A 288,358-nucleotide genomic window follows, 5' to 3' on the forward strand; every position below is an offset into this window, starting at 1 on the left:
AGTAGCAGCAATGCAGAACACAGTGTGCATTCGTGTGTATGCGTGTATCCGTGTGTTTCTTTTGTGTGTGTGAGTGGGTGTAAGTATTTGAGCGCTTGTGGCCATTCACAACATGTACTTGGCTGTGCAGGAGGGTGAGTATGCAGGGTAGGAATCCAAGCTCTGGTTTGTACTGCTCTTGTAATTGTTTTTACATTTTACACTGAACAGTGTATTAAATTTAGAAGTCATGTCTTGGACCCAAACATGGCAACTCACAGTGGTTGGCATTTCAGGTTTGCTACTCATCTGGTTGCCATTTTTAAGAAACAAGTTTCTGACTGCACATATTTAAGGGCACATGTTTATCATCATTGTCTATCTATCTATCGCATGTTAGCATGCTTATATTTGTTAATTAGATCTAAACACAAAGCACACTGCTTGTGCTCGAGACAGGTCATTCGTTTTGTAGGTATTTGGATAAAGAACCAAAGCTCAGTTAAAATGTAAACCCAATGATGGTGTTAAAAGTCACGGTCACCAACAATAATACAATTCATCCTGAGGCGGACAGGAACATCTGTAACAAATATGGTGGCACTATCCAATAATTGTGTCAACATTTCACTCAGAGCCACAAATGTCAATGTTTACATGCTTTAGTGCTCAAAAAACACATCAGTTTTCTCATACTGATGACTCTCTCTGTCTGAAACGCTCTGTTTTTAGCTCTCTTTAAGGCCCCCCTTGTCTCTTCTGATAGGTCAGCTCATACACGCCTGAGCCAGCATTGCGAACCACAACAGAGCAGCTGTGCTAAATTAATTCTCATGAGCCAAACAAGACAACAATTATGCAAATGTGTGACACATAGTCACGGACTTAAAAGGTGAGACTACTGATGAGACATTTCAGTAGCGGTGTTTTCTGCGGAAGGGAGGAGCTTCTGTTGGTGAGGACTCCGACCTTTTTACGTTTTAAGATCTTTAACATGCACAAGAAACCTATATAAAACACTGAAACAATGATTTCAGAAGAGGAATAAAACTGTGGATGTTGGAATTAATGCAGAAAACACATGCAGTCTGCCATGTTTGTCTCCTGCTGTTTGAGCTCGAGCTCCCTCCCCACTAAGTGTGTCTCCGTCTACTTACTGCAGTGTAACTTGATCAGTGAATCAGTAATTCCACTACTCTACACTAATGCTGAAGAGCTCTGTGTGAATCCATAACACACCTTTCACATGAATCAACAAGTACTCACAACTGTAATTACTCTGTTAAGTGTGTGTCTGTGCATGAGGTTTGTGTCTAATACATAAACTACATACATACGTGCAGGATGCAAAGCTTGGTGAGTGTGGGTGTGAGTTTTGTATCTACACCCTAATCCTCTTGTCAGTTACCCACAACATCCTAAACTACACTAACTAGAACTTCCACTGAGAGACACCAGACAGTGCAGGTCAGAGGTGCAGCTGCACACAAGCTTAGCGTTTGACTCCCCGCTGCACTTTCCCACAACAACAGCACCCCTCTAATAACCATATTCTCATGCCAACACACTTTCCCCTTTTAATGTTTCATGCCTTGCAGATCCACTAGAAGGGTTTCAATGAGGCAGCTGCTTAGGGAACAGGACATGAACACCTCTGGCCAAGGACAATGTGTCTCTGTTGGCCTTTGCACACAAGCACAGTGGCCTCCAAAGGCTAAATGTAGACCACCATGATGCAGCCGCAGAGAGTTTCCAGTGTTAAAACATGTCTGGGAGCAAACTGAGACACTTGAGTCTGTGTGCTCAGGTTGTCTACATGCTAAAGAGCTCACAGTACAATCATGCCTCCTGATCCTTATCTGAGCAACAGTGATGCAGACCTGCTCTAAGAAGCTTTACTGTGCTCCGCTCCGCGAGCAAAAGCTTTTTAAAGATTGACTTCTTTGTGAAGGGGGAAAGCTCTGAAGCTCAAAGAAGCTCCACTGCCTGGTGTTTTATTACATTGTGTTTCTTCAATGGCCTAGCGCTTGAAAACAACTTTCCAGCTGAGCAGTCCTAGCATTAACAAGTCGTTCGTCTTTGATGAGCTCCATATGCAAAAAAAACAGGGGGGAGGAAAAAAAAGATCCTGTGATCAGAGAAATAAAATCATATGTATATTCTGTCACGCCTCACATCCTCTGGAGCGCTGCAAAATGTGGTGAGCTTGAAGGAAAACAAATATCATGTCCCGGTACAAGGCTGTGTTTGTTTCTGCTGCTTTCATTGGAATCGCATAAGCAAAATGTGAGCCTTGAAGACGAACGTGGAGCTAAAGACTGTTTTTACATGATTTATTTCTTTTATGGCGGATTGCAGGAATACTTTGTCTTATCTTCAGGAAGTCTCCCCGCCTGCTGCAGGGATATGTCAGGAGCCAAGATCGCTCTTGCTCACAAGCCGTGTTGTTCCCTGCAGCTATACTCTCAACCTTGGGTGGTCACTTTACATTTTCGTATGCCTTCTTTCCACTCCCACTGGTTCAAAAATTGCAACACGATGACGATGAGTGGTGAATTTTATCTCAGTTTGACGGGCCTTGTTGTGTCTTTGTCTCAACTGAGAACCCCCCCATTTCCCAACACACACACACACACACACACACACACACACACACTGTCTGCGTTGAAGACAAACACATTCATGTCATACTGTATCTGCAAGACAAAAAGCCTCAGAACGTCCAACCCCACCCAGATTTTCACAGTTGACAGTCAAGTTCTGGGTCAGTTGGGCTGGCAGAAGCTCACATCCGTCTTGCCTTTTGACACACGTCACAAATGAAAAACGAGACAGACGAGATTTCCACATAAAGGGTTGGAGGGCTCATCTTCAATTTCTGAAGCAGCTTGCAGCCCAGGGTTCACCGGGGTACACAGACACAGACACACACAAGAAAAATCCTTTTTTTTGTGATTTGATTTGCTGTATTTTCCACGGTTCTCACCAGCACTTATTCTGTGTCAGATCACATTATTTCATCAGCCAGCCACACTGCATACTGTACTGTGTAGTGTGTAGTGTGTGTGTGTGCATGCCAAGCCAGAGGAGCAGCAGGTCACGACAGTTTTGCTCAGTTTAGCTCAGCCATGTTAAAAGAACATCAGCACCCCGTGGTGAAGTTTATGCTTTGGTGGTGTATACTATGTGCCAGTGAAAGGAGAACCGGGAATAGAGTCATCAGGATTGTGGGATGACCCTGGGTTCATGTCGTGCCCCCCTGCTGCTCGCCCCTTTCATCAAGCAGCCCAGTTGTTGGTTTAGCTCAGGCCCTTCTCAGCGGGCCTTGGCACAGAGGAGAGCCCGTGGCCAAAGAGGATTTGGTGAGAGGAGGAGGGAAGTCTGCTCACTCCCAGCAGCAGATTTTCGAGCATCAAGCACCACCTACTTCCAATCATGCGTTACCCCCAAATCCTCCGTGTGCCTGAAAAACCAGCACGGCCAGACCAAGCAGGGAAGAGCTCTAGTCCTAATACATCTCAAAGGTAGCGACAAAAAAACAACTCTCAATAATGCGCTATCACACATTTCAAAAACACCTGAGAGGGCATCCAACACAATCAGCACCATGAATCACATTCCCTCAGAGACGTCCTGGATGTTATTGCAGCATTTATGTTTTAGTGGTGCAGTGAGTGGCACATCACAGGCGAGGAGATAATGACACGCTTTATTGAAATGAAGACGAATGCACCCTCTGCTCGCCATGGGTGGTCTCGTCAGGAGCGTTACATGGAGAGGAGCCCCACAGGCAATTAGCATGCAAGCCAGACTGAACATCTCTGGTTTATGCATCACACACAGCTGGGCTCAAGACATCGCTCATGTACAAGATGCCGCAGAGTGCGTGCATGTCTTAAAGCAAGACTAAGTGCATGTGTTTGTGGTGGCGAAGAAGTAAAGCTGAAATCATAGTGTGTTTACAGCAGCAAGTCTCAACCAGCCGGATCAGGGAGCCACAACCAAGACAACACTAAACACAGGTAGACGTACACTAATTTCGAGTAGACCTCGGGACATTTCCAGCTGTGTTTGTGGCGACCAAAACAGGGATTTTAAGCCAAAACCTGATCTCTTCCAAGTGGTTTTTGTGCCTAAACCTAACCAGAGCATAAGCACAGCATTGTGACAAGAGAAACATTTGAAGCTGCAACATAAAGAAACATAAAACTTTAGCTAATCTGTGGTTTTGCAGAAATGTATTTAGTTAATGTTTACTCTTGAGATAGACGGCCATGCTAGCAGCTCTGAGGCTGTATTCAGGTGCAGCACTGCTGTGGGCTTAATGTTAACATCAGCATGCTTACAATGACAATGCTGACGTTGATGATATCAAGCAGATATCATTTCTTTAAATGTTTCCTTTCTTAGTTAAACGTATTAGCATGCTAACGTCGTACTAATTAGGACTAAACATAAACATAAAGTACGGCTGAGACAGTGTTGGACTATTTAAATCTGACTTGATGATGGCAGAAGGCGAAAAGTTTGGAGGCCAGGAACGGTCGTAGATCCAAAAAAATTTCAATGCCGTTATCTCAAGATCATAGGTAAATTATTGTGTCATCACAGGATAACAAAGCTTGTTTTTCAGTAATAACAGGTCAATTTATCCTGTTATCTTAAGATAAAAAGATATCATCAGTCATATCATAGAAAACAAAAAGTTTTCTTGTGTCTCTACACTGTACAGAATGGATGATTAAAGGAGACATATTATGCTCATTTTCAGGTCATAATTTTATTTTGGGTCACTTCTAGCCCTTAACAATTAATATTATTATTATTTTTAATCCACCACACTTTACATGCATTGCATTATGAACACTTTTACTCCTCACAAGTGTTTTACTCTACAAAGTCCATATAAAAACACGCACCATGTAATAAAACAGTTGCACTTACCTCTTACAATATTTAGCCATAATGTGCACTCATGAATCTTATGAGTCGTTACTCATGATGCATGTTTTTGTCCTCTTGAGAAATTCTCAAGATAATGAGACAAATTAGTCGGTTGTCATAAAAACAAGCTTTGTTATCTCAAAAATGTCAAAATTCACTCATGATGTTGAGATAACGGCATAAAAAATAAAAACTGTGCCTACGTTCGCAGCTTCCACAGAAACATTAAGGGATCACCAAAGATAAAATGTATCCTGCATGAATCTCTGTACTAAATTTCATGACAATCCATCCAAAAGTTGTTGAGATATTTCAGTCAGGACCAAAGTGGTGAACCACCAGTGTGGCGAGATAGAAAGCCTTAGAAAGCCCACACATTACTCAAGTGATGTACTTGACTTGACAGAGCTCCTCCAGAGCCACAGAACACATTATACAACTATTTTCACAGGCTGTGTAGTACACCCTGTCACTCACAATTGACTCTGACACGTAAAATCTGTTTAGTGCCCCTATAAACGTTTTTGACAAGGAATCAGGAGGAGATCAGTGAAATTCTTCCAGTATGTCTGAAGTATTACTGCCAACTAAAATGTAGCTTAATGGATGGAAAAAGTACAAGAGTCTACAACTCAAACTGTGTCCAAAATTTGCCTTCTAAATAAGTAAGCTAATGCCAGAGGCAAAGAAAATCCAAAGTAAGATCTCAAATTTGTCCAGACAGTTTCTTTTAGGTACAAGTGATCTAACTTTCTTCTGTTTTCTGTTGCTTCTTAAGTTCCAAAAACTTTGTTCCGTCTCATGTATGGACTCTTGAGATTAGAGTAAGATCCAAAATAGGATACTTTTTTCACTTATGAAAATGTCATAAATTTGTCTCAGTGATCAAATTCAAGTTTTATCAGCTGCACAGTCTCGAAGATATGTCTGAAACAAATATAATCCACAAAGGGAATTCTCTGTGGCTTTAAACGTCACTTGAGACACACAGATACAGACAGTAAGACAAACTGAATATAAGCAGCAGCACAGTATCACAGTAAGTTTGTGTGTGTGGCCATCCTGCTGGGAGATACCACATCATTCATCATCTCATTAAAGAGGCTTATAGGAAGGAAGAAAAATGGATAGTTGGCCGTACTTTCTGGAGAGTCATCATCATTGGAGGAAAATGCCAAGCGGGTGGGACACTCTGAGCAAGCACTCCTCTTCATTGGTCGACTGCTGCATCTGTTGGTGACGGCGGCTGATCTCTGGGATTGTGCACGGTCAGGTGCAGCAGTCAGTCAAACCTCTGGCTCTCGCTCAGAAGGCTGGCACGCCGCCCGAGACTCTCACCCAAAGCCACAAGAGATACCTGCAATTTGTCACCCCTATAAAATAACATTCCCCATCTAAATTGTCATTTCGAGGCAGAGTGTTCCTGCAGAGAATGACACTTAACACCGAATTTCTTATGGAGCATTGTGTTATCAAGAACACCCTCATCCTCCCCCATCACTCCGAACTTCTAGCCTGGTGTTTTTGTAGCAGTTGGCAGACGCAGAGGAAGGTTTTAAAGGAGTAATCTTTCCTGGCTGCGAAGCTTTCATACTAGTCAGTGTAAAGACGGGCAGGAAAAGCCCAGAGGGCAGTGCATCAATTCTTTGTTTGACGACTGGCTTGGCAGATAGCCAGCGCCTGATTTCTCACACCATGCATGCCACAGCACACCTCAGGCTTAGGAGACAGATGGAAAGATTGACGACTGTGTTAAGGTCTTGAAATTTAATTTCCATTTTCAAATGTTGTTGAGCTTTTTGTCAGTCGTGACAAGAGACATCATGTAATCTGACTTGTCACACGGAATTAAATATTTTTCTCTCTCTCTCTTTTTAATGCATTCTTTGCCGTGTTCACTATATGTTAGGTCTAAGTTCAAATGACTTTTCATATCAGTTCAATCAATGATCAACGTTGAGTGAATCTTTAAATATATTAAACCGTAACAAACTGTCTCTTTGGCAAGTGTACACACAAGCGAACCCATCAGCAGTGCATCCTCCTTACATATATAAACAAAATAGAGTAGGAAAAAAACGACACATCAGGTAACAGCTGTCATTTTATTTTACGATACTTTAATACTTGGAACTGGATCTAAATATTCGAGTTCCGAGCTGTCTGGAATCTGATGATAATAATCCTAATAATTATTATTAATAATAATTTGGCATTAGAAGACAAGAGGCTTAAACAAAAACAAGGTAAGTACAGGATCTGCTGCATCATGTACTGCAATGATTAGAGCCACTTTAGTTTTTCCTGAGGGGACGGCAGGGAGTCTGGTCAAACTTTGAACGGACTAACTGTATAAATAAGGATTGGTTTTTCCCCTATTGGCCTCAACTTTTGCCAGTCATCAGCCTCCAGTGGTTAGCACAGAGGATCAGTTACCATTCTGTTACTGTGAGTGAGGTTACACGTGTTGTCATTCATCTCCATGAGTGCTACCTCACACATCTGTCACAGAACATGCAGATGCACGGAGCACTGTGACTGTTCGCTGGTGTTAAATTATATGTGACATACCTCAATCAATGGAAATCTCCCTGAGGGCATCTTACAGCTTATGTTTCATAAACGACTCTGCTTATGGTTTCAGACGTCCTCCACACAGACAATATACTGCAGGTCATAATGGATGCAGCTGTAAAATGCTTGTTTTACATGTTTTGTTGTCATACTGTTATTTTCTCCAAATGTAGAAGTCTCCTTTGTTATTATATCTGTAAGTGTCTTTGTATTTGGTGTGACTCCTCTCTCCTCCTTGCTGTCGACTGAAATATGCATAACCAACATTTGGACAACTACTTATCTGGTCAACACTCACCTTTTGTCTATTTAGTGTGTCACGAACCCTCTGCTGTCTACTGCCCCGCAGCTTTTACATTGGAACTGTCATACTGTGTGACGACAATAGACGCCTTTTTAATGCTGAGCCAACAACTGTGTCAAGCTCCAAACTGTCAAACTAAAACACACACAGTGACTAATCCATGCAAATATACAGGAGGTATGAGCCTTTGGACAATACTGTCAATACAGGAATTGTTTTAGCTATGTACTGTGTCCTGTGGCCTACCTGTTAGCTTGAAGTAAACTGCGGTTTCCCACTAACAATTATTCCAGTCATGAGGAGCTCTGAGTCAGCAGCCATTGGAGTATCTATTGTAGAGGCTATTACCACACGACAAATTTCTCTGTTTAGTGATTGGTCAGCCTATCAGATGTGACAGTAAATAGAGTGACAGGGCTCCTTTGGAAACACCATTACTGTAATATTCATGATTGCATCATTTCAGTACTGTAAACTACTTGTGGTGTTGAGAAAACAGCACCAACAACAGCTCTACAGTTAATAATGCGTTATATGTAATTTTTATAAATAAAAAAAAACTGGATATGTGTATAATAAGGGTGATGAATAAAACGTAAAAATAAAAACAAAAAAAACCTTCTTTCAATTTGGCTCACTTTCAGTTTATTTGCCAGAAGATTATTCTCTTCTTCTTCTTTTACTGTACCTAAATGTGTGTCTTGGCTCATTGGAGAAACATAAGGGAGCTATCTGATTAATTTACTGTAATGTAATAGACTTTCACAAATCAATTACAATTTCTATTTAGAGTTTTCACGGCTGATTTTATTGCTGCCTCATGTCAGTTATTTATTTTTAATTGTCTGTTCGTGTTATTCAGTCACTGTGTAACAGGGGGAACAGATTTATTATCGTATTTAAGCAGCAGTCATCAGACATGTTTGTCTTTGAAACACTAATTATTTCCACACATACGGGACAATCTTACAAAATTCTAGATTAAAAAAAAAAAAAGCTGATTTGTGATGTCAGTGCAACGTGTTGTATGTCTCTCGGTAACTCTCACAGGGCTGTAGGTACCACTGAGACTGTGAGGGTTTTAACAACCGGAGGAAGATGAGGCACATAAATTACACTTGGAGAGTGTTTAGAGCTGATTCTTGTCATCTTTAGAGTTAATATTCTCCCTGATTGTTTTCAGGCTAAAAGATAAATTCATAAAAATCATAAAATGATTAGGCATTTTCCCACCAGAATAATACTCTGCCAACACACTTAATTCAGCCATTTGGTGATTAACAAATTGCTTCGCAAGTTTATTACAGGAATCTGTTAGCGTCCTGGATAGCCAGCTAACTTTTCATTTGTTTCTTTTATTTTACTCACCCCAGGTAGTTCACCACAGGCCTTTTTTACAGCAGACATTTACAGTCTATTCATGAGCTGTAGGAATTATAGGAAAAAATGTTTTTCCAACTAGAAAAAGTACAGTACAACCAGTACAAATATCTCCTGTGAAAAGGGACTTTTAGGCCAACACAGGACAAAGTTTCTTGATCATTGTTAAGAAGTGGGTTTTCTGATAATAGTTTTCATAGTTTGTGGTCTCTTTTAAGGTTTTTGAGTGTCTTTAATTCAGACACTGGGTATGAGGAGAGTGAGTCAACAGTCTTGCAGTCTTACGCAACATTAAATTAGTGTCTACACAATACAGTCCAAATATAACATTTGTGTTCAGTTTCACCCTCCGTTTCTTGAATTAATTCATCTCTGCCCTGCCACTATCAACCTATAATTATGGAGATGCATGACTCAAGTTATTGGAAGACCAGCATTTCAGCTCAGACTGGCTGCATCAAAGTGGAAGTGCCAAAATGTAGAAGTTGCAGCCTCTTGGCAAAATCAAGACAATATCACACGTTGCCTTGTTGACACAGTAGAGGCAGCAGCAGACGCACGATTTAGTGACAAAGTGTTTGGAAAAAGCCAGGCAGGCAATCCGTGATTGCCTCTCAACCCTTAACAATATTATTACGTGCCACTCAGTGTATCTAAGATTATGGAACAGGGCATTGTCAAACAGAAGCATGTGTACTCAACAAACCTGCCTTTGATGAAGAAAAGGTTAAGAAAACATAAGTACACACAGAAGTGGAGACAAACAGATGTGCGGTGCACAGTAGATGTGTACACAGGTGCAAACACACAACTGCTGTAGGTTGAGTCCAAGGAATTATTGAACTGAAATGGCTCATGGTTTCTTTAGATGTGGCCGACTAAAACAAATACAGACATGAACATAGCACTGTAAACCTCACCTATCAAATGATATTTCATTGGAAAACAGCACTTAATAAAAGTCATATTACACGTTTGTGATTGTGGGCTGTATGAAATGTACTTAATATGCCCACCAGATGTGTATTTATCAGTCACACAGTCTTCACATAATATTTCTGTGAGAACTAATGGTATGGCCCTTTAAACATGTCTATTGGTCTAACCCCCCAAGGTACATCATGGCATTCGTGCAATGGAAAAACTCGTGCAGAACAGCATGAGAAGAAGCAGATGATGATTGGCAGGGCCCTCTGCAGGGCAGACTGGCTGGCCGACTGGCTGACGGGCTCGCTGGCCAGCTGCTGTGGGGTTTTCCTCGTCTGCAGCTGGAATGGAGAGAGGCATAGGGGTGAGGAGAATGCTACAGGGTGGGTGACGAAGCGAGAGGGAGGGAGAGGTGGACAGAGCATGGTGCCAGCGATTTGCTCTGCTCTTGCTTTGGGATCCTTAATAAACACATCCATATACTCGCTGTGTCCCCCACTCTCATGCCTTCTTGCCAGGCTGACCAAGTCAAGGCACACAGAGGAGGGTTAAGACAACCAAACTCTGTTGATGCAACTTTTTTTTAGATCTATAATATGTTTTACTCAGCTTTCCAAAGAAATCAAAGTCAACATTTCTGGAAAGAACCTTATGACAAGGTCAGCAAAGCCAGGGTAGTGTTGTTTGAAACAGTTCAGAAACCCTTTTACATGCTGGGCTAATTGTCTGTGTCAACATTGCATCCACAGAAAGGTTTGGCATACACTTACTTTTAAATTAATGTATTCATTTCCTGTCAATAGTTGATACACAGCATTTCATAATAACAATATTAAAACACATTTCTAAAATCCACTGAAAAAAACATATCCACAATCAGTCAGACTGAGACTGAGACTGTACTCTGTACTTAAGCTTCATAAGATTAGAAGATTACAGTTCCCGTTGAGTGAATGTAAGTTAATGTTTAAACCCTGCAGACACTGAGAAGGAACGTTTATCACTTGAAAGTAGATGCTTCATTCACCTGTGGCACTCCGACCAAGTGCAACAAAACATTAACAAAAAAATCCTTTTAGTGACTTAATGAAATATATTACAGCCAATTCTCCGACACACTGTGTTGATCATAAAGGAATGTCAAGATCAGGATCATGATGTACGCCAGGTAAATTAACCAACTCCTTTTTTGACTACCATATACCCCAGATGTAATATCTAGAAACTGAGTGTGTGCCTTGTGTGATTAAGATTGATATCAGCAATTATATAAATTAATTATCCAATCATCACCACCACAACAACTTCATTACCTTAAATTACAAAGACATCATGCTGGGATCTAATCACCAAAGACTATTCATATTTCTAATCTTTATTGGGCACATGTCAATAAGTACTTGTTCAGTCTTGATAAATCTCTCTGGATTGAACCATAATTGATGACTCCTTAATAGTTTCATCAATCTGCACACAGATAACATGAGTGGACTGTTTTGCGAGCATTTGATAAACCAATCCCTCCCATAAACTTCTATGGAAAATAGATGCATAGTCAGGTGACCTAGTCATAATGGTAACAAAAATAAATGTGTAATGGTCACAGTTTGGTCAGGTTTAGTCAACGAGAAATGCTTGGTTAGGTTTAGGAAAAGATGACGTTACATTTGCTAACTTATGGATGTAAATTAAAACAAGCCAACATTGGCATTTGGGTTACGGTTAGGGGCACGAACACCAGTCTCCTGGGTAAAAGTCCTGTGTTTTATTGGCTCATCCATCGACTCAACTTCCATGCCGCTTGGACTTTCTCGCTCTTTATACTATGTCACCTGACATTTTTTATGCGCGGTTTTTGGACACATCCGTTTTCCAAAGAACTTAACCAGAAGGATGCGCATATCACTCCATGCAATTTAAGAAGTTGAAGGTTGTGCTACTTCTACGCAGAATAAAGTGACTCAGTCCATGAACCTCACAACAACAGACACACTTTACATCTTGTCTAGTGCTTTTCTTGCACATTAACTCTGAAGGTTTGTGCCTTCTTGAACATCCCTGACCAAGTCCTTTCTTGTTTCCTGAGAGACAAGCTTTCAGTTAACTCTGGTGGCTCCAAAGTTCCTTCCTTTTTACACTGATGAAGCATTGATGATGATCCAGCTCCACCTCAGACACCCACTGAAAGTTCCTGCACTTAATGCCTTTCTCGACTTGCCTATAGCCTTGACCTGGAAACACACTGTCTGTAACCTGGTGAACTCAATCCATTCATGCCCCAACCCTCCACCCCCACACACACACCCACCCATGCTCAGACACTGCAGCTGTCAAGTCCCCCTTTGGGGTCAAAGGGAACATCCTAATGCTCATCCCACTTGAGACGGGCACCTGTTAGTCCCGTCTTAGCCTGGCCTTCATAAAGACAACAGAGAATTCAATAAAGCAGGCTTAGAGCCACGAGGCCTGATGGTGCCTCTGTTCAGTGCACCGTCGCTGCTTTTCTCTCTCTTCTCACCTACATGAAGTTGTGAAGCGAATTCAAAGCACACGTGATATTTCACTTGGAAAAATGAGGAGGCCTAGCTCTTCAGAACAGCAGACGGTTTATATAAAAAAAACGATGATGATGAAAACTAAAAAAAAATAATGAGACACATTGGTTGAACCATAATGGGTTTATGACAGTGAGTTAGTTCTGCTCCAGGGACTGTCCGTGCTGGGACTTGTTAAACAGCGGAAAAAGTTGTAAGGGATTTGGCAAGCAACTCGTCTTCCTGTGTATAAAATAATCGGAATCTGTCTTTAGGGCTTGATTTGACGATAAGATCATAAAAAGCTAATGTAAAACCATCAATTTTTACACCTGCTTGTCAATGTTGGATTTAAAGACCGACAGAAAGTTGACAAGTGGCCAACTAGTGTCTCTTATGCAGTTTATATACCCATACATGCTGTAGATGCGTTGTGCATATGTTGTACCTGGGACAGTAATAACCCCCGTTTTTGTGTGTGTGTGATGGCCCACTTCACCATATCACCGTCTTATTTTTAGATTAATGTGCACTCAGCTGTCCAAGAGTGTAATTAGAAGGCAGATTGATCCTACTGTGAAGGTTACACATTGGGGCTGGAGGAAAATTGGTCTAATTGTGACTTGGACAATGTGTGAGTCACTGCTCTGATCCTCGCCTTCATTACAGCAAATCCCCACAACAAAGACCAACGAAGAAGAGATTTGCTGTAGTCTGGGAGGTCCACCGAAAAAGTCTAATGCGCCTGTGTGCATGCGTGTGCGTATTGTATCTGTGATGTAACTTGAAATGTTTCCAGGCTTTTTTCTTTTTCTTTTCTCCTTCCGCTGTGTTTCTAAATCCCCTCTTCTCGCTGTCACTCACACTCAAACACCCCTCCGCCTGACTTATAATTAACTGCAGTTGTTAATGGGCTCAAGAAGAATTTATTTTGTAAGCTGATCTTACAATTAGAGCTTGTTGACTTTGCATAAATGTTGGGGGCTGCCCTCCCCAGAGGCACGGGGCAAAAGAAGGGCGTCTTTGAGGGGCTGCCAGGCCTGGACGGACCTCCTGAGATGTCGGAGGGGGAAGTGGGGTTTAAAATACACACAGAGGAACCGCTTCCAACAATCCTCCCCTGAATCCTTTGGGGTCACACAGGACATCAGGTTAACCTCTGGAAACTGAGATGAGACCCGACAGACCAGTGATTCTCAAATTTGCATCCTCATGAGGACATGCAGACTTATTTAAAAGAGGAAACAGTTTGGATATATTGTACATAACTTCTTTTATCAGAATGAAGTTAACCATGAATTAATGATCAATGGGTGAAGCTTTGGTTTTTTTACTGTTAAAAAAAAAGTGCACAAATTTCACCATTAAGCTTAAATAATGTTATTTAGTATCTAATTCAAATCAACCTGTTTTAAAGATCATTTTTTATGAGTTTTAATCAATTTAATCACATTTTTTTTGCTTCATTTTGCACAGTGGTGTTCAGGAAATTTCTATAAAAGAAACTGCACTTTCGGCTTTTTTTTAATTTACTACACGAATATCTTAAACATGTACTTAAAGGGGAATTCCATAGATTTTACATATTGAAAACAGGTTTTGCAGAACGACTGCAAACTTGTTTTGTTTTTCAAGAGGGAGCTGTGTGAAGTCTGATAAATCGCCTCAAGTGATGTCAGCTTGATGTCACATGAGTCATGAGGGCCCAAAGACAACAAGTTTGAGAAAGAAAAAATCTGAGGATGTAGAGTAAAAAAAAAAAAAAAAAGGGAGAGACCTCCCGCTTTTCACCTCTGATTGAGAATATTGTGTTTGTTGATGCAGACATGGAAACCATTGTAGGATCCTAGAGTTGTGGGTTTTCTTCAGAAACCGCGCTCTGTAATTGCCTCTTTCCTTTTATTAGATGCTGCGAGTCGCGACAAGTGCCAAAGCTCTCTTTTTTTCTCTTCTTCCCTGTTGCTTAACAGTGGAAATGATTCAGCAATAAAGAGAGAACACGCTGGATAATAAGAGACAAAATGATCGACACATCTCCGGGCGCATCACAGCCTCCAGCTTGGTGTAAAAGACTCAGCTTGAAAGGGATATTTGCATATACAGCTACTATTGTGGTCACTTTGACTGAACTTTACAGTGCAATAAAGTAACTTGACAAATGAAATAACAGAATCTTTCTCTTGCAAATAAAATGTTGAAATCAAATGCACCCTTTCTCACTTCAGTACACTCATGGGGTTTTGCTGCTACAACCTTACTTGGTCTGTTCTGACTAACAGCTTCTAATGCTAATCTTGGCTTATGTTAACAAACTTTAGACAAAGATGGCTGAATAATGGACATTATTGAGTCAGTTTGCCGACTTAACAGCCCTAACATCTCTACTTGTGCTACCGTTACACAAGTAGATGTGTAACTTTACTTTTAAGCATTCACTATAATATGATTCCATAATTGTCACTCTAGGCCACAGTGGCTGCTCCTCATCTTCCAGGGGGCTCACTTTCAAGTTAAAGAAGACACTTCTTGCAAAAGCACATTTTACTGTAAAGATACTAAAAGTAGGCACATAGTTGCAGTGCTGGCTACTGTATCAGCTGGTACTTTTTACTGGCATCATCCCCTAAAAACCAGTATAGATCAAATCCCATTTACTGTAGCAGACAGGTTTGAGGGAGTTTTGGAAAGGATGATACCTTAGAGTGAACTTCTCTTTCTGCAGGGAGGTCAAAGGTCCAGGTCAGCCATAAAACAACAGCCCTGAGGCTGGTTGGGCATCTGTCTTCACACATTGTGGAGACGGATTATTATGTCATGTCTATATTATTTCTGTTACACTTGACCTTGACAGAATTAGTAATCTTGCCTTGAGCCTCTTTCCTCTTTCTCTGTCCTTATCACACTTTCACTCTTCTACAAATCATGGTCTAAAGCAAGACTTGTAACACTTGTAAGAAAGGTGAAGATACATTGGCTATTACTGTTGGAATAGATTTATGAGCTTGTCTATGATTGTGAAAGAACCTGGGAGGAACATCTAAGAAATAATCCTGAAGCCCCTCATAAATCACAGTTTCAACATTTTGTTTGCACATTCTGTTTGATGGTTTCAACTGTGCGTGCACACACTCACAAAAGACAGGCTCACTCAGTTTCAAATGATCAGTAATTTATGGAGAGATCTGGCTGTGCTGCCAGGTCAGAGTTCAGAGCTAAGCAGCAGCAGAGACATGAATCTGTGTGCGCATGTTGGTGTGTGTGTCTAAGAGGGAGATGTTTGCAGTGAATCAAACTCTCGGCACACATACTCCAACGATTAAAGTCAAATCCTTCCGTTCTCCCTCACCACTGTAGCAGAGTGTAAATCAATATTCTCAGCCAACTCAACAGGGTATAAGAGGGAGCAGAGGTGCAAATAAATCAATACAGATGGATTCAAAGAGTTGTGATGCTCCAACTACCCTGAATGTTGTCTTGTTAAATTCTTTACCCCTGTTTAACTCAGACAGCAGCGAGTTTGTCAGGCTGGTTATGTTTGTTAATCTGCTTCCTGGTCGTTTCTTTTGCTGGTGTTTACAGATTGTACATTAGCGTTTTATCCAAGCATGATTTCTTAAAATGTTCACATTAAGAAATATTACAAAAGTATCAGAACAACTTCTATGTGGCCTCCTTTTTCAGCCTATATTAAGTGTTGGTCAGGTGATTTCGGTGATAAGCGCACCTTGACAGTAGAGTGGAATCACGTGCTGCAGTGTTTGGAAGGAATGAAACCCTGCAGGTTGTCAGCTCCCCATAGCACATGACTGTTCATCCCTGCAGAGCGATCATTAGAGCTGATGAGTCCCAGTGGATGGCTGCAGTATCTTGACAGCTCACCACAATGTTTGAAGGGTTGGTAACAGACATTACAGTTTGAAGGCTTCCTTTGGCTTCTTCTAAATATAAACCTGTCTGGATGCAGACTAAAATGAAAGATGCATTAGACCTTATTACATTTTCCAGAGCTGCAGGGTGTTTGCTCCTCCCGGCTGATGAGGCTTCTGTGTGCACTAGTCTGGGAGGAAAGTTGTTTTGAAGCTGAGTGTCAGATGTGTTAACTCAAGTTTGTGGTAATTTATGAGGCTGTAGCTTAAAGGAAAACTCCAACAACAATGTGATTCTTACTTTTGCCATCATTTCTATCTGTAATAATAGCATTGCACTGAGAAGAGTAATTGCAACTGGGAATACAGCATTACCACCACAACAAAGTCTGATGGGGCATAAAACACAAACCCAAAGGACTTCTCTTAGTGTAGTTATATATATACATATTTCCAGGGCATGCCAAATACTTTATAATAATCACAAATGCTTCTCCAGGGGATAATGAAACTGAAATATGCTTTTGCAACCTTTCAAGTCCCCAATGAAATGAAATGGTAAAACTAAAGGTGTACAGAGGTGCACAGGTTTCAAGGAGTTCAGTTAAGATAAAAGATAAAAGAAAAGCTGAAGGGCGTCAGGCTATTTGAAAGGCAAGCAATACACTTTCACCAATAAGCCTGGCCCTGATGCAGGTAGCCTAGTTGAAGGGTGACTATTGCTAGTCACTCAGCTAGGTTGTTAAAAAACACATACACAATTTCCCTCACCTAGAAAGAATGGGGCAGCAAAGAAATCTCAAGGAATCCTAAACCGACCAGAGTTCCTGCCTGATGATCTATGGGGATTGGATCTGCAGTGTTTCAAGGACAGAATCAGAATGGGAATGAGTGACCTGGGTGCCATTCCCCACCTCTCTTAAACCTTGTCCATCAGACACAGGTATTTCTTAAAACAAAGCTTTTTCTATGCATTTTGGCCTTCCGTACACACGTAAACAGTGTTTCAGGTCACTGGAAATTGAGCTTTTGGAAAACTCCTGCCATTGTCTCCTTTGTTTGATATACCGCTCGGTGTGGGTGCGATCCCTTCGCGGGAGGCCCCACACCAGTGCTGGCTGGCCCCCGCCAATGCATTCCGGCCACGGCGGAACACCGCGATCGGCTCTAGGTCAGCTTGGAAAGGCTCTGGGCTCTACAGCAAACCCCCTGCCAGGATCTCGCCGCTTCCCTTGGCCGTGGACTGAGTGCTCGCTGCGCCCCTTGGATGGGGCCCCCTCGTTCCCGGCGCGACTGTCAAACTGTCAACCACGTCGCATCACCAGGGTGGGGACCGGCCCACTAAGAGGCATCAGGGGTCTGCACCGATATCGGCAACCTACCCAGAGGAGGAAGAAAATGCATTTTAAAAATACCCGTAATACCCGTAATAAGCGCTACACAATGGGACTGCTCCATCACTTGCTCTGCTCTGAATGTTCGGCCTTTTACCAAATTCACAAATTGCCTCATATTTCTATGAAAACATATCATCAGGCCTATTCTAAAGCTAACACAAACTTATCAGCATGCAAAGTTAAAGACTGCGTCATGTTGATTCCAGTTTTCTATTGCTTGGGGATGTTATACTTCACCATGTGTATGGAAGACAGATGATCAGTTAGTCCAGCCATTATATCATATCTCCCAGAGAGACACATGTTTACAAGACAGCAAATCGAGCTCTAATGAAGTCATCTACAAGAGAAATGCTGGGATAGGCCCGCAGCAGGCTTGTGTGTCCGATGCCAAGTGCTGCTGTACAGTGATGAACGACTGCAGCCGCATTTTGCTAATGATCATTTTGAAAAAGCAAATAGATGTGTCCCGCATCAGTATTTCTTAATTACCGTCGTTTCCTGTGGAATTCTCTGTTGACGAAAACAAGGCGAAACAATCAATCAGGCAAAGAGGGGCTCTGGGAAGTAAACCTCAAAGGATGGATTTCATCATTCGCAGTGGATTTTCACCTTTTTGATGGGTCTAAGTGTGTGTGTGCACATGTCTGAGAACAGTAAAGGGAGTGACACCCACATGAAAGAAAGGAAGTGTGTGTGTGGGGCAACCAAGAGAGAAAAACATAGTGACTTTCTCTGCCATCTAAATCCCCTGCAGACTACATGCCAGTGGCTACATGCTGCTCAGAGTGGTTTAATGCCCTGTCAGCTGTGCCAGTGGGGGAGAACACACACACACAGTGAATCATGAACTGACACACACACTGCTAACCCCACAGTACAAAGGGCTGCAGCTGCTGCCAAGAAGCACATATGAATCCTGAGAGGGAGTGTGTGCTTGAGGGTTGGAGATGGTGGCACGACATGTGTATATACGAGTGGTGTGTGTGTGACTGGACGCAGTGGTGGTACTGGAACAACGACTATGCATAAACAGAATGCACAGTGAGTTGTTGTGTGACCATCTCCCCTCCCTTCCCCTTTTGTCACACTCCTCCTCTTCTTTTAGTGTAATAGAGGACTTATTTCAGGTGTGCATAGTCAAAAACGTAAGATATTAATATTTCTATCCATGAGTTTCCCGGGGAGGTCACTGGGAAGGTTACTGGGCAGCAAACGTGTGATAAGTTCGGTGGTCAGCAGAACTCGTGCAGGTAGAAAAGTATCATAATAAGTGACACAATGGCAGCACTTTCAGGGCTTTAGTAGTGTTAGCTAGTTAGCTTTGTGTTAGTAATATTTACTTGATAAAGTCGGTAACTTAGATTTTTACGAGCGAATGTTAAGCCGTACCAGTCGGTCCAAGAACAAGGATTAGTGTCTTGTTACCAGGGAAAAGGCTGGTTCATGTTAAGTGATGGAGAACGATAGATGTCGCGCCCAAAATATCATGGGATCTAGGATTAGATGGATAAATAATGTTAATTCATTTACAGTTGGAGCACAACAGGGTAGGGGACGTGGATGAAACAAGCTGTACAATACCTAGCCAGCGCTAAGTGGCAGACATCCAAAGTTAGCCAGTGTAGTATTTAGTTGCTAAAGGGACAGATATTTCTCAGGGGTTGGTGGAGACCAAAACGGAGCTAAAAAGGAGTGTGAATGTTGGACTTCATCAAGTGGCGAGAGACACAACTCCAAATGAATTCTAATGTTGCTCTGTACATTATATGCAACTATAGGTACATTAATTATATCAATATCAAACATTTATGAGTAGTTTGGTAAGAAACATAAACATCCAAAAGTTTTAATCAGTTCTCGTATAGATTCTGGATTTTGAATTTCACAACCATGGCTGACAGTTTTGTTCTCATGTGCAAAGTTTTTTTGAGTTTGTTACAAGTCTGATTCATGCCTGACTGGCTTCTTCTTCATAGCAACTGTGGTTAAGATAGTATTCAGAGCTATCTGCCATTCCAAACTGATCAAAACACTTAAACTGATGGCCATAACATAAACACAACTGTGGTGTATTTAAATGATCCATGAGGCTGTTTCTGTGTTGAGGAACATTAAGCAAAACTTAAAAATGGGGATTTACGCTGGCTTCACCACTTTACAGACTTGAAGTTGTTTGAACTAACAAAAGTTTATACTTTCAAATCCTCATTGTGTTTTCAAACATGTACTTTCTGCCACTCTGGTCCCTACCCACCCACCACGCTCTCTGTTAACTAGACTCTCCGGTGTGAAAGGCCGAGATTAACCTTGGATTTGAAGCGGGCTGCAAACCCATACACTCACCAATCCCTCTGTCGGACCCACCCTCATGAGCTCATCTCTTTCTGATGAATAGCCACGGTCACAGGTGAACACACACAAAGATAGACAGGGACACACACACACACAACAAATGAGGGCAAATAGGCGCTTATGCGTTACATGTAGACACATACACACACTCACAACGTCAGCATATTAGCTCTCATTCTCTCTTTTTGTGTGAGTGTCAAAACTAAAGCACTGCTGACAGTGAGCATGCCCTAACCTCACACACTACTCACACACACACACACAGACAGCCAGGCTGAACAGGAAAGTGTTTTAGCTGTAGTGTCTTTATTAGAGCTATTCCTCCTGAGAAATAATTGTCTGGCTCAGAGCAGCCTGATCTGTCAAAAAGCCTTTTGGGAGGAGAAGGCTTAGCAAGTCACTACTGCAAAACTGTGTCTGTAACGCTGCTTTCACACATACTGATACAAACTAACAGGCAGACTCTGCCCTCTCATGAGCGCTGTAGCTCTTTGGGTTTGTTGCCCAAAGCATGTAGTTTACATACCGTGCCCCGACAGTTTTCTAACAGAGCTGCCTGTTTCATTCCCTCTTGCACTGTTTGTTTAAAGCGTACAGCTTTGTTTTATGTTGTTTCTTACTTTACAGTACTGAAAACGCTTTAAAACAACAGTGACGCCTGAGTGGGCAAGATTGAGCAGTCCTGTATCTGTGCTGTGAGTGACCCCACCGCACTAGTGGAGTACAGTAGTAAACAACTGCTTCCATTTCTGTGGGAATCAAAACAAGTTTGATTGGCACTGGCACTGTTCCTGCTCCACCTATAATTACATTCTCTCCAATTGTCAAAACTGACACATGCTATGACATCTGTGTGAAAATGTATACATTAATTTGATCCATAAAAGATATCATGACACAGTAAATATACACATTTGCAATGGTGTGATGATGCAAGCACTCATCATTAATATAGTGTCATCATCTACTGCATATTCAGTTATTTTTTTTTAGTTTTAAAGGTAGCTAGCTACAGCAAAGGATAGCTAGCAGAGAGCAGCAGTTGTCGGTTACTCTGGTGATATACTTTTGGAGCTACCTTCAAATTCTGGTCATATTCTACAAATTACACCAAAAGAATCATTATGTACACAAAAGTGCAGGAAAAAGATGACGTAGCTTTTCAATCGTAGAAGTAGGTTGTCAGTTTGACTCTCCTATTTCCCACTTACACCATGGTTTAAAACTTTGTAATTAATTAAATAGTATTTCTGTACTTGGCAACAGACTTTACTTAAGGACGGGCCAATTAGCCTGCTAATAAAATGATCAAAGGGCCAGAATTAGTTTGTTAAAGGTCCACATTCAGCCTACTCTCCACCTGCTGAATAGGTCTGCCTTAGACATGAGTATATCTATAAGTACACGCTTTTGGTTCATCTTTGTTCTCTCTTACTCTTTCTCACACACACAGTGTCTTGTAGTGTGATCTGCTGTAGAGATAGTGCTTATTAGTGTCCTATAAATCTTCTTTACCTCCCAGTGGGGCCCTAAGTCGTAATTTACAGCAACATGCGCTGCTGCTGTTCAGGTTTCAGCTGGTGTTTTTGAAGCCAGAGGTTCTGAAGGCTGATGGCTGCTGATAGGCAACTATAACTTTATGCCAAAAATGATATGATGATCGTGGGACACTAAAACGCTGTGATATCTGATAGTGGTCACAATTATTAAATTGAACATGTTAATGTCAAATATAATCACTGGTGCATTACAGGTTTAATCCAGGTTTTCATCACATCAGAGGTGAATAAAGTTAACTGGATCAGAAGGGGTTTTTAATAAAAGGAACATATTGGCTTCATACATATGACAGACATCAGTCTAACCATAGCACTGTTTCCCAAGGGCAGCAGTGAATTGGCACTGCAAAAGCAAAATTACTACAATCATCACATACCACCACCTCCTTGAGAGGATGCAGAGAGGGGAAAAGAGCAAAAAAGGAGGGGCAAGGGAGAGATGAGTTACCACAAGAGGAAATCGAAGGTGAAAAAAGGAGGAGAGGAGATAAATCTTGTCTCTCCTGTTCACAGCAGGCCCGTCAAAGTTGAAACATGACATTTATGTGGACCCGTATTGGTCGTAACCATAATAATGGCTCCAGAAAACGCAGACTATTTGTAAAATGACGTTTGGAGGGAACCGTTGTAAAGCGTGAGTGACAGGAAAGCAGTGCACACAGCCTGGGAATAAACCTGTAATCTGGGGTATCAGATTCAACGAGCTGGTAAAACACCATGCTGGGAGTGAATGGGGTCTTTGTGGAGGCTGCGGCTTACAGGCTCATTTGCATGCAGTGATAAACGTTGTTTACACTGGACATACAGCTCTGTGAAGTGGTAAGTAAACGCAGCAGGAATGATAGATTTACTGCCTCACATGGGAGCCAGACGGTTATGTAGTAAGCACACACAGGCACACACACACACATACACACACACACACAAACACACATACAGACCAATTCATGCAACAGGTATGCAAACATAAGCTACACAGAGACAGATGCGCAAACACACACACAGACTCAGACGGATCATTTCATGCAACAGGGATGTAACATACACACACAGGTACACACACATGAAACAGTATCCATCCTCCTGGTGATAAATGGCCACTTCTTTCCACTATGGCTGACGTTCATATTTCCAGCCAATCTGTCAACATCAAGCTCAAACTAGGTTTATTTTCTCCATGTAGATTTGATAAACATATAGATATAAGCTAGAGCTCTTGTTGGTGGAGAGGGTGGAGAGGAGGTATAAGGTTGGCCAGGTCCACTGCCTCATTCCAGAATGAGGAATCCCTTCTCTAAGCAGACAAGGCAGGCTGTAGGGAGGGGACCAGGGGCCACGCAGGGTCTGAGCCCCATTTAAGGACCTGAGGGTGATTTGTCATCTTCTGCAGGCGACGGACAGGAGGGTGGCAGTGTGTCGGAGAGAGGTGGAGGTGGGGGTGGAGGACAGGGGAAGTGATTTAAGGCAGTAAACGGGTTTCGGGTCACTGATATTGCACAGTGCGCCAGTCACTCAGCTCCATAACTGAACAAGGTAGAGGGAATGGGATGGAGTCAGGCAGTGTGGAGTGTGGAGGTGGACCCTCCACCTTCTTCACCCGCCCACAAGACCCCTGCAGAAGGTAGAGGGTCAGCTGAAATGATAGCTCACCCCTCTTTAAAAAAAAGTTTATTCAGTTCAAAGCCAGGCTGTTTGTGTAAGAGTCCCAGGTAATGTCATCCACATCATGGTGGGTGGAGGGCAGGCAGCGCACCACCCGACAAGGAGGACGTGCATGGGAGCTCTTTCATGTGCCCATCTGTCTGCTTCTCAGCTATCGGTGCTGCTGTGGTGTGAAATGAATGTGCTAACCACAGAACCATCCTCCCTAAACAGCACCCCACCACAAGCCATCCGACCCCCGTGTTAAGCGCATCCCCCTGTTGGTGGGAGAAATAATATTGAGTTTCCCTGTTTCCCACAGAGACTCGTCCAACGGAATGGTGGGGGGGTCAGACATTTTTCTCATGTGCTACTAGCCAGCTACTGCAGTGAAGGGCCAATAAATCAGTGGGGGTAAACACACAGACTGTGACTGAATGAATAAGAACAACAAATGACAGCAGATTTCACCCACTGTAAAGTGGACTGTGGACATTAGGTCAACGTTCAAGTGATGATGCTTTTAATATTCTAAGTGAGTAGAAAATGCAATCACAACTACAAAAAGGTCCCATGTTGAAGAAAGTGAAACTTCTTGTCTTTTTTATTGCAGGTCTGGGTGCTGCATAAAAACTGTGAAAGTACTAAAATGCCCTCATTCAGAAATTGTGCCTTCAAACGAGCCGTCAGGACTTCTGAGGTTGTGATGTCATGATAGTCACTGCCCTGATGCAGAAACACAGTGGGTGGTGCCTCCTCAGGCCTGTGAGAGTTGACCAATCAGAGCAGACTGGGCTTTTCAGGATGAGGGACTTAAAGAGACAGGAAATAAAACAAAGCAGACAGTGTGCGACAGTAGAGTAGAGATGCTGCAGCGATGGACAGTAGTAGAAAAATAATGTGTTTTTTTTTTAACATTAAAGCATGTAAACACTTTCTAGCAGAAACCCAAAATAAAAGTTTGAACCTGAAAATGAGCATAATATGGGACCTTTAAATGGAAAAACTAAGACTGGTTTCCAGTGTCTGCTTCTATGTAGATATGGTTCCAGGTTGGAAAAATACATTAATTCAGGAGAGTAATAAATCTCTGATTGAACCTTTTATTTCTTGTTTTTATTTGCAAAGAGCAATCCAGAGAACCTTCAGGGAGCAAACTTCTCATTTTCAGTTAATGCAGACTGTCACTTTTGCTGGTTAAAATGAAAAATCTTGCCACCATCAGATAATATCGGTTATAGCTGAGTGGACTTTGATTGTGTAAGTAAATGCTAACATACCAAATCGAAACCTTTTCCTGCTTAATATCCTCTCTGCAAGCTGTAATAGGTAGATGGCCAAAGATCATTTGTGCGAATCCATATCACCACTCAATAATTGCAAGACGACTGCGTGCTCAGACCAAAAGCAGGAAAAGGCTTCTCTGGTGAAACAATGAACTGCTTCCTCCTGAATTCTCTGATACTTGGAACCTGGAGTCATGAAAGTTACATCGCATGTCAGCATCCATTAAACTTTCAACTCAAGCAAAGCCCAACAAAGAAAATCACTATTGCTGGAATTGCAAGTATTCACATGATAGAAGCAATATATTTCCAGTTTAAAGGTCCAGTCCCTCCCTGCGGCTATTTCATGGATTGACGTACCACCACAAACATTTACCACTTAAGTGTGCGTGCACACAGATAGACATTCCTTTATAGTTTGTTTGTTAACATTGTCAGAGTTTCACATTTTAATTATGTATTGCTTCCATGTTTATTCATAAAAATATAAAGTCGATTTTGACTAATCGAGTATTGGTTGTGTGATGACGGTGATGATGATGATTATAAAAGCAGGCTGGTAGATGAGTTGGCTCTGAGATCCAGTGACATACATTTTTAGGTGCACATGTGCAGATACACACACATGCACAGATGCACATGCACGCACAAACACACTTGACTTGACTTGATTTAGCCCGGTCTGACAGAGGCCTGATTGGTGTCTCTGTCTCTGGGTGGGCTGATTTAAAGTGTCCCTGAGGTCTCGTTCCAGGTAGGGAGACAGACGGGGGCCTGGAACTCCCCCGCTTCCCTCACACCCACTCCTACTGCAGCTCCCAACGAACAGACCCTGCCCCACACACACACTTGTTCAACCCAAATTCCTCTTCATCCACACAGCATCCATGCTTTCTCACACTGGCCCGAGCTGTCTGGGTCTTTGGGCTGCGTGGATTTCGCACCCCCTCCACCCGTCTCGTCCCCAACGAGCTGCCGCACATTCCAGCAGCAACCGGGCTTATTATTGGAGAAAATTTATAGGGCCATTTATTTAACTGGATCTGAATGACATCGGTTCTGGATGAGTGGAGTTAGGGCAAACTGCCGGGCCATGTGGTCCAGGGAAAACAGAGCCGGGGATAAATCAACTGACTGGGGGAGAGAGCAAGAGAGGTGGTGGGTGGGAGGGTAGGAAACAGATACAGAGACAGGGAAGTAGAGTAAAAGTGAAAAGACATGCCAGAGACATGAGGGACAAGGCAGTGAAATGAGGAAATTAGATGATCAGTAGTAAGGTTGTAAAATGCTGACAGCATTCAGCCAATGAGTATGGACAAAATGACCAGTTAAGGGGCAAAACTTTGCTGTTGGGCCCTTATTCATCACACACACACATATGCACCATGTGAGCAATACAAATGATTTTGTGGAATCTAATAATACATGTTGCAAAACCAGAGGTGGTAGAAGTACTCAGACCGTGTACTTTAGTAAAAGTAGCAATACCACAGTGTACCATGTAAAAGTCATGCATTTAAATTTTTACTTTAGTACAAATGTATTTGCATCAAAATATTTTTAGAGCACCAAAAATCAAAGTAGGCAATTTGTAGATCTTATCTGTTGGGTAGCTTGTGAGATAAGGTGTGTCTTAATCTATAATATTACATTATAGTTTATTTGTTGATTCTATTTATATAGTTTATACAGTTAAATCTGTAACTCGTAACTTAAGATGTCAAATAATAGTGTGAAGTAAACACTATAGTGTTTGCCTCTGAATTGTAGTGGAGTAAAAGTATAAAATAGGAAATACTAAAATAAAAAGACAAAAAATAAAAGTATATCTCAAAATTGTACTTAAGTTCAGTAGCTGAGCAAACGTACTTGATTACTCTGGTATTATGTCTTCTCATCTTTTTCTATCTTTTCAAGCTTGCGTGCACTAAATAGATGTAGAAAGATAGCCAGAGCAAAATTGAGAGGATGTGAAGGACTGCATTAAAAACCAAGTAGTCAAATCTATGTGCATAAGGTGGAAAATAATAAAATAAAATGCTTTGCGTTCAATCTGAACGCATGTTTAGAGTGCATTATGTCACCTGTATCTCTTCCTTTTCTTGTTCTTTATCTCTAGAATGTTTTCTGCACCCTATCGCTTGTATTGGAAGCTGCTGCTTATCATATGTCTTTATTTTCTAAAGGTACATGCAGAACTACTTTTTGAAAGATCGACATTTAATTGTCATTATGCTCAACCTCTTTTGATTTGATTTACTTGCATAAACAAGGCAGTCCTCCACTCAGAAGTCCACTTCCTGTCCTCTCTAATACAAGATTTTGTCATCAATAGGTCTCTCTGTTTTGAAAAGCTTGAGTCTTGCACAATTTACCGTCAGCATTTGTTAGCATGTAGCATGTGTGACCCTTGTTCAAACCATCTAGTACTCGTCCAACAACAGAAACCGAATTATATATCAATGAGTACACCTATATTAAGTTATTGGCTATACTGAAAGACAAACAATCAAAGACACAATTGGAGGTGACATTAGAAGGCTCCTCACCTATCCATCCTTGTAGACTAGCAGAGACTAAGCAATCAACGGTATGATTGTCAAAATGTAAAGCACCTTTTTATTGTTTACCACCTGTCAAAAAAGTATTTGAGCAGAAAGAACAGGATTAAAGGCTTTTCTGTAGCTTAAGCGTGTATCATGGATAGCAAATTCCTGGAAAAGGATCTGAATATGTGTGGTCAGAGGACATGTGTGTGCATGTATAGCCTACATGATTCAATTCAATGTGGGTACAGAGGAGAAAATTCAAACTGAAGTCTCAAATTCTCAAATGTGAGGGATGATTAAAGCGCATATCAAATACATTCAAAGACCCAGACAGCATGCTGAGTTTCTTTCATGTATGTATTAAGAGTTTCACCACATGCCAACATGTGATCTCACTGTACGTGAAAACGAATGTGATCTGGAGCTACCAAGTAATGTACTCCCCTCCCCTGTCTCCCACGTGATATTTTTCCACATTTAAATTGGAATGAATGATATGGATGAGCCTTCAGAGGTAACCTGAGCCCTGTTTACTCAGCCAACCCTAACGCAAACAATCCTACACACACACATACGCACGCACGCACACACGCACACACACACACACACACACACACACACACATTGCACTAAGTGACTGACACTGACGGCTGTCACAAGCTGCTGAGGGTTCATGGGGGGTGGAAGTTGTAGGTGGTGGGGTGGGCAGATAATCCCTGTCCGCAGTAATGACCTGCCTTCAAAGCACACACACAAACACCTCAACACACAGACTAACTCTACATCGGAAACTGTCCAATAATTCCAAATCAGAAAATGTGCCCATCACTTATAATATGCTGTAAGCAGCTTTGACGAAACTTAGGTAATTATGTGTTTACTTTCAACTGTTTCAATACTGCACCAACTGACCTAAAAGGGGGTGCTACGTACCACACAGTAACTTGTATGCCATTGATTGTGTATTCAAAAAATGTGATGGAATGATGCATCTCATTTCTTTTGGCTCAAGGGGGGCCTGTAAAGTTTGTTTTCTTGTTTTGGATGTGTTGACATTTCAACATATCATCAGTCATCATTTGCTTTTATATACAACATAGCTGGCTGCACACACACACACACACACACCGATACACACACACACACACACACACATTGGAATGTGTCAGCCTAGCACAAAACATTTTTAAATAAAAGGTTTCACAATATCTTACAAAACTTATCATTTGTCTGCAAACACAAGCAAATACTCATAATTTCTACACAATAACTGCAATACAAAGCTGCATTTATCATTCACACACACACACACACAATGCAGCGAGCTGTACAGTGGGTTTGGGTGAGTAAGTGGGAAACGGTAGTATGTGGCGTTCTCACCATTGAAAGCAGCAGCAGCAGGGATCCCAGTGGACTGACCCCTGTTTACTCTTGTCACTGGTCAAGCAGACGGCTCTCCATCCCAGTATTAAGCTCATTGCCTTTTCCTGTCTCTGCTCAGCGAAAACCAGAATACCTGAAATTGGAAAAAACAATGTATAATTTCTTTGTGGTAACCGATGATGTAATAGCTCAAATAAAGATAGTTTGGACAAGTTGTGACTTTTTTGTGAGAGCCTGTGTTAATATCCCAACGTAATACAAAATGCTGGTATTACCTTCGCTGTGGATGCTCCTTACCACCATGAAAGAAGTTTGGTATACATGTACACATTAAATGTCCTTTTCCCTCTCAATAATATGACATTCATTTTTACAATGACTTAGAGCCTTAAACAGGAACAATTCAAACGTGAATATACCTTGAATATGTTATTATTGCTTATGGGGCCTCCACTTTGAATTATGTAACTATAAAGCAAAGACAATTGTCTGTTTTCATACTCCTAATGTTACAAATATAGCTACTTCAGCCACATGACGGATGAGGAAAAAAGAAATTGTTAACGTAAGAGACATTATATATTATATACAATCATAATTTATAATTCAATTATAATATATAATTTATATTTAATATATAATTTCATTGAGGTCCTGTGAACTTCATATTTGCTACCCTAATTCCAGCTTTGTGACAATGCATTTTTCAGTCAAACTTGATGAGTTTCCCACATGTGGAAATTGTAATCATGTAAAAATAAAAAATGTTTATGCGTATGTTTATGTATGTGAAAAAAAGAAACTCACATATGAACATTCACATATGAAAATGTAAACTTCATGAGGGAATTTTAATTCATATGTGGAAAAAGCGAATCACTTGTTGAAATGCTCAGATCATATGTGATATAATTGTATTTTCTCATTTTTCAATTTTGTTCCTGTGAACTAAAATACAACCAGATGTGAAAGTGTGTAGAAATGTGGATTTCACATGTGAAGCAAGTTTCATGTGTTTTCATGTGCTGTGTTTTGTTTCCACGTGTCATCTATGTGTGAAAGATGCCAGTCACATATGAATGCAGGTAATTCACATGTGAAAATTTAAAATTTTGTAATGTAAAACTGGAAGGTCAAGCTGTTTCAGGTCCACGCCCCTCTGAGGTCCACGAGATGACCCAGGCCTTTCTACCAGGTGAGTCCAGCTGAAAGCATTCCTTCACTTGGGGGAGGGAGGGGGGGTAGATGTAGAGAGGGGAGTGGATGGAAGAAGATGAGTTGGGGTGCAGTGTTAGAAGGAATACCCACCACCCACGACGCTGCCACGCTCTCTGCTCCTCTGAAGGTCCCCCACCTGCTAATTTGCATCAGTAAACAAGCAGCCGACAACTTCAAAGTGTCGACACCAATGAGGCCTGACGCGGGAATGGACCTGTGTTTAAGCATGTGTGTAGGCATGTGTGTGTGTCTGGATTTATTTACCTGTGTGTGTGTGTGTGTGTGTGTGTGTGTGTGTGTGTGTGTGTGTGTGTCTGTGTGTGTGTGTGTGTGTGTGTTAGGTTTTATATCAGGGGCGTGCCTTTCTAAGAATTTGAGAGTATTTGATCAGTACACTGCTGTCATTGTAAACTCATTATTTCTACAGGCTTCAGATGATTTATAACAACTTCACAGTGGTAATTTTTTTTGATTGTGGTTTAAAAATGGTCAAAGTAAATACAGAATATTATGTGGCTACTTCCAGCTTCAGCCCAAACAGCATCTATATCAGCTTTCAAAACACAAATCAGTAAAACCCTGGTGTGTATATCTGCATGCTAAAAAAGAATCCATCAATGTGAATGTGTGTATACATGTTTCTTTAGATGGGCCACCACCCACAGAGACATGTCAGGTAAATATTTGGAGGGTGGGTGTTTGGGGGTGGGGGTGAAGTGTCCAGTGTCCAGAGAGGGCACATGCCACCTGAAGCTATCCATCCACTCCACACAGGCATCTGATACGGACCGAGACACCTGATCCTGCATTAGGCCGCCTCTGAAGCTATGCTATATCACGGCTCACTCAAAACATCAACTTGAACCAAAGGGCCTCTAGCCAAATAACTTTGTGTGCATATGAGCACGTACCTTAACTTGCATATGTGTATTTCTGCTTGTGCGTGTACGTCATTTAGCTGAAAAATCACAGAAACTTGAAAGACATGAATACTGGCAACAAGATGTTGAGTAATTGTTTTTTTAGCCCAAGTAATGCCTGTGTGAACGTGTATGCATTAAGGCGTGTGTGTGCGTACTGGGAGAGTTGTTGTCATATGTCACAGGGAGAGACGGGTGATGACAGAGGCTTTTTTCTAGGTGTGTTTTTGACAACAAGAACACAGGCTGAGGGTTAAACACGGACACGTAAATGTATGTAGTATTTCAATACTAACTCAATGCAGAAGATAAGATTCTAGAGATAACCAGCAATGCTTCACTTCCAATCAAAAGGCTGATTTTATCCAGGTGCGCCGCAGTAGAGTGTGAGAGTAGAGATTTTATGGCTGTCAGTGTGTCGTCACAGGAGTCAAAGACCTACCTCTTCTTGTGCCAGTAGAGGTGAGCAGGTTATGTCTCAGTACCCAAATGCCCACCTCTCCCCCTGCCATGCCAGGTGCTCTTACAGCAGCAAACCACACAGGGGAGCTACTGCTTTTTCAAAGGCCTGTAACAGAGACACACACACACACACACACACACACACACACACACACACACACACACACACACACACACACACTCATACTCTCTCTCCAGCCAAACATTCTCTTCAGTCAACCTGCTGCACAGGGTTCAGCACGGATCAGCAGTCAAGCTTAAAGAAAGGCAGTGATTTCTCTCTGCAGCCAGTAGAAGAATAACATTTTAGAAATATTATGCAAGCATCACATCTGTTGTCTACGTTTTTTTAATGCTTCCACCTGATTTTAATAACAAAATAAATGTCAAAACAGTGGTTAATGTAGATTTTTACCTAACCAATAATGTAATTTGGTTGTGCATGTTACTCCAAAGATTTTAGGTTTCAACAGGACTTAAAGTTTTTATTAACTTAGTGTGTAAAAAGTCGGTCCATTAAGAAATTTTAGTTGTAGTTTTTCTTGTTTATATAGCTGTGTAATACAAGTTGGACATCATGCTGCTATTATGACAGGTCAGCAAAAAGGATTTTAGGTTTCAAGAAAACAGAAAAAATCTTTGCAAAGAGGGACAAAAATCACAAAGTGAGTAGTACTGATGTCCAACCCTCTTCCTCTCCTCTCAGTCCTATGTAAACACAACTCGGTATCCAGGACAATGATGTCAGATACGGTAAGAGACATCCAGCATGCGAGGACATGTTCTTATAAATATCATTACATTCATCTGGCTGAAAATATGCCAACCAGCGAGACGCAACATATGACTACAGTCAAGATTAATGAGCTGAGAAATCAGACCCAAACACAACGGCTATTTTTTTTCCTCCGTTGTTCACTTCAATGTGTAGGCGCTCTCAGTTGAAGCCACATGGGAGGTTGCTGCAACACGCCTGACGAGAAAGATTTGTGCTTGTCTGTGCTGCTTGGCTCATCTGTCAGAGCAGGTTCCACCCATAGTTTACAGTGAGGACGATAGGGGCATGTGGAATACCTATATGAAGGTATGGGTGAGGCAGAGTCATATCAGTGTAAATAAAGGTATTTAAAACTGTGGCAGACACACTTGATGAACTTTGAATCAGCAGAAAACAGAAGACAGTAAATAAAACTTGGTGATCCAAGGGGTCCAAAGTGTATTGAAGAGTTTTATTGCAAAAACATCCCAGGTTAGAAATGACTATAAATAATGTCATAAAGCATTTATGTTTTATTTGAATCATTAGCATTTTTTGGTTCCATGGTTCCGTTTTTATTGGTAAAACTGTATAAAAACAATTTAAGCCCTCATCATACTGCAACAACAATAATAATAATAATAAAAATAAAAATAATAATAATAATAATAATACATTTTTTAGTGATTTGGTTCGATGTCACATGACTGTACAGAATCTCAGGTTTTGTATGTATATAAAGGCCTACTCCCAAAGGTTCTACATAATTATCACTCTAGTTTTATGTGTTTTTAATAATTTAATAGTAGTATTTTTTTAATTCTAAAAAAAACTAATTACTGGCAGGTTTTCTGGAAAATGTGTTATAATTTAATTGGCCTATGAGCCAAAAAATAAATTATTTTACATGTTAGGCAGCTTTTGTTTATTAATGTGACCTACATTTTCCTTTTAAAATATATACTATAGTTTTATAAGGATTTTAAAAGAAAATATCTTTTTAGACAATTTTCATTCTAAAGAAATTTCATAAAATTTTCAATTTAAATAATAAGAAGTCAACAAATGGAGTGTATGAAAAGTTTTGTAAAAAAAAAAAGTCAAGTAAAATGTTCTATACTATTGTTTTATAAAATATATATTTTAGTCATGTGAGATAACATTTTCGAAAATGATTATCAAACTCATAGAAGTGTAAACAGTGCAATCTAAATATAGTAAACATGTTAGAAACTGTGTGTGATTTGCTCTTATTGGATTTTATACATTATACTAATATCAATATAATCAATTAATATTAAATATTAAATTGGATAAAAACACTTCTTCTTGCTTACAGAAAATCTTATCAGTATTTTCAAAATGAATGGATTCCTTGAGTAAATTCTTTGACTGCTTCAGTACAATGGACGAGGGAACTTTTTCATTATACGAGGGCCATGTAATCTCTGGACCCTTTGTTTTCCTTCAGCTCTCAAATGTTCCTTGCCACCTCCAGAGCTGGCTAATGGATGCAGATGGAGGAAGTGTTTGACATTATGGACACAGCAGTGCTTGTTTTAGAGTGGCTGGTCATGTGGTCTGCCCTTGTAGGCCACACAGTTCCCCCTTAATGTGACCCAGACCCCCCAGCCAACTCCAGGGGGTTTCAGGAACTGTCCGCTCTGGGGGAACTGAGTGTCAGTTTAGCCCCCCAGTGAACACAAGTCAACATGCCTTAATCCCCCCATCACCTAAAGTTACACTTTCGGGTCTGCAATTAGCCAGCCGGCCAAATCTCCCCAACGCCCTACTGAGCTCCCTCTTTCCCAGTCTCAATATGGAGCTCCGAGCTGAGGCTGCGTCCAGTGTGTGCAGCTCCGTGCTAGGACCCAGAGCTGCTGCTTGTGCTGGCGGTTTCCATGCTGCCACATGGTCCCTCATCTTTCACTGTCACTGTGCTAGAGAGGAAGACATCAAAACAAACATGTGGTGGCAGGGAGTTCCTGACATGATGAATCGCTGTAATCAGTATCAGACTGACCAGCGCTCGCTCTGATTGGTGGAGGCTGCTTTCGACAGATTCTCCACGTGACTGAGTGACAAGACACACAGAGCCCAATCTGTGACCTGAAGTGCAGCCTGAGACCTGAGATACATCTGATCCAAGCAAAGCCCCCAACGAGCGAAGTCTGCAGGCCTGAGCTGCACTGAATGTAAACATTTTCTTGGTGGGGAAATATTTGCAACATGGAAGCGGGGTGTTTGGTGGGCGCCGTGTCCATTATCAACTGGCCCAGAGCCATGCCATCAGGAATGATGGGGGTGGTTTCAGTCCTTGGTATCGGCTCCATTCTGCACATTGTTTACCTCCTGTGTGACTTCCTGCTTCTTCATCTTGGAAGAGGAGCACAGGAAGGCTCGATAGTCCCCCCTCAACGCAAATCTGCTGTACGCCCAAACAAAAAACCACATTGTAGCTCATTTTCCTGTCTACACCGCTGCGCATTTCCAGCCGGGGGGTGTGGTATCAGCATTCCTCAAGGTCAAATCTCTGCACGCCTCTGATCCCCTAATTTCACTGTCTGGGGTTGGTGTGGGAGCTCCTCTAATGGACATGTTATCCATTTCCTGCTGCTGGTTAGGAAGCCATCTTGATCCTGCTGTCACAGAGCGAATTGCCACGTTAAAGCCCCACTAAACACCTTCAGCGTTTCGAATCGGAGACCTACTGGAGGACTCATCATCTCATCGACCCCTGAGGTTTGAGCCTCTCTTTGGATGGTCCAAAGGGACGCAGCAGAAATGTGAAGGAGGACGAGAGGAAGAAACAGGATCAGCCTCTGAAAGGTGCATTTAGAGACAGGAAATATTCACTCAACTGAGTTTTTGGAAGAAAAGTTTTGGCCACCCCGCTGGCTCGGAAATAACCTCTGCTAACACAGTTATTAATTTCAGCTAGAGGGGGAAAGTTGTGGATATGCACACATGCACTCAAACACACACAGTCATGCACATGCACAGTGAGCCTGTCTGTAATGGCCTTTGACTAAAGGTCTGTGGTTCAAGTTCACTAAAAGCAGCGGCTGGTGTAGAGTGAACAAGCCAGGGTGGCTGAGGAGGGACAGATGGAGCAGGGACGGAGGGATGGAAGAAGGTGGTGGGGTTGAGGGGCATAAGGGTGGTGGTTGGTGGTGAGGAGGGGGTCTCAGCCCCGAGCCCCCTCTGCCAGAAACAACAAGCAGGCCTTCTCATATTCAAATAAATACCAAGCCAGTGGGGAGCATGGAGGGGCTGCAGATAAGGAGGAGGCAAGGGGCAAGAGGCAGACTGGAGGATGGCTTCTCTGCTGCTACACTGAAGCCTATTTAGGATCACAGGCCTGGCCGAGAAGAGCAAAGCAGGCAGTGACAGATTTATAATGAGCGTAGACTCTGCCCTTGCATTTAATACCGGGCTTAAGATGTATTAAAGAGACAAAGGCCGGGGATCCTGCTCGGGGGGAGAAGAAAGGCCTTAATTAATTTGGGGAGATCACGGAGGCCCCGCGCCCACATCATCGGTTCTTTGTGGCAGGAATGCCAGCTATTTACCGGCGCTCCAATAGGGCTGAAGGGAGAGGCAAGGTGATGACGACTGGGGCCGCCGCGCAACAGATAGGGAAAGGATACTTTTCAAAAGCTAAAAGCTTCCCAGTTTTAAAACAAAGACGGGAGGGTAAGGGAAGAAGTGATTTTGAAAAGGGATCTGACTCTGAGCAAACCCCCACCCGCTACCCCACCCCACCCTTCCTATGTCCGACACAGACATTCCAAACTGTTTTTGCTTTCTCTCAGTCGCTCCATGAGAAATTCAACATGATTAATATTGATAACAGCTCTAAAAGGAACATTTAAAATATCCAGGGGTTTAACAGTACACATTAACACATACATTGCCATTTTCCCATCCTGATAAAATAAATAATACACTTTTAGGAATTTTCCTATGTGATAGACTGTATCTTACAGTGATGTCCTGGTGGTTGGATGATAGCTGTTACCCTCTCTCTCCTTTACAGTGTTTCTTCAGGTGTGTTTGGAGCTGAGGTGAGCAGAGTGTTGAGGCCGGCCTGCTTGGACCGGGCTGTTCAGTGCCTGTTGAAGGGCACAGTTGGCAGCTGTCAGGCCTATATTCGTTAACTCAGAGAAGACATGTGGAGAGAGGACCTTCCCTCCCAAAATAAACAAATAGCGGTGGCACACATCTTCCCAGACAACTGCAAAGGGGGAGGGAGAAAGTGAAAATTTGGCTTTTCTTTCTTTGTGTCTTTTTACTTCTGCATGGCTGCTTGGACAAATAGAGCAGGTAGTGAAAGTTGTCAAACCAAAACGAAGACGAGAAACCTGTTTACAACCACAAAACATGGATTTCACATTGTGGGTTTTAATGTATAAACCAACTTAAAGTAGCAAACAAAGTTGCATCAGGAGGAGAATGTTAAGAAATTTGTTATAACATAATCCAAAAACCTAATATTCCATTATGGCTCTTTCTAAAACATGTTTGTGCTTCCTTTGACCTCTTTAGACGAATAATACAAATAAATCTATGGCCTGTTTTCCCAGGTTTTTACAATGTGTGTGGGAATATATGTCGGAATTTGCCTGGCACACACGAGGGAATCATGATTTTCACCTCTGGTCAAGCATTGTGTTCACTTCCATTGTGTTTTTATGCACATGTCTTTTTATGATGACCCCGCAAATACAAAGAGAGCACGGCTGAACAGGAAAAACTACATTTATATGCCAACAAGGAAATGTGTGTTTGGACTTATTTTTATTGTCTTTTTTTCTTTCATAAATTGAGAAATTCCCTGTGGCATCAACAAGAAGTTAAAGACTTACAAATAAATCTCCAAGAAGAGAATTACAGCCTAAGTTTCCCTAAGGGTCTGACATATTTGTAAAATCATATACAAACATTATGAATGTACACTTTAGATCTTGGAGTAAAATTTGATGGTATTTTAGGGTCGTTTTATATTATTTCTATAATATTCCTTTCAGGGCTTGAAGCTTTGTTGTTATGTTTTTAAAATTAAGATACATCTTTTGAGATTGACGATAGGATTAGTGTACTGTGGTCGCCTTTACGCATGACTGAAGGGCTACTGAAGGACGATGTGGACCTACAAACATCAGTATTTACGAACCCAAACGCACATGTGAACAAATAAACTCACTTTGCACTGTTATATCTCTTTCTTTTTTTAGAAGCCTGCATATTTGCACATAATAACTACCCTCTACGCCATTAATGCGACCGTTTTAGAATGTATTTATGATGGCAACCACGGAAAAACTCTTCTAAATATCCAAGTAACCACTCAGTGACAGACGATAGAAATGAAATTACAAATAAGGAAAAACAAATACTGATAGACATCGGGCAAATATTCATCACTGTGGTAAAATGTTTGGACGTTTTGACTGAAAAAAATCCAATTAGGATTTGCGCTGATGTGGACATTTCATTTCGGGAAAGGAGGTGAACTTGTTTTTTTAACCGGAGGAGTGAATGAGGGCATTCACAAATTTAACCAACAGACAAAATTAGACCACTGACTGCTTACACCTGCCCAAAAAGAAAAAAATATATATATTTTCGCATTTTGCGAAAAGTTTATGTAGTATTATTAATCCTTGACATCTTAAAAACGATTCATTTTCATTAGTAATGTAACAGCGAACTGAGAGTTCCTATATTGATAGGCCTACTAGGATAATAGTTGACTATTCTTAATATTATTTAAAAGGACTAAGGTCACTTTTAACCACCACAGTTTCCTTTATACTTTTTATAGAATTAGTAAAGGGATTTCATTAATTGCGTCGATACATAAATATATAATGTGCGCGTAAATACCATGTAAAAAATGTCCCGATAAGATAACCCGATTGTTCATATCTGTTTATTCATTAAGGATATTCATGAAGTGTAAATTCAATACTAATTGATAACTTATTTAAGGTGACTTTTCCCCCTTCTGAATATAGAATAAACTTTCATTTCTATGATTTCTGCCTCACAATGAGCACCATTCGGAGGTCCAGATAGCTGAGGCACCTTTCTGAATGTTTCCTCCTGCATACCTGCGTCTCTCCGAGCATTTCCTAAAGCCCCGCGGAGAGAGGGGACACCCCGGGCCCTCCGCTGTCAGCGGTCAACTGCTCACTTCCTCTCCTTCTTCTTCAGGGATTTACACTAATATTTAGATAGGATAGGGTTTTATACGTGGAGCGCGCCGCTGCGGTCCCTGCAGCCTCAGTCACGCAACATGAATGTGAAAATCATTGTTTTTATGATGAGGGGGGAATAACCCGTGATTTATTATCTGTTAAATGATGTGAGCGTGTAATTAATAATTTTATCGGCCTGATTGTGGCAGAGACAGGCTCGTTAAATTAAAGAGTGGAGAAATAAATATCTCCGCCAAACGAGCGTGAAAACATCAAAGCAGATCTGATGCTGTTTTATTGTGTCTGAGGGAAGAGGAGCGCGGGCAGAAAGAGAGAAGGAGAAGAAGAAGAGAGCGCGCCCACGGATCCTTCCAGATACACCGATGACCTAATCGCATCTCTGTTTAATATGAACACAGAAATAAGCAGCCGAGCCTTGACGTTTACGAGATCTGTGCCATTTAATGAGGCATGGGCGGGAGTTTTGTTTTTTTTTTTTTTGGGTTTGGTGATTTGTCATGAAACCACAACAGGACCACACAGGCCTCTCCTGCTGCACATGAGCCTCCGATTCTCCTCCACAAGACAACAAGAAGAACCCCAACAACGTGTCACATCCATGCTGTGATGGAGTGACTGCCACAACGTGTCAAACCAATGTTACTAACACGCAGTCAAATTTTTTAAATATTTTTAATCAAACAAATATGTTTATTCGCTCGATCAAGTGCGTAAAAGCGCACGCCAAATGGCACCGAGGGCCCACAGGTTTGCCTTCTGTTGGCCTTGGTCGTCCTTGTGCAGTAGCCTGTCAGTTTGCTTCATATACTGCTGAGTCTCAGTGTGCCAGCACGGGACAAGAGCACTGGTTCACGGATATGAAGCAGAGAATAATGCGTGAAAAGAATGGATACTAGTTTCCTGCGTACATTTCCAGCATTTTAACTCCTAAAAATAAATTAAATCCGTAAAATCCAGAGTGGACTTTCCCGTTTCACCGTTTCAGTTTAGATGTTAGGATGGAAAACATGACTTCAGCAAAACTCCGAGGGCTCAAGTGTAGGAACATTTATTTTAACTACATTAAACAACGAAATAACATGTCGCAGTTAATATCACTCCGCATGAGCAGGGCCACCAGGCGCATACGCACTTATGTGGACTGCATATGTTTCCTTTTTCATTATAAGTGTTCTTCTGAAAATGTAATTTAATGAACTTTAAAATCCGCTTATCCGTAACTTATGATAAACTTGTCACCGATCATTAAATCCAAAGCTGTGTCCCCTCTTTGGACTATATGAAATACTACAGCTTTTAAATAATTAAAACAGGTTTTTACACCAGATAAATTCCCACAGTGGCCATAATGTGAATAATAATTTTAACACACCACATTTTCAATAAAAACAAACAAACAGTGATCTGATTCGAAAAAACAAGCTGTAAAGTGAGATGTGACTGCCCGCGCTGTTCTGTGTCCATCAGTCAATGAATGAGAAACGGTGAAGTCGCTGTTCAGGCCTGTATCCTCTAATCAGTGAGAGCTGTTCACATGCTTTGCTCACTTTGTCTAGTTGTTGTCAGCTTTGGGGTGTACGTGTTAAACTCCTCTGGATGGAGTCTGATGCAGCACATGGAGTCCTACAGAGCAAAGATATTTCAAGTGAAGTCAAAGATGTGCGTAAAAACTCTGTTTTAACACAGTCAAAGTGGCTCTCCTCTTAAAGCTGCTTGAATACTAAACGAAAATCACTATAATACTTGGGTAGTAACTCATCTGTTACAGCTATTTTTACACTTTACGTAAACTTGTATCTCTTTTATCTCTGCTGCACAGATTGTGTTTCCTTGCTGATTCATCGCTTACTCACTTCCATGAAGGAATCTGCATTCTTACATTCATACAAAGCCTTAAGGTGTGTTTTACGCACTGAATCAACCTTTTTATTCGCTGCGAGCTATCGATTTAAATTCTGCTCTGGCACAGTTTTCTTTAATTTGCAGCTCAAACAAGTGTATGTTTTCCGTTTTTAATATTTCAGCTAAAAGTCGGTCTTTATGCTCAGACGCGCAGCTCTGAATGCCTCCGCTGTGCTTTGGCTGCTGCTGGGGCCTGCGAGCGAATTCCAACACAGTCTCTTCCCATTTTGATCTGCTCCTGTATTTTGTCTGTTATCACCTGAGTATTTACAAAGGAGGCTTCCGACTTGGCAATGATGAAGTGAGTCGGTATCGATGGCATCATATCTGATAAAACAGCCCGGCATACACTGGGAGGGATACATCATGTGGGCGATGGTTTACACTGGTTTTGACTGCGCCATGCCTGATTTCTTTTATACAGTAATCATTGGGTGTTTCCTCCATTTTAGTGTGTGAGTGTGCGTAATGTGTGTGAGTGTGCGTAATATATCTATCTATCTATCTATCTATCTATCTATCTATCTATCTATCTATCTAAATATTTGCTCTTAACAACATACTGCAGTAGTTTATTTACGCTTCCTGCCTCCCATGGAGAAACATCCAAAACAAATAGGGCTTAATCCTCTAACTGCTTTATCTCATTAGAACCCCGCTGCTGCCTTCACACTCATTAATTCAATGACTCCAGTGTAAATTAGACTATCCGCTCACTATCGCAGCAGCTCCAACAAAACACGTCTCTAGTCGCCGCACATTAAAGCTGAACCCCGATAAGCTCAGAACCAACAGGGCGATGGTGTGGAGGCGCAAGGCGGAGAGGTCAAGTCCAGCTCCGGTCTGAATTGGAGTGCCACGTGTGTTTATTCTCCCTGATTACTGACTGCATGGATGAGTTTTTGCTCAGTTAAATTTTTGTATGTGGCAAGGTGTGCGAGGGTTAAGGTGCTGCGTAAATCTCACATAAAATCGCGTGAAATTACGCAATACTTTTTGGAAAAATGCCTGAATAGACAGATGAGTATGTGTCCGGATTAATGTGAGAAAAACAGCTCTGAGTATGGACAGTGTCACCTGAATGTCTACTGAATCATGTCTTAAATACAGTAAAGACCTGCCACCTTTTTCCATTTCTGCATGTCTTGGATCCATGTTTTTCATTTGTACTTAAATTAAAAGCAATATTCTTATTTATGTGTGTGACTTGACTCAAAAAACACCCAAAGCATTTCAAACTGAAGTAAAAAAGTTGCATTAACTTATATTCTTTGATGTTTTTCAAACCGTGTTCAAAGAAAAACTACATTTTCAGACTGCACCTTTGCGTAAAAGTTTCACACATTTCAGAATGTTTTTGCACTGCAGCCCCTCATGTTCCAGGCAGACTCGTGGCAGCAGCAGCTCTATCTGGGCTTGGACAACTAAAATATGCAAACGCATATATAGGCCCATAATTTACTGGAAAAGTGGTGCACTTTGAAGCCGGACATGGCAATGACGTTGGAGTTGAATTCAAATGACTGACACGGTCTTATTGAAATAAAACATCCAGTGCAGAGCGCAGACACTTTTTTCCTAGTGGTGCAGGGGAGGCGTGGATCTCGCTCACTTTTGACATTCTCGGAGCAGTAGTAGCTTCTCCTCAAGGCAGGACTCAGATGACACCACCCCGCCAGCGACCGGAGGAGAAACAAGGGAAGCGTTCTCTCTCTCTCTGCGGATGAACTATGTTTTGACACCAGGACGTGTTTGGGGGTTCATCACATGAATCTGAACAGCGGAGAGCTTTTCGCGTCCTCACAATAGCCGTGGGAATACTTTGAGAACAGTCCAACACAGAGTCTCGCACCCACGGAGCGCCGGTAGCGGAATGTGAAAACCCCATTTTGGCGCATGTTCTTCTCCATTGTGTGGAGCCTTCTCCTGCTTTCTGCGCGGTTGGAAAGCGGAGGAGGAGGAGGAGGGACGGCTTTTCCCGACTCGATCCCTTGCCTATGGACGACGGCGGTCCCCTCTCTCCAAAGGCAAATGCTTTCAGTATTGCCTCTCTGATTTCGGCTGCAGAGCAAGCAGGAAACGCATCGTTTGACAAACAGAGCGCCGGCCTGGACAAGCCAGACCTGCACAACCACAGTTCCTTTAAAATGCACTACAGCACTGTCACCCGGGAAATGGAAGGTAAATCTGTTTGTTGATGCCCATAGAGCTGCTGTAGCATGTTACATCTCACACGAAAACATATGAGAGCCTCGCGTCTGCTCGATGACTCGACATTTTCCAAAACGCACAGTTAAATTCATAGCGCAAAACCAACACCACACATGGGCGCGTTGTTTTGAATGCATGAATGAAATTAATGTCAAAATAAATTCTGACACGGTTCGCCATATACGAGAAATAATGCAAATTCAGTCCTAGCAGGGAGGAGAAGTCTGCATAGAAAGCAGCCAGAGTGGGGAAAAAAGTTTCCCATTCCAAAACCCCAAAGCTTTGGACAAAGAGTCAACTTTAATTCGTGCAGGATCACATACATTGAAAATGAAGCCAAGAGGAGGAGGAGGGTTTACATGGGCACCCTGTGCGTAATAGTAAAAACAGACCATAATACGCATATCCAGCTCGGAGGGGGGTGTAAATCCACTCCATAGATCTTTTTGTCCAATAACGACAAAGCAACAGTCACCTGCCGCCTGTTTGTTTGTTCATGCAAATCGATGTGTGTTTACCTTGTAAACCGTTTACACTCCGCTCTGCCGGCCAGATCCTCTATTGTTTGCTAACGGGGGTGATGTGGGCGATACCCTTATCCAAAAGTTAAATGGGTGCCGGAAAGCCCATTAAAAAGGGGCGCACTTCTCTGTCAATCAGTCTCGTCCCAAGGCGAGGAAAAGGCACATTACCTGCAGTTCCTTATCTAAATAGAAATAAGAACCGGTTTTATCGCAAAGGGGAGGCCCTCTGCGTCAGATAAGAGAGGAGACTGGCTTGCAGTGTAACACACTGCAGCAGCGCACAACAGAGGCCACTCAGAGCGCGATCGATCCGCACCACAAACTAATTCACACGCACTCGAAGCTCCTTTCTGCGAATAGTTCCGAGATTCTCCGCGCGCACCGCTGGTTTTTGGAAACATTTCGTCACTATTCGGACGTCTGCTATTTTAGATCAGGCAGACTATAGTATGCTGGCAGTGGATGCGACCTCAGGGATTAATAAACAGCCGAGACGGAAACTTTTAAACCGAAAGGGGTGTATTTATGCGTGACATCTTCATCTGGAGATCACCGAATCCTGCTTCTGCTTTTGCTATCTGTGTTATAACCGACTTTAAGTGCACGGCATATTTAGTAAATCCAGTTTTTTGGGATGATTTCAGCCATATCCAGTCCGTGGCTGACGCAGCTGTCCCATTTTTGCGATGTTGCAGCCTTCACGACGAGCAGCCTGAGCAGCCTCAACACGCCGGGGGGCTACCACCTCTCTCCGTCCCCCGGGGACCCCTACAGCCAACATGAGTCCCACTTCGAGCCCTGCCCGGCCGCCCAGCACAACTACAACTACCCCGGGTCTAACCCGGGCCAGGCCCCGCCGAGTGACAGCGGGACTCCCAACTGCTCCTCGTCGTCCTCCAACTCCACACCGAACGGCAAAACTATAGTGAAGAAGAACCCCAAAGTGGCCAACATTAACGTCCAGCTGGAGATGAAAGCTTTATGGGACGAGTTTAATCAGCTGGGCACGGAGATGATCGTCACTAAGGCGGGCAGGTAAGCACAGAATCTACACAGGCCACAGGCTGGAAAGTTGATGTTTTTCTTATGGATATTCGTATAGACCAGACAAATAATACAGAAGAGACTGAGCTTTATTGTAAAATATAATATAACTCATTTTACATCTTAAGGGAAGAACCACGGCATAAAAAGAGTAACGTTTGTGCATATAAAAGTGTTTAACATTAGTGCTGGTGACGTTAAATCAGATATGCAGGATATAATTTTGCTTTCTTTTTATTCGCAGATATTATCAGAACAATTTAGGTTTATGGAGTTCCATTAAAATAGGCTGTTGGATTTTTTTTAGAACATTCTTTCTTCTTATGGACTTTATAATGAGCAAACTTCTTTCACTATTCAACTGTTTGTTTTTACTTCCAGCAACATATTTATGGCTCCACACTGGTTAAACAGTCGTGTGTGATGACAGTTTAACCAAAATTATAATCCTGCTTCTTGCACATTTTGGCCTAAAATGTTTGTTTTACAATCCGGATAGATTGAATAATAATAGTAATAACTAAATACAACAAACACTGACATAATCTGTGTAGGCGCATCGGACCATTGGGCTTTATGAATTACATATATTTTTACTTTATTTAGAGTTTTGCAGGAGAGCAACCCAGCTCTGCCGCTGGAGCTGTTTTAAAGACAAACGCGTGCAGGCTTGTGGATGTGTGTGTGTGTTTTGTGTGCCAGCTGTAAACACCATGTAGATGTGATCCTGCTGCGTTTTATAGAGGATAACTGTGACTCACGGCTGCTTTTCTTCCCCGTCACTCTCCATTTTACGCGCCGCTGTAACACGGAACATTACTGCCCTTAGTCTGTGAGAGTCTTTACATGTGTGAACGAAGATCAGCTCCTGATTACAGAGCTGCAGCCTTGTTTTTATTCGGGTCTCGACACGTGTTTACCTTTTTTTTCTTTTTTCTTTTTTTTTTTTTTTTTTTAGGAGTGTCTGTCTGCTTCCCTTCCTTTACGCACCAGTCTCGCAAAAATACAGTTTGGTGACAGAAATTGCGTGAATACCTTTAATTAAAAAAAAACAGAATATTGATCATTTAAAGATTTCCAAAATATTTTTATTTCAGAAATTATAATTTACTCTGCTTGTAGCCTGTGGAGCTGCTTGTATTATTAGGCAGTGACCTCTGACCCTGGTAGACAGCCAATCAAATGTACCAGTATTGTTATTTGCTATATATGGCGACGTCTCCAAATGCCGCCTTGAGTTTTCCCTGTATTATAGTAATATAAAGAGGCATGAGATAATTGATTTAATCCTGAAAGTGAGGGTTGAGTTTCCCTGCTCACACAGGGCTGTGTGACAGGAGAAAGGAGATCCGCAGCAGAGCACTTTAAAAGCTCCTTCAGCCTCACCTAGCCACAACACTGACGTTAATTGAGCGTTGATTTTAGGATCCCTTTCACTGACTCGGCGGATTACTCAACTTTCAGCTGATGTTGTTGGGCTGTATGGATGTTCCCTACATAGTAACCTAATGAGGTGCAGGAGAAAAACAAAGATTTAAGACCTAAACATCCTGCAAAACTCCCAGAAGGGATTGAAAGAAAATTTCTGGAGACAAAGCAGAAACATATTGTTAATAAATTAATAAGTCATCAATATATCAACATGCAGAGAACACTGCCTCGAAATGCTCCCAGTTGTATTTTTTCATACAAGTACAACTCTGGATGTTCATTTCCTCTCAGTCCTGATTATAAAAAAGTAAACACTCAAAACTGAACTCTCTTAAAAGCAGTGCCACACCTCGAGCTAAATAACGGCCTGCTGCGCGTGTGTATTTCCACTACACGTGTGTAGGCCTTCATGTGTCTGGAACTCATCAGACGAGCAGCAGAGGAGAAGTTAAAGCGTCTTGCCAGAAATTACAAAAGCGGAGCTAACAGGCAGCAAACGCACAGCTCCATTCAGACCAGGGAGAGTTTTATCTGTTTACGCACGGACGGAATCACGTCATTTCCAACAGCTTGAAGCTTCTGTCTTCAAGGAGCCTCCAGATCGCACTTAATGAAACTGTTTAGGCCCGAAGCTGCGTGTCTCTCTGCAAACATGCTGAATTTCTGAGAAATTCTTTGGCTGAATAAATCATTACAACCTAACCCCCTGACGACTTCTAAAGAATGACAGTTGAACAGCACCGTCCACACACAGTCTGCAAAAGTAGGATACAAAAACTAAATGTGCACCTATGCAAGCAGCCATTTAAGACATACGTTTAACAGTCGCCCCATGTTGTTTTTTTCTTTGCCAGGAGAATGTTTCCAACTTTCCAAGTGAAAATATTTGGGATGGATCCCATGGCAGACTACATGCTCCTGATGGACTTCCTGCCTGTAGACGACAAACGTTACAGGTAACTTTTTGCATGTTTTTAAGCGACTGAAATACACATCTGTCACTGCAGGACCGTGAGGCATTCAAGGCTTTTACGCAGCTGCACAACTCACACTTCGCAGTTTTTAATTCCACTTGCAAAATAAATAAATAAATAATGACATAGCCTATATATAGATAAATAATAGAAATTTAAAAAATAGATAAATACCTAAACATACGCATAAATTCATGCTAGAATATTTTAAACTATTCCACAATCAACCCATTTATGCCCAGTATATGTTAGTGATACAAGCCGACATTAAACATACATTCAATGTCATATTTTCCCCATATTGAGGCCTGTTGTCATTGTTCATACTGTCTCCATACATTTCAACACATGCATGGTTATTTTGTGCGCATGAGTGGGCAACTTCAACTCAAGTAAATAATGTCGGACAGTCGGAACTTTGTGTTTATAATGAACTTTTTCCGGTCTTGCAGGTACGCTTTCCACAGCTCATCGTGGCTGGTTGCCGGTAAAGCCGACCCCGCCACACCGGGCAGGGTCCATTACCACCCGGACTCTCCGGCCAAAGGCGCCCAGTGGATGAAGCAGATCGTCTCTTTCGATAAACTCAAACTCACCAACAACCTGCTGGACGATAACGGCCATGTGAGTACCCGGCTGGAAATAAATGCATGCAGAAAGAAACGAATAAACAGAGCAAAGGCTTTAAAATCATTACGCAAATCATTCTGTGAATGTAAAGCAATGTAATTCACTGCAACGAGTAATGGCATCATAGTTACAGATTTTACCGACACCTTTATTCGTCAAAAATACTAAAAACTAGTACTGCACAAGCCGTAAACGCACCATTTCGAGAAAGGAGTAAAGATAACCCCAGTTAAGGAGAGGTGGTGCATTTTTACGCACCCTCAGCTTGATTGATACCGGTGATTTAACAGCAATAAATCCTGATATTTTGACTAATAGTCAGATGCTGCCAAAGCCTATTTTCAATCCACAAAAATGGCGCTGCACATCAGGCTTTACTCCAACAATGACGGCAAGGAAGTGGAATATTTCACCACTGGAAATTATTTCAGCCCTCCCCGCTTGATCTTCCACTCTGCCTGAGGGTTTCTGTGTCACTGCATTAGCTGTGAAATCAGAAAGAAAACGGGAGATTTTCGAGTTTTGGGGCGAATATTTTAGCGCATATTGAAAAGAGTGAGACATGCCCAGGACGGCTGGATGGAGAGAGTAACGACCGACATTATTGCTCCATGGATAGGCTTTAAAATAAGAATGATGTTAAGAAAATATTCCCAGATGGCCTTTATGTATTTAGATAAATGTTATAGTTTCAAATAGATCTGCACATTTAGGAGCATCGGGTAATTTCTGCTGCTACTGCACTTACCAAACCTGCCTATCCACTTATATTTATCTTGGAGGTGGTGCAGGGTTTTTATATTTTGTAAACAATAATAATAATAATTTTCAATAGGTATAATTCACCAAACCACGTTTGGCTATTTTAATCTACGTTATTAAAATGTTCTTTATCCAACTTTAATTTATTTATTAATTGTCACTATCTGCCTATTACAGCCCAATAATAACACTGTCCGAAGAAAGTCTGACTTGCGCAATTTAAGCCTTCAATTATTCAGCGCAGTGTATTATTATTATAGTTCTATGTGAGTGCTGATGAATCCTGTGTGGTTTTTTTCAGATCATCCTGAACTCCATGCACCGCTACCAGCCCAGGTTTCACGTGGTTTATGTGGACCCCCGCAAGGACAGCGAGAAATATGCCGAGGAGAATTACAAAACTTTTGTTTTCGAGGAGACCCGCTTCACAGCGGTCACAGCGTACCAGAACCACCGGGTAAGGAGCTTTTATTACCTTCTATGATGGTATGATGTGCAGATGTGGCCTGCCTAAAGGCATATAAATACAGGCTGCATGTGTTTAAATATTATGGGTTATACAAGAAGTAAATGTTGCCCAAAGGAAAAGCCTATCACGAGGTCAGATTCAGCTAAACTGTTAATCAATAAGGTTATTATTATTATTATTATTATTATTATTATTATTAATTTAAAGTACTCCTTTTTTTTGGTGATTGTGTGAAAGCATTAACGAATGAATCAGTTATGTTCAGTGGGTAAATCTCTTCCGCTGCGCGTTTTTTGCGCGTAAATGTTGCCTCTGCTCTGTGCGCACAGCTGTGTTCCTGCTCTGTTTTCCATCAGTCTGTTTAGAGTCACTCATCAGTGCATTCATTGGCTATTCAGAGCGACTCTTAACGACTTAAACATTGAAATAAAATTCGGTTCCAATCAGCAATTTACAAGTAACAGTGAAGAGGGCGGGAGTGAGTGCGTTATTCTGAATGTGTGTTATATTCCAACACATGGTGATCAGGCTGGAGGATAACTGTGATCTATTTGATGTCAAATGTTGCAGATTTTCCAAAGTGGAAAATATTTTTAATACCTGAAGCCCCAATGGCCACAGTTACAGTGAGATTGTCAATTATTGCTTCATCATGTGACTCAAAATTAGCTAAATTTAATTTGAAACAATATTTAAAAATTAAAAAAATGATTACGGTGGTATTCCGGTTCTGATTATGAATAACCTATTAGTTGGATTGTGAACCTACAGATGAGAGGCTATGCAGCTGTAAAAGAGTTCAGAAATAACAACAATATAAGCTCTGTATTATCTGGCAGTTATATGAATTCACTTGTGGTTTAAACAACATTGAATGGACAAGATGCGATGGCCTTGAAAAACAGAACTGTGTCTGTTCCATATTTTATTAAAGTCAGCAGTTTGCTCACATGTGTGTGTTTTTAAAGACAGAACAATATCAGCCAATCACTGCCGTCCTTTCTAATAGAAATCAAACCCAACAATCATTTATAATTGAAAATGACAGTGTGTGTGGCTACAGAATGCAGCACTGAGGTTTATTTCATGTTGTGCACTGGATTTCAGATCACGCAGCTGAAGATAGCCAGCAATCCCTTTGCAAAGGGCTTCAGGGACTGCGACCCAGAGGACTGGTGAGTTTTTCACTCAAACTATACAGTCTTATTGGCATGTTTCCACGTGGTGTAAAAAAATGTCAGAGAGCTTTTGCAAAATGGTTCTGCTGTTTGTTTTTATCTCACACACGTTACCAGATGGGTGGAGTTTACCGCACAAAAGAACACAATGAGTGCATGAAGTTTGGAAATCACTGGATATTGTTTGAAAGTCAATAGACTGTGCTTTTCTGTCATTGACAAATTACCAGACACTCTCGTAATTGTCACAGTGGAGTAAACCTCACCCATCTGGTGTGCTCCGGCAGCTGAAAGCAGTGCACAGACTCATTATCCAGCTCTGCAAATTACTTTTTCTGTTTCCTTAAAAGCAATAACTGAAGCGATTACGCTGAAGTTTGTGATTATTTTATAGAACAGGCCAATCTGAGTCATCTAATAGGTTGCTTCACATTTCTTTCATTGTAAATTGGGGGCCTGTCAGTGTGTAAATGCTCATTACATGCATCAATGTAAACTCTTAAAATGTGCATTCATCATTTTTAATATATAATAAAGAAATTGTGCCCTTGACATTCATTAAATGAGTATGTAACTGAATCCATTCTCCCTGCTCCAGGCCCAGGAATCACAGGCCAGGCTCTCTGCCAATAATGAGTGCCTTTGCCAGAACAAGAAACCCAATGTCATCTCCCCCTCAGCAGAACGGCACGGAGAAAGGTCTGCAACTCGCGCTTTGTTTCATCAAAACTCATGCCTGCTATCTAACATTAAAAAAAAACATACTCATGTTAACTTTTTCAGCCTGTACAAGAACTGTTTTTTCTTTCAACTATTGGCATATTTCACCTCATGTTCTCATTCGCAGTATCAGGCCAATACTGACTTTTAATCAAACATCAAATATCGGCCAGTCAAAGTCATCTACTGCTGACATAACAGAGTTCTTATGCTGTTATATAACTGACCACAGCTTCATAACAGCCAAACCTGCAATGAAAATGAGAATTCTTGACATGGTGATGATTTTGTTTATTAGTTTAATAATAGTGAATTCATAAAATAAATATTTATGTAATACAGTTTGACCTTTAAAAAGCCCCTAATCCCTCTGAAGGAATTTATAACTAAACTATGGTTTCTGCAACAATTAATCGATTTGTCTTCAACTATTAAATTAACTGCCAACTATTTTGATAATGGATTATTCAGTTTGAGGTTTTTTGTTTGTTTGTTTGTTTGTTTTTGGAAAAAACAGTCCAAATTCTGACTTCAGCTTCTTAAATGACAATATTTTTCTGGTTTCGTGACTCTTCTATGACAGCAAATTGAATATCTTTGTGTTGTCGAACAAAACAAAACATTTGAGTATGCAATCTTGGATGTCTTCAAAATTTTTCACCATTTTCTGACATTTTATAGACATTTTTTAGATTACCTGACAATGATAATAATCTTTAGTTGCAACCCTGTCTGTTGTGAAGCTATTTAAATTTAATCTGTAACATTTCAAGTGAAATGCATAATTTTATATGCATCAATCAATTTTAAGCAGAACAGCTCTTATTTCCATCATTTCTGTGTTTGAATGCAGACTTTTGAAACTGTTTTCATAAATAATATATAAATAAACAAAATAATAAATAACTGCTCATTTTAAGGTTATTAAAATTGTGACATGAGAATTCTCTATACTGTATATCAGTGTGCAAAATGTTACTGCCTTCAACCCAAATAAACTGGTATCAGTAATCATCAATCATCACTGGTATCATCAGTAAGAGCATTCAGTTTGGAGAGCAGAACAGAACACAGTCACTGTTTATGAAAATATACTCAACCTGTTTGTACAAAGTAAGCACCACACGTTGACTCACTCTGACTCTTCTCACCTCTTTTCCTGCACAGAGGACAGCAGGCGGGAGTACGAGCGAGACCCCAGCGGCACGCCCATACACGCCGACCCGGCTCACCAGCTCATGTCCCGGGTCCTCAGCCCCGCCTTGCCCGTCCCGGGAGGCCTCCATGCCGTCCCACTCACCAGTGGCCGACCCAGCCCTCCTCACGACCTTCGGTCAGACCCCCACCCTCTACCGCCGGACACCCTGCACCACCACCCTTACAAGTACCCCACCACCTATGAACACTACCTGGGAGCCAAGACCAGGCCGTCGCCCTATCCTATACCCAGTATCAGAGGACACACGTACCACCACCACATGAACCCAGCCACAGCTAACATGTACTCAGCCACCAGTGGCCCCTCTAACTATGACTACGGGCCCAGATAATGACCGCTGTCCACCAGGGCTAATGGCGTACAGCACTGTGGGAGTGGAAACAGGCAGGAAAGGCAACACAGTCCTGTCTATTGATGGCTTACACAACCTGCGGGGTGCGTTCACAGGGTGGAACTCCTTTCTGCTGGATAAACCCTGCCATATTTATTTAAAGGAAAATGCCTCTGCACGGGCACCTGCTCTGTTTCCTTGAAGAGGTCTGCTTTGACCTTTGAACTCAAATGGCAATAGCTCCACACCAGGGCACCTCTTACCTGAGCGGTGCAGACATTGAGCCAGTGAGCAGAGGAGACAGAGGGACCTCTCCTTAACACGGACAACACCTTTGATCACAGACTGGAATTGAATTCTTTTTTTGTGTTGGATGCACTTTTTGATTTGCCTTGTTTTTATTGCTTTCAAAAAAGCCATATGTTATATAGTCCATCAACCTTCTAGGTAGACGAGATTTTTGCATGTTGAGCTCATCAGAGAGGGTGTCGAAACACATCGAAATGTTTTTGTTTAAGGAAAAAAAAAAGAGATTTAATTTTGAAACGTTCTGAACATCTTGAGCCGCTCTGAGAAGCTTGTACCATGGCACTGACTTGCAGCAATTCAAAGTAAATAAATGAAGCAGAATGACTGTTCTGTATCTGTAAAATAAACATTAAATTCTTGTAATTCATAAAGAAAACGGCCTTTGAGCAGATCTTCCATTCAAAACTCTGTCTGCTGTTCCTCTGCTGAGGGGGAAGGGTATATAAAAGCTTACCTCACTGATAGCATTGTTCAGGTTTCTCCAACCGGATTTGCCCTGTTGAATTGGGTTGAGGTGTCCGCTGCGCCTGCAGTCACTGGCAGTCGGAGGCTGTCTAAACATTCGACTGTACTACAGTTCAAATGTTGAAATCTGCACCTGGCTCTATGAAAAAAAGCACATACGCACACAAAAATGCAGTCATCAACCATACTTCCTACTTCTACACACACTTCCTTCTTAGTTTGGATAAACTATGTGTTCAGCTGAAGTAGCTGTGGTTACATTACAGAATTATAGAGTGAGGGTTTCTCTTAAAGTCTTAATAAATTGTATTATTGCAGGGAAAGATTTTTAGAAGATCTTACCTGAAAAATAAGATTTTTTTAAGTAAACTGGAATATTATATGACTCATTTGCTAAGCATTTATTATCATACTATTGTAAAAATCAGTAGATAAACAAGTATTTAATAATAATTCTATATGATAACAATACATTCTGAATGTTGCGTGTTGAAAAACTTACTTCCCAGAATAAAAAAACCATGTCACGTCATAAAAACTGGGGTAAAAAAGACATGTTTTACATTTCCCCTCTCCCCAAAAGGATATCATTGCTCATACTTAATGGGACAGTTGGGTGATATTTTAAGAATGTCACCTCTCCTATCTGTGCAGCCATTTCCATCTCCTATTTGAAGTCCTATGAGGAATGCTTTGTTGTCAAGGTTAATCTCGTATGGAAAAAAAAAAAAAGAAAGAAAGAAAAAAAGGTCTGCTTTGGGATTTGTGCCTGTCACGATACAAAGGGAAACGCAGCCTAATGATTCATTTCAATAATGTATTTTTTCTCCTTGAACCCAGCTGCCATGGAGCGGAGAGCAGGGGGAAAGGATGCCCGGGGGCGCCTGACCTCTGACTGTTTAATGGCTTGTAAAGGTGTCAAAGGTTAAATAATGTTTCCACTCATTTAAACGACGACTAATTGGTTGAATAACTTTTTGGTCTGAAGATGTGGCGCAGTTTACTTCATTATGAAGCCAATGTGGACGATGACGTCTTAACAATTTCAACAATTAATTGGAAGCTAGCCTGAAAGGTCAATTATCTTAGCCTTGCGACAAAAACACCGATATTTCGACAAGGAAGTGCCAATTTTAGGCAAATTTAATTGAACTAATTAGGTCAACCTTCCGTTTTGAGGGATTCAAACACTTGTATTTTTTAATTCCACTTTAATGTTTTTATTGCCTGTTTGCTACTTTAGCCTATAGTCTACTATCTCAAACTGGTAGTCAGGTGGGCTATTTATTTTCACGTCGAGTCATAATAAAGTCGAATCACTTTTAACAACTTCAAACAAAGTTGTACTTGCCGTTTAAAGCCGGTGAATTTAACACTTCCATGTTCCTGTGCAGTCTGCCCAGGAAGCCGCCTGGTGAGCTCCGTCGCCGGCCTGCAGGTGCTGAGGATCAGCCGGTCGGAAGCCGACAAGCACCGCGAGACGATGCTGGGTTTATCTCCGCGCCGCCGCGGCTCGTGGTGGGGGGTTGGCAGGGGCAGCAGGGGGGGAAAGAAGGGTCAAAAGGCGAGATCCGGACTGATTATAGGTTTCACAACATCCAGGAGGCCGCTAATGCACGTTGTATTTAAGCTATATAATCTGTCTAAATAATAATAACTTTGACCCGTGCCAGTGAGGGCAAAAGGGAAACTGCCATCAGCTGTATTTTCAGAAAAAAAGTAATGATTTTATAGACCAAAGCAAGTTTCTCCCTATTAGTAGTACAAATTAGCACAGGCCCCAATTCATTCAACCATATTTAGGTCAAAAAGTATTCTAGGCCCACTTAAAGAGGCACTGTGTAGTTTTGGAGAGGAAATTCAAACTCAGAATTTTAATATTTACATTATTAATGAGGTCATAATACAAACTCAGAAATATTGTTGTTTCCCATAACTGAATAAACAAGCTGTTCTCAGAGGACAATAAGGTCCCCAGAACACTGTTTGAGGCTAGAAAGGTGGCAGGGTCCCCTACATATAAACAAAGTAAAACAGCGTGAAACTGTGTTGTCCTTTAAGGTCGGTTTATTTATTCAGTTTATTCAGTCATGAAAACAAAGAGAATTTGTTTATTTAGTTTTTGATTGGGCATAAAAAGTCAATAAAGATCTTTCTCCTCAATTAAAAATTCTTCCCAAAACTATAGTGCACCTTTAAAAGGTTGACTAGGTTGCATTACTCCCTTACATCCAGATCTGAGACTTTGTGTGGGCACGGCTGATGACCTACTATGAGGATCCACTCCACTGTCAAAAGCAAGAACACCTTCATTATACAAGGTAATTAACAGTTAGTAGGACAGTGAGGTAACAATAAACTAGGGAGGAGGAAGAAATGAGAACCTTGAAAATAGCAACACTGCAATATAGAAATGCTCCATTACAAATAAAAACTCTGCAGTGAAAATGCAATTTAAGTGAAAATATTTTAAATAAAATGTACTTAATGTATCAAAAGTAAATGTCCCCTGACTGTCATATAGTAATAGCTTTAATTACTGGATCATTATCACATTAAGTAGCATTTTACGGTAATAGTTTGTCATGGTGGATACAATTTTAACTTTATATAGTTTACTGTTGGGTAGTTTAATCTATAACATGCACTAAATTACAATATCTGCCTCTGAATTGTAGTTAAGTATAAGTTAGAGTTAAATGTAAATACTCAAATAAAGCACATGCACCTCAAATGTTTTATTTAAGTACAATACTTGAGTAGATGTACTTAGTTACATCTCTTCACTGCAATGAAGAGACAGCCTTCTCACCTTCTTTCCCCACCTGCACTATTAACGGTTGTCAATATTGTACCAAACCATATCCAGCAATGAAAACGTTCTTCATATGTTGCGGTCTTAATAAATGGTGTCCCTGGTGTGGTATGCATCAGTCGGGGGTGATTTGATATTGAAGCCCGAGGCTCCCCTCATTTTGTAACTTTGCCCTTCGGTATGAAGGAAGAGCCTCTTTAAATAAGGAATAGACAGAGCTTAGCTTCTATTTTCAGTCTGTAGCACTTTAATGATACTTAATTTTACTTGTTAAATTATTTAACAGGCCTAAATTATATAGATTTTACATCCTTGCAAGCTGACTAAAAGAAGTGGAAAATCAGAGAAATTGCGCCTACTGGAGGAATTATTATGAATTACACCTCAATACCAACTAATATCGTCAGTATGAGGCCTGTATTGGACAACATTTCCAAATAACATTTCTACACATGCACCCAAATAGGCTCCAGCATGTTTTCAACAGGCCTCGGCCATTTTCAAGCACATTATTTCAATTTATTCTTCATTTCACACGAAGGAAAAGGGCAAACTGCTCAGGCCGTCATACAGTGTGGAACACTTCATGTGCCCAGATGTCTCCAGGAGGCTCCAGCAGACATGGTGCCAGGGACTTGCCATTGAAGTATGAAGAGGCAGAGGATGGATGATAATGCGACCTGAGGCATCATTTGACACTCAGCTGCATCTGGAACATCTGCTGTGACAGGCCTATCAGGGTCTCGATTCATTCCCATTACCTCTGTGTACATTTCTGCTGCTGAGCCTCGCCTGCCTGCCTGCCTGCCAGATCTTGGGATGGTTATTAAAAACAAGCCAGGTAAACCATCCAGAATCCTACACCTAAACAGCAGAACACGTGTTTCACATTTTCCCCCTTTGGCCTCTCGACTAATACAAAGGGTGCTCACGGTTTATGGTGTTCATGAGGTTGCTGACAGACATTTTATGCGGAACATCAAAACACATCATCACCACTGGCCAAGAGCCTTGATACATTTGTATTCAGTCACATTTGAAAAAATAAATAAAACCAACTTAACTGTGAGGCGAAACGTAGGTTTTGGCTCATACAGAGGGGATAATTCTCCACAAGTCATTCTTTTTCACCATTAATGTTTTTAAAATAATCAGGCTCTGTGTGGCGTCCTCTAAGTCCATGAATACACCCAAAGGCTCAGGGAATGAAAGCATCAACCACGACACACACTCACACACCAACGGATTATGTCCCATCCCAAAGCCAGGTTGACCTCTGACCTTGGAGGCCAAGGAAGACACACGTTAGGTGATAAGTGAAGCTCAGGGCCTATTGTGCACACAGCCTCCTCGTCCATTTATTGACTTCCTAAATGATCCATTATGAAGTGATTTACGAGGTCCACCGCCACCCCACCAGGCACTTCTAAAGCTGGCGGGTTGCTGTCTGCCCCATTCAGCAGACATCTGCACCAATGGACGCAGCATTTGATTTATCAGAGAACGGACGGAAGCTGGCCCACGCCACCTCTAGTGTTTGTTCAAAGCCAACAGCAGAGTTAGGAAGCTGTTATGAATGCAAGATGTCACCAGTGGGGTCAGGGACAAAAGGTATGGATGGAGCTCTGCGGGGGGCAAGGAAAACATTCAAACCTGGGACTTGGAAAAAAAACAAGTAGGCAAAATGAGTTGTTATTCAATGTATTTTTAAAATGATGGCAACAAGTTTCAAGTACAAACATCCAAAACATAACCTTGAATACAAGCAAAAAAAAAACATGTGGTTACACACTTTTTTCAATGACAGTAACGTCACAGCAAGGCAGCTTGTCTAGCCAATGACCTCGTCTTTCCTCTGTTCACTAATGATTCGTGGCCATTATGCTAGTCTGGCTCTTTGATTTCTCAGGCCTTTCCTGTACAGCATGATGAGCTTCTCAACTCGAGGTCATCCCAGGAGACAAAGCCTTTATGAAGCAGAACGTCTAGCGTTTTAAGCCCTGGCCCCCGGCCTCTGGGCACAGTGCTGTAACACATGAGCTCCCATGCTGCTCATTGACTCACAGAGATATTATTAGAGACAGTGGACAGAAAAACAACACCTCTCTATTTTCTCTGGGACTTTCACAACAGGACCTTTGGCCTTGGTCATGACAAATGTCTGCTTCTTAAAAAAGACATCTGTATTTGGCATTACATGTGAGGTAAATGTAGAAGGTAACAACAGTCTTATTTTAAGATGCCATTCACTTATTTTAATTTTTACTAATTTGAAAATTCTGTACCAGTCAGTGTCGATTCAGTCAGTTTTTCTGATCTTAAAAAAGGTTACGAAAGGCTGACCAAGGACAGAATATGCAGATCAGCATCTCCACTAAACCAACAGCGCTCTGTCCTTTATGTCCCTGCTGTGATTAACCTTGTTTGACAAATAGAGCTCGGGTCAGGCTGAAGGGCCTGCGTGTGTTAAACCAGGAGCTGCTAGAATAACAACACAAGATTACATTGCTGCTCAGGTGCATCGTATACCTCAAATTCAAATCCACTGGAGCAGATCTCCCATCAGATAAGTCAAAACAAACACGTAGGTGCACAGAGGATCACAAAAGGCTTCAGCAAACAGTGGGCTAAAACTGTGTCTGCCTGTCTGGCCTTGATTGATATATTCAAGTTCAAATATTATATTATGTCATGATGATATGGGCCTCGTTCTGAATCTGAACAGTTTCACGATAACCTTAAATTCTAATCATCTTAAACTTTGTTGTGCAGTTGATATCACAGCCTCCACCAGCTATCACACTGGTGGGCAGAAAACTTTACTCTCTGTTCTCCTAGCAAGTAAATGTATTCATACAACAAAAAGTAGCTGAATTTAAAATAAAAAAACATCTTATCAAAGAAAATTTACACTATGGCAGACACACACTTTGCAAAAAAAAAACAACAAAAAAAAACAGAATTGTAAAACCAGTTTATTTAAAAGTCTTTGCAGTTATGTCACAAATATTGAACTTTCAGGTGTAAACTGTGGACAAAGGTTGAGAAATTACATTTGAAAAAAATGGAACAATAAGTCAGTATACACTCTCAGTATACACAGCTATTAATGTGATTTAATATCATATAAGAACCAAATTCAATCAGTCCAGGTTGATTTCAAACACCAGTCCTTATTCAGGAGATTACTATGACCAGTGTCATTCATTTCCTCATGAAACCTGTAGCTGGATGCAGTAATTACCGCAACATAAGGCACATTAGCTTATCAAGGAACAGACCGGGCTCGTTGCGTGGGATGAACTTGTGCCCATATATTGATATGTAAAAAAGTAGTTTTTCTCAACAGGCATTATTCACAAGGTTGCAAGATCAGCTGCAATGATTAGTTGATTAATTAATTAGTCAATTGAAAAAAAATTAATCGGCAACTATTTTGATTATTGATTAATCGTTCCAGTCAGTTTGCAAGCAAAAATGTCAAATATTTGCTGCTTAAATGTAAGGATGTGCTACTTTTTTTGTCATCATGATAGTAAGTATGAAGGTTCTTTGGGGTTTGGACTGTTGGTTAGACAACAGAAGCAATTTGAAGACATCACCTGGAGCTCTGGCGAATTGGAATGAGCATTTTTTAAAGTGTTTTGACATTTTATAGACTAAATTAATTGTGAAAATTATCAGCAGATTAATAAACAATGAATAGTTAGTTGCTGACCTAATCGAGTTCAGGATCCATGCAGATGTTACCATTTTTTAGGAATGTAAACAACTGAGCAGGGGTTAGGGTGTCACATAAATGTATTATCTTATTAATGTACCGGTTTTGCTTTTAAGAGCTCAGGTGAGATAGATGGTCCGATGGTAAATAACCATTTAATAACTGAATCATTACAAAACATTGCAAAGCCTTTGTTATCTACAGGCCCCATTGATTGCTTCAGTCCATCAATATTGCTTGGCCCTAGATGGCAATGTCAATGCAAATCAAGAGATAGCTAAACATAAAATAAAGTCATATATATAGCCACTGCTCTGGACTATTGATGAATTGTTGGGTGCCAACATCAGTGCAGATAAGAGTCAAGAATTGACAGTCCAGATATCCTCCCAGAGTTCAGATGCTCAGCCAGTGTCAGCTCCCTCGTTGTATATTGACCACAGGCTGATCCGCTGGTCCTTGGATCCAGCCGCTAGCAGTCTTTGTTTAGGGTCCTGGTGGTCAGAGAAGGCCACGCTCTGCACCATGTCAGTGTGGTATTGAAGCACAGCCAGTGGACGAAGCTTCTTCCACCCGAATACCCGCACCCGATGGTCCCAGCCCGCTGACGCCAGAAGCTTGCCGTCCCCCCTGATACACAGCTGGGAAACCCCAGGGTTGACCAGTGTCACACAGTCCTGGAGCTGTAAAAAACAAAGAAGAAAAGGATCTTAGCAGGTGTATGCAGGTGAGAACCATGTACCTTTATATGTATTGCAAACACTTCCACAAAAGAAGACCAAGTTAATGCCAAAGATGCTTAGTAGTAGTTTCTCAATTGTCAGAGAAATCTAATACCAAATGAAGTTAATGTTCATGCAAATAAGGAGACAAAAATAATCAAACAAATTAGGCCAGTAAGTCAATTAATCACTGCCGTCTAGGAAACTGAGGCCAACACAAACACTGACAGGGAGAGACTATCAGCTGATCTGATGACTGAAGTCCAAGTGTGAGGCTGGATGTCTGTTGAACCTGGCTGTAGACTCCTGGGACTCAATCATCGGCCGTAAAACATTATGGCACGAGGGCCGTGAGCAAATCTCTCTGCGTCCCACTATTTGGTTTGGAGTTATGGAGGCCTGCTCTGGAAGCACGATGCAGCTTGAGTTACCTTTGTCACAGTTTGCAAGAAAGAGAGAGAGACCATCTCGCTGAAATGCTTGTTTGCGGAGGCCTTGTTGCTTTAAGCGCCTCTGATGAATTACATTCACACTGAAAGGTCTGGTCAGCGGGAGAAGAGACCCGATAAATACACTGTTGTAACGTCTGCCTGCTAAAGATTAGCCACAGCTCTCTCTCCCTGTGATCTACAGTGTCCCAAGGACTGTATCAATCTCCCTAAAGGGGCAACATTCTGACATATTATAATGAATGGCGGCTAAGATAACTATCTAAAGGGCCTGCTGTGGTGGGCATTCCTGGGGAGCGAACGTGCTCTTCCTGCATACTAGGGATCTCTGCTGGACCTGTAGATGAGGACACAAACATCTGGATATGGGAGCTGAAATCAAACTGGACAGCGTAAAATTGACTTCATAAGTTGTGTCTAGGGAGACTAATGACCTCGGATAGGAGTAGACGGTAGAGAATTTATCTGCATGCTCCTGTTCCGGGCAGGAACCATCCACAAGCTGCATGTGGAAGATATAAGCCAGGTACTCATAGCCCAAGTGGATAAAGTGGAATGCAAGGGAGAGAGGGAGCAGGGAGGAATGTCATTGATCAAATCAGAGTGAGAAAGCTATGTTCAGAACAGGCAGTGATGCGATTTCATCTTAGTTTTTTAATCAAACCATCATCGCTAGTACCACTGGTGTGAACCGGAGGAGGGCTGGTTAGACCAAACAAGCTAGATACACTGATACAAAACAACCTGGGGGGTGAAAGATTGGTTGGTGCTTTGTTATTACCTCAAGAAGTTGGTATGCCCCTGCCTCTCTCCATCTGGTTTGCATTAGAGGCCTGATAATGATGGGTTTAAGTGTCTGTTTTTGTTTGTTTTGCTTCCCTTAGTTTGTGTCAGGAAAAGGCATTTGTTTCATTAAAGTGTCAACTGGAAGTAGTAAATGGCTAATGGTGCAGTAATGGTTCATTCAGCAGGGCTGGCTGGCTATTTTACTTTCTACAATCTGAGAGCGGAAAGAAAAGTATAGAAAAAGGTCGTCCCGTGCTATCATTTAAAATTCATGGTGCTCACGTGCAGCTCTGTTGGTTCCTGAGCTGCAGTGATCAGTGTTTACTCTGTGTTTTCATGTGGCAGTGGTGCCTGATGGTAACTGAAATGATTACGACGTGATGATGCTTAAATTAGGGCCGCAGGATATTGTTAAAAAAATCATACCATGATATTTTTGACAGATATTACAATTGAGATCTTATTCACGATTAGTGGGAATTAGGGCTGCGACTAATTATTTTCATTGTTGATTCATTTGTCGATTGTTTTCATGATTAATCGATCCCAAGCAAAATCGAGAAAAAACTATTTAAATTATTTAAACTATTATTAAAAGTTTTATGTCACTGTAAATTGAACACCTTTGGGTTGTTAGACAAAAAAAGGCATCAACTTAAGGTTTAGAGGATTGTGATCTGCATTTTCCACTATTCTAATTCATCAATTAACCCCCAAATTATTGACAGATTAATCAATCAAGTGTAGTCACTGCTTGACATTATTACAGCACCCGCCCCTGTTTTGATTGAAACTGAACAGGAAATAGAGTTGTTTGGATTGGTATAACAATGAAAACATTAGAGTTGGAATGATTTGACACTGTTGACAGAAAATTAACTGTCAACAGTGACAATGTTTACATGCACACGTCATTCAGTATATGACAATATTCCCAATTTGTTCCTGGTCATGTTATCAGCATATTCCGGTTGCAAATTCCAAATTAGGCCTTATTACGAATGTAGTCATTTCCAATTAAGACATGAGAGATATGCCGACATTATTCAGGTTTTTGGACCTTTTTGAACATGTCTCATGTGGGGTTTCACGCAGTTTGTGACACCTATTGCTTGTTTACGGTTAGCTCTCTAAATTGCCTTGCTAACAGCCTGTAAGGCTGGAGTTGAGATGCACTGCACAAAAGAAAAGCCCACATTTCAGGTCAGAGGGAGAAAAGCACTTAATTTTGAACATTATGCGAGACTTGGCTATGAACAGGTTTATGATTACACACATCGCAACTCTGGCCATTTCAAGAACATGGTTGAATATGTAAAAGAGGAAAGCTGTGTCCGTTAATCGGGAGTATGCACAGCTGCATGTAAATGGGAATATTAGTGGGATATTATGGCAAAAACCTGAATATTTTGTGCATGCAAACATAGTCAATATTGATAATAGATTATTCATTAATTCATCAGGCTACCTGTTTCCCCTTCTCCAGTCTTTGTGCTAAGCTAAGCTAACTGTTTACCTTACAAACATTAGAGTGGTAACAAAGACACACATTTCCAAAAATGTCAAACAAATCCTTTAAGCAAAAATGCCAAAAAATATGCTGGTTTTCTTGGTCTTTTGTGATAGTAGATTGATTATCTTTGGATTTTGGACTGTTGATGAGACACAAGAAGCAATCTGTTGCCTTGGGCTCTGAGAAAACATGATGATTTTACCAACTAAATGACTCATTGATTCTTGGAGAAAGATTAATGGATCATAAAAAGGACAATTAGGTACAGCCTTTGATAATGTGACTTCTTTAAGGATGCTGGGTTTAGGATAACTCTTCTTTGTTTTAAGAAAATACTGTCTAAATTCTCCTTTCATTGTAATTCCATGTTCTCCAGCAGTAGCATTGCTGTTCTTGGTGCAGACTCACACCACTGCTGAATGAACACCGACTCAACACTGCGGACTATCAGCGCAGCCATTAACCAGGTCTCAATCTGTAATGAAATCCATTCTCTCTACCCGGGGAGTCTTGGCTCGTTTTATTTGACGCCCCATTTTTCTTCCAGACTTCCTTACGATCTCATCATAGACAGAACTTGTTTTTTGGCTTCATCTTTTCTTTGTTTGAACACTCCTTCCTTGTCTGTGTTACAGCATGCAGACACACACATACAGAGCAGGCTTGCTGTCTAAACGCCAGCTTCCTCAGCTGTCAGGAGGCTACCAGCTCTGCTCAGCAGCTGGGCCCACTACACTTTCTTGTGGCCTACGACAGATCCAACACAAACTCGCACTTCAGGATCCTCTTTTGTAGCATCTCACCGACAGAGGAGACGTTCAAAAGGAGCGTCCACTTGGCAGATCTCACTCAAGTCTCGCTCCACTTTTCTCCCGTCTCTCGCCTCCGTCTTGGCACGGATCTTGGCCTTCACGCTCGTCTACTGAAATGTCCCATCATCGCTCACTCACTCGAGCCTAACGGCTGGGAGGCTTTTCGCAGGTATTTCTGACACACCCTGTCCCTGAATCACACTCAGCGGTGGGGAGATTACAGCCTTTTGTCACCTCGCCTGTCAGAGCTTGGCTCTGGCTGACAGACGATGGATGTGTCAAACAGGTGAGCAGTCCCATTCAGAAAAGAGAGGAGAGGTGGAGGGAGGGTGCTCAGTCAAGAGAGCAATAATTTTAATGACAGCAGCTCATGCCTACATCAATCCACCAGCAGACTGAGATTGAGTCTGGTATGACCTGACCCATACGTCAGGTCAGCTCTGGCTGACGGGTGCAAGAATTCAACATATTGACACAGTGTAGGTCACTACTGGGGGAAGACAGCAGGGATTTCTTTACATTGTAGTGAAGATGAGAGGCAGGAGTTCCACCTGCAGAGAACTGTCATCAGTCTCAGAAATAGCTTGCTGTCAGCCATGCTTGATTTACATGGCTAATCTTCCTCTGTCCATACCTGCTTCTCTTTTTCCAGTCTGAGACCTCTCGCTTTGTCTTTGTCCTGGAGGAACCCGTCACCGCATTTGTCAATAGATTCTGAGTGGCCGCCTAAATATATGTCCATCTGGCTTAACGACTTGTAAGCCCTCACACCCACACCCTCATAGTCTCACCCTGACACATTCCCAAAAATGTACACTAGAAGGAAAGGGGAAAAAAGGCTGAAGATGATGCCTCATTGTTATGAGAAGATATCAGGCCAGCCAGGTCAAACAGCAGATAAAGGCCTCTGGGAGCCATGTGTAATACATTAACCTCCATTCCTGAGGCTATCTGTCTTTATCTGGGCTTGATAAGCTCACTTCACAGCCTTTCAGCTTCACTAAATCATAACTGCACTGTGTTGTGTCACATTCAGTTTCCCCTCCATTTCACAAGAAGCATCTATCTTCCTTGCCAGCCAGCTCCACTACACTGGACTGTATCGCAGGGGTAATTTGTGGGAAGTGGGATGCTGTGGCACTTATAGCCTCCTCAGCCTTTATTGCAGCCTCCCACTGTGAACTACTGTTCCCTTTACTGCAGATGTGTTTTTTGTTTGGTTAAGGGGCCTCCGAGGTTTTGATATTTTTATTACCTCTCACGGGTCGTCCGTCAGGACCCGGGGCCCGGGCCCACCACCCGGCAGGTCCCCCGCCCCCTTACTGCTGCCACACAAAAATACTTTTGTGGGAAGAACTGAGGATAGCTGTCTGGACGTCACACTGAGCTGCACTTCAGGATAATTTAAAAGTCCCTGTTGGATCTTTTCCCTCTCCTTGTGCTTTTTTCCTGTCATCCTCATCCTGGATTACATGCTGAATCAATATTTTGTTGCTTGAGCAAAATAAACCAAATAACCGCTCGCCTCCTGTTTTTTGGTATATTGAATCAAATCCTTCGTAGTGTTTTTCTAGACGTATTTTCAGGCTGAAAAAAAATAGGGCTTTGCAAATATTTCTAATTCAAGCATTCATTTGTAAAAAGCCTCGGAAAGAATAATACCCCTTCACTGTGCAGGAGTGTACTATATCAGCCTGAGGTTCCTTTCTGCTCTGATTCATGGGGTTGGCTGCAAAATGGGAGCATTCCCTTTTGCTCATGAAATCAAGAGAAAATATGAGTTTCAAATGAGGCGTTAATTCTCTGAAGCATTGGCTGTTATGTAAAATGAATTATGGGACAAAGCTGATGTGATCTCTTTTAGTGTGACAGAAGATGCTCTGGTATGGGCTTTTAGTGTTTAATTTGGACCACTCCCAAGTATTTTTGTGTTTGTGAGAACCTGTATGTTCTGTAAGGAACAAGATACAAGGTAAGCATGCATCTCAGCAGCGTCCCAATCACAGGGATGTTGTATTACTTGCTGAAAGAGACAGGTATACATGTATGTTCCTATTTATTATAGTACAGTAATAAGTAGAATTATATTTTGTGATGTGTCCATATATGTTGTGTGTGCGTAGGTATGTGTGTGTGTGGGTGGGTGGCTTGAGTCTGGAGTGACAGCTCCAGCCCGGCCCTTGGCCCCTGGCCCTGCCAACGCTGTGTAACCAGCAGCTGATTTATGGCCCCTGGAGCCCCGCTGAGCCTCTTCCTCTTTGGCCCCTGATGTTTTCCAAGAGAGCCTGGAGAAAGGCAACACTCCTCTCCTCCCATCCCCACCATTACCTTTCTGTACTATATTATGGCATTTAGCAGACTCTCGTGCAACAATTAGTTAGCATGTAGGGGGTTCAGGACCTTAACATTTCAGTAGGCCACATAAACATAATAATGGTTACCTAACCAGGTGCCGCTCTACCCTAGAAGGTACTTTTGCAGTTGGTCAGGCGTAGGAGAGGTTGTCTTTTGAAAAAATACGTGTTACAGTTTGATTTAAACTGTAACACCGGAAGACTACATAATGTGACTGACATTGCAAGGAAAGTAGAAAGCGAAAAGAAGTCAGAAAAGTTAGCTAAAAGAAATGGATGAACAATTTAAACAGTGGGTAGATGTAAATAACACTTTTATAGTTATTTAAAAATAAAGTGTAAATGGTTGAAATATATGGAGGACTGAAACTGAAAATAAAAAATAAAAAAATGGCTCAATAAATAAATTAATATTCCATTATGCACCAAAAATAATATAAAAAAATGTAGGCATTAATCAATTTATAAAATGTGACAAATTGATATTCCATTTTCATTTGCTTCTGTATTAAACTTTGTATCAATTCACCTATTTAATAACTTTTCTATCAATTTTCCATTTTATTTATCAATTTATTTATTTTTCAATACATTTGTCCGTATTCTTATTTTTCCTTTGCAGTTTTCCCTATATGTTTTATGCATTTTGTCTTCATATGTAAATGAGGGAGCTGTCATTAAAAGCCAATCACAGCACAGTTGGGCGGGACCTGGCAGAACAGTATTGGGAGACAAAAATAAAGCCATTTAAAAGACAGTCTAAGGCTCAGCAAGGTGATATACAACAGTTTGGACTTAGGATTCTCAAGACACATACTAGGCCTCCTGAGGATACTGAGCTAGCTCCTCCTGACCGATGATGAGCCTGCCAACCGGCGTGGATACAAGGCATATATAGTTGATCTATGCACTCTGATGTCACTTAATGAATTGGCAAAAGTTGCACACTGAAGCTGAAATGCATAAAATGCAAAAAGAAATCGTAGAAAAAAATAAGTTTGTGGAAATTAATTGGGGGGAAATGCAAAGCAAAAATGTACAAATAAACAAATATAAATAGGTTTACAAATTAATACACTGAAAAATGGAAATTTAAATGGGAGGTAAGTAAATAGGATAATTAATACAAAGGTTAATAAATACAGAAGCATATTAAAACAGAAAAATCTATTTATGCCACATTCTATAATGCATTAATGCCTAAATTTATTTTTTATATTATTTTTGCTGCATTTAATGGCATATTTATTTATTGTTTTATTTCATTCATTTTTCATTTTCACAGCTTCAGTCCTTCATACAACATTATTATAAAAATAATGAACAGAAAGCTAAAAGTACCAAATCAACAGTTTCAAAAATTGGCATCAAGTGATAGAAAAATTGTGAAAGAGCTCAAAGTAATGTAATGTTTAAAAGGTCCAACTGGTCACTCCTAGCTTCAATATGCTCCCAAAACTTTTGGCATAATTACTATGTATTAATGACTGTCATAATTAATTGTGTTAAATAACAACCAGTTTTAAAATCCAATCCAGTAAAAACATTTGGAACATGATTGGTGGTGTTGATGAAGAGGTACATTAATTCATTTAACAGGGCTGTGGGGATTCATTAGACAAAAATGTTTGGGAACCTCTGGATGAGACAACACTACTTCTAGCCTCTCTAAGCCTGTCCTCTGCTGACCTGCAGGTTGTTCTGTCTGTCCAGCATCCAGGAGGAGAGTTTCTTCTCAGAGGAGCCTGATATCCCCCTCAGACGCTTGGTGTCAAAGGTCAGGCACATGACAGGCTCAGGGTGGGCTTTGGCCTGGCTCAGCTTGGACCTCTGGGTTACATCCCACAGCAGCAGGGAACCGTCCTCATATCCAGCCAACAGGAGAGGTCCGGACCCCGAGTCTGGCTAGAAGTGAGGGAGGGTGATAAGAGGATGGAGGAGGGACAGAGAGAACAGAGAGGAGTGTGAGCTAAGTTGTGAGATGAGAGCTGTGCAGTAAAAACCACAGAAACCACTGAGTGGTGCTGGAAGCTGAGCGGAGCAGAGGTTATCATTCTGGAAGCTCCCGCTGACACTCGGAAAGGCGCTGCGGGCTCCATTCGTCAGCCTGCTGCTCGCTCTTTGCAGCACTCCATTACACTACTCCTCACTTTGCTCCTCATCTATATTACTGAGCCACAGGCCTCACTGCCGGCACTGGTATATAAAGTAAAGTAATAGACAGCAAAACCTACTGTTTAACTTAAAACTTGGTTTATTCATTTAAAACTCAAATTCTTTGACACTGTTAGGTTTATTTTTGATTATATTTTTCTGTTTTATATATGCATTTTAGCGTTACTTTTGACTAACTTTTAGCTTTACTTCTTATGTTATACATAGACTTGTAATTATATATTACCTTTTACACTACATTTTTATTAAATTATTCTTATATTGGCAGTCCATTTTTTAAAACTAATCTGTAATATAGCCACTTCAAGTTCCAAATTCTAACACAGGGATTATTTTGATGGTAAATTTTATCAAATACAACTTAGGAACAAAATTAAGGCTGCAACTAGCAATTATTTTAACTATTGATCATTATAGCAATTATTTTTTTTTAAGTATTAGATTAATCTTTTAGTAAATAAAATGTCATAAAAATGCTTATCACAATTATGCAGATAGGTTGTTGTTTCTGCCCAACTGTTTAAACCAATCATGTAAAACAGAGATAAGCAACTTGTATTCATTTTATGTCGATTGACAGATTGATTAATTAACTTCTTGCTTTAGCCCTACACACCTGATTTGTCCTCACATACTAAAACAACCTCATGTAAAAAAACACACACTATGTCTTGCTTCATCCTCATTTCACCTCGGGACATTAGATCCGGCCGCGATGTTTACAACTGGTGAAACCATCAGAGTAAATCTTTCAGATCACATGAAATGAAACCAGGTGCACAAACAGGCATCAGACGCAAAACATAAACCAGACTCCCTCTGTTAAAAATATAGAGAGCAACCTGCACAAAGCTTAATATGTGGTTACTTGCATATAAGAAGAGAAACGTTAGAAGTACATTATATGAAAGAAAGGTATTGAGAGGTTGTGTGGATGTATACAGCACGCTTGTAAATCACTTCTGTGAATGAGAACATAAAGGTTAACCGATAAAAACTGAAGGCTTCATTTATCTTTGAAATGCTGGAAGAAGGAAAGGAAGGACTGAAGCAGAGAGAAGAAGAAGGCAGGGACAATTGGTGAGATCTAACCTCCATCCAGCACCACCCTTCACATCCACATATGCCTGGAGCGTTATCCAAAACAATGATTCAAATTTTTCCAAACTTAAAAGGTTTCACCCTGGCTGGTGGAACACCACAACGCATTACAGAAGAGCTATGAGCACACAGCACACATATACACTGTCCTGACTCATGCCTTTACTTTAAAATACCATCAGGCCCCTAGCAAAAGCACGGTGCCCTGTAGAAGCAAGGAGGGAGAGAAATTTTTTCCATATGTGCAAAGGGGCCACGTCTGCCATTCTTTCATCCATCTTCAAGTCCTCTTCTCACTTAACGCTCTATATTTCTCTTCTTCCAGCTTTAAACAAATTATAGACAGAGTCGTGTATTCCTTCCAAACACATCAGCGAGGACGAACACTAAGGGATTATGAAAACAAATAAAAACAAGTGAAAATCAGTGGCCCCTGCTTGCCGGCAGGGCCCGGCTAAGCGTTCCAGGCTTGGGGCCCACCGTTTCACTTAAGTGTAGGACCTCCTTGATTGATGATGTCATGGGTCGGAGGTCGGGGAACCCTGGGTAGACACCTAATTCATTATATCCTCCGCAGGCCTTTCTACAAGAGGGCTCTCTGCTGGAGTGGGGCTGGGGCTCTGTGAGCAGATTCATCACCACAGAACAGCTGGAAAGACAGATGGATGGAAGCTGCTTCAAGAGGCAGGACCAGTGGAGGAGCAATGGAGCTGATCTTCTCTGGAATGGCTACTTGTCTAGTTGGGCCTTGACCTGTTAATAGTCATGTGCCATTTTTTCAGTAACTGTATTTATGGGGTGCATTAAACATCATTATTTCAAGCAACCATTTAAAGCCTGCAGACTAAAAGTCCTACTTTTAGATCTGTGTCCAGACTGTCAGTTGCTCAACTTGGACCATGGTCCAATTAGGTCATCAACATGGTCTCTAGAAAAGGCAAGATTGCAGGGCTTTTACACATTTTCGTTTTTGTTTTCTTCCTTCTCTCTTCTTCTTCTAAAACAATAACATTTGATAGAGTGGTTTAAAATCCCCCTGCTGCTGAGGCAAGAGAAAATACAAAGAACTAACCTATGGAGGCAATAAAACAAGCTGTGATAAATAGAGACAAATTAGGTCTAAAGCAGTTTTAGTTTAGTTTTAGTTTCCAGCTTAATTTGCTGATTAATCCATTAAATGTCTGGTCATAAAATGTCAGAAAAAAGTGAAAACCTACAATTTCTGGAAGACCAAGGTCTCATCTTTAAATTGCCTGTTTTGTCTGACAAACAGCCCAAACTCCACAACATTCAATTTGACTGATATGGCTGAGAGGATGGAACTAGATAATGTTTGGCATCCTATCCTCTTTTTTTATAGCTTTATTTGACAGGACAGGTGAAGAGAAATCAGGGTGAGAGAGAGAGAGAAAAAGCCCAGTAAGGAGGCCTATTGATTGATTGATTTGTACATGGGGTGAACACTCTTCAGGGGGAGCTAGCAGGGCATCCTGCATCCTGTCCATGAAAAAATACTTAAAGAATGAGCAGGACACTTCAGGGACCACAAAGACATGGCGGGTTTGGGGAGAGGTGTGAAGCAGGAGAGAAGCAAGAGAGATGTCGGGCCTCAGTCATCTGAGTCCTGAGCTATTCGATCGTGGTAAATGGTATTATCAGACAGGATGGGCCAGGACTAGCTGGTTAGCATGCTAAGATATGTAAGCAACAAAATACAAAGACATCTTTGACATAAGGTCAACACTGTTGTCTCATCTGTTAATCTGTTAACTTCTCAAATACACACGGGACAAATTCTAGTCTCCAAGTGAGTGATCAAAGGCTTATCTTTTTTATTGCTTTCATTATTTTGTATGGATTCTAGCAAACTGCTATGTGTCTTACTGTGGCACTATTTGTGTGTGAATGTGTGCTGTCCCCTTTTGTGTATACATATTATATTGTATATATGAATTTTAAACACTATGTCAGTTTTATTTCATTTCAAGGCCTGCCTTTTTAACATCTGGCCAGCGACAACAGCTGAATATTAGACTAATTCTGGCTCATTTGCTGTATTCTCTCTGTTGATTAATGAGCGCTGTCCCTGTCAAATAACTAAAAACATAAATAAATACAATCTAAATGTAATTAGAGAGAAATATGAGAGTGACATCCTGAATTCATTGTATATTCAGCAAACACTATGTCATTTCCTTATGTGGTGAGTCCCTCCAAAACCATGAACAACCCAGAGACCAACAGCTTGTTTGCTGATGTGGCCGCCACAGGCCTCAGGCAGGCACTGCTTCGACATAAGGAACCAATCGTTTCCTCCGGTTTTTGTCCCGGTCCTCCATGATGTCATGGCCATGAGGCAGCAAGGTGATGAGCTGAGAGTGATGGATATCTGTATAGGAACATTTCCTTTTCCCCGCCAGCCTCTGTTCACATTAAAAGCCTTGCACATCATACATCAATACTGTCCCCCTGGCCAAACCGTACATCCCTGCACACGTCAAACCCACATGTGGAGGTACTTTCTTCCCCTGCATTGTTCACTGCTTACAGCCAGTTAGATTCAGAGAAATCAGATAGCTCTGTCACCTTTCAGACACAGCCCAACATGAAAGCTCAGGTCTGGGTGGGATTTTGATGACGGGAAACTGAATTGAGAAGAAAGTGCAGTTTAACACCGCATTTAATCTTTTCCATAAACTCCGACAGAGAGGGCTTGAAGGCCGACAATAAATCTGTTGGTGAGTCTGTCTTGGAAATAATGGAGGATAATCACTTCTCGTCTCAACGGTGGGAAGAAGAGAGCGAGGGATGGTGAGAGGGAAGATGATTGTCAGTGGCTTCTTCCTGGTGTGTGTGTGATAGATAGAGACGGGGTGGAGAGAGGGGTGATGGCGTGAGCTGTTGCCTCCTGCTGTGTGAGGTTAAGGAAGCAGTGGGTAGCATATGAGCATTTAATGTGAAAGACAACATGAGCATTTTTTTTTCTTATGACTGACAGACAGAATGTGTGGGTTGATTTGTGTGTGAAAGGTGTACATACACACACACACGCACAGACACACACACACACACACAGACTGGGGTTTTCAGTCTCACATCAAGGACCCCTTGAGTTGCTCAGTCAGTCAGTGTAACAGATGAACTAGCTTCGGCCTTGAAAGGAATCAGCCTGGAATGATTTAGAATCACCTGGGCTTTCGGCTTTGAAGTCAGATAGCTGCCTGTGCTGTATTACAATGATATTATATCATTTATAATGATATAATTGATCATTATGTTTCCTGGCACTCAACGCTGAACCAGCATTGGTTCATAAATCAGATGATGAAAGGTGGGTGTAACAGTGAAATCAAAGAAAAACACAAACACAATGTCAGCATGCACAGTGAGACTCAAACTGGTCGAGTGTCTGTAATAATTTCATAAACACAACGTAACCTTTACTTTAACTTATTACGGCAAATTTAATTAGTATTACAGGAATACAGGAAGGACTGCATGTTCACAGGGAAGCAACTCGCCTCACCCTGGCTTCATAATGATAAGCTGTGTTTTGATTACTGTTGCCTGTAAACTGCACAGCTCATAAAATTTATTCAAACCATCCACGGTATTGCGTAAGGCCAAAACCCCACTCTGTCCCCTGAAGCCCCAAACCCAAAGAGTTAATAATTAACCGTGAAAATAATTACAGGCTCTCGTTAATGGCTGGAAAATAAAACTTTCGACAGCATTTACAAAACAGAAAGCTAACTTTTTGCTCAGCATCAGATTGGATGCACAGCTGCAGGCTGATATATGGCTGTGAACCCCCGGCCCTTCCAAACGCTCTAATTACAGTGTTGGAACTCGCTGCCAGCCGAGAAGGAACGCTTGGAAAAATGGCCCAGGACGAGTTGTTGGGCTGTAAATCATGTGCCACGTCTCTCATGTGCATTTTTGTTGACTTTTCTATTATTGCATCTTGTTATGAGCTGCTGGCCAATCTGAATAAAGCAGGTAAGTATAGAAAAAGTAACATGTAAAACAAGGAGGGGAAGAAAAGGGAGAGAATGTCGTGCTCATGATAATGGCTGCCAAGGTGAACTTGTTGAACTTCAGATGTATTTGTAGAGGGACACATTGCTGCTTTTTGGGGTTAAGTTAAAGGCAATGCAACACTTGACATTTAAGAGGACTGTCTGGTGCTTACCTGCCACAGTTTGATACACATGACCATCCCCAGCTTGGCGTCTGGTACCAGGGTGCAGACTGGGGTCTTACTGGAAAGCTCAATTATCTTGATCTGCAGAAAGGACATGATAATTAAAGCTCACTAGGGATGCCTCCATTGGAAAATTCTGGGCTGATAACCCTAACCCTAACCCCTAACCCAATGTTTAAAGAACAGTTTTGCTGATAGACGTTCCCATTGTTTTTTTGTTGGCTTTATTTTCTATTTGTTGTTATTTATTCCCATTTTTGTGGCAGTGACACCAAGAAATCTTCAAATAAAAAAAACTGTTTTAAAGTAATTCAGCCCTTCATTACAATTTAAAAAGAGTAGTATAACCTTCTTTTTGCATGAATTCTTACTTTTGATGTAGACACAGTGGTGCTTGAAGCGAAATACTAACATCAGTTTTCTTATATCCTCATAATGACAGCGCTAAAATGCTAATGATAAGCAGGCATAATGTCTTATCTTACTTGCGTAATGTCCTTAGTATCAAGTTTAATTCAAAGGTCTTTTAAGTATTAGTTCTTGGAACTGAGATAAAGGTAGATTCCATTGTTAATGTAATTGTGATAAAATCTTATAAGGTTGTATTGGGAAGCAGGTACAATGTTAGTGTCTTGTAGTGTGAAGCCTGCTGTCAGTACACTTAATGATTTCTGGACATGTTGGGTTTCAACATGCTAAACTGTTCTGCACAGCTTCAGTTTAGGTAACTTATAACATGCTCATACTCTCCAGTGATTCCATTTTAAGGCTAAACCAAACTGAGTCATTTGACCACCCAGGCTCTGAAGGCGCTACCAAAAGCTGGCAGGGAGACCTTCATATGAAAAGTGTCCTGTTTAACATTTTTTAGGAATTTATCCAATATACCCTAATGTATTTTTGTTTTAATTTATCTGTTTTCAATTTTTCGTGACCCAGTTACAATTATGCACACAAATTGCAGTTGTTCGTTTATTTATCTAAAAGCTGTGTGCCAAGTCATGATTTGTTTGTCTTCAGAATTCAAATAACAAAGCAGCAGCCTGAATCTGTCATTGTGTTTCAGGACCTCCGCAGATCAGAGTGCCTCCAACCAGCAGTACAGTACCATCCATCAGTGCAGAGCGGCCGCCCCGTTGTCTATAATAAATCCTGCTAAAGCCTGACCCTGTGACATGAATGGTGTTTTCCTGCACACATTGGCACTGATTCTGATAAAATACACAGCCTAATGAAGCCAATGATCAAGTAAGTTTCTTTGTATGTGTGTACCCAGATCACTCCCAAAACTCATTCCTTCGACTTCCTCACTACTGATGATCCACATATTCATCCTCATTAGGCCTCAGATTAAACAGCCCTTTAAGGGAAGCGATCCGTATTTTAGCACACGGCCACATCTGTCCTGCATGTTTACCTCTGCGTGTCTGACAAAGAGGGCCTTTAAGGACTTCTCTGTGCCTCAGGTGATCACTGTTCTTGTGTGGCATCACACTGCCCATAAATAAAACACCCACACTATTAATTCATCTTTCTGCTGTGGCAGCAATCTGCTGGCAGGAATCTTGCTGTGAGCAGTAAACAGTGAAACCACCTTAAATAGCTACGCTAAGGAAGCAGTGATTCTGTTTTCTTGGTTACATACCTAAGTATTAACCTATCTGCATTGGCACTAAATCACGCTATTGTGCATGTTTTGTGGTAAGAGCATATCTGTTGTTTCCTGAGGGAACTCGGTTTAGGTGGGTGTTTTATTTGCAGATACACGATAAGCATTTGTCTTGGCCAGTTTGTCTGTGGAATGGGGTGGGGAGACCGAATGACAAAATCGGCTGTGGTCTGTTTTGGTCTACCTCATATGGGTGTGTGTGTTTCTGTCTGTCTGTGTCTGTTGGGACAATGGCATTATTGAGGTGCTGGGAGTCACAGGCGCCCTGATGCCTGGCCTGCTGGACTGAGGTTAGCCAAGGCACGTTTGGCTGGATCAGGTGACCAATCTGTCCCTTTCAAGTGTGGCTCCTTCACAGCAGAGCAAGTAACATGAATCTGGAGGCAATAAAAGATGGCTGAATCACTAGCTGCCCTCTCCCCCATCCTCCCTCACTCCACACAAAAACGGTACAGGCTTTTGGGTGTTGAGCCTTAAACTACGAGACTTACTGTGCAGACAGAACTGTGATCTCATTACAGTGCGCAATCTCTTCAGGCCTGGGAATTCTCTTTTTCATCCACCAGCCAAAGATTAAAAATGTAAACAGCCACTATTTAATCAGCCAAAGACAAAGTTACTTTTTGAAAAGCACAATTAAACTTGCTTTCTCGGCCTTGACAGATCTATTAGGTGTTTAAGACAAACAGATTCACTGGCATGTTACTAGAGACAGCCAAAATTATCCGACATTTAGCTGGTGGCTGTCATTCTGACTCATGACATGAAGGCCGGTTTGTTAATGATGCTGTTCCACTTGCTGTGTGACAGTTCCTGGCTGAACTTCATGCTCACATGTCACGATGACTCATAGACGCTCTGCTAAAAATATTACGTTGGCCACCGGATTTAATTCAACCTATACTATAGTATGGATCAAGCCAGAGACTGGTTTGATGTAAGAGAGGAACTCCTGCTGTGGGATCTCCGATTTTCCATCTCCTTCTAAACAGGGCTTAAAGCCACAAATATGTGTGAACACTTATCACACAAGTCAATCCAGCAACCTGGCAACAGCAAGTCTGGTCAGGTTCATACAGGTTGACATTTTTTGATACTCAAGTCAGACTGTGTAACCAATTAACTATCCCACATCCCAACTGCCAATAAAGGATGTTTCCTTCTGCTGAACACAGAACAACATGTGTCAATGGACACTTTGATAAGCGGTTAGATTTTAACAGTATAATAACCATCTAAGAGAACATCACAATTTCACGGTATACGGTATTAAAAATGTTTTACCAGGATAATCTTCTCAAGTTTTTCCTTTCTTGCCTCTAAGGGCTTCCATTGTACTAGGATCCAATGGTCCACGTTGTAGTTTGAATCAGTATATCGCTGCAACCCTAATGAATATGTATCATTATTATTTTTTATATATTATTACAAACCATAATCTGCAAAATGAAGAATACAATTTCACAGATTACTGAAAATCTTGCAGCTCTGGGAAGTGCTTAGCATGGAAATTGACCATCCATTTTTTATACTTTATACACAGACACCCGAACACAATGTCTCACCTCCTCTGTCTGCTGTCCAGCAAAGGCCAGCAGGGAGTTTCCAGGGCTCGTCTCCAGCGTGGAGCACTGACAGAATCCAACGCTGCCGGTCCACACAGAGTCCACCACCTCACTGCGACCTTGACTCAAATCCCACAGACACACCTGCATGTCCCGTCCCTGACTGCTCCCCCAACAGAGAGAACAAAAACAGGCAAAAACTGAAGTTTCTTGCCGAATTCAACACAAATGTTAGTGGCTGTGTCATCTTAAAACCTGTGTAATAATGAAAGCTTGATATTAAATTTGTTTTACACCACAGTTTCATCTAAAGTACAAATAATGATTTAAATTCACAAATGTTCTGACAGAAACAGCAAGAAGAGGGAGTAAGTTAAAAGAGAAAGAGCGACAGGGGTCTTCCTCACCTGATGAGGGTACCTGTCGCCTGCAGTGTGCTGACCCAGATGACCGAGTTACCAGAATGACCTTCCACAATCTTCTGAGCCCTCCTGGTGTTCAGGTTCCAGACATGGATGCCCCCCTTCCCTGACCTGCAAAATAAAACAAGATGCTTTATGAAGGCTGTTTATATTTATATGCACAGATTTGGAGACTAATTAAACCATTTCTCGCTCTTTATCAGTGTTTTGCCTCTTTTGCATTGCAGCCCACGTATCTCCCTCCTCTTAAAAAGCAAAAAAACAAATAATTCGAATATGGATTTGAACATTAATTAACATGGCAACAATTAAAGCTTTGAGGCATTCGGCTCAAAGAGATAAACAAAATAAATCTTCACCGCTTGAGGAAGACGAAGAGCCAAAATTATGAACGTTGAGATAAATGACTTACCCAGAATACAGGAGGGGAGTGTCCCCTCCATGGCAGCTGAAGTGGAGGGTGTTTAGGGGCCCACCAGCCCCCCTCAGGGTGTAGATGGGGCACGGTGCAGGACGAGACATCACTGGGTCATGCAATCAAGGTATTGATGCAAGGAGGCTGCAGGCCCACATCACAGCACCAACTAAAACAGACAACATGAAATGTAAGCTGAGACATGAGTTACTTGTGTAATTGGAAGAACTGGAAAAGTGGCAACTGAAGCTTGAGCTCCAGTCAGTTTTTCTCCAATTAAAACCTTTCAACGATAAATGTTCCATTCAACTCAGGTTAATTGGACTATTTCAGATGATTTCCATAAAATGAAAGTTAAGTGCAGCCTAAAATCCAGAATCATCTCATTTTGTTTTTGTACAAACACTGAGCAGACACCGTCAGAAAGTAGCTCTATTTTGCCTCCAAGCCTTTCTCTTCCACACAGCAGACAGTTGTGTTTAATGCACTGTCTGTACCTTCTCTATTGTTGGTAGCTACAAACCCTGTGGCTCTCTCTCTCTCTGTCTTCCTGCTCCTAGTCTACATGATAACACCTTTCTTACTCAATACGTCATAAATCACAACACTGACAGCTTAATTACAGTAAACAGACGGAGATTCAGGCTTCTCACTCCTCTTGTGATCAACAGCCGTTGTCCCAGAGGCACAGGTAACAGCTCAGGCTTTCATGTCGTTTGTAGGCCGGGCCGATGAGGAAACCCAACCGACCGCAGGTATGCTGCGAGGAAATGATGCGTCAACATTAAACTGCAGCACAATCACACATAAGTGACTTATGGAAACTGGCTTCAGATAGCTTATATCCATCTCTCCATCCGTTTTTAAACTGCTTCTCATATTGAAAATCACAGGTGGTTTGAAGGTGATTATGCCAAAGTTCAGTATTTTTAAATGAGACCATTCTTATATCAAAAAAATGAGAATGAACAGGTTGTGAGATTAAGGATGATTCATGCCACCTTCTCAGTGTTATGGAAAACAACTGAGAGAAAATTATTTGAAAACAACCCGCTCAAATAAAAATGAGTAATTAACCTACTAATTAAAATAAAAAAAGGCTTTCACAGGCTGTTACTCCTGAGGCTGACAAGTTAATTCCTCCCTCACCACAACAGAATCATTTTCTCACCTGGTTATCTGCAGCAACATGTTCACCAACACCAACTACACCTGCACAAATCCTAAACATGACTTTTCCAAAAAGACCAAAATCAGCCAAACCAGACTACTTAAAGTTTTGGCACTAAAGTAGCATATTGGTCTGATATGGAATCAAATAGCTCAATCAGGTATCGGTGACAATGGGGCCAATCTCAGAGATGATCATTTCAATTCAATTCTGTGTTTAGATCTATGGGCCCAACATTTTAATTCCTGTTTATTTTGAATGTTTTGTTTTTACTTGTTTATTCTACTTGTGTGAACTGTGACTTAATTGTTCAAGTTTGTTTGCACCCATCTGTGACTTAACTGTGATTTAATGTTGACATTTTGTTTTTATTTAATGCAGGTGTATTGTTTTACACTAGAATTTAAATTCCTGACCCGATCTGTTGCTGCTTTTAAAAGGTTTGCACATCTATTTGTTACATTTTGTTTTACAAAGTTAGGCAAGTGGTGTCAAAGTTCAATCTGATGTTACCTTACACACATAAAAAAATGATCCTTGTCTCTTCCACACAGTGAGGCACACACTGGCATCCAATATTCAGGTATTGAAATCAGATCAGAACTGAAAAAAAGTTTCCATGCAGATTTTTAAATAAAAACAAAAAAAGTAACACAAATGTCTTATAAGTGAACCTCTATCTGGACAAAGCCAATCCTGCCGTTTTCAGTCGTTAGGATAAGCTAATCTGTCTCCTAACTCAAGCTTTGTATACAACGGTCAGATATGAGGGTGCTATATGTTTCATCTGAGTCAACAAGCACGACCTCACCTCCACCCACACACACAATCATCCCCTCCTGCACTTTTACTTATCATAACCCCTGATCCCTGCAATCAGCAGTCGCTGAAACAGGAGCCCGAGGCATTCAGGAGCAACTCATTTCAGGAGGTTAGTGGTTAAATTGTCCATGTGAATCTGTGGAGCGGAGAGACAGAGACCCCTGACCAGCCTGCCTAATTAAGCACACAACACTGCAGTCTGATGGACTCACAAGGAAACGGTCAACCCATCAACTTTACTATCAATTTACCGCAGCATGCTTGGAAAATAGAGCATTGTTTTCCTGCTCACTTTAGAAAAGATGACAAAAATGGTTCAAAGCATATCACTGTTTGCATAATATGTTACATCAACCATTAGATATCACTCATATCATGGAGCTTAACCATCAGGAAATGCTTTAGCCAACAACTGTGACATGTTTTTGTGTGGTATGAAGAATGTGGCAAAAAAAAACGTCAACAGTGTTTTTGTGAGGGTCTATCAGTTAAGCTGCTTGTCCTGTGAATGGGTGGTTAAAGCTGCATTCCTGAGCAAGAGTCCTGTCCCCGTGTCAGTGTGTGACAGGGTGAGGCTCACCCTGATAACAGGTGGATTAAGTGTCCCTTATTGTCCTCTTGCAGCAGGCCTGCATGGAGCTGTGAGTCACGGACACATCAGACTGAAACTGGCTGTTTTCACTGTCTCAAGGCAAGGGGCTTTAAGACCTTCCATTGGCAATAACAGCTCACTGTCAATGAGAGACAACAGTTGGGGACAGTGATGAAGATGTCACTTGAGGAATGCAAAAAAAACAAACCTACAGTATATCCAAAAGAAGAGTATAACGGCCACTTTCCCCTGCCACTACTTCCTCAGTGGACTGTCCCTTCTGTTTTCCAGGCGTCAGCATTTCCAGTGTCTGAATTGCCCCCAACAATAGGTCTGTTGAGGTGGCTGCAAGTGAGTCGCCCACAAACCCAAATACAAACATGCAGGCAGCTCAGGAAGGGAGAGACAGACACTGTAAACAAACAAGATGTTGGCAGGATGTCACTCAAATCTGTTTGCAAGGACCATTAAATTGTTCCCTGCTAACAGAGAGAGGCCAAGCAAACAATCAAGCCTGTCACTCGTCAAGACATCAAAAAAACAGTCTATCGAGTGAATGCAAACATACCTTGCTGGAGTAGCGCGGCAAATGTGATCTCTTGTCAAAGATACTCAGGGAAAAGAATCTTATTGAGAATTATCTCCACCCAGCAGCTTTAAAGAGACAGTTGACCCCAAATTCAAAAAATACATATTTCTCTCTCCTTACCTGTAGTGCTGTTTAACCATCTGGACTGTTTTGCTGTGACTTCTGGAGATATCGACCAAAAAGTCGTCTACCTTCTCTCAAATATAATGGGACTAGATGGCATGTAAGAATATATCTGAAAAACACAACAGTAATGCCTCTTTCCAGAAATTATGACCCGGTTACTCAAGATAACCCACAGACCTTATTGTGAGCAGTTTCATGTAGGAAATATTTTTTTTCAACCAAATTACACCCTCCAACCTTGTCACTGTGAAGAAGGAAGCGTGGATTTACTTTTGGACAAGATGCTCGTGCCTGTGAGCGCGTGAGTGTAAACATTAATGGTGTCCTCCTTGGCTGAGCTGTAACATTAGCTTAGTTAGCCAGCCCCTTGTCTGCGAAGAGATTCACGCTTCCTTATATGCGATGATATGGTTGGCGTGTGTAGTTTGGGAGGAATAAAATAATTTCGCTCACAACAAGGTCTTGAGGTATCTTGAGTAACTGGGTCGTGATTTCTGGAAAAAAACGTTAGTGTTACATTTTTCTGATGTACATTTTTTGGCACTTTGAGCACCACAAGCCATCTAGTTCTATTAAATCAGAGACAACTCACCAAAATAATCTAGATGGATAAATAAGCACCACAGGTAAGAGGAAAAATGTGACTTTTTAATTTGAGGGTGAACTATCCCTTTAATTAACCTAAGTAGCTTTCAGTCAGTAAACTTTCTTATTAAACATGTTGGAAGGAACATTCTCAGAAATTACAGAATGGGGTAACTATCTCGGCCTAATTAAACTTGTGTGTGTTGGACAGGCCATAATAAATCAGAGTGACTGATTAATATACCTGAGCTGGATATGGGAGCCAGTGGGAAGAGGCAGGAGAGGAGGATTGAGGCTCCTGCTGGCCCTGTAACAGATAAGACAGCTCTGGGGTAATCTGACTCTAAGTCTATGGATAAAGGCAGTTTGTCTCTTCTTGGGCCGTCTGTCCACACCTACTGGGTAATTAGGCCTAATTATGAGAGAAAGGTCCGCTTCCCCTTCATGTTATTAAATAAGAGCCAGCCTCGTCCGCCAAGGATCTCTCAACACCAGCAAGGGGCTGGCGACCTTCAGATCAAACGCAGCCACTATCTGTGTACCCCCCCACCACCACCCTCCACTGCGGCACCCGTTCTCCTCCTCAGCATCGCTGCACATATGAGGGCCTGAGGAGGGAGGGGATAGAGAGGGTATTCGTTGTGATATGGGGCATCAAAGTTTTTTTGAGTAAAGGTGAGGGGGGAGTCCTGTCCACATTCCTCTCTTGGCTCTTTAGTGCTGGTATCATGTGATAGGCAGCTACCCACCTGAACTGCCCCCTTGTCAAATTCTGCCATTCATAAATAAGAGCAGGGACAGGGTGGGGGGGGGGTATACTGATCACAGGGGTTTATTACAGAAGCTATATAATTCCCCAGTTTCACAGAAGCCATTATAGAGGCATGGGATCCCAAGATCCCCCGCTGATATCAGCCTCATCAAATATGAGATCTGAGCTGCACGATGAAAACTGAAAGCAGATTACACATAACTCAAAAGCTGCATTCTAGATAGGCCTTCCAATGAAAAGCCAACTTTATATCCTTTCAGACCAATAGTATTTCTTTACTGTAACATCTTTGCCAGCATGAAAAATCTGAATGTTTGAGAAAAAGGCACCTAAATCTGTCCATTCCTGCTACATCATACCTCAGCTATTAGTCATTTTGCTGCTGTGGTCTTATCTGCTGTCTCGCCAAGGGGGCACTTCCACCTAGCTGGCTGGTCAGAGGGTGGTGAGCTGGCTCTGTGATCATTAGTCAGCCTTTCTGCCCTAACCCTCCCCCAGCTAATACAGATCCCTCTGAGGAGGAAACCAACCTGCCAAATAGAGAGCAAGGTCCATTATAAAAGTCCAGTTACACAAACAACATGGGAAGTGGCGAGGAAGACACACGCCCTTTATTGTGTCTTGGTGGAGGTTATCTGGACTGGATAAACAGCCCCAGCGTCGGATAGAGGCTGAAGTCAGACACAAGTGCACCAACACCCACTGTCAGTCACAGATCCAGTGAGTGGGAAGAGGTGGCATTGTTCACGTGAATGGCGTGAATGCTGAGCAGGGGCCATTGCAGATAAGGGCTAAATGCCTTGTGGGTGTCAGTGAGGCAGGCACTGATGGAGCACTGTGTCAAAGGGCCCTGTTTTAGGAGGTCCTGACTGTGGTCAACAGGTACCAGGAGCCTTATCTGTTTGCATTATCACCCATTTCCTCCATGAGGTCATTTACCTGGACACAAGAGGATAAAGGGACACAAGAGGGTTGACAGCTCAAGTGTCATACATCTCCACACATTACGGGTGTCAGGGGCTTCGGATTTATAGGCATTTTGCTGTCCATACAGCAAAGACATGAACACAAGCAGAAGTTAATTGTGCTATAATCCCAATAAGGCATCACGCAACAGGGGATAAAGAACACAGAAAACAACAAGATGTTACACTTTGTCAAACAGCACATCCCCTAGTGTTACAACTGTCAGTCAACTTCAGGGGTCTGATGAGTGACTGCATGAAGACTAAGTGATGGACGGTGAAAGGTTTGACAGAGTGCAAACTATTTGTACATAGTGAACAACTTCCTGAGTCCAAGCAACTTTAACTAAAAAGCACTCATAGAGAACCTTCCTCCACCAAGGCCACGTAATGGGTTATTTTAATATATGAGATAACATTATATGAATTAGTATAAAAGATAACGGATAATATTTAGAACTTAAATCTGAATTTGCTGATATTGACTTAAAAATGCACTTGACAGACAACCACAGAATACACATTAAAGCTTTCACCATAAAGAGTTAAGTGCAGAAGTTCAAGAGAAAATAGAGTAAGTGTAAAGAAATCCATTAAATAATTTCTGTATCTGCTCTGCGTTCTCACACACATCCTTTTCTTCAAAAACAAAGATGCATGCTTATTCAATGAGCTTAACTCTAAACAGTCACACCAAACCTCATTCAAAAATTAGGCAGTTTCTATTGCTTTAGCATATGAGGCAGACACAGTACATGTACAGTAACGATGAGAGCCATTACATATGCCGATTTCATCCAGAAGCAGACCTCTATTTTAAATAAAGCTAAAAGATAAGACTCTAGTTCAGCATATTCTGTTGGAAGATGATCGAAAGGTTTAGCATGTGTCTTGGTTACATGATTACTAATCCACCACTTTACATTAAACTGGTATTGTACTGGGACCGTTTCACTGCTCTTTGTTTTGTTATTTTACTATTATCGGTCTGTTAATTATACAAGACTTCCATGTACTTTTCATGTGTAGTTGTCTTTAGTTGACAAGGTCCATTTTAATTTATATTACTGATGCAAAAATGAGACGGGGCTTCAAATGTATCAAACGAGGAGGAAAATGATATACAACAAGTGTACCTGAGAATTGTGCGGGAGCGAGACAGTTTCTCGTTAAATGGGAACATTTTTGAATGAAGTTTGGCACGCTCGTGTGTTCATGTGAATATACAGGACGTTATCAGGGCTGCGTTATACTCCAAGTCGTGTTCATTAGTTACCATTCTGAAGCAAAAGTATTGACTAAAATGTTGAGCTGAAAACAGAAACGGTAAGAGGAGAATGTATGTCTATAGCCACCTAAATCTGTACTGTGAGAAGGTTAGCAACAAGCTAGCAACTACCTACAACAACAGCTGCAAACAACACATACGCCTTGTTATTACATGAGAGGCGTTATTTCTGGGTAAAGTATGTCGCTATAGTAATAAAAAATAAGCTTTAACAAAACTTGATAAAATACCATTTCAGTCAGACATCGGTGTATTGACAGTTGTCAGAGTCAGCCTTGCAGGGAAGGGATACAAAACATGCGCCGGAGTTGAAGGACCTCTGTTTACAGCCGATGAGCTGCCCGCGGAGGTGCCTGTATAGAAGAGTCACACACACTCAGGCAGGCAGTCACACCACTCTTTCTGTCTCTCTGCCCAGCTAGACTTCTTTATTCTCGACACTGGTGTTCACTACTTTCATATTTTAGGAAATGTGCGTCGGGGTATTTCTGTCATGAAGTGTATCTGTGCAAATATTGAAAATGAGGCTATGGAAATTCTCAATAGGTAAACAAAAATAAATATGCAGGTGTAGGTTGAACTCTGAGGCACTCTGACATATAATTGAAATCTGATCATGATGATTGCTGTTAAATTGTCACTTCAAATGTATATTTACTATTCAAGAAAAGAGAAAAGAAAAGAAGAGAAGAATTTGGAGGATTCAATATTTAGAAAAAAACTAAAACCAGAGATATATATGCTCTACATTCCTATTACTTCTATTATGATCTATTAACACCGACCACCTAAAAGACCCTCACAAGTGAGCAATAAGTGTAGACATTGAAAAGCCTTACAAAACTGCACGAACAGACGAGTCTCTTTTTTTCCCCATCCTTTTCAGTCTAATGGAGAAAGAGAGACAGAGAAAACACAGGGCCCTAATCCACAGAGCACACAGGCCCCTTTCATGGGAGTGCTGGGAGAGACCTTTATTTGTCCATTCCTATCATGGAGAAAGCGGGTTTCAAGCTCGGCTAGGTCTGAGCTGGAAGATTAGATGAAACCAGAGTGTTTTAAACCTCTTCTGTGGCCATGGATTAGAGTCAGCCAGTCCCGCTGCTGCACTCTGAAATGAAACAATAAGGAGTACAGGTGGCCCAGTGGGAGAAGGTGCACAGCATGTAGAGCAAAGTGAGTTAGAAACCTCAATAGTCCGATCAACAACCAAAAAACCCCAAATAGATTAATGATTGAACTCACTTCACTTTTAAAAGCACATACTCAAGAGTTTATTTTGCTAATTAAATGGCTAACATGCAGCCTTCATCAGGGTAACACCCCAGTAATAGTATTTTGTGTAATACTGGGATGCATTACATTATTTTAATCTACTTGTGAAACCACTTAAATTACATTCCCACCTCCTAGACATACCATACTCAAATTATAGTAAATGAGACATGCAATATTTTGAATTTCGAGTGGCAGAATACCAGTGTATCTAATTCACTAATGAGCCTGATGAAATACATAAGCACGTAATGACATACATGAAAAGGGCGAGTCTCACTTGTAGAGCAGCAGTGAGTTTAAACCAATTAGTGTAAATGGAGGTGGCAGGATGGTAACCCCTCAGCGGGAGGTGGGAGAAAGTGTCTGCTGCCCTGCAAGGACAGATACCATGGCCTACATCATCATCAATTATTCCTGGCATCTCAGTTTACCCAGGGGCAGGGAGGGTGTACGGGACAATGCCAGGGTGCACTTGAGAGCTAGAGCCTTGGTCTCCCTGTGGGTCCGAGGAGGAGGAGAGGGTGGGAGTGTGTGACAGGGTTGGGGTGTGTATACAGTATCAACCATCCAACCCAAGAGACTGCTTGGTAAGGAAATCCCTGGAATCCCACTCTCGCTCCAGCCGCCCAGCCGTGGGGGCAGGCAGGTCACTTTACAGCTCATCACCAAATTAGAAAGGCTGTGGGTCAGCCTGAGCAGCAGCCAGACCACAGAGAGATAGAAATAGACGGGAGTGCGACCACGCTCCTCTCTCATCATGGAGAGGTAGATGACTGCACTGTAGACTGTGGAGGGCAAAACTCCAGGGAGGAACACTGCAGAGTGCTTTGAAGTCCCATGAGACTGACCGTAAAGTAATGAATACATAGTATGGACACAGGGAGCTGCTGATGAGCAGGAGGAACTTGCTTTACTGACATACATGGCATTTAAGCAACTTAAGATATAGATACACACCAAAATACAATGACACAGTATATGCAATAGGCCTACTTCTCTAGAGGGTGTGAGTTTAACTAATAACATACCTGACAATAAGTTAAAAATGATTTTATTCAATATTAAATTGTGTATATTTGATTTTTTTTCCCCAAGAAAAAGTCCTAAAAACGTCTTTAAAGCAATCGCTTGACGTTTTGGTAATGATTTACTGACTTTCTTTCTTGCAGAGAAGTTTGATAGGTCATATTTGTAAGCAAAATATGAAGCTCCCGACAGCAGCTGCATACACTATGTATACACTTCTTATTTTGTACAGATTTAAAAAAAAAAAATACTGTTTTAATTACTGACTTTTGGAGGTGCTGGTAGGCAGATTTCCTTACTTGTGTTTCCTTTTTTCACCTGTTTCCAGTCTTTGTGCTAAGCTAAACTAACCCTTCATATTTAGTATACAAAGTGATATCACTCTTCTCATCTAACTCTTAGCTAGAAAGCGAATAAGCATATTTCCCTAAATGGCCAAACTATGGTGAAGAAATCTATTTAAACGATTCAATAATGTTTTTATGAATGCAAAATAAACACATATTGTCTTGACTCATGGATGAAGATATATTTATATACTTTTGTATATTATGAACTGAACTGAACTGAACAGTTTAATGTAAACTTTTAAATTAATAAATGGGCAAGTTATATTGAGTTGCACTGTTGTACTGGGACACTTCAATAGAAAAGAGGCATCATTCATGTTATTAGTATCAGCTGTGCTTTCACATCTATGACACAATGGCTGCTGTGAAAAAGGCACATTTACTTTTTTGATGTACCTACTGGCCTTCAACCCACTTAACCAACTCATACATAAGTAAGCAGCTTCCTACATTTCCCAGAATCCCTTTTGATAACCCTTCAGTGAAGTGGTATGACCGTCTTTTACTTTATGCAAGGATGAACAGGTTTGTGAATACATAATGGCAGCACCACAAATGTTATCCTTGAGGACTGACAGCAAAAACTGAAGTGTTAATGTTTTTGATAAAGCAATCTGCCAGCAAGTTACAGTGGTATACGACGATACAATGTCTTCTACGTTAAAAATGTTATCCACTGTGATAAAAACAAAACAACACAGGATTTGTCCTTTCAATGTCCCCTCAAGTGGCATTTTACTTCCACTTGGACACAAAAATTAATGAGTACGTGCAACTTTATGTCTCCCCGAACTACCTACGTGTCAGTGGAGGCATACGTATGAAGTTATGAGAACATAAGGAGAAGATAGTGTGTGTGGGAGTATGTGTTGAATGTGCAGGTATCATATAATGTGATGATGAGGCCTCCCCAGCTCATGTTTTCCTTGGGCATCTTTGCAGGTGTGAATGGAGAGATCTCAGGGAGGGCGAGGAGTGACCAGCCTGCCTGTCATTTTGAGACAGAACAAAACACAACTTTAATGAATCAGTGTGAAGCAAGAAGGAGAGAGTCTGATGTACAGGCACTATCAGCACCACAGAACCATCCTCCCCTGGAACAGTGAAAGAGGGGAGGCACCCAGTGTCTAAAGTTAATGTTCTTATCATTTCTTTTTGAAACTCCTCTACAGCGATGAAGCCGTTTCTCATGGTCATGTCCACTGGGAGCAGCAGGCAGGGAAAATTATCTGCGGCCCCTAATGTTATACTCAGGAGTAAGCATTTTTAAAAGGTTATCCAAGGTACCAATTACACTCTGTCTTTTATACTAATACACTGAATGCCCATACACATATATGTGATGAAAAAATGTGTCTCAATATTAAATGCAAGCTATTCCATTTTCTTCTAATATGTTGTTTAAAGGAGCAGTTCACCCAGAAATGAAAATTCAGTCACTATCTACTGCCAATGGAAAGTCGGGTTTAGTTTTGTAGTCCATAAAACATTTCAGCATGGCAGCATTCTCCCAAACAACTGAAGTAGATGGAGAATTGTTTTAAAACGTATAAAAACAACCGAAAAAAAAAAACATAAAATGGCTCCATACAGCCCGTCTAGCATAATACAAGTCTCTGGAAGCCCCAAGATCCCAAATTAATTTGAAAAGACACAGTCGAGCTTGTGCAACCACTTCACTTGAAGAAGGGTGTAATTAACATCTATTCAAATCAGTTTCAGATCTAGGGACTGCTTGAGACTTGGATGAATAATAATAAAATGAATAATCTTGTTTATTGTATCTGAATAAAACAGAAATGTAAAAACAACAAATTATTGAGAGACTCACGCTAGCTTTAGCCCAACTTCCTGGTTTTAAAGACATTTGAATTTAAGCTAATCACCTCCTGATTACAGCCAGACTTAGTGTACAGACATGAGGATTTGATCAATCTTCTCATTGAACTCATGACAATAACACAAATAAGAGTTCTTAAAATATAAAACTAATACATATTAAAAAGTTTTAAAGTCTTCCAGAGCCAGATTTTGGTGTTCAGCTAGCCTGTCTTTATTTATTTTTGGTGCTAAAGTTAATTGAAAAAGACTTGTATCTTTTAAGTGTTTACTTATTATTAAAGAAAATGTTTGGTAAATGGTAACATTTAGATCTTTGTACCATTGAAACACAAAAGAAACAAAGAGATAAAGACGGTCTAAAAATGCCATCGGGTGGACAGAACCCAGATCAGTGAGTCGAGACATGCCATGCCTCCTCTTCCAGTATACGCCTCGACATACACTAATGACCACTCTTCATGTTGCTCCTGCTACTTCATTTGTCATTCAGGATAACATTCAGGGCAAAGGTTACTTTGTGAAGGCTAATTACTAAGCAGGGTATATATACATTGGTCTCTGTGCATGTGTGTATACCATAGTTTGGCTTTGACAGCACCACTCCTGTTATAGAACCGTCTGAAAATGTTAAATTTGTTTTGGAAAGACAGAGCAGACGAATAGCTCTCCACAGCTTTATTTATAGGGAACGTTAATGTGTACTGAATGCAGGCTTACAGTATACCCACACCATGCCATTCAAACGTGCAGTATGTGTGGACATTCAAATACAGGCCATATATACAAGAGAGCTCACGTTGCCGACACACCCACGTATTCACATTCCCACCTGCCCCCACACAAACCACCATGCACACACACAAACACACACAAAACATACCATGCGAGCCATCTCTCATCGGATCAGTGACCAACAAATAAACACAGGCAGGCATAACTTCGAGCTCCAGAAGCAAAACTAGCAGATACACACTGCATGCAGAATGTGTGTGTGGGTGTTTGTGATTCACTCATCCAAACTACCCAGAGGTTTTATTGGCTAAACAGAAGAGACAGAATCAATCAGAGAGGCATCGACAGCAGCCTGAGGGCAAGCCCAGCATGTAGTCCACGTGTATCTAATGACAAGACTGTCTCTGCAGCTCAGCCTGCGTGTGTGTATTCTGACTATGCGCATGTTTATGGACAGGGCCATCGACAGCACTTGCAATCTGTGCCAGTGACATGCTCAGCTCAGGCCCAGACAGTTCCTTACCGCTGCAGCCAGATGTTTTGGCTGCACAGTGGGAAGCTATCATGGCACTAGAAGCTACTTTGATTTATGTTATGTGACTCACACTGATAACACCAGAGCCCCAGAGCAGACACATTCAGAAGGAAACTGTCAAGTTGGTGTTTATACCGATGCGCTCTCTGCTCTCTGCTAGTGTTTGGGAAACCCTTTAGGAAGTGTAATGAAGTAGTCTGTTATTTTCCGTGCAGAGGCTTGTTAAGCTAATTTTCTCCACCAATACCAGGATTTGATCCCGGTGCAGTTTTTAAATGTTAATGCTCATGTCTTCAAATTCAGCCACCAAAAGCTGATATTTGCTATCTGACTTTTTTTTTTTTTTTACATTTAATGAGAAATTGGCAACAATTTTATAGTAACACAATAGACATGCTTTTTTGTTTTTTCCCTTTCCTTCAGTGTTTTTTACATTTTTTTGTGCATGTTAAAGATCTTGAAAGTTAAAAAAGGTTAGCACCAACAAATGCTCTTCTCTCCCACAGAAAACACTGCTCTCAGAACGCCTCGTCAGCAGTCAACAGTCTTGCCTTCAATTCAGTGACTTTGTGACATCACATTACATCACAGAGTCACACATTGGCATGATTTATGCCTACCAGCCAGTTTGGCACAAAATAATTGATTTAGCACAGCTGTTGTGATGATAGTGGTGCTGGGTCAGGCATGTGAGGGCTGACCAAACAGAGGAGACTGGGAAATCAGGAAGGGTGGACTTAAAGAGACAGGAGCTAAAACACAGCATTTCAGACAGAGGGGTAATACAGTGCTGCAGCACTGGACAGTATGAGAAAGTATTAAAACATGTAAACCGACTCGTGTAGTAACCCAAAATAAAATTATGAACCTGAAAATGAGCATTGTATGTCTCCTTTAAATAATTCTTATATAATGGAAACATATCCCTCAAGACTATCCGGTTCCCATTCAGGCTGGTTTCCAGGCTTAACTTCACTTAAGGCTTAACCACTTCTACAATAAATCAAGCAGTTCCTAAGTACTGATCAGGAACAGGAATGAAGTCATACTGCAGCACAAATCTAATTCATCACAATTTGACAGAGCTACAGTTATTGCCAACCTGTAATGCAATGCAAAGACCTTTGTCAATCACCGTATTCTCATAATCCACATATGTAGTTCCACATGTACTTGAAAAATAGATTTTTGCCCTACACTGTAAACTTTGAAAGTTGAATTGACTTCTGAAGTAAAGTAGACTGTTTAATTTAAGTTGAACAAGCTAAAAAGTTTTAACAACTTAAAATTATTAGTTTACTTTACTTGGTAATTTTGAGGTAATCTCTTCTTTTTTTTTAAAGTAAAGTCACTGTCAGATTTTCCAGTGTGGGTTTTTTGAATACAAATATTGAAAACAAAACTTTGATCTGTTGTGATAGCCTTGCAGTGACTCAGTGATCTCGCTTTGAACCAGCACAATACTGGCTCAGTTTCTTAGGCTCATGCCTGACTTTTCACATCAAGCCCTGCTGCAATGTTCTGCTCCACCTACATAAAGCAACAAAGCAACGCAGCACTGTAGAATTAATTAAGCAATTAATCTTCCTGTCATCAGTTTTGATGAATTTAAGTGTAGCTAGTCACACAGACAATGATTAAGAGGAAGTAAGAGGTGCAACAACATATTCATAATGCCTGCAAGTCCAAAGACAGAGCGCCAGACACGTCCTGTTTAGATCCAAACATCAGAGTTTGTTGTGTTGCTCTTGCAAGCAGACCGCTATTGTCCCCATCAGCGTGGTTTGGCATGCACATACAAACAAATACTGTCCCTTTGTTGTATGCCGTCATCAAACATCAGCTCAATAAATCTGTGCAGCTGCCAGATAAGACGGCTTCCTGTGTGGCAAAAGACCTGACTAAATGATTTAGGGGTTGAGGTTGCTGTTCATAATTGCTCTCTCAGTGACGTCGGGGGATCGGAACCACAAACTATGACATTGTTGCACATCCTTGTTACTGTTGGCCACAGGCACTGGTGTTCTACGTAAGGCTGTGGTCGACTGGACCGGTCGAGATTGGCCAAACTTTAACCGCAGCGCTATACGCAGTTCCTTTTCAAACACCCACATCTCCTCAAGATAAAGGCTGCTGCAGCAGCCATGTGTATTGAGTTTGGACCATTCCTGAGGGTATCCTGTTCTTATCAGGGGTCAGATAAGCTCATTTCACAGCCCCTCACCTCTACTGGGCTACCAACAGGAACCCGCTCTGACAACAGCTGACCTCATCGACTTTTTCCTCAGTGTTTGTGGTTGAAAAGGGAGGTAACTTGTCGACTGAACCTTTCTAGGAGCTACAGTTGTAGCAAAATCAAATATGTCCTCTTTAGATCTTTGAAACAAACAGGACAACCTTGACATTCCCGATGGGGAGTGTTGAGACTGCAGACTCTGTCACAATCCAGTTTCAAGATTAAAATGTGTCTTTAGTGCCTGTAGACTGGGTAAATTTCAACAGCAGATGACAGGAAAAGCATATAACTTCATCTCAACACCCTTGTTCCTATGGTTGTTTTCATGAGCCTTCCATTAGGCTTAGTACACGGCTTCAGTGGGTTCTTTCAGCTAATCGTCTTGAACTTGGGAGGCCAGATGAGGGAGAAAGCACTGACATCCAGTTTGGAGTCTCACCTTGGCTTACCAGTCTAAGGGCCCCTTTTCCTACATCACGTCTCCTGAGGACCCCCTCCCACCCACTGCACCCCATCCCGGCCCTGCAGGCATCTCAGGCTGACAGCTCTTGAGCCAGACACTGGCAGTACAACAGAGCAGTCATAATTGGCCCCTATTCATTTCTCAGGGATAATCCTCGCCTAGGTTGAGCCTTTTCTGTTCCTAGCGTCATTTTTTTGCTAATGTTTACACAAGGTATGTATCGGTTTCTCCTCCTCCTCCTGAGGCTTTTGCTCCTGCTGTGAGGCTGTATACCCTGCATGTGTGTTTTAACGTGTGTCTGAGCGCTCTTCTCCTCCAGCATGGCTGCTCGAGCTCAAGACCTGAAGTCACAAAGGCCTTGTGAATGTCTGACTCACAGACAACTGTCAGCGTTCAATAGGCTGGATTAAGATGGAGCGCAGAACTGAGCGCACCCTGACATGTTGACATGTTCTACTAAGTGCATTTCAAGGTGGATTTAGCTTGTTTGCTCCATTGTGGAGGGACAGAGGAGACACAATTGCTAAATGGAACCGACTATTCTTGAGACGGAGGGTGAACTTTACTCCCGCTGTCTGGGCTAGGACTGACACCAGCTTCATTCTCAGGGTGAGTGAGGCTGCTGTGGATCCTGAGGAGGTTCAGGGGTTTCAGAGAGCTCTGTCCTTAACCAAACAAACACAGTGGAATTTCTGCCATTGTTGGTGCAGAGGGTTGAGTGACAGGGCTGCATAGCAGAGGTGCCTGTCAGCAGAAACGACTCCAGGTCAAAGTGTGACCACCCCTTATGACACTCAATATTCAGATTGAGCCATGTAGCATATTTTAAGATAAACCTGTACAAAACCACAGAGATGCATATTTACAACGACACCATCAGTGGTTCTCTGGATTTGTTTTTCGAATACTGCTGTGAAAAGTGACAATTTAACAATAATTTAGAATTTTCTTTAAAATATTAGTTATAATAAAAAACGCACTAACTAACAGAATATATCTCATTTGTTCATGTTAAGTTGGGACGGAGCGAGGCTAGCTGTTCTCGCATTTGTAGTCTTTATGCTAAGCTAGGCTAAGTGGCTGCAGGTTGTCGCTTCATATTTACCATACAGGTGTGGTTCTTCTTATCTAATTCTTGGCAAGAAAGGAAATGAACCTATTTTTGAAATACTGACTATCCCTCAAAAATAGGTCTTCTTTGTATATGTATAAAAAAAAGTTGATTTTTGAGTCTCATTCCCAGCTTGCCAAACACTGACACTTTGGGGTAGCGACCTTCCCGACCTACCATCCCAAAGTGTCAGTATTTGATGAGTTGGGAATGAGACTCAAAAATAAACTTTTCTTACAAACAACACCTTTATGTACTCACATTTCACTTTTTTCTTTCTGGAACACAATTATTGGTTCCATCTTCTCTTAGTGCATATGTTTTGTTTTTACAAATCAACACAACTCAGTGGAAAGGTACTGTTTTAACACAAATGTACTGTATGCCTACTATGTGTATTTGTACAAATGAATGCACATGGGTGAACACTATAAAAATGTAACAACCACACAGTCATTCATGTAAAACACAGAACACTCAATCAGTAGGCATCATTACTTTAATGGTGACACTGTGAATTCCAATATGTTATTGCTTTACATATAAATTATGTATACAAAGCTTTAATGAAAATTACTCTTCTCTATTTACAACGACTAAAGTTGGCAGCCAGGTGACATCAGGCCTGCACTCCCCAGTTTTGGGTTTTAGCGCAGGTCATCATTAGCTGGCCGACCTGAAAGTTGAACCCTGACCCCCCCGTGGGGCACAGCTGAGGCTAACTGGTCAAGTATTGGGCCTGGAGCGACTGATCGACAACAATGAACAGATATCATTCAAACGGACAGATGAATAAATAAAAAAATTAAATAATGACTTTGATTTTGTGCGTGTGCAGCCATACTTGCATAAATAACGGCAGATGAGAGAAAGGAGAAGGGAAGTAGAGGGTAAAAAGCAAACAGACATTACAGTTACACTAATGGCCTCAATAACTTCCCTCACGTAGCCTTAGGCCCACCCTGAGGTCTCTGAAGTGGCTCGTTAAGCACAGGAACATAGACTCAATTACCCTGGGCAAACACGCTGCTACCGCTCAGTGTTGTGTTGGTTGGCTGGTTGGTTGGCTCTGTCTGTCCCCTGGCCATCCACCCCCTCCGCTCCACCCTGTGCCCCCCAGGCCCCTGCCGTGCAGCGCTGCAGCATGTGAGCCCTCTGTGCTCCGAGTGATAGAGTCAAGCTGTTCCTGCTGAGCGGAGGTCAGGGTCCTTCAGTCAGCACCTCGGCCCTGAACAGAGCACACAGGAATCCCCCCTTCCCTCCCTAACCAGAGCTGAAACTCAGCCCTCTCTCTCTCTCCTCTGGCCATGGCCCAAATAAACCTGGTACCTCTCTCGCTCTCTCTTTTTCCTCTCCCCATCTCCTGGCACACTGTCACTCCCCTCATCGAAATCATTAATCAGACTGGGCAGATTAGACGTAAAAAAATAAAATAAACTACACCCAGCAGCCTCCTCTTAGGTCCCCCAATTTCTGTAGCAACCCACTTCATTGACACTCCTCCTCCTCCCTCATCCTCTACTTAATAAAGCCAAGATGTCCAGTACAGCCAACAGGTTGAACATCTGGGCACTTTGGCCAACTGTGAGGGTCGATTACTGCTTTATTGATATAAACAGCTCACCTTATCTTCAAGGGTGATGACTCTTAAGGCCTAACCTGCCATCCATGTAAATACACAACAGATAACCCTTATCAGTTTGGCACCAATAAAGCCAGTCTGCTGTCAAACTTCTTCCAAAAGCACATATCTTTTATAGGGATTAAAGGGATTAAATGTGCAACCTGAATGCATTCAGGCTTATGTTTTATCCAGTGACTACCTTATCCTGTCTTCTATTCTGGCTAAGAAAAAAAGGGGAGAATTGGAGGGCAATAGTGCCACCTTTGGGTGAGGCTGAGTAGTACAGTTATAGCAGAGCTCTGTTATCAGTGGGTTATCCTGTGTCTGGGCTGTGGCATCTGCACAGCTTTTGACAGCACATGTTTGTAGTCCCATGTAGTTTCATACACGGGGATGGAGAGGGGCATGGGAGGGAAAGGAAGGGGTCTGCTGGGCCCTAAACAAGCCAGGGCCCCCTGGCCAGGTCTGAGCTGGCTGACTGACAGGCGGCCCACCGACTGTTTGTGTGTGTCCATGGGAAATGGGGCGGTGTCGCTGCGGCGACGGCCCTGGGGCTATCCATCAGTGTCATGGAGAGGGTTTGTAGGGGGGTGTATGGTATGTGTCACCTCCAAGACTAATGGACAGGAAGTACAGCCGGAGAAACAACAATATTTGCAGAATATATATTCAGAAAAACGTTCGGGCTCGGTCCACGGTTCTTGTACGATTTCAACAAAACCCTGAGCGCAGGCTTTAATCCTGATTGATGAGCCTGTTTATTTAAAAGACGCTCACTCTGCAGCCAGAGCTCTCACAAACCTGATCTATAGCTCCGTGCTTTAAGAGCATACACTCACAGCCTGCATGTATATGGGATAATCATGGTCTTGGTCATTACATGACATGTTAGTGACACTAACCTGGGAGCCAGTGATGGCCTGTGAGGAGACCCTATTGCACAGGAAGTGCACTTTGAAACTGGGGGCCATTTTGGGGCCATATAGAAGGAGAGGGACAAGGAGAGAGAGCAGGATTAACCCAGCCTAACTTCTTTCTATCACAGAGGGACCCTGTGTGCTAACTAATGTTCAGAGACCGAGGTGCTTAACCTCAGCAGCCGGTGACTGTGGCATCCAAGCCAGAGCGCTTTGTGATGTTGACCTTGGTCAGCTCCTCAGCACAGGTTGGGTGGATGCCTACTGTCTGCAACAAGTGGGAATATGTTGCTCCACACCTGAGACAAACACAAACACACACAGAGGTCATTCAAGTTGATTTTACTTACTCTCTTGTGACTTATAACTGTATAATTATTATCCTTTAATAAATCTGTATTTTCCTCTAATTGTTTGCTATCCATTTGTACCCCATATGATGTGTATCTTATTTTGAAACAATTGCTTGTGTCTGTTGAGGACTTGAGGAAGGACTCGGCTATAAATTGTATCTGCGATATGTTGTGTATTTTCATTGAGGCAGTTCATTGTTTGCACAGACACCTTGTCAGCAAGGTGTTATTAATTCTTGATTTTAAAGAAGGACCTGTGGGCCAGACCAAACCAAACTACCATTAGTCAGGTGTTCTTAGTGACATATTATGTTCAAATAAAACTGACAAAAGGAAGCAATCTTACAATACCACATCTCCTAAAACAGACAACTTAGAATAATATTCATTGGTGTCCACCATTTTTAATGCTTGGTTTGCTGTAAGAAATGGAGTAACAAAATGCCAACTTTGCCTTCACTAAATAATCTAAGATTTATTAAACTTACTGCAAGCCCAAAGCAAAGCCCTGTGTGACTTCTCCAGCATTTGGACCTGTGAAGTGCAGACCCAGGATCTTCTGGTCTCCATCCCTCTCACAGACCACCTGAGGAGGGAGAAAACTGAAGTTAAGCCAGGGAGGTGTTGGTGGCAGTTGTGCACCCTTTCAATGGCTTCCTCGTCTGCTTCTGGCTATAGCTAAATATATATAACTAACAATATATATATATATATATAACTTATGTGGTGTATTGAATGCCATCAATATCTTCTCCAAAATACCTAAAAAATAATAATAAATAAAACAAATAAACAAAAAACACCTCAGGTTTGCAGTGTAACTCTACCTTTAAGTAACACTGGCTGGCATCGCGCTCTGCCACAGTGAATTCCAGAGGCTTGTAGAAAGCATGGTAGACCTACACAGACATAAAAACAGGACAAATCATATCAACAGGAGAAATATAAATAAATACAGAAAGTACTATTGTGGTCCTCAAAACTGAGCAGTTTAATTTAGTGTTCTGCCAACAGCCACTTCTTACTTCACAGTGATCTTTGCTTTTTTACAATGTTAACAGAAACTCTGAGGAAGTTTTCTGCGGTGATGATGATCTCTTCTTGTGCACATTGTGCAAAGTGTTTTGCAATACTTTCTGGAAAATGCAACCAAAACAACATTAGGATGGCAACCAAAAACATTTTGCAGACTATACACAATGCCAAATGAGAATTAAAATTTAATTCATTAATTTTAGTATCAGTTTATGGGCCCAAACTTACAAACTGGATTTTGTTTAATTACCTTATATGCTGTAATTCAAACTGCATAAAATCAGAATAAAAATCTCTTGCTTGCTCATTATTGCGATTGATTTCAAACTCCACACCTAAAAAGTGTGTGTAGTGTGTTGTATTCTTTTGGCGAACGTGCCGACACAAGTTGTGAGGGCCGTGCAGCTGTCGGGGGCCGGTGCTAGAGCTCCTCCTCAGATCTCAGCGCGCCTGTCATCACCCTATACACACCTCAATCAGGCCTCCTGCTCGCCTGTCAGTCACAGTGAGGAGCCCCACCTCACCGGCTAAACCGTTTATCAGCGGCCTTGCGCAGGTGTTGGCTAGCATCTGGCACACTGCTCACGTATGCAAGCACGTAAAATACGAAGCCGCTTGCTGTTGCATTGTATGCTTGTGTCAATGTTTGTTTATGGGTTATGGAACATTGTATCTTTTATACAGGTTGACGACAGTAACAAGCCACTAACACTACCTGTGTACCTTTCTTTGTGCGTGTAGTCATTCATTTAATGGTGGAGAAATGAAACCTATGATACAACAAAGTTACAGTTACAAGTGTGGACCAAAGCTGCAGCCGTTCTGTGTTGTTATATAATAAAGAATACCTAAAGCAATTAGCAATTTCTGATTAGCAACATAATTGCTTCTACATATTATGAGATTTGTTGTTTAATTAATTTAATTTTGAGCAACTAACCAAGTACACACATCAAACATTTTGCATTTCAAAATTAAATTGCCAAAACATTGCTGTTTACTTTATTATATATTAATAAAAGAGAACATATCTCATTGTATCATATGCAAAAAGATTATGTTTTACTTTATGAGGCATTTCACATGGCACTCACACTGCAAAGTTATCGGTTCAGGTCTCACAAAGGCCTACTGTATAAATGTGAGCTTTCTTGACGGGTAATATTTATTGTTATATTTCAAGTAAATTTATATCGAAAGTTAAATAAGCATTATGAAAAAACCAAAAATCTCACCATTTTCGATTGTATATCAATTTGAAATGTGAAGGGCTTTCTTTCAAAATACCACAAAATCATTCCGGAAATATTATATTAGTAGTCGGAAATTCAATGCTTATCACAGCAACACATCCACCACATCTGTCCACATCTTACCTCTATGCCATCTTTTCCAAGCCTCTTCTCAGCCTCCTCCTCAGATAGACCCACACAGCCGTACTCGAGGGGGGTGAACACTGTGGTGGGCACCTGACACATACACAAACAAACATAATTGATTGATAAGATGTTTGACAATAAATTTGGCAACCATTATGATGATTTAATCTTCCTTCAGTCCAAAGCATTCTTTAGTTCCAGTTACTGAATTGTGAAGATTTGTCCCCTTTTTTTGTCTTAGGTGATAGAAAATATTTGGACTGGGTCAAATGTAGTTATCATAATTTCAAATCCAAACTATATAAAAAATAATATCAGAACATCAGTCTATAGAAACCCCCCTGACCCTATGTGAATATAAAGACACTCAATATGATAATACCTCTATTAATACTTTAAGAAGAGTTGAATGCAAGTATACAAAGAAAAAGGATAGGATGAAAAATGACATTTGGAAAGTGCTGGTATGTTTATGTCATGACTCATCCTGATGAGAGGCCTGAAGTACAATAAGATGTGAGGGTACATCAGAGACTCCAACCACAACACACAATGGATTCTTATAATTAGCTTCAAATTTGAGAACAAAAGGCTCAAAAAGCAGCACAAACACAAGCTGTGGAAAGATGGAGGTAAATGATCAGCTTCTGTGTGTGTGTGTGTGTGTGAGTCTGTGACTTACGCTGTCATAGTTCATGAGCTCAGTGCTGTGGCGAGCCAGTCGGCGGGCGAGAAGCTTTCCTGCTTTAATGGCTGTTGGGGTCAATTCAGGACGCCCCTAAAACAAGAGACAGGAGACATTACTAATTATTTCTATGAATCAAACACATAAGATCTAGGTCTACTTCTTGAAGCTGCAAATCATTATAAAGATTTGTTGACCTTGTTATAACAGAAGTCTGAAGTATAAACCATTTTGTCATCTTTTTCTGACTGCACACATTAATTGTCAGTGCAGAAACAGTGTAAATGCAAACACACAACAGACAAGGTGAGTCAGTGACTGACTGACTGAGTGACGGCTAATCATTTAATCCATCCAGCTCACTTAAAAAATGCTCTGCTTCTTTGTTTTTCCCTTTATTGTTCTGGATGTCTGCGAAAACAGACAAACACATTCACTCAGACACCCTCGCATGCACACACACACATACATACAACTGAGTGGTGCAGGAAACAGTAGGGCTGCAGGGCAATTCTAAAGACATGACTAAAACCTGTGAAATTACCACCGCACATCCTGTTGTCCAAAACATCTCCTGCACCTCTGCATGTACGTAAGTGGATGTGTGTTCTGGTATTCCAGTAAGTGTCATTCATCATTATAATGCATTTCTTGGCACACTTTTCTGAGATGGAAAAAAAAACGACAACAAAGCACTGGACAAATTGAGTTATCAACCCTCCTACTTAAAAAGAAAAAAAAGACGAATAAAAAAAATCCTCGACTGTGCTGTGAAAAGCTGACAGACGGACTGGGGCGAAGTACGGCTCATCAAAGCGTACTGTCAATCAAACGAGTATGTGTGTGTCATGAGGCCTGGGAGGCAGGAAGGAAGCACACAGCTGGTCGCGGGGAAAAAACAACAGTGACGTTACATGCAGCAGGTAGAACTAGTATTAACATGGCTGGTTCAGTGGCCATGCCAATGATTACATGACAGCAGGTTGGATTAACCTCACTTAGTACTCGGTCTTCTGCCAAGTACTTGCTTGTCTTTTATGTGTATGCAAACAGAAAACCTATAAGACCCGCTCTTTAAATCTAAAATACCACACATCTTTATGACCTTAATTCAAATGATTTATAACTATGTAGCATTTTTCGATCTATTACCACTGATGTTATCAGGGCCAATTCTGCTGTCATTGTGGTGTTCATAATGCCTACCTCGCCGATGTCACCGAAAGCATAGATGTTTGGCACCGAGGTGGACTCGTCAGCGCCCACAACTATTTTCCCCGTCTCCTTGTTGAGTTGCACACCAAGCTTGTCCAGGCCCAGGGCTTTGGTTTCAGGGGCTCTGCCTGAGTTCAATGGGAGGAAACAACACAAGGAGAATATTACATTACAAGTCAGGAGAGAACGAGGTGTGGGAGAGGAGGGAGGCTCTCTGTACAGTCTGCCTGAGGTTTTTTAGGTCACCATTTCCGATCCAACACAGAAAACCTTATCCAAATAAAGAAGGGGTTATCAAAAGCATGGTAGACTGCAAAGAGGAGCTCAGTACACTGTTCCTAACCCCTACGGTAGAATGCGACTAGAGAACTAAGAGTTAGGACTTACAACATTAAGGAAACAATATGGTTCCCTGATTCACCTTCATGGGTCACAATTGATGATAAACTCTGCAGTTAACCCTTCTAAACTCTACCTGCAGAATTTACCAAACAATAAAGATTTACTGCCATCAAATTTTAATCATAAATTCATTTTCATACATCAAGCAACACGACTTGGGCTCTACATTCATTCTAGCAGCTCTATGATGTCGTACTTGAGCACAGTGGTGCTTTGAACAAATGCTAACATCAACATGCTCACATTGACAATGCTAACAAGCTAATGCTTAGCAAGAGGAATGTTTACCATGGTCACTAGCTTATTTGAGCCTTTTAGCATGTTTGCAATTTAGTAGAAAACTGAGCTGATACTGATGGGAATGTCATTAGTGCTGCATGTATTTGGTCGTATAGCACATATAAGACAATATTTCACTCTTAATCAAAACTGTTAATGTCACGGTAGTGCTACACAGTGACATCATGGGGACCCTGAATTTCTGTAACTAAGTTCATAGAAATGTGTCCAACAGCTGCAGAAATATTCTGTCTGAACCAAAGTGGTTGTCATTAGCATACCTAGAGTTTTAGCACTAGCACGGCTAAAAAAGAAAAACACTGGCTGATACCAGCCTCTCAAATGTGAGAAGTTGCTGCTTTTCTTAGTTTTATATAACTGTGACATGAATATCTCTGGGTTTTGGACTGTTTGTTGGACAAAACCAGCTATTAACTATCAACAATTCCCAGCTCAAATCTTAAACCACCAGTGCCAGCATTGGCCTCAAAATAAAAAATGAAGGTCAAATCCTAATTTAGAACTCTTAAATTAGAAAACAACAACATCTGGCCAGCTGAGAGAGAGAGAGAGAGAGAGGAGGGGAAATGGATGAGCAGCTGGGAATCAGTATCCCATCGACCCCAGGGATACTCCAAGGTGTGATTTTTGACACTTCCTGGGGGACGGCTGACTGATGCTGTCGACACTGAGTCTCTATGGTGATGGTGCGTGGACCGCTCGCCCCCCCTCTCCTTTCCATAGCTCCTCACAACCTGCCTGAGTAGGATAATAAACACCCAGCCCTGAGCTACCCATGTAGATGCTATCGGACAGCAAAAATAACAAACCCCCGAGACCCTTTTTCCTGGCTGGAGCCGAAGAACAACGTCCTCCCCCTGCTCTCAGACCAGGGGGGCTACAGGGACTAGTGCTCGAGTGCTCCACAGCATGGGTGGCTGAAGGCCATGGGGAGCACAGAGATGGAGGGGAGAGGGGAAGTTGGGCAGTCATGACCAATTCCCAAAGGAGGGACTAAATATTTTCTTGTCCTGTATGTCCACTGGAACAGTCCACATACACATGTCATTCTCTAAATGGCATAATTTAAAGAGAATTATAGTGAAATTTAGGTATTCTGCTTTGTGCTTTTTCAGTGAAATTTAACTTTCTTATATGTTTTTTGTTTCAATGATTGAGTAATACAGCAATACAGCTGTAATCACTTAAAATACATACTCACACTTTTTATGAAATTTTACATATTATAAGATGTACTAACTATCATTCATTAATATGTATTTATTGGGTTATTATGAGATATTTAATCATATAAATACTAAGTCTCTTCACTTAACGGTTGATGAAGGCTATGAAATGAAAGCAGTGTCAAGAAAAATGATCGACTCCACATGTATAATGAGTTTTGAACACTTTTAAACTGAACTGTGTAGAATTTAGACTCTTATATTTATGTGTATTAACTGATAATAATTGCTTTAATACACATCAATTATTTATTATTAATTATGTATAACCTTTATACACCAGATACAATTGCTTCACAGGATGATAAATACATTGATAAGAATATATTTCTCAAGCTGAAACATCAAATACAAAAACTAGAATTTCAGCATTAATTACTGTACTGTAAAAATATCAGTAATGACTGACAAAAACCCATATCAGTTGGATCTGACTGTAAGTATAGACTTTCTCTTTACATATGTGGCCTTCCTGTCTGTAGCTCCAGTCACTGCTCTACTGTAGCAGTGACCAGAACACCATTGTAGGGCGAGGACACAACAACAGTTGGCCAGCTGATAACATAGGCACACACTGCGGTCCAACAGATAGACTAATCTGAACAAAGTATGTTGTGACATCAAGCGGAAGCCTCTAGACTGCTAGGCTAATTAGCCACAACAACCCTCCTCAAGCTGTGGAAATGAGAGCTGGACACTTATCTGATCAATCAAATGAACAAAGACAAAGGGCACTGTAACTGTTGGCCTAATAGATCGTACAGGATGCAAAAAATCAATGACGTGTTCTAGTTCAGGGCAAAAAACATTGCAAGATGCAAATTTAAAAAGAGCTCACTAGCTGCAGAAAATCTTGTATGATCTGTACATAATAAAACATGTCATGGGAATGGGAAATGTCATGAGTGCTCACTGAATTACATTTATTCTTCAGACAGATTGGTTCACTTCAGTATCATCACTGTTCTATACTGTGTCCCAAAATGAAGTGTTGGCAACCAAAACCTTAACCTACAAAGTCACCACCATCACAGCTTGGTCTTAACTGATCACAACAAGATTCTACTCATCTCAACAATATCTCTCTTAGCCATCAGAAACATAAAAATTGTAGACACATAACATATATGCTATGCCATGATAACATAAATGCTGTATTTAATTTTAGATGTTTAGTTTTATATCCTGCTGTTCAGCTACTATTTAGTTTTGAATGCCTTTACTGCTTTACTGTATTCTGTAGCAGATATTCTATGACTGACAGTTATCATGTCCTTGCCCAGAAACTGTCTCTATCATTCAAATAATATCAGACTATTTTCAGTCATTTCCCAGTTCAACAACTGCAAACCCACAGGGTAATACGATCAGATTAGGAGACTGAAGAGCAACATTCGGGAACGTAACTGATAAAACTGAGACGGACAAATGTCCTTTCAAAAGAACTAGGAAATGTTTTTAAATAAGTACTGTAGATTGCAGTGAGGAGGAAGACTAATGTGCCCACTGTCCACATGCAGACAGGAAGTGTGGAAATGCTCTGTTTCCTGGTGTGTTTCTGCAGGCACACCTGGACAGGGGAGCGGCCATGAGGCCAGGAAGGCGCAGGGGAAAGGTGGAGGGAGGCAGGGCCGTGGAGAAGGATGTGGCAGACAGTGGTGATACTGTCCCCCGGTCCCCTCTGGCCTTTAATAACTCCACAGAGACCTGGGACGCTGCCTGGCCCCTGGTGTAAGGTCACAGTAAAGGGAAGTGGCCTTGTACTCATAACTCCTGCATGCTCACATCAAAGAGCAGAGGCCACGTTCTTACTGGTCCTCACTAAACTGTATGGGAACAAAAGCAATCAGGGATAGAGCTGGGTCTTCCCAGGTTTTAGCTAGTAGCACTAAAACAAGGATACTGCTGCTGGTGTTACAACAATTGCTGAAAACTATTTTAAATCTAAACACTGGCTACGTTTACATGCACGCTAATATTACACTATTATTCCGAATATGATGATATTCAGAATTTGATATGGGTCATGTAAACAGCATATTCTTTTTGGATATTCTGAATGAGGCCTTAATCAAAATATAGCATTTTCTGATTAAAACATTTGGGATATGACCATACTGTAAAGGTGTTTTAGGAACATTCTATGAGCACGTATACAGCACATTCACATTCAGATTATGTGTCTCTATTGGGGTTGCTAATTGCAGTCTGTGACACACAGCCGCTTGCCTGTTTACAGTCAGCTCTGTGCGTTGTCATGGATGCATTGTACACAAACCAACTAGTCAACAGTTTTCAAAGCTAGGGTGGAGACACATGCCCAAAAGGCCACTTTTCTGGTTCGAAGGAAAAACACACCTATTTTTAAAGATTACTGTAGACTTGGATATCAATCAATCATATTTTTGGATATGTCTAAATCTTGCAACACCAACCCTTTCATGATGGTGGTTGAAGAAATGATGAAAGAGGGAGGCTGTGTTTGCACAGTCTTAGAAACTAAGAAAAAAATCTTATTTTGATGCAAAGTGGCACAAGCGGCTGAAGATGTTTCACTTATCCATATTTGGACTTTCTTTACTTTGAATTTCTTTACTCCTCTATGACAATAGAATGAATATCTTTAGGTTGTGGACAAAACAAGACATTTGGGGATGTTATTTTGGGCTTTGGGAAACCCTGATCGACATTTTTCACAAATTTCTTATATTTTAGACTAAACATTAATCCATGAATTGAGATAATAGATAGATTAATCGCCAGTGAAAATAATGGTTAGTTGCAGCCCTAATTTTGTGCATGTAAAGTCATTGTTTTAATATAAGATGATGGCATTTATACAATTTAATGTAAAATGAAACATGAAAGAGCACAAAAAAGGCTAAATACTCAACAGTTTTGTGTACTATGGATTGGAAATAGTTTCAATGGCTGGTCTTGCTGGCTCCCAAAATGTCTAAAAAGTGTCCCAAAAAGTACTTCCCTGAGTTTGGGTGAGAACTCTCTCTCTAATGAATATAGGAAACGTAAGGGTTGCAGCAGCTCACGCAAGCCAGAATACCTACTGATACATGCACTCAATACAAATGTCATTCTCACCAGCAGTCTCACGCGGAGACGATGTGGGAATTGAACCACAGGAGGGAAGAACGAACGTCATCTCAGCTGCAGGGTCACACACATCCTTGCTGCTGTCACACGCATAGAGCAAGAGGGGACCCTGCCCCCCCCCCCCCCCCTCCACCTCTCACAACACTCAAATACAGCGATAGTGTGGTGAAGTAGACACTGGGAATGCCTGGTAGTCAGATTTTCAGAAGTACTGCCTGTCTTTGAAAGCACTCAACACAAATAAATCAACAGCACTTGACGGATGTTCCCTCCATTGTTACTCATAGTGCTGGAGGAACAGGAGAAGTGAAATGATGGAACAGAGAATGGATAGCAGAGAAAGAGGAGGAGGAGGGCTGGTGGTAATGGCAGGCAGAGGGCCGCGGGCAGGGATGGCAGTGACAGATGCAGGGTTGGTTTCCGCAGGGCTGGCACGGGCAGGAAGACCCAGAGAGGGAGAACAAAGAGGGGAACGAGGTGACCCTGTGCCTGGGTGCATCCTGCCCCGTACTGGCCCTCTCCAAACAGAGAGCCAGAGAGCCAGCGGTGGGTGATTAACACTTCCCCTGGTCATTCCCATCATTCAGGCTTTATTACTTTGTTTTCAGCCTTGATTCCTCTGCTATCTGCTGACACTGCACTCTATTGAGGATGACAATGAAATTGATGGCGGCAGGGAGAAAAGTCATACCAGTGTTTTATTTCGGGGAGTCATGGGAAACAAAATGGCTGGTGCATTACATGTAAAACGGTGGATATGGAGTTCATTACTGCATTGTGCTGCACTGTGAACTGTATCTATTTACTGTCAATGTAACATCTGGTTGACTGTTCTTTTTGTGTGGCAAGGCACCTTCATAATGCAAAAGACTGTAGCTGACTATAAATAATTCAGGCTCAAGCATCTGTCAGTGTTTTTTAGTCTTTTGGGAGAAGTTCAAGTCAAGTCTCAAGTCAATCAAGTGAAGTACAAGTCAAGACAGACTTTTAAAGCATATCAAGTCTTATTAGAATAGCACAGAAGAACGCAGAAGATTTTCCTTTCAAAGCTATGTTAATAATGTTATATTCAAGATGTGAGGCTATGCCAGATTTGTTTTTTATTGGTCCTGGATTTTTTCAGGCCAAAACTTGATATTGTAAGGTTTTTGCTTTTAAGTCTTAAAACAAGTCAAAACTCATAGCAGTCAAGAGCAGGTCTTCAACCTTCATTTTTGTGACTTTTAGCTGACTTGTATCCAGGTCTCATGTCTGGAGTCTTGGCATCTCCTCTAGTCACATTAGGGCTGAACAATATTTCATTTATTTTGCAGATATTGCTCTTGTGCTATGAGTCGCAATTCCAGCGGGAATGGTAATATTTGCATTTCATTTACAACAAAACAATATTAAAATGATGATGATGAGATTTTTGCTGCGATTGTTCCAAACAAGCATCTCACTTATACCTGGAGACTATGGTTTGTAGCCCGGGGCATCTCTGTAGCACAAAAATACTTAATTTATAAAAATTGTACAGAATTGTGTTTTGATACATTTTACCTTCATCAAAAAATGTAAACTCTTGTGATTTGGATATTTCCCTTGGCAGCCACATTGCCATATTCAGCTCTAACTTACATGTCCATTGGCAACTTAATGAGCTTCCACCACTTCAGGGACGTTGTTCTCTATTTAAACCTAACCTTTCTAGAGGGAGTAACAAGTCTTGCTTAAGTATATTAACAAAAATATTTCACTTTTCATTATCACATTAATTAAGGTTTGTTTCAGATTTAAGTGAACTGACCCAGAGGTGTGACCCATGCACCAACTTACCAACTGCCCATAACACAGAGTCGTAGGTGTCCTTGTGTTCGTTGCCTGTGTGGTTGTCTGTCCAGGTCACCTGCAGAGCTCCTGAGGAGAGCTTATCCACTCTCTTAGGGACACACTTCCATACAAACTTGGTCCCATATGCCTCCATGTAGTCTGTCACTAGACCTGCCATTTGCTGCAGAAACCAAAAGAGAATTTAGCCCTAGTACCATGACAAAAAACATCACTGCTGTGATGTGATGTGATATGATATGATATGCAGTGTAGTTCAGGGAGCAATACCTGATCAAACCCCCGGAGGGCGATGCTGCGAACCATCGCTGTGGTGTCCAAGCCAACGCCAGTGAGGAAGCCTGCACACTCCAGAGCTACATCTGAGCAACACCAGGTTGAGGATAACACTACTTTTACATGTAAGGTAGCACCTGATGTGTGACCATGACAGATAAACACTGTTGTTCTTGCACAAGTAGCAATCTTAAAAAGAAAGGGGGAATCAGAAAATGTTTGTTTTAGGTGCAAAGATTATTCAGAAATACCTTTTAAACCTGGTCTTATTAACTACATAGAAAAATATCATTGGCATAATTTAACTATTTCACAACAGATTACCAGTGGACTTCATACAGTGGCTCCATTTACAAGCTCTCTGGCAGGCAAAGGATACAGCTGGCTCCGACCACAAGCCTGTAAAACACAAAAAAGAGAAGCTCTTACACTAACAAATAATACAATAAATATTCATTGCATCATTTGTGCAGCACACATTGGCCAAATAAAATAAAGCAAGTCCAAAGTTGAAAATGTTTACTTTAAATCCTAGAATTAGAGAGGTGATGAATTACAAAACGTCATAACCTCAGAGGGAGGTGAAGAGGTGTGAAGAAAATGCAGAAAACACGGACAGGAAAAGCTGTGTGTGTGTGTGTGTGTGTGTGTGTGTGTGTGTGTGTGTGTGTGTGTGTGTGTGTGTGTGTGTGTGTGTGTGTGTGTGTGTGGTCCAGGTGAATCACACTTCTAATCCAACCCTGAGATCAGTGATGTTGAGGAGAGCTAATTGCCAGTGTTTAGTCTAATCCCTGCAGATGGGGTGCGCCATGTTCAGGGCTCAAGTCCACACATTAGCTGGCTGAGTGACGCCCGTCACCCGCATTGATGAGGCCCTTCTCTACCTTGTTTTTACCTCTCCAACCCAGACCTCCTTCCCCTCAATCTGGCCCACCCGACAGCTCAGACTGCCTGCGGCACATCCTGCCCTCGACCATGCTATCATTAACCACTAAAAGCCCCGGTGCCCATTTTCTCGGTGTCTGTGTAATGCACAGCTGCACTTAGCACGTATTGTGAAGTGGCTTAAAGAAGATTAGGCAAAGAGCTTTAGCTTGATTCTACACTTTCATCACTAAGAAACTGTCTCCTTTCCCCTAACCCTTCTTGCTTCTTGTTATACACTGGTCTGGAGTCTGTACAGCTGTTACATTTTTCAACTAGAAGATGATGCTATATGTCCTTAACAACCTGTCTGACCCCTTTCAACTATGGAGACATGTACGAGTATGCAGGCAAGAAACAGAAGTGATGGTAGAGCAAAAAAATTCACCTACTAGTTTTTGTGTCAATCTTTCTGAGGCACCGACTGTTAATCACTAGCTGAACAGCCTCTCCAGCTGACTAATCATGGAGAAACTGACACTTTATGTGTTATTTGGAAAGTTAACTACATAACTTAAAAGAACATAAAATGCCAAGGGACTACAGATGCAAATTAGCTTGAAGCTATAATCTGGTACGGTGCATCAAATGGTGACATTTATGTTTGAGCTGTACACTGTCCCTTTAAAATAATCTGCCAGTTAGGAGAGTGGTACAATACTGTATCTCTGTTTGGCAGGACTGCTGTTTAGCTTATAAAGCTAAAATGTACTGTTGAGAGCATGTTGGCTTGCGTGAGACAGTCTGTTACACTGTTCATGGTATTACACAGACACAGACTGCGTGTATGCAAAAGAGATCCTGTGATCGTTTTGTTTTTCTACAAATGCTGGGAAGTTCTGCTGGAGCCATCTGTGGTTCTTTGCAATAAACTGCTGAAAGATACTCCTAGGAAGTGTGGTCCCTGTCCACACAACACAACTCAGGGTTAGAGCCCTCATACTGCTCCAACTCATTCAAGTAGTGGCCCATCCCTACACCAGTATCACAGTCCTGCTGGCACGTGTCTCAGTCCTTTCTCCTGATAGCATGATGATGGCAGCCAGTGCTGGGCTTTTGGCCCTGGGGGAAAATCTGTCACTCAGGTGTGTATGTGCTCTAAGACCCATTAGACACCCATCACTCGACTGTACCCCCTCCCACATCAGCCCTGCCAGCAGAAACAGCCTCTTGGACCTCACCTGCACGGCTGACAGCTCAGCAGCACAACAACATCTCCCGCTAGAGTGTGTGTGGAGTGTGTGTGGTTTATAGAGGAAGCTAAAGCTAATGCTAACCCCTTACAGCCTGCAGGGAGGTAGAGGACTCCACTAACATCAAAGTACTTCCTGAGCTCAAGTGTCTGAGTGGATAATTCTGCTCCATTCATACAAAAGTGTTTTGTTGAATGGGCTAATATTACAGAGGTAATTGTTAAGGATGGCTGCAATACATTCATGTTGATTTATTGACTATAAATGGTTCTGTATTGCCACCAAGTGGTCAAAAGTCTGAATAGCATATGTATTACTATTCATATGCTTTATTGGAATAACATGCATTTTAGAATTAAATGGATAGAGGAACTTCTGCTACTACGTCTGTCTGTACGTCTGTAGCAAGATGAAAAAAAATAACTGAAGTGCTGTATACTCATCGCCAAAAACACAAGCACTTATCATCAACACGGAAAAAAAGGATCTAATTAAAAACAATTATAAACTCCATGCTCCAGGTGCAGACAGCTGAGATACATATGAAGCTTACATATCGGAATCATTATTTCCGCTCATCTGTCACCGTGAAGCAAACAACAACCACAACCTAGGTACACCACAACCACTAGTCACCGTCTGCGCGTCGTGCCAAGAGGAAACATCGGGGAAGGACCAATTAACCAGGCGATGACAGGGGCTAAATGGCTGGATTAAAGGGCTTGTTCTGTAAAGGTCAGGATGCACGGCGCTAATCTGAATCATGAGGCGAAGACAGGCTGACAGGAAGGGAGAAAAACAAACTGCATGTCACTGACGAATGATTACAGTGCATGACAGTGGGACGTGTCGTGTCAGTGAGCAAGGTAGCGCAGCGAGCTAGAGCGACACATTAATACTGCAGAGGTTACAGGTTCTGTTTTCCTTGTAGCTCATTGTATAGAGAACGCCGTCAACAAACCTATATATAGTTAAATGTATCAATTTAAGGCTGACATAATTACTTTAGGACTAAAGCAGTCGCAAAGTATTGCGTTAATGTTCACTGACTTTAATTTTGAGAGTTTTCGGGAAAAAAGGAAGTTAAATCACTGAAGTTACACAGAGTTTTTACTCTCCATCATCATAGCATATACTCTGACTGACTGGTTCATATCTGTTTCACAATATATGATACAATTTAATATAAAGTCTGTGTGTGTGTGTGTGTGTGTGTGTGTGTAGGTAGGTGGAGGGCTTCCTCACGTTTTCCCAGGCGACTTTTTCAGCCAGAAGATGTCGTCACTGGTGATGCCGTGCTCCACTGCTCCAGGGATCTGTAACAAGTTAAAGCTGTGAACAGAACTGTCCAACCAACTATTAACAGATCTTTCAATGATGTTAGACACAACCAAAAGTTTGATCTCTAAAACCTGCCTTCTTTTGTGTTCCATAGTGTAATGCAATCACTTGAGTGGTTTGGACTACTCTGTTGCCGTAGGGTGTTTCTTCCTCATTTGTTTGACTACCTGGTAACCAATCAACCAAAAAGCGCATGCTGGCAGAGAAAATGCCAAACATCTTGGGGAAATGATGAAAGCAATATTACTTACATTTGTGGGGTACTTGGGCCGCCCCCCTGTGGCGATCACAATGTTCTTAGCAGTCAGGATCGTCTGTATGAGAGGAGGAAAATGTGAGGTAACAGCCTTTGTTCATATCCTTCAAAAAATAAGGAAATGTCAAATGAAAGCAAGAGGTCTCCACAGTATTCTGCACACGGGATGATGGAAACCCTTTGAATTCACTGAAACAAGTAACATTTTATTACTATGTTGATTGCACTTCAAATGTATTAAGAGAAAGAAGTACACACAGGAACTGTATGCAAATATAAAGTAGAATGCAATAATATATCATGTTTAATACATGATATTTCATCGACTACATAAAAATATGTGTATAAAACATATAATGTTTTCTAAAGTAATGAATTTGTTTTTTTCCAATGATCAGTTTGGGACTGACTGAAAGTATTGATAGATGTCTTATTTTGAATAACCAGCCCACCTCTTTCCCTGCTTTGGTTAGTCCTTTAACAGTGTGTTCATCCACTAGGCTTCCTTTGATGTTCAGATACTTCACCTTCCTGCAAGACAGACAGTAAACAGTTGGTTACTCCTGGTGGTGCACTTATCTATTGTAGATGCGCACACCACATACAGTAGCTGTTGTTGATTTTTTTGTAACCCCCATGATCATTTCTCTCACTTATTTCCTGCTAACACACAGTAAACTATCTACGTTTCATCTTTTTAATCTGCTGAAATCTAAATTAACTCCTGCAAAGTTAACTCAGACCATGATTTAGTTACACAGAGCAGAGTAAATAGATAATGTTCCTGGTTATATTCTGCTTGTGTTATTATTCTCTCTCTTTTTGTACCAGCAGAAGAACAAGGGATGTAGACTAGATGTTGAGCTATATCTCTTCATGGATCATTATCATAGAGTATCGGAATCAACAGTGGAGATGTGGACTATGCTGCAGGGGTGGTTTCACAAGCTGCTTTGAACAACTTTTCTTTCATTTTATTTCTTTGTTTTTGATTCTACACTGCACTCACATTGTGCATCCATTGTAACATCATAAATTCAGCCTTGGTTCAAAATTAAAACATATTACAAGGATTTTTTTAACCGGTTAAAAAACAATCTTAAATCAATCTTAAATTCCTACTGATCCCGATATGTGACCTGCTTAAGGAAACAAGAAAATCTGACTTATCCAGGTTGAATAAGCCAAAAGATTAAAACTACTTTTTTATGGCAGTGCTGAGAATGAGCTGAGGAGACTCACAGCCTGAGGAACTAAAACAAAGTTTTACTTTAGACTGAGTTACTTTTTATTCACTTTTGTCTGCAGGGGCAGTAGGCAGCAACAAAAAAATGAAAGTACCTTACAGAAGCTTTAAGAAGAAAACCAAAGACATTTAACAGCCAGGGTTTTTTGTCTCCATCGGATGAGGATGAAAGATGACAGCCAGCAGAATTTGCATTTTTTAATTGTAATTTTTGTTTTTGCCAGTTTTATAGATTTTGCTTTAGTTTTAAATGTATCTAAATTCAACATCAGGTAAGCCATGCTGTTGCCATGTAGAGATCGTGTTTTGAAAAACATTTGTTTGGAATTGATCGTTGGATGTTTAATTCAGGATTAATCACATTTAATTTCAATCCATTCATTCCATTTACAATGTCACTTTCAATTTTGACTGTGAAATAATTTGTTTAAAAATACTTCTTTGATGTCATTAGTCAGTAAGAGCATAAATCACACTCATATATAATTATCTAATAAAATATAATAATGTAATCTAATTATTATTACTGATTAAAAATTGGATATTCATTGAACATCATCGCTCCTTTTTGCTATATTTCTAATTAATACGCTTGAGTGAAATGACTACTTGCACTTAGCTTAACAATGCTGCTGGTCTGAAAGCCTCTCAATTGTTAATTAAAAGGAATATAAATCTTATTAGAAACATTACTTGATATGCTGTGTCCAAGGAAACAATGTTACTGGATTGAAAACATGTTAGGTTAAGCTTGGACACATTCACACAGAGGTTAACACCTGTTTGCCCTCCAGCCAACCACTCAATCAACATGTGGTCGCCAACTCTCAATCCCTCAGCTGTGTAACAAGAAATATACAGCCTTCAGCGATATGTCATGTCTTAAAAATGTGCAAAAGTTAAAGAAAATGCGTCACAGGAATATAGGCTTGCTATGATAGTTACATTATCAAATTTTGGTACATATCTTTTTGACTTGTCAATATATGTACATGGCCTTGATACTGCCCATTGTATTTACATGCTGTTTGTTTAACATTAGAATTTCCCCAATATTTTATCCAACATTATGCACAAATAACTAGCAGGGTTTGTCCTACCATTACAGGACTTGTGCGCACATTAGTATTTTTTTCTCATGTCTGAATATTTAGAAATAAAAGTTCATGGCTCTTTATAATGCTTTTACGTTATTATTATGTCAACTGCATAAAATAGTCTCAAAATGAAATTATTTCTCATTTAATGCAGTTTTCTCTTGGACAATATATCATCCAACAAAAATTAGTTACTGTGACAGGCCTACCTAAATATAATTGTTCTATTATTGTATGGACATTCGATGGAAGCCCATTTCTGCCAGTCTAAGAAAAAAAAAAACTATGAAAACGAGGCCTTGATTGAAAAAGTCATAATTATGAGATAATTATTTTCGAAATGATGAGACAAAGTAGAATTTATGAAATTTTGATGGTGAGTTTTTTTTTAATCTCATAATTAGACTCATAAAGACTTTTGTAATTTACAATTATGACCTGCTATGGGAATATTTTTTTCATCAAGCTTAGTTTTTAGTTCTAAGAACTGTGAAAATTGCATTAATGGTTCTAAGAGCTGAAGAAGCCTCTTGGATGAGAGGTGAAAAGTCTTCAAGAAACTGAAACAAGTCTGTTGCCTATGATGCAGCACTTAGAATTACCCTGACCTGGGTGACTGAGAACCTTCATCAACACAATGTAGTTATTTTACAGAGGGATTAAATTTAGAAGCCAGATAGATCATAGATACCAAATTAGATCATTAGATCAATAACAGAAACTTTGATTCTTGACATGAAGTTAACAATTAGACAATAATGGGACACATTAGACAGTTAAACTAACCCTCAAATCAATAGGGAGTATTTCCCTAATTGTGTCCTTTTAATCAACTTATATATGAAACATCATTACTCAAAGAAAAAGGTGTTAATAAAGCAAACACAGCTGGTGTCACCTACTTGTCCTGCAGTTGAACTCTGTGACCCCAGTTCAGAGACCTGACATGGTTCTGAACAGCTTCTGCCATGGTGGACCTGGAAAACACACCAGAGATAATACTATTAACAGACCCAGCCTCTGCATTCCTGAACAGACTTAAGGGTACACAGTGGAAAAGATGCTTCATGGTGTGCCTGTGCTGATCAGTAGTTGCTTTGGGTGTGTTGGCTCACAGACATAATAACACCCAGACATCATATATTCAAATTATAGTTCGGCAAGCCATAATTAAAGCTAATTATTTGGTAATTCAGGGAACCATTAATGCAATTTTCACATCACTCACAGTATTGGTTGTATAATTTTTAAGGCTGCTTTTCTTTTCACATGTTTTAAGGTTTCATGTCCTATCTGACTGACAGGCCAGTAATAAAATAAAGTAATAGCATCAATCATTCAAAATTCATTTTCCAACCAAAACTGCAATTACATCACTAGATGGTGCTGTTTAGCCATTTCGTTACATTTCCCTCAAGCCGATGAAAAAACAGGGAAAAGTTTTGATTGACTTACCAGTCATGGCTGATTGGCTCTGAGATCTGCCAGCCATACTTCTTAGCATCTTTGACTGCAGTACCGAGTAAAGCAGCCTGGTGCATGAGCTTCTTAGGAATGCAGCCAACATTGACACATGTACCACCAAGACCCCATTTGGTGCCTGTTCAGACAAGCATTTCCAGAGGATTAAACAATGGTGCCTTTAATCTTTTTTGTAATGAACTAGCACTGCAGGTTGACAAAAATATATTTTACCTTTAACAGATGGCTCCACATAATCTAGGACAGCGACTTTCTGTCCTAACTGTGCCGCTGTAAATATGGATATTATGTGAGTGTGATATTAGAAATTACAGTGTAAATCATATCTGCCCAAACATTAAAGAATAACAGGCTCAGATCTCACCTTCTTTGGAACATGCGAGGCCTCCTGACCCACCACCGATAACCACCAGGTCATAGTCATACTTCCCTGAAGGAGCATAATGGATGATGAATAGTACAAACAGTAGACTAGTTGATGTACACAGTATAGTATAGATAGCCAATTACTGTTGCATTTACCTCACCTATAAAGGCTTTTCTACCAATTACAAACCTCTCTCCCCTGGGGAGATTGGTACTTGATCTCCACCATCCAAACTTATGGCAATTAAACTTATACACAGGGTACAAACATTATACAACACAACACACCTATTTAATTTAAAAGAATGTGTAAGCCCATCGTGTTACTTCTCCTCAGTATAGAGGGCTGTAGCAAGCAGCATGAAGTGTAGATATTTTGTTTTATTAAGGCTCGTTTGTTGGTCGACTGGATCGTATGCAACCTTTACCCTTTCATCCATGTGGCGCAGAGCAGCAGAATAGTGCGAAATATTACGTCACTTTAGCAACTAGCATCAAATTAACATTCTCTTCATTAGTTTACGTACATGTTATTACCACAGAACACGTTTTCGGGGCGAACATGAACATAACTTCATCAACACAACCTTATAAAGCTGTAACTTGCCAAATAATACATGTTTAACACAGAAAAGAGCAAGAGCTCTACTTTATAATAAGGCCAATAAGAATAACACCATACATTACATATACAATAATAAGAGTCGTTTTATTAGAATGGACGTAGGCTGGGTGGGAAAACACCAGGGAGTGTTAGTTATAGTAATTAACAGGAACAAATATCCAGCAGAGCCACCTGAGTTAGTTAGCAGAGCTGCTGGTTTGTATGTTAGCTGTGTGCTGACGGAAACAAGCCCAGCTATTAACCTGACCCCCTTCTTTTCTCCGTATCTCCAAAATATACTGAAACAACATACTGTTACCTGTCAGGTTTCTTGTCAAAACATGCAAACAATTAGTCCTTTTCCACCGGTGTCTGCCCCTACAGAAGGCAGCCATGTTGTTATTATGAAAGGGACCCTGGCCGGATATGTGGTGGCTAGAGAACTGCCTGAAAAGAAAAGAGTCGTACGCAATCGAATCGAAATTGAACTTTTTCAATAGGCTTTCATTAAAATGTGTTTATAAATAATACATATTTCCAATTAAATCAAACAATGTCTTTCTTGATTAATACAATGGGATAATCCTAAATATTTTTTTGTTGTTGTTTTATTTTGGCATAGGCCTAACTCACATTTTTCCATAGGCCTATATCAGTCACATGAAAATAATCTGAAGGAAACTAAAGAAATATCGGATAATATGGTTGAAGATTATTATATGAGCTAATGATTTCTCACTATTCCACATATTGGTAAAATATATAATAGATTTCTTCCAGAAATTCATGCAATAAAAGCAAAGTAACATTTTACTAAATGCACAGTGAATAGACATTTTAATTGATTAAGTAAATGAGACTGTGGCATAATGTTTTGCTGCATCAGTTTTTGTACACAATAGGAACATTTTACATGTAACAGCAAGACAACAGTATAACTGATAATATTAATGATGGCTTTTTGTTGGTGGGCCCTGGTAAGTGTGATGCTGTCTACTCTCATGGCCAACTAGAACACTTAATGGAACTGAGTCATTGGTAAGGTTATTAGTTTCCATGTTTCTGCTATGACACATTTAAATGTTGGCTGGTAAAAGGTCTGTACATGGTACATTAACAGAGGAGACAGTCTTTACTGATATTCTCATTGACAATTGGGTAACTGCAGTAATAATGTCTAAAGGTCAAACATTATAACTTCAAGTTTAGATTTGTTTCATACTACATTTTGAACCCATATCCATTTCTGTAACAGAAATCATTTTTATCAAGACAAGAAATATTGAGGAGGCTTTGGATTAGATTTTTCTAATGCACTCTTATGTCACTGACTTTTAATAAGGATTTTAGAATAGTCACTTTTTGGCTTATACTCACATTGTGTAAACTTTCCAGTGGGAAAACTGGAAATACATTTTGCATGGCAGATCTTTTACCTCCTTCTTTCATCACGAAAAATAGAATCAACTTGTTTGAGGGCGAGCCTCCTTAAACAGATTGCTGGTTGAGGCGGCAGATTATGGACTATGATTCCACCACAGATTCAGATGCCAGCAATTTAGTTGCTTTTTCAGGCATAATTCAGTAGTGGCTAATGCAGTAGTGAGGTTTGAGCCCTGGTCATCTGGTTTACTCACACCATCCCACTGCTTTATACTGAATACATCATATTGTTTGAATCAGGGTGCCCAAACCTTTTCCCTTGGAGAGCCAAACAGAAACTTAATAGTGGGCCACGGGCCAAAAGCAAACACTTATTGTGTTGTCAAATGCAAAATTGTATTAGGATCCCAAAGTGCAACTCTGCCTGCCATGCTCAGATAATGAAAAATCAATAATTAGCTTTTTATCTCACAATAAAAGATTTATTAACCGACACCATTGGCCTTCAAAGTGGTAAAAGATGAAAAAGAAAACAAAATAAGTGATGTCTATTCACCTAAATTCTAAAAAGACATAATTTTACTACTACTACTTTTTTTACTTTCACTTACTTCCAGTGGTGAATGAAAAAAATGAAATGTACACATTAAACAGCAACACATTTTTTCTGGATAATCCTCAATCTAGCATTTTTATAAGTACTGTTTCCTTGGAAAGTTAGTTATGATGTAAACATTTCACTGAAGGCACCGAAAATTAAATTAAATTTGTAACTCTTTCAAATTCCAGCATAATGTGCACTGTAACCACTTGGGCATGCTATCATGACTTTGGAGCCTGAGTCTTACTGGAAATGAATAACATAGTGTGAAATAAGACGCAGAGCCGGGCAACACTTTCTTTCCAGGCATGATTTATTGAAAACACACCAAATTTATACTCTACAAACCAGTATTTTTCCGTTATGTTTAACAAGCGTAATATTTGCCTCTGGGTATTAGTAAAATTAACATAATACATTCTGTCACTGTGGCATCGCTTCTGCTCGCTACGAAAGCATTAACAACTTTACTCTTCTAGGAAATCAAAACCATGTTGTTGAATGACTCTATCTTTTTTTAAAAGTTTATAATACAACGTAATACAAGGCAGAAACCCACCAACAGTCTAAACTACTTGGGGTTGGGAGGAGACAGTGGGCCCGGGTGGGGGTGCAGGATGAATGAATGAGTGAGTTGGGAAGAAGGAAGGGAGGGTGACACAGGAGAAGGAGGGGGGAGAGGTGAACAGACAGGATGGAGAGATGACAGTCGAATAGGGAGGAATAAAGTTATATAAAACACACTTATCTTTATCTACCATGGAAAAGGTTAAGGCACATGATAGGTACAAACACATCTGCTACTGAGTGTTACAGTTACTTTATTTTGACGGTCTTGAATCAGTCATATCTACACAGGTAGGTTTGTTTGATTCGACGTGTGTCCGTGTCCTGCATTGACTTTACAGCACAGTTGCTTGGCTCTTTATTTTGTAAATGCACACTGCACATCCACAAAACCAAAAAACCCTTTTATGAATGCATGTAAATACAACTCCAGATCCTTTGGTTGTGGTACTGCAGAGTGCAGTTAGGAATAGTCGTATGGGTTTTTGTTGCAAGGGTTCAGTATTGTCCAATGAAAGCACACACTTCTGAGGACACACAAAAGGGATGCTGGGTATTGTTATAACTTTTTTTAACCTCTGAAATTAAAGTTTATACAGTATGTTTTTTTTTTGTAGTTTATTGATTTTTACCACAACGTACATCTTTGTAAACACTGTGTAAAATATGCAAGCTTTATAAAGTCACATACGTCACAAAGAAAAATCAGACTTCAATGCAGGCACATGCCGTTCGCCTTGATGACGCATGAGTGACACCAACTTGATTAGATTCTCTTCCCGTCTCCTCTCCGCAGGGAATCAGGAGGCAGACAAGTGCTGGAGACGAGACATTATCACCTTATCTGGATTTTGTCTGCAGTCTGACCAAGCAAGAGAAAAATGGCAATATGATTCTGTATCTCTTTGCTTTTCTACATCACATCCACTCTAAAACGTTGTAAAAATATATACTATGTGACCAAACTTGATGTTTTGTTTTTTACAGTGTGATGCAACTTTTATTTTGTCTGAAACATCCAGATTCACTCATCCACCTGTATTCTCTTCCTGCACATGAATGGATTAGTTAATATCCAAATGACAACCACAAAAAACTGGCACTTGGAAAGAATAGAATATAAACATCTGTACAGTTTTTCTTCATGCTCACGACTGAATATTTCTCTTTAAGATGCGCCGGTGAAGGAGTGTTGAGGGTTGGCGGTAACTTGGTATGAATGTATCGGGAAGAAAAATGAAAGGACTTTTATTAACACTGCCATCTCTTGTCTATCCCATTACCTCTGTCTGATCTCTGACCCCTCCACAGTGTCTCTTTTCAAAAATGCAGGGGCTGTCAGACAACATATAATTCATCGTCTTTAGAAAGAACACTGCAGATAAACTTTTTCTGTAACTTTTTTTGACAAATACAAAATATAAATAGATGATCGTCGGCGTAACTCGACAATATTTGACACACATTTAAGTTACGTGGTTATTTCTTGTTTACAAACATGGTGAGCCTTTATCAAATGAGATGTGCTTTCCAAACAATGTGATATTAATATACAACTAAGAAGTCGGTAATTTTTGTTCTTTTTTTCCTTCATTTTTTCGGTTTTTTTCCTTTTGACCCTAATATACATTTATATAAAACCCAACAAAAATAAAAAATGCTTTTAGATCTATCCTTTCAACAAGGGAACAATCCTCTGCCTCGCTTTTCAAAAACACAAATCATTTATAAACAGAATGCCTTATATCCTCTTTAATACACATCATTGACAAAGCGCAACCAGCCAGTAAACTCATGAAACTGCATCGTTATACAACCTGAGTGGTTACACACGTAACCACAGCTCCGTGAGTGAGGGTCAACATGCCACTCAGCTCATACTGTACATGTTGACCACGATGAAACAGAAAGTTTCCATTTTAGCTTACTTTTACGACGAGACTGTTGCTCCATCTGATGAACACACCATGTCACTTTCCTTTCTCCAGACCACAACTTGCAGACTCCTCACTTTATAAAATGCACATCAATCATATGTTAATCACTTTTGATTTCAAAGCATCTCAGTGCACTTTTTCCATTTTTTTTTTTGTTGAAAAAACACAGTGAACCAAATGGATTGTAAGTCTATGAGAGCAGGCTGCTGGGAGTTCATGTTTATCCACTATGCTACAGCTCTTCTCAGGCCCCTTTTCTTTTCTTTTACTTTTTCTTTCTCGTGTCCACGCCTCCAATCTGAAAACAAACATTCACCGACCTTCAAAAACACCAGTCCATACCTGTTCACATCAAAATACCAAAGCTTGACCACAAACTGAAAGTAAAATTCTCCAAAACCCATGAAATTGAGGCATGAGCTTCTTTCAGATGTGAAAACATCCATTTCTTCTCCTACAGGTTTCTTTCCAACATACGTTCCTTTTCCATTCACTTCCTTCACAACACTTTGTCCGCCCTTCATACGTCCCTTCCTTCATCAGCACCGGCCTCTGTCAGTTTCTTGTCACTGGTAGAGCTCAACAAGAGTCAACACTGTGAAATTCACATGATGTCCAGTGGGAATGTGGATATGTAATAGTAGTAGAAGTAGTCACTTTTTATTATTTTTTTCATTTTTTTTTTTCTGAAAAGCATGAGAATGCTGGCTGCTGCTGGGTAGTCGCTGTTGTGATCAATATTTTTTTTAAATCCTCTTTTCTGTACAAAGTCCAACTCCAAAGATGAGCTCCATGTGAAATGGCAGTGGTGATATGAGAGATCCTCCTCTAGCTGGGGTGTCGCACTGTTGTTATTTTAAGCCTGAAGCATGTGGACAAGAGAGAAAAACATTAGAAGAACCACACATACAGTTTGAAGTGATAATAAATGAAGAGTTTCAGTCCAAAATGCTACATATCCACTGTAAAAAATAGACAAATAACTACTTTACAGTGATTCAAAGGATAATATGGCATTATTTATTTTAATGTTTTATGTTACTGTCAACAAATTCCATTGAAGACCATAACCATGTGTCAGCCTGTCTCTCAGTACTTCCCTTCAAGACTTCCCTACCCTGACTGTATGTGTTCAGTTGACCTTGGTGTAGTACAAGTCAGAAATCCCGTTCTTGCCAGGTTAGCCATTGCAAGCAATACCAGTTGATAACAACACATTATGCAGTATTTTGCACATGCAAACGCTCCATGGATAGAAGTTGGACAGGACTCTGTGTAAGGGAAAAATTTTACCTCAGAAGGTTTTGGTTTTGGTCTTTTCACTGGATTTGCTGACAATAAGAAAAATAAATAACATCATCAACCTTTACCTGAAACATGTCATACTAAACTGTATGTTTTTAGAGCAGGAACCACATTTTGCCATTACTGGATGTGAATTTAGAATGAAACTCTCCAAATGTGATTTCAGACAGCGAGACAATCATTTGGCATTATCATGGTACCTGACAGAACACATCACCATCAACAAATGCTTCAATCACTTCATTCCAGATGGCAAATGGAGGCGAGAGAGACAGCCAAACAGATGCTTGATGTGCTGGATAAAATCCTGCATGTGCTAAATGAAGTGAAAATTACTCACCTGATGATTTTACCTGCAACATTCTTTAAACACTTAAGTGGCTAAATTACAATGAATAGCACAAATCATACTATATCTCTCAAGAGTCGATGTGATGTATTTCCTATGATAATGCAATGGATGGAGATGAAAGAATTGAGCAGATGACCACTGGCAAAGATGACTGAGATAAGAAATGAGGAAGAGAAGAACAGTGAGGTCTGACAAGAGGCCTCTGGCACAGGAGAGGACAACAGCAGTGAGGAGGAGGCAGGAGGAGATCAATGCTACCGATGGATTCATGGCAACTACTGAAGCTCACCCAGATCAGCTTGCAGCTTTACAAAGTCATGCATGGGACATTAAATAGTGGGTCAAACATACACTAATGCACTGCAAATAAAATATGCACCGGTTCAAGGACATTAATAATTTAGATTTATTTCCCCCTTGTTTAACAAGCTGTTGCCTTACAGCCAAGGTGCATGGACATGAGCAAATAGAAAGAAAGAACACTACAGCTGCTCTTGGATGCCCTGACAGAGTATTCCTAACGGGGGAAAAACAACTGTTTCAGCAGAAAGTCTTCATTAGATATTAATGGTTTTGGTTGTAGCTCCATTTACTCAAACTTTCTGCTAAAATACACTTGATTCTCTCATCTAAAACAGACATTTTACAGATTCTTTTGACCACAGAGGGAAGCTGAAATTCTTTCTCTCTGTATCTTACATGAGAGAATGATAATCTGAATTACATAAGTAGCCACTTAGTTATCATTTATACCATGGAATTACAAGACAACATTTTCAAATCAACTATTTCAGACCTCAAAATGTATGTAAATTAAGTGCTCACCCTTCATTACATCTCTGCCTTGGACATATTATGTGTGAGTCGATTATGTGTGAAATTAGTGTCTGCGCACATTTTATGTGTTGGCTTCCATCATCAAATTATCATTTCACATGAATTATTTATCTGCAGTCATCTTGCACTGACCAAAGAAATGGTATCAACACTGAATGTAGGCAGTGAAGAGATTCTACGTGTGTGTGTGTGTGCATATATTTCTCTTTCTCCCTACTGTGTTTCATTAAGGGATAACTGAGCCCCCGGAGGATCCATCTGAAGTGCAGAAGAATGATTCTGCTTCATCATTTGCCACCAATTTCAACAAAGGCTGTCAGGGGAAGCTGTGAGTCAAGCTAGGCGTACATTTCAAACAGACAGGTGGACCTGAATTGTAAACAGAGACGAAAGCCTGCCAACTTTATACGTGTATTACAGAGTGATATGACATTTGTCTTTCTGATCACCCTCAGTGGTAAAACAAGAATTGGTTTTAAATGAAAATCTTGTAAAACAGAGCCAAGAAAAAAAGTCGGACTAAAAGACTGCATGTCCCAGGAAACCAATTTGTTTTTTCTAGGATGGTAAAGGAGTAACCTGGCCTACTCTGCCTCTGATTAGCTAGTACTTGTTGACTTCCTTGGTTGGGTTGGTTAGGTTTAGGTATAACAAGTAATGATTGGTTAGGGTCTGGGTAAGTATATCAGCGTAAGCCAATCAGAAGCAGAGTAGAGCGAGTCATTCTCCTTCCTTGGAAAATATATATTGATCCCAGGACACAGTAAGCACCCTCACCAGTTGATGATCCATGTAGACTACATGGCAATAAATTGTTTTCTATTGTGGTGTAGAGCTAGCTAGTCATAGCATCACAAGTATGATAAGGAAAATTGATGTAATTTCATTGTAATATAATCCTGATTTGCTGCTTAATGTGCATAGATGTAGTAAAGTATTTTCAAACCTTCTAGCATTACAAGCTTTTAGGAAAAGGACTAACAAATGTGTCTGGCAAATGTGACATTTCTACAACGAAGAGCAGGACAGAGCTGCAAATGTCAGCCTACACTCTGATAGCATCCAGGACTAGTCTTAACAACGTACAGTAGATAAACAAGTTGTGTTTTTAAACTGTAGTCCCACAAACTAGTAATTTAATGATGTGCCCTTTGGCTGTGGGAGTAACACTCGGGAGTACTACTGTGGATAGGAAGCTAGCCAGATGGACATGCTAACAGCTGAAGCTAACGATAGCTGGTAAACACACACTATTCCTGACACTTTTGCACTTTGGATTTTGGTCTTTAAAAAGCTACTACATACTTGTTAGGTGTAAGTTAGGTAAAACTGCTTTAACGTGACGAAATCTAAAGCTTGATGAGTTCTCTGGCCTCATTACTGTTGTCAGTGTATTTCAGAAATGTTCTCATTTCAGATTAATCTTGTAATTACATTTTTTGGAGCAACACTCTTTCCTCAATCTACACATATAATTATGCGTAACATAATAGCCTGAGTAAATATGAAGAATTCAAATACAATGGATGAATTTATGAAATTCTACATAAAATCTAAACTCTTTTAAGCCCAAAATTGTTTTTCAATTGTTTTCATGTAAATGTCCATGAAAAGAACAAGGTGACTTCTCCAGCTGACTGCTCTGGGTGCAGGGTGACAGCAGGTCTACATGATACAGTGTGAGAGTGAAAGAAACACAGGTGGAAACATTGCACAAACAGGGAATGAATAGGACACCATCCAACGCAAAACGTGAAGGTCGTTATTTCTGTTGTGCTTTTATTTTTCAGACCTACCATGCATGCATTTAGACCCAGGAGTCAACAGGCTGGGGCTTAACATCGCAAGCGTCCACCAGACTGACCGCAGGCCTGTTACTCCTGATATAGTGTTTCCTATTTGTGTCATTCTGTGGCCACAGGAGGACGGGTTAAAGAAAAAACACAGCAAAACATAAAGAGGTCAATACATTTCACAAATACATTCGCGCGCACACACACGCAAACACACACACATGCATCCAGGATCAGAGAAGCCAGTGTTAGTTCCCTGCCTTGAGGAAAGCTTGGAAAGAAGAGAGGTTACAAAAGAGCAAACCAAACCATGCAAATGAAAGAGGGAGAGAGCAGTTTCAACAGCCAAGTTGCATTCAAAAGCAGGCAGAACACCTCTGGGAAGTACAGACAGCAGACTTATACGACACTAGAAGGCCTGTATTCTCTGTAGACAACATGACTGTTAGCTGTATATCTGTCTTTTCAAAAAGTGACAGTATAACTTCAGCTCTGACTGTTTTAGTAGTTCAGGGTTCATCAGGGTTGAGTACTGAAGCGGCAAATACAGTAGATGCTATAAAAGCCTTTGAACAGCTGTCAAACTAATGCATTTTCAACTAAAAACTATACAAATGTTGAAGTTGTGTTAAAAGGATGTTTCATTCAGGTTTTACAAATGGATGCCCTGAAGAATAAAATCGTCTCGTGCACAACTGTGATAATGTTCGGTTTATTCACAGGCTGTGTACGCAGAGGAAGTTCTTTCAAAATAGAGTTGCAGTAATTCTTAAAAAGCGCACTTCCTTCTCATCTCTGAACTTGAGGACAGTCTTTGATTTCATTTTAATTAGTTTCTCAACACATATTGACATAATTTCAATGCAGAAAAGACCTCAGTTAGAATGAAAATCAAAGAATCATAGAAGTGTCCTCCAGAGTGTGTAATCACTGTTAAAGCTGCAAGAGAGCCCATTTCTGACACATCAAAGGTCAGAGGTACAACAAACTTTCAACTGGAGAGTGATAATGCAACATTGCTTTTCAGTCTGTGATAAATTCCCCTTTTAACAAAATAAATCAGTAGTGACACTTTTAACTTAGAATAAAAGAAATTCTGCAAAGGCAACTGGAAATATGGTTAAGTAAGAGTCAGATTTATTTTCTGATAATCTACTAACCATGTCAGCTGCTTTGACCGTTAAGATCAGGTAGACAACTGTTGCTCATTAAATAAACTGCTACTGCTATGACAAAAGAATAATTATATTATTAGTCTACAGTGAGAACAAAATGCTTACACATGGATGACTTTAGAGAAGGACAGGCATCCTGGCTAAATATCTAAGTTACAGTCTTTTAGTTTCTCCTCAGATATGCTATGCTACACTAATAGATGAGCCACGACAGAAAGAAAACCAAATACCTGATGCTTTAAACTTTAAAGCAGCTATGTTTGGAGTTGGTTAAAGAATGAATTCGACATGGTCAGTTATTACACATCATAAACCTTTAAGCAACTTAAATTATCATAAAACTTTAATTTTTTATTTATTGAAAAAAACATGAATAACTGCCTCCTGTGTTATTGTAATGCAGATAAAAATGCAAACACCACCAATTTTTAACTGTACTATTAACTCTGCTCCACACTTAATTTTCAGACTGACTTTTGAGTTACTTTAAACCTGCATGGAGAGGCAGATATATGACCACACACCTTTTTAATTGACTCTCGATTTGCATTCATTATACAATCCCACAGGGGAAATCCTATTTATCTAGCACTAAAGTAGATCAAAAATAAACTACAAAAAGTACTTGGGAGTCATCTGAAACATGTCAGACAGCCTCTGAGGCCATTATCCGGTGACTCCTCTTTGAAGCTGGGTTGCCAATCAGCTCAACAATAAACAAAGTTTTGCTGCATTGAGAAGCAGCTGTATAATCAGCAGCCCGCCACTTGACAACGCGGCAGCCTGTTCATTGCCAAGGCGAGGGTCGTCTCCACGAGGAGCGGTTATTTGGCGGTTCTTTTAATCAGTCTCAGATTAATTACTTTACAGACACCAGAAGCTTACACTCAATTAACTGGTGGCTTGCAGATCTGAGGCCGTCCACAGCGCCGAGCTGCAGCGGGCAACATTCACAGAGAATGACAACTTGCAGCCTCTTTAAAGAATCGATAGGATTAAGAGCTTCTAATGAGGACCACCACAGAAAACACGAAGAGAGAGAGAGAGAGAGAAAAAGAGAGAGACACAACGGGAGAGGACATGTGATAACATTTCAATGAGACATCATTATTTCATCCTCCATGCCCTCATCCCCCAGGAGACCAGAGGAGGTCTGCCCGTACCTTTAATGGCTCCCGTTCTGTCAGGTCCACTGAGCTGTCGCCTGCCTTGTATTTGCAGTCTTTGTCCCTCTGGTCAATGGTGGAGTAACCATCTAATGAGGTCAGAGAACAAAGGTCTGTTAATTCCTCTTTATCCTTGATTAAATAAAAAGATGACAGATCATTATAGTGCTGTCTTAACCTGTGTGGAGTGACAGACTGAGAGGGTTTCTGCACTGGAACGCTTGCCAGAAAGTTGTTGGATACAGAAAAGTAGATTAAACAGCACATTTTTAGCTTGTGCTTGTCTAAACTCTCTGGCACTTAAATTATTTACCACCACTGTAGGTTAAACAAACTAGATGAAGTATCTAGTGCATGCAGTATTTGACCCTGTCCTTATAACTTAGTGTAAATATGCACTTTCACATATTCCAGCTCGTGGCCAGTATTTATCTCAGAGTTAGAGATAATCCGGCACGCTCCACCAACTGAGCCACCGGGGCGCCCGCTATTGGCTGATTTTTTGACTGAACTTGTGTGAGATGCGACAGGAAGTACATGCCTTCACCTCAAAAAACTGTGGGCCTCTCAACCTTACAGCGAAAGGGAAAATGTACCTTTGCAACAATAATTGTTTGGGTCTATTACAATAAACCAGTTCAGCAGTAATGAATCAAACTTTGATCACTCTAGTATCTACTTACAGCCAACTATGTAACTGTCCTATTGGTATATATCATCATGGGATTTAGGATACCTGCTAATTTTGGCATTTAATAAATATGGCCCCAGAGGCTTGGAGGAACACCAGTATGACATATCCTACCCTATACCTCTGAAAGGTTACTTCTTCATGTCCAAAACTCTTATTCAACACCAGCAGGAATATTTGCTTTGAAAAGTAGTGCAGGAGTGGAAATCTGCCCGATAACATTAAGAGTGTATTAATTTAATTGGAGAACCACCCACATCTTTTGGTTTGGAGCTTCTAATGAAGGCCCAGTTTTGCACAAACATCTTTTAAGAGAGGGGTCTTGCATACAGCATCAAAAAGCATCAAGTCTTAAGTCTGGTCCGAAGCCATCGTACCGAGATCAGAGCGTTCAGGGGTTTGAATTTTCAGATTAAAAATAACATCTTGGCAACGCGTGAATAACTGGTAAAAGAGAAGTCGAATCAGAGAAGACACTATTGGACACTGGAGAGAGATTAGAGGAGAGCTAGCTCTTCTTTGCCTGAGGACGATCATGCAGTCTGGCTCTTACCTGGACCCAGCTCATCCATAGGTATCATATCACCACTGCCACATTTCCTGGTGCCTGAAAAGCATTCATATGCCGTTTGTACAAAAGAAGGCACACACACAAACTGAGTCATTGAGCCAAAACGCTGCTGCTTTTCAGAGTAATGGTTCTCGGCCAGTGATTGAATAATGCAAACTGAGAGTGGGCAGGAGGCATGAGCGCCGCGTTCATGTGCATGTATGGATGCAAAATCAAACCAAAAAAAAATGGGGCACAAGGCCAAAAATTAGGACATTAAACTGCTGCTATGCTATTGACTCCTCTGTCAAAGAGATGTTTGTTGTTGGGCCGATGTACTGCCAGGTCCCACACCCTCCCCCACAGGCTGCATACTGCTGCTGTTATAGAAAACCCCGTTTTTTTCATTGTGGATACAGCTACACACAATTACTTAATGTTGCGCAAATTGTCATTATCTCTGACCCTATTACATCAATTAAAACCCACAAGAGAAATAAAAAGGAGTTCAGCATCTCAAATGAGGTCATTCCTTTATATTCTGTCCAAACTAACTTCTTGAGAGTTGAAGGTTTTGGCTCAACAGCAGCAGTACACAGTTCAAAGCTCCATTCTCACTTTATGTGCTTTATTTTTGACCCCTATGAACGGCATTGTTGTGACATTTAACATACCACAGCTTCACCACACAGAGGATGAGAGTAGTAATGTGGCAAGCACAGCGCTTCGATATAGCCATGAAGAGGAACAGACATGACCTCAGCAAAGTGGAAACACATGATCGCACGCTGTTTTCAAGTTACTGTTAGTTTTAGTTTAAACCTGCTTTGAGGACTACACAAGTGGGATACTCCATATCAGGACTAATCTGACAAAATACAGTAAATTAATAGGTTGTATACTTAACACCCTGTATTTTGCAGCAACTGAACAGTTAAATGCAGGGCTCCTTTAAGAATAAATCTGGTGATATTCAATATTTTAAAAAAAACAACACGACCAATCAGTTGATCCTGCTAACAAGTATTGTCTATGTGGCGAAAGCTCACTATGAAAATGGGAACTGCAGTTTAATTTGAGTTAATCCCATAAAGGCCATCCTGCTGCTGAAAATACTCATACAGCACCAAATTTGTATTAATCCTTTGCTGAAAATAGTCCCCCAAAAATGCACTGTTTACTTTATTTTAAGTAACAGCTGCTTAAAAATTACATAGCCCAGCTTCTTTCGGAAATTCTCGAATCTTTTTTGAAAATGGAAATCAACATTCATGATATCGTTAGTAGGGACCAATGAGCAGGGTAATCACTTTGTCTCTTAATATTTTAAGCTAGTAATTTGAAATATTGAGAGACAAAGTGAAGCACTTTGGTTTTGCTCTTTTCAAGGGATTTGCTGACAATAACAAGAGTCTTGAATATCACCAGCCTTATCTTTTAATTAGCCACTGGACCCCCATGTGTTCATCAGGCTCTAGTGAATTAAAGAATAGTGATATTTAAGTGTCATTTCACTGAGAGCCCCTGGGGTCTTCCCTCTCTCTTATCCCACTTGGTCCTCTAAACAGGCAAAAACAGCAACAGTCACACACAACACACACACTTTAACTGACCTTGGTTCTTCTCCATCAGGGGTAGAGTGGTGTCGTCGTAACCCGGCTTGCCGTTCTTGGTTGATTTAGGGGTGGCTGTCACAGTGGGCTGAGAGGAGAGCAAGAGCAGCAGGTGAACACAGCATCATACAGCTCAAACAGCAACACGGAAAATAGAGAGGATTCATTCTCTCTCTCAGTGTTGGGTGAGCATTGAAAAGAGAATGATTCTCATTTAACACAGTATGAAGACTTTGGGTTAATTAGTAATGCTATTATGTTTTAAACATGCAATACTTTGGTTCATACACATGCTGTAATTAAAAATGAAAAATGAAAAAAGAAATCACTTGAGATTTATCTTGAATTGTCATGCAATTAGGAGTGGCTAATGATGCTAATAACACTTTTTCTCATCTAAAGAGTCTCTTAGTGGGAATCTTTATTGATTCCACAGTGGTTCTTCTCTAAATTCTGTATCTCTAAATGTTTAAATAATATTTTTTTTAAGAACTTGATATTACAATAACAATACTTAGGATCCGATATATACGTCACAGGTAATTTCCATAACATCACACATGCGTACCTGGAAGTGGCTCTTGTTCCAGCCGTCCTTGGTCAAAGCGTTCCTCAGCTCCTTATAACTCCACACCGTCTGCAGCACGTGGGACGCTGCCTTCGTTTCACGAGCTGATTGGCTGTGGGGGGGTCACAAAGATGAGGAAATACATGAAGAAATAACTACCGCAAATAAAGTCAGAAACCTCATCTAACCTTCCCAAAAAGTGACGGCTGGGTATGCTAGCACAGCACTGCTGCAGTCAATCTCTTTATTCAAAGACGTTGAGTCCCCTGAGTGGCTCCAGGGTCTATTTTTTAATTCACAGCCAGATGAGTGCACATTTCCTTTCATTAGCTACCTCTGAGCCACCAGTATTAATTACATGTGGGTGGGGGCCTCACTTCAAAGAAAGCTAATTTCGTGAGGCTGAGAGGGAACACAGCTATTTGGTCTATGAATGAACTATGTATATTAATGCTAGTTAGAGCGACTCTCCTTGTGATCAATACTTCACCACACAGGGACGAGCCTTTGAAAAGTGCTCTTGATCTTAAATCAAAAGTGTGGTGCACGGCACTTAATTTTGGAATGGTTAACATTATGGTAATATAAGATACCTGTTGGATATCTGCATTAAACCTGTTAGTTTTCACTATCAGGTTGTTGAGGAGAACTCCGGCATTAGAGGAGCGACTTTTCACTTACTTGCACAAGCAGCAGCTTCAGAGGCAACCCCCTCATCACAATGCCCTCCAGTTCTAAAAGCCTTTTAATGAATGTGTGGTGGGTGGTGGTGTGTGTGGGCTCAGGCTCGTTAGAGTAGTGTATTGTGGAAGCCAAGCTTGGGCCATTAGAGACACATTACATTATCCTCCATGAATACTAATATAAAGGTTCAGGATGCAAATTGCATTCAAGGTCATACTGTAATTATAACATGTATATTAATGTATACCCACACGTCTAGAATGGTATTAAGAAATATAACGATATAGGTCCTGTTCACTGTGTGTAATACAGTGTGTTTGACCAACAGCAGAAGATAATGTGATAAAAACACACAAGAAAATCTGCCAGTGTTGAGTGTAGAGAAGCACTGATACAACGGCTGAACATCGGTATTGGCTGATATTTGCCTTGATGTCTGCTATCGGCATATAAGAAGACATGATCACATGATGTCACATCAATTGTGGCACATTCAAAATTCCTTCCATCCTGTAGGTAGTTTTTATGTGAAAGAATGTTAAATTAAAGCAAAACTTTGCCAATTTTAAACCAGTTTCGTATCACTACAATGTCGGTAGTTTATGCAAACGAACAATGGTAAACACCAAAATACGCAAAACAAGTCATCTGACAGATTTTAGGGCTGTTGTATAAACACAGATTATCCTTTCTGCATTTTTGTATGCCCGCAGCCACGGACACAAAGAGTAAAGTTGGATCGAGACGGAGAACTGCTGCTCTTTCTCTCTCTTTGCAGGAGCGGTGTCTCATCAAACTATGATCAAACTACCAAACTACGCAGTGCTGATAAACTATTAACCAATGTTCTGAAACTGCTTTCTCTCTGAAAATGTGTCCAAAAACACATTTGAGCATACTGTTTAGAAAGATTGTGAACCAGAGGTAGCCACCATATTGTTTCCTGCACAGTCCGAATGGAGGCTGCTAAATCAATGAAACTGTAACACAAGGCTGATCAAATATGAACCACAATCCTGTTCATTGTCTATTTCCCTCCTAAAATGTTTTCATAAACATATTTTAGTGCTCTGTTTAGATGTAATACGATATCGTTTGTTACTAGCTGGCTGTATAATTGTGCAGATTTGTCCCAAAAGTGGTCTCATTGATGCATAGAAACGATTTACAAATTTACCATAATTTAATCCAAATATGTCAGTCTGCTGGTTTGACTGCACTCAACCTAGAAATAGTAACTATTTCTATGCTGCAAAGCAACATTACATACATTCAAAAAACAATATGGGATGTATTGTATATACAGTATACAATGTTACCTTGTCCTGTTGATGGCGACCAGCTTCTCTATGGCCTGCGCCTGGATGAGGGAGCGGGCGTTTTCAGAGCTGTCGGTGACAATCTCATGGATCGTGTTGAGGATGGCGACCACAGTGTCCTCCTCCAGGTTTTTGGCCGGCCGCTGCTGACCGCTGGGCAGGTTGCTCACCAAGTCCCGCATGGCGTAACTTCCTGTAAGGTGAAATCATTTTTAAGTAGTATTAGTCAAAGTATTAGTCACTTATATCAAGTATATTATTGAACATGTCTTAAGAAGTTATGTAGTACAGTATTGAGTCTACTGAGTCTTTGAATCTTGAGAACTGGGATCATTTAATTTTTTTTCCAAAGCCATTTCACCTAAACTTTAGAATCTGAAACAAGACTCCACATATTTTGACTGGATTCAATACAATCTTATATTTTGCTTTGGAAACAGTTTTGCTTTGTTTTGTCCCTCATTATCTACAATAGAACTGCATCATGAAGGGATCTCTTCAAGGTTGGTATGGACAGTAGGGCTGCAAATAACAACTGTTTTTGTCATCAATTAGTCTAGCAATTTTCATAATTAATTAGTTAGTTTAGTTTAGTCAATAAAATGCCAAAAAAATCTGGAAACATTTGCATCCCAATTTTCCAATGACGTCTTCAAATTGCTTCTTTTGTCCAATCAACAGTCCAAAACCCAAATACTCTTAATTTACTGTCATAAATGACAAAAAAAAGCAGCAAATGCTTATGTTTAAGAAGCTGGAACCAGCAGATACTTCACTTCAGACATAGTAGATTACTTGCTTCAAACATTTTTGCTTGAAAAATATCAGAAGCGATTAATCTACTATCATGATAGTTAGTAGTTAAATTTCTTTTGATCAATTAATCGACTAATCCTTGCAGCTCTAATGAATAAGAGTAATTACATCCACTATATCTTAAATCAGTGTGTGTGGGTATTGCTAATGAATTGTACCGATCAGGTCCTTGTTGCGGCGGTCGATGGACAGGTTGCGCAGGGCGATGGCCACAGCTCGGACCACCTTGTCAGAGTCGGAGCGCAGCAACTCCACCAGGATGGGAAGACCTTTCTCCTTACGCACCGTGGCTCGGATGTAGTTGGACCACTGGAGGGCAGAAAGAGGGCACGGTGTGACTGCTTTTTATAATTTCGACCTTAACGTCCAGGGAAGGCTGAGTGAGCACACACTGTCAGCAACATCCTGTTTGACATTCATGCAGACCTGCAGATTCCCACCTGGGAGCTGCCCAGCATGGCCACATATCTTTGCTTTGGACCACTGGGAAAGCTCCACTGGAGGAGTCCAGGTCACCTCCATGACACCAGCAAAGTAGGGGAGGACAATATATGCCTTCATGCTCACACACACTCAACCCATACCCACACACACTCAGTCATTCACTGACTAGCTGAGGTAGCTGAGCACTGCTCTTTGGACTTGACTAATTCACAACATTACACAGTGGGGCTCTGAGTGGACATGTGATATAATTTGTCTTAATTTAAACATCAGTAGATTTTACTTCTCATTTTTCTGTTACATGAAACATTAAGTTTGACATAAAAGGGCTTCTCTTCTAAGCACTCGTACCCCAAGAGATGTAATTAAACAGAGGACAGACACAGCTCAGCCACCAGGTGGCAGTAGTAAGCCTTTAAAAGCAGGCCAATCCAGTGGTACAGAACTAAGCAGTAGAGAATGAAGAGGATTTTAAAAAAGAAGCTCTGATATCATCCCAGAGAGCAGGGAAATGCTTCGTCCAGCCACCAGATGTGAAGGTGCGAGGGTTGGTAGCTTCCTGAGCCACGCTGAGCATTCTGATCAGCTTCAACATGAAAAAATACACCAAAAGGAAAGTAGGGTTTCTCTTCAAAATGTTCACTTTAGCTGAAAATCATTACTACTGAATCATTCAAACAAGATGTGAGCCTCAGGGGGAGCGTTGAATGGATATTAACTCATAAAAAAATAAAAAGTTCAGGTGTTTTTATTCCACTTGAGGTAGAGATGTTTGGTGCTGCTGATGAATCCAGACTGGACTGGACTGACGGATGTGTTAACAGTCTGACACATGGGTGTTAAGAGAGCTGCTGCCGTGATAATGCTGCTGTGGGCTGAAAAACATAAGTGACCGCTCTTTGCCCGGGGTGCTGCTGCTGTAAACTGGCATCTGACAACCCGCCTTCCCTGTTGATAATTCACTGCTGCCTGCGAGCCAGACAGCCTCTCAGCAGCTACATAAACACTCTAATTGGCATAAATGTCTGGTCCAGGCTGTAGAAGATCTCATATCATTCATCATTAAGAGCACACATGAAAGTTTGGTTAGTTATCTAACTCTAATCCAGTCATGTATTCGCACTTAGATGGAGGACATGCACATCAAACTACTATCAATGAAAAGATTGTGTTTGAGCTCCTTGCTGCCTGGTTGAATTGTGTCTTGAGAAATATTTCAGATTACAAAGTTGCTCTTAGGGTTCACATACTTTCTGAAGGTCTTTTCAGGCCCAAATTCCTCAAATTCAAAAACCCACCAAGGCATAGGAGGTCGAAACCGCTGTTTTTCTACTAAATCAGTAAGTAACAAAACTTGCCTATTTGTTAATACAACTGGGTGTTTAACTCTGCCTTTTCATTGAGATCAGGCTTCTAGGTCATATTGGGATTCTTATGTTTGGTTTTTGCTTTGGACAGTAGCCAGGCTGCTAGCAGTAGACATGTCACTAACACTGTCTTTGCGACAGCAGTGCTAACGGTAATACCACAGGAAAATGCTTGTAGGGGTAAAGTTGAAAAGTAGTCTATTTCCACTTTAGGTTTAAAAAAAACATCAAAAGAACTTTAATTTCTATTCTTGCACAAAATGTATGAATTCAAGCGCTTCTAATGACCCTGTCTATATTTTGATTTTCAAAATCATTCAAGGCCTTGATTATATAGCGACTCTAAGTACCTCTGGAGGCAGGTCTTGTTGCCTTTTTAGCCCATCAGACTCAGTTTCGCTACAAACACAATCCAAGATATTTGCTACTAGAAGGTCAAGTTACAAAAGTGCAATATATAAGTAAAAAAATCTATAATTCAGACAGAGCGTAGTGTCTGCATGTTGTACCCTCCCCGACCCTGGACTCACGGTCCACTGTCCAGCGCTGAGGTTCTGCAGGGCCCCGGCGGCAGCCTCCAGGGTGTTGTAGTTCTGGCTCTCCGTCAGCAGAGATAGGTAGAGCCTCACCACTTCTGGCTGATACAGCAGCTCAAAGCCTGCAGGGAAATACAGAGAAACACACACACACACACACACACACACACACACACACACACACACACACACTGGTTAGACTTCCTGGCAAGACAGACAGGCCAATTAGGCTGTGTGGAGGCACAGGTTGTACAGTGCTAAGGTTTCTCTTAGACCGTAGGGAGAGTTCTTTGGCAAGGGGAAACAGGAGAGAAGCTTAGGTTTGCCATAAAGCATAATACCTCTGGTAACAGTGGACAACCTTGACAAAAGAAACAAAATTTGGACTGGAGATAATTTCGCAAAGTTTCAGTGTACACAACACCATAGCAGTCCGAGCTTTCCACCTGCTTTCACAACCGACTGCCACTCCTTTATCAAGAAATGCTGGAGCAGTGCTTATCTTTCCTTTTAGCAATTCAAAAGCATTATGACTGAATACACTTCAGTATTATAAATGAGGAGAACAAAAGAAAGAGAAATTATTGATCTGACAGCCCTGACCAAACCCGGAGCATTCAAGAGGGAGGTTTATCTCACTAGCACATAACACATTTCACCAGAGACAGTCAATCATTAGGCCTCCCTCTGATGAAACCTTAATTACATTATCAGCTATTAGACAGTGCAGGCGCAGAGAGACAGAGGAGTCGAATCACATCAAATCAAATTTTTTCAGCCAGGGTTTTTCTTATTTTGCACACACAGGTTCATTCAACAAGACCCGAAACAATTCAGTTAAAATACAGAGATTTTAGAGCGAGTAAATTTCTTCTGTCAAGGTCAGCTGTCCACATCTCTGGAGGGAGTCAGGCATTTTTAATGGTGGATTACATCACACCACAGGAAGGGTGGACATCTCGTCAGGTTTTCATGGCATGAGCAAAACATTCCTTACTGCTTTTATGAACCTGGAGGACAGTTTCTGCAACTGCATACATGTTCAAATTTTATTTTACTTGAATTCTATGAAGCAGTCATTTAAAACACAGCAACAAAGCACAAAGTAAATGTCTTAAGAGCAGGGAATCAACATAAAGCTGAAAGTAAGACCATAGCGCTTCAACAGGGGGCACAATCTGCTGTTACTCAGTGAGGCTTTCACAGACTTCTGTAGTCGAGACTGAGCTGACTCGAGCTTTGAAACCGGTGGCTAAAATCTTCTTTCACAGAAATACCATTTCACCAGCAGCTTCTCTCCTATCCTCTACAATAGCACACAAGCAATTTCGAATCCTACTTCTATCCCTCCAGGCTCAAATTAAAGAAAATATAACCCACTGTTTCTTCCCATGTCTTCTGAGGGCAGTATTTCCAAGGCTCTATTTGAAAACCCCTGTATTATGTGGGCAGGGATATATAGTAACCCTATTTGATTGATGCGCGAGGGCTGACAAGGCCCTCAGTACATTTTTTGAAATGTACAAAAAGAAAATCTTCTTGTAATGCGAGCATGACTTGGCTACGAGTATAAAAGCATGAATCAAAACCCGTCAGAGGGCATCTAAAGGTAACGTCTAATTTTTTTATTGACTAACTTTCTTCAGTAGAAGAAAAGAAAACAGTGAAAGAGGAAAGAGTGTCATTTGTGTATTTGTGAGGTACAACAGAAACCAACAAACTGACATTTGTGCCTCTAAATCCACATCTCACACCCGTAATTTGCAGAGAGGAAGCCTGGGCGCGCTCCGAAGACTGCCAGACCCAGACACGGCTACATAGTGGTTAACACTCAAAAGGGCAGGGTTTTCATCCCTGTGGCATTTCCCCCGCGAGATCGTTCCAAGCCTGCTCCAGACTGTGTGTGGGAGGAAGTGCCAGGTCGTGAGGATGTTTCTGTAGGTGCTGTTTGAGAAATCTTTTTTTCAAAGAAGCAACAGAAGCAAGAGTCGTCATGCAAACGACCCCGGTTGTAACCATGTGTTAGAGCATGAATCACATCAATAGGTTTTTTCGGGGGCTACGCAAGAGGGGAGAGTCTGCAAACCAGACACTCAGCAACATTCTGCATGCTCCTCATATTTCTGGGCCTACTGGGTGCACACTCAGCAAACTGGAGACCATCTTGCAGGCAGTGTTGTTGACAGACACTTCATCTCCAAGGCAGATTCGCTCTGCACAAAATGTCAGCCATGTTGAACCTCTGCTGCCTGTTTGCCTGCACTCTAAGACTGAGCTTTTTATGAGAGTATTTTGTAAAATAGTGTGCAAATCCACATTTCCTCCATCTTGTCATTCCCGTGGTCTTGGTCTGGCAACTGATTGAAGCGAAATTGGCATTTGACAAATTAAGGACTGAAGACAGAAAAAGACATGTACTGTTCAACAAAGGAGGATGAGAGCAGAGGGAAATTCACTGGGCTTTTAAACTAATTCCTTTATCCATAGTGGAGTTTCTCGCTGTTCAGCCAGAGAATATCACTGCCAGAGTGTCTTTAGCGGAGGCTTACTGTCAGCACCAGGGGCCTGAGGTCTCCCTGAACAGTACTGGCCAGGTCAAGCTCTGTTGATCAACCGTATACTGTAGTGTTGTTCTTGTTGTCATCTCCTGCTAGTCTTCTGGCCTACTAGTTGTCAGTTTGTTAGGCAAAATTACTATTCAGAGAAGGACATGAGCTGTCAGTGTGACGTGACCTTGGCTTTGCACAGGGCAACCAACAGCCCTATACTCCGTGACAGACTGCAAACATGATGAGATTATTTAAATACAGATGTATCGAGTGGTGTAGTCTGCAGTGTATGCATTGCACTTCTTTTTTGGTTAGCACAGAGCTATTGAGAGTATACGCAATTATTTCAAGCATCCATGGGGCAAGTAATAGTCACATACATATGGCACCAGTGGTGGATGAAGTATTTAAAACCTTTCCTGGCATTATCAATATTTACATATTAACAATAGAGCAAATGACTTCATGTATGTAAAACAGGTCGCTCATAGTGACATTACCTAATTCTGCCATTTCCCTTAGGTTCTTTCGGCTCATTGTTTGTAGTTACAAATCCTCAGATGGACATTAACACATCCCCAAACAAATACACATGTTGCTCTGTATCTGCTACATGTGTGAAAAGACAACTTCTTGCAAACAAGTTTGCAGTGTCGACCTAAAAGTTGAATGTGGTCTTGTGGCAAAAAAATCATCTAACACTACACCCCTGATCAACAATATAAAAATAGAAGAAAATCTGTAATGAATACATTAGTGTAACTAACGTTAGTGCCAACTCCCGGTGAGCTGAGCCCAGCGTGTCTACTTCCTCTGCTAATGTGTTGGCGTGGCAAACATCACAAACAACTGTGGCCCCCTTACAAGACTCCTGCAGAGCTCTGCTTCATAACACACAAACACAGCCAGACTTCAAGCTTTGTGTCTACACACACACACACACAGACAAACACACACACACACACACACACACAAACTAACCTGCGCATGAATCGCTCGGGAGATCTACGCTCATCCCTAAAGGAGGTGAGAGGGGAGGAGCTGCAGGTGACTTTTCAAAGCACAAGACGACAATTCCTGCAATTGAGGCGAAGCTCAATTAGCGCCTGAGAACTGAAGAGAAGGGGCTTTGTGGCGCTGCAGTGTGTGAAAACTGGGTTAGAAACAAAGTTAAGTTGAAGTGATTGAGTGATGCTCACCGCAGAGCTAAAGCATTCATTTGGTTTGAGTAGCTTCACTATTGGCTGCAATTAAAGCCGAGGTGTAGTGGTGTGACAGGCCGGTAAATGATAATGGATTAACTGACAGCTGAGGGAGGGATGCACACACTTATACATGTATGTGAACATAATGAACACTCTTCACAACTGGCTGCACACCTTTGAAAAACACCTCGTACAAACACACACGCACACAAATCCACAAACACACCAAGACCTCGCCTGGGCATGTCAAAAAGTGATGTTCATCGATCCAGTCTTCCTAGGACATGTACAGGGTCTCTTCCTCCATCTACAAGTGCCGTACCATCTCAATTTATTTACTGCTGTTTGCAGCACTTCCATCAAATCAGGGGGACATGATGGTGTATCACTTTCTACAACACATAGGGGAGTTTTACCGCGCTGTGACAGACTGGAGAGAGATGGAGGAAGATAAAGACAGTGGAAGATGGGAAAAATAGAAAACAAGCAGCAGAAAGTACAAAAATAATCCCTCCTATCTGTAAGTCTCAGTCATTTTTCTGTGACAGGTTTTTACCCTTTCGTAGTCATTCAACATTCACAGGAAAAGTGTAATAACACACAGCCTCTGACCTTTGTACTTCTGACTTCTTGTTAATGGAAATGCTGGAGATGTCCAGTGCAGTACGAGAAGGAGCTTTCTGCTAACCCTTACTCTCATTATTCAGTCTCCTCAGGTAAAAGTCACAGAAAGACAAAGACATGGATGACTGAGTGAGAAAAAGAGAGGAGAAATACTCACTGACCACAGGGTCTCACTCTCCCCCTATGAAACACACGCATAAATAAATGAGGCCATTCCAGTGGGGAGGCCTGAAGTCTCCAGTCTCATTCCACATCTGTAACTCATGCACATTTAACCTCACCAGCCCCCTTTTTAAGTAACAGAGTCTTTATATAAGTACATACGCGCATATAGCAGAGTGCTATAGTGTTAATGAAGACTTTTGCAGAGCCACAGTGGGGCAATAGCTAAAACAGCACATCATTAAAAGTAGTATGCCACTGGTATAATAATGGTCGTGACTCTCTTGGGTTCATTAAAAACCAAAAGGTGAGCCGCAGAGCCACGTAAACAAAACAAGTAAATTGGCAGCAGTCCCAGGGGCAAGAGAAATGTCTTCAACTGTTCTGCCTTCAGTCATATAGTGTTTGCATATAATGCAAATTTTTTACATTGCTTGAAAGAGCACCAAAAAAGATGGGGTTTGCAGACAGGGACGGTATTTCTATGCATGATGGATAATTATATTTAGACAGGCCATAATGCATGGAAACCAACTGTAAATCTAAACTAGCTATGGAGTAGTTCCTTAGACCACATTATATAGAATGCTCCAATGAAGGGTTTATTTGTCAAATTGTCAATAAAATGACAACAAACCAATCAAGACGTGACCCTTTTTTAATACTACTGCAGTGTGACATTTCTTTCTTATGGGGAAACAAATCGTTTTATAACTTTACTGAATAGTTTTAGTGAAGAAATGCATGGAAATAACTCATTCTGAAATCTACCCTACGTATACGTCTACAGCCACAACTTCAGTCAGTCAGTCAGTCCTGTCCCCAAAAGGACAAAACCTCATGATACATTTTCTCCTCAGATCAGACCCCCTTTCTAGTCCCAAGAACTCAAGTTTTGTCAGACCACTGGTCAATGTTCTTATGTCGCGTGGGCCTATGATAAACAGCTGATTGTTTTCTGTCGACTGACTGTGCTCTACATGGTGAATTCAGGGTCTGATCATAAATTACAAATGTTGTGTTACATTCCATTTATGATATTTTGCTGCACTTGAAACTCCCTCACGACAACCCAAAAACATAATGCCTCCGACCAAAGAGAACCAGAGTGCAAGTATGACTAGAGGAGGTGACATACACTGAGACTTGCAATCTGTAGATGCATCCAAATGTCAAGCGTGATGTAACCAACGTAACCAAGCCTGGACTCAAGATTTATGTTAATGCTGGGTATAAATCACAAAAAAGGACACTTAATCAACTTTCAAATTGTCTTTCAGCTGCTTTCTGGTATCAATTATGTTGTGGGAAACCACTGTGAAAATATGCTGCCTAACACAGGTTACATTGAAAACAAACATTCTCTAGCAAATACAATTTGACCCATGTCTGCTTTAGTTGATTCTAAACATGCAAGTGTCCCCATCCTAAGCTGCAGGGAAAACATGTGATGGAGCCTTGCATTCCCTCTCCCTCCCCAGCCCTCCTGATAGACTTTGAGCCAAGCAGAGCAAAAACAGAGTGCACTGCCAGGATGCAAAGGCCGTTCACCCCCCAGTCACCCCTTCAAACTGACAGGGTCCAGGAGTCAAAGCCTCATTTTCTCCTCTCGTACCCGGTTGGCCTCTGCTGCAGATTGGCATCTCTATGGGCAGCCCCAGGGCACCACACATTAGCATACCCACATGGTGGTTTGGCCATAGTTTGCTGGAAGAGACGCAGAAGGTGGCAACTGGCCCATCTCTTGGACAACTACCCATCAGCTTTGGCCACAAAGATGCCCCGGTGTGATTGGGGTGGTTAAACGGACGGGTGAGAGAGTTGGGAGAGAGACACCGAGTTGACAGAGAGTGAGCGATATGGCTGAAGGCGCAAGGCAACCCCTCCCTCCCTTTCTTCCTCCATCTTTGCCATTTCACAACAGGGATCCTGCTCAAGCACGACCAAATGTCTGGTCTATCAAAGCTTGTTTCCTACCATTTAGCACAATAGGACCACTTTCACAGGCTGCATTTGCAGTGACAGGGGAGTGCTTCCTCTTTCCTGCTCTGATAGGCCAGCAAAGTCCTGCTGTGGGGCCTTTTAGTCCAGAGAGGACACATCAACACCGGTATCAAAAACATGCTGACAAGCTGACACCAAAATGTCTGAAATGTCCAAGAACTCCTTTAACAAAGTCCATCGGAAATGCTCCATCTCTCCTGCTACAACCCCTGAACTTTGGACAGAAACACAGAGCCAGTGAGTCTCCCACTCTTGAGCCATAGTTGTATTAGGTTTTCTGTGGTTCGCTCAAGAATGTGCCTTGCAGCTATCTGGCCTCTCAGTGGATCAACAGCGGTAATGCTCTTGTTGTTTGTTTCCAATGTTCCTCGGGCTAATGTAATAGTATTTCAGGGCCTGAGGTGAAGGTGTTAGTTTATATTAGAATCTCTGTCAGGTGGTGATGTTATTTCCCACCGGATGAAAAACATATTGACAAGATATGTCCCTTTTCGAGTTGTGTAAAGAAAAGCCTTTCATAACAGTTTGCCTCAGTTCAACAAATGGCTTTCCAAGTTTACATTTCCTAATGTTTAGACATAATTGCCATGCAGTACAGATTGCTTGTCTGTGCACACAACCACATAGGGCACTTGTGAGGTACAAGCTCTCTCTCTACTTTGTGCTGTGACCAAGTACTTCTACATTCATGTTTAGCACAGACAAAGTTGTATATCATGGATCCCGGTGCTTTTAGTTGTAATAACCACTTTGTAAGGCCAGTAATGTGCACTCAAATCCGACTTCCGTTATGCACTTGAAAACAGCGCTGTACCCAAACATTTTAGAGTCTCTGTGAATATTTAAAAGCAAGTTTATAATATGACCAAACTGAGTCAAAATTAGCACCACCTCTCATCAATCTTATTAATATTATACCGTGTTCACATTATGTGATTGCTGATCACACTATTGTTTTGTAATGTTGGGAGGTTACATTACATAGGGGTGTTATAATTTAAATTCTGAATCGAAAATCGAATTAAATGAGCTTTCAATTTCGATCATCCACCCAAAAGTAGGAACAGCAATTCTCCCAGTATTTATTTTCTCTCCTCCACCACCTACTTGTGCGCACGTCTGAAGGAAAAAAAAACAAACAACCAAAACACTCTAATTTACTGGTAGCCTGCAGCTGCACTCACAGGCACTTATCCTGTGTACATAAAGACGATCAGCTGACTGGTACTGGGTTGCAGTTGTTTGGTTTATTTTCTTTTTCAATTGATTTGTTTGGAAAGAGAGTTTGCTCAGGACAGATTTGAGAAACCGAACTTTCTAACAAACTGAATTTCTACCTTTTGTTTTGTTGTTCAACTTCTGGAAAATATTATTTGAACTTGCCTAATCCTAACCTGCAAAAAGCCACCAGGATAAAGTCAAGCTGTTCTAAAATTGCCCTATCATTTCAAAGAAGACAGCTCTCAGGGAATCAAACCAATGATCTGTTGATCTTTATAAATCCCAGTGCTGAAAGAAAAAGTTTAAAGTTGAATAGAACTGTGACCTTAATGTCCAAAGTAAATCAAATCATGAATTTGAAGAATCTTGACACCCCTCACATTAGAGTTTATGTGGAAATGTATGTAGATTAGGTGTGTTTATGTAGCTAGTACAGATATGGAAAACTTTCCCAGTTGTATGGCTCTGAAAGCCAAATAATGCACACAATGCAAACAAACATGCCTCATGAGAGCCTAATGTTGCTGTTAGCAGTAATTCAACACTAACTGAATAACTAAAGAGCTATAATGACCATGCAAAGTATTTGTAATCCTCTCACAACCAACTCTGAAATCCTAAAGCTGATGCTTGACACTAGCTGACTAACATTATGTGTAATTCAGTGTTCAAATCACCTGCCTGTTTGCAACAATTAATAGAGTTTTGTTTGCAATGAACATGTTGTTTTTTGGTGTATTTCTGTGTAATTCTCTGGTTTATCTGTAAAGTGTGTGGAACCACTGCTACCATCTTGAGTTCTCTGATGATGTGAACCCTTGCATGTTACAAACATGGCAATCCCTCCCATTTCAACCTCATGAATGCAGCTTTAGAGCCTCACACACTCACCATGAAGCTGAACCTGCCAGACTACTCTGCATCCTACACACTGCAGACATGTCTGGACTATACTATTAAGTTGACTGCAGATGGAGAACAGATACAGAGCAGCCTGCTGCTGTGCTCAGAACATATATTTTCTCTCCTTGTTTCTGTTTTCTCTCCTTCTTCTTTCCTCCCTTGCCTTCTCCCACCATTTTTCTGTTCTCTTCTCTCCTACTACCTCCCAAATCTCCACCACAATCACAAAATGCAGCAGATATGTGCCAAACTGCTCTACTTCTTGATGTAGACAATACGTAGAGATGAGAGGGTGCTTGATGGTGGTACTGGAGTTGCTATGGAAACCCCTCTCCATCTCCGCTAACAAATCTGTTGATTCGACGTCCATGCGAGACAGGAAAGCAAAGGCAAAACATGGAAAAGGATCATACTGCTTTGCAATCTACATATTACATAACGCAGCAACTTGGTCACGATGCAAATGGTTCAGATCAGATGTGTTGAAGACAGTAAGCAAAACTGGCAGCCGGAGTAGCTTTAAATGGAGACCTTTTCAACCTTACCTAGAATTCCCATAATGCCACAGCAACTGGCCAAAATGTAAGCCTGAGGGCTGCAATTAGCAGCCAAGCTCTGCTTGTGCTCCACGTAAGTTTGTGTTAAGTAGCAACAGCTCCCTCAGATGCTCAAGTGCTTCAGAGTGGAGATGCGTGTGTATCTACTTTAGAGCGTATTAGTGTGTATGACTGTGTGTGTGTATTTGTGTGTGTGTGTTTGTGAAATGGAGTATGTTTCAGCATCACCTTGAGTGCCTGCTGTCTTTACCGAGGCAAGTCACGTCCTCAGCCAGACACAAACGGAACTAGAAAACTCAGGCAACAGCAAGAGCCTGCTAGAGAGAAACAGACAGAAGAGGAGAAAAGGATAGAGAGAGAAACAGATACAGATAAAAAGAGAGGGAGATAGGAGGATCCCACAGGGAAAAGCTGTGGGGGGGTGGCGGACAACGTTTCCTATTTCCTGTTCAGCGGTTTTAGTCTCTCACCTGAGCCTGAAAGGCTGAAAAACAAGCTTAAATTGTCAGGGCGGTGTTGAGCTTTCACCACAAATTCCAACGTACAGTCGATACCCAACATGCTGCCTCCACCTACATCTGACAGCGTGTTCAGTGGGAAATAGTGCAGCATCAGAGGGAGAGGAAAGGAGGAGGAGAAAGAAGGGAAGAACAGGGGGAATGAGAAATAGAGAGGGGGTGGAGAGATAGATGGAGGTGGGGTGGTAGGAATCAGAGAAGAGGCAAAAGTAAGACTGTAAGAGGGGAGGAGAATGAAGAGGTGGGAAAAACAAGAGTGACAGAGGAGGGAAGGAAAGCGGGAAGGAAAGGGATAATGTAGTGGATGATAGGAGAAAAGGAAAAAGCAGAAGGAGTGAAAGGCGATGGATGGCTAGAGAGATTGAGGAAATGGTGACTGAGTGTATTTGAGCTATGAATGTTGTATGGTGGATGGGACAGCTGTCTGGTAAATAGTCCACAGAGATGCATGGATCAAGTCAGGGCAACAACAGAGCCATAAGAGGGGGGAAAATAATAAAAAAACATCTACCATAAGAAAAACTGATGCACTGCAGCGCAAGCTAAATGATGCACTCTGCAGTTTGGGATGGGGGTTTGGAGGATGGGTGTCCAGCCTTCGGGAATAAGCCTAGATAATCCTGTGGACTGCTGGTGTGTGTGTGTGTATATGTGTGTGACAGGGGGTTAATAGAGATATGGCAGTGCCCAGAATGAGGACTGAAGATAGAGACTGAAGCAGATGTGAAGTAAGGGGGGTTTTGGGCTGATTAGGGCCTGGGTCTGCAGTCCGGATGATGGAAAGGAATAAGGCTTAAACACACACACACACACACACACACACACACACACAGACACACACACAGACACACACACAGACACACACACACAGACTAGAGTCACACTAATGTCTGTTAAATCTGTTAAAACCAGTTAAATTTTTGTTTTAAAGCTGCTGATAGCAGTAGTTAAGAGGTGCCGCTAATAATTAAAACCTCAACATGGAACATCTGCCAAAAAGTACCAAAAAATGGTGCAGATTAAATGGTTAAAATTGTGTGCGTGCTAGCTACAGCTGATAAAATCCACCAGCGACGGTTGCCATTCCAGCTGGGAAAAGCAACTTTTGCCAGCTAGAAATGAGAAGCTTGCTATTGTTTACTGCTGTTTGAAGTCAAGAACCCATTATTCTGATTAGTAGACTTACTACTGTCATCGCCTTGGTGGAGGTATGCCCTCTACTGAGTACCATTCTAGTATTCTGAAGTGATTAACCTGTTATAGGATGTGCTAATCATCTGTGGTTTTGCATCACAGTGGGGCTCTGTTGTGTTTCTCATTGTGTCTTTGTTTTCTCCCTACACGTCCTCTTGGTTTACTTTTATTTAGTCTCCCTGTGTTTATGATGAGCCTAAAAGCTTTCACCTGTGTTTATTTGTTAGTTTGTGCACCTGTGATCTGTCTACAGCATTTATAGCTATCTATTTACACAGCCACATACACTATACTTACACCCACACAGGTGACACTTATGTTGCCTCATTAGACCTCTCCTTAAGGCTCTGGTGTACAGACCAATTGACATTTCTCTGACTTTACTGTTAGGTTTGTTGCACATGTTGGGCTAGAAAGACCTGCTATATTCTTGTATTCTTGTAAATGGAGTTTGTTGATGTCAGATAATTCCCACCATACCTTTATCCACATTGAAAAGATCTGTGTGGGTGTGCAGGACCTATAATTTACTTTGGTTGTTCAGTTTATGCTTGGGTCAGTTTGCTAGCACCAGAAGAGGGTGAGTATTATTAGAGGCAATCATTTCTGATGGTATACATCGACGCCTTTATGTGACAAACTGAGAAAGAGGTGCTGATTGTTGGTGTACAAACTATGCACTCCAAAAAATCTAGATAAGACATGAGGATATGCACATGGTGTCTGGTTTTACCATTGGCTGTATTTCACTGTTAATTCAGACGTGCACTCCACCTAGCTGGTGCGCCACAGCCCAACCAGTGCACCTCCTGTCTCCGGCTAGAGCCCTACATATGGGATGCGTGATGACGGCTGTGATGGTGTTTGACGGTGGAGGGATTTCCTGTGTCTGGGTGGGTGTCAGCACCCATCTCTCATTTAACGCTCCCTCCAGCCTCCCCAGCCCCCTCGTTGTGAAATGGCACGCTGAAGTGTGATGGATACTCTGGATTAACTCTCGCCTTGGAGGATGACAGTCTATGTTTTCCCACACACACACACAGCTGATACTGTGGTCAATTTTCCCAGGTGATTTTCTCTCTCTCTCTCTCTGCAACACCCTGACAAACAACACCACATCTAATAGCCATATAATACCACCCTCATGGTCAGAGTTTGACAGAGCATTTATGTGCCTAAATGAGTTTGTGTGTGTGTGTGTAACTGTGTTTGTAGACAGCTGTATGAATTAGGATTTCGATGTGTGTGTGTGTGTGTGTGTGTGAGTGTGTGTGAGTGTGTGTGCGTGTGCTTATAAGAGTCAAATGAAAGGCAGTGAGGATGAGATGAGCTGCCCCCGTCGGCTTAAATGAACCCATCGTCAAATCAAACGCACATTAAAATCCAAAATACTTGTGATTATAGACCAGTCAAACAGATTGGCTGTGGATGCTGAAAAACTCACCACTGAGAAAGCGTTTCATGTCGTCCTCTTCCCACTCACTCTTCTCGCTCCCTCACATAAATAGAAGCTTACATCTTTCTCCTTAGACTGTTCATACTTCCCCTTCGTCTACTCATCTCTTTCACGGCTGCTGTATAGTCACAGGAATGTTGTTAAAGCACTGAGACCTTGGCCTTTCCACTCGTCTGTTTACTCGCTTGCAAGAAGTGCACACATTTTATGTCGCAGAGGATATAAGCGTCAGTTAAATCCCTTTAATATAATCTAAAGTGTCAAGCTTGCCTAATGTAACTGTAACTCCCACTGATTTAGTAAAACCTCAGCAGAGGGACAGTCTGATTGGACGCCTGCCAGTGCTGAACTCCTCTCTGCTCTGTTTGACCCTCTCTTTCGATTGTATACAAGGACAGCAGTCCTAAGGGTGCATTTAGGCGCTCCTGTTTACAACAGTCTAGACTGTTTACGACCAATATTTCATTTACTGTTTACCAGTAACAGGACAGTGGCAAATTCTGTAGAGGGGTGTTTTTCCCCCCCTCACTAAGCCTCTGTTGTAGCTTCAGCGATGGCAGTCAGCATGCCATTAATCTGCTTTTAATTAGATTAAAGCGTCTCTCGCAGAAACAGGAAACAGCGCTCTTGTGCCTCAAACAGGGCCAAACAAAAGCTCCAATTGGCAAGTGAATCTCACTGCGCTGCCTCCTACTTCCCTGGACTCGTTCTTGTCTCATAATTATCACTTTGCTCCAACTGTTTAGGTTTGGGGATAAGGGGGAGGCGAATGACATGGTTGATCATGTGAAGAGGTTGCTGGCTAGTGTGGATTTCCAGCACTATATAGAATCCCACAGAACCTCACAGGAGGAGAAAACTGATGGTGGGCACTGGGTTTTTAGGGGGACCTGGAAAGTTTGAACAACGTGAGAAACAGTTGATCAATGTGGTCGTAGTGGGTGGAAGTGCTGTGAAGTTTATGCACTGCCACAAAGGAAGTTCAGGGAATTAGAGGTGACCCACTATTCTTTACAAACACAGGTGGATAAATGCTGCCATGCATCAATGCATACACAAACACATACTAATCTGCAAGGACTTCATTCCACTAATGATGTGTAGAGCAGCCACTCTCCACCAGACCTCCTAGGAGTAGCATTAATATGCAAACCTCTTTGTATATTCAACAAAACACAAGGTGGTCCCACTTAAATAAACCACTCGCTCCCCTCATTTGTTCTTTACTCCTCCTCGCCTTATTATCACTCCTTTTAATCATTGCCTGTGTGAAACAGCTCATGAGAGGATGGCGGGGAGTTAGTGAGGAGAGGGGGGTGTTGCAGTAGCTAAAATGTCAACTGCAAGCCGCTGGCTATTCACATAATTAGCCCCTTTTCTGTGTTGTGCTTAGATTTATTATCAACAACAAAGCAGGGGAAGTGATTGGCATGTGAGGAATGTCAGGCCAGCTGAGCGGGCGCAGCGGCACTGCCAACAGCTGGTGAGGCGGAGCGGGATTCAGTTTTAATCTCAGGTGAGATGGTGAGGGAGGGGTGAATGGAACATTTAGCATCTGAGGGCTCATGGCCGCGTAACCTTTTTTTCTGAGCACCAGCGTCTGTTTTCAGTTGGTCCCAATGAGGAGAGAGCAGCTGCAAGTGCCTGCGGTACAATGTGGCCGCTTGAGGAAAAACCTTTCCCATTTTTGTTGCGGCTGCTCCGAATGCTTGTAGTTGAAAAATCTCTTAACAATTTAAAAAGACTGGGGGTCGTTACCATCAGTTTTTTTCAGGCAACTTATCATATATTATCATGCAGGACTTGTCACCTGCCACCCTGGTAACCAAGAAAATGGAGGAGAACAATGTTCTGGCCGTGTCTATCAATCCTGAGCTTTATCAGACAGAAACATATCCAAATCATAAAAGAGAAAGAAGTCAATTTGTCGGAGCAGATCTGCCATACAATGAATGTGGCTGGTGGGTGTTTTGCTTATATCATCCTACCCATTGTAAGCCTGTTATTAGCTGTGTAGTCAGCCCTCTGTTACCATAGCGTTAGCTGAATATGATCAAAACCAACGTGCAGCATTTTTTTCTCTCACCACACAAGCGCTTTGATCCAACGCTCCCAAGCGCACTGTCAGCACTTTTCTGCTAGAACAGAAACTAGCTTTGAACACGTTGGCGTACAGTATCAGGACACACACGATATTTGTCTGTTAAAGACATACTTTACAGACAAGTACATGCATATGCAGTATCTACACTCTTGCCATGTCAACAAATAGGTCCAGTAACTTGAAATGACAGTTCAAGCAATATAAGCAAAAAAATATATAAATGGAAAAAATAAATAAATAAATAAATACTCAGGACGAACTGACTGTAGTGAATTCCCATTATTGGGATAATCAGGGTGATCATACAAATCCTCACATGGGTGACTTGAAGAAGCTGTACTGCTCGCTAATGTACAGTCCCCCTTATTGATTTGAGCCTACATCTTTGTAGTCCTAAATACTAAGCCTGTCGCTGTGACTGAAGGCACGGCTTGGCCATTGCATCTCCCACAAAAAAAAAAGAAAAAAAAAGTAAGAAATGGATTTGTAGACAGGGAGATAAGTTGCCAACCTGCTTGAGGAATGTGTCTGCCTTGCGAACCAACAGTTTTGTTTTCACTAAAAGTGGATGTGTTAACGTAAGGTTAAGCGATTCCAGTATGTCTTAGTGCTATTTTAAGGGTTTTAAGCATTTTTTAAATAATTATCAGAATAAATGTTACTTATTCATTTTGCCCAGGGCAATCATGACATGAAATTTTCAGACTGTCCCATGCCAATCAGGACAAAAGTTCTGCTCATAGGTACTAATTCAAAATATAGATCATTGTGCTGTCTCATTCAACAGCTGCTACAAGTGCAGTTAATGCCGCGTGTACAACACCAAGTTCCTTCCACTTGACATTTTGCTATCAGTTTAGCTATCCAATCTGCCCAAGACACATGTAGTAAGTGTTAAAAATATCATCTGAGCCTTGACTCACATACATCAATTATCTATTGCTGCCACTCCTCCAAAGTTGTTCAGTGCAGGAAACTGTAATTACATACAAACAGTTTCAGTGGAAATTCCAGATGAGCTAGATTATGTCTGATGTTTTGGTTCTAGGTTTTTGTTTATATTTATGTATCCCTATCTAACTAGGAAGCCTCCTGAGATACTGTTTCTCTGTTTGGGTTTTGTTTGTTTGCATCCGATTTAGCTTTGCCTCTCCATCTGAAGGTTATGGCAGAAATGAAACAGTAATATAAAACGAATTAGTCACTCCTCACACCTTGTGATACACTGGCCTCCTCTACTCAGAGGAGGGTAGAGTTCCCTTTAGACGTGACAGCATCCAGTGTTACAAAACCACAGAGACGATGCAATGTACTGTATATTCAGCGTAAGGAGGGTGCAATGCCGAAGGAGATGTCATGACTGAGACCACAGAGAGACAGAGAGTAATATACTGGACAGTCTGGACAACAGTCTGGATCCAACCTTGTGTGGAGTGGAGACTATGTGTCAAGATAGCAGGGAAGCTGAGAGTGAGAGAGTATGTGTGAAAGCCCATGAGCATGTGTCCCTACAAGTGTTATATGTTTATATGCATGCTTTTAGTTTGTGTTGACACATTTTGTGTGTGACAGTCCATCTCTGTGTGTCCCAGTGCAGACGATCATGAGGTAGCGATCGTCATTTGGGGTCTCACTTCGCTGTGAAAAGTGACGGTGGGAAGTGAGGGGAGAGGAAGCGAAGGAGGGATGCAACCGGAGCAAGTGAGTGGTGTGTTTATTCTGAACAAAAGGGGTACGTGATTCACCAACAGGCTGCAAGCTAGCAAGAACTCAGCGAGGCCAGGAGTCAGCACTCACTGAATGGGTGTTAAATTCCACAGCCATGAAAACGGAGAGCGTCTATCTGAGACCTCTGCCTGGAATTTGGGATGCAGAGTAAATTATTCATGACATTCTGCTTTAACTTGGGGTGTAAAGCTGACACAGAACAGGCCAAAACCGTCCCTTCCATCCTGATTGTTCTACCCTGAAGCAGACTTGGCAGCAGTTAACGATGCAAAGATGCTTTATCTTGAAAAATGGATCTTCTTGAACATATTTACTCACTGCGACAGGACGTTCATCATGCCTTTGGGCAAGAGGGTTGTTTTTCTTGCCGCAGCTTATGAGCCGTATAGATATCGCGGGGAGAATTAGAAGAATCAGATTCATGCCACAGAGCCATAAAGTCAAATATTTCTCCCCCATGTGAGGCGACAACAGCAGAGACAGAAAATTAAAGTGAAGCTCCGTTTTCCTTAATTCAATTGAGCCCCTGACTTTTCAGACTTCAAGAGCTGAAATGCATCAGAGACTGAGATGACTCCGATAGCAAAACAGTCAGTGTTCATTAGACTACAAATGGATATCTCCAGTGGGATGATATCAAAGAGGGTTATACAATGCAATACATAACAGCTCGCACTAGTGTTGTTTGTCAATGCTAAGACCTCTGCACAAATTAAATGCTCAGCTTGCAAGACAAGGCAGTGAGACGCGTTACATACTTGTCGTCTTGGTAAACACTGCTGTTTTCTCAATTGCTCAGTGTACGTTTGCGAGGCGAGGGGAGTGCAATAAATCTCCCAGGGATGGAGAGAGCACTGAAGTGGCAGAGAGCAAGAGAAATGAGAATTAGTAAGCAAGGAAGAAAGAGACAGAGCAGGAGCAAGAGGGCAAGCTCATGAAAAGCACTGAGGCTTTTCAAATACAAGGCTTTTATTGCTTAGTCAACTTGCCCTTATTGTCAGATATGACTAATTAGCGCTATATAATGCAGTTGTGATCAATCAGCCTCACAGGAAACTACAAGCAGGTTGACAAAGATTCACCATACTGGCAATAAGCTCTGCCAGTGTAAGTGTGGAGTGTGATTCACCCACAGTGTCCAATTATTTTCTCACATTTAAAACATACTACTGAGAAACTAGTGGTCAAGGGGTAAAATGCAGAAGGCAATCTGAAGTTCACTGAATTTATTTAAGTTGGTGAAGTGAACTATGCTAAGTGAACTATATGTCAATTAACTTAAGCTGTACTTTGTGTTTTGCTAATTAGCAAATGCAAGCATGCTAACATGCTAAGCTGGTAAACATGGTAAACATTATATTTAATAAACACCAGCATGCTATTATTGGCATTGTGTGTATGTTCGCACGGTGACGTTAGCATTTAGATGAAAACACCACTGTGCCTAACTAGAGCTCCTCAAGCGACCTCAAGAGAAGCCACTGAGAAGGAAATCCCTCTCTCAAGATGGACAGACAAGCAATAGATGATAGTGTACAGAATAGACCAATAAAATCACATCACAGACCATTTTATAATTTCTTTTCACCTTTTCTTGTTGTTAAGCCAAACACAACAAACAACAATCAAAACCATGCATATGTCTTTTTTCTGCATGCAAGTCCTCAGCTGGCCATGTCGGTAGTCAAGTATGATCAACTCTTTAGTCTTGTTGAAAAAAAAATACATACGAGGATACTGAATTTCAAGAGCTATGGCACTGGAGTAGACCCAGTAGACCTGACATCACTGATGATATGTGCAGGTGTAATTGCAGACACATGCAAAGGAGTTGTGTTTAAAGTAGGACAACAAATAGTCATCTTAACACATTTGAAACACCTTTTACAAGCTGATCTGTCTGTATGTACATCTACAAACAAGGCCAAAGCCCACCTTCCTTATCTGTCAAGGTCAAATGATTCCCGTCTTAGCTTTACCAGGATCTGGGCACTTACACCCATTTGCTTTGGTTGCTGGAGCTCATTGAAAACACACCCACATGCTCAGAGAGGACACAAGGCTCCTTTCGCTCTCATGCGTCGTGACACCGCTCTGACAATACAGTGAAGAGGGACGAACGTAAGAGAGAACAGATGAAGACGGGAGGGAAGGAAGAGATGAAGGTTGAATGATAAGTAATAAGCTAATTAATTTGAGGCCCTGTGTTTCTCTCAGGACAGCCAACAACTGTTTCTGTATTCTCGCAACCAGCTCCTCAGGCTGCAAGAAAAGGGGAAATCTGTCATTTTTAGTTTTCACTGAAGCTTTTTTTAACCTCCACTCTCAGAGAAAAGAGGCACACACAGTCATCACACATCACGCCTTCACCTCTCTCCCCCTCCTTCCTCCCCTCACCTGGCCTTTCTCCAATCTGAAGGTTTACGTTGTGGTTTCAATTTTCTGCTAGGAAAATGTTTTATCATCTCAGCAGCTGCTGCACTCACTCTTTAATGAAACGCGTCTTTTCACACTTCTTAATTACTTTTGTTACAGCCACCTCTCTCTAATTCTCTGCCTCTGTTCTGGACAGCAAGAAAAATGCTGCACCAGTAACTTAGGACTTCTCAACGGATGTATGTGCCTGCAACAGGTCCCCCTTCTGGTGCAACTACATGGACTAAATAACTCTCTTAATCAATTAGGGAGGACCAAGTGGCCACTTAATCAAGTAGAAGGCCGAATCACAACAACAGAAAAACTGGCCAGACAAGTGGAGAAAACACAGCATTGATTTTTTAGATAGAGTCAACAGAGTTTTTAATAAGTGCAGAAGAGCAGGAAATGATGTTTGGCTAATAATGAATAGAGTTATCACATTTTTTAACCCATGTGTGTCTTGGTGCTTGTCTGTGTAAATCAACAATTCAATCTTCAGTGTTTTTTTTTGGTTCCTTCTAAAACTAGCACTACTAGTTTAGAGAAGGTTAGAGAAGGATAGAACGATCATGGCTACAAGAAATCAATGTTGCATTTGGTAGGGAATGCTGAACCACAGTCTAGAGGCTTTGCAGTGGTCTTACAATGTAACACCATTTTCACTTTTGCTTTTGAGAGAGGATTTTTATCATTTACCTGCTTTACTCTGCCAAGATACTCTTTAGTAACTATTAGCAAGAAAGTGAAGTTTACAAAAAGTGTGTATCTATCAAGCTATTTCTTTATGAAGCTGCAAAAAAATATCTTTATGAAATAAAACATATTTCTTCCATCTTTATTTTGAATTAGAACAGGTTAAAGCTGAATGCTGCATCAATAAATATACTTATAATAACAACAGATTAAATGACTACATGAAATGTGAAAGGGGTCACTCGTAGTGACAAACCCACATAGAATTATCAACCAGCTCTGCAGTTCCCTCAGCTCCGCGGGGCGTTGTAGCATCTTTCAGCTCATTGTTTTGGTTTTACAGCCCTCAGGTGTACTGTTCTGGTTCAGTCTCATTTTACAAATTAGCTTCACTTCACAGTCACAGTAGGCAGCTCTACGCTGCCTGCCCAGCACCAGACGTCAGAGAAACAAACTTAGAGTAAAAAGGAAAGTGAATATTCAACTTAGATTCATCATGTTTCCAATAACACAACTCCAAACGAATGCTAGTATTGCTCTGTGTCTGTCGGATGTGTAAAAAAGCAAGTGTTGCCTGTTTGTTCTCCATAACCACCTCATGTGGCCAAACAATCTCTGAACAAAGAAATAAAGATATTCATAACAATTAAACCACCGACTTAAGCCTTCAAAGCATGTATCAAGCTGTATTCAAGACTGGTGTGAAACTAAAAATACCCATCAGGCCTCGTTCTCTTGTCTTGTTCTTCCTCTCTCACTTTTCCTTTTCCCGCACACTCATCCATACAAAACAAAAAGATTAATCATTGCCCACTGCAGGTCCAGCCTGGTCCTGACCTCTCTCTGTCTGACATCAGATCAGGACCAGGATACACATGTAATCTCCCATATCTCCCTTAGCCATCGCCACCGAATAAGAGCTGCTCTCTCTATCTCTCTCTGCAAACTTGCCACAGATGACCAGGGGAAGAGGTGGTGACTGAGGGTGGAGTATGTGCTTGCACACAAATATACATTTTCAAAGACAAACAAACAAGGCACCCAGATGACTATTATGGTAATGTTCTCACCTGCACTTTCACCCCGATGTTTCCCTGAAGAAGAAAAAGTGATGAATGTGCTTTAAAAGTCAATGTGAGTTTTGTTCTGGTGATAAAGCTTATTATCCATGCACCTCATTGTTGTTATTCGCCTGTGTGTTGAGCTAATAAACGTCAACCATGATTTGTCTGTCTGCGGGCAAGAAAATGCCGAGCGCTCTCTGCAACGTGAACCCGCACACACATTTCAACTGTGCATGACATTTAGGCCTATAACGATAATTGCTTTCTCTGGATTCAAAACTCCGAAGGGTGTTGTTAGCACATTGTGTAACGTAATCGCACCACAATTGTAACCGCTATAGATCCACAGTTGCAGCATGCCAGCTTGGCTGTTACCCATGAAAACCCAGTGAGTGGAAAATATTAATTATCATCCTTGGAGCTCATCTGCTTCCCCTTACTTTAGGAGTGATAAAAAAAAGGCAAAATCGGCTTAACTTGGAAAAGCACAGCAATTAATTGTGATCTAGTTTAATGAGAGCCCACTCTGCCTTGTTAATGTGGCTAATTAACAGTCAAACAGGAAGTGGTATTGACTTTGAGTGCCTGCCACTACATTGATGAAGGTGTTGATGTGTAAATACCACATAAGGGTGTGTAACAAGTGCTGGCGAATTCCAGAGACACCACTAGACAGATGGACAGCCGTGCAGACACACACCTTTCCAGAGAAGAAGGCATTATACAGGCTAACACACAAATACACATTCTGTTTCCGTCCGGATGCACTGATGTGTGTGCTGCATACTAATTTGCTTTTATGAGTGTTACAACTGCCTGTCAGTGCCAAAAAGCAAGGAGAGGATGAGTGCACATACACACAGTTAGTCACACATGACTGCTACAACCAGTTTTTGAGTCTGTGGACAGAACTGTACTCTTAAAGGATAAGTTCACCCAAAAATGAAAATTGAGTCGTTATCTAGTCACCCCCATGACGATGGAAATGTAGGCTAAGTTTCGCAACCCACAAAACATTGCTGGAGCTTCACAGCACAATAGTGTTGCAGCCATCTCCTAAAAAACTGAAATGGATTGGGACTTGACATAAAAATGAAAACTATGACCAAAACAATAACTAAACAAACAAATAAAATGGCTCCATGTAGCTTATCTGGCAGAATAAAAGTCTCTGTAAAAAAGCCACAATCTTCACTGTAGCTGCTAAACTAAAGTGTGTGAGTGTGTGAGTGTGAGCACGCGTCCCGTCTGAAGTGGGTGCGTTAGTTCTTCTGCGTGTCTCGGCTGTAAAAAACATCTTTTTAAATCAATTTGAGATCTCAAGGCTTCCGGAGACTTTGACTATGCTGGACAAGCTATATGGAGCCAATTTATATTTATATATATTTTTGTTTTACTTGTTTTTTACATTTTAGTCCCCATCCACTTCAGATTTTAAGAAAGCCTCAACCCTATTTTGCTGTGAAGTTCCAGAAATCTCCCCTGACTTTCCATTGGCATAAGGGTGAGTAGATAATTGTCATTTTTGGGTGAACTTACCCCTTAAAACCTCCACGTAGTGAGCTTGCACAGGCAGAAGGAGAGGAGGGGAGAGGAGAGGAGCTACTGTTCTTTCAATATGGTCAATAAAAGCACACTTCCTTGAACCTCATGCCCCGACAGCAGTGCATTGAACTTTTCAAATAACAGCAAATCGCTTCTTTCTGTAAAGCTGTTTGTGTTGCTGACATACAATTTCTGCAAAACTGTGAACCCAGTGCTGCAGATACCGCACTATGACTTGCAGGCTTTGCTTGAGTTGGAAGTGTAATGATACACTGTATGCCGTGAGGTGATAGAAATTGCTCAACCATCATCAGGTTTTCTATGCCGTTTATACTAAGGTAGCTGTGCCTAATCTTTCCAAGAGGGCTAACCCAAATCAATAAGCAAGCCTCCTTTATGGCTTTTTGGCATTTTGCAACACTAATTTGGTTTTAGTTAGGGGACAAGTTTTACAATTCTGTAATGCTTGTATGGTAAATAGGAATCCAATGCCAGCAGCTGTTTAGCTTAGCTTAGCATTAAACAGAGGCAAACAGCAAGTCTGGCTTTGCCCAAAGGAGAAAAAAAACTTCCAAGCAGCTCCTCTAAAATTCACTTATTAAAATATTATATCTTGGTTGTTTAATCTGGACAAAAACTGAAGTGCAAAACTGATAATTCGTTATTTTATGAGAGCTTATTTGACAAACTATCTCTTGAATTCCATGTTTCCGGTCTTTGTGCTAAGCAGTTAACCAGCTACTGGCTTTATATCTTTAATGGTCCCACAGAGTTTTTTTTCCTGATTTTGTCAGCCCTTAGTCTTCTCCTACAAACCTGTCGATCCTCAGGTGTGCAAAAGCTGTACTCAGGTTCATTTCTTTTTTTTTAAGAGATATTTTTGGTGTTGACTATTAAATACTTGAACATAATGCTTTAGTGCCCAAAAACCACAATATTTTTCTCATGTCTTTTGCTGCTACACCTATATTCACCCTCTGAATGCTCTGTTTTAGTGCCTGCCCTTCCCGAAAAGCCTAGTCTGCTCTGATTGGTCAGCTCTCACAGGCCTAAGCAGGCACCGCCCGCTTTGCTTTGTATCAGTTCTGCACATGTGTATGCTGGGGACGTGGCTGAGGGCGGTGACAATACATGGGCGGTGACAAAAATGTCTATAAAATGTCAGACAATTGTGAAAAAGTTTCTAAAGCTCAATGTGACATTCCAAAATATCTTGTTCCAGCAGCAATCTAAAACCCAAAGACATCCACTTTTCAATTCAATAAAACAGAGAAAATCAACAAATCCTTACAAAAGCTAAAACCAGAAAATGACTAATATTTCTGCTAAAGAGTTGACTCAAATGGTTAACTGATCATCAAAATAGTAGCCGATGTTCTGTCCATCGACTACTCAATTAAATCGACTACTTGTTTCAGCACTATTGTCAATAATAAATGATTGCAGTGATAGAAGACTCTACTCAGTAGTCAACAATGAATCATAGCACAGTACAATGCAACAGACAAAACAAAGGATGTCCATTAGCTACAAGCTTGATAGAGCTCAGTATAACAATAAGAGGCTGCCTTTGTATTGCCATTTGTATTCCAGTGCATTGCTGCAGTATTTAACAAAAAGACGGCTCACAGAGTTGATGCTCTCACATGCTGCCAACATCGACTGTCACAGTGAAAGCACAAAACCATCAAACAATACTAAATTACCAGACTGCCTCATTCTCCATCAAAGGCTTCCCACACTTTCGTTGACCAACACATCTGACCTGCCTCCAACCAATCAAATTACTTGTCTTCACCAGCATTTATGTCCAAGATCTTACTCATTTCTTCTCTGTCTCCTCCTGCAGGATGACATCTAAATCAAGCTAGTCATTCTCAGACTCCCTTTACTCTGGGAAATTCTCACTCAGGAGGCACAGTGTTAACTGATGGATGTCCTGCTTGACAGACGAGGCCTACCTTTTGACGGCTCTGCGCGCTTGGGCAGATCCAATGTGTCGTAGTTTTTGTCGTTCTCACCGTTTTTTCTGCCTGGATAGAAGAGACAGGAGGGAAGATGATGTCAGTGTCATATCCTGAGGCAACTGGATAATAAAAGACAATGTTGGTGACACCAGGGTTAGACCGATATGGGTTTGGAATGGGTTTGGCTCATCTGCTCTTTTGTCTTTAAATCGAACCATTTTCATATTTTTTATTATTACTGCATTATTTTCATGGTAAAAACAAACCTCTCCATTTGAACTGACATAGCGGTCTAATCAAGGTCTACAGCACAAAGAGAAATCCACAAAGGGCATGAAGGTTTGCGTTCATACACAGTACAGAGAGCTAGAAGCGTGATATGTTCAAACACACACATAGATTCCACACTGCCTGCTGTGAACACCAGTGTCTTCACAAAGATGAACTGGCATATATACCAGAAACTGTATGAGCACAAGACCACAAACAGGCACATGTATAACTGCACACACCGTCTTTCCTCTATCACATGCCTACACTTTCCCACTGTAATAGCAGTAATTCCTAAGTGGGCTTGAATAATGCAGTGGAGGAAGGGAAATGGAGTAGAAGGGGTGAGGGTGACTGCAGCTCAGCCGGCTAATGGTCATCTTACATGCACATGGACATGCCCATGGGAAAGTACAGAGAAACAGAGACAAAAAAAATGATTCCTCAACTAGATGGAAGTGAAATGTTCGGTCACTGTGGGAACTTCATGAAACACATCCATACATTTAAATTGCCTAAATCAATGTTCAAGGATATTGTGTTTGAATGTGACACAGGATATCAGCTGGTTAATGCTGTCTTCCTCCAATATACAAATATATATATATATACATGATCTACATTATGCTAATTGTGAGAAGCTTAATCTGAATTATTAGTTATTGTCATGAATTATCATGATTTAGTCTAATCTGCATCAGTAGAACATTTACTTTGCATATTTTGAGCTGGGCCTCAGAGGGCAGCTTCATTATTCCATCATCAAAAGGGGTTTTTAGACATCAAGCAGTTACCATCACCATGATATTTTCAAATGTGAACAATATTGGAAACAGTGGCACCCAGATAGGAATGAGTAGGAGGCATTTGCTCTCTGTATGTTAAAAAGATTAAGTACAAAAAAAGAGAGGTTTTCTGCGCACTGCGATATTATCAGTATGCGGACCACCTCTCCCGTTTCCTGAAAAACTGAATGGCCGAAAGTTTTCTTGACTTAACATAAGAAACACCAACTTGAATTTTTGATTATCCAGTCTGGGTAAATACACAATGCTTGGGTTTTTAGTCAAACTCGCTATAGAAATACCATAGTCCTTCTACCTTAAGCTATGTGCTAACTCTATTAAGCTATGTGATGGGATAAGAGTAGATGGATAGCAGACAACAACAATGCTGTCAGAAATTACCTCAAATGAAGTTTGGTTTGACATTTTGGGAAATAAACACTTTTCACCACTCACTTTCTTGCTGAGAGTTACTGTAGCTGATAAGATCAGTATCGCTCCCATGTTGCTGTACACTTCATATATAGTTACAGCCAGTAGGTGATTAGCTTAGGTTGGCATGAATACTGGAGGCAGGAAGAAACAGCTAGCACTGTTCTGTATTAAGGTATCAAAAACTGCCTACTATCACATCACTCATCAACACATTGTAGAAAGGGCTCCGTGGAGCGTCTGTGTTGCGCTGGATGTTAGCGGACTTCATTTCTAAGATAACATTAGCTACTGCTGCTCTCTGTCAGTGGAGAGGCACTGAGACGAGGCACTCTAAACATCCTTTGGACTGTCAAGGAAAATCAGACCGGAGTCCTTCAAAAAAGAAACCCACAGTCCAGCAGCACTGCACAACTTCAAATCAAATAATTTATCTCATTTTTTACAAACGTCACAATCTGTTCACTTATGGGCAATAAAAAGTGATTAATACATGAACATTGCTGTAAATTATTACACTGACCCCTTTAAATGCAAATACAAACTGAAAAGCTTCAGAGGGGTAATTTGGACAGAGTCAGGCTAGCTGTTTCCAACCCTCCAAATCTATATAGAAGCTAAGCTGATTGACTTCCATCTAGCTGCCTAGTTGATGCACAAGCATGAGCGTAGTATCAATCATCTTATCTCACTTTCAGCAAGAAAGTAAATAAGAGAATTTCACAAAATGTCAAACTATTCCATAGGGGCCTTTCCAAATAGTGAATTTAGCCATTTATTGTGTAAAACAATGACAACCTCTACATTTTTGCAGGGGAAACTTTTTAAAGATAGCGTTTGTGGCACAAAAACCTAAATATTGTCAGCTTCAATACAAATCTTTTTCAACGTAAATACTCCATATCATTCAAAGCCTCTATATACAAACACCCACCCACACACACGCACACAAACAAACACAGAATGACTGTGTCTGCAGCAGAGCTTGACATTTATGCTCAAGTACAACACAAAGGGAGCAGAGGTGAAGGCCTCTCGTTGGATACAGCAGTTATTCATTGCTGTTGCAGTTAGTTTTATCTGAAGTCAAGAAGACAGCAGAACCCATCCAATTTGATAGATTTCAGGTTTTGATTTCCTTTATTACATCGATGACTCAGTTGATTAGTCAAGCTCTACTTTCCATCCATCCAACAGACACCAATAGACTTACCTCTTTTACCAGGAACTGCCTTTACCTTTTACCTATCTAAGAGGACCAACTCTAACATAATGTGAAGACTGTGTGCAGTGGAGTCTACAATACTCAGTGCAAAGGTGGGTAGGTATGGTGAAGAAATGCATGTGGAATGAGTGAAAAAACCCAAATTTTTTGAAGATCTTGGAACTCTGTCAGGCTTTTGGAGGACATCCAAAACTACTTCTAACTATATTCTACAGCCAGGGGGAAGGAGGATGAGGAGGAGGAGGAGGAGGGGGGGGAGAACTGAAGTGAGAAGGGTTGAAGGGGGGACACTCACCTTGATTAAACCATTCCTCTATAGTTAGCCAAGGAAGCAGCAGCATTGCCAAAAAACACAAAGCAGGGAGAAGAGAGAAGAGGCATGGTGAAAAAGACGTGTGTGTGAGTGTCAAGGAGCTGTGCAACAGATTTTCTCAAAAAAAAAAAGAAGTCATCTTTTACTGGACAGGAAGGTGAAAGGGTGAAGGGGAAGGAGAAAAAAAGGCCAAAACAGTGAAAGAAGGGCACAGAGTTAAAGAGGAAAGAGTGCTTTTGAGATTTAACCGAGTCTAGAACGGAAGCCATTAGCAGTCCATAGGTGTTCTCTGAGAAGCACGTTCAAAGAGTTGGCATCAGTGGGATGGCTTTTTAGAGAGAAAGGGAGAGGCACAAAGAAACAGTCAAGTAGCCAGAAAAGTATGAAACTTAAGGGAAAATAGGAAAAGATGTGAAGAAAATGTAGTAGGAAGCGAAATAGAAAGAATGAAAAAGAAGACAAGAAACGACTAAGAAAGAAAGAAATCAGCTTCTACTGTCAGATAGGAGGGTAAGATAGTGAGTCACAGTGAAACATATAGATAAAAACAGCACAAACTGCCACCGTCTGTGCAAGTGTTTAATTAAAAAGGCTGCATTGGAAGAACGGAAATGCGCTCAAAGAGATGGAAATAACAGCAAAGAATCAGACGGTTTATTAGCTTAAACAAAGCTTGAGCTGCTAAATGCACATTCATCATGACGGTATACTTCGTACTAAATGTGACATTAAACTGAAGAGGAGGCCAAACTTAGCCTACTTAAGGTAACAAATTACCGAGCATATTGCCGACGGTGTTACTTAACCACCCGCCTCCATGCTTCTTTATAGCTGCAGTTAATGTTTCTGTACCTGAGCCTCAAAGAACACCTTCAGGGTCTGCAGCAGCTAAACACATCACATTATTCAGTGAGTGAGTGTGTGTGTGTGTGTGTGTGTGTGTGTGTGTGTGCTGGAGTATCCATGTGGTTAATTGTTGTCTTTATATGTCTGTATACATGGAAGCTATCGTGTTGTGCTGACCCCTGAACCGAAAGGATTCTCCGATGCGTCATTAGAAGTTGAGGGTCACTGGTTGGTGGTCACACCTCATTGGCTGACTGATTAATGGCAGCCTTTATTGTTGTACAGCAGGGAGATAACGATGTTGTTTAGCTAACAGCCTGGGAGAATGCTGATTAAGACACGTGCATACATGGCACATCTGTTAAGGAGAGTCAATAACGACAAAAAGCTCCTGACGCGGCAGACGGTGCCATTACAGACCTCTATTGCTGAAGAGGTTGAACACAAGCGTCTCATCAGTCTTGTATTGAAGGTAGGAGTTGACTGTGATAGTGGAATTGGAACAAATGGCACTGATTTGTTGTTTACCTGAGTTGGTTTAAGTTTCCCTCTATGTGATGTCTTTTCTCACTGTTTAATGCATTTTCTGAGCATTTTAAATGCTCTATACAAACCAAAAGCCACAAGGACAATAAGGTTGAAGCTGAGTTGTTAAATACAATTAATTATAAATATTGACAAATTGAAGAGACTAAACAAAGTTTAACATAATATACAGATATGTGTTCTGAGCGAACAGTTTAAATAATTAAAATTTAAACCTTATTTTCATGAGAATGCTGAGATGAGTATGGCATTTGAGACATGCAAAATATAGTCTATTTGCACATTAGATAACAGATTACTTAACACTTCAAGCATGTCGTCATTGTCAAAGAGGATTTGTATGAGCCCAGCGCTTGTATAAAAGCAACAATGAACTGAAATACAACAAAGAAAAGAATGGTATCTCTGCAATCCAGCTGTCTGAATAACTGCACTGCTCTCTGTCAATTATTTTTACAGCCCACAGATTTCAGAAAAATAAATAAATAAAAGAAGGCAAAAGGTGAAAACAATAATTAAGACTGTGAAAACACTACAGGCAGCTCCTACCGATCATTGAAGCAGAATGTTCCTCACTTACATTATAAATACGTGTTTTAATTAGTCCTAAGATGCCTATTACGCAATGCCAATCCTAATTAAGAATACATTTATTTAAGTTTTCTACTATTAATACATTTTCAGTAGTAGGTAAAGAAGCAGACATCTCATTTATGAATTTATCAAATGTATGATTCTGATTATGATCCATATTTATATCTTTCTCCATCTTTCTTCACACTCACCTTTGGCTTTCTTGCCTCCAAAGCAGCCGGCATCATCCTTTTTCTTCCTCTGTGGTCCTGCTGAGCCAGGGGCCTGTGGCGCCGAGGGGTCCTGGAACTTTTCGGCCCCCGGCACCTCTTTGTGGACGTGGTAGGACAGGTTCCTCATAATACAAACACAGTTCTCCACAGACTAGAAGGAAAGAGAGACAGAAAAGTTAGTATCATCTGTCTGGTCCTCAAATATGGTCTTTGTAACTACAAGACAAAAAAAATTGAGGAAACAGTTGTATGTACCATTTGCATTAACTACGTGTTTTTAATGGGTGAGTCAGACGTTGTCCTACCTTGTTGTCCATGTCTTTCTTCCCTACAGCCGATTGGAGAGCGTGCAGCAGGGCGTCCACCAATCCCTCGCATTCCCTCAGTCTGCGCCGAGCCTCTGCCCCGTCTGAGCTCACATTTCTTTAGGAAAAAAGTCAGAAACACACACGCTATCAGTAAACATGACAGAGGCATGCGAGAGACCATCAACCAGGCGTAACTACACTGGCCTACACTACACTAGACAGGTCATACAGCTGCTCTGAACTTGCTGTAAAATCTGCCGTGATCAGAATCACAACACTCCTCCTCTGCAGAAGCACAGATGATTCATATTGTAGGGAGACTGAAGAGAGATTTGTATTATTAAAAATTCTGACTTCTTGTAAGTATTTACAGTGCAATATACCAAGATTAATATTTCTAATTTGTTGTTGCCAAACATAATTATTTTAAGCCAGTGTTCATTATGTTAAATTCAAATTAACTTTCATCAGATAAAACCCCCAGAATCTGACTGTTGAAACAAGATATTGCTACTGCTAGCAGTAAAGCTGTTACTACAGCTACTTGCACTACTTCATTATGCATAGTTGCAAGAAATCAGTGTTTCAAATACGAGTTAACTTTGTCACTACAAAAATATTCATAGCTCAATCAAAGATTGGGAGCATGATTAACCAAACAAAACAATCGTTTTAAGTGTCTGAGTCCATCAAACAGCTGAGTTACATAAAATATGGGAGGGTTGCTTTTTTTGTTTGCTGTCGTTTCTTTCTTACCAGTACGCAACACTACTGTCATCACAGGTTTAATGATTCCGGTAGCAACGTTTACAGACTGGATGACAGTATGACAGTCAAAAAAACCCAAAACAATATCCGCAAACCAATACCACTCAAACCCAACCATGTTATCGTTAGGGTTCACATGTTACCCATGGCCATTATTGTCCCTGTCTGCCTCAAAAGAACAAAGCCATCAAGCCTGACTGCTTTAAGAATAATATTTAGAAAATGATGAATATAAATTTCATTTTTGCTACAAAGGCAAATGCCATCTCTGTTACGTGAGCTAGCGCCCCGAGCACAGCTCCTATGAGCACGGCAGCAGCAGAGCTGGTGCAGTCTTAGTGCGGCTGTCTGACTGACTGTGAAAGGCAAGGCTTTAAAGAGGGTTAAGGGATAGCTGGGGCTCCCCACTCCTCACCGGGGACTTCATTTATGAGGGCTTCCAACCCACATAATCCCATTAGCCGACCCCCAGTTAGTACTGTGGAAGAGTGGCAGCCGTGCGGAGGTAAGCAGAGCTGGAGTGCTTTATTGTGCAGTGTGGACTGAAACACATATCACATCCAACACTGCTTCACACGTGGATGTTTCGGTTCAACAAGAAAGGACATAAGTCATATTGTGCTGTATAAGAATCATATTAGAATAATCCCTCTGTACTCTGTTATTAATTTGCATGTCATAATGGATGTACACTTCCACCTATTGACCTACACAATGAGTAGGAATCCATGCAGACACGATAACTACACCTGCCTTACACCTGCTCTTCTCCTTGGCCAGTCTGCCAGTATTTCTGCCATTTGTGTATGGACAGGGGATGAACAGACCCATCCTGCAGTTTGTGCTAATTAAAACTAATCTTTGGTAGAGACCAGGCAGATAGCACCGGCCATCTGGACCTGCTCATGAACCAAACCCATACGTCTTCAGCTGTCAGAAAATCAGTCACCACCTCTCCTGTAAACGGATCCAGAGGAGCACCCGCCTTGGATTTATTTGACAGGAGTGTGTTTCAGGGCAGACAGACTTTGGAGTTTTATTGTCAGCTGTTTCATTTCCAGGAGTCTTTCAGGGAGCAGTTGTCTTGGCGGAAGGTTTATGGATGGTGCATCTGTCAGTGGAGACAGTGCTGGAAGGTGCTGCTGTCACTGGACAGGTTATCTGGTTGTGTAATATTTAGTGAGGGTGTAAAGGTTCTGGTGATTATTGATTACCATCTGTTGTGGTGTTAGTGCACTTCCGCTCCATGTGAGAAACCTTGAATGCAATCAGACGTCAGCAATCACTGTGACCTAATGATTAGGTGTGGGGGCCAGAACGTTTGTTGAAAGAATCAGTCCACTTTAGATTTGTGAAACCTCATCCCATAACCTAATAGACCAACCCCTTCACAGTGGTTTGTTTTATCATGTCTGCACTTTTAGGCTATTTTGCTGATTGGTTAAATCTCTATTCTATAGTTTTTAAAGGTGAATTTTGCTTTCATTTTAGTGTTTCAAGGACAAAAAACAAACAGTAGTTTAGACTGTAATCAGGGTGTTTATAAGATGTTTTTGAAGCATGCAGGAATAAATCTTTGTCATTCATCTGTTTTGCCCATTTAAGTTATTAGAAATATTGGTGAAATTCAATGTCCCCAACATTTCTGATCTTGACAAGAGCCATTGTAGAAATGCTTAGCTGAAGCAAAACATTTTTTTCCCTCCTCTAACTGCAGATTAATTGTCTGCTCGAGATTGCTTCCTACATTTTGTGTCCTCTCATCTTTTGAGGGTCAAAGAATACAATGGCAAAATACAAAACTACAGTGATACTGCAGTTTTAAATGAACAAAGACATTCACTTTTCTGTGACAAACGTGCAGAAATTGAAGAAATTACATTTTTGAAAACACAAGGGCTTTTATTATCAGTCCAGAAATAGTTATCTATATGACTTTGTTGGTTTTAAACGTTCTGTTCTCTTGTCATTCTTTCAAAGGCAGAAAGAATAATGGACACCATAATGGATCATTGCCAATTTAGAAAAAGGCTCTCATTTTCCAAGTATCCAGGCCATCCAGTTGTACATGTATATCATTTCGGTGGCATTTCACAAATCAGGACTTTTTTTGGTCTCATTATGTCTGGACCAGTGTCGGCTGTGAGAAGTGTTTCATTATTAGAGGCTAAAAGAATAAGTTGATATGCATTCAGAGGGCTCTGTATCTGTACAGACACTGACAGTCTGTCACTGTGGTCTGGATGTGTCTTTAGTGTGTCCGCTTTATCCGATGAAGTGTGGGTGTGAAGGTCATGGAGAGTCATGTGGCCATCAGAGGACAACAGAGCAGCTGGGACGAATAGACTGGAGCACGACTGATGGAGATGGATGGAGATGGATGGAGATGGATGGATACATGGCTGACCTCTGCTATCGCCCTGCAAGGTCAGTGGCAACGCAGCAGGACCATATGTGTACCTTGAGGTTGGATATCCTTTGGGTTTTATCGATTCTGAAATGACTTCTGATTCAGTTAATAGATCCTGCCTCGTATTTAATTTTCCAAATTCAAATTCTTCTTTTATTATCTGAGCAAGAAAATACTTAAAATATATGTTGTGAACATGATGTCAGAATTCCATTCAGCTGCTTCAGTTTAAGGTTCAAATATTGTTCATGCTAGTTCACGGTCACACTGTCACTCTGTCATGTCTTTCTGGGGCACTTGAATAAAACAGAGTCATTGTAAATGTCAGCAACACGTGTACCTTTCCCTTTATGACAAGTCAAAATGTCTGCTGTGAAAAATGCTTGTTACATTCAGAAATTGGGACAGGTTGTCATGTTGATCAAAGAAATATGTGCTGTAATTTCTGTAAAATTCACTCACAACGACCTGTACAGCTGCTTCAATCTGTAGACACAATCAAGTGCTTGCTGTTAAGGTTCTATTTCTGGGAAAACAGTGACGAATTGTTCCTGAATCATTCTTGTCTTTTGTCAAAATCAGCCACATTAGAAAACCCTGCCTCCAATCTGACATGTTATAAAGTAAACTGAATAGTTTGAAGCTTCAAAGCTTTATTCATAACGTTGACATTTGAATTCTAAATCAATGTTCGAATGCTGCAGAGTTTTTTTTGAAGAAAGTTTGTTGATTGTTGATTCTCATTTCCAGGTCGTCAAATAGTAATGCTCAACAATAAACTATATCACAAAAACGACAGATTCAAGGCACACTTCTGGCAAAATGTTCTGGCAAAACCTTTATTCAGATGGCTATTTCATGTTGAAATTCTTAAAAAAAATTGACAATGCATGTTAAAAACAAGCTGAGTAGCGTCACAAACAACCTTCTTCAGCGTGTGTTCACAGATCGAGACACTCTTTTTGCAAGAGTGCTTTGGATCTTTCTTTTTTTGAACATCCCTACCAAAGAGTACCTTCATCACATTTTGTTTGAACTTCTGAGCAGCCTGACCAGAAAAAAAAAAACGCTATGCGGGCTCTAACACTACTGCATGAAATGATTTAGGGCATAGGTCTTCAACAGATGGTCCTTAGAGTTACCTGTTGTTTTTACTTATTATTGGCCTCCTAATTATTGTTTGATAATATTATGAAAGTTTTTCATTTTTCAAAAATGTGACTGTCCAACATATTATCACTGTGCTGTACCTATCCATAAAAGCAAACTAGTCAGCAAACTATGTATTATGGAAACATACTGGCCCATTATCTGTATCATTATCCCCTAAGTGTCTGGAGATTCTTGTGAGCCAAAATGGATTATTTAGTAACTTACTGAGCAAGAGACTCTGACATACCCTCCAACTCAGAAACAACCAGACAAATTGCAGAAGGTGAGGCTATTATGCCTAACATTGGCATGCTACAACTGCTGCCGACTTGTTTATACTTGGCACTATAGTTCACCCTACACATTATTGTAGTCAGAGTTTAATATGCAGCAGGTTTTTTTCTTACAATATATGTAGCATGGAGTCCCTGCTCCGTCTCTGATTGTTTAAAATGACATGTGTAAGCATTGAAGTGCATGTAAGCCGAGCAGCTGATCCTTGTACTGGGACCAGTTCTAATTCAGAACCAGCTCTTGATATCTAACCATGGTCTACACCACCAAAGAAAACACACACATACACACACTGTTCCCCCCTCACTTAGCGGACATTGTAAACACTGTAAATAAGCCAGCCCTATCGACAGAGGAGGCCATTATAATAAAACTACCCTCAGCTTTATTGAGGTGTAAGCTGCCTCTCTGTTGATGTGCGTAAACAGACTCTCCCTGGCATCAGCACTTCTCCCCTGCGCACAAAACCTGCGTCTAGGCAACCGTGGGTTTGGTCAAAGTTACCATGGAGACCCATTCTCATCAGCAGTGCCTGCATCAAGGGAGTGAGAGCGACGGGAAGATATTGTTATCTGTGACGACAGTGAGATACTTGGCATCAGGGGTGGTGAGGTTTGGGAAGAAAGTGAAAACATACAGTATAAGAAGAAAGATGACATAATAAAATAAATCATGAGAAAGACAATGAGAAACAGTAAGAGGCAGTGAGAGAAAGGGTTCCCACTGTGGCCCTGATGTAAAATCCATGACTTCTCTATGACTTTTCTCAGTTATATGAGAGCCCTTTCATTTATTCCCTCTTGGTTCATTAATGCTGCTCCTCAACTCAGCAGAAAATGTTTTAAAACTACGAGCAAGTTTCCACACTTTCTCCAAACTAGCTGGAAACCATCTAATGCAGAGCAATAATGTGTGAAATAAATTCTGGTACTTTCTGTCTGAGATGGATTTGGATGTTAGATTGTTCTGGATGTCAACCAGCACGCCGCGTTGTCTACTCCAGGAGACGCTCTGTCCTGCATTTCAGTCTAGACGGGCTTGGCTGGCCCTGGAGGAGACAGCACAGCCGGGCGTGAGGCGTGATAATCCACATACACACACTCTGTCAAAATTTACTACAGTCTGTCATTCTGAGTTGGAGCCATAATGACAGATTCAGCAGAGAAGGTAGACGAGAGGATATACTCGTAGAGGAAAAACTGCCTGGAAGTTAATAACAGGAATTCGTTGCACTCAAATTGTCATCCAGAGTTGATGGCGGCATTTAAAAGCCAATGTGAATTGATGTTTGACTGAGATTTTGCAGCTTTTGAGGTGCACTTGATTTTTGTCAGACACTGAAATTGCATTCAGGTTGAATGTAAGGTATTCGGCTGATGCTCTTTAACACAAAACCTGCAGAGTGCATCATTTTGAAAGCAGGGAAGCTTTGGATAACTATGATGTTAAGTTGCAATTAATTATTTTCAATATCGATTCATCTGCCAAATATTTTCTGGATTAATTGATTAATCATTCGGTTGACTAACTGTCAGAAAACAAAAAGTGCCCCTTACAATTTCCTAAAACCCCAGCTGATGCCTTTCAAATCCTTGTTAAGTACGACCAGCAGTCTGATATTAAGTATATTACACAATTTAGACACTGCAACTAGGGAATTTTTGTTACTTTTGATTTAACTTTTCTGAAAATAGTTCCTGATTATTTTTCTGCCAAGATTCAAGATTAATTCATTTATCATTATACAATCAGCATTGTACAACAAAATGATAGTTGCAGTCTCTTTATACTTTTATAAAAACTAAATTAAATAAGTGGAGGATTAAATAATAAATAAATCATGAACAAATAAACATTTTTTTCAGGTGGGATGCAGAGGGTGAATTCAGAAAGTCCCACAGCTTGAGTCTGGTAGATCAACTGATCGATTTACTGACTGATGTACTAATTACAAACAAATCAAAGATTTTGACGGAGCAGCAACTTAAAGAGGCCATGATTCTTTCTGCTTTGACTGCTCTTTGTTATGTTCACTAAGCTAATTACACAATACTATGAACTAACCACAGCAGTATGAAAAAGAAATCTAGTTTAACAGTATCCTTGACCAACAGGTAGGTTGTGCTTACAGCGTTAATCACATTGCTGTTGCATCCTTGTGCATCCTTCTGCATGACAACAGAAATAGAAATATCTGTTACACATTATTTGACTAAACTGAACCACAAAATAAGTTTTCTCATGGGAAGAAAAAAATGCCTTGTAGTTCTACATTTTTTAATATTTAATATCAGCAATATGATGTGGGAGAATGATCTAAATTTACTCATTCTCAAATGTAACCTAAAGGACAGGCAGGAGTAGTGGAGGCGAGTGGAGCAGGAGAATTCATACAAGCCTATTAACATGGGAGCAGATTCCAAGGTGACTTACTGACTAAAACATTACTGGTATGTTTTACATTTGACTACAGGTCAATGGTAAAATGGATTCAGCACCTTCTAGTGAGATTAACAGGTTCAAGCCAAATAATCATCCTCTAGTTTTGTTTTATCTGCTGAGAGAAATGTGACTGGACCAACAAGACCTTGACAATTGTTGTGTCTTCTTTCACAGTATTTGTTGGTAAGGGGTTTAGAGAAAGGGCACATTCAAGGTATTATTTCAGACTGGAGCCAGCCGGGACTTAAGAAGACCTTCAGTTCCTAAAACAAGTGGACCAGAAAGGGTCAGCAGATTGACTGTGTGAGTCACACCACTTCAACAGTAAGGGATATCAATGTGGAAATGGAGAAGTTAACACCATTTTTGACGACTGACCTAAGAACAGCTCAAGGTTTCAGTTGCAGTGACTGAAAACAGTCCAAGCAGAGCAGTGTGCTTCAGTCGTTCCTGGGTCAGTGACGGTGACTCATATAAAGGTTAATGACGCACTCGTTCAAAAGTTAATGTTGTTCATCCCAATTAATACTAATGTTTGCATTGACTTGCTGTCATGTGGCAACAATTTGCACTGTGGGCTCAATTTATCTTCTCTCAGCCTTAACAAGCTTGAGACGAATTCTATTTGTGTGATTATCTAATTATAACTTGTTTAGTTTGCAGCTAATGCTGCTCATTGGCCCCAGGGAGGAGTGGTAATAAAGTAGCAAAGGTCATGTTAGAACAAGAGACGAATACAGAAACATTTACAAACTATTTACAAAAAATGCAGTACTGTAGACATCTGTATGTCCATGTAGAAGTTTGGGGTATCACTTAAATAGTTTTATGTTTTCCTAAAGCGAAAGACCAGTCACCCAACAAGCCTCCCGCAGACAGACTTCCAACATACTTCACATACATACAGATACGGGCCAGGAAAGAAGAACACAGCATCTGCCATATCATAAATTCTCTAAGTACCCAAAGAAGTTAAATCTGACCCTGGGTCAACAAAGTGTAGTCTCATATGTCACACCTGTCCCTAGCTACAACTGGGATCTTAATAAAAACAAACTTTCAAGGCCCTGGGCATGTTAGGGATCGCCTCTATAAAAACAGGATGATCTCTAAAATGTGTCCTCTGAACTAACTTCAACATGAACAGATCTGCCATCTGTCTCCACAAGTCTGTCTGTGTCCTTCCTCATTTAGTTTCCAGGATTTTATCCATTTAATAAAAGTAAGCAAACAATTTTTGGTACAAAATTTCCATATCCAATATTTGGACGTGTTAAATTTCTTGTTTAAATCGATTTTCTAGCTTTTCCTTGGTGCATTTACCAATTCAGACTTTGATTATCGGAGGGCATTTGGTGTAGGTCTCCAGCTAAGGTTCATTTTCATTTCTTCAATCAATCAATTTCGCTGTAAAATGTCAGATAGCAGGGAAAAATGCCCACTTTTGTTTCTCATTCAAACTTGGTGAACAAGCCACTAAAATAGCCATTTAGTTCATGGGACTCTTAAACTGAAACTCTAAAATGATGTATTTATTCTTTATTATTTTAACCACCCATCTTTATTGGGGTTTTTTTTTTGTCTTCATTTGTTATTTTCTTTTAGTTGGTGTGCATTTGACTCTAAATCCATGTTTGACTCTGAATCCATGTTTGTTTTCCTAACATCCTATACTGTGTCGCTCATTTGTGAAGCACTTTGTATTGCATTATTTGCTTGAAATGTGCTATACAAATAAAGTTTGATTGATTGATTGAACTATTATACATCTAAAAAAAATAATAATCCATGATTACATTCAGAAACTGTGTTGAATGAATGGACATCAGCTTGATTCATGTGTTGAGCAATTTTTGGCTGACCCTACCTGAGGCAGCCGGAGGTGTTCTTGAAGACGGTGGTCCACTCGGCATCGCGGGGCTTCGAATCCTCGTTTGGCTCATGCTCCCACCCTGAGTGGGGGATGATGACCTCGTTGGTCATGGTCTGCAGGCCATGGTTGATGATCACCATCTTCAGAGGTTCATAGGACGACAGATTCCACAGGGTTCCTGTAGAGAGCAGAATAAAAGAGAAATTAAAAGACATATTTAGATGGTAGTGTTAAGGTGCAAGAAATACGTGATTTAGAAAGATTATTATGGGGAGAAAAAGCGAAGGTATAAGAGGAAAAAAGAATGGATAGGGGGAGAGAGATAGAGAATGAGAAATTGAAAAAGGTATAATGAGGGTGGTTTTGGTTTTTGGGCAGGACTTAGGAAATGAGAATGGAAAGGAATGAGAGGTTAGGAAGCAACATAGGAAATGAAATAAAGTGACAGGGTACAGGAGTAAGAGTGAAGGATGAGAGAAAATGAGAAAAGGATTGAAGAGAAAAGGGTAGGCAGAAAGTGAAGGTGATGCAAGATGACGACAGCCAAACATAGTGTAGTGCCACTGTAATATTTCTATAAAATTCTACAGTAATAATGGTGTTACAGCAACCTTATGATATGTCATTTTTCTCAACCAGTGCAGTATCATTAATGGCATAATATACCACTGAATCTTAATGCATAAATATTCTGCAGACACTGTGAGTGTCTAGGATAAACATGCGTTAACTGCTAACAGCACGCAGAGCCATCATCTCTTCTTTCTCATCCAAACAATCCCAGCAGGAGAAAAAAGCATTTTCTATTTACCTGCACATCTCTGTAACAGGCAGCCTATTTTACACTTCTGCAAAAGAGATAACTGAATTGAGCTGGGTATGTGCATCCTGAGGGTTCACAAAAGAGAGGCAAGCAGACAAAGCAGAGAGGAGCGCATTTTTGGCAGCATAGCCAGGTAGCCAATCCCACAAAAAATGAAATATTGTGTTGAAGCATCAGTTTCAGATATTTTTTTCCACTCAGACACATGGCAGACTCTGGTTTGTGGGGAACAAAAATGTTGCACCAAAAAGAAAAATTGCTCAAGTCCATGTTTGATAGGACGTGAGTTTGTGTTTTTATTAACCTCTCCCCTAAGTCTCTTATTATTTATCACCGTCTTTCTTTTGTCCTTTTTAAATTCAGGCATTTAGCTGACATTTTTATCTGGGGAAACAAAGTGATTTGTTAGTCCAAAGCCAGGTTTTTACAAATACTTCACTACTGGCACCGTTAAAACAATGCCAAATGAGCTATTAGCAGCTCCTGTGTGCAGTGTACCCATAGATGTACAGATAACTATCACTCGATTACTCAGATACTGAAGAATAGTTCTGGAGTTAAAGGGAGCATCTGTTCTTCTATGATTTATGGATTTATGAGTTTATTCATTTCTAAGTAAATCCTACTGAATCTAAAAATCCAAAATACGTGCGATGTGGTGGATTGTATATGTGATTTCCCCCTGCTCAACAATAACAGACCATTAGTGGAGTAGTGAAACTGTCACACTTCCTCGCTCTGTTCTTTAAAACGATTTCTGTACATTTTCCAGATGGTCAATATTTCCTCTGTTAAATCATGCTCTCCGCACACAGGAAAAAAAGTAAGTCTCGGCAGACAGGCCAGGGCTAAAAATAAATCCAGTCCTTCTGGTGTGGTTGTGCCTGGAGAAAACTGGTTTCCTACACCAAGACATTGAAAAAAAGAAAACTCTTAAACTAAACCGCAAACTGTGTTCTTGTGATATTTTAAGTTTGAATGCCTGTCATGACCTTCGTCACATTAGCCCCTCTACGGCACATCTCTATAGTAACCGTATTATCTAACCAAGCGGAAACACTCTACCTCCATTTGTTCTGTGGCTACACTTGGTGACTGGCTTCCTGTGCGTCAGAGACTACCAGGCGACCAGTATCTTACTGGGAAGCTATTAGATGTGTAAGCTTAGGTGTGGCCTCACTCTGGGCCACTTTCACACACAAATCTGATGTGTGATGGAGGATATGAACACACACTAAGGCCTCCAGATAACTTTATATAATCTAGTGTGCTTAACAGATTGTGTTATTATAAAGTGTTAAGTGCAGAGGGAGGATTTGACATTTTGGACAGGATGTGGATGATCTGCTGTAATTTTCTAAATTCGTTATCCTTTAGGATCCCTATAGACCCAGGTCTGACCAAAGTACCATCACATCCTACCTCAAACATTCAAGCACTGGCTGGCAGACTAATTTCAGATGGCCCCATAAACTAAGGAACCAGTGCTGGCTGGTTTAATTTTGTGCTCCATGTGTTTACTGTAGATTTCATACCTCTACAAATTAAAAATAGATTTTTTTTTATCCAAGCACTTTCATGGTGCATTACACTTGGATGAAAACAAAATGAGATGTTATTTAAACATATGGATGTTCTTCCAGCAGCTCAATTGAATCTCTGATGGAAGAAATTACACCAATATAATTCACATGCTTGTTTTCTGCCTTAATTGCACATTGTTATCCACGCAGATTTGGGTTAGGGTTATGGTTCAACAAGGGTGGCTGTTTCTTTGTGTAGGTGTTCCTGCCTCCACTTATTGTCCAATTAAGTGCCACTTGTTAAAAAATAATAAAATACAACCTGTAATTCTTACCCGAGAGCTCAAAAAGAGCAAGGAAGCCATATTAATAACTGTATTTTTGCCATTTTATTCTGTTGTTTGGTCTTTTATAACTTTATAACTTGCATTGTTGTGATAGCTTTTTAGAACTCTTATTTGACTTTTACCACTCACAAAGTATTGTTTTTACTAAAACATCTGCTCCTTTCCTGGTGCAGATTTTAACCACTCTCTCTTTAACAGGGTCAATTTCGTCCTTTATTTCAGCCACATGCATGAGAGGATGAGAGGAAGTATCAGCATCCAGGCATGACAACAAATGTGCTGCGGCGTGTGTACTCTGGTATAGTGACAGCCAGCTAACATCCATGCCTGCCTGCCAGGCTGGCAGCTTGATCACCTCCACTGTTGTGTCATTAGCATCAGTTTTACTTGTGACAAGGCACATTCAACATGCAGTCAGCACCTGAGAAGTGATGCGATCTCAAAGAAAGACCAGCAGTGAATAAAGAAAACTCGTGTCTGAAGTGTATGGGAAAAATTTAGGACTTAGGAAATAATTTATTAGCTCTGCAATGTGCCAGAAATAATCCACAAAATAAATCCTTGTCATTCATTGGTATGAATGACTTTTGTTAACACCCTGCTATGAGATTAATGGTGTGTGCTGCCTCTAATTTACACTGTGCACAATGAGCGTTATTGTTTCCACATCATCATAAAACAGGTTCAACAGCTCGTATCCAACATGGTGGGAAATGTATTTCTGTGCATAAAATGTAAAATACACCAGCATCTATCTTTGACTGTAAAAAGAATAAACACGTTCATATTCACCTCTGAACAACGAAGTACAGCGAGGTAGCTGTACCATAATTTGCCCTTGGAATCAATCAGCTCTACACCGATCACATATGCCAGAGAGGAGGAAAAGGCATGTCTTTGCCTTGGCTGTGATCCATCAAGTAAGACAGGCATACAGCTCACAGACACAACGTTATTTAAGATGACAGAGTGCTGTGGAAGTGACGATCTCCATTCCACGTCCTGCCACAGTTTCAGGCCAGTGACTCTAGATCAGGTTTAGTCCATTTGCTGTCTCCTGTCAGCTTGTCAGAGGTGGGTGTGATGAGGATGTCCTTCTGTCCAGACACCATGCAATTGCAATGTCAATGCTCATTTTACACCTGGGGGATATATTGTACTATCTAGACTTTTCTTGGATTTGTTAGATTACACAACACATCATCAATACATACACTCTCTAACCAAACTGATGTTTCAGTCATTAAATGGAGACTACAGTCTTTACAGATCAGGACGTCAGCTGTCAAAAATAGGGGTGGGACAAAATATCGATACGGCAATGTATCGTCATCCTTTCCTCGTGCGATACGAGTATCAATACTTTAATTTAAAAAATAAACAGATTTCCCTGCCAATTTGACTCCCCAGTAATGCTTCTTCGCTTTCCTCGCAGTGATGCTTATCACATGAATGAGGGAAACTTGAACAGAAGTTAATTGGCAGTGGGATAATGGCAGACATCAATGTGAAGAAAATTACGTTAAGAGACGCACAAGCCGCATTTAATAGGACAAACAAAATTGATAAAGACTACATGATAAGCAAGAACTGTCTGGTAAAAGTAAAGTACACAGGCAACACCACGAACATGCAAAGCCACTTGCAACGCCACCACCGTGATCTGCTTGTTGACCAAGTGGCTACTGTAATACTAATATTGTAAGTCAACCTGCAGCGGTGAATGAAATGTTTAAAGCAAAGCTTCCTCTCTCACCCCCGAGGGCTGCCAGTATTGCGAAGTCCATTGCTGGGTTTATTTGCAAGGACCTCCTACCACACAGCGTGGCCAAAATAAAGGTTTCTGCCAAATGCTACAACCACAGGAACCATGGTATGAAATACCGAGCAGAAAATATTTCACAGAAAAAAGCTATTCCAGCTCTTTATGATGAGACGAGAGGGAAGGTGGAGGATGCACTCTAGTCTGCAGAGAGAATTGAGAATTGTGCTCACCTATGATGGATGGACTTCAAGGGGCCACAGAGTCCGTGAGTACATGACAATCACTGCCCATTTTATTGATAACGAGTGGGAAATGCACTCCCACGTGCTGCAAACAAGGGGGATGCACGAGACTCATAACAGTGCTAATCACCACTCAGAGAAGTGCACTCACCTCTGAGCATGCTGATCAGTTGCTGTTCCTGAAGATGAACATATTTGAGGATAAACTGAAATGTTTCAGGTTTATGTAAAACAAGTTGATAAGCAGTTAAATGTGTCAGATAAACACAAAACAAGTTTGTCATGCTTTAAAAAGTTTAACCTCTAAAATGTGTTATGGTTTACATAAAGACAAGTTTGTTAAGCTTCTAAAAAGTATAAGCATAAAATGTGTACAGGTTTACATACACAAGTTGGTTATGCTTGCAAAGAACTAAAATTTGTATTTTTATATGTGACTTTTATAGAGAGATTTCTTTACACCAAATTGTTTATCATAGTTCTATACTAAATTTAATATACAGACTGAAAAACTTGTTCTGCTGCAGAACTGTGCTGTTTTCTAACAGTTTGGACTTTTGGCAGTTGATGTAACGGCACATGTGGACAATGACAAGTTACAGCCAGTGTGTTTGTAAAAGAGGCACTATGCTAAGACTTTATGCACTTTTTGTTCAGTGTTTGATCTCAGTTTGTGTCAAATTCTGTGAGACTGAATCAAATTGCAGGGAATAAATGGAGAAATCCTGCACTTCACCTTTTCTTTAGTTTGACAGATATTGTGATATATCGTTATATGATTGTCTTGCAATATATAGATTATCACAGAATCGCTATATTGTGATATTATCGGTATCGTGAGGTACCCTGTGATTCCCACCCATAGTCAACAATACAGTCCTTCACAACAATAAAACTACACATATCACTGGATTAAAAAAACAAATCAGATAAAGAGTGGCAGGAATGCAGAGCTGTGAAGAAAATTATTTTGCAAGTAAACCGCACCTCTGTAGAACGTCTGTAGTTTGTTCAAACTGGGATTAAAAAGAGGACATCTGGATCCTGTCAAAACCTTTCTGACACAACAGAAGCACCATGACCCAACTCTGTCTACGGATATTTAACAAAATTCCAGAACTGCCTCGGATGTGAAAGAGAAGGATCAGAAATCTGGATAGTATTAGAATTAAGTATAAAGGGAACTGAAATGCAGCTCCTAGTAACTGTAAAGTTGCTGTAATTACATGGGAGAAATGCAGCTCCTAGTAACTGTAAAGTTGTTGTAATTACATGTTTTTTCTTGGTGGCTTGCTAACATTAGCAAAATAGAAGTGCACAGTAATCAGCTGGTTTTGTTCGGAGTATGAGGTGTGTGAACTCTATAGCTTGATGATGAGGACGGGACTACTGGAGTGTTGCTGTCTCCAAAACAAAACGTTAGTGTAGCTGTTGATGGTCAATAAATACTTTCAAACACAAAAGATGTGACATGTGGCTTTGGAAGCTTGTTTGTCAGACGATAATGTAACTGTAATGTGTAGTTAATTATGTCAATGAATTGTACATATGAAGACTTGTTGAGTTATAGTAACTTGCCCAACACTGCATGCAATTTTTTACCTGTGTTGATGGCATGATATGAATCATGCCTTGAGTGATGTCAAAAGCTGAATGAAACTACAACGTCAATAAAGGTCCAGTGTGTAGGATTTAGTCACATCTAGCTGCGAGTTTGCAGATTGCCTCACCCTACCCCACATTGGCCCCTAAATACAGCCCTCTCTAGAGCCAGTGTCTGTCCATTCTGGGCTACTATAGAAACATGACGGTGCAAGATGGTGGACTCCATGGAAGAGGACCAGCTCACTCTGTAGATATAAAGCTCATTCTAAGGTAACAAAAACACAAAAATATTTAGTTTCAGGTGATTATACACTAATAAAAACAGAATTGTGAATGTTATATTCCATTTCAGCCAGTAGATCCCCCTAAATCCTACACATTGGACCTTTAAGTCATTAAGTGTACTGTCCCGTACTAACTGTCCCTAAATTGATTCATATCAATTTACGGCTTCAATATACTCCCCATTAAAAGCTACTTGTCTGTGAATCTGCCTGCTTGCTCCAACATCAAGAATCATTCCATTGGTTTTGTTAGCCTAATGGTCTGGCCTGACACCAACTAACAAACTCATCAACCCAAACAAACACACCTGTTCTTCACATAATAATGCTGTCTAGGCTGGCTGCCATTAATCCAAATGTGTGCTTTCTGGCGAGATTAAAGAAAAAATTAGCTCCAAATTCTTTCATTGTTTTATGTCCATACTGATGGAAGCCTTTGTGATCAGATCTTTACAGTTTAATTCTAGATGTCGAAGTCCAGTGGAAAACAAAGGAGTCAACAGGTTCAAAAACTGAATTATGATCTCAGATATACTGTCACAAGTTTGTTATCTAATAAAAGTCAACATACCCAGCAGAGCCATAATATAAAATTCCAAGACTTTACCATGACCTTCTATAACTAAGTCAAACTGCTTTCAAGATCTTAAAGTGTTATTCCTTTCTGGTTTATTAATGTTGTTTATCTGCTGGGAAAAAATCTGAAGTGGGTAAACAGTCTGGTTGGGTTGCTCGGGAAGGAAATCATCTAAAAAGCAGCATGTAATGAAATTAATTCACAGAACGAGTAAAATATATTGCGATGTACTGATATACTCCTGTAAACAGAACTCATTCAGCAAATATATCTCCAAGAAGTACGGATACATGCACTGCGCTTCAATTTCCTCAGGAAAATGCATAGAAAAGACTTCTGTGATCTGTTAATATATGTACGGCAATCTCTACTGTGCTTGTGTTTTTCCCACAATCCTGTGATTTTCCTTTGTTTCCTTTGTCTTCAAACCAATCCAGCCACAAGGCAACTGGAACATGTACATTATTACCTGCCTCTTCAATCATCTCTTGCCACAAACAGACAGCTTGGATTTGTCTGATTGTTGTTAGAGCTTGATATAAGCCAACAATGATCAAACAGTGTGTGTGTATTTGTAAATGACAAGAGGGGGAGCAAAGGAGCAAGTTGTTAGCTTTGTAATGACCAAATATTACCCTCATGTTTCTCCATTTACTCCTTTTCCTTTCCTTTACACCCCTCTCTCTGATACCTGAATGTGAGGACTGGAGGGACTGGGACCAGTACTGGTAATGGCACTGGAGCTGAGGCTAAGGATAATTAAATTTTCCAGGGACCACTGGCAGGCATGTTGCTCCTCTAGCAGTGCTATTAACTTAGTTCTGCCCATTACCGTTCTCCTCCTCCCCCCTCCTGTCCTTCTCCTCCTCACCCCTTATACCATCCATCACACTCTCAGTGGTAACGAAGGAGGGAGACACAGTTTAGAAAAAAGGGAGAGGGCATGCGGGAGATATGAAAGCAGGCCTCAGTAAGTGGACTCACTCTGTTGTCTGCTACATCAAGCGTCCACTAAAGAGACATGGAAGATTGATGTGTGTGTGTCTGTATGTGTGTGTGTTTGTGTTTCAATCCCTAGAACGAAGTTAATGAAATGAGCAAGGTAGGGCAACACAAAATGGGTAATATGCACACACACACACACACACACACACACACTTACACTGTATATGCCAATGATGATCTCAGCAGGCTGTCTCGTGGATCATGGTGGGGGACCTCCAGAATGACGCCCCTCTTAGTAAGACTTCACTACATTCTACATCATGTACATCATGATCTCTTATATAGGACACATGTACGTTCTATATACCAGCACATGGAGGAACACACTGCATATGTATGTTGAAACTGTACTGAGATCAGTGTGGATGGACGATGGATGCCATACAGTTTGTTTGATCAAATGCTTCTTGAAAACTCATTGATCATTGCTACACTAGTTATCGGTGGTAGCCCGTTATTTGAATCATTTGTAATGCAGCCCTGCATGCGTATGTCAGATTAAGTGACAGTAATGAGAATATAATAGAGGTAGGATTCTTATTTCAATTTGACTTATATATTCTCCAGATTAGATTCTCCCAATTAGATTCAAATACAGTACAGAGCAGTAATCACTGTCCTTCAGTGTCCTTCACTCTCCAACAGCTGACAGATATTTCAAAAGCGAATGCTTGTCTGCTGCACCTGTTTTGGTTGTTGTTCTGGTTCAAATGAAAAATATGACCATCTGTGGGGTTTTTACTGGGTTCATTCTCATCCAGTTTGGATTTAAATGTAAAATGCATTTTTACTTCTGCCTTGAAACTTGCTGATTATCCTTTATCACAGCAGATGTTTTGACTTGTGATAGCAGGAAAAGCACAGGTGTAATTAATAACACTAAAGATGGCTGAGTCACATCGAGTGTCTCAGCGAGTCATTCAAGCAAGCCTGTATGCAAAATGTATAATGTTATTAACTACAGCTGCGTGTTTTCCTCTGATGATGTGCCAAAATGAATGCTGTGGAAGGTCTATCTTCTGTTACTATAGAGGTGATATAGTGGGCTTGATAAATTGGACATTAGACATCCTTTTTAAAGCTGCACTAAGTATTATGTTTATATTAATAAAAAAAATGACTATTGGAAAATTAGATTGTCTTTTGGCAAATTGTTTTGGTTTTGCAACCCACTGTTTTCACCGGAGAGCCACAAACACAACTCCAAATGACTTCTAAATGATCCGTTCAGTATCTCCTGCTGTGATAATCAGCAGCTGTTTGCTAACACATTATTCATAACAATTGTAGGAGGTAATAGTGTTTACAAGTTATTGTGCTGACCCAAAATGATAAAAAAAATAAACTGATGAAGGTTTTAGAACATTTTTGTTTTCAACCCCCTCCTGCCATACCAGGAGTCTATTGTGTGTTCTTTCCCCTTGGTCGTTTGTGTTTTTGTTGCCTTGCAGGTTACAAGGTGGACGAGGTTACTCAACACAATTGGGAGCACCTCGCCAGTCTCCCAGGAGCTTTAAAAGCACATTCTCTCCCTCTTAATCCCTCTGGCACTATGGCTTTGTTCAGTTGGCTTCAACCTGGTTCTTAGGTTAGGTTTACACCATACAATACTCTCATCACATTTACTCGCTCATCGGCTGATACACTGATAACGCTGACTAACACACCTCATAACCTTATTATGTCTTTTGAGTCATCGTCTATTAAATAATAAATGTGTACATCTTTCCGTTTGAAACTGAGTATCTCCCGTTTTTTGTCATGGCTCACGAGCCGGGTCAGGTGCTTCAGACCAGACCATCCAATAAATAGTCGGTAGAGTGTAAATATTATGTTAAACTATATTATGTTAAACTACGCATGTGTCTAGACATCACCTCTCTTCTAGCTTCAAGGCCTGCCAACCTGCCCTGTTTGCATTTTTTATCCAAGGCACCTGTCTGAGTGTCAGTCCACAAAACTCTCAACATCTCCTGCAGGAAAAACAGGAGACAAATCCGCTTAATAATCGACGTTTCCAGGGTGGGAATTGCTGGAGGGCACAAACAGCCCAGAGCCTACCGGGAGGGAAAATAGAATTACTCTAAACGGTACAAAGCTCTAAAAATATGAACGACCAGTCCGTCTGTCTTGTGTGTTGGAAAAATAAAAACCACTCAGTTCCTTCCACGTCACCCGTCTCCCCCTGCAGAAAACAGAGCTCTCTGTGGTTTTACAGGGACGGCACAAACTCCAACAGCAAACTCTTAAAACACATGGACTAAGAAAAGGGGCCTATATTTAAAACCCATATTTAATTGTAGAAAAACACGGCCAATTTTAGCCACATGGGCTGAGGCTGTAAGCTGAGCTTGCATTGTGACTGGCCTGTTTCACTGGGGCCAGAGCACTGGGGGTGAAAACCTAAAGCTGGAGACAGACAGAGAGACACAGACAGAGAGAGAGGGGGAGAGAGAGAGAGAGAAGATAGGGAGAAAAACAGTGAGAGTGTAGATAATGAATGAAGGAGAGAAAAAAATTAGATTGAGAGAGGGAGGGTGGATAATGAGGGAGAGAGGGAAAGAAGAGAAAAAAATAGAAAAGCCTCCCTCCATTCTGTCCTCCTTGTCTTGCGGTGCAGGGTTATTTTTAGCTACGATGGGGAGCAACACGCTGCTGTAAAGGCAATCATTTCTGCTGCGGCACAGTCATCGCTCACCGTGACATCTCTGTCACAGCAAAGGAAAGACACACACACACACACACTTAGGCATGCATCCCTATAGTTCAACAAGAATGACTTTTAAAGGATCAATATAATTCTAAATACCTCTGGATTAAAACTGTCAATAGTCAGTATCTCGTATTGATATTCACTCCAGCTTCAGAGATCTTCAAAACATAAAATGCAGCTATAAACTATTGACAGCTGCCACAATTTTTTTCCCCTCAACTGTAAAATTAACCAAAAAGTAACTCCCTTTACTTCTTGAGGTTACTTTACAAAGGTCAAGCATCTCACTTTAAAGCAGTTCTCATTTTTCACGCGTGTGCACTGAAAACAACAGCCCCTTCTCAGATGGCAAAGCGTGCATACCAGCCAAAGTGTGTGAGGTCAAACCAATCATGTTGGGGATTAGTTGTGCGCACACACGCACACACACACACACACACACACACACACCACTGTATTCCCAAGTTGACATTTACCAGGTCAAGGGGAAGAAATTTGAATCAATAGCTCCTCTTAAAGGAATTAAAACATATTTCATTACACAATGCAGCTAATAGCTTTTTCTTGTAAAAATCAATGTTTATATGCCATCTGCTTTTCGACGGAGAATCATTCCACTCTCAATCTGTCTTTTTGTGCTCACAGTACAGTGTAATAAAGCTAAAGTAATCAAATATCATAGTGTTTGATTAAAACTCTGTTTTTTTAGCTGTTGTCCTTCTGACCCATCATTGACAGAAAAAGTCTCAGCTCATTAACGTCTCTCTCTCTTGTACCAAGTGGTAAGAAGGGAAATCTACATGACAATTTACTCAAAATGTGTCTTCACTAGAAATCAAAGAATGACTAATCACAGCTTTGAATACAATTCTAACTCCCCATAGTATAGGGACTTACACAATTCAATGCTAATCCTGCAAGTACTGTATCTTTCCATATGGAATGCCTGGGGCACTAACTTATTAGATAATGTAAGGGGTCTAAGATGTGAGAAGAGCACACTGTGAATACTGCTGCAAAAACACACTGATGTGTGAAAAACACAAAAAACTCTGCTTCTTTATGTAGTATGAGTCAGACCTGCATTACTATGCAGCGTATGGGGTTATGACAGCCAACTCCGTATATGCCTGGATGGAATATATAAGTGATGAGAAGTATGCAGCCAGTGATTGGAAAGGACTGGCATACTAAGGTACTATCATATCAGCTTAAAAGGCTTCAAAGAAGCACTTTTATACTTACTGTACGTGCAAGAGAGTTGAGACTAATTAGGCAGACAGAGAGAGGAATATTACAGTCAGTGGAGAAGACAGCCAACAGGCTTGGCTGCAACAGTGCTATGCAGGTGGTTTTTGCATAATATAAGAATCCTCTATCTATGGCAGGAAAATGGTAAATGATGTCTTACTTAAGGAATTCAATCAGACATATCCATAGCAATTATTTCAAATAATCTCACCCACATGGCAGGTCTTTTCTAAGTAGTTTGAAGGGGAATGAGTATGTGAGACTTCATAAAACACTCTGATTGAAAGCTTTGCATTTAAAACACATAATAGGTGAATATTTTTCTGACATTTATAGATAATGATATAGACATGAAATGAACCGTCATATGTGTAAAACAAGAATATATCATCATTTCATGATGACACATTTCTAGGGCTAGGCGGTATGTCAAGCTTTTAAGATATATATAAGATATATTAAGAATATTGATATATTTTCAAAAAAGATAGAGGATGAGATGACTTTTCAAATCAATATAGTTATATAGTTGATGATGGGTTACATAACCCATTTCTTCCATACAACCATGCCAGTGTACATCTCTCCTCTCTTAAACTTTCTGCTCACAAGTTATCTGGCAACACTTAGGGAGACACAGCACCGGTACTCAATTTTAATCAGTCTGTTAATCAGTCTGTTCAGGGCTGTATATTGCCACATAGTAAGTGCTATGCAAAAATCTGGCTGTGTAATGAATTAAATTACATTTCATACACAAGATATATGATATCTCTCTCCCTTTCTATCCCTCTCTCTCTTTCCATACATCCATGCCAGGATATTTGAAACAATCTCTGCATATATTATGTACTATATTCAGGTCAAAGGTCATGGAAAATTACTTTTTTAACTCCACCAACACCACATGATTTGAATAGTCTCAAACTACAGTAGACTTATTTCATATGTTTATACTACAGTCTACAGTGCAACAAAACCTTCAACCTCTGTAGCACCTGTGCTATGACCAAAAACATTTTAACACCTGTGCTATGAGCAAAAACATTTTAACGTACAGCCATGCTATTAGATTTATTACATTTTTAAATTGCTATTGTAAAGCTACTTAAAAAAATGTTTTCACAGAAACAAATGTATAGTGCTCGTGTCACAACGGCTGCCTCTGTTGTTTTTATTCTGCCCATTCTGCCTCTCTGTCCCTATCCTCAGCCACATTCACATATACCATCGTATAAGTAACAGCAACATGCCATTGCATTGCATTTATTTTGATCACAGTTTTTAATTAAATTGTTTGTGACAGCTCACATGTGGCTTTGACTTACAAGTGAACATTTAGTCCACTTAGAAGAAAATACCAATATGTTTATCATGCATCATGATTTAGTCTGAATATACCAATATATATGTTTATGTAAAGCCATGCTTTCCAGTGTAACATACAGTTTGTTCCTCCCCCATTCAGAAAATGTTTTTATGTAGGGATGTGGAAATAAAGTGGGTTAACAAGAAGGCTGAAGACAAACTGCTTGGATTGTTTTAACTTGTTACAAAATCATTAACACATGAAAAGAAATTTAAAAAGGTGTTTTTCTGCCTGATTAAGAGGTACTCGTAAGAAATAGTCATACTGATAATGTTTCTTTTGTCTTTTTGGTTGATCGTCCTGCTTATACATTATTATAAGTATTGATTGTTGTGTTTAATACAGAAATGTTTTCTTCTTACCGGTGATGAGCTCTCGAACCTCCATGTCATTGGTCTTCCTCAGCAGACGGACGAGGGCCGGGATGCCGTCACAGTTCTTGATGGCCACCTTGTTGTCATTGTCCTTGCCGTAAGAGATGTTGCGCAGGGCACCACAAGCCTTGCGGTGGACTTCAGATTTGGGGTGGTCCAAAAGCCCCACCAGAACAGGAATCCCCTTCAGATGACGCACATCCTTCTTAATCTTATCATTTTCGTAGCACAGGTGCTGCAGGTAAGCAGCGGCGTTGGACTTGACTGGGTCAATGGGATGGCCCAGCATGGCGATGACCTCGGGGAGGTCTGGGTCACGCCAGCGTGGGTCCTTGCGGATGCTGTCGATGGAAGGTGAACGCCGACCACCCATGCGGTCAAGACTGGCCATGCTCCCCCTCTCTGGCTGGGCCAGCGGTGCTGAATACATGCCATGGATATAAGGGTGGCGCTCATCGATCAGCTCTGCCTCAATGGGGTCGTCTGGGTACCCTCTGGAAGTCGAAAGAAAAGAGGACAGTGAGGACGAGGGAGATGGAGGAGGTAAATGGAGGGTGACTCAGACAGATTTGTCTGAGAGAAGAATTAGGCAGCCGGGGGAAATACTTTGCGAGAAGGCAACTGAGGTGAGAGCCACTGACTAATGAGGGGAAGAGAGAAAGCATAGGACAGAGTGAGTGAGAGGAGAAAGGATGTAAGCAATGGAGGGGAAAAAAGGAGGGAGTGTAGGACAAGAGTGAAGGGGAGACACGGTGATATGTGGTTTGGATCTGTTATAAACAGATCTGTCAGAGGGACTGCAGTGGCAATTCCCTGCAATAAGAGTGATACGGTAGGCAACGTTCCACTTATTATTCCTCCCTGTCAGGTGGTAGCAACAAACATGTCAGACTTCAACAAACATAAAGTCTTAGAAAGAGTGATTGAGAGACAGGGAAAGATTGCACAAAGAAAAACCAGGCACTTCACAAAGAAACAGAGACAAAGGCAACACCAAAGAAAAAGCTTTGAAGGAAAGTCCTGTGAAGTAGTTTTTTAGGAAGCCACCACATACAGTAGAGAAGGGATTTGATGCCTTTTCCCCAGGGAACAGAGAAAAGAGCTGTGCTGTCCCCCCAGGGAGGACTATGAGCGCCCAAGATGCCCCCAGGGCTCCCTTTGCTCACAGTGCCAAAACACTAGCATGCAGTTGGTTAAAAGTTAATGACCATCTCTCTGGGATTGCTCTGCTAGCATTAGCCGCATTAGCATTACTAGTGTCAGGGCTGGAGACTTAAACAGTATTGAGCTCTACTCATTTTCGGTGATGGAGGTAAGAGGGGAGCTGCTTTTTGGGGGGTTCGGTGAGGGTTCCCTTTAATGAATCTCGATTACCCAAGCCTCTCAGAGTCTGTGATCTACACTCGGTTCTCTAGGGCTCTTTACTCCAAAGGCAGCCTCATCAATTCTCTATCGGTACATGGGGGAAAATATAAGAGCTGAATTCCAATGACACATCATTTGTTGCTGGAGTGCAGGCTACTTATTTTACTTTAGGCTTTTCAATCATAGGAACAATTTTTCACTTGTAGAGCCAACTCCAAGGAAGGAGTCTAGGGAGTTACTGACAGTAAAGTTGCAAAACTGTTTTTTGAAACTTGTTTAACAACAATTCTGTTTGAACACGTACCAGTGAGTTGTCTAAAAGGATGGGAGACTATCTGGTGGAAAAATTATGACATGGGGAGAGGAATTTAATTAGGGTTGTGTACTTATGCACAGCCTTTATCATCCCCCTACCCATCCCACAGCTTGAGATTGTTTATCCTCGTTACATAATCCAGCTGGCCTCCTCTCACCATCTTTGATGTATGGTGGTTGGTGGTGCAACAAAATGGCGACTAACGCTGGTGGTTGGCAGAGACTTCCAGACCGAGCTCTAATTTTAATGAGTTTTATGTTAATTATGTGTTTTTACAGTTCTTCCCAGGCATGCTGGGGAATGTGGAGGGGGGCTCTGCATGCCATCTCGCCTCGGCTCTGGTGTATTTCTTTGTTGATTTTTTCTTTTAGACAAGCCTCGCAGTAACATATTGGCTTTTATGGCTTGACTTTGAGAATTTTACTGCCAGGGAAATCGATACAAGATGAACTGGGAGAAAATCTCCGGCCCCAACAATGTAACAAGATACTAAATCCCTTATTCAGATGGATGTAAAGAGCATTAATAGAGACAGAGTGAGGCACCACCGCAGTCGAGTATGGCCATGTGTCCAAATGCTGCAAGCAACGTGAACCAAGTTCAAAGAACTGCGGTGTTGTGGCAAACATTACAGGCCTTGGGTGTCATGGGCACATGTCTAGAACAGCTGTGACTCTGGAGGTCTAATGTCTTTTCAAACAGGTGTTCCTCCAGACAACAAAAGGGAACACAACTAACAAACTAGAATGGATCTGATGCATCATCACTAGGAGTACTCTTCCTTTAAAAGTAGTTTTTCCAGCTTGGGAAACATGTTGGATAGCCACAAACCTCTATAGGCAGCCTGGAACCACAGTATGGAAGGAGGGGCCAATCAAGAGCCTGATTACAGCAAATCATTTAGAGACCGACTGCAGCTCTGAGGTTTGGCAAAAACACTGAGATTCATGACAGACTGCATGGAAAAAGAGGGAATTTTGTAAGTATGCGTGCACGTGCTGGTGGTTACTAAATGCTTCTTTGTGCGCACAGAGATCTGAAAACACACTCCCACACTTGGAGGCAATCATCCAACTTTGGATTGCTGCAGGATATTGGACATGACAAGGCAATGGGAGGCAGGAACAACCCTCCTGAAGAAAAGGCAGTACACAATCTGAGCATCATCTCCATCACATAGACCTACATACATAAACACCATCTCTTTAATGCCCAGTATCTTTTTCTCTCTTTGACTTTCTCTCTCATTATTTATCACACTATGTTTCCCGCACACTTTGCCTCGCGCACACACTTCAACACACAGATGAGATGTACAGTTGAGCAGATCGTGGCTCATTTAGATCTGGGCCGATGCGGCAGGGCTTTTGGTAAAGCACGCGTCGCGAGGCTGAGTGATGGGAATGTCAGGATTTGCATTTAAATTGCCGCCATTGTGTGTACAGGGAGGGGTGTATTCATAGGATGTGAAAGGGCTCTCCGCCGCAAGACGCGATGCTCTGAGCATGATTACAGCAGATCACTCTCCTCATGTTAATCGAGCTGCTAAATGTCCAGGCTATTTCTGTGTATCTACGTGCTTGTCTGAGGATTCGTGTGTGTTTTTCTTCAAAGAATAGAAGACAAGATAAACAGATACAGTTGATATGAGATGTATGCATCTGCCCAAACTTCAGCACAGTCTCACTTTTCTTCCTTTCCCTCATCTTCTGTCAATTACTTACATCATCCTCTAATCGTGCCTGACCCTCCTCATCGCAGGCCCATAAAAGGAGATCAACTGAAAAGGATTAGATACTCCCAAGAAGATGTTTGCATCTCATGTACACATAACATCTCTGCAGCTTTTATGAGCTTCACACTGACTGTCCCTGCCAAACAGATTGCTCATTTTGAATTATGGGCAATAATTGTTTTATGATGCACAAGAGTCTTTGCGGGACAAAAAAGAAAGAAGAAAGAAAAAACAGCAAAGCGTGTGTGTTTATGTCTTGCCACTTTCTAATTTCTCAGGCTGTTATGATGCCATTATCCACTGTCACCACTGCTTGTTTTCATTCAATTAAGGAAGAGTGACATCACTCAGAAGTTTCTTCTATAATTAAAGAGACGCTTCTGAGAAACCTCAAACATGACAGAGGGGAAGTATAATATTAAACAGAATATTTAACTCTGAGTGAAAGCCTCTTGGCAGGATCAAGGAGGGGGAGGAGGGGGTCATTTCTCAACAGACACCACTGGGTTAGAATGAGATACCCCCCTCAATTATGGGATGAGCGTGTGTGTATGTTCATGTGAGTATGCATGTGTGCATTTTTATGTGTGTATATGTGTGTGGCGACCCCTGGATGCAGGTGGGCAAGTGCAGCAGAGCGGGTCGCCCAAGGAGAGATGAGCCATTAGAGATTGGCTTAAAGACGCCCCTGTAGTTTGGCAGAGTTCAAAAGCAGCTATTAATCATGGTGGCATGAGGACACACACACACAGAAAAGTGCTCATGGACACACACGCTGTCACACACGCATAAAGGATGGGTTGGGATGGGGGAAAAGGGAATAAGATGCACTCACATCCAGACAGTCGGGGGTTAGGAGAGAGGCGACAGACACGTTCATTATCCGCACAACTTGAGCAGAGACAAAGAGATGCACTTCCTTCCCACTGTAGCTATATTCCTGCTGCCTTTTATGCAAGGCACTAATATACTGTTATGGTAAATAAACAATTTTTGATGTAACACTTTTTAAAGCAATATTTCAAAATGCTTTAATACCAAGAAAAAAATCTAAGCTGACCAAAGACAAACAACCAATCCAAGATCAAGTAAGAAAGGTCCAGGCATGTAGATAAACAAGTCAATTAAAACTCAGAAAAACTGAAAGCAGAAGAACTTTATTAAATATGTATAAAATATTTATCTGCCTCTCCGTCCAAACCCTCAGATACATTGCCACTCCCCAGGCCCATGCATCTCTATTAAGCTTTACTGTCATTCTCCACCTGTCCACCAGATGCCCTCTGACTTTCCCATCAATTCTGGTCACTTGACTCTCACATCCACCTGCTCAATTGTATCTCATTCTCCAACTACCCTGTCAGTGTACACCAATCAGCCGCACATTCAAACCACTGACAGGTGAAGTTATTAACATTGATCATCTCATTACAATGAAATATAGGCATTCATGTTGATGCCACTTGACATGCACCCAAACACCATTGCACCTCATCGCAACAGCACCCCATCCAAAGCAGGACCATGTGCCTGCCAAACTACAAAGAAATTCTCTGGAGTGGCTTGAGGAACTTGAAAAAAAAACTCCAAGCGTCAGTCAAACCAAGGGTCTGTAGGATGTGCTGGAACAAGTCTGATCTATGGAGGCCCTACCACGGACTGGATTTGGCTCAGACCCGTCGAGGCGTAGACACAGGACCTCCCGGGGTGTCCTGTGGTTTCTGGCATCAGAGTCCATGGATCAGAGTTTTTTCCGGCACATCCCACAAGGACCCAAAGTTTCCCAGCAGAGCACTGCATTGTAGCTGTACAATATCAGATTGTCAATGTTGCTTAATTCCTTTGCTTTCCAGCCTCCTCAACCCCAGACCTGAACCCAGACTTGCTGCCTTTGCCTGTAGGCCTTTGTATCATGTGTATCATTACACTATTAGAAAAATCCAAGGAGGTAGGTAGAGATATGTAATTGAAGCAGCTGCTTATACGTGTACTGCATGACATGATTCAGAAATTAACATCCTATCACGCTCTGTAGAATGTTTAAAATGGTCTAGTTGACCTTTTTGGTTCAAAATAGGAAGAGAGATCTACTTTGATTTACTTTGAAAAAAGGCTTCAGTCATAAAGACATAACAACTGGCTGTTGCAAGACGAGTAGAGCCAGAACTGACATCTGCATTTAGACCTATGACAAAGTCATCAGTAAATATTAAGAAATTGTGACCAAAAGATGTTCTCTAATTCTGTGTTTTGGTCGAGAGCCCTGTGAAAGCAGTTCCAACAACTATGATTCACATAATTTCCATACTTATCCATGCAATAACCCCTGATGATCTGTATGGAAGCCTCTGCAGTCATTACGTTTCCTCCCTCATTTATTCAGCTGGTTCAACCGTCTTAACACTAAAGTCCAAGAGTAAGGCATACTCACAGAGCCAACGAACTCCAGCAAGAAATGATACATTATCATTCCCAACACATGATGGACTCCAGGGCGCTGACAAAATGAGTGCTCGGCGCAAATGCAGGCAGCCGATTCAGCACTAAACATCTTCATTTTTGTGGGAGCATTATTGAGAATGATAAGCTGTAATTAAACTGCTTTAATTCCCAGATTCATTACAGCACTTTGGACTCGCCGCTCGCTTCTTGGAAGAATACTAATCGCAGTGTGAGTGCACAGGGGAGCCTGGGCACTCTGGGAGGGCTGATTGTCACCCTTCCTGAGTGAAAGGATAAAGCTTATAGTATACTGATGTCTTGGTGTTTTGATGCCAGCTGATGTGAGTGTAGGAGAACCTAAGGAAACAAGGAAGGAGGGAAATATTTTGGATTTTTTTTCCTGCTGCAATTAGCCAGGCAGCAGTCAGTCAAGAGTGGCTTCAAACGTGTGTGTTTGTGTTTGGGCATTCGTGTTAGCAGCTGTCAGTGTTTGCATGTGTGGTGTGTGTGTTTGTGTGTGTGTGTGTGTGTGTGTGTGTGTGTGTGTTTGTGTGTGTGTCTGAAGGGGTGTATGTGGCTGTGTTGTGACACATGTAAGGCAGGCTACAAATTGCCTGTCACAGCAAGCGCCTCTCACTAGGCGGATAGGGGAGTGACTCATTTTCTGAAGATGTGGATTTTTTATTGAGTGCGTGTGTGTGTTTGTGTGTGTGTGTGTGTGTGTGTGTGTGTGTGTGAAAGTGAGAAAGAGATACTGTGTAAGTGTCAGAGTGAAGTCAAAAGTGTGAGTCTGATTAGGCATCTGCTCTTTCGTGCCTCATGCACATCAAGGCAGGGGCCTTTCAATCCAGCTAGTTGTGACTGCATGAGTGTTTGTGTGTACATAAGATTCATTAAGAAGGGTCCAAAAGCAAAACTCACTGTCAAGAAGCCTGGAAACCTGCATTCAGCATTTCACCTTTGACACACACTGTACATACACAATCTTTCCTGTCTTGCTCTTGTCACTCTGTTCCCTTAGCCCAAACATTTTGCCCTCAGACTGAAAAAAAGTGCAGAGAACTTTAAAATATCCATCAAATCACAACTCAAGAAAAAGGCACTTCCCACCAAATCAACTACAAACCCCTCTTTCAATTTACTGGAAGGTGGACACCTTTTCCGGGGCCCCCTTCGGACGACAATGAAATGATTGGAAGCTATTAGGACACAAGAGTCCATTTTGGGATCTTATTGTTGGAGGCTGACAGGCTTGTTTTCAGCCCACTGGAGTCAAGGGTTATACTCTCAACACAGGTTGCGCAAAAAAGAAAGGCTTTGAGAGATAACTGACAAAAGCCTTCTGTCTCTCTCCAGATCTCCCTCCATCCCTTCTATCCTCCCTTCTCTCCCTCGTCACGTCTCAAATCATTCCCGCCTCTTTACCTCTGACACAAACACTTGTTCACTATCCATTTGCAGGAAAATGGCAATCAAAGACTTGTTTTTTCTCGCTCCCTTTCTCAAGCAAGTTGCAGAAGGAGAAGAGACATCTGTTTACTTGCGCACGGTGTAATGTAGTCTTTTTTATGGCGAGAACAAGACAAGTATTCTTTATTCCCTCTCATCTTAACAGGCCTGATCTCCTCTCATGTCAAGGCAAAGTCTGCGCTCATGCATATGAGCAGAACTTCACTGTCCAACATGAAAAGAAGAACATGTATACTGTATGAACTTACACACCTTCATGAAACCATTATCTCCTGTGAGCTCCAGTTGGCTGAATCCTTCAGTACAATCTGTCTGTTTTTTTAGCTTTAACACCAGGGACTGATGTGTCAAAACAACAGTTATGCAGATTTAGCTGTGTAATATCTTTGCTCTGAGGTGAAATAGCAGATCTATGTTCCTGTTTAAAAGCAAACCTCTACCTTCTAAAGTTTTGTGCATTTATCCTCACCTGACTCGAGGCCCATCACGAAGAGGTTCCCGGTGGGTACGTCCCCGGTTGGCCCCCTGCAAGGTGCGTCGGTTGGCAGTGGAGTAGTCAGGCTCAAGCTCATATGGCTCCTCCTCTTCAGGGCCCAAGCTGCGGCGATCATCCTCTAGGCCATATGGCTCGGGCTGGAAGCGCTCTGGCTGTGAGCGGTTCAGATCCACAGTGCTGCTTCCCATAGGCACCTGGGGTTGGGCCACATGGCCATAGTCATCCTTACGAATAGGCAGCGTGTAGCTGTTCTCCGGTCGGTAGCTGTTGGGAAGGTAGGGGTAGCGCGGCGGCCGGAAGTTGACGCCACGTGACAGGCTGCCGTAGTTGTCCGTCAAATCGGCGTAGCCATCGTGCAGGCCATAGTGGCGAACGTACTGGCTCTCTGGAGTTTCACCGTATGAATCGTTGTAGGAGTTGTTGTAGGAGCGTGTCAGGGTGGAGGTTGCTTGAGGCGTGATGAAGCGGTCACCTCCATTCTTCATGTAGCGGCGGTCGATGGAGTCGGTGTAGCTGCCTAGTGGGGATGAGCCTTCGGGCAGTGGCAAGCCATCGGGGCCCAGGGGCACTTGACGCACCGTCCGTGTGGTCACCGTCTTCACCATCTTAGTCACCTGTAGAGGGGAACAGATACACCTGTCAGACAGCGTGGCATGACATAACAGAGTGACATGAAAGCAAACCTGACATGTGGACATTTTATGTTTTCAGCTATGCATACATAGAAAACCATGCTGTCCACTCAACAAGCATTTTTGCTCCTCTACCTTTTGGATTAGTACACTGTGCTAGCAGGCCACACAGTGAAAGAGACAGACTTATAAACAAGATCAATGAGAACAATTAATAATAGCTTTGATTCTTTGTGTCCAGATTAAAATATGTATTTATATCCTAAAGCAAAGGAAAACTCATCCATTTGTGTTAATTTCATCAAACTTAGTTAGGTTTACCTGAGGAGTATTGTGGTGAATTATAATGTCATAAAATTAAGTTTAATAACATGATGGACTTAAGCATATAGAGGTGTTTTTGACCCTGAAAATGGTTGGGACTTAGTCTCTGGGTATCAGTCCAATTTTTGGGAACATTTTATGATAACCATCAATAATCAATGGTACATTTATTGTTATTCAAACTTTAGTTGGTAGTTATTTCACTGTTAACAAACAATTAGAATGCTTTAAAACTCTTAAATATATCATTTATTAATGATGGTTACAAGGTGTTACCTAAAATTTAAATCCTACTACCACATAGAGAAGGGCAAACCTCTGTTGCAGTGGAGGAGGTGGATACAAACTGAACAATATGTCTGTAATAATACCAATTGTAAAGCCTGTATCACCAATGGGTGTTAAATTAATTATAAAGCAGAAAGGTCAGTAGACATGTTATAATAATCTGCTACAAAACAAACGCTGTAAACCCCAAATGTTGCTTATACTGTACACATTAAGTGTCTTGGTAGACTGAGTCTCTGGATTGTGCTGGAACAGAGCCATCTTGAAGTGCTACAGCTCTACTGGCCCTTGAATCCTTTTTCCCCAAGGGAGCGGGGTAGCATCAGGCTGTAGCTGGAGGAGCTGCATGTATCTATCTCTCACGCTCATCCTATAGCTAAATAACTTCACTTCCTCTGCTGTCTCTGAGGCTGTCTAACAGGAGAATTAAAGACAGCTACCCCCCTCTTTCCCTGGGCTCTCCGCCCATACAGAAACCAATTTGCTGCCCACTGAATTCTGCTGTGGCCGATAATTGGCTATTTTGTCCGCAGCTATAAATTCATCTTCAAAATTAATGAGGTTGATGAAAATTAATCGTCATCTGCAGGGGTGCAGATCTGATGCAAGTCGTGTTGAGCCTGACAAGGTGTTCTAGCGAGGTTCATTCCCAGTTGACGAGCGTGGACTGTCACTTTATATTTCTTGGGAAAAAGAAAAAAAAAAGTACTCAGCTCATTCCTGCATCTGATGGGTTTAATTTTGACACCAGCCCTCTTAATTGTAACACACTTTCTTTATTTTCCCATCAATGCCATAATATAGATTTTAATAAGGAGCTGGAAAAGGCATGTAACAATATCAAGAAACCACAACAAAGCATTAACCCTCGCTACAGACGTACGTGCCAAGAGCAAAAACACAAACAACAAATCGGTTGTTCAACATGGCATCCTCATTAACTTGGTTGAAACAAATAGAAATCTTCACTGGCCTTGTTTTCTTGATTACACCCTGACTGTGAGCTACATAACAAAGCCTATTTCAGGAACGCCAAGGTTCATTTCCATGTTCGGAGTAATTACTGAGTAAATTTTGTTTGTTTCTGATGCCAGTCCGCCTTGGCTTTGCACAGTTAAAAATAAAGAGCTCATTTGCTTGATTCACATTAGCTAAAGCATATGTATGACCTTGGAATAACAAGCTCACTTCCATTCTCTTGATTCACAGTCGTAAACCATGACAGAACACAAACTAGACTATTCTGGTGTTCATTTCATAGCCTCAAGGGGACTATAGGGGCAAGAGCTGAATGTTATAGAGATAATGTCAGCATTATAAATGTAATTTATTAAATAACAGTTTAGACTTTGATACGCTTTATTGATTTCCTGAGAGATAACACTACACAATGGAACCTAAGCCTTCCAGATTAAAGATCATTTCAGAATGCTTTTATTCATATCTGCCAATTTCATCACCTTTTATATACCATCATGCTTTTTCCCTGTCAGAGCTGAGAGGAGAGCACGTTGAATGCTACAGCTTCCCAGCCCTGACATACCCAGCTGGCTTGTACTAACACAGCTTTTTAGGCGATTTGCAAGGGCTGCAAAGGGAGCCATCACACAGTTTTCAAACACTCTTTGATGTACGCTCAAGTTCACAAGGCGTTAAACCGTCACGCAAGGGAAAACGGGGGGAGGTGAGGGACCTGCGATTCAAAAGGTGCACTAAAATATGCTGAAGCGAGGTAAACAGGGCTAAAACAGAAATGCTAAAATGGTGGAGACTGCGAGCATTTGCACATGAGAAATACTACAGATTGGTAAGTGTGTGTGTGTGTGTGTGTGTGTGTGTGTGTGTGTGTGTGTGTGTGTGTGTGTGTGTGTGTGTGTGTGTGTGTGTGTGTGTACATGCTTGGACAGTCACGGATGTACCGAAAAGTATTGGAAACAACCACAGGCAGTTAGATACAGGCCTGTGTTAACCAAACTGTTAAAAATGGGGGGAAGGGCAGCAGGCGTCAAACTGTCCACTTTACAGCACTGTCAGAGGTTTCACAACCTCTGCAGCATTCACTTTACTGCAAGCCTTAACGGACACAGTGGCCGGGGGTTAGTGGGAGAAGATGAGGTAGTAATTCGGATTTTTAAGGAGCCCGTTGATTTACTTCCAGCCCACCTCAAGAGCATCTGCGAAGGTGACGCAAGTAGAAATTGCTAGCTTCTCCACGATGCTAGAAAATCTAAGTGGCTAAATGCCTTCGTAAAACATGATGCTAGAGGAACAGGGAGGCAGGCAGGGGGAGGGGAAAACACAGCAGAAGTCACACAGGGTTCGGCATCCTTTACTGGTTCTGTCTCCGGCGGGGTTGGGGTCGAGATGGAGACCGGAGTGGGGGTCCGGGTGGCAGGCCTGGAATCCACTAACAAGTTGTCAGTGACCATCACTGGGTGGTAGGTGCGGCGGGTGATGGTTTTGACCACTTTGGTCACCTGGAGTTGAAGGGATGGATGGGTAGAGCTCTCAGTAGACTATATTAGATTTAATTACTGACTGGAAAATGACACGGCCCTGCACACTTTCAAGCTATATAAATAGAGCTCTGAGCAATTTGAGAAAGGAAAGAGTCTGTTCTTGATGTGCTCCAGTAACTATTTTTAAAAATGACTTTCTGAAGTCAAGAGTCTGTCTGAAGTAAAAGAAAGTAATGCACTCTGAGTAGAAAAGGTGTCTGCTCTTCATTCCGTTCTTCTCAACAGTGACACTTCATTTTTCTCAACAGCTGCAACTCATAAACTATCTACTACCTACTTAAAGTGGGCGTCCCAGTGAGTGCAGAATGGTGAAAGTGCATTTATTTGTTTGTGTGGTCTGCCTCAACTCTCATTAGTTCATATCCAGAGGAGAGAGGAGGAATGCCGCTTTTATTGGCCCAGCTGAGCTCTTCCTCCTACATGACTGGTGTTCCATTCAGAGCGTCTGCCAGCAGGAAAAGGAGGACTGGATGAGGGCCAAGGGAAAGCATGGCATGCTGGGACAGGAGGATGGACGCAGATCTAATTGAGCGCATACATGTGCTCAGATTAAAACACATTCGGGGTCCGGGCCAATTCTCTTTGAGTTGAATAGATTGAAAATGTAAATGCAACCAGCAGTTAATCTGCTATTGAAAGGCCATTTATGGTTGCTTTCCAGCTGTATATGAAAAACGTCCGACGTTAACTGAATTTGTCAGCTGAAATTTATTCTGGCCACCCTGCACAGACGCACACTTGTCTCCAGAGGCTATTTTTTCTGCTCCTCTCCCAGTAATCGAACAAGTAATATTTGATAATAAAACAGCTAGAAACATGTTTACCACAGAAAAACTTTTTTGCCTGCAAATCAGGAAGATAGGAGAAGCTTCCATGTTTCATCTTCCAGCAGTCAGATGGGGGATAACCATCAAGGGAAAGGAGTGTATTACCACTAGACAGTATGGCAAGACTTTGGTTCAAAAGAACAGATAAGCACATAAATAAAACTGTGAGTTGCTGTGAAATGAAGAGGGAGATAGAAAGAGAGAGATGGTGAAAAACAACACATGAAAGTGAGTCAGAGATGCGGGGTAAAAGAAGACAGAGAGGAAGTGAGGAAGACATGTGGAGGGTTTTCTCTGAGGAAACACTTGGATGGGTCTGGGTCCATTTGCCATCGCAGAAACGTTGGACTCCAGAAGTTCACCCTGAACATTAATCTGCATTTCTCCTCAAAGTGACTTAAAAAAAAACAAAAAACAATGCCCGCCGCTCCCAGCAGGGTACAGGCCTTTTAAAGGAGTGTCCTTCCGCTTCCCTTCCTTAGCAGCAAAGCCCTTGATTAGTGTGATGTTATACTGCACATTTGTGTGTGCGATCCCTAAGATGTTCTGTGTATGAATGCATAAAGTAGTGTGAATGTGAGTAAGCGTTTGCAGCCAATCCTCTTGCAGTAAACAGGCTGGAGGGCAATGGGCCCTCCCTGATGAGGGATTAGACCAGGCTTTTTAATTACAGTTTCACAGTCCCTAGAGTAGGAGCTCCACACAGCGCTCTCCACTCTACTGGAAGCCTACAGCAGCGCCAGCTGACTGTAGACATGTTTATGTCCGAATACCAAGCATAATGTTGCAATATAAGCTTATCTTTGAGGGTATGTCTGAAAATACGGAAGCAAAAAGGAAGATTTTCCAACCCCCGCCTCACTCCTAAGATGTCATACATTTTTGCAAATGGAAATCTGGTGGGAATTCCTCTCCGTGCAGAGAGTGATGAATTCAAATTTAAAAGTGAAATGGCAGACTGTCTTCCACAACACAATGAAAAGGCACACACTTACAATTATTCCAAACCCAAACCTTATACCAAGGGGAAGACATTATTGATGCCACTTGAAATCATTTTTCCAAATTCTTCAAAATGGTAGCCAATCACTTAGGGGAGCCAATGTGCAAAATTTATTTAAAATATGGTAATTTATACCATTCAAAAATAAACCCAGCTAACAGAAGGCAAAAAAAAGAGCCAAAATAAGTAACACATTTTAAAAAGTTGAAATTGTAGTTCCTGACACAGGGATTTATGGTGACTCCTCAAGATAATTACAAGATTCTAGTTTCCAATTAAAGATTTTCTATCTTATTTCAACAATCCTATGTATGAGAGGGTATAACATGTTATTGCTGCTGAGCAAATAGTATTTTGTGCCTCCTATAATGTCAATGAGGGATGTTGTAAGAAAAAAATTATAAGAGAGAAATAAAGAGAGAGACAGAGAGAGACAAGATCATGCAAAATAAATAATAAGAAAAAGAATGGGCCTTATCCCAGAAGGTGAAAGCAGCAAGCAGTGATCTAAGAAGTACTTTAGAGTATAGACTGGAGTATTATTTGGCTTGTGATGAAGCAGACTGTGTTGCATACTGCTGCTGCAGCCTGTATGAGCACACATTAAATGGTGGCGTGGTGGGAAAAGCCAGACTGGTATAAAGGTCCACTCACCTTCACGTTAGTTGACAAGTCCTTACAGAAAAACAACAGAACACAGTAGAGGACGAATCAACAAAAGAGCTTTTAAGAAGCACAAAACAAGGAGACCGCAAGGGGAGTCGGCTCATGATAACACAAAAAAATAAACTAAATAAAGCCATGAGAGGGAGATGAAACCACTTTAGGCAGTGGGATTATGGGATTTAGAGTTCTTCAGGGTGGAAGTCTTGGAATGGAGGTACAGTGCCGTGCTGTTTGGAAGCTGTGATCCAAAACCATAATTTGAAGAAATAATGAAATGGATCAAAGGGACTTTTGGGGTGAATTGCAGGTATGTGCTCAATGGGATCTTGTGGCCACAATAATGCTGCTGCTCTGAGGTGTTCTGCTCATGTGTGCAAGTCGGTGACAGGCTGAATATGAGCTCTGCTCAGTAGATTATATAAAGGTTGTCAGTTTTACCTGCAGGTCACAGCTATCCTTCTACGTCTTCTCTTTGCTTCGTAGCATTTCAAAGTTGAACATTTTTAACAGCTAACAGTGAGCATCCAATGTCTTTATGATATAAAAACACTTGGTAATCATCACCACCCTAAAAATACAGTATGCTTAGAGATCAACAAATGTACATATAACTCTTCTTCTGCTATTTATTTAATACATTTCCACAACTCATTGTAAAGAATCAGCGCCATCCTCTTTCTATAGAATGCAACTCAGCTGTAGTGTCTTACCTTGGTTTCTGTGCGCCGTGTGGTGCCGTCATCAGAGGTGACCACTGAGACGTGGGAGGTGGGGGTGCCGGGGTCCTCCTCAATGGTGACCGTCTCCTCCACCACCTCCTGCGGCTCCTGCATCATAGCCAGGGATGTGGCGTTGCTGGGGCTCTGCTCCTGCACAGACGGAGCAAAAGATAAGTCAGGCAATCGGGAGTTAACAGATAAGATTTTCATACTCAGTTGTTACACTGCGTGGAGAAAAGCAGCACAGCATCCAGGTAATCTCACATTAGATATACGACAAGATGCCATTTTAATTGTGCCACTGCAACAACAAATTACATTAGATTCCAGCAGAGAAAAATGGAGCATAAATAAGAATATTGCAAATTAGGGGTATTAAATATAATGCCACCCACAATTTCCAATGCGACACTCAAGCATCAAATCGAGGGATGGAAAGTGTGAAAAACAATACATGAATAATAATGTGTGGAAAATAACAGCAGTAAAATATACTGAGACGAGGAGATGAATGACAAGTGTTTATGATAAAAAGAATAAGCAAACAGGACGTGTGCAGAATGAAAATCACTGCAAAGATGAAAGACTATAATAAAACAAGTGATTTAAAAAGTGGCAATACTTGGAAAATACATCATCATTACACATTATATACTGACTCAATTTTTTCCCAGTAAACAGTATTCAATCCATCCAAGAAGATAATGGACTATGTATGTACAGGACATGCTGTAACAAAGACAAACAAGGCTCTTGGTGCTCCCAATCCAGGCACTGTAAGAGCCACTGGACTGATATTGGACAATTCTGCTCAATTACATTTTTGAACTAGTGCTTATGTTGTCAAAATGACTTCTTACTGCAAAATCTTTACATGGCAAATACAGGATTTTTACCTCCACCAAGAAGGTTACATTTTCAATCATGTCCGTTTGCTTGTTTGGTTGGTTTGTCAGCAGGATTACACAAAAATTACAGGACGGATTTCCAAAAAACTTGGATCAAGGGTGAGTTTTGGGGCGATATAGATACCATTAACTTTTGGTGTAGGTCCGGATCCAAAAATTCCTTATCACCTTTTTAAAAATGCGAGACAGTGGCTTTTTTCAACATTTTTGTTAATTTCTCAGGGAAAAATGCATGGATCATGACAAACTCAAATTTAGGTTGCTGGTATCTATGAGCAGTAGGCGACTTGTTACATTTTAACAGGAGGGATGGCTGAGTAGCATCATGTGAGTGATTTTTACAATGCATGAGACTGTTCTCTGAGTTTCCTCGACCGTAAAGACTAGAAAAGCTGTGCCATGTAATAATAATAAATGTAATAATTCTCAATAATTTATCAGTTATAGGTCCAGATTAAGGCAAAATTTAAAAAAAGGCAAAAGAAACACTAATTTGCCATTGTAATGGCAAATAAATTATGGTTCAGGCTATGTAAATAAACCACTTGTTGAAGCAAAGGAAAAATCATGGGTATGGTAAAACAAATCCAGTTTACTGGGTTAAAAGTGGGACACAATACAGGCTCATCGAACACCCTGATCCCAACATCCTTAATTTTTACATCGCTGTGTAGCAAAACTATGTTTCACAAAACATAGCCTGAAGCAGCACTTGAAAATGATACATCTGTAAGCATACCAGCCCTTGACAATGCCTTAAGAGTATACAAGAAAAAAAATAGGCAGATAAAGTTTTCTAGTTTGTTTCTAGCCCTGACAGTCCATGATTTATTTGGCCCTGATATTATATCCAAACACTGCAATGCAGCGTAGCTAGCAACTCCTCACCTCTTGAGACTTCAAATTGAGTTAAAACTTCTTTCAAGGCAAGAAAAAGCCCGGAGGAATGTTTGTGATTCATATTTCATTGGGAGGCCATGGATTTGAAGACAAAGTGTCCATGGGGTAAGGATGAAAGTTAGTCCCTCATACCCCCACCTGACCCTGTGTGAATGCATGAGAAAATAGTGCATCCCGCTGCATTTCCTGCTGATGGAGAATGATATGAAGTCAGTGGTTGGAGGTGCAACGCCCTGGCGTGGTCCGCTGCTGTGCATGAGTGTGACAAAATTACAGCTCTCGTGATGGAGAGGGGAAGGAAGGCATTTGAGGCAATCATTGATAACCAAAACAGCATGGAGCAGAGAGAGGGAGAGGAAATCGAAAGTAATGGAGAGGGCGGAGAGGGAGAGAGCTGGAGTGGGACCGTGTATTGCAAACTAGAGTGTTTTCTTTTAAAGGGGAAAAAGAGGAAGCATGGAGTTGTATTCTTGCTCCTACACACTTATTCCAGATAGCTTGTTTTCAGGGTGTTTGGCATGCCATTACTATTGGTCGATCTTCCTTTAATTGCATGGGAGTAACATCATTTTATCCATAAATGTGACAAAACACCAACCAATTTATATTCAATGGGCAGTTTTTTAACTGGCCCCAATTAATCTTAATCGCAAAATGCAAGATCAAAGCCATGAAAAACAAAAAATCTCCCCCAGTGCCCTCCTCTTTAATCTTGAACTATTTGCAAATTCATCTCACATAGAAAAACGGTAAAACCAACTGGACCAAGCAGACTGTTTTCGTCTGACCAATTATACCAAGCTGGAGGGAGAGAGCGTGAAGGCCAAGGAGAGAGCAAGAGGAAAAGTTTTCATGTTGTTCTCCATTGTGTTTTGTTGAAGCACTACAAGCTACGCCTGATGGAGGGAGACTGCTTGTTTTCTTCACGTCTTGGAAGGCACTAACAAGTGAACAGTTCTCCATTGATTGGCCAACTCCTCTCAGGCTTCAAAGCCTCACACGGTCCTCATTGATCTCCCCTTCTTCTAGCTGATCAGTCAAAAGTTTGCACTTTTTATGTTGAGGATCTTTTCCCCTATTCCCACAACCCTCCAGTCTCCACGTCCCTGCTGGGAATAAGATCTGGGCCCTTGTTTTGGGTATATGCATAACGTCCTACAGCATCACAAGGCACACGAAACTTTCTCAATTTACCTGCGGCACTCTAACTGAGAGTCAATTAGTACTCTGAACTGAGCTGAATTTGGTCATTAGACTTGGGGAAAGGTTCCATTATTAGGGTTAATGACTGGGAAGGCTATGTTCTGCATAGAAAGAGACACATTTATTTACACACAACCACTGCTGAGCTGAGGAAAATATATTTTTTACAATTGACCTCAGGTGAAACAGCACCGCACTGCTGGGAAGGGCCTTCTAATGGTATTCAGAAAAGGTCAGTGCTGATTAGTTGCCTCCAATCAACATCGTTGTTATGTTCAATTATTAAGGTAAATTACACCCAATGGCACTATGGATAAAACCTTAGTTACAAAGTCTGGGTGTGTACATTACTAATTGAAAGATATGCAATGTTTGAATCCAATATGCAAGTGAATTAAAGATCAAATTAACAAACAAAATAGGGCCTTGTTTAGACACAGAAATGCAACTCATAAATTGCTAATGAAATTAACAATTAACAAAATTCCTACGATGTTTCATCCTTTGAAGGCTCATTGGGTTAACCTGGAGGAGACACTGTCAAAACTGCTACATGTAATAAAAGCGGCATCGTTGTACACTAGTTTAAAAAATAGTGGTCAGAGAGGAAGCAGGGTTCCTTAGAGGCTCACTGACAAACTGGCGTCTTGATCCAAGCTTAATGGGGTGTCTCCCGTTCACTTTCCCTTTTTACTCCCTCTCGTTTCTGCGAGCACTAAGGGAGAGAGTAGAGTTGAACTCGACATTACAGCCCCTGAATAAATGATTAAAAGCCGTCTGGCCATGGGCTAGAACGGCTGTCTACCGGTCCCAAGGGAATACGAAGCGGATCCCGAGTTGAGGAGACTCAGGAAAGCATACCCTTTAGTCAAGGGCAGAAGAAGTGGAGCACAGTGAGTTAATGGCTGACCTCAGCGAGATGAACGATAAAGTGTCAGAAGGGTACAAGAGAGAATGTGGTAAGGGATAGGGAGGAAGCTCAAGCACATGCAAATCTTGTGGAAGTGGTTTGTATTAGCCAGTGGAATAATGGAAACCTCATCAAGGTTGGATGAGTGAGCTTATGATCGGACGGTTGAAGGCTGAAATTCCCAATCAGCTAAATGGCAAATGGACTACATTTATACAGCGCACTTGTAGTCTGCCAACTACTCAAAGTACTCTATAACACATGCCACATTCACCCATTCACACACACACATTCATACACTGATGGCAGAGGCAGCCATGCAAGGTGCCAACTTGCTCATTGGGCGCGATACAGCACTTTCTATCCATGGCGCCCCATGAGATTTCTATGCTCAGCCATTCATACATCCGCTCACTCACACACAGATGGAACAACCACCGGGAGCAATATGGGGTTCAGTTTCTTGGGCAAGAAACTGAACAACTGATCAAACATGTTTGATCCCCGTAGCTGGGGATCAAACTTTCGATTTTCCAATTAGTGGATGACTTGGTCTACCTCCTGAGCCACAGCTGGGAAGGGCCTCTTACAGCCCAAAACTACCTGAGGATCCCTTGAACAGTGTGTCAACGCACCTGTTCCCCTGGAAAAAAGTATGGCTGTGTTCAACAGCATGCCATTAAAATGTGAAAGTGTGAGTCAGCAAGAGTCAAACCTGGATAAAGAGGATAAAAGCATATTAAGAGAACCTGGAACAGAATACAAAAAACAAGCTTTTATAAACCCTGGAACGCCTATCTGTTAAGGATCAGGTTTATCCAGACAAAAATACACCTTCAAGTTCTTGAGCCTGAGTAAATAACACAGCAACAATAATGTTTGTGTCCCTGCCTAAAAAGCCCTGCCAAGAGCTAGACCCTACTTCTGATGAGGAGAAAAGACCTTGTGAGAGCTTTGCCAGTTAAATCACTTCTGTACAGCCAGTGGTAGCGAAGGGCCTGAGGCGTCAAACAAACAGGGATTTGGCTCTGAAGAAGGCCTAGGGATTTGTACAACCTGCACTTTATACAGTCCAGTGTGGTAGGCGTTGACTCGTAGAATGAGGAAGACCTCAACCTTCTGATAGGTGTCTAGACAGTGAAGACTATTACGCTGTCTAACTCCTCAATAGCTGAGGCTTGAAGTGGGCTTGTGCTTGAACTATAATAAGGAAAGAACATTTTATAGCAACACCACATTAAACTACATTAAAGCATTGTGTATATCAGGCCAACAAAGGGAAGAGGTTTAAAAACTCGTGCTCTTCTATAACTCAACAATGTACAACACGATCAATGCCTCCAAAAAGCAATACCTTTGAAAAGAGCCCTTGAGCAATCTCCTGTGGAGTATATTTCATTACAATAAATCATGCAGGGACATACGGCTCCTTAAAAGCGACTAATCTGAACCGTAATGGATTGCTGTGCTGCGAAAAGAAAAGAAGGAGGAGGAGGAGAATACAAAGACGGGAGATGAAGTGATACAGCCGTGTCAATTAGCGGCGGCCTGCTATCTGCCATCAATCCACACCCATTCATCATCTGTGTTCAATAAGCTGCTCAGTGTTGTCTGAGGATGGAGAGATAGGGTAAAATGATGGAAAAGGAGAGTGTACGCAGATAAGGGGCTTTCCTTCACCCCAGAGAGAATCACAACAAGAAAACTTCAGTTGGAGTTCAGAGACTGAGTCATACTCAACAGTAGGTGTCCAAGGTGTATAGTACAAGTAGTACACACCTTTTATTGATGCTCAAGTGGAAGTAAAAACAGCTAAACGTGGGGGAAATACAGTGTGAGGGCTAAATGCTTTGAGTGTTCCTGACTGAAATGTGTCTGAAGCAGTGAGTATAAAAATATCTTGATCAGATTCATACACCTTTCAGATTTTAGACTATATTTTACATAAGCTAAGTTTTTAAATTGACACGACACATTGGTGAGATTGGCAGGAGTGGGGCATCCTGTTGTCGCAATTGAATATAATCACTGTGGGCCTCAGTTCAATTCTAGCGGCTCCCCTTAATGTAGTTGTATGTCCTACCCCTCTCTTGATACCATTGTTTCCTGTCTGTGTCTACACAGTCACTGTCTTATAAAAACACAATGCCCCAAAAATGACAAATGACTGTTAAAAATATTGATTTATTTACAAACTAACATGAAACTCAACCTCGTTTTGGTATTGGTGCTAAATATCAGCTATTAAATTGGTAAAATTTTCAAATAATTCCCATCCATACAGTAACTAGTTACAATATGATATCCAAGTTTCTGCATCAATATCACAAAAGAGGAAAGTTTTCAAAAGTTTATTGCTGTCAGAACAATGTACTTAAGGTGCCAGCACTCTGCTAAGTCTTTTGCTGCCATGCCTCTCACTTGATGTGAGTGCTGTCACCACACTGCTGCATTAATGCATTTCCCAACATCACCATAAGCTCCAACCCAACCCCAGCATCCACCTGTCCATTCTAGGTCTGAATTCGTCTTGGGAATCACAGTAACTCCCCGTTCCATGCTATGCTGAGTTTGTTGTTTCTTTGTTGCGAGTGGCGAAGTTCAATATCAAAATGTGGCCTTCTATACCTTCGATACAAGGTGGTACATAGTCATTGTTGTCTGTACCAAAAACAGATTAAGGTTTGATACCGAAACAGTAGTAATAGACAGGACCAGGCTTTATGGTGCAATTATGAGCCTTTGTGAAAATATGTTTTAATTGACCTTTAACTTTTAATTTAGTGAATGATTCACAGAGACACAAGAAAGCCAATAATTTACAAGAAATTATTCTTGTTACCAGCATGTTTCTTATTGAGAGTTATTGCAGGTATACATGAGGACACTTTTCCCTCTCACTCCGACACAACCCCTGTGAGCAGAAATTAGATAAGTATGTCTCAGTCTGAACACAGTGGGAGGGAGCTTGGGGTTACTCCCAGGTTGAGACAACAGAACCTGTCAGATCGCCACCTGGTCATGCATACCAGCGTGATCAGAGTTACCTTCCACATGCACACACACACACACACGTACTCGACATGCTCAGTCTTAGCCTGACCCCTCTGCAGTGACTAACAGGATTTCACTCCAGAGACATGCCAGCAATCATTACATGGCTCTTACACAATTAATCCTCCAGCAAAGATCGCCTGGCTAACCTTGGGTTGTCCAATTTCCCATCAGCCCCTTCTGTTTCTACCACCTGCCCTCTCGGCAGCTCTCTACAGTGAGGAATCACATGATGAAGTTCAAAAGAGAATGAGAGAGAAAGAGGGAGAGTGTGCGAGCACAGTGCACGAGGGTGACCTGTAAAAAAACAACTGTGAACCATGGCCGTGTGCTCCAAACATCCAGCAAAAGGAAGGCTTGTTTGTGGGATGAAAAAGAGGCAGAAGGGAAGTCAAGTAGAGGAAGGGGAACTAGAGAGGCTTACAATGCATGGCACAGGCCCAAAACAGCATACTCTCCCAGGGTGAAAGAGGAGAATGGGGAGCATTCACTCATATCCAAGGCCAACCAGGCAGGCCTCATCTCAGTTACAGACGGGGCAGAGGTCCCAACTCTCTGGAAAGATTTGTCCAGCTGATCTGGTGTTAGGGTGTGTGGTGAGGATCTTTGTGTATTTGTGCATTTATCTGCATGCTTCCATTTAAAAATCGTTTTAGTCAACTGAGGGGTAAAGCACACACAAACAGGCACACAAACAGGCACACAAACATAACTGTAGGGGAGTGGGCCAAAGCCCTGATGATGCAGCTGGGAATGATGGGACCTTAATCTCTCCTTCTCTAGTGACTGATCCTGGGCCAAATCTGGGCTTCTCTCCCTCTCTCATCTCTTTCACGCTTGGCCTCCTGGTTTCAGACGCCTCCATCATTTCCCACCCCAGTCCTGCCTTTTGTTCCTTTGCACCAGTGCCCAGACAAAACTTGGGTTAGCTAGGCCGCTTGACAGGCTCAGACCCCCAAAGGCAGAGGCCACCTTCGAGCCTCACAACCAAATGCCCAGCCAAAAGAAGAGCCTGCAGCTAAAGCTTGATTGCTTCCCGACGGGGCATCACAACCGAATCTTCACACTGCAAACAGTCTACCTACTGACAGATGGAAACCCAACCTCAACTCGCAGCAACATTTGACAACACCTTAATCTCTGAAAAGGCATATATTCCCCTTTCAAATTGGCAGGGAGATGTTTTGAAACCTTGGGTAATTTCTTACAGATGTTATTATTTATACACTATCCATACAAACACACTTGCACACATGGAGTCACATACCACATATGTTTTCCTCGCAATTCAGAGAGTCTGATTAGGAGTCAAACATGCAGAAAGTCATTCTCAGCATCAAATTTATGTTAGAACGCATCAACTCGAGCAGCAGGAAAATAAGTAAGCTGTGCTGATTTTCAATAAGTAGCCGAAGAGCTAGAGAGGGGGAGGAGGATGATAAATAAAAAATGAAAGGCAGAGAAACCACATGGAGCCTGTAGAGTAAAACTAAAACAATGAGCCTTGCAGAGGGGTCAGCGCTCACGGCCAGGGTTTGATTGTTTGTACAGCGGGAGCGGCCATGAGAGAGCGACAGAGAAAAAGAAGAAATCAGCACTGTGGAGGCAGATTAGTGGTAGCTGGCTGCCGTCAACGGTTAGTGGGTGGCGGTGGGTTTGCTGTGATGGTGTAACTCTGGGTTCCTGGAGGATGGTTGTTTAGAGTGCCCCTCCCCTTAGCCTCTGGATCACTGTCAGCATGATTCTGTCAGAGGACTGGTGACTGGGGGGGCTGAGAGGCAGGCTTTGCCAGAAGCTCAGTTCATGTGAGGTCTACTGGAGATTTAGGGAGTTGGAAAGGGGACATATGTTCCACTTCCTGTCAAGCTACCAGTGCAACACTTATTGTCCCCCTGACACCCTTTCTCCAAAAACTGTCTGCATGTGTAGCCGCAGGGTCTCCCATTTAACAGAAATGTACCCCCCCTTCCTCCATCTCTGGCTTTCTTACTGTCTCTCTTGTGTAGAAAACAGTAAAGCCTGGGGCCCTTATAATGGAGCACTACTAACAGGCTTAGCAGGGTGCTCTTACTGTTTTAGGAAATATACTAAATGTCCTCCTCTGGCACTGTGGTGGTGGGGTTTGTATGGGATTCTCTACAAGAGGAGGGCAGAATGACATCAAAACAGTGCCATATTTCATGTGACAAGCTAAGAGTTCTCAAACTGTTTTATGTCACGAACTCCAGAACAGGCCCTAAGAACTTGTTTGGCATAATTTGTGTGTTTAATGATTTACTTCCCAACTGTATAAACGTCTATACTGCCTAGAGAGGTAGTAGAAGGGAGACTGAGCTTGTGACTGCATTTACTCTAATGCTTTCTCCGGTTGGACATTTTGGAGCAAATTAAACTACTCCTCATTTTGACAGGAAATCCCCATAACCCTCTGAAGGAGCCCAAGAACCCCAAGGCACCTCGACCATCACCAGAACCTCGCTCTGAAAAACCATAGTCGCACACGTAGATAAAACCTCACAGAGCTAATGCAGTCCATCACAATAACTGCGACTGCTTTTCAAATACGCACTCAGTCAAACGTGATTAAGCCGCCTCCGGGGATATTTTTACGGCCTTGTGCCAACCGCCTGGTAAAGGATTAGGCTCATTTTGTGGGCAATGGTGTGGCATCAGAGCCCGAGGCAGAGGACAAACGACGAGAACTGGCCGACGGAGAAATCCCTGCCAATTTACTGCTAACCTTCAACGGGTCATGAGATAAGGTGAGGCTGGATGTATATGTGTCTCATAAAAGCCATTGTGCAGCTGGATAAATCTATCAGGAGGCTTGAGCTACGGCCCAGTTACTTTATTTATTATTCTCGCTCTGTCAGATGAAAAAAAATGTGATATAACATCTACACTGAACTGTTCTGCTCAAAAGGCCTTGTGAATGTGTGTGTCTGTGTGCATGGGTGAGTAGGTAAGTTGGTGTGCGTGGGAGCATACGTTGGGTCAATGCAGTGCCCTCCAAGAACAATGAAAGATATTTTCAAACTGGTATTAAGGTACAGTTAAAAGGTTCCTTTATTGATCATTTTACAACACCTGGGTTGGAAAACGAGTACCTTTATGCTACATCACAGAAAAAAAAAAAAAATTCTAAAAGATTCCTAAAGTTTTAAGTCTGGTGGTATGGCAGCGGATACTTCCATATCTTTTGCCAGATCGCAGCCAGGTGAACAGACTTTTCGCTGGGTTGGATGTTGTCTTTTAGTATCCTTGAGGCTCTATGCAGACATCTCACTTTACCGATGTCACTGATGTTCTGTAGATGGGTAATAATGATGTTCTGGGCGGTTTTAATCATCTGCTGTAGAGCCTTCCTGTCCTGGGCCAAGCACAAACCATGCCAGTTTTTGGTGTTTCCAGTATGGATGTTTTCTATTGCTCCTCTGTAAAAGTTTACCAGAAACTGGCTCTTGAATTTAGCCTTCGGTAGTATATCAATTTCCATAGTGAAACATCAACATTTTTGTCGATCAACTGAATTGCTTCCGCATTAGCATTCCTAACCTTCTGATGCCATTAAAGGCTTTCTTCCAATATTAAATGTTAACTGGATGATAAATAAAAAACTTTCCTCCACCAGACAGTTGTTTCCAGTTAGATAATGATAGAGGACTGAAGCAGTCCTGTACACAAACAGAATCCCTCAGACTCTGAGCAGTTTCAAGCCAGAGCTTAATGTTAAACACTACCACAGATCTGAAATCAGTGGGTCAACCAGAGTACACAGACACCATGACCTCCACATCACTCCAAAACAGAGACAGAGCTCTCTCTCATCTTGCAGTGTTAGAAGTGAAAAACATTGAGTCTGAGTCTGCACAAAGAGTATTTGTTTCATGACAACGTTCATAGTAACAATAAAGTCATGTGAGAGGAACAGCGAGACAAAGCCACATATCTACACCTAACACCTAATATATTCCACTGCCTGTGGAAGAGGTAAACACGGCTAAATTGGATCTGAACAGGATCTGTATTGGTTTGCTGCATATGACACTGTGTTGCAGTTAAGATTTTTAATCAGAAATTAATAGTGCTACAAAAACACAACAGCTCATTTACAAGCTAATGGAAACAAGTCTACCTGATTTCCTCTGAATACTGAGTAGGGGATAAAAATGCACAGACAATAGACAAGGCCCTCGTTCTCCTGCTGTGTGCGTGTGTGTGTGTGTGTGAGCGCGCGCCCATGTGTGTGCGGCTGAACAAGCAAGGGAGTCTTTTAAGCTTACTTTCAAAGCTGCGAGCTGATCATGAATATTTAAAACTAGGCAGATATCTGAAAAATAGTTTTGGTACCATGCTTTTTTTCCCCTGCATGCTAGATAAGCAGTACGTTTCGAGCAAGAGCCATGGTATTAAAATAAATAGCGTCTTTGAAGCTGTGGCTCATTCACAATGAAGTGTCGTTTTCATCCCAAACATTTGTTGGATGAATTAAAAATATCACAAAAACTGCATTTTGAATGATCAGGAGGGCACGCCGGCAAGTATCTATAATGGATGCACAGTCAAGCCTTTTGGCTGGATCCAAACGTACGAGGTGCCTGCTGCACTGCTGCATAAAACGGATGGGTGAGTGGTTGGGTGGGAGTGGAGGGTTTTTTTTCCTTTGTTGTGTGGCGGGTAGGATGGGCTATCTTTGCATCTCACTGTCTAATAGAGCCATTCCTGTGCTCTGAAGAGCTCCCCAAGGTGTTGGATTTGAAAGGGCGTCTCTTTCTTCCACTCAAGTGTTAGCACTTCTCAAATTTTATTTCTGTGTCATGCACTATTCATGCTCTGGGTCTGTGTTGTGTTGCTCTGCAGGTGGTTGGGAGGAAGAGGAGGATGCAGATGAAATATGGATTATCTCCTCTCAGTGTCTGGCTAAGCCCCACTTTGCTGGCACCGCTGCTTTTCAGTGTAGCTCCCCTCCCACTCAGCCAGCCAGCTGCAGGCCTAGCATCTGGCTACTAACCCCCCACCCAGCCTTTAATCAACCAAACATACACACACAAACTTCTCTATCTATCTTCCCCCCTGATGAAACAACCCCCTCCCCCTGCATCAGCTGCTGCTGTTCAGTGCAACAGGAAATGCTGACTTCTGAAGATTTAGGTATCCAGTAAACAGGATCTTGACCCAAAATAGCTGTTAACTGGAAGAGCAGTGATGACAGCCCACAGACTCTACACTGTCCTATTCAGAGATGGGTCAGGGCAGTTTGGATGACAGATATCATCCAAACACTGGTGAAGACATGACTCCCTACAGGAAGGAAATCTCAATCCAACCCTCAAGATCGCTCTGGGACATGAGCCAGAGCTGCTCCTAATCCTCAACCCCCACAGCCCTTTAGTCTGCTACTTACACTATGGATTTACATTAAAGGACAATTCAGATATTTTTTACAACTTGGGTGTTATTTTTTTTTTGCAGCAGGCCATCATTTAGTATATTAGTCATAATAGCAGTGGACTCACCAGATTAGCTGCTGACATCTAGGAATGCGTCAGCAGGAAATACATCTCTCAGACCATCATGCAGGCTTTAAACAACAAAACCTTCAGATCAGCAAAACTTGTATGGAAGAAATTAATGAAGGCCAACAGCAAAAGTATTGCCAAAACTATCCCCAATCGTCTGTCAGGGTTTGCAAACCCATTGTACTTGCTGTAATAGTGCGAACAAACAGTGTTTCTGTGTGATGAGGAAATTATTACTGGGGTTGAGTGAGTACTGCTGAGATGAGTGTCCAGTACAGATAATGTACTTTTTCAGCCAGGTAAAATCTGTTGATAGCCATACTCGTGATGAAGGAAAATCAAAGGAGGAAAGGAGCTGACTGAAGTTTATTCATTCAAGTTTATGAAAAAACTTAGTAGTTTAATAGTTCTCTCACCCTTGTGAGAGAACTAACTTTCTGTGTTTCCTAATAAATAATAAATACAGCCGCTTCTAATCAACACTAATCAATTTCAGGCTTGAATTAACAACATCCGGCTAGTCCTGTCCAGTTCTGGTTAAACCTAGAACACCCAGTTCCAGTTAAAGCTGTGCCCATTCCAAGTATGGATACAGATACAGATAATTTGGTTGATTAAACAGAAACAGATAATGGTGCACTCTCTCATTACCGTCTCATCTCTAATTATCAACAACATTTCAGATGCAGTAACTTACTGTTTTACCTCCAAATGAAATGGTTTAGATAATCTTGCTAATCTGTTCTCTTGTTGTTTATTGTTTATTTTTTTGTTTTTTTTGCCCTGATGTTGTACTTGTGTTCCCAGATCTCAGCAATTACTTTGGTGAAAATTATCAAAATCCTGGCCAAAACTACAAAATTAACACTGAAATTGTAATAAATGGAAATTATCCTTTCGTGTCTCATAATTTCCCCTCTCAAGAAACATTATGTCCTGCAGGAAATGAAGCAGAAGAGAAAGGCGAAGGTGATAGAACTCCATCTTAGAGCTATAAAACCTGTATTGTGCAGAAAAGATTATACACTGCCCATTAGGGGATGACAGTTGTAATAAGGGAAACTTGTGATTCTAACAGTCATATGATGATAATTTGGAGTGAGTAATAAAAACATTACACTATTGCTCATGCTGCTGGGGACCCCCTGGAACCTCCTCGAGGACCTTTGTGGATCCCCAGACTCCTCTTTGTAATAGATCCACAACATAACTACTTTAACCCAGGGGGAACATGGGTAATCTAATAGTAATTATGCAAAGAACAACAGTCATCATCGCACAGTTTAGTGAGTAGTACTTCAGGCTTGTCCAATACCAGAAGAAGTGACTGCAACAGCAGCTGATAGAGCCAATGCGCCTCCCTGTCTACAGCTGTGATTATCAGGAACACTGAGGAGCTTGTGTGTTTTTGTCTCTGTCAGACAGAGGATGTCCGGTGCTTGCCAGCCATCTGATTACCTACAATTCTGATGCTGTGCAGCCACTCCAAATCAGTTTAACCTCATCTCCCACTCTTAATTGAACAAAATACGGGTACTTTCCAGGGTCGATGACCGAGGCGGCTGTTTAGCATCGTTGGTGAAACCTGAAACAAGGAGTACAGTATAGTATGTTACTAACTCTGGTGTATGTGCCTGGAAACATTAGATTTATTTAAGAACTTGTTGTACTTTCCATTTTAAATCATCTGCTAAAGTTCTTCTAAATGACAATCTTAACCTAAATTTTGGACTGGACGAATATCATCTGATAAAAAAGCACTGAAGCTGTTTTTCTACCAAGTCAACGACTGTGGGAACTCTGACTAATGTCCACAGAGTGAGGATAGACAATGTCCTTAACCCTGGGTACTTGTTTATCTTAGTGTAATGGCGAGTGGTGTATTGCTGGCATACCATTATGGGTAAAGTGGGAGCGGGGCAAACTGTATTCAGACAGGAAGGAAACAGTGCTCGTCGCTTTCCTGCTGTCTGCCCACTGTGGAATTCAACCCCACCCTGGTGAGCTGAATCATAAAGAAAGAGGGGCTAAGTTAAACAACAGTGCTATTCTCATTATCACAATTGTGGATGCTTTTGTATGTGAAGAAAAAACAGGAAAAAAATGCAGGAATAGAATGACAATAAGATAATCCATAGTCCCAGTTGTGAGGGAAATAAATCCACTAAAGTCCAAATTCATAGACTGAATTGAACTCTTCACTGCATGGTATGTGCAATGTGTGCTGTCACACTCCTACAGCCTTGACAAACATGTCAACTCTCCTGTAAGAAAGCAAACTTTAACGAGCATGCTCCTGAAACTTTAAGTGTATAGCCAGGGCAGAGGTTTAGTGTGGCTACACCACATCCGGAGGGTTACCTATGCTATTACCTATGCGAGAGCTGGCAGGAACTGCTTTATGTGTGTGCAAATGTCTTGTATGAGCAGCAGAGGCCCATGCACTGGGCCACACAGAGAGAGTGGGGTCCACTCAAGGGGGAGCCGGTCTCTGTCTGAAGGCTTAAAATAGAGTGGAGGGTGTGAGATGACTGCAGCCAGAGCGAGTGTGAGGAGAGCTTTTGTCAGCAGGGGGGGTTTGGGGGGCTGAGGGCGCGCTGCATTCAACAACTCTCACTGCTGTGCAATGAGTTCTGCAGCTTGTAAGTAGAGCCCAAAAATAACTCATTACAATGTTGGATCCAGATCCAGATACATGCACTGCATAGACTCATAAGTCCTTTACAGCTAGAGGAAGAATGGCTGGAAAATCTTCACATCCAGCATTAACAAAATTAGACACTAAAATTTTCGAATAAACCAAGAATCATGAACCTGTTTGAGGTGTTCTAGGAGCTCCTTAAAGCAGGGCGAGGCAGCTTTCACAGCAGGTTTTACAGACCAAGACTCCTAAAGCTGTTCAGTAAAATCAGGAATAATTTGCCCTGTAAGACATTGGTTTTTATGATTACCATAATAATCATAAAGACTTTCACTAGCTGTGGTCACAGAGGAACGTCCTTCATATCAGAGGCGGACAAGGCTGACTGGCCAATATCTTATTTTTAATCAAATTCTAAATATATTGGCTAACACAGACTAATGTCCGCTCTCACAAGATATTTCTGTCAGCAGCAGCTGAGCACACACACACGCACACACTACTACTACCAGAGAACTTTTATTTGCGAGTATAAAAAAAATTTACTGGACAGTGACAGCCTTTTCCAATAATCCTGCTTGAGAAAGAGCTGTAAGAAGCCAGCTTTGGCAAAAGAAAAGCAGGCACACAATCGAAAGCAAATCTTTCTCTGGGAAAACGGAATATAACCACAGGGCTTTTTGTCAGCTTTACACTGCGAGAAAAGAGGCAGATATGCAAGTTTTTCAAAAGGTCCTAGTCAGCTTTTCACACAGGATTGCAGAGGTTACAAAAGCACTGCACAGGGAACTGACTTGGAGGGCTGGACCGACACCAACAGCATTAACTACAATACATGCTAACATCCTGTGCTTTTGTGGCCTTAGCATTGTGCTCTTCCTTTACGCCTCAGAAGGAATGTGAACTTCATACACAACGGTAGTCTGTGACACATTGCAAATTGTGTAGGAAAGAACACTGCCACGCAGCATTAGCATTAAAAAATGGAACGTTAGCATATAAGAAGTTCTTGCTGTCTGCCTGCTGCATGGGTTTAAAACAAAAATGCCCCTTCATTCTGGATATTTCTTACAACTTAAAACAACTTAACATTAGCAATGCACATCAACACATTGACCGACAAACCTCTGCAGCGCAAAACAAATCTACCATCTTATTAAAATCCTGGCTCTGACCAGATCACTATGCTAATAGCTAATTATGCACTCTGAGCAAACAGGGAGGTTTCTTTCTCTTCTACCCACTACTTTTGCAATTTGTGCTGTTTTTGGCACAAAAACAACTAATGTGTCTTTTCTACCCTTGCAAACCATCTATATGATGATGGCTCCGCTGGTTTCTATCCAGCTGTGAAGAAAATGTTTGAGTAAACACTCCATTTTTGACTTTGATTAAAAAGAAACTACTATGGTCAAGCCCAGTCTTCTCAGCCTGCATTTATCCTGAAATGGCACAGAGCTGATTTCTTTCAAAGTCAGTTCTTGTCTAAACCCTTCATAGCCAAATGAGTAAAAGGGTTTGTCACTGAAGCCAGTGGGCAGTGTTTTTGCTGCACTGGCTCAACACCTGACTTCTCTGGTCTGCATCAGCTCAGCCACGCATGGGAGTCCTTCATCAGAACGAGTTTGTGTTTGACAGCAGAGTTAGGAACATGTTGAGAGGGACGACTCAGACACTGAGAGGGACTCACACCTCCTCCCTACCTGAGATTTCCTCAGATTTCAATGCAATTACTGTCAGCATCTGCACACTATCCAGGCTGCAACCACCTGAGCACTGTGGAGCATCGCCCCTTCACTAAGACTGGCAGAGATGCTGGCCCCGTCCCTCTGCCATAGTAATTTCTGCAAATAAATAAGATATGCAACAATTGTTTCACTTCTAATTCAGGTCTTCAGATGCACCCAAATTTCATTAGGCTGAAATTCAGACTGAAACAAAGAGAGACAAGACGGTGCCATAAGCATTGCATGCCAGAGTGGTTAGACAGACAGCAGGCAGGCACCATCCAATAACAAAATGAACACTCAATCTTATTTTGGATCCCTGGAAGCATTGTAGTGTTTTTCTCTTCAATCAGAGTAGATGTTTATCTAACCACTAAACTGCTGTGAACAGATCGACTGCTCGCTGGAATGCCCCAGTCATGGTGAATATTTCATATGAAGCCTATTGTTGTCTGCCCCACTGGGGCCTCAGCAAATGGCCCAATGAGGGAGAAAACACTGGATTGGATTCCACAGACCAAAGCCCATTAGTCCACTGGCCTCAGGAAGGAACTAAGCAATATCTCAAAATGATGAAAACAACTTTTTCAGGCCAGTGATGTGGTGAACAATGACTGAAGAAAGATGATCTCTGAAGACCTCTACTAAACCTGCGGAATGTATCAAACAGGGAACAGCCTGTTCCGGATTATGATTCAAGGATGCAAAGAGAAACTGTACGCAACTCCACCACAAATTGTTCTCTACACTCTCACCGTTTATAAATAACTTACTTTTTCATGTAACAGACCCCCACCCTAAAAGCCTCAAAAACACAACCCTGTGAAATATTTATTCCAGATTTGATGCCAACACGAATGACAACATCTCACAGGAGTGACGCTGTATCATATATACTGCACACATCTGTGTTGACTCTTAGCCGCACCACAAACACAAGCCAAATCTGACTACACGGGTTACACGGGAAAGCAAAATTGTAATGTTTTTTTCCACACACAACAAATATGTAGCCAACTATGGTGAAAATTGTAATACACAAATTCCGCAAGAGAGATCAAAATTTCCCCTGGGACTTCTAACTTAAAACATTGTACATCTGAATTTGAAAATGACAAGGAATGTAACACATTGGTCTGACCCACTCCACCCCACTCAAAATCTCCCAACAGTCACCAGCTGGGAAAAGAAAAGCCAAACCAGAGAAGAGGCCATCAGTTGGTCTGGGAAACAGACAGCCTTGAATCACCAGGAGCCATTTAGCGAATCAGTGAAGGACTTCTTAGAACAAAAGCAAGCTGAAAAACTGCTTCACTGCCTGGCAATGCATTACATCACAGAAACAGGACAATGAAATCTGGCACTGCTTGAGTTCAGCAGAGGAGACACCTTATCAGCCAAAGCCACAAATCATAAAATGCCACCAGCACTCCAAACTCTGCCCTGTCTTGGTCTACCTCTGCCCCTGTTAGATGCAGGGCCTGTAAGGAATAACCTCCACATTTTTCTCTTGTCAGTTTCTGAACATTAACTGGCTACAAAATACAATAAATAGAGCAGACAAAATGGGGCTGAAAGTAGATGAAACTGCAAACTGAAAGAGGAGTGTCCCACAACCAACAACATGGACACAGTCGATTTCCTGTGCATGTGCGAATTTCAAAAGTCAAAGTGCTACAGGGGGTCCTACAAATGCCATTTCCACACTGCACGCCAAAAGAGAAGCCACGTGGGGAACGGACTGCTATTTTCTCCTGAAAAACAAGGGCTTCAAATTCCTAACATGTTGTGGAGATTAGAGAGCAATTCGGTGGAATTCCGAGCCCCATATGGTGACAAGGTGCTCACATCTCCCCCTATTAGAGGTTCATTTTCCTTGCCAGGAGTTCCAGTACTTGTTCTGAGGCCAAAATAAAGATTAAGCAGCAGAGGAAGCCAGCAGTGTGTAGTGAAATAATGCTCATTTTGGTTTAAATGGTTAAATCTCCTCTCAGCGGCTACTCCAAGTGTATGCTATGGACTGTAAAGCAGGTTTAAGAAGGATGGAGAGGGGCAGGGGGAGGGGCCCATCACATGGATCATGACTCATTTTGGGTATTATACCACTGCTGATCCAGTTTCCCAAATCACCCTCTATACACTTGTGGGAGAACACACAATGAGTCAGCTCTTGGACACTTTCAATGAAAAGGTGGTGGCATGGCCGATTCAATACGCAATGAATCCAGAGAATGAGCAATAAGCTCCTATTGTGCAGATCTCTGGAGTTTTACGGGAAAAGCCCCACATTGGCTGCAATTTATAGAGGACCTTTTACCGGTGATGTCAACAAGGATTCGTGGCTATGATGGAATGTTTACTGAGCTACCTACAAGAGTATAGCAGCATCTGTAATGGCATCAACAAAACAAGCCCCCCATTGAGGCTTTTTTTAAGTAACATCAAAACAGATTCTCTGCACATCGAGCTTGAATTAGGTTGTCACAGTCTGAAAAATTAGTCTCCGCAACTGTCTGAGTGCATGGCTGTCATATTTCATCACACACGTTGCTTCACCAGATCAGCCAGGCGACAAACACAAAAACAGACCCAGCAGACATTAACATAAAATGCCATCTCTGCTGGATTCCAGTTTGACATCAGACGGCCTGAAAGAGGCATGAAAGAGATATCATTCCTTCAGGCCACAGCCTCCTGAGTGGCATCACCAAAACCAAAGCAGTTTGTTGCATCATCAAGGCTGCCCTGCATGTTCAAGCGGGGATATTAAAGTGAGAAAACACAGTGCTGACTGATTGGCACTCCAACAGCCCCATTAGCGAGGCACGTTCCAGAGGCATGCAACAATTAAGGCAGCTCTGCCTGCCAGGGAGGACTGGAAGATCCATGAGCAGCCAAATGCTCATCGTTCAAAGCAGCCAAGCTGAAACCCCAAGCCAAAAGATGTAACTTCTAGAGAGAAAAATATCCATATAAACAAAAAAACACTGCCTCATGTTTACGATTGCTTCATTATGAAACATGTTATTAGGCAACCCAAAAGCAATATTCAAATTCCAACGAAAAGAAAGCTGCACTTGAACAAACTGGACCTACTGTGAGGCCAGTGACAAGTAGTGGAGAACTAGTACATGCAACTTTTGAATATGCACAGCAAAGACAAATGGAGAACTTCCTGAATACATCACCAAGGGAGAGTTAATCCAGAATGCAGGTATCATTTTTTAGCTCCACCATGTCCACAGGGGACAGAAATCTATCCCGTCACAGCGATGGTAATGGCAGAGTTCTCCTGGTTATACAATTTTTTCTCACATGCTCCTCTGAGAGCAAACAGGAGCTTCAGCACTACAGAGAGGCTGACCCACTTCAGAACCTCGGTGCACAATACTGCAATGCTGCCGCTAGCAAAGTTCACAAACACTGCCAAATATACACAGTACACAGGAGTTCATACATAGAAGCATCTGCAACATTTGCTCAGCATCCACAATGCGCACAAACACAGAAACAGCATCTGTATAGTGAATACACCAAAGAAACCTAGTTTTAAATTCCATCTTGCAGACTTCAGCTCCTCCCTGGAGAGGTTATCTGCAGTGAAAAGGCAGAGGAACTCTTGCCCTGCAGCACCTGCTCTAGACACTGCACACCCCTGCACCCCAAAACAGGGCAAGCCAAACATAATATCCCTAAGTCTGACTTTGAAACAAACCTCTGAAAGAACAAGGTGCACAAACTGGCACCAAATAGCCAAGACAAAACTCTGGAAGAAAGAGTATTCAGTGTTCAGCTGAAAGGGAAAGTTAATTAGGGTTGTTGGTGTATGTTGGATAGAGAAGACACAAGGTTTGTGTGCCACAGAGACTGGAGTACAGTGCAACAGCAGCAGCTTGTGGCTTTGGGGTTCCCGGGTCGGAGGGCTGGGGACATCATGCCAGTCCCGCTGCCTGCAAGCCTCAGATTGCAGGGTGTGAATGAAGGCCTGTAATTTCAGATCGGTCTCTGTGCACGTGCCCACTGTGATTTCCACACCACAATGTGGCAGGGGACACAATAGCATTCCCTTTGAAGGCCGTCCCACAGATTTAGTATCCAACTCTCAGCCCCTGCTGCGATGACCATATTTCAGTGAGACTGATTGGTGTAATTCTGGACTCTTTGGAGAATGCAGGCAATTTGTCTTCGCTAATATAGCAGAACATGAACATATTTGCATATTCATCATTTGTAAGACTGTAGCACTACAGAAAAATACAGCGGTAATGAATTATTGAGGGCTGAAATCCACAACATTTTTAATCAATATATCGGGATTAAACCATCAGTGAAACACTTAAACTGCCATGGTTGGTTACCCAGTGCTTAAGGTCAAGCCTTGTTGGTTGACATTACCAATGCTGTTTAACTCATTATTCATGCAATTAATACACAATGTTCAAAGTCATGTTATTCAGTTGATTGGGCTATATGACAATGTAGGGGTGGGTGACAATTATAGAAGTAGATCAATCTTGAAGGCACCCACAATCTACTTTTTAGGTGAATTGCAAAATTCATTGCCGGATCAATCGTCCTCCTACCTCTGTTTCCAAACTCACTGACTAGCAGATCAGCACTACATTAACAAACCAATAGAGTTATGTCGCCAACTAGATGGCTATGCCTTTTGGATAAATTACTTTGCGTCTCTTCCTTGGGTGACATATTGCAAACAATGCAATGTGAGTTGTAGCTGACAACATGGAGGACGAGGAGCTTGTGCTGAAAAATAATCTTATTTAATGCACAATAGAGTCTGGTTCTAGTCTACAGGGCATTACAAATCTGAGGATACAAAGAATGCAATTAATATCATGGATTGTGATTGTTAAAAAATGGACTATGATATTTTTTTGGCCAGATTGTTCACCCATATGTTAACGTATTTTACAATAAAATAGATTTTTCAACTGGAGGCAGCTATCCCTTTGGTGTCTCTGATTGTGTTAGGCCTTCGAAGGCAATATGGCAATCAATGTGCAGCTCAAAGGTAATATTGGATTTACAGGATTTTGCATCAATGTGATGATGATGTACGTTGATTTGTCATGTGTTAAATTCAGTGGACCAGCACCAACATTCAGATTGAATAACTTTATCTATTAGCAGGTTTCAATTGATTTGCCAGAACATCTGCTACATCTCTTGATAAGGTTCTAACATGTGAGGGAATTCCTGGGTGAGTGATGGCAATCAATGACCGCCATTATTGGGTATACAGGATTTAGCATCAAAGTAGTGATGCAGTGTGATTTGTCAGGTATTTGATTCACTGGATCAGGACGCATTTCCATTTGTTTAGTTATTTATGAATGGTCTCTGAGTTGAATTTGCTACATTACTGGATAAGCGCCTGGTTAAGCTCTGGGTTAAAAAGGATAACATAGACCCACTGCTGTGTGTCTCAGTCTCAGGATTAGTTGTTTGTTAACACCTGTACAGGACCTATGAGCACAAGGGTGAGCACTTACACACTTGGGTCGGGGACACTACGGTCCTATTTTCCAGAATCTAAGTGCGCCAACAAGCTGCAATTTAGCCAGAGTTGCTCCACAGACTGGCACGTACCTTGGCTACTTCATCTGTCTGTATGACCTGTGTCAAATAAAGTAATATGACTTTGCTGGAGTGTCTTGCACTTAGCACCAAAGAACTAAAGGAAATTTTCATTTCCCCCAAAAAATCTTTCCCTGACTGTACAAAGTACCATCTGAGTTCATTTCTTCAGGTAATTATAGAAGGTTGTAAAGCACTCAGCGCACTTCACTTCCATCATCATTAACCGTACAAGACCATCAGAAGACCTTGTTAAAGTCAAAACATGAGCGGCATGAGAACATGAAGGATCAAGGAAAGGGTGCACTCAGTCTGGTCTCCCGTGATTCCTGGCTCACCGGTAAGTAACACCCTGTGGACTGCACAAGGAGGGTATTGATATGTGTTCTGCCAGCCAGTTACAGACACCAGCAGCCTTAATTAGCTCCAGGGTTTCGGGACATTATGCTTCAAGGACTGTAGATAAGTGACACAGGGAAAACAGTGGTTTATGGCTTGGAGCAGACTGAGGAATGAGTGCTCCCATCTGAGCATTCGAGTCTGGAATGTAGCTGCTTCATGACCCCAAAAACACTCCTTGTGTTCCCTTGTGGCCTGAACAACAGAGGCTGCAGCTGGCCACTCCTTCACAGGAACTTACTAACCCCCCCCCCCCCCCCCCCCCCCCCCCCCCCCCACCACACACACACTCAAAGCCGGATTCAAGACAGACAGTGCACAAAACAGGCAAAGAGTGGGTTTTATTGGATTAAGCCTCTCTTAACTGTACTAGAATATGATGGAAAGAATTTGGGAACTCAAGGAGGTCTGTGTCAACAGGCCTTGTTTGCTTAACTTTGAGAACGTCGCAGGGTTTAGTGCACTCTTTTCCACACGTCTTAAATCTGTGGAGGTAAAAAGAGAAAAAAAACATGCCTTTGCACAGCTGCTGACCAACCGGGGAATTAAATTGAGACCCTCCTTGAATCTCTGAGGATCCAGGAAAGCAGCTTGGTAACCAACAGCAACGTAGAACAGCCATAGAGAAATAAATACCAATGTGAGCTTAATGGCGATGGCAGCCAAAGGTCCAGTTAGGAAAACATAGGCTGTGATTCTTCAGCGCTGGGTATGTTTCAGAGGCAATGTACCTGCACTATCAATCTTCAGAGCTGTATTTTTTCTTCTACAAAGTGTCACACACAGTTAAGACCATAGGCTTAGGCAGTCTTACAAAGAGTGTAGCTATTTATGTCACTGTCTGCCTTTCTGAGCACAATAATGAGGAGAAACAAGGTGTTTGAGTGGCTCAGTAGCTAATGTGCCTGTGCCATCAGGTCATAACTGTCCTCTCTTAGACATTCTCCCAATGTGTTATTATCTAATAAAGAAACAATTTAATTGAAGCTGCTACATGTGGAATACCACATCAATACTTTAATTATAAATTCATTCTGATAGCACAGTTTATAGCTGAACCTGAAGAAAATTGGTACCACTATTGAAAAATAGGTTGACTTTGTTTTGCTTTCCAGGTATGATTTGCCTCTTATCCTGGAGGATTGAGTTACAGCACAAAGAAAGTAACTAGTGCTGTGTTTCATGTCCACTGTGGCTCTACTGGCCTGTGACTGATCCTGACACAACCTTTTCTCTCCAACTTTCAGCTGCCCCCTCCTCAGAATAAAAGAACACACAGCTACGATGTCCTATTACCAAAGTAAAAGCTTGCTTGGCTGGAGCAGCAGGATACTGGCAGCTCTAACAGCCTACGCCACAGGGCCAGAATTGTACACTCTCCAACCCAGCGCAGAGTGTTAAGTACAGCACCTTCCATGGATGGCTGGCACCTGTCCCTCCATATCCGCAGACCTGGTTGGCACAGATCAACACTGCACCACGCTCCACTTCACAGCCTATTACACATTCCAAACAAATTAAATATGAGGGGGTGTGATGGGGCGAGATGGTATTTTCGTGGAGCCCCAGCAGCCAGTGCAGGCCACGCATGCTGTAGAGGTTCATTAGACAGCTCAATAGAGCCTTGTGGAATGTGCAAGGAGGTGCATCCCTCCATTGTTCACCAGTAGCTCTTCTGGGAATGGGCTGAGCATATATCAAGAGAAGATGATAACAATACTGTGCCATCACATGTAATGCCATATGACAGCCAGCACAGTGTATCGATGCTTTTATTGTAGAAACTATTGAAGTGTACAAACCGTTGCCTGCGTGGAGAATTTGCTGAGCTGAGAATGCCAGGAACTCGTTTATCTTTCCCAATTTTAGGGAGGTTGTGTTCCTGGTTTGGCTGAACTCTTGCCACTGGTTAGCATAATGTTTGTGTGCAGGCACCGTTGGGGCCAGAGCTGTGGCTGCTACAGCAGAGGCTGCGTGTCGTGGGGGCCGTTGAGGCCCCAAAGCCGGTCAGCTTACAGCGGTTTGGACTTTCCCTCTCACTCTTTTCTCCTCTATGATTCTCTTTTATTTTTCTCCCTGGATCCAAGCCATCAGCAGTAACGGCCACTATTGTGTGTTTGCAAGGTTCAGAGCAGCATTCTAATGAAGTGCCGGACCTCATCAGTGCACTTCAACGGCCAGCAGGTCAGTAACAGCCCTAACGTCAAACTCCCTGCAGTCTTTTTGACTGAGCCCTCAGTAAGCAAAACATGGCTCTGGTCAGATACATGCTGGTTTTTCAGATATAATGGGACAAAATGGGCCTTTTGTTACAACAATCAACACAGATAAGCCGGTCAACAGAATTAAAATTCAAATAAATAGAACTATTCTTAACAAATAAGGATATCTACCCTGATTCAATTAGAACTGTAACTTTAAATCAATTAGTTTTCAACTATTAAATTAATTGTCAACTATTTTGATTATCAATGAATCTGTTTAAATATTTTTTTTAATAAAAAACTCCAGCTTCTTAAACATGAACATTTTCTGGTTTCTTTACTCCTCTATGAAAGTTATCTGAATATCTTTGGGTTTTGGACAAAACAAGACATTTGAGGACTTCATCTTTTGCTTTAGGAAACACTGATTGACACTGACATTTTATAGACTACAACAACTAATCTATTATTCAAGTAGATAATCGGCAGGATAATCGACAGTGAAACCAATTGTTATTTGCCACCTTAGATTCAATATAACATCTACTTGCAATCATGATTTTATCACCTATTTGAATGCAATTGCTGATGTTACCTTATAAACAAAACTTTGCATGTGGGGACTTAACAGAGACTTCAAATGCATCTATCAATACATACTCCACAGAGGCATATATCTCCTCAGATATGAGACAGAATTAGCGTGCTGAAAAAATGTAATGTTTGACAAAAGTTAAATGTAGTGAAACATAACAAAAGTTAAATGTAGTGAAACATAATGTCAAGTGATCAGTTTGACATTTATGTTTACAGTTACACACCTGTTTACAGATGAACGCTGCCAACAGATGTGTTACATATTAGTACAGATTGACGTGCACAGCTGGTCACAGGTGTATGCCTCATCCAACCAGTCATTACTTCAGTGGCACAAAATTGGCAATGTTTAGACAGCTAAGTGTGACATGAGATAATCAATAAAACATGTGGATTTACTGTAATTATTTTACTCCATTTTACTGTACATATCTGTAGCTGGTAGCTTCCATCAAAAAAAGGAAAAAAAAAGTGTTATGGCTTCAATTGATTTTCAAAAACCTTACAACTGTTATGACTCCTTACAGCAGTTTAACTAAATGAATCAGAGATGCCTCGTACAAGCTCCTCGCACCACCACATGTCAGTGTAATCTGAATGGTCAGCCGGCACTGATAGAGCCCTACTAAAGAGCTGTCAGAGGGAATCATTAATCCCAAAAGGCAGCATGAGACAGATGGTACGATGATGGAGGATCGATGCTTTCCGCGGCATCCCGACTACTTCCAGCGGCCGGCCCAGAGGCAGGAAGTGGGCTAATCCCTCAAAAGAAAGTTCCAGACTAAACATGCAAGAGGAGCCTGAGCCATCTCTCGCTCCCCCAGCCCCCACGACCGCACTGCATGTACCGCCTCACACAATATGGAAGGTACAGGAGGGGTTAAAAAGAGAAAGGGAGAAGCAGGGAGGCGTTTGTTCCTGCGTTTCTGGTTGAGGGAAGCTTTATGAGGACTTTGACCTTCCCCCTCAGGGCCCCTCTAAGAGGTCCCCAGCTGCAGGATGGAGGGGGTGGAGCCTATATGAACTATACATATCTGTCAAAGAAGCCCCAGTTCTTTTGAAAAGGCCCCAGAGCCAGACCCCTCTCCAATTGAAGGTCTGGGTGGCAGCAGTGTTCCCAGCATGGAGCGTGGCAGCAGAGCTGGAGCGCAAGAGAGGGAAGAGGAAGGAAGGAATAGAGGAAACTACTTCCCCTGTACGGTCTTCAAGAGAAATAGCATGGATCACATCAATAAATCAACTACTCTTATGGGCTATCTTGAGTACTGTTTATGTTCCTGCAGTCCATCTAATGCACTTGAACGATTGTTTTCTTCACCTAGCGGAAATTAAATCTTTACTGTCAACATTATACTGAGACATTTACGGACCAGTCTGGTCGTCAATTAGAATCAGTTTCAGCCACAACACTTCTAGACATCAACACTCACATCGCGAGCTGTTTTTCTATGGTACAGATGCTGGGAAAATGTGAATTTGCAGCCCATGGTGTCATCAAACACTGGCTCTAAAGCTCACCGGGTGCTGCCCAAAGAACTGTCAAATCTGCAACTTTAACCACAGTCCCTCAGGAAAGCCAATTACAGTGGTGACACATGCAAATGCACACACAAACACAAGTGCATGCATTGGAAAATTTGCACATACACATATATGGACACAAGCACACTGGTCAATCTGACAGCACATTGGGACACCAAGTGGAAAAGAATTTTTCTTCACAAAGCTACCAAGCTGATTTTAATCTGTTCAATAACTCTATTTTAACCATCACCATCATCACTATGAACATTGGCTCTGATATCAGACCTGAGTGATCATGGTTTCATCCTAACAGCAGAGTGGTGTTTTTATCTCTTAAACTGGAGCATCAGGTTGTGTAATAACCAAACTGTTGCCATTATGTAATCACACCGCCATTAGGATATGAGATTATCATGGAAATATTGTCACTACAATAAACACGGGCCTAATTTGCCCACAGGCATGACTTTACTTTACGTGTAATGAGTTGTTGCTTTCTGGTCAGCCCCTTCTACTGTCTGACTGAGCCTCTTCTGCTTTCTCTGCGGCAAGTGGCTTTCTTATCTCCCCGATCGAAAACATGGCTCTTGTTGCTGGCTTCCAGCAGCACAGATAGAAAGGTGTTTATTGGACACAGTCAGGGACACCATGAATCCCACTCACTTATAAACAGGGCTACCCTGTCTGTAGCCTGCAGACAAACACTGAGTAAATAAGCCGGGGATCCAATTGATGTTCCTGTGTAGCCTCCAGTGTATGTGTGTGTGTGTATTTGTGTGTGAAACGGAGAGTGGGCTGACACGGTGTCTACACCTCCCCTCTGGAGGATTTAACGTATTTGGCAGCAGGGAAAGCGCAAAAAACTCTCAATCAGCCAAGTAGTCATTAGGAAGTGATTGGGAGTTCATTAAACAGAATGTAAACCAGGGAGACACAATGTAATGTTTTCAAAGATGTGCATTAAATACATGTGAGCACACAGGATTCCTACTATATGCACCCTGCACACATTTTTGATAAGAGGCACGCAAAAGAGCTGAATAGGTAAAAAAACAACAAAAAAACAACAACAACAGCTCTAGCAAGATAATAAGCTGCCATCTCATTAATGCGATGCTTCTGCTCCCCAATGCCGTTTCCAAACATAGCAGTATGAGAGCATCCATCTCTCGCCCCCCCTCCCCTCCAGCATTCCAATTTACTGCCACTCACCTTTTTTTAATTTCATCAGCGTGATGATGAAAGCTGAGAGAGCATTATGCTCCTCGCCAGTGGTCAGACAGTGAGTGAGCGTGTGCAGGCCTGCATCGGTCACACTGTCAGCTAGCCAAATGGGTTAGGACAGAGAGAGGGGGAGCAATGGCAGGAGGAAGGGGGGAGATCTGTAGTGCCAAGAGTTGAGTGGCACAGACCATGAATGCTCCAGAGAACACAACCACAGAGTAAATGCCAAATACATGAGGGTGTGTTTATATATCATACGTAGTTACATACATGTATGTGACATGTATGTATGTAACTACACATAGCAAAGTCTAGTGGTTGCTGGGGTCAGATAGGACAGCGTGTATTTTAGTGTTTGTTATAACCAACTTATTGGATCAGATGTCTGGTATGGTGTTGTGTTTGGAGCAGCAGTGGCTCAGGATTCAATACTGGTTCGATACCCCAACCTGCACTTCAAAGTGTACTCGGGCAAAATCCTGAACCCCAAATTGCTAGCAATGGCCGTATAATCATTAGTTGTAACCCTTTAATTGTTTAGTCAGTAAAATTGTGGAAAATCCCAGAATTCAAATTGGCATCTTCCAGATGGTTGTGTTGTCTGGCCAATAGTTCAAAGATATTTGATTTTCAATATATAAACCAGAGAAATGCAGCAAATTGTTATACTTGAGAAGCTGTGCCAGAAAATGATTGGCATTTCTTGTTAATGCGCCATTAGAGAACATTAACAGATAAAAATAAAATGACAACGACAATTTATGATCCCAAGCTAATAACGCTAAAATACATCTTTGGTTTGGCACTTTGGATTGGTACATGCAACTATCAGATTGAGGTCTTATTGCTGGACTGAGGAGCACACACATGTATGGTGCTAAGTGTGCCATGTGGACTGCGCAGGAGTAGTTACCATGTGGAGGTACATATATGGCCTCAGCTGTTCACATGTAAATTCAGTTCAAGTTACTCAAAAACAACAGGCGTAGGTGGGTAGCATGGTGAGCAGGCGGCTCTTGGGTGGATGGTGGGCGGGGTGCAAGATACTGTAACATGTCAAACTATGTTGTGTCACAGGTCATGCGATAAGAGCAGCCATGAGAAAGGTATGAGAAACATGGGGAGTATGGCCAGACTGTGTGACGGGAAGGCCATCTGGTATCACCAGTCACCAGGCACTTACCACCATATGATCATACCCTCTTGCCTTCAAAACACAACAGGCACTCATGAGTCCCACCCCCACCCCATCCTGCACCCAACCCCCTGGTAATTGCCCCTTGCATTGATGCAGCCTCCACGGCTATTGACCGTTCATATGTTTCCGGTCACTGGCATTATTCTTGTATCACCTCCACTCTCCAAGTAATACCACTCCTCATGCTCCACATGTCTTCAAATATTGATCTGCACGACATCTTCTGCAGTCACAAAAGAGGAGCCTGAGGAAAGGAATGGAAGAGAATATGCAAAGGACGGTCGAGCCGTCTTACAAAAACACCCCCGAAGAAAAAAAGATGGAGAGAAGTTTGATGGATTTTTAATTTCAGTGAGAAATCAAACAGCATCGGAGAGATGGGACCACTCAGTAGCTGCGGCCCTGCGAGCTGTCAGGAATCTGGCAGTAACCTGCAGTCTGAAGACAAGACCTCCTTTAGTCTTTGGCTGACTCACTGATGAATTATTTTGCTATTCAGACAGGTCCTTCTAGCTTGCGGAAAAGTTAAGTCTAGATGATGACTATTGGATTATTCATGATGTTTTCCTTTCTCCTTCACGACAAATCTGTTCCTGTATTTTTCATGAGATAGAAGATGCTACGACCTCTGCAACTAAATTCAGAGGATTTGGGCGCTACCCTGCTGGTGTAAAGTTCTAAAATAGAGGGCAGTTTATATTTAACTCAGACATGGGCTGGTGCAGGCACCCCCACTAATTGAGGGCTATGCAGTAATCTTCAGTGGGCTAAAACTCATTTACTATAAGCTCTGCTGCAGCATTAAGATGAGGTCAAGGCAGATCAGCATCTCTCTCATCTCCCCGGCTATCTAAATACCAAAAGTATATAAACTGTTTTTAAACTATTGGACACCCAGAGGGACATATGGAGTAGAGCATAGGACATTAGTGCTAAAAGTGGCCGCTTGAAGAGGTTCAAGGAGGTTCGACTCCTGTTCCAAACAGCTCAACAGCGATAACTGAGCAAAACCAAGATGAATGTCAACCAAAACAACAACATGGACAATGAAATCGATCCATTTATGGCTTAAGTGTGACTTGAACACACTTCACCCCCTTTTTCCTGACAGCACCGCACAAGCAGGTGCTCTATAGCTGAGGAATGTCCAGATGAGTTGAAAAGGTCATCCCACGATGCCAGCCTACCCTTAAGTATGCCAACTATCTCAGTCTTACGGGGGTCACGGACGCAGGGAGACATCCTGCACCTCTCCAACCCATTTTGGGATGCATCTGGAGGGGACCTACTCTCAGGCTGTTGACGTGCATTTCAACCCATTCACATAATCCAAGCTAGGATTCCAACAGGCACCTTCTGCCCTGCTTTTGATCCACCGGCTCACAGAGTACAGCCTTCAAACTTATCAAAAACAAGGCATGGAAAGAACAAAGAGCGTGTGAGGGAGAAAAACAGCTTCTCTTTTCGGCGGAGGCTCCTCCAGTTATCTTGTGGCACTCATCCACGGGGGCAACTATTAATGTATTATTATCAGAGCAGCGTGGAGAGCTGACAGAATGTTTTTTCTATGCCAGACAGGGGTTTGATAACTCCACCCCTCTCAGCCCAGCGGAGGAGAGCGGCGCTGATGAGAAGTTGACCTTATTCAATCAGAATTTTCTCCTCCGCTTTCGCTCTTTTTGGATGTCTGTCTTCCTTTTTTTGAGCATCTGAGCGTTGCCAAGCTCAGCGGGGAAAAGAGCGTTGTGATGGTGTAGGCTGCCTGTGGATGCGCTTCAAACGCAGGGAACACTTCCAATAATGTATGCACATCATGCCCTGGTACGCACACACACACACACACACACAAACACACACACCCACACAGACACAGTAACACACTCGCAAGAGCTAACAAAAGCACATTCCTGCGGTATCTGTGCAAGTGAAAGACAAAAGGCTGTAATGCCATGTCTCTCACACAATTGGCACTACAGCCCGTAGGCTATAAATCCTGGCCTGGGCTCATTCAGAGCCTCGCAGGCGATGATCAGGGACAAACTTTCAATACTTCACTGCTTGTCCCATGATCACAGCAGTCATTCTATAGGTGGTACTGACATGGCTGAGCCCATGAATGTGTCAGGGAACTCATAAGTCACAGCACTGCTTTACTGCAAGGCATGACAAACACACACACACACACACACACAGGACCACCACATCATGGTCACGAGCATTTACAACTTGAAATGGTCCCTAAGTAGTGTAATGACATAGTCTTTACTTACTGGGACTGATGTAATGCAGTAATCTGTGCACATGCTGCATACCACATTTACACGTGCACACAGACTACACATCTATATAAACACACACATATCACACACACACACACGCACGCACACCTATCCTCCTGAAGGACATCGATAAAGCTGAGAATCTCTGCTCTCATGTAATAAACTGGTTGAAATAGCCACATAAAAGACATACATAGTCATGTTCCAGGTTAGAAATGATAGGTGTGCAACAAAACGCGAACAATGAGAAATCAAGTATGAGGAGGAGAAAGACAACAAGAGTCAGAGAGGCTGAAGATACGATGAGAGGAGAGCGAGGAGACCGGCAGACACAGCAACACTAACCTGTTTCACTTCAGCAGGCATGGTCCAAAATCCCCCCCTTTCGATCGCGAGAAAATAAAAACCTCCCGGTGAAACGTGTGACAACTATTTCCTCCTCTCGGAAAAGTTCTCCTTTCCCTCCTCTCCTCCTCTCGTCTCCTCACGTTTCCCTGGTCTATTTACGTTGAGTTTTCCCCCTGTGAGCGCAGAGGCAGCAGCTCAGACGCAGGCAGCCATCCTCTACTCAGCTGAGTGCAGCCACACACAGTTAGATAGGGACAGACAGGAAGCGCGATGGTGTGCCTTTCAAAATAATAGCACGTTCGCAAAAAGACAGCTTTTTCGGATTGCACATCTGCTGGCAACTACAAAACACAAAAGAAGAAAATGCAGAAGTATGTTGGTCATATGTCAATCAGTCAAGATCAGTCAATCAAGGAGTATGGTCTAGATATACAGATATATACATATATAAATATACAGTATCCTATTTGTTACAAGAGAAAATGGTTCAATAAGGTATTGAGGTTACTATTACTTTCAATGTCTTTAGAATGGGTCTCAAATCCAAAACGCATGTTCTGCAGGCTAACCTAGTAAAGAAAGCAACATCTACCTATTAACAGTTGTTAATACAGCATTTTATGTAACCACACATAAAGTCAGCTGTAATTAAATGGTCTCTTTTAGGTTAATGTCATGGTCATAGGCCAGGTTTAGAGCAGGGTTTTCCAGAGTGGGGACCGCCATAAGGTTCATTTTGGCCTTTGGGGAAAAAAATTTTTTTTTTTAAATATAATATGATGGTATAATACTTGTGTGCTGTTTTATTCTTGTGTTGTAAACATGTAGGCCCCAAAATTATTAATTTAATTTCATTATATGAGAGCAGTGGGTAGAATGACACTTTGAAGTCACTATGGATCCTAGTATTATTTTGCTTCTTGACAATACAATACCATCGGTGTTTGCTTTTGGCCCAAGGCCTAACATTATGTTTCAGTTTTGGCACTCCAAGGGAAAAAGTTTGGGCAACCCTGGATAAGAGATCTTACTCCTTACAAAACATTTTCTTATCTTGTGTGAGTGTTTTCTATTGAAAGCTTACTCCTGAATATAAAAAAAATAATAACAGAGTCACAGTCATTGATAACGTTAGGCCTATAAGCCTAGCTTGCTCACAATGCACCTGTGGGCCATATCGGAGATCTAAAGACACACATACACCTCAAATAAAGTAGAATTTGCATATCAGTTTTTCAGGAGTAACACTAATTTCTGAAATAAATGTCTTTTGCTGTACTTAATTAATGGTAATTATGGTCTTGACCTAACTCATCATTTCCAACAGAAAGCTTGTATTTCTTTCATTGAACATTAAATCAACATGATTGACAATGATGAGCGGTGCAGTTTTTGTGGGAACAGTAACGCTTTTATTTTGGAAGTAAAATCACCCTACTTCCAGTGTAATTCTGGCTAGCTCAGGCTGGTTTGACACAGCTGAAAAAAAAGGGATTTCTCCTTTGCAGGGATGCTTTATGTATGTACGGACTGGAGAGAGATGAAGGGCACAGGGAGCCGTTGCTCCTGCAGAAGTCCCCCTTCTCTGATGCAAACAGGAATGCAAGAAAAGGAATGGAGCTGAGCTGAACTGAACTGTGTGCATTCGTGCGCGCACACACTCAGTCAACAAAAAAAGTTAGCCAGAGCGAGAACAAAAAACCTCCAGGGCTGAGAGAAAGGGGGAAAGAGGAGGTGTTAACAGAAAGGAGGGTTCCCAGACAGGCAGCAGGAGCTGGAAGAGTAGCAGCTCTCCCTCTCTCCCTCTCTCTCTCTCTCTCTCTCTCATTGGGTCTATGTCTGGCATCTTACTGGGGTGGGACCAGCTCCCTCTATACACTCAAGCTGCGTCTGTCTGTCAACCCATCGACCCCTCCCCCTTGTTGGCCTAGACGAGGAAAAAGAGGAGATGGAGGGGGGGGACAGGGGCTCACACACAAAACAAAAGTTGCCCCTTTTTGAGGCGAAGGCACCCGGTACTCTGCAAATTTTTACACCCTACACACACACATGCACACACAGCTCCTTTTCTCTGCCTCTTTGTCCTGTTCCTCTCGCTGCACTTGATATAAGGGAGGGGTGGGACGTACGTGAAAGAATTCACATTCAAATATCTATGACTGTGACCAAGGCTGAGAAGGAATGTTAATCTAATAACGTCGATGGAAGCTTAACTAAGGACGACTTTGAGAGACGTCTGGACTTACAGAAGAGAGAAAAAGAATGACTGGACTAAAAAAGAAAAAAGAAAAGGGAGAGAAAGGAGAAATCCCAAACGGAGGGGAAATGGCTGAGGTTTTGCATTCCACAAGCCTGGTATTTCATCTCCCCGAATGTTACTGCTCCATTTGCTCTAAATGAAAGACCTGGCCAACCATGCACCATTACATTTAGATCTATTTACTTTCAACAATACCATTACAAATTCAGCCAACCAACGTTGCCTACAAAAAAAAAAGTCTCGTAACTTCAATTGCGGTGCATTTCTTTCTCTTATGTGATTTGCAATATCACATTCCATTTAAGACATTTAAGTGCTGAGTGAGTTTCATAACCCTGTTTAAAAATCCATGAAGTGTTTTGGAATACTCATGGAAGCGGATGAGAGAAGAAGCATTGCTCTTTATTTTCTTCATAAATCTGTACATGTGTGTTTTGCCTGTGTCCATTTTAGAGTTTAAAGTTGTGATTATTGTTTGAAGGATTATTTACCAAATGTATACACCAACTATATGAAAAGATAAACCAAAGCATCGACATTTGAACATCTGGTTATAAAATTTAACATAAAATTCAATCGTACACCAAAGTGTTGGTATTTTAAGACCTGGGAACCATGGTACAAGTTCACAGGATCTTTTATTTCTATGCTTCACATTCATTGCCTGTGTAAGGAGCCGTGCAATACATTCTGGTAGTGAAGCGTCACGTTTCGAGAGCGTTTCCCACTCCTCATTTGCATAAAGTTGAGGTCTACGCTAACATATGCAAATCAAGTCTTGTTGCCTCTGGAAACTCCTGAAAAACTGTAAAAGCCAAATGCTGTTGAGATAAAATGAAGACAGATTCAGCAACTGTATGGCTTATTTCTCACCTAAAACACATTTCAGTGAACTACTTTCATAATATAAGAGAAAGTTTCCAAACAAGCCACCACGATGGTCCAGTTTGGAATCCCAGAGCAGACGGCCCATGAGTGGTGCTCATCTAGTATGCAGCCAGTATGTGTTTGGGTGGTTGACAGAGGGTGTGTTGGTCAAGAATGCAAAGCTGGGAAGCAGCAAGTGCCATCGCATCCAAAAAATGGCCCTGCCATGTAGCAGGAGACTCAACAATCAAATAATTTTATCCAGAATGTCCTAGACTACAACCACAGTAGTGGCTCTTTGAGGCTGTACAATGCTTAATGCTAACGCCAGCATGCAATGTGTTCATGTATTAACATTTGCAAATTACCACTTAACAGAAAGTGCTGCTGAGGCTGACTTGAATGTCACAGGCTGGTTACAAATCAAAATTTTCACCCGGTGATGATAGTACTTGATGGAAGGTGAGGGATCAACAAAGTCATTGGGTTTCATCATCTAGGGATCATGAATGTCTGTACAAAATGTCATGGCAGTCCGACTCCATCATCTATTGTTGAGATATCTCAGTTTGGACCAAACCCATTGATAAATGGACACCAGAACCATGTTGCGCTTTCCATATACAGACACGTAGAACCCGCTGATGATTAGGATCATTAATAAGAATGCTGTTCTGGGAAATGTAGGAAATGTCCAAAAGGTTCGAACTGGATTGTGTTCAACATCGCATTCAGATAATATATAGTGATCATATACTGTATACTGTTTCCAGGAATACCTGCTACTGTCTGAAAAAAGCTATATTCTCTCGAGTCTAGCCATCCTACGCCTGGGCCTTGTAAAATAAATGTACAAGGTGTATGAATAATCCAAGAGGTGTAATCAAAGCTCCTGAAGTCAGCTTTACTCTGTCAGAATGTACGGTGTAAAACAGATGGTAGAAAGGTTAATGTTCAGCAACAAGGCATGCTTTGACAGCCAGACACCTCCAATGAAGCTGCATCTGTTAAAATCGTGTTTTTTGCTTCCATTCGAGATGCCAGATGCACGGAAAAACAGAGAGAAGGAGAGAGGAGCAAAAGCACATACCAAAAGTAGACCGAAGGGAGGTATGACAAGCGGTTTTAAAATATATATGGCGTTTCATTATAAAAAAATAATATTTTTATAATCTTCAGTTTCAAAGGAGGCTTTAATGACATCTAATAATAAACAGTACTTCAAAAGCTTTTCCACTCTGCCAAGAATACATTTCTTGGGAAACACTTTTTCACCTTCAAAATTGAATAAAGGGGTAAGTAAGTTCAACTAAATATGCACTATACACAAAGCAGGTCGGCCAAAAAGTGCATAAAAAGTGTTTTTAAAAATAATAGTGACTTTGCTGCCCTAAGTCCTTAAGGACAATGGCTGCACAGTGTAAGGGCCCTGACAAAAAAATAATGTACAGTCTGCAGGGCCATGATCTGCTCGACTACAGGCTGACTGTTGTTTATTTTAACAATGGCATAGCTCAGAAAAAAAGCCCTTATCTAATGACTCTTACCATCATGTTTTATTTTCCCCTTGAAAAATGCCTACTCAGCGATGCACAGGATTACAGTCCAATCTATTGGGGGCTTTTGTCTTGCAAAAAGGCAATTTTCCCTTCATTTAGGGAAATAAAGCTGCTGTTTAAATGACATCACTTCAGATCAAAAGGTTCCATTTTCTGTTTTAATGTGACAATACTGTAATTGCACAGCAATATTTGTTCTACAACTATAACTGGATTAGGCTTCTGCTACTTTTTTATCTTGTCATGCATAATTGGGACACTGAATGAGGCACAAACAACAGCATCTGAATCAGTGTGAGGCTGACTTGCTGCTAGTCATAAACTTTATTTATTTTAGTTAAACATACCCTCAGGATTTGGAATGGAGTGTCTCTATTGGTTATTCAAGTGTATGTCTAAAAATTATAATGTTTAATCAGTTGTTCCATGGCCTAACGCTGACGTTTCCAGCAAATTTCATAAGAACTTCCCCTTATCTTTCTGAGATTGTTGACAGATGGGCCGGCTAACTAAAATATTATCTCTTTTAAGAGGTATAATTCCATTTTTCGAATGCCTCAGAGTATGGTTCAACATTGGCTTATGATCCACAGTTTCTTGGCAGGTTTTCCAGCCATTGCATCTGACAATCAACTTCTTAGGAACTATGTTAAAACCCACTAAAAATAGGTGATTTTCATTGCCAGGAGACAAGTTTGCCTTTCTTTTTTCTTTTTTTTCTCTTTGTTGTGTGTCCCGTTTATCATCACAAACGCGCCATCCAGAGGGCGTTAAAACTTTAAAGTTAAAGGTGTTAATCAATAAAATTCTGAATTAAATATTGTTTTTTCTGGAGCTGATAATGGAAGTAGCTGATAAGTGAGACATCTCGCTTCTTTTTCATCTCTGTTGACAGTTGAACATGCACGGTACCGATCAGGCAGCTGATAAGGCTTGTGTAGTGACAGGGAAGCCACTGACAATGTAACAGTGATTATTTTTTTATGTTATTATTATGTTTTATTTCAGTCTCTATTGCATTTGTAACTGTGGCTCATCTTAAGATTGTTAAAGCTCAGGTGCGATTCTTTTTCCATTCATGCAACGTAAAAAAAAATGTGTGTTTACTGTATGTGCTTTTATTCAGCACCCAATGATCTTGAATAAGGCACTTGGAGAAAGACTGTCAAGATTAGTGCCCATCTTTTCACACATTCCTGTGCTATTACCATCACCCTCCACACAACAAGAATCACTCTCAGACACTCTCTCCGTGAGAGAAAGTTCACATACCAAGACCTTTTTCTCTCCACTTCACCCTTTTCAAATGTGCAAACATATAATGAGGGCCCCTTGGTCTTTACTGGCTTCATCTTGAGACAAATTACATGATTTTTAAACAAAGTGTGTATGCAACTCTGTGACACAAAACAGCAAAGGTTTGCAAATTCCAGACTGTGATGTTCAGTCTTTTTATAGTCTGTCCAGCAGTGCTGAGTGGGCCTCAGCCTGAGGCAAAGTCAGAACTCATATTCAGTCAGCTTGAGTGCAAAGCCAGTGGATGAATGTGTGGTTCTGACTTAATTCCTATAATGTGACGGTGTACCACCTGTAGGTTGCTGTTGCTGCACACACTCAGAATTCACATTCCCTCCAATGCACACAGGAGGAAGAGCGAGTATTTACTGGAACTAGCAAATACCAAGAGGTTTGCTTCTGTTGGCATTAAACAGAACTGAGATTTTAGGCTAATTTCAGGTAAAGTACCCAGCTGAGAGTTACAGATACCCCTTCTGAGTTGATTCATCGATTATTTAGTTTATCTTGAGGTTATTCTTTACCAACTACTTAGTTGATTTTCCTGCTACAACTGTGTTTTTAAATGGAGTGAATGCAAGCTTTGCCAGGATGCAACTCTGGCATCCAGACACCTCTTTACAAATGTCTATTTGTATCTTTTTAATCAACATTAGATCCCAAGGCCAGTTTGCATCTATTTGCTGGGCAACAATAATGTGACAGACAAAGTTTGGCAGTTTATACTGTGGAGAGCTGAGCTGAAACTCTGATTATCTTTACTTGGAAACAGAAGTGAATATTCACATTGTTACCTTTATTAAAAAACACAGTGGGGTGAAAGTGAAAAGAAACGTTAAGCTCTAACTCCCTTTTGCCATTAAGGCATTTGTAGTCTGAAGGAAGTCCAATAAAGTGCAAATTTACTCCTGCAAACCTCCAAAAACAAGACTCTGCTGTGCTGCTTCTGTTCCTCATTTGATCACCGTTTACATGCTTGTAAGTCATGTAGTAAAAATGTCACACCAGTGCGTTAAACTCATGAGGATAATTAAAGCAAGGCTTTGAAGAACACCTCCAGCTCTACTACAAAGTTCCAAGACTGTTTTCAATTAAACTTTTTACAGGTGAAAGGGGTCAGCCGTGTTTGGTTATCCTGCTGGACACTGGGAAGGGTGAGGTCACATTCCTCAGGTGGCACTGGGGTCCTGTGAAGGAGAGGGGCTTTATTTTTAACACATGGGATACAATTTAGTCTCTGAACGTAACGGCCAAGCCCAACAGTCTGTTTAGACTACCATACTCATTTTCAAGTATATGCAACCTTCCATGCTGTCCAGAGACTTTCAGGCAGAGACAGTGCCCTTCAGAAATATTTAGCCTGTTTGTTCACCTATGAGAGAACACAGAGAGGATGTCTGCTAAAGGAAATGGAAGCAGTTTTCAGATACCCCTGTTAGTGCTTTTAGTGTGCATAATGGTTTAATGGATTGTGATCAAATGACAGGGAGGTGCACCAGGACAGGCATTAAAGTCCACCAGCATTGAGGCTGGTTTGAAGGATGAAGGTTTGAGCCGCCCCAGAGGAATATAAATAGCTCAGGGTACAAAAGGCTTTTCTGCTGCCTCTCCTTCAAACCTCTTTTTCCCCTGTTCGTCTGAACCACAAGAATATGCACAACCCCAACCTTGAGTAAAAATTCCTGTCCTTCCATGTCAGCCTCTGTACCGAGCTGAGACACAGAAAGGACTAACCCCCTACCTTGAGCAGTTAGCAGTGTGATTCATGGGCCATTGCCTCAAACTTGACTCCTAATGTTGAAGTGGGGTGAATAAAAGATAACCTAGAACACAGATGGCACGCTCTGCACTTTTTAGCTTTGGTTTAAGCAATGGAAGAAGCAAGTGGCTTTTGAAACATAAATGTTTGATATATTTATTAGATTTGTGAATGGAGTGCATTGCCTTTTTAGCCCTTCAGGCCATGACATGCCCAAGATTATTGAACAATCCATTCTTCTACCTGAACTCCAGTACTGTCTGTCTCATTTACACCTGCCTCTACACTCTCAAAAGGGTGAGAGATAGTTAGAAAAAGAATTAAGTTTATCTTATCTCCAATCTTTGTGTCTTTCTTATGAAATACTCCATAATTTTACCTCTTCGAGCCACTGATAATTATTCAGATGAAACAATCAGAGACGGAAAAATTGGTATTTGACTGAACCACTCACAAATTATAGATGTTCAGATGGTGACAAGAGTGTAACCAGGAGATATTGCTTCATGTGAAAATGTGAGCAGAAATACTTCTCAAGAATGTTGCATTGAGTAGAAATGAAACTCAAAGCTACTATCCGTATCTGTATCTCTTTATTTCACAAAATATCAGTTTTTGGAAGTATTTGGGAATTAGTTGGCTGTAAGTTTAACTCATTAAGTCATGCTGCATTAGTAATGAAGATCAAGTCTGGTCAATTTGGTCTACTGTTTATGTTATTGTTACTGTGTATACAGTATACTCTCTTCTGCAAAGTCAAACAACAGGCTTCAATATTTCTTGAGATACTGAAAAAAAGTCTGAAAGTTTCAATGAACTAAGATCTTAAGTTTTTCTCTAAGTTTACCCTCAGTGGACACTGAAGATCCTACTCCCTCTTCAAAGAGTAAGTTCTGCTGATTGTAGCGTTATGTGTATGATGTGTGTGTTTTTAGACCGTACTGACTTATTATGACTGTGAGAAGAAATGGTGTGGTGACGTTTTCTGCAGGCTGCACCAAAAAACTATGATATAAGAGAAAGTGGCGTCAGGGGGTACGGGAACAGTGCGGTATACAAAAATAAACAAAGAAGGCACTTTCACACCAAGGTAATTAGGATGTTTATGGGAGGAGAGAAGGTTTCTGATGGCAGAGTTAGAGAAGAAGACAGGGGAAAGTAGAAGAGGGGAGGGGGTAAACTAAGGCTCATTGTTAGGCAGGTGATTTACGAGGGTACAGGGGCTCCCGGGCCCTGCCAGTGGAGGGATAGATCTTCTGTCGCTATAGCACCCTCAGCCCTTTGTGTCCATTGTTCCTAGACAGGATTGTGGGGGCTATGGGGATGAAAGTGGGCGGAGGGCGGCTGGAGCGATTGTTGGTTGAGTGCTGTAGTGCCATCGCAGGGCCTGTACATCTTCACCACAGACAGCAGCACAGATCAAAGGCTGCACTGTTCCCTTCTCTAAAGCTCACAACCCTTTGAAAACTTCCCACAACATTTGCACAAGGGGATGATATGCCTCTGCAATGCTAGCAGCCCTCTGAATATAGCATCTGAATACCAAACACCAACATCTAATGATATCCACAGTGCAAGAAATTATCCCAAGTTTCCCTTTCAATGAAGCCAGTCGATTGTATGCACCCGCGAGATGGGATCTATGCATGTGCTGTTGGGCAGCAGCCATGGGTAGATAGATTAGGAGTCTGGTGTATATGAAATGAGGTCACCTTCTCCCTCAGCTCCAAACAGACGTGGATGTCTGAGTGCTGTCTGCCTTTCCCCACACATAGAACTGTCACCATACACCACTTGACCTTTCAGAGCCTTGGCGATAACGCTCCTTCAGGCAAAAATCAATTACCACAGGGCAGCGCAATATCAAATGGAGAAAGTAGGATAGTAACATGTGAGTGGTCACATGTTGTGGCTGTTGATGGATGCAGATTCAAAGACGTCCCGGTCCGTGTCACTGAATCATCTACGGATAATTACATCAGGAAAGCTAATGGAGTGTCTGACAGCATTGTTCTGATGTTTCTCAAAAGGACGGTGCAGCGTAAACACTCTCATTCTCTTCCTTGGCGTAAAGTGTTATATTGAAGTGAATGAGGGTCAGAATTAAATTAAGGGTCTCTGAAAGTAGGGCAGTTCTGTTTACAAGAACCTCTCCCACATTCATTGTTCCAGTACAATATACAATATACCATTATATCCTATGTTAACATTGTGCAAGGCCAAAATATACCACAACATTCATTCCCATTTGGTTGTATTCACTCCATGCTGATCTTATTTAGGACCATTTTAACTCCACATATATAAATCCTAGAGAACAGTGAGTCACATGCATCGTTCATGAGCAAAGACAACAACATGGAATCGCTGAAAAGTTTCAATTCTTGTCTCAAATTTACTTTATGGTTCATCAAGGCCAAGGGTCAGCAGCTGTGGTGGCTTGTCTTTGCTCAATATCACTAAGCACAATGTATATCTGAAGATGCTGGTAATGTAATAATTGGCAGGTATTTAGTCATCAACCAAGTATTGGATGAATTCAAATTTTAAGCAGATAATCGCACTAAATCACACAAAAAGTAATGAACATTCATAGTCAGGAAACCATGAATATCTGACGTAAACATTCTGCCAATTCATCTGGAAGTTATTTTGATATTTCACTGAATTAGTGAAAAAATTTACCGGCTTGGATTGCTGGATGACAAGTCAGAGAATCACCAAAATCATTAGGATTCATCCTCTGGGCACCATGAATGTCTATACCTCATGGTGGTGCTAGATGAAAATTTTGGGGATCACCAAAGTCATGGCAATCCATCCAATATATACTGAGATTTCATTATTTTTCATTTATTTCAACAAACATTACCATCTCTAGGGCCACGCCTCCAGATCTGGTAAAACCCAGTCCCTATTGTGCAAAATGCTTATGTTAACATGAACATTAGCCAAAAGATTTGCCACCAAACTCAGCATCTAGGAAGGCTACAAATCTCTTTGACTTTAAATTCAAAGGGGGAAAGGACTGCTATATTTCTGCTTAACACTGTCAAACCATCACTGTATGACTTATTTGAGTCATTTGGCTACTGTCCAGGGCCATGCCTCACTCAACATCTAGGCTGCACTGGATAGAAGAGCCTGCTGTGTTAAAACTCACCAAACTGAGGGATGTGGATTGATGAAAAAATAAAGTATTATTGAGCATTTGACAGCTGTGTTTGAAGTGACCAATCATACAGTGGTGTGCTGTAAAGTAATCTGCACCAATCTCTGGGAACTGAAGATAATTTTCATGTTTATTTGCTACCCACTGGGTGTGCTCTCTCTAGCTTGCCTGTATTAAAATGCTAACAATACTGATCTAAATGACGAAGGCAGATAAAAGTGTTTGCTTCCTGCTGGTGTTTGGACCCAATCTGTTCCGAGGTGAGTGCTGTGAAGCAGAGCACTATCTACATCAGTAGGTTATCACTCTCATTAGGCATCTACTTGCATCTGATTTCATTAATCACACTCGCTCCACTTTTCCTTTTCTGACCCTAACTTTAAATAATGGCAGGCCCCACTGAGTTTGGCCCTGAGGTTGAGAATCTGAACCTTGAGTTACTGATCCATGCTCCATTTTAATCCATCATGCAGCCAGGGGACTGTGTGTGAGTGTGTGGGGGGGAAGCAAGAAGGACACAGATAGAAAGAGAACAACCTGATGCATTCCTCATCGCTCATACCTCCTCATTATGTGAAGGAGTGAGTCTCCAGGTGCAGCATGCACACACACACACACACACACACACACACACACACACACACACACACACACACACACACACACACACACACACACACACACACACACAGACACAGGACGTAGCACCTTCTGGCTCAGGGCCGAGCACATGTGCTGCCAAGCGTTCAGGTGCCGTTTGCCCTAAAGCAGACACTGATCAACCCCCTCACACCTCTGCATTTGATTTGCTTTGGCATTTATAGGTGTTTTGGATAAAGCAAACAGTCCACTGCCTGGCGATCAAATGACATTGGATGTAAAACGGGGCAGGGTTTACGTGAGCGGTACCCCGTCACGCCCAATTGACTCCACAATGTGCAAACAGCCCGGGTGTGGGGCAACCTGTGAGTCTGATCTGTGAGTGATAGCATGAGAAAGCAGGTTAATTCACTGCCTGTCATGTTAAGCACTGCCCAGCAAATCACGGACCAGTTTATGAGGAGGGTATCACACTCTCTTACACACACACACAAGCAGCAGATTACCCTACTGGTGGTTCAGGGGATGACGAGTTTGCTTCACCCTTCTATACCTTTCCTGTATCCTCTTCATTATCCCCTCATGAGACCAAATTGGCAGCAAGCCCTTTAAAAATGAACAGTGACTCTGACTGTTAACAAAATGTGACTGCAGGCAAATACAACTACAGGTAAATGTGGGCAAAACAGTTCATCTCAGCAAGCCTTACTCTATCAATAATACATGAGACTGCCTCCCTCACAGTGATTAAAGGTGATGTATCTAAGTGCTACAGGTGCTGCATTGCCAAATTGTGCTTTCACATTCTAGTTAGTAAAACCTGTGTACAGTATGTGTACGGTCTGTCAGAAGTGATCATACCTAAGAGTAAAAACAGGAGAAAGGTCTGAGAATATCCATATATTATGTGATATGATGTTATGTTATGTAGTTATTAACAGAGGAAGTGTTGACTCTAACTTAAACATTTTTCAGTCAGTGTGGCAGCTAGCAGTTTGAAGTATGTAAATCTATGAGCTGTTGTGACTACTGACATTTTTAGGAGATTACAGCTGTCTCATTTGTACATCTTACGTTTCCTGCTCCTGCAGAGTCGGCCAGCATTGACAGGAACCCTGGCCAGGACTCTAATGTCACAAGGAGGCTGGCCAGAGCTGGGCGAAAGGCCACATCCAATCAGCAGCACCACCAGACAATATCAAAGACCAGTGGGCGAAAGGAGATGGGATTGGATGGCAAGCAGTCGCATAGAAGGAGGAGGCGAAGGAAGACAGAATGAGAGGTTGAATCTCATCAGCTTGCTTTTAAAGATGAGTCACCACAGGGCAGATTATTGCACAACAGTCAGGACAGTGGGTACAGACAAAGGAGCAAGTGTCCCAAATCACAGAGAAATTGAACACAGAGATTATTGAGTCCCACCAATGATGAAAAGCAATGACCGTGAGCAAACATGATGGTGGAATGAGCTTGCTCAGATGGAAGGAGGGAGCAGGAGAGTGTCTCTTTAGAGAGGTAGGCAGGGAGGCAGACACATGGTATTGCAAGTTGGTGGCTGAAAATGGCTGGGGATGGGTTTGCCAGCATACTGGCATCATTTACCTGCATCACCACCTGCTGCCATGCTAGCGGTTGGCTGGTAGGGGGGTTGGGAGGCAGGTTGGCGCGCTCTAACTGCAGGGTGACGTTGCGACGCTCCTCTTCAAGGGCTCGGGTCAGCTGCTCAAAACGTGCCTCCTGCTCTTTCACTGAGGCCAGGATGCTGGCGGCTGAGCGAACATCATAGTCCTCCATGTCCGATGTTGGTTGCAGTTGTACAGATCTTCCAAGTTGGGAAGGGAGGGAAGAGAAGGGGGAGGAGGGGGCACCAGGTCATTAAAGACACCCTGAGCCAGCAGGCTGGGTGAGTGGCATTGACACGCTGATGCATGCCTCAAGTTCAAAGTCAAAGACAAGACTCATTTATTGGCCAAGATGGGAAATTGATGATTTGGCATACAGCACACGCTTTACATAACCATCATGAAAAAAAGACAACACAACAGATCAAAATGAAACAATTGGGATAGTTACTAGATGACTGGAGAGGTAAGATACAGAGAGTCTATCTGTTACAGTCAAAACTGTTTAGGTTTGACTGTACAAGCTCAAATTCTCCCTACAAAGGGTGACTGCATGGAGAAGTCTCTGATTCTCCAAGCCCAGCATAGCAAATATATTGAGCTGAGAGGATTCTCTGCTGGGTGCCAATTATCTTTTTGCTTTCAGATCTTTGAGCCTTTATTGTAATTAAAACAATCCTGGCATCATGGATACAATGAAACACAGTTTTTGCTGGAACATCAGTGCAGCAAAATGGATATATGATCCACTGATTCCAAGGACAACAAAGGGAATGAAACATAACAGTGCACACTCACATTTCTGGACATCCAAAAGGTGGAAAGGAATGATCTCACCCCTACAAATGAACAATAGCAGCCAGCATGGAGGAATGGCACTGTCATTGGATATAGTCATGCACAGAGCCATAATGCATTTTGACACACAAGCACTGGTGCAGGCACAAATCCAACACATGCAAGCTTCCCACAGACCAGCCATACGGAAACCAGGGACAAGTATTACACACATTCACTGTCTATCATAAACAATCATGATTTTTAGATAACAGTTGGTAGCCACAATGCGTATCGCTGTCACACACACCCTGATATCCATAAATGATGGTGGCATGATATCAAGGGGGTTGACGGCACAATAACAAATGGGGCTGGAAATACCAATCCACAGCAATACAGACCTAGTGGATAAGCAGGCTGACGTGTTAGAAAACAGACATCCCCCACTCTAACAGAAGCAGAAGGATGAGAGAGCAAGAAGAACAGAGAGCTGGGAGAGAGGGGGAAGAAAAACAAAGGGAAGACAAGAGAAAAAAGGCCAGAAGTTAAAACAGAGATGAAAAGCAACACACAGGACATGGTTCTTCTGACTGGGTTGTATTCATGAACCCAAATCTAATCAAACAGGTGCAAAAAAGTATTTGAAAATGAGCAAAGTATCATCTACACACATTTCAAAATAACAGATGGACGTGGAAGAAGTACTCAGATCTTGTACTCCCAATACTGTGGCAGTACTACAATGTAGAAATATGCTATTGCAAAAAACTACAAAGGTATTAGCATCAAAATATACTATATACTATAGTATAAATATACTATACTCTGTACTCATTATGCAGACTGACACATGTCAGAATAGTGTATATTAAAGGTTATTCCTGAATTATAATTATTGAGGCATTTATGTGTTCATCACTCTAATGTCAAAGCTGGTAAAGGTGATTTAACTACTTTATATAGTTTATCTTCGAAGTATGGTTGGGTACCGTTCACCGATACCAGTGTAGGTGCTAGTCACATACCACCGATTTCATACAAAGGTTTCAGACATACTAAAATACCTCACATACAGTTTAGCATGTTGGTAAGGAATTACAGGCATAGCCGGTGGCTGAGTTTTGGCTAATGCTCGTAAAAAATGCAAAGATAACGTCAACCAAGGCAGTGAAAAATGCCCAGTTATCTCCAACATCTCTCTCTCTCTCTTTCTCTCTATATTGTTACTTTAAAGATGCACTTTCAAGAAGCAAAATGTGGCACTAATTGATTTAATGTGAATTGGTACTAGTGCTGAAGTAATTTGGTCAGCACCCTTAAAAATACAGAGTTTGGTACCCAACCAACCTGCTAAATGCTAAATCTTCTTTACTGAAACAACATGTGTATTGAAGGTTGGATTATCAACCTGCCAGCCACTGGAGCACCCTGGACAACAAAAATGCCCCAAATTCCTGCATTTTTATTTCATTTTGTAGACACACCAGACAAAACACTGATGTTGATGGATCCTGCAAAACTCTGAATTACGTTCAATGACAACATTTTTTAATAATTAATGTACATTTTTTGTAAATCACTTTCTCCTACAATATTGGTGCATGCCAACTACAGCATGGTCAAGGTTTTGGAAGGATCCTGATAATGATAAATATAATGGTAAATAAACCAGGGCTAAGGTATGGTATGGGCACACTACTTTCTGAACTGGCAACAAAGTTTGGAAATTGACGTAATTTACATGTTTATGTGTATTTCATACAATGGATACATACTGCACTTGAGAGCAAGGGGCAGAGGGATCATTTTTGCCATATTGCCCCAAAGTGGGTTGATCCAGGCCATGTCTATTTTACAAAACATTGTACACTCTCTTTCAAGCAAAGCCTTTCACAGACACAGCACAAGTGATGTTTTCTCTTCTACAGTATATGGATGTGGCATAATGTCCTGGCCTTGGACTGGACTTTTCATTCAAAAAGTGAAAGAAGTTGATGTTTGTTAAGCAATCAGCTGGGTCAACTCAAGCCAGTCAGTATAAAAACATTTTAAGGACAAAGTACATGTGGTGAGATGACTGCTTGTGTCCATATTATGAATTGGGGCTTTAAGCAGAAATTCAAGGTGAGTACTTATTTAGGCACCAGGAGGGTAAACAAGAAGGTGCTTTGCAAAAAACAGAAGAAATTATGCTGAGTCAGGGAAACATTATATTCAAGCATTTAGGGGTTTTTTAAGCAGACCTTGCCACTGAAACAGACAAAGATTGAGGAGGGGTGGTTTGACTCAGCAAGGGATGATCGATGCAGGTACAACTATTGAAATCTCAAACAGATCAGATTATAGTAACAGAGTGTCTCTAAGATTCACTGTTCACTACAGGTCCTGGTGAGTGTGAGGCCGTTATTCCCTTTGAAGCACACAATCCCTCTTTGAAGTTTGTTACGCGCTGATCATTTATTTATCTGGAGCGGAGTCTCGTCTGACACTGCTCTTCCTTCACTCTTCCTCAGAAAGCAATGCTTGCTGAGGAGCCTGTGTTTTAAAAGTTAAACTCCACATCCATGTGAATGAAAGTAAAGGTCCCTATTGATCCTTTACGCCTATATTGGAACACGATCTGACACTCATGTACTCTCATCAGCCTGTTTTTCTCCTTCTCAAATCAAGAATCTCTGAAACATCGTTCTCACTAAAATACTGGCATGAGTTTACAGTCATCAGCCGGTAATGCAGGTTCAAAAATGAAACAGTGCTGGGTAAAGGCTCCTTGCAAAAATAGCATGCTTGTCTATTTTCAAAGCTATCCACTACTTGAGATAACCGACAGCAATAGGGCACCAAAAGCCATGTTGATTGGAGATAGTTGATGAGGGACTCTAATGATTCACACCCCTAGAGGGTTGGGGGGCAGCGTAGCCTTTGCTTCCTGAGTCATAAAGGGAATAATATGGCAAGCATGTCAGCTACGCCCCACAGCTTATCATTAAACTACAACTTCTGGGCCTACTTAAAATAGCACAGGGAGGGGCATCTGAAGAATTCCCCTCTGCCACCATGACAGCCCTGGTTTTTTAAAGCTTTGGTTCAGCAGATGTTTGCTAATGGCCTGAGTCAGAGGGGATACAAACACAGCCAAGGTCTGCACATTTAACCTCATCCTCAGTTGTGCACGCCCTAGTTAGTCCCAACTTTATGCGGTGGAAACATATCAAAGCACAACTCCAAGGACAAGAGTGTCATTGATGGATGTGACTTGGGAGTTTATGAGCGGAGGGTGTGATCACAAATCAAACGATGAGATAAAAAAAATTGAAAATGTTTAATTAATCAAAGGGAAGCGTGTTGGATTTGACTAAACTTAAGGCGTAAACATCTTTAATTAAAAGGAAAAAACAGGCTCACATTCCATGTGTGGAGTTGATGCAGCGCCTCACTACCAGCTTCACTCGTGCTGCTACAAGGCTCTTCCTCAAGTATAAATGCTCTTCAGCACAAACCCTCAGCTCTAAAAATAGCACAGTAATAAATATATCCACACACACACGACCACAATTTTTAGTGTGGATCGGGGAGATGAGATTCAGTGTTCGCTCACTTCAAAGGCTTGTTGGAAAATCCAGCCATAAATCTTTGGCACCTTATTCATCAGGTCCTCCCCTAAAACAAATCTTCCAATGACAACACTCTCTGCCATCATACCCCCTACTGTAGCAAACTGCCAGGCATTTAAGTGATGTTATTCTCAAGAGCACCTTTAAATGAGCAAGCAGCTAGAGGTCTGGTTATCTTACTACGTATGACATCCCAACTAAATCACAAAAATAGGGCTGCGAGGGAGAAGAATGTCACCATCTGCCTTGGTGATTCCCCCATTGCCAAGATGAAATTCTTGCTTTGTGTGTATGGAAACTTTTCTGTCATGAGCAACATGAAAGCACTCTGACCAGAGGAAGCTGGACTAACTGACATTTGATCTTTCGCCTCGCTTGTTCCTGTGGTATCCTCTGGTGAAAAGCATCACAAACTGGCCCAGTTGGACTGACTGCTGTGTGCAGTCAACTGACATTATACGACTACATTTATTGCTGTCATGTCTTACTGCCACTTTGATACGACCAACATGGAACTATGCCAAGTACAGCTTTGACCACAAGGCCACCCAACACTCAATATTCTTCATCTCATTAATTATATCTTCAAGCAATACTTCAACATTTTGGGAAATCGGCTAATTTGTTTTCTTGCAAGGAGTTAGATTGAAACCACTCTCATGTGTATATGCTAAAAGCCATTGCCAGCAGTTGACAATTTAGCTAAAGCTGGGTCTGTCCAAAAGTAACAAAATTTGCCTACAGGCATCTCTATCTCTAACAAATAGAAAATCAGTGTATAGACAATAATTTATCATTTCATGAGGTTGTATGTATCAGGCGAGGTATAACATGCTTAGAGAGTTTCAGATGTTTTACATTTTAACAGAGCCAGGTTGGTGGTTTGCCCTCCTTCCAGTCTCTATGCTAAGCTATGCTAACCTGCTGTTGACTGTAGCTTCATATTTAAAGGACACACATGAGAGGGGTATGGATCTTTCCACTGTACTCTCAGCACAGAAAGCAAATTAGTCTCCAAAAATGTAAACTATTTCTTCAACGGTGCCCTAGCACATAGGGATGGCATGTAGCGATGAGGTTTCAGATTGCAACTGAATGCCTCTTGCCTTGCCATCTTCCCCTGCAATCACCTCTAACTCATGAAATATGTGAAAGGCTCTCTCTTGAGACAGTGTTTGGTTTGTCCATTCTGGGCTACTGTAGAAACATGGTGGACTGGAAAAGTACTTGCTCCCGCTGTAGATAAAAAAATGTTCATTCTAAGATAACTAAAACACAAAAAATCCTTTTCAGGTGATTACACACTAATGGAAAAACACAAAAACGATGATTATTATGATTACTATATTCTAAATCTGCAATAGATCCCCCTAAATCCTACACAGTGGACCTTCAATTTGTCTTCTTCCAGGAGTCCAGCCAGAGACAAAGAAGGACTATCTACTGAGGTGCCGACCAGAGCAGAAGCCGAGTGTCTTGAGTGGTTTGAGTAGGAGGTCATTAGGGGGATGGGGGAACAGATTGGGAGGTAAGGGATGAGGATAATTGAGTGTGACCATCAGTGCCCGATATTGAGTTAGGGATGCATTCACCTGATTAGGGACTAGTTTGGTGGTGGGGTCCTTCTTCCCCCCTTGCCACCAATTTGCCCCTTTCTAGAGGCTGTAATTGCAGCTCAAATTAATACCTTGTCTAAACCCATCTGATGCCCATCTGAGGACGCAGCTCTCCGTGGTATGATTAGGGACTTAAAAACACCTGCTCCCCCTCCTGCTGTGTGTGGGTTTGCGTGGATACCTTGGTGGCAGCAGTCTTCAATCTACTTGCGTTTGCTTTTGATGATAATATATTCAAATAGTCAGAGGGCAAATTTGCGGTATTAGGGTATATTGCTGTGCCTTAAACTGTCATGCATAGCCACTAATTTCAGGCTCTTAAGAGATTTTTTCTCCTTGGCTAAGCTGTCCAATATGTCAAAGCTCTTATGGAGAGTGACTGACAGGAAAGTGATACATCATTATGACAATCTGCTGTGTTGGGAATTTCTGCTCATGAACAGGGAGATTTTTATGAGGTTTGCAACTATTTAAACGGACTGCTCATGAACATGAAAGTCAGTTTGTGTGTTGCCACTTTTCAAAATGCTTTTAAGAGTGTAACTGTAGCAAAGCAAACCAAGCTCACTCTCTTTGAAAGGAAATCAAACATAATGCACAACGGATGTAGGTGGCAACTTTACCACGGAGTATGGTAAAGCAGGCAACTATGTCATGGCTGGTTACCTGGCGATGATTTTCATTTCCAATGCAAATCTAATATTTCAAGTGGCACTGGACTGATACAGTGAGTGACTAGCATTTTAAAAAAGATGCAAAAGAAAATAAAACAGAAATGCACTGTCACCAGGAATGAATCTCCTACCACTTTATAATTCCAGTCATTGTTGGTTTCAGGAACATTAAAGCCAGTGTTAATGCCCAGAGGGGTATTATTGAGTGATGCCAGGATAAGCAAAGCTTAAGAGAGTTGCACGGAGTCCATAGCAGATCACTTTCACAGCTAGAAGAAAAGAAGTGCAGCTGTTGTTTACCAATCCATATTTTATTGTGTCCTTTTCATTGAGCCGCCTTGCTATGTGGGGGATTTCAGGCTGGAAAAACTGACACACACATACACAGCTATACAAAAAATACTTTTAAATGCAAATACACTTCTTTGTTAGTCTCTTGGAAGAGTCGTAACAGTTCATTAAGATACACATACAATTTATCACAATAGAAAACCTGCTTTAGAATTCTGTATATGGGAGGTGATAAGCTGTTTTAAATGCCCTCTTCCATTTCAGGTCCTTTATTATAAACAGTAAACAGTAAGAAGGTCAAGGTTCAGAGTCAAGAAGCATCTAGATATTCATGAGGTAATGAAGTTACTTTGAACACACTTAAAGCAATGCACAAAGCTTTGTTAGACATGAACATCTTGTAAAGTCCACTGTCTCCAGCTTCTTTAAGAGAGAAGCGGCACAAATGAGTCTTTCCGGGTTTTTAAAGCAAAGGCATGCAAAAAAGCAAGCCTTTTGAAGCATATAGGACATCCTAATTGCAATTAGGTGTCTCAAGCTGTATCTCACAACGGCTGACAGACTTCAATTACTCAATTGCACAACTGAGTCTGTCTTTAGAAAGTGGGCAAGAACAAACATCCTCTCCTGTTCAGCCTTAAAATACACTAAAAACTGTGTGGAGAACTAAGACCATTTTTCAACTGACATTTACCTGAGCCAATTCAACGGTGTGAATTATTGAAATCAGAGCACATTTCCCAGAGGAAAAAGCTCCTGAATGTATTGAAATAAAAATCATACAAGGCAACTCGGCGACAAAGTGAAGTGAAGTAAAGTGAAGCTCCCTCGAGGAGAGATAACAGAGAAAGTGAAGTCTTGGATTTGCAAACCAAAAAAAAACTGTCGGGAAATGTAATTACTGCAATGATGAGCTGAACAAAGTGATTAAAGGAGGCTGGAGGTGCAGAGAGAGAGGCGGGTGTACCTTTGATGTCGGTGAGTGCCGTCAGACCACGAGTAGACTGAGGACAGGCGTAGCTCTGTTAGAGTCGACTCGTTTGTTCAGTCCGCCTGGGGAGATCTGTGGATAAAGAACACAAGGACATGGAAAATAAGTATTCAGCCAACCTGCTGACTGTGCATTGTTAATATAGGGCTCTCATGCAATGTGTAGGCACATATAGAGAACAGCGGATACACAACTTCAAAATGATAGTGCTCTACTCTCAAGCATGGTACCCTCTCAAGAGCTATGGAATACTACATCCTCTACTGCCATTAACTTGTGGTGTACCACAAGGCTAGGTTTTAGGCCGTGCAGTGTCACTCTCATTAAAGCAACATAATGCAGAAATTGGCATTTTGTGTGATTTGCCGCCTCCTACAATTTCTGAGTGCAACACTACTTTTGTAATACAAATCCAAGGTCTGTAACAATTTGCCAGATGTTATGTAGGTGCTAACTGCAAACAAAACTCATTACCTCGTAACAATTTCATGTCTTGAAAACTTGTACGTTGAAGTAAACATGTATGAAATGCTGTGATCTTACCCTTTCACTGAAGTTACATAGTGCAGAAACAAGTGATAGGAGGTCGGTGTGGCTGAGACGGAGACACCATTCACTCTATTACAAGACACTGTACTATCAAAATGATTTTGAAGCTGTTATTTCAAGGTTAAAAAAAGTTACATAATGTTGCTTTAACTGCTGGATTTCCAACAATTTTCTCCTGCTGAGCTACAGTCAATTCACATACACTGATTCATTTTTAGGACAGCATTCTCTCTCGATAGCAGTTTGTCCAAAACGTGCAGTGTTGTAAAAAGTACCCAGACATCATACTTGAGTAAAAGTAAAAATATTATTTTAGTAAAATTGAAAGTCACCCATATGAATAGTACTTGAGTAAAAGGCTTAAAGTATCTGATGGTAAATGTACTTAAGTATCAAAATTACAAGTTGAAGTAAATCATACATATATTAACATGGATGTTTATACTGAATACTGTTTTTATGATAATCAGAGTCACTGTTTTTTTGTTTTTTGTTTAGTTTTTTATTGCTGATAAAAATAAATTCATTTAAAATTGCACCACTTTAGCTCTGATGCAGCATGCAATCTACAAAGTAACTAACTTACTAAAGTTATCAAATAAATGTAGTGCAGTAAAAGTACAAGATTTGATGTCCAAATGTAGTGGAGTAGAAGTATAAAGTAGCATGAAATGGAAAGTAAAGTACAAGTAAGTAGTAAACTTACTTAGTTACATTCCATCACTGAAAATGTGGCAACACGGATCTTAGTGACTGAAGGAAGCGTGACCACATCAATCCAATTTTATCCTCCCTTCACTATCAGTTACATTGTAGAATTCATTTCAGGCATTTCACTGATTATGTTCAGCGCTAAATTAGTTCGAGCCCTAAAATACATCTGTGAACTCCTGGCCCCTCGTGGACCGAACACGCCTGCCCTGAGAATGCTCCCTACTGTAGCTTCTGAATTCCTTGCCCAAGAAACTTGAGCTTACTTCTTCTGTTCTAAACACATATTCCTTCAGGCATTTCCATGTTGTGTTGATACCAGTTGTGCTGATGCCCAAAAACAAAGCATTCAGAAACTAATATTCTCCAAAGAAGAACCTGATAATTATACAATTATATGCAACAAGTAATACAATGGTTTTTACTGCCGCTACAGTAATAAGAGTTATTTCAGGCAAGGAACTTCACATGAAGTACCAGTCTACTGATCAATTCTTCACTAAATATGTGAGGCAGAAGGCTGTCTGCCCAATATCTGATTCCTAATAATGAGGCAACATTTACTCGATACTCTCAACAAACCAATATGTCAGCCTGACCTTAGTATTCACACCGCACCACCTCTGAAATATAGACATCACAGGCACATAGAAAGAAAAAGAGCAGTGTCCAATACTGCAGCGCAAATTGGTTTTGATGCTTCATACCATGGGATGAATCATTCTGCCATATACACCAACCTGTCCAGAGGCTCTGCTGCCTTTGATGGCTGACAAAACAAAAGCCTGGAAGCAAAACCACTGGATCGACTGCACCCTTGAAGATGTCACTGATGATGAAATCAAACACGCCCTTACACGCGTGTCCTCGCAGGCCAACTTCAATTTCAAGATGATGGGTTAAATAGGATGTAATCGTTCCTTAAAAATTGCCTCATACTTCAAGAAACACTTCACTTTAGTGGAATATTTATTTAAAAAATACAATTCCCAAAATGAGTTCATCAGCAGTTCATTTTAAATTATTAGCTGTTGTGCACAGGGGCTGGGGCTCAGAGTGATTCTTGACAAAAAAAAAAACAGTCAATTAAGTAGATGATAGTGAAAGAAAGGTTTTTATCTTTTAAGTTTTTCCCTACTGATACTCAGACAACATTTCTGTGAAAACCTGAAAGAGAAAATATTGCCGACTGACCTTACGTGACTTTAAACTTCATGAATTCATGCTTAAAATCAGAAATATGAACCACTGCTTTAAGCTTTAATGTATAGGCATCTCTCTGCAAGATAAGTATCTCCAAATGCAGCTCTGACTCAAGGCCAAATATGCATCAGTGAGTAGTGAAGCCATGCAATGTTTCATTAACTATGATCAGAAGACACCCACAGTGAGTTAGAAAAAAAATCGATACAAAGTCAACTTTCCTCTCCAGGTTTTAGCTGGCTCTGGGATTAGAATATCTCTCCCTCTCCAGGGATTCCTGGGTGTGTTCACTTCAAGGACAGATAGGCTCTGAGCACCTTGGATTTCTGGTACAAACATCAAAGGTGAAGCTAAGCCTAGCCGCATTAGTTATCACCTCGTCTCTCTCTGTCTCTCTCCGCGGTTCTGGACGAGCCCTTACATCGCTCCTGAATGGAGATTATCTCGACACACAGTCACAGCTCACAGGAGCACTTTGATTAATACACATTTTATTCTACTTAATGTGATGCAATGCTCTTGTAATTGAGTTTTTTCCTGTGGTTTGGCAGGTTTGGGAAAGGGAGGATGGATGGTCAGTGATGATGATAAATGAATGATGCTCCCACCATCCAATGCCAATGACACCCAACCTCCCAGCTGATCCTGTGGAGCTGATTAGAGATCAATAGTAGGAGACTGTGATTATTCTGAGTTCCTTGAGTACTCAGCTGAAATGAGTATCTAGTAAAGACAATGTACTCTTCATGAGTAAGAGTGTCATCAGAGTAAAATGTATCAATATCAATATGAAGAAAAATCCTCATTGGGTAGATCACTGAAGTTTACTCATCAAGTTCACACTACACAACTTTTTGCCTTGTAATTGAGGATCTTGTGGTCTTTATGGTTTGCACACTACATGATTAATCCACAGCAGGGGGTCACGCATCACAAGACTACACATGTGAGACATGACATGGATACGACCCATCAAAAGAGTCCAAGTTATTCATGTGCTGATTTGGAACGAAAAAGCAAGGAAGAAAAAATAAAGAATGAGTTAGAAGATGGATAAGGATGTGCGGGCAGTATTTTTTTCAGATTATTTTTGCAATGCCTGCTCGTACTGAAATGCTTGTGTTTATGCATCCTGATAGAAACTATAGGCTATTATTCCCCCCGCTCCATACAAACACATGCATCATAAAACTGGGTTCAGGGAGCTACTGCAAATGATAGGAGAGAAGAAAGGGAGAAACAAGAGGAGTGTCTGCTCTTATTGGCTGCAGCTTGTTCCTGGATCCCCGACCAGTCGGTGACACAACCAGATATTTAGCCTGCTAGATAACCAGCCGACATCACTGACACGCTTGCAAGCTTTTGTTGAGCTCTTGTGTCTGCGAACGGCATAGCAATTGTTGTTCACAGGAGCGCATCCGATTTACCTCTGATCTGGGCTTTTCGTCGGCATTCTCTAAAAACCTTCAGCAAGCGGAAAATCAGGACTAAAAATCCTGTTGAACTTTGCTTAAATCGTTCTCTTACTCCTGTGATGAAGGCTATTCGCAAAATCTGATCAACCCATGTTAGTTTTATTAAAGCAACATTATGTAGAAATTGGCATTTTGTGCAATTTGGTGTCCCCCAAAGTTTCTGAGTGCAACAATTTGACAGAAGTAATGTAGATGCTATCCACAAACAAATCTCATTACAGCATCACACTGTTATGAGACACCATTCACCCATTACAAGACACTGTACCACCAAAATGAATTTGAAGATGTTATTTTAAAAAAAAAGAGATAGTTCCCCTCATTTATGATTGAAGCAACACCCGCTACTGGTTTAATCTCCGCCTATTCCAAGTACAGATACTGATAAAGATCATATATTCGGTTGGACAGATACAGACAATGGTGTACTCACTGGTAAATGTCTAATCCTAATACAGGCATAATGCAGACACATTGCCCAAGTAATGACTCAAAGATCTGTGTTGGGCAGCCCTGAGGAGTAAACATGATAACAAGACATTACTGTAAAGATGCTTATGTGTTTAACAAAGCACTTCCGTGAATAAATGAAGATGAAAAAATCAGAGGCCATGCCTCTAGCAGATGAAATTTCATACTCACAATACCCACATCCAATCAGATTTATTTACACAGCATCCCAGTCAGATTCATTCTCTCTGCTCTTGGTTGTGTGGAACATGTTGACAGTCCTTCCCGCTGCCCCTGACACCACCACCATCATTTGACAGTCATAACTGCAGAACCCTCATACAGTATTTGTGCTTCATATCAGCGCCTGATACCTCACCTGTTGTGCATTATGCAGACAATTGCATATTCTGTCATGACTTGTCCCCCATCAACCCACATCGTTTGGAAAGCGCCTCAGTGTAATTCTCTGATTTATAATGAATGCAGAGTGAGAGTTAGCTGACTGTCTGACTGTCTGACTGACTGACTGACTGACGGGCTGATTGTCTTGGGAATGCTACACTGATGAAGGTCTTCCCTCAGCTGTCAGTGCCTGTGCACACTCACATAGAAGACCCGCAGTCACGTATAAATGACCAAGTGGATGAGCAGACGCTGCTTGCGTGTGTCTGTGCATGCATAAAAGAGTCATTTCATATGTCCTCTGTGTGTGCAGGTTACTTGTGAATGCAGTGAGTAATCACTTGGGTAACTATGTAAATGAAATGTTAAATATGAATGTGAAAATTAAAATGTAAGTGGAAGCATTAATTATGTATGACTACTGCTCATGCAGGTTAATCTCCAACCAAATGACATAACAAGTTGTTTCACATAGCTTTCCAGGAGGACCCATACAGTGGTATTTGATCTAGTGTCCCTATTATTATTTACATGAACTGCCCCTTCAATAACCTTGGCTTGGTACAAAGTTGGGCACCTAAAACTTGTTTCTTGTTGGTAAGAGGAAGATTATGGTCATTGTGACCAGATTTCTGGAATAAAAGTTGGGGATATTTCCAGTCAGGTGGTCAATATGTCATGAAAAAAATGTGATTATATATCAAATAAAAAAGGAGGACATTTATGGTTTCATGTATTTTGACCGTAGTAATTGTTTTATTAATAATTTATGATGCAGGCTGACTGAGGAAATTGTGTACTAACTGTAGATGTTTAAAGTTGAGCTAATTTGATCTACTTTTAGTTGGCCAGAACATTTTTTATTCTCTTAACTTTTCCTTCGCAATTTCTTCTCTTTACTCTCCAATCTTTAGTAAAAAATAGAACATTATTAAATAAAATATTTTGGCGAACAGAGATTTTGTATTTCATCTCACAAACATTGTTCAGAATAATATATTTGCAGGCTCTCATCATATATTTACTTGTCCTCCTATATCTAATTCACTCTTCTTCCTATCCAGTCTTCCTCCTCTCCTTTCTCGTCCTACATGGCTTGAAAAGACTTTGTTGGTGATGCTGTGGATTCGCTTGACACTTGCAAGCTTCCAAATTTTCCACGGCAGCTTTCTTTAAAACTAGCGCAAGCAAGCAGTTAGTAGAAGAAGAAGAGAGAAGCCCCCTCTGTTGGCCAAAACAAGCATAACACGTTTGCAACGTCAACCGTAGGCTGTGTTGCCTGTTCTTTTTTACCATGTTTAATTTCATTTTACTTGTAGTTTGTATTGAGCGCACAGATCAAGGACCTTAGACACAAGATAGTAGTTCTCATACTGCTTCTTACAAAAGAGGTCAACAGAATCAGTACCAGTATCTTGCAGTTGCTTTAAGCTACAAGAAACAGGGGATGGCAAGGATTCAGACTTGTCCTCAAAGTCGACTTAACAGAGGGGGTGATGGCATCTTTCTGCATATCATAATATTTATATTAGCCTAATGTGGACACACCTAAAGCTAGTAGATGGGGTGTTGTTGTGCTTTAGGTTTATGTCGTCCATTTCCTCTCCTCCTTTGCTTTCTTCTTCTCTCCTATTTCTCCTCAGTGCACAGTCTTATAAAACTTGCAACTCATTGCAGCTGGTTGGGGGCATTTTGTTCTCCAACAGAATCCCCTGACAACTTTGGACTTCCAGGTAATTGTTCAGCCGAAAGCAGAGCTAAGACACATTGTACTGTACTGCAAATGTCCCTCAGGTGAGTGCAGGCTGTGTTTGCAGAGAACAGCAGCAAATTGTATATTCCAAAAGAAAATTACAGTCCATCATCATTAGTCCAGACAAACAGGAAAGCTTGTGTCATACAAAAAAGAAGAGAGGTTTGGTTTTTAGAATTCTGTGCACTCATCCTGGGTAGCTGACCTTGTAACGCTGCTGTAATGGCAGGGAGAAATGATTCTGCACTATCCAAATTTACCGCCTTTCAGGATGTAAATAAATAAAGGCTGATCGAGAAAAAAAAAAAGCCCTGGCAATGAAAGAAAGATTTCCTGCCAGAGCAAAGTAACAAAGCTCACAGAGAAGTTTGAAGGGTATGAGAGGAAGGAGGAGAAATTGATTTGCGTGTTTGTTCTTCAGGCTTTTCTTACATATTTCAGCAGGCTATGATGAAAGTTGGATTTCCTACAGGTTCATTAGAGGCAGACTGTGATCAGTAATGCAATCAACAAGCCATGGCCTTGGTTTAACATCTAATGATTACTTATTTAATATTCTCCAGAGAAGGAAAGACACCACTGTCTCTGCTCAGAATCATATCCCATACCTTTGTATACAGCAGCCCTTGATTAAAGACGATGATTTGAAAATGCTTGCAGAAACCAAATAACTAGCTTGTTAAACTGTTTCGCAAGCCGGGTTGTGGGGATGTGGATATTTTTACAGAAGTGAAGGAAACTGAACTAGTTACTAGAGGGACTGAACATATTACATTTTTACTGAAATGTTAAAGCTAGTGGCAGATTAGACATTCAGTTATGCAGCTTAGTGCTTCTTGCTTGAAGAATGCAGTCTTGCCATTTAATATCTCAGCCCAAACTAGCCATAATAGTCTGAAGCTAGTTAGGCTGCTAACTGTCCGCCAACATTAAAACCATGACAATGCATGGACGGGGAAAAAAGCGACATCACCCACTGAGATTTAACTCTGGCGAATGATTGACTTGACAATGAATCTGACTATATTAGGTCAATTAGATGTGTTACGCAGTCCATTTTATCCATCAACCATCTGCAATCTTACAATAAAAACTATAATAAAGCAAGCGATCAAACAAAGAAGTTGGCCAATCAGATACCTGCATGTGTTCAATTGGCGATTGCTTCGGTTTCTAGGTGGTATGACATTTTTCATGCCGTTCTAACATGGGTTTGGACTCACTTTTATCGTCTATATATGTATATATATACGTATATTTTAGTCTTACTTTTCAGACATAGGTCTGGTCTAACTATTGGTTGACAAAAATTCATTTATTTGACACACTGACAGAAACAAATATCCCAACCAAGAAACCAGCCCATCGCCATTCTGCCTGGTGTGTCCAAAGAGAGCAAGGAAGAAAAGCAATAACCTGCCAATACAGAGCAACCTCTCTGCCTTTCTGCCTGTCGTCTCGGCAGGTGTTGATGCCCTGGTCAGAGCAGAGGGGTTAATAAGACCTCTGGCGCAGTGAGAAATCTGTTACCACCTCAGCCGTCTCAGTTTGCTGCTTGAATCAGCTCATCTCTCCTCTGACATGGAGTTATAACTCTGTCAGCTGAGACAGCTTCGGAACATGTTACATTTTATCTCCTGTAGGTTTACACTGGTGTAGTATAATTATTAGAGACAGTGGATAAGTAGTAAAAGTAAAAAGTAAAGTAAAAATATAGTGACATTAGTAGTGTTTGCCTCTGTTCAGTTCTCTGCTGTTCCTTCAGGAAATCAGTCATCATGAATTTCCACATAAATAGCGTAATATTGTGCTGTTGAAAGTAGAGTGCAAATAAAGTCGTCCAACCTTGGTGAAAAAAGCTGACACCTTTTCCTTCAAAATGATTAATAGCACTGACCCAAAACAAATCCTGCCACAGTTTGATGAATGATAGGTAATGTAAAGCCCTGGAATGATAACACTGTGACATATCAGATAATCTCGGTTTTAGCGAGATTGAATGATAAGATTCAGGTGATGATTGATTAGAGCGCAGAGTATAGATTTTTTAGGAACTCTTTTAGGTGCGAGTGTGAGTGAGTGAGTGTGTGTGAGAGAGTGTGCGTGCAGGTCCACCCCAGGGAGAGTGATTGTGAATTCAGCTCCATCACCCTCAGCATCGTACGAAACATATGGAGGATCAGTCTCCCTGATGGAACAACAGAACCTGGCGAGGACGAGTTTTTTCTGCGCTGCTGGTTTGAATAAAAGATCTGTCCTGGGATTTGCGCATGACGGGCAGCCCCAGCCCTGCACTCGTCAATTATGTAACGTGTACCACCGCAGCCTGGCGAAACACTCGCCTCTCATCGGTATCTACAAAGACAGCAGAAGACTTTATCTGGGGTATCAGAGAATGAAAAGTAGGAGAGAGGGACGGTGAGATGGGTAGAGAAAGAGGCAGGTGTGTGTGTGAGAGTGTGTGTGCTTGGGATGTCAAAGCCGTGAAGAGATCAAACAATGTTCTGGGATGTTATCAGCTGCCTGTATTTGCAGCGAAGCCCCGTCACACCGAGCAAGACACACTTATAATAAGAAAAGTGGTTAAACTATGAGCTGTAGTCATCATAATGCAAACACTGATATGGACAAAAATGGATTACACTGTCAGAAAAGCATTAATTTACCGACTTTTCCCTTAATGGACCCTGACTGATAGGACTTAAAATCATATACACACAGGCCTTGTTATTAACATTAATGTCAGTCTAAATTGATAAAAGATATTCTGCAAAAGGAAAAAGACTCTCGGTGTGTTGAAGCCATGCACCACATCCCTGCAAACATAACTGAATTAAAGGTGACTGAGATTCTTCCTGCTTCGCCTTCCTTTCTTGTTATTTTCCCTATGAGCCACAGTTCACTACACAACAATAAACACTTTGTTTATGCTGATTACTGTGTAATTAAGAAGGACATATTTTAGCGGTAGCGAGCGGATGAAAACTCCAGGGGAGAACAACTGATTAATTGTTGACAATCCTAAATCTAATTGCAGTTAACTGGTGAAAAACCACAACAACAACACAGCCATTCATGCGAAGTGAAGCTTGAAGCTGCATGCGTGTGTGGAGTGGACTTCCAGCGTGAAGGTCACAACTGGTGCCTTGACACTGACAGTGATATCTCTCGTCATGAAGTCAGACTTGATAATTAACTTCTGTCCCAAAATAAAAGGAAGCGGTAATTGCATCTCAAAATATAACATCTACATCTCACTGACTTCAGAAAGCTTCGGACTGAGAACGCAATCACTAATCAGTCAAAGCCTCCAACAAGGACTGAGTGACGGCTTGGCTCTTGAAACGACTGCACTTTCCCCCGGGGCAGGGAGGGAATTCAGCCAAATGTAATTGGCCACCACCACATTTCTGGTAAAATAAAGCAGCTATTTTTAGAAACACTAGTCTAAGGCCCAATTTCCTGAACTGGGCACGGAAGGGTAGTTCAACTGGAGTAAAACTGGCCACTGGAGACTGGAGGAACATACCAAAGTAACGGTTACAACATCTCACAAGGGGCCTTTGTCTCTTTTTTAGTCACGTATGATTACACCGCTAACCCACAACCAGAAAGAGGGAAGACCCACTCCTGAGACTTTCATCTACATGGTCTGGAAATCAAGCATTTGACTTCTGCACATTTCTATTTTCAGGCAGTAATTCAGTGCGACAATGAAAATTCTCATCCAAGGAGTTCAAAAGGAAATGGGCTCTATAACAGATTTCATTTTGCATTATTTCATAGAGTTGGGACTAATATATATAACCACATGCTGTGTGGTGGCCTTTCTGAAGACCTGCTGAAACTTGTTGGACAGTAACATTTGAGACATGATGGCTGCTGAAAGACCAGTGGTGGAAGAAAACTCATGCTCTTTAAAGTACTTGTAATAGCCAAGTGAGTGTCACACAGTCAAAGCTCATCCCGATTAAAAAAAAAAACTTGTAATCACTTTCCAGCTTAGAGTTTGGTGAGAAGATTGATACCACTCTCTTGCCTGTACATTAAGTATGAAGCTATACCAGCAGCCAGTTAGCTTAACTTGGAATGATAACTGGAAACATGTAGGAAACATCTAGCTTGGATCTGTCCAATGTGACAACATACACCTACCAGCACCTATAACATGTTGTATCTTGTCTGTATAAAAAATTTAGTTTTGTGCCGGTCTAAGACTTTTTAGTGTCTTTATGATGAAAACTCCCTAAAAACTTGGTATTTCACTCAGATGGGCGGGGTTGTTTTTCAATCATTTGTGAATTTAATCTCATGTATTTGCATGTAAGACAAGATTCCAGGTATGGATTACATTAATAGCCTAAAGCATTGTTTACTTGTGGTTTCATACAGGACAGGAGCAGCAATGATCACCAAAAATAAAAAATCATCTCTGATTGATGTTATAAGTGACGAGACACCCAATGTGAGCTGGCGAGAAAGCACATCATGCACACAACACTGTTGCGTAAGGTGCCGCCCCCGGGCAAAATATCACGTTTTTAGGGAGTTGCCTTTATGCTGAGCTATGCTAATTGGCTGCTAGCTGAAGCTTTATTAGCCTATACCTTACATTACGGGAGTGGTGTCAAGCTTAACATCTAACTCTCAGCACGAACGCAGATACAGTGAGTGTATTTTCCAAAATGTCAAACTATTCCAAATTTCCCTCTTAAAAGCACCTCTAAAATTCACAGATTAACATGTTATATGTTACTGGTTCCATCTGTACATAAATCAAAATGTAGAAATGACACATTGTAGTTTCATAACGGCTTATATGCTAAACTATTCATAGTAGTAGTAGTATAAAGGCTTGGATAGAGCCAGGCTAACTGTTTGCCCTGTTTCCAATCTTAATGCTAAGCTAAGCTAACTGTCTCCAAGCTGCAGCTTTATAGTTAGCATACAGACATGAGAGTGGTATCTATCTTTCCATCTAACTCTTGACAGGAAAGTGAATGAGCATGTTTCCCAAAATGACTTCCTAAATGGGATGCAACAGAAGAAGAAAGAAAAAAAAATGTGCTGCTAAACAAATTTGTATTCATTTTTTGAATTCTCTCTAATCTTGTTTTGTGTGAACTATTAGATTTAAGTGAAAGCATCTGAGATGTTTGGAGGGGAAAAAGGGACTGAATGGAAATACTCAAAATTGTGTCTTTGTAAACATAGTTACTTCCCCCCACTGTCCAGTTAAATAAACAATCCAAGCATTTCTGTCTGCAAATTGAGCTCCTCTGGCTGAAGGCTTGATGAGAAATGTCTTATAAAGTATTCATGTCGACCACCCCCACTTCAGCCTGCTCCACCTGCACTGTAATCGGCAGTTTCCCGGTGCACTCCTTCAAGCTGCTATGAAACAGCAATGGGGGAGAATGCACTCAGTTTGGAGAGGTGGACGGTGATGGAGGGAGAGATGAAATCCGTGGAGAATGGTAAAGACCATCTCATTTGTATTGAATCGATATTCTTTCCCGATGTGCAAGCCATGGCAGGAAGTGGGAAGGCCAGTGAGAGAGAGAGAGAGAGAGAGAGAGAGAGCGGGGCTGATGGCAGGGTAACACATGCTGTCTCTGAACCATCACTCTGCAAGACAGTGAGCCCCAATCCATCACTCCTCACTCTTCAGCACAGTCCTGCCCGCTCTGTTCTGCTCTGCTCCTGTACTATTGATGAAAAAGTCTCAGACCTAACACCCGCATCTTCTCTGAGTGCGTTTGCAGAGTCCTACATCAAATCAATCTAACCCAGGTCCAGCTGAATCTAAATGTCACTGCTGTCGAACGAAGGTGATGCAGGCGTAGAGTATTATACACTGGGTTTACAGCATGTTTCTAAGATAAACTCATACCCTCCAGTTGAGAAAAAGAGATCAAACAATAGTCCCCTTTATCTGCATCAAATTGTACTCACTCATACATATCAGCCACCTAAATACACCTGATTTTTTCATCAGCATGCATGCATTATTCCCTGAGAAATTAAAGAAAATATTGAAAAGCACCCTATCTCGCAAGCCCAGTTATCTGGATGTGCATCAAAGGTAATGGGGTCTATTCTGGGCTGAGACTTATCCTCCATCCAAGTTTCGTGGAAATCCAACAAACGGACACGAAATGAAGACATAACCTCCTTATTCGAGGTAATTAGTGATATGCTCCTCTCTTCTGAGATAATTGTGAACATTTTGCCTTACCTCCAACCAGTCCACATTTGAATAGAGCAGGTCCCACAGTTTATGCCAGCTTGGCGCTGAAATGCACCTCAGTGTTGCCCAGAGTTTTATAGCTATAATTTAACATCAAATGTCAGGGCTTTGCACACTGAGAGACAATTAAATCCTTGTTTACCCAAATGAATCATTAACTATTCTGGAAAAAAACCCTCTTTTCTAATGAAGAGATACTATCGGTACTACCGGCTATTTTGTTGACAAAAAGGCTGTTGTAAATAGTGTTTACTAGAGTCAGGGTGATGAATCCAAAAAATAGCCTTTGTCAAGATTTGCACCCTTCCTTTGTTTTGCTCTCTGGCTGGTGTTTGCAGCTTTTTCCAACGGGCCAGATGGAAAAACTGGCCGCTGCTGTGCGATAGGCATCATGTGACAAACATGCATCAGCCCTGACAAACAACCATTAAAGAGAGGAGAGATCGAGAGGCAAAGAGAAGTCAATAAGAGTGGGAAAGAGAGTCAGGCAGGCATAATTTTTGCTGCCAGCATTCACTGACATTGATGTGAAAGACCTGAAGTTACCTAGAGCGCTCCAACAGCAACAACAACAACAAAAAAAAAACCATCAGCGTCAGAGCATGATAGAAATGCATCCTAAATTTAACAGTCGTCAACAAAAACAACTCGACATGGCAAAAAATGGCAAAAAAACAAGAAAAATGGGTTTCAGGCAATTTGTCAGCGTGGAACATCAAAAACATCTTACTGTATTCGAGCTTTGGCATAACACTAGGAGCTCTCAGCCGTGTCAGATGAAGGCCCAGAGAGCAGGATATTTACAGCAACACTTTCCTGTCTCAACAACTCGTCTGAGCAACACACCTAACCTAACCTCAAAAGCACCTTATCTGGAGCAGCTCACAGGTGTCAGTAGGATGTTGCAGAACAAAAGAGGAGAGTACAAAGTCTGCCCATGGATAAATATAGGCAAAAGGAAAATTGCCAAAATAAAAGACCATAAGACTGAGGCTCTCCAGTGAGTATTTAAAAACCCATAGACCATTTTCTCTCCCTCATTTCTAGGTAATGTCCTCTTAATCTGTGCAAAGCCCGGAAGAATCTCTCAGCACTATCTAGGTGATTAAACAGTGCTTCCTCTGCTACAATGGGGTGGAGCAGGCAGCCGATTTGGGAGCTGCAATTAATATCTGAAAACGAGCACAACCTCATGAAGGTGGGCCTCACAGAAAGAAAAAAAAACTGAAGAACTGAATACTGGGAATGTCCCTGGATCAATGCATGCAGACATTAATATCTCAAAGAGGTCAGGGGTTGTCGATATGTTGATGTAAATCAATACCTCCTAAGGAGTTCAGAGAATTCAAAGCTATTATATAGGGAATTATATTTTCAAGAGATAAAATGTCTTTTCAAAGCAAAAGAGCAATTAAACTTTAAATTTGATCTAAGAACTAGTTTATGGCCATATTTTGAGTGAAGGTCAGGTCAAAAACAGCCAGTGGAGGGAAAATGACACCGAGGGAACAGCTCTCTTTGATATTAGGTAACAGCATATGCACTAAAGCTGGATATACAATGGACACTTCATTTTTGACTTCCATAATAAAACTAAGCAAACATTTAGACAAAAATGACATCCCTAATATGTGCCAAGGATGTTATGAACATGGAGTCACCTTACACTGTTTTTGGCTGACTCCGAGATTCAGTCATATTTAGTTAAGACAGAGTGTACAACCCAAAAAATGCAGGGGAGAGAAGCTGAGGCTGTGGCTGCATTGGATCCGTGCAAGAGGAAATGACTGGACGTCCACATAAAACGTGGACTATAGACTTTAAAATGTTCCCAGTAGACCACACACACCGAACTCGACAAATTCACTCAATCTAATCTAAACTAAATAGCGTAAATATCGTATCCACACACTATTTATTATATCTTGCTTTTTATTGATACTAACTGCTATTTGCTTTGTTGCTAGAATACTGTAAATTCCCCCACTGCGGGAACTATAAGGGATTGTCTTATTCAAAAAATCCCACAGCATCATAAATGCTATAACCCTTCCACACATGACTATAAACCCAGCTCTATTAGCTTTCAGTGGTGATGAAAACAAACTGGTAGCTTCCATAGCCTGGTTATTGATGACAATAACAGAGTACTAAAAACTCTATCTGGCTTCATATGTTTAACAGAGATATCAAATATTACCTGTGTGCTGACAAATCAAATTGACATCTTTAATTTTATTGCTGAAACTGAAATTAAATGATTTTTGATTAAATTTATGCCAGCTGATGCTTTGTTTCCAGTGTGAGCGATCATTGCAGCCCAGCATTGCTTCCAATTTTGCCCAGTGGTCACTCAGCAGATCTATTGAATGTAAAGAAGCCCCACAAATGCAGCTTGTTCCAAACTAGAGCTAGAGATGTACTGATACTAACACTGACAGCTACGTTCTTCACACATAATTAGTCAGGTATCACAACAAACAGTCTTAATGTCAGGGCCACAGTCCGCTCAGCCTAATGTGATCACTTGTTCAGCACACAGAAGACACAGGGAGAATGGTGCACTGACGAGCTGGCCTCAGCACCGCTGCAGTTTGCCGCTTGCTCGGCCACTGATAACAGGGCCCAAGCTGGAGGCAGAGAATCCCATTACAAATAGCTTCATTAGGTCTGTCAGATTGTGCAGCTGAGGCGGTACATCTCGATTGACCCTGCAATGCCTCGGCTCCCCTCTGGGGTCAGAGCATTGCCCCCTCCTGGAATAAAATACCACTGCTCTTTTCAAGGGGACTGCGTAGGACCCCTGGCAACAAATGCAAACACACACACACACACACACACACACACACACAAACACTATGGTAGTCACACAGCAAGAGGCTAAATTTTATGACACTTAATCATTAAGTGAACAAATGAACACATTAAAACTGAGGTTATCAGGATCACACTGTTACATAAGTAAGCAGGCTTTGGATGAATTAAGCTGACATCATGACTTCAAGCACAGTTAAATTGCCCTTTCCTCCTGTGTTAAACAGTGAGCATAACTCACAGTTACAAGCGCTTCAAACAACTGTTGGCCTATTTCAGCAGGAACTGCATTATAACAACGTGGATCTGTGTTTGACCTGATGACAAAAATTCTCTAGAACTGATGCATCTTTATTTCCTTCACCTGCTGTTACCGCAGCATGGACACAACATACTCCTTTTCACTTCGAGATATTATAATTACATTTCACTGTCAAAACTGGCAACGATGATTATTAGTAATAAAAACTCTGTCATAGAATCTGAAACACTGTTGGGTTCATCTATCTGATTGACTGGCAAGGGAAATTTGGCACAATATGCGAGGCTGTCTTGTTGTCTCATCCTCAGTATGGAGGGAGGGAAGCTCTCTTATTAGAACCATCAATTACCAAAAATTACATTCATATCCTCCTTTTCTGCTTCTTGGTTTGGTGGAAATATGCTGTAATTGCTGTCTGACTCAGGCGGCATTACAAAGCACAGTACTTTGACACTGTTTCATAGCAGCTATGATCACATCACCACTCCCACCTGTGGTCAGGTAAAGTAGGCAACTAAAACACATCACTAAACATTGGGAGAGTTTAAGTAAATACGTCCAGTCTTGCGCTTAAAATCACAGACCACAGTCTCTGAATAAGTTAAAGGATACGTTCACCGAAAAAGGAAAACTGAGTCAACATCTACTCAACCCCATGCTGATGAAAAGTTGGCTGAAGTATCTTAGTCGACATATAAACAGGACATAAAAATACCTGGCGAAATACTGTTATATTTCCTGATGCAAAAGGTATCACCAGTAACATATTGTGCCATGATGACATACCCACACACACAGACTCACAAACTGAAAACATTACCAGCTGACGCTGTCACGGCTAGTAACTACAAGGTCAGTGAATGATGTCCAGCTAATTTGTGTATGAAAATTTTAGTACTTTGCAAATCCGTTTTACTTAAAAAAGTAAACCCAGGGGCATTGCAACACATTTATGTTTGCAACTTAGTGGTACAAACATAATCTTTGGAAGGCAGGGTTGCTAATTACACAATCAGACGCACTCAGCTTGTGTATCCTGTGCAGCTGGCAGTAGTGTACATGTACTTTCAGAATTGAATCTGCTGCTTCAAAGTGACCTTAATCAAAGTGTACCTTCACATGATTCTAACTAATTAAGAAAGTTGGAGTCTTGCGCATGCTTTTACTGACAATGTCACTGTGTTTAGACATGCTAAAGGCGTTAAGGAAATCATTCTTAAGTAAGGCAGATTGCTAAAAAAGTGTATTTTATGAAAAACATGAACATGAAGCCAAAAAGTAAAATTGCTAAAAGGTTTACAGATTACAGTGCAGGCCTCAAGGAGGATAAAAATGATAATTTATTTTCTGTGTATAACAGGTAACCGCCACGGAGTCAGGAGAAGGCTGGACAGCAACACTCCAATTATTGGTTTATTCATGGCGACAGGGAGGCTCAATCACACAGTATCAAAGATATGTGTAAACAGCATAATCCAAATAAGCCCTTCACCGAAGTATGGCCAATAGCTGGATTACACTGTGTGTATTAGCAAAGCTACTGTTATCCTGCACGTGCAGAAGGAGGACGAGGAGAAAACCCGCAGGGGGAGGAAGAGTAGAAGGAGGTGGAACAGGAAGAAATGAGCCGAGACGTAAGTGGCATTGATTGAACTAGTGCATTTCCGCCCTCATTCATAAACAAGGATAACCTGCCACACGGTTGTGGACGACGTGTCTCGATGACAATGAGCAATTGTGGCAACACCTGTGAGAACCTCTTGGGGTTTAATCACACAAAAACAGAAAACAGCAGGAAACACAGCTAAAAATAATCAAAGATTTACACTTAACAGGTACATATTTAGTATTGACGGACCATTAGTAAGGCCATTTGCCACATTTGGATGTGGAAAGCTCTTCTTTTAGCACTGGGGCAATGTTTTACAAGAAACGTAATTAAACACACAATGTACGGTATTGATTAGTAAAAAGCGGCTTCTTTGTGGTGCAAATGGCAGTGAAATAGGTCTAACAGAGCAGCGATAACACGTCATTCAAGACTCGCAGAGAAAGCAAATCCAATCACACGGGCTGAATAACGCTTCTGATGACAAAGATAAAGTTCAAACACAGATTGTAAAATGGGATATAAGCTATCACCACTGTATCGTATTCACATAATCAAATCAAAATAGAGATAGATATGCTTCATGCTTTCAAAAACAACATGCAGACAATAAACTCTGGAATATGGGATTGTATTGTTGCTGCAGAGTAAATGAGCCAAATGATTCCCGACATGGAGTCAATAGCACATAGCTGCCCAAATCAAAGAGCATTTTGGGAATGGCATTAACAAATGTGTCTGGGGAAATTAAGGCAAACTTTGGACACGGCCGTCCAATTTCAAAATAATACATGTACGGCATCCTTATCGGAGCTGAAGCCTACAGCTAGAATAACTTGTTACTGTGAGGCTTTAGAGTCAGCAGCTGTATGGTTTCACCAAAACAAAACACAAATTAGGCTGATATCTTAGCTGGGAAGCAGCGAGAGCCTGTTTGTTTAGACAGGAGGTCTCATTCTAATCACTTTGATCAAAGTGCTGACAGTTAAATCTGCAACCGACTGCGCAAATCCCAAATGTAAGTTGATACAAACAAAGACCTCCTAATTAGCATTAAGATCACAGAGGGTATGTGAAGTGACGGAGGTTGCAGTTCTCCTTCAGCTTCTCAGCGTCAGCCATGCAAGGTTGAATCTGGCATTCATAAGTCGCAGTTATGCAGACGCCCTCGCCTGTTTTCCACACTAAGGCATCTTATTTTGAGGCATCCTCCAGGGCACAACACCACACAGAGCAGTGTGGTGCATGACTTCAGATTACTGATGTGCAGTCTGGTTCACACAGGCTTCATCTCACAGGGAGCTGCGAGGTGAGTTCATGCTGAATGTGATCCCCGAAGATGTCCCACTGAGTCCGACTGTTCTGCCCCTCTACCTGACAAAATATGTTAAAACAAGGAGACTCCTCGGGTCTCCATGATGCATTAAATCACAAACTAAAAATAGAAACATTTGTCACTTCAACCACCAAGCGCAGTAAACATACGGGAAATAGTCTCTGAGACATTACAGCTACTACTGACATACAAAGACATACGGCCTCTTACATTTGCTGTATCTGCAGCTGTGGAAAGTGCATTTACTGTACTGTTTACTGTAGATTCACTTCTTTTTCTCCAAACAATATTGGGAATATTAATCTTTTTACCTTCTTCATAATTTGAAAAATTGCTTATTTGTTGTGTTGCCTGGAGTTGAATGACAAGATTGAGACCACTCTCCTACCAGTGCTACAGCCAGGAGATGGTCAGTTTAACTAAGCTTGGCCTTAGCACAAACTGCAGTTCTAATGGCAGGACTGTAGCCACTTAATCTGCAGATTATTTTCACGAATAATCTATCAATCTTTCAATAAAATGTCAACAAAAGAGTTAACAAAAAAGAGTTAATCACAATTTCCTAGAGCCCAAAGTGATGTCTTCAAATTGCAACAGTCTGAAAAATTAGACTTTTTATTATTTTCATTAATGAGAAAGAAAAGCAGCAAATCCTTAAATTTAAGAGGCTGGAACCAGCAAATGTTTCACATTTTTGCCTTAATAATAACTTCAAAATAATTGGCAGCTGTCTTTAAATTGACTAACTGATTAACCAACTACTTGTTGTTCGACCACTGATGATAAGATAATGTCTGAAATAATTAATGAGTATCTTTGTGATAGAATTTTAAACATCAGACTGGACAATAGGCATTCATATAACAGACATTTATAAATAACATACTCAAGCTTTTTGAGTTGGCTCCCACTTCACTTTCAATTTTTGTTTCATCTGGAGCACAGAAGTAATTAAAGTAAGTAGGCTAAGTGAGTAAAAATGGATTCTTTTTGCATTGAATAGCTCTATAATGTTTTTTATGAAGCCTTTTCTTTCGTGCTTCATATAATTGGGACAAACTTTGAGCTTATCTGACACTTGCCCCAAATCTGATTACTTCTAAATGCATGTTTAAAACTTTTCTGGTTTTTGGGGCAACCTCATGTTGCACTTTGCCCTGTATTTCTTCTGTGCTATTTAATTTCTCTACTTCAGGCTTTATTTCATTTTACATGCCCTTTTATGTGTTATATAAAGCACTTTGAATTGCTGTTTCTGTGAAATGCCCTACATGAATAACCTACCTTGACTGTTTATAAAATGCTTGTGAAATTACATATACACTACAAAAACCAACCAGGCAATTTTTCAGCACATAGCTAATTGGAAGGTTATTTGCATTTTGCTCTCGATTTACTTTTTGAGGTGTCAAATATGCCAAAAGAAATTTGTTTACCGACCCCCATGTGTCACTGCAGGCTAATCACTGAGGCCCGTGACTGTAAAATTCTCTCCAGTTTTCTTTTAGTGAGCAAACAATACAGTTTTTGATCAGGAATCAGAGCCTGAGGCTAGAGGAAGTCTTGGCACCGTGCAATAGAAAATCATGCCAAACAAAGACAAACACGCTGTCAACGTGAAACATGAAAAATGACCAGTATAGTGGATGAGAGATGGACCACAGAACAAGAGCCCCACAAGTGACAAAAATTTGATATTGTGGTAAAAATCAGTGTGCCAGTGTGTTATTTTACTGTTTAATAAATGTCTCTCAAAATGCCCTTAAAATGAGATCGAAGGTGCACATTGTACCTCTGAATAAAGTAACTTTCTTCCCCAGTAAAAGACGACAGAAAGTATGTAACACTATACACAACTATTCAAAAGGGAGTGTACTATTGTCATACAGGCAGCAGGGCACAGAGTGAAATGAATAGAGAAACTTTGGCAAACATACATATAGTTGCCTTTGTTTGTACTTGAGCCTCTGAGTGGCTTATGGAACATAGGCTGCTGATAAAGTGCTTGCATCCATCCCCTTCTGTCTTGGGCCATCTGGATCCAGGCGATGCCATGGCAGTCATCCTGACTCCATCTTCCCTTCAGGGCAGCAAATTACCACCAGCCAAATGCTGATAAATTTTGGATGCGGCCAGTAAATCTGTCTGCTCTACCAGCCACTTTGGCAGGTCACCAACATCATTCGGAGGTTCTTTTCTATTCTAGAAATCTAGTCAGTTGGCAAAATATTGAAGGTTTTTTGGGTAGATCTTGCATGCTGGGTGAGTCAGTGTGGCTTCCTCACTTGATTGAGTTGCAGGCTCCATGTCAATGCAGCAGGTCCCCTCATCCCTTGTTATTGCGCTTGCCATTGTGGTCTGAGACTAACATTTTGTACAAGCAGCATAACTGCCTGTATAAGCATTAATAATACATTCATTCTTAATCATTTGCTCAATTTCAGCCTTCATTGGCTGTGATAATCACCTCCTCTGAATCAGTTCTTCATCTTGGATAATTTGAACTCATTATTTCGCCAGTTGTTTCTCTGTGAGAAACGATTCAGCCGCAGCATCACTTCCATGTTTGGCTTCTCATCATAGTGAGATTCAGTGTTTTTCCCCCTCGGTTTTATGGAACAGAAAAGAGAGTCTGGCCAGCCTTCCTGTTCAGCAATGTGTACGTCATCAGTAGAGACATGCCTACAAGGCAGATGACAGGGAGAGCAGTGGTGGTCATACATACCCAGATGAAAGCCACTCTGCTGCACCTCAATCATTGCAGCACTTGTTGACGATGCCAGCTGCAACAACTGCGGCAGGTGTGCATCAACAAAACATCTCCACACTCAGGTATGACAGATGTTGTTCTAACACATGCCGCTAGCGCCAATCCTCCGAGAGCCTTGAGCGCAACAAACAACATTAACATAGAATATGACGCTTCACAGTATCACCTTGTGTTTGCAACACATGGTCCACAGTGTGCAAGCCCACATGGGAAAAAACAGATTAATCCATTACAGAGGGGAGGTTGGCACAAGGAGCAAGGTCATTCACAGACACTGGCTACATTGTGTTTACAGAGATGTGAGATACTGTATCTGTCAGGGAGAGAAGGAGAAATGTACTAAATGAGAAAGCAACACACAGAGCTCTATGTAGGGGCTGCAGCTGAGGTTCAATGCTTTGTGTAACTGCCAGGAAGAAGAATAATGGCTTTAGAGTAATCTCTCAAAAGTTTGTTAACTAAGTGATCTGATGGCATGGAGTTAAAAAGCATGCCACTTTAAAGAACATTATGCATTTTGGGTCACGCATTTTAAGCTTTTTATGCATCATTTCACACCATCCACATTTTACGAGTCTCAGACATGACGGAAATGACAAAGTCAGGCGATTTCCATAAAAAACACACAGTTAATGTTAATAGTCTCAATTTGCTTAGGTCTGCCATCAAACAACTTGGTTAGGTAAAGGAAAAGATCATAGTTTTGGTTAAAACAAGTTGACTTACTGTATGTTACATACATGACATAACTCATGACATACGTGTGTCATGGTTTGGGTTTTTTTGTTAGTCATTTCCTGTTTTTGTTTTGTAGTTTATGTTGTATTTATTGCATCTTGTTTTCACTTTCTGCTTCCTGCTCATCTGTGTTCCCAATATCCTGTTTCCCTCCTGTGTTTTTGTGCTCCTCCCCAGCTTGATTTTCCCCCCACACCAGTCTCAAATCAGCCTCTTTAGCTTGGCCCTGTTCCCCGTCTCTCTCCACCTGCACCTCATCCCCTCGTTAGTTTAGTTTGATTTTAAGCCTGGGTTGTTCCCTCACTCTTTGTTTATTCGTTTGATTTTGTTCACACGTTTCCTGTGCTCCTGTGCTTGTTCCAAGGTCCCCCGGTCCTCATGTGTCTTGTGTTCCTGACTTATTCCTTGTGGTTTTCTGGTTTGGCCTTAAATTTTATATTACTCTGGTATTTTCCTTTCCTTCCTTTTTCTTGCAAGTTTTTGTCATCTGCCATTATTTTGTTCGCATTTTCAGACATCAGCTCATTAAAGCCTGCTTTTTGTTTACAACCCGCCTGCCTGTGTGTGTCTGCATTTGGGTCCTCACCATTTTGTGATTGTGACAGTGTGAAACAAATTATGTAAGTGAAATTACAGATGTAAGTTAAAATAGGTCAACATTCACTTTTGGTTTAACATGGGACAGGATCACCCATCTCCAAGATTAAAGTGATGTCCAATCTAGCCTCCTCCATATGCAGGTGTGCAGGTGAAATGTGTATGTGTGTGCATGTGAAGGAGAGAGATATCATCCCCCCGCCCAAACACTATCAGCATTTACTGGCTCCCGAGGCCATACCTACTCGTTTACAGGGAGGAAGACAGGTTAATGAAAAACTATTGATTCTCCCTCTGTATCCCAGGAGATGAGGGGAAGTAACACTAATACTTCCGAACTTTGTTTTTCCTTTTCTTTTGATGCCCCGGTCATTCGATGGCCACTCTGGGTCTTTGGGGATGAGGACAACAGAGAAGGGGGGGGATCTATGTGAGTGGTGATGCCGTCAGCGACGTTTAGCGAGAGCATAAAGGGAGGACAATAAAGGTGAGGGCGAACAGAGGGAGCGGTCAACCCTGGCCCAACTCCGCTTCCCTCATTCAGAGGAAGAGAGAAGGAGAGAGAATGAGACAGGGGTCCTGCGGTCACAGAACCTTGGTTTCATTTTACTCTATTTCACTCAGAGCAGCCATTCCTGCTCTCTAAATGTTCTAGATCATCTGACTGTGGAGAGCAGGTGTAAAATAGACCCAAATATATCAGCTGGTCACCTCCTTTTAAATGGATATGATGATATGATGGTTGTTTTTTCTAAAAGTAATGTTAAAGATCAATTTACTCATCACTTCTTGCACTGGAGGAACTTTGTCAAGTCTGAGAAAATAATGGTGATGATGTCATCAGGGTAATCTTGGTTTGGGCGCCATTTTTGACGGAAAGCCTCCCTACAAACTGCTTGATCCACACACAGGAACATGCTGCAGGAATTACACTTTTCTGATGTCATGCGAGTCCTCCAACTTTATGTAATATGCAAAACTAAATCATTGGAGCAGTGCTTCAAAGCTACAAACTGAAATGCAAAAATGTTCAATGACGTAAAAATTGCTGATTATAAAACAATCACTCCATTTTGGATGAACTAATGTGTGTTTATTGGCCACTGAACATTCTGACCATTTGCTTTCTTTTTATTTATAGCTAAACCTAAGCTATTAGTACACTGGTTAGCAGTCTTGCTAAAAAAATAAATTTTTGGGGTTGATGCTAATAATCGAAAATAAAATAAATCGATATATCAGCCGTTAAATATTCACACATATTTTGCAATGATCCCCCAAATGTGGTTGTCAACTTTCCCCAGGAACAGCCCAACATTGTACAGTGTATATGGTGCCTATCAAGTCTGTGCCTGGCAGTCTAATATGACTGTGGTGCATGGGGTGAAACCAACAGACAGCCTACAAGCCGACAAAAAGAAAGATGACAAAGATCAATGACCGACTGAGACTCCATCGACCTCCACCTCCGCTTTCCACCTCCATGTGTGGTCTCTTTGGAGCATGGAGGTCTCGCTGTGGGCACATATTGGGGGTCAGTGAAGGGAGAAATTGTCATCCATCAGCAATCAAACAAAATCAGCTCCTGCCTGAAAAACGTCATAGTGTTATGTTTTGAATCTGAAGTGTCAAGCTGTAGATCAGACAGTGGATTATTGAAGAATGCATCAGTGGGAAGGAATAAACTAGTAATACCCTCACTTCCTTCTGCATCTGTTAACAAGATATCCTTCACTGAAGCATTTTACCCATTGACTACAACAGTAAAGCTGCTTGGTGGAGGACTATGCGTGTACTTGCCAGTTTGTAGAAATGTATAAATCTGAGTATACTGACACAAAATATATCCACATCTGACATTTTCAGGTGTGAAGCCAAATTGCAGTGAGTCAAATAATGCATCATTATGGCAGTGTGAAAATCCTTCTTGACCCATATGTGTGCTCTTCATATACAAAGAGCTCTTCATGTACATTGTTCTGTTGTTTCCACTGGAGATAATAGAGGACATTTCTGCAGGTCACTTCAGAATTGAGTTTGCTGAAATTAGAGCTCATGTACATGAAGAGGGGCTTCCTCTCTGTTCTCTAAAATTACAGCTTTGAGAGGGTTTCACAATTTCACATCACACAAATGCGGACACAAAAATACACTCACACACCTGATCTGCAATTTACATGCAGATTGCCTATGTCACTTCAATCCTTTTTTTTTTTGCAGTTGTTGCAGATTGCTGTCCTATCAATGTCAGTTAAAGAAAAATTGTCTGACATTTTGGGAAATAAGCTTATTTGCTTTTTTGACTAGAGCTACAGTAGATAAGATTTGTATGAAGTTATAGCCAGCAGCAGTTAGCTTAGCTTTGAACAGCCTGGAAACAAGCAGAGTCTCCAGGAAGTTATTGGAGTAAGAAGTTACAAGCTCTTTATGTGGAATAACCATCTTCATGCTATGATATCCTAATAATCTGCTGGCTTTATCCTTTTATTTAACATAAAGACATGAAAGTGGCATCGATCTTATCATCTAATACTCTAATAAGAAAGCAGGTATTTCCCATAATGTCCCAAATATTCCTTTAACCTAAAACTAAACTCCCCCCCTGAAATATATGAAGACAAAGACAACAAACATCTTTCTATATATCCCTTTGTTTTCTTGGACATCAGGTGTTTTATGGACATTTGGAATAGGTTTACAGCTATAAAAGTCGATACTTATATGCACTGAAAATTGCATACATTGTCTTTCATTATTTAAAGGGGCACTATGTAGTTTTGGAGAACAAATTCAAACTCAGAATTTGAATATTTACAATATTAATGAGGTAATGATACAAACTCAGATATATGTATTTTTTCCATAACTGATTCAACAAGCTGTTCTTAGAGGAAAATAAGTTCCCAGAACACTGTTTGCAGTGAGAAAGGTGGCAGGGTCCGCCAAATATATATAAGTGAAACAGTATGAAACTGTGTTGTCCTTTAAGATCAGTTTGTTTATTCAGTTTATTCAGTCATGAAAATGAAGAGTTTGTTTGTTTAGTCATAAAACATTTATTTCCCAAAACTACATAGTGCACCGTTGAAACAGCATTCCAGGCGCATCATGCGATGGTGAAATTCTCAAAATTGAGCAGTAATTCAGAGAAACTGGGGTAGGTAAATCAGAATAAATATTGCATATATCCACGTTTATGAATTTGTTTTGGAAAACACGCTTATAAAAATAATGGCTTGAAAACAACAACAAAGACATCAAAAAACATGAATGAACAAATAAGTAAACACAAACACAGTTCATCTCAGCATCTGTAAACAAGCTCCTGCACATATTAGTTATTACTTACAATCAAGGCACGCCTCGTCTCGAGCCCCGAGTTTACACTGTGTCCATAACAGTATAATCCCTGGCCCTCTTTCATAAATCAATAACAGCAGCACTGGTGCCCCAAAACAACTTGTGGAGCTCACCAAATCTAATGTGGGAGAGCTTATTGACACTGGAATCACTAGAAGGTTTTAGAGTCCAAACACGGTTTCTTTTTGTTGTTATTTCAACTCATTGCATTCTGCCTCTGGGTGTGGAGAGAGTTACACAGTATGAAGTGTAATGATATAGAAACCGCCATGACTAGACCACAGCCCCACTACTGAAGCCCAGGAGAATGGCTTTGTGTGTGGGGGGGGGGGTGGGCATGAAATTCCAGTTTTGATATGATTACACTTTTATTGTCTTGGTTATCGTCCTTAATTTCAGCACTTTTCTGGTGGTCCCTCAAAACGATTTCAGCCTTATTGTGGCATCGGTCAGAAGTTGTAGAAGTAGCACTGTTTTTATCTAAACTGTTTGACTTCACTTTTATACTTTACTGTAACAAGTGACATAGCTTAAAGCAAACCATTATGATGAAACTGGGAACAATGGCACATATTATACATACATGCTGTGGTGGCCACACATAGTGACCACCTTTAAGTTGAGTATTTTGTTATTTTATTTTAAATGACGACACAGTATTTTCTTTCATACATTATGTTTATTGACAGTTGTTGATTAATTTGAGTGCACGCATTTTGGTTAACAGTCTGTTCAATATTATTTCCTTTTGTTTGAGTTGAAACTCACCTTGTGTGTCTTATTGTTTGCAGCTCTCCCCAGCTCTGGAAAGGAGGTGGCGCCTTCCAAGATGGCCTCTTATGGAAACAGAACAGGAAGTGGAGGAGGCCACCTTGGAGGTGCCAGAGGGGAGGCTGGCTTTTCTTTGAGTTTTATTTAATTTGAGATTATTAAGATTTTTAAGTTTGCTTCATGATTTGAGTGTTTATGTTGAGTAGGTATAGGTTTTCATTGTAGTTTCTGTTCACATTATGTTTATATGTATTAAGAAAATAATGGTTTGTTTGTTCCCCCCCCTATTGTGTCATTTGTTGGCCGGCCAGTACCTATATAACCCCCACTTATTGTTTCATTCAGTTAGGTCAGGCATGTTGAGTTAAGTTGCTGTTTGTTTAAGTTGACCTCAGTTTGAGTAATTAGGGCCCTTATTTAGTTATTTTTCTATTTTGTTGTATTTGTATCAATATACTTTTTGAAATTGTTCCTTTTGAATTAAGTTACTAATAAATTAATATTTTTTTGACAATTACACCTTTGGTTCTCGAGCCTTTTCTGTTTGGTCCCTGACACATGCACACATTATGCAGAAAGCTTCCAACACACATCAACACTCACCGATGCACCTCCATATGGCACTGTGGGCTGTCGAAAGGCTCTGTACTCAAGTCATCTTATACATAATAACTTTTGTTTCCTCATTTACACAGATGACACTTTTGTGCATTCCAACCATTGACACAGATGCTCACACAGTGCAAATGGTGGAAATGCACAAAATTTGAAAAAATAACCCAAAATAGTTGAATCACAAAAAGTTTTGGCTGAGGTGATAAACACTGGTGTGTCGATAGAAGCAAAATAAAACAGTGCAATGGAAAGAGACTCAGAGATTGATTCTTAATGTTTATGAAGCATGTGACTTTAACGTTAACTAAAGCTTCAGCTCCATAAAGAGACGAAAAATGGCTTCTTCAAATTAACAACTGCCCTCAAGTTCCAACTTTTGAGGTTTGACTTGTGCTCTTTTAATTATGTCATCTTGTTGTGCCTTCTTCTTCTTCTTCTTCTGCAATGGTATACTGTAATGGCACCTGACTGGAGAATTAGCACCCCTTCTGCTGATCTCAGTGAACAAACCCCTGATATTTGCACAATAGTGGAAACATGCATATATTTGCATATTCTTTGGTTGTTTATCCTAAAAATGTGGTTAAAATTTACGCTCCACTTGAATGGAAACCGTCTTCAACTTTAAGCCCGTGTTGCAAAAATCTCAACTCTGACTCGCAGCTTCAGCCTAGATATACACATGAAATCTATACTTCAGTCTTGTATACTGCATCTTCGAAACATTTCAAAGATGTGGCTGTTTCTCTCTAAAACCTGGAAACTGTTTCCTCTGCAAAAAAAATCTCTATCCTGTTTACAGTTAATTTAGGAAAACTCAGCCACCAGGGTTTTATCTGCAGCAGAGAGACAAGATCATGCATTATTTCACAGATCCTGGCAACCCTGCACTGGCTCCCTGTTGACTTTGAAATTAATTACAAAATCTTACTGATTATTTTTTCAAGATAACACATAAGTCAACATCAACCTTAATGTATATGGTGCAGTTTGTTTGATGCGCTTAACCTGAATCCATTCTAACAAAATGTTTTGATCAGACTCCAGTATGCATGAATTATTCAGAAGTAGTAATTGTATCATCCTGGAGCGTTTTAGTGCCTCATGTTCTAATTGGTGTTTCAGCAGCACTCCGGATCTATCAAGAAAAAAAAAGTCTGGGGTACATTCATGCTTTACAATTCTCAGTGTGTGAAATTGCCCTTAAATTGTTCATATAATTTCACTGCCCAGTATCAGAGTCTCTACTTGATGTTTACTGGATTATATATTAAATAATAATGCACACAAATGGAAAAATGTTTACAAGATTTTTAAAAAAAAACAGTGTTATCATAAAGATACCCAAAACTCTTTTGGTTCTTTTGGGTGCAAAGGGGTGATTATGTGGGGTTATGTGTGTATGAATACATCCATCCATCCATTAAGATCTCTACATTTTTATTCTATATTTGTTCTATAGAGAAATATTTATATGTAAGGGAGGAGGAGGTGAACATAAAATTAGCTCTTTATTATAGGTTACATGTGGGAGGAGAAGCCTCCGGTCAGAGGTCTGTGTTGAGCTTTCTGTAGCGGCTGTCTAATCTACCATCACCTCCCATAAACAGCATGTGCACGGCTTCATGCCAACGCTGCGCCCTTGAATGTGTGACTCTCATCGAATGGGTAAGATGGAAAAAAAAAAAAAAAAAAACGGGTGAGGAGGGGGAGAGGAGGAGGGTGCGGGCGGCGAAATGATTCAAATGACGGTTAGATTTGTAGCACTGAGAGGCTCTCCATTAGCATAACTTCAAAACGATGCCGCTCCAGTCTTAATAATACATCCGCTTTGAGTCTCCCCGTGAATCACCTCACGCTCTGTAATATTTCTGTTTTTCTATTTGTTATGAGACAATGAGATGTGTGGGAGAGAGGCAGGAAAGGAAACGGAGAGATTCCAGCAAACACCACTCCCCACGCCTCCTAACACACACACACACACACACACACACAAACACACACACACACTCTGTCTTTCTCTTTCTTGACTCAGTAGGGTGAGACGGTGGGACATCCTGATCTCTGGTTTATTAAAAGTGGCCTTGTGTGTTATCTGTGAGGCCGACCAGTCATACCAATTAACATTCCAGTACAGTGTTTCCGAAGCCTGCAGGAGGCTGAACTCCTTTCCTTCCTCTCTCTATCAACCCACACTGCAAACACATTCACATAGGCACATTGTATATATGCTTGAGCACACACACGCATTCTGAGGTAGCTTATTATACCAAAATACCATGATAAAAGTAAATGTATAACCCACAGACACGCATAAATAATCCAGGGCTGTTGTGATAGATGAAAGCACACAGTGTTCAGCCGGTGGAAGAAAGTGATATTTGGGTTTCAGATTTACAATATAAAGAAGCATGAAGGTAGCAGGCTGTATCTGGAGTCAGCATGGGCACAGTCAGCACAGAGAGATTTATTCTGGCCTGGCTTCACTGGGTCGCTCTGTCTACAAAGAAACTGTGAAAAAGAAAAGGGATGGAGCTAGGCCCACTGGTACTTTCAAAAGAAGCTCGCTGCTCAAGAAAAAGCAATAAACCCACTCACACTGCTTTTTTTCGTTTGTACGTTTACTTTGAGAATGTCTACATCAGTCGACAACATGTTCTCACTCCCAACTCGTCAGATATGGCCACTTCAGTGGCCCTAAGCACCAAACTAGGAGGTCAAGTTAGCAACAATAAATATGTAGCGTCCTGTTAGACTTGCTGACAAACATTTTGCACATTTTTGGACTGTTAACATTGTAAAATGTCGTAGTTTGTTGAGGTTTAGGCACCAAAACTACTTGGTTAGGAAAAGATCATGGTTGGGTTTAAAATAACTATGTAGCTTATAGGTCCTATTTGTAAATATATATATATATATATTTTTGAGTCTCACTCCCAATTTGTCAAAACCTTTTTTTTTTTTATTCATTTGACAAACTGGGAATGAGACTCAAAAATAAACTTTTCTTACAAATAGGTCCTTTAAGTTAACAACAACTACATTTTATCTTTTTGTACAAGACTCAAACACTGGTCTCCTGGGTTGAAGTCATATATTTGAGTCAACCAACCACCTGTGCCAACTCCCAGTGTAGATTTTTCTCGCTCCTCACATTACTATGATATTGCCACTGACCAAGCCGCTGTATATGATGAGTTGGGAACGAAAACAGCAGGATAGGATGAACAACATGTTGTAGAAAGCCCACTGAGAATTTTCAGATAAAGCTCTTTTAATGTGCTACCTGTCCAGCACCAAACCACAGACAAAGTGAACAACTAGTTGACAAATATAGTGGAGCATTTTGCTACTAAAGAGATAAAGGATATTTTTCAGAGCAGTTGGTGGAGAAAGAAACAAAGAAAAACAAGAGTAAATATTGGACTTCAAACATGACTCCAAAGGAGTTCTGGTGTTGCTCCATGTTCAGTATGTTTACTGTCAGTGTTGAAAGCTCATATACCATGTAACTAACATCCTGCATCTGAAACTGAGCCTTGAACGTCTGTTACCTGTCTGTTGTGTCTGACAACTTTTTTGTTGAGTCCTACACTCATGTATAACATGGAGGAGCTCAAGCCAGTTGGGAGAAGAAGAAGTTTAGCTGAATAAGAACAATTCCATCCCATTAATACGGAGGAGCTGTACATTTCCAATTACTCTCTTCTGGCACATAAGAAGACGAGGCTTTGTTCAGTGTTCTCATATATCATTTTCGTCACTTTTTTAATGACAGACGGGATGAAAGCTGAATCATTAAAACAGAATTAGCAGGTCTCTGAGGGCTGTAGCAAACTGTGGACTGAAGCCTGTGCAGTCAGAAGAGGTTAGAGACTTTTTATCATGAATCTACACATTAAAACCTCAGTTTTAAAACTGAATCCTTTGGAATTATCTCAAGAATTCTTTCAAAGTAGGGAAATTGGAAATTTAAAATGCACCATGTAGTTTTATAGATCAGTTTATAGTCAAGCTAAAAGAGTTGCACCTGAGAAGGGAAGTTGAGGGCAAATAGTCGTTCTTGTGCTGCTTCAATTCTTGACAGTAAACTG

General features: G+C 41.2%; 4 protein-coding genes across 7 annotated transcripts; 1 reads left to right on the forward strand and 3 right to left on the reverse strand.

The window, feature by feature from the left end:
* Positions 1–42,158: 42,158 nt before the first annotated feature.
* tbx1 (T-box transcription factor 1) lies at positions 42,159–51,654 on the forward strand. Its single transcript, XM_073466950.1, has 8 exons — positions 42,159–42,342; positions 43,592–43,931; positions 46,226–46,327; positions 46,798–46,969; positions 48,039–48,194; positions 49,314–49,381; positions 49,983–50,083; positions 51,272–51,654. The coding sequence occupies exons 1-8, from the start codon at positions 42,159–42,161 to the stop codon at positions 51,652–51,654; spliced, it is 1,506 nt and encodes a 501-aa protein (XP_073323051.1).
* Positions 51,655–58,202: 6,548 nt separating this feature from the next.
* On the reverse strand, positions 58,203–84,363 carry gnb1l (guanine nucleotide binding protein (G protein), beta polypeptide 1-like). 4 transcript variants are annotated; one of them, XM_073466557.1, is made up of 8 exons: positions 84,292–84,358; positions 81,281–81,343; positions 77,149–77,320; positions 76,722–76,847; positions 76,315–76,477; positions 73,069–73,161; positions 67,290–67,505; positions 58,203–59,647 (listed from the first exon to the last, which is right to left on the reverse strand). In XM_073466557.1, exons 3-8 carry the CDS (start codon positions 77,256–77,258, stop codon positions 59,369–59,371), a joined length of 987 nt encoding a protein of 328 aa, XP_073322658.1. In that variant the 5' UTR covers positions 77,259–77,320; positions 81,281–81,343; positions 84,292–84,358; the 3' UTR covers positions 58,203–59,368. The 4 variants fall into 4 exon arrangements, with proteins under 4 accessions (XP_073322658.1, XP_073322657.1, XP_073322660.1 ...); XM_073466556.1 differs by lacking the exon at positions 81,281–81,343 and having other exon boundaries at positions 84,292–84,363; XM_073466559.1 differs by lacking the exons at positions 81,281–81,343; positions 84,292–84,358 and adding an exon at positions 77,775–77,860.
* Positions 84,364–94,115: 9,752 nt separating this feature from the next.
* txnrd2.2 (thioredoxin reductase 2, tandem duplicate 2) lies at positions 94,116–116,896 on the reverse strand. The gene is made up of 17 exons (XM_073466650.1): positions 116,816–116,896; positions 115,891–115,956; positions 115,740–115,796; positions 115,500–115,644; positions 114,947–115,021; positions 112,154–112,232; positions 111,697–111,759; positions 111,350–111,420; positions 108,367–108,386; positions 107,982–108,073; positions 107,700–107,874; positions 100,834–100,970; positions 99,625–99,720; positions 98,940–99,032; positions 97,356–97,427; positions 97,017–97,114; positions 94,116–96,474 (listed from the first exon to the last, which is right to left on the reverse strand). Exons 1-17 carry the CDS (start codon positions 116,889–116,891, stop codon positions 96,351–96,353), a joined length of 1,539 nt encoding a protein of 512 aa, XP_073322751.1. The 5' UTR covers positions 116,892–116,896; the 3' UTR covers positions 94,116–96,350.
* A 1,879-nt stretch (positions 116,897–118,775) lies between these two features.
* On the reverse strand, positions 118,776–235,594 carry arvcfb (ARVCF delta catenin family member b). The gene is made up of 17 exons (XM_073467065.1): positions 235,493–235,594; positions 203,254–203,412; positions 196,258–196,898; positions 188,449–188,954; positions 174,577–174,760; positions 165,641–165,758; positions 165,315–165,486; positions 160,107–160,178; positions 136,195–136,322; positions 134,012–134,162; positions 133,038–133,230; positions 131,035–131,146; positions 130,467–130,554; positions 128,857–128,910; positions 127,610–127,701; positions 125,275–125,387; positions 118,776–121,846 (listed from the first exon to the last, which is right to left on the reverse strand). Exons 1-16 carry the CDS (start codon positions 235,511–235,513, stop codon positions 125,286–125,288), a joined length of 2,793 nt encoding a protein of 930 aa, XP_073323166.1. The 5' UTR covers positions 235,514–235,594; the 3' UTR covers positions 118,776–121,846; positions 125,275–125,285.
* Positions 235,595–288,358: the final 52,764 nt, after the last annotated feature.

This window comes from Pagrus major, chromosome 5 (assembly GCF_040436345.1).
Source record: "Pagrus major chromosome 5, Pma_NU_1.0".
In the NCBI taxonomy this organism is placed as follows: Eukaryota; Metazoa; Chordata; class Actinopteri; order Spariformes; family Sparidae; genus Pagrus; species Pagrus major.

Excerpts from the sequence above, each read along its gene's own strand:
- arvcfb (XM_073467065.1), bottom strand. The coding sequence starts at position 235,513 with ATGCCTGCTGAAGTGAAACAG. Across the intron at positions 160,179-165,314 it reads TGGAGGCAAGAAAGCCAAAG|GCAGAAAAAACGGTGAGAAC; the intron begins GTGAGTGTGAAG and ends TCTTCTATCCAG. Across the intron at positions 125,388-127,609 it reads CAGAACGGGAGCCATTAAAG|AATGACACAAATAGGAAACA; the intron begins GTACGGGCAGAC and ends CTGTGGCCACAG.
- gnb1l (XM_073466556.1), bottom strand. The coding sequence starts at position 77,258 with ATGTCTCGTCCTGCACCGTGCCCCATCTACACCCTGAGGGGGGCTGGT. Across the intron at positions 76,848-77,148 it reads ACTCCCCTCCTGTATTCTGG|GTCAGGGAAGGGGGGCATCC; the intron begins GTAAGTCATTTA and ends TTTATTTTGCAG. Across the intron at positions 67,506-73,068 it reads TGTGTATCAAACTGTGGCAG|CCAGACTCGGGGTCCGGACC; the intron begins GTAAGCACCAGA and ends CCTCACTTCTAG.
- tbx1 (XM_073466950.1), top strand. The coding sequence starts at position 42,159 with ATGGACGACGGCGGTCCCCTCTCTCCAAAGGCAAATGCTTTCAGTATT. Across the intron at positions 42,343-43,591 it reads TGTCACCCGGGAAATGGAAG|CCTTCACGACGAGCAGCCTG; the intron begins GTAAATCTGTTT and ends GCGATGTTGCAG. Across the intron at positions 49,382-49,982 it reads GACTGCGACCCAGAGGACTG|GCCCAGGAATCACAGGCCAG; the intron begins GTGAGTTTTTCA and ends TCCCTGCTCCAG.
- txnrd2.2 (XM_073466650.1), bottom strand. The coding sequence starts at position 116,891 with ATGGCTGCCTTCTGTAGGGGCAGACACCGGTGGAAAAGGACTAATTGT. Across the intron at positions 115,022-115,499 it reads GAGCCAATCAGCCATGACTG|GTCCACCATGGCAGAAGCTG; the intron begins GTAAGTCAATCA and ends TGTGTTTTCCAG. Across the intron at positions 107,875-107,981 it reads CCCTCCGGGGGTTTGATCAG|CAAATGGCAGGTCTAGTGAC; the intron begins GTATTGCTCCCT and ends TGGTTTCTGCAG.